The sequence below is a fragment of the Erythrolamprus reginae genome, chromosome 2, assembly GCF_031021105.1.
Source record: "Erythrolamprus reginae isolate rEryReg1 chromosome 2, rEryReg1.hap1, whole genome shotgun sequence".
In the NCBI taxonomy this organism is placed as follows: Eukaryota; Metazoa; Chordata; class Lepidosauria; order Squamata; family Dipsadidae; genus Erythrolamprus; species Erythrolamprus reginae.
In genome coordinates this window covers 47,262,573-47,525,122 of record NC_091951.1, presented here as the reverse complement: position 1 = coordinate 47,525,122, position 262,550 = coordinate 47,262,573, and the positions used below count along the sequence as shown (strand labels likewise).

At 43.3% G+C, this 262,550-nt stretch overlaps 6 protein-coding genes and 2 pseudogenes across 8 annotated transcripts; 6 read left to right on the top strand and 2 right to left on the bottom strand.

Moving 5' to 3' along the window:
• Window positions 1-1,657: 1,657 nt before the first annotated feature.
• On the top strand, window positions 1,658-29,163 carry LOC139159398 (zinc finger protein 436-like). The gene is made up of 6 exons (XM_070736715.1): window positions 1,658-1,858; window positions 3,009-3,138; window positions 3,684-4,442; window positions 14,498-15,142; window positions 17,537-17,625; window positions 29,077-29,163. The coding sequence occupies exons 1-6, from the start codon at window positions 1,658-1,660 to the stop codon at window positions 29,161-29,163; spliced, it is 1,911 nt and encodes a 636-aa protein (XP_070592816.1).
• A 3,266-nt stretch (window positions 29,164-32,429) lies between these two features.
• LOC139160334 (zinc finger protein 208-like) lies at window positions 32,430-179,530 on the top strand (annotated as a pseudogene).
• LOC139160342 (zinc finger protein 737-like) lies at window positions 43,216-140,272 on the bottom strand. 2 transcript variants are annotated; one of them, XM_070738113.1, is made up of 7 exons: window positions 140,251-140,272; window positions 52,832-52,986; window positions 51,039-51,631; window positions 50,623-50,737; window positions 50,443-50,510; window positions 45,981-46,110; window positions 43,216-45,314 (listed from the first exon to the last, which is right to left on the bottom strand). In XM_070738113.1, exons 3-7 carry the CDS (start codon window positions 51,453-51,455, stop codon window positions 43,699-43,701), a joined length of 2,346 nt encoding a protein of 781 aa, XP_070594214.1. In that variant the 5' UTR covers window positions 51,456-51,631; window positions 52,832-52,986; window positions 140,251-140,272; the 3' UTR covers window positions 43,216-43,698. The 2 variants fall into 2 exon arrangements, with proteins under 2 accessions (XP_070594214.1, XP_070594213.1); XM_070738112.1 differs by lacking the exon at window positions 140,251-140,272 and having other exon boundaries at window positions 52,832-53,035.
• On the top strand, window positions 69,151-71,910 carry LOC139160356 (zinc finger and SCAN domain-containing protein 9-like). Its single transcript, XM_070738126.1, has 4 exons — window positions 69,151-69,263; window positions 70,730-71,323; window positions 71,617-71,716; window positions 71,844-71,910. The coding sequence occupies exons 2-4, from the start codon at window positions 71,156-71,158 to the stop codon at window positions 71,885-71,887; spliced, it is 312 nt and encodes a 103-aa protein (XP_070594227.1). The 5' UTR covers window positions 69,151-69,263; window positions 70,730-71,155; the 3' UTR covers window positions 71,888-71,910.
• Window positions 150,033-158,592, bottom strand: LOC139160368 (zinc finger protein 436-like; annotated as a pseudogene).
• Window positions 179,531-184,850: 5,320 nt separating the features above from the next.
• LOC139160338 (zinc finger protein 665-like) lies at window positions 184,851-215,278 on the top strand. 2 transcript variants are annotated; one of them, XM_070738105.1, is made up of 7 exons: window positions 184,851-184,985; window positions 187,760-188,359; window positions 193,408-193,522; window positions 193,650-193,717; window positions 195,236-195,365; window positions 196,958-198,021; window positions 211,945-215,278. In XM_070738105.1, the coding sequence occupies exons 2-7, from the start codon at window positions 187,943-187,945 to the stop codon at window positions 213,523-213,525; spliced, it is 3,375 nt and encodes a 1,124-aa protein (XP_070594206.1). In that variant the 5' UTR covers window positions 184,851-184,985; window positions 187,760-187,942; the 3' UTR covers window positions 213,526-215,278. The 2 variants fall into 2 exon arrangements, with proteins under 2 accessions (XP_070594206.1, XP_070594205.1); XM_070738104.1 differs by lacking the exons at window positions 184,851-184,985; window positions 187,760-188,359; window positions 193,408-193,522; ... (1 more) ...; window positions 195,236-195,365; window positions 196,958-198,021 and adding exons at window positions 206,475-206,595; window positions 207,796-208,377; window positions 208,677-208,791; window positions 208,904-208,971; window positions 210,706-210,832 and having other exon boundaries at window positions 211,511-215,278.
• Window positions 215,279-218,775: 3,497 nt separating this feature from the next.
• On the top strand, window positions 218,776-253,447 carry LOC139160367 (zinc finger protein 420-like). The gene is made up of 8 exons (XM_070738130.1): window positions 218,776-218,798; window positions 221,773-222,371; window positions 222,674-222,785; window positions 222,913-222,980; window positions 230,674-230,803; window positions 232,220-233,648; window positions 233,733-233,930; window positions 251,879-253,447. The coding sequence occupies exons 2-8, from the start codon at window positions 221,955-221,957 to the stop codon at window positions 252,738-252,740; spliced, it is 3,216 nt and encodes a 1,071-aa protein (XP_070594231.1). The 5' UTR covers window positions 218,776-218,798; window positions 221,773-221,954; the 3' UTR covers window positions 252,741-253,447.
• On the top strand, window positions 246,347-251,382 carry LOC139163232 (zinc finger protein 620-like). Its single transcript, XM_070744186.1, has 4 exons — window positions 246,347-246,469; window positions 246,589-246,656; window positions 251,011-251,140; window positions 251,360-251,382. The coding sequence occupies exons 1-4, from the start codon at window positions 246,436-246,438 to the stop codon at window positions 251,380-251,382; spliced, it is 255 nt and encodes an 84-aa protein (XP_070600287.1). The 5' UTR covers window positions 246,347-246,435.
• Window positions 253,448-262,550: the final 9,103 nt, after the last annotated feature.

The following is a 262,550-nucleotide window of genomic DNA, read 5'->3' as shown; positions in this document are numbered from 1 at the left end:
TTGCAGTTACTCTTTGGGCTTAAGGCAATCTTTTTGTGAACCTGCCTGCTTATAATAATATAATTTGACTCTTAACAAGGAAATCCTGAATAAAGGGAAATGGAACATCCTAAGCAAGACTCACTCCGTTGCCTTTCATTTTATGTGAACTTTCATGGTTTGTTAAAGTGTTTTGGGACTGGCATGTTGTCTGAACCCTGATAGCAAGTATAGGTGCAGTAGCATAATTGCTCTGGACTTGCACCGTGACTCAGAGCCACGGGAGCATATACACATCACCGTTCCACCTTAGCAGCCCACCTCTGCCTAAGAGCCAGGAGGAAGCAAGGGAGAAAGTAGAATCTCTAGTCTGCTTTGGGGGGAAACAGGAGTGAAGGAGAAAAGCCGCCTCGAGTCTGAGAGGCTAAGCGCGGCCCATAAATCTAATAAATAAATAAATAATAATTATTTAATCATTAATTAATCTAATTAATAAAAGGACTGCTCCCATTGGCCCCTCATTTGACAGCTTCCCTACAAATAGGGAGCTGTCATCCTCCGTTGTTCCGACTTCTGCCTCACCTGTTTTGTTGCTGAATATACATTTCCTTGTTCCTGAAATGCCTCTCTGTGCTTTTCTTCAAGCTAGCCGACTCCAGGCTATCTAACCGTTACCCAATCTCTTCTTAAAAACTTCCAGTGTTGGAGCATTCACAACATCTGGAGGCAAGGGGTTCCACTGGTTAATTGTTCTATCAGAAACTTTCTACCTAGTTCTAAGTTGCTTCTCTTCTTGATTAGTTTCCACCCATTGCTTCTTGTCCTGCCCTCAGGTGCTTTGGGGAATAGCTAGATTTCCTCTCCTTTGTGGCAACCCTGGAGATATTGGAACACTGCTATCCTGTCTCCCCTAGTCCTTCTTTTCAACAAAATAGACATACCCAGTTTAAAACAGTTCTTCACCTGTTTTATCCTCCAGTTTAGTCCCCTTTGTTGCTCTTTAATGCACTCCTTTTTAGGGTGTATATATTTTTCTTGGTTTTTAAAAATCACGCCCTTCTTTGAGGCAGAGAGAAATAGAAAAAGAACTGTTCTCAAATGCATTTATTCAGTGTATTTCATCATAAATTTTGATGAGGGTCAAGTCCATAGTTTGCAACACATACATAGAAACTAACTGCTCAGTTCCACTGTAATCCTCCAATAGCTCAGAAATATTCTTCCTTCCAGGAGTAGGATTACTACTCAACTGTTAAATGCACCATTTTCTAATTCTTTATTTGGTTTTCGTTCTCAGATACGTAAACTGGAAGCGATTTCTACAGCATTTCATAGAGACAAAGTTCTCTTCAACAAAGAGTTTGTTCTCAGGCTAGATGAATGCTCCAGTGAATGAAAAAGCATTTGGAGAGTCTCAAGATTCCTTCAACCTATTTGCAATTGTGTAATAGGACAGAGAAAGAATGGCAAGCCATTTGGCATATGAGAGAACAGGAAAAAACCCTTCTGGTTCTAAGTCTGGGAGCCGTGGGGAGATCTGGGGAAGATCTGGGCAGAAGATCTTGGAGGAGGAAACCATCGTTTCACAAGTTCATGCCTGGAAATTCAGGAGCCTCCAATATCAAGAGGATGAGGGTCCCCGAGGACTTTGCAGCCGACTCCATTCCTTTTGTAATCGATGGTTGAGACCAGAAAAGCACACAAAACGCAGATACTGGACCTGGTTGTTCTGGAGCAGTTCCTGGCGCTTCTGCCCCTGCAGATGGAGAGCTGGGTGCGGGAGTGTGGAGGAGAGACCACCTCCCAGGCGGTGGCCCTGGTGGAAGGCTTCCTCCTGAGCCAGGCGGAGGAGGAGAAGGAGGAGCAGGTAGAGTTGCAGGTGAGATAATTTCATCTCGGAAGCATAGAAGGAGTTTAGATGTAATAAACAATATTTTTGAAGTTTATGCTCCCCTGTCCAATTGTCTTTCCTTTATCTCATATATCATATATATTTTCTTCCTTTCATATATTTTTTTCCTTTCATATATTTTCTCTATTTTTACATATTATCTTTATATATATATTACTTTGTGTCTATTCTCTTCCATATGTATTGTGTATTGGACAAATGAATAAATAAATTTAAAAAATTACCAGTTCTCTGACATTCATAACATTTCACTAATTCTTGAAGGACGTTGTTCCATTATCCAATCCTAGAAGAAAGATTTGAGAAAATTTTCTTTCTTCTTTTCCAACCTAACTGATGGAGATTGGGTGCTTTCAGTTGGTGTTGAAAGAACAGAACAAGAATCCATGTCATGGTTTATGTGGTCCTTTCATTCTTCTTCTTTTCTCTGGCTTATATTCCAAGAACTTCACTGTGGAGAACAGAGGTCCTGAGGGAAGGAGGCATCAATCCGATACCCCTAGGGAACTGTTTTTCTTGAGGCCTACTGAACATGACAAAAATCAAGGTACATGCACAGGTAATACAAGATTCTCTCATTCCCCATGGAGATCTAAGCTGGCTCATCTTCTCTATGACTTTGCTATTATAGCACCTCTCCTCCTATTTTGTTAATTTTGCATTTTATAATTCTGTGTCCCTCACAGGGGAGAATAGAGGGAAGCTGATTCTTCCTTATGGTGAAGATGAAATTATGGTTCAATCTCCAACTCAAGTAAGAGAAGGGAAATTATTTATTAGATTTGTTTTCTCCCTGGTTCTGTTTCTTTGTTTCCCGTTCATCCAATGGCTGAGACTATTTGAAGCTTCCTTGCTATATGACGAGTTTTGTGTCTCTGGGTATTGATGGCACTTTACCAAATCCATCCAGAAGAAAATGGATCTTTTACTGAATGGCAACAAAAGATCTCATAAAAGCTGCCTAAAATATTTTTTCAGTCAAATCCTTTTTCTTCTGTCCATTTTCTCATCTCAATCCTGGAATTCTACTAAGCATAGACCTTAGTGCACAATTTTCCTAAAGAAAAGGGTAGATCTTACCGTCCCTCCCAGACCTATTCTGTACTCTTTTTTCCAGGGGGGTCTTGTGCCCTTTGAGGATGTGGCTGTTAATTTCTCTGAGGACGAGTGGTCTCAGCTGGATCCTCACCAAAAAGATCTGCATTGGGAAGTCATGCTGGAAAATTACAGAAACTCGGCTTCTTTAGGTAAGATTTTCTATTCTCCAGGCAGAGTTCAGGAAGACATGATGTGGTTTGATGCCATTGGCTGTTTCTTATTTGAATTTCTCCAAATAAAGGTCATCTCTTGAGAGGGAGAAGGAAAAGATATGCTGTTTTGTTGCTCCTAGTATGGAAGGAGATCAATGGATTTCTGCTTAGAGGAATCCTGTGCCATTTGTCAACTGTTGAGTTTTTCTATTTGGATTTAAACCTGTCAGTGATAAAGTAATTCCTTGGTGTCAGGTAATGCTAAACTCTGTTACCGAGATTTTATATTATTTGGCCCAGGTGTTCCAAATATGAAGGATTGCAATTCAATTAATTATTTTGGCTTAATAGACTTTGCTTCCATTTCATTTCTATCCTGAGTCTTGGAATTAGGGCATTTTTATTTCAAAGTTAATTCTCAGAGGGCTCTTCCGGAATTGGCCCACCTCCAATAAATCTTAGGTTTTCTACAAATGCTTTATGGGATGTTTCTCCTTTTTTCTTAAGCTTGCTAACATTTTTATTCCTCTTTTCCTTTAAAGGTTATAGTGGGCAAGGGTATAAAGAGTCGAATGAAACATTCCAAAAGTACAGACTGGGGAACGGAACAGAGAAGCTTGAAAATCAAATGGAACAACAAAGGCAGAAGAAAAACCCAACAAATAATTGGAATAAGGAAACCTCATCTTCAGTTGATGCTCAGTTGCAAAGCTTTCTTGACCAACCAGGAAGAATAGAGAAAAAATATATTAGGAAAGGCGCAGGACTATTCAAAGACATATTAGATGTAAAAGAATATTATTCAACACAAGGAAAACCAGAAGGCTGCATATGTAAAGACAGTGGGAAAAATTACACTGGGACATTCGCTCATTCTAGAGAAAGAGTGATATCTGAAAAAGGGATCCACACAGGGGAGAATCCATATAAATGCATGGAGTGTGGAAAGGGCTTCAGGCAAAATACTCATGTTATTTCACATCAAAGTATCCACACAGGGGAGAAGCCATATAAATGCATGGAGTGTGGAAAGGAGTTCATTGAAAACAATAAGTTTACACGCCATCAAAGGATCCACACAGGGGAGAAGCCATATAAATGCATGGAGTGTGGAATGGAGTTCATTGAAAACAATAAGCTTACACGCCATCAAAGGATCCATACAGGGGAGAAGCCATATAAATGTATGGAGTGCGGAAAGGACTTCAGAAGAAGCAGTGATCTTACATGTCATCAAAGGATCCACACAGGGGAAAAGCCATATAAATGCATGGAGTGTGGAAAGGGCTTCAGAAGAAGCAGTGATCTTACATGCCATCAAAGGATCCACACAGGGGAGAAGCCATATACGGTAAATATAGGGAGTGTTGAAAGGGCTTTAGCCAACAGACTAGTCGTAATTCCCATCAAAGGTCCCACACAGGGGAGAAGCCATATAAAAGGGTTTTAGTTCCAACAGTTATCTTACTTCTCATAGAAGGATCCACACAGGGGAGTGTTGTGGTTGGCTCATGGCCAGCTCCTCTGATAACAGATTTTGACCCCGATGAGCTGTGTCCGTCGGAGCATCGGAGACCTGTGTGGCTCTCGGAGGGTTCAGATGGTGAGGGGAAGGAGAGATAGAAGCTGAAAGTGCTGGAGAGGTAGAGGTGGAGGCCCCTGCAGTGCCTGTGGAACTCCCAGTTAGAGCCTCATCTGGGTCAGATGAGGGGGGGGGTTAATGGCCCCATTCTCAATGTCTGAGTGCACAGGATTATGGGACAACATGAGCAGCTGCGCAGATGCAGAAGATCTTAATCACAGCTGGGAGTAATTGGGGAATCCTGGAGCAGGCGTAAAAGGGGAGTCTTTGTGGGAGAACCTTTTGAAGGGATTTTCATTTGTGGTTTAAAAGACAATGAAGCAGATCTGGGTTTCCCTCTCTAAACCAACATGTTGCATCCATGGAAAACAGCCCAGTTTTTGTTCTGAAAGACTGTAGCTATTGTACAATAGAGTGAATTCCTTTGCTGCAGCTCAGTCTGGAGGCATTCTTTACAAACCTTCTGCTGTTTGGGACATTCGTTATTGGCTTGGCAGATAATCCTGAACTTTTGGTCATAAAGCTGCTCCGAGTCTTCGAAGAGGGGCGGCATACATAATTAATTAATTAATAATAAAAAGACATTCTTCAGCCTATATATAAAGCAATATATTTTGTGTTTTGGAAACCTCCAGTCTCTGTGTGTGTTTTTGTCTTTATCTGCTGCTCAACCAGTGTCAGGCAGAACAGGGAGTAGCCATATGACAGCAGAGAGTATGGCAAGACTTTTACTTACAGGAATCAACTGGCTGGTAATAAAAGGATCTACACAGAGAGAAACCCATACACATCCTTGGCGTGCAGAAAGGATTTCAGACAAACTAGTAGTCTTTCTTCCCATAGGAACATCCATGAAAGGATGAAGTCATGTATGTGCATGGACTGTGGAGAGAGAGCGACAGGAGTAGGAATGATGTAATTCCCCATACAGAGATACATTTGGTCAAGAATCTATGTTAATTCTAGATTTAATTTGTTAAATCCTGGGATTTTCTTTTCAAGAGTTTCCTTCCACTCAGTTGTTTCTTCCCACTTCATTACACACAAAGTGTTTAAAATGTCCTTCTTCTGACATTTTTTAAGAAGCAGTGTAAGCCTTCCAAATAACATCTGAGACATAAATCAGAGTGTAGACCTTGGCCTTCTTCCAAGCTCCAATTTATTGTCAGAGTCATGTTGGTTACGTACTGTAGTTAAACCAGTACTAACTTTTCCTACAGTTCCCCACCCGGGTTAAGGTTCATATAATCAGGATTAGGCTACTACCCGGACGGGGGGGGGGGAACGCAGTGGGGTGGCCAAAATGGAACTCCACCCTAGAGCACCCAATTTGCACCAAAAGATGTTGAAAGAAAATGCAGGGCGTCCTCTTTGGTTACCCTCTGTGTTCTTCCCAAAAGAGTTTAAAAACTCCAAAGCCAGCGATTCTACTACAAACAAAATTGTCTAGGAAAAGTATAAGGAGATAAAACCTGGTATTAAATCTATGTGAACTGGATTTCTGCCTCTCCCTCCTTTCTGAATGCCTATAGTATTCCCTAGAAAAGAGGTCGGGTCGTCTGCAGGAAGGAGGGTTAAGACTCTTATGTGGAATGGGGCATTTTGGGATGTTCACTTAGGTTGTGGAAATAGCAAGGAACAGTTTAGATTGTTGCCTTTGAGTAACTGATTATTTTGTGAGTCTCCATTTTAATCATGAAGGTACCTTTATGACAACAACAACAACAATAATGATAATAATAATAATTTATTGGATTTGTATGCCGCCCCTCTCCGTAGACTCGAGGCGGCTAACAACAATGATAAAACAACATGTAACAATCCAATAATTAAAAAACAACTAAAAATCCTTATTATAAAAACAAACATACACAGAAACATACCATGCATAACTTGTAATGGCCTAGGAGGATGGAATATCTCAACTCCCCCATGCCTGGCGGTATAAGTGAGTCTTGTGTAGTTTACGACAATGCTCAAAGTGTGCTTTCAAAATTCTAAGTGAGATGTTTCTGTTATTTCACTGTTCTATAGCTGCTCACTTCTAGGATGTGGGTAAATTTGATGACCTGCTTGTTTTGAATCCAGACATGAGGATTGTTTTGAGGTTCTTGAAAAATCCCGTGTCAGGTCACATGATTGTCAAGCCACTCCCAAGTGGCCACATGGCTAGCAAGCCACACCCACAAAATAAGCCACACCCACAGTGGTAGTAAAATTTTTGGTAGCCCTTCAATGGGTTCATCCCTCATCCTCACACCCACAAGTTCATCATGTGGACCAGTCTGGTTGCCTGCAAATCCAGAGACCTCCTCCATACCTCGGTTGGGGCTAAGAAAGGATGACATTGAATCTTCTAGAGGGAATTTGTTATGGCTAGTATATTTCCCCCTCATACAACCGCCCCTCCGAATTCCCACTGTATTACTCTAACTGTGGCAGGCCAAAGTCTCTACTCAAATTATAGATTGATAGTGTTGGCAGACCACCAGAAATTATAGAATAATTGTTAGATCATTACAAAAATGTTTATTAGATGATATTTTGATTATATCCTGCCTTATGCCTTATATTCCCCCCTTCTGCTTTGGTGAAAACATATAAAGCTTTCTTAATTCTATTGGGATGGTTCTTTCGTATTTTGGCCAGTATCCCTTTCCTTGCAGCACTTCAATACAATGAAACAAAACTTGCAACTCGTGTCTGGTGTTCTCCATTGGCCTCGGCACCAGGCTCAAACCCCAATTGTGGACAACACAATTGTCCTCTTTTTTGGGATGCCGTGTCAAGATTAGTTTGAGCGTCTTGAGTGAAAAGACAGAATTCCATTCCTTGTCTGCTCCTTGCCCCCCTCTATGCAGGGGTACAACTTTCTCCAGACCCTCTTAAATATGGAGGATTGTGGATAGGTCTAACATAGTTAAAAGCACTTGGATTGAGAAGGCTTCCTGATCAGGGTGGACACGACAAACACCTGGTCCCCATCAATAATGTACCTTTCTTCCTTCTTTGCATTAGTACCTGCAATCTACATACAACCCATTTGGAGGTCCCTCTGCAAAGAGAAAGCAACATCACTACTTCACTAACTAACTTCACTACTAATGTGGGTAGCCTCCTTGCACATACCCTCTTGCACATATCTTTCTTGGTGACCTCAATCTACCTCTTATTAATTAATTGACTGATTGTTTGATTGATTTTGTCCATTACAGAATGGGGTTTTTAGTGGGTATACACATAGTACAATACATAATGAAGGTTATAGAGGATATACTCATAGTAAAATATATCTAAGAATAGAAGAGAAGATATAGGAATAAAATATATCAATGACAGACTAGAAGAAGAGATATAGGAATAGAAGAAAGGTATAGGAGATATAGGAGAGCAATAGGACAGGGGATGGAAGGCACTCTAGGGCACTTATGCACGCCCCTAATTGCACCCTAAACAAATGTACCTATCCATACAACCCTATACAATACCTTTACTCATTTGGGGCTAGATCAATTAGTATCTAACACTAGACTCAACAGCTGCCTCGATGTCATCTTCTGTAATAGTTTAAAATTACTGACTACAAACAATAGAAGCCTTTTCCAACAGTGACTACAGCATGATTGATTTTTGTCTCAGTATACGACCTTACAAAAGTCACCATAATGATGGGATCACCCCATTGCAAAGAGGTCTGTAAGGGGCGTGCATAAGGGCACCAGAGAGCCGAGAGTCCCTGTCCTGATGTTCCCTTTTTATTTATATTCATTACATGCATTCAAATCATGTGTACAGTATTCTCATTTTTCTTATCCAATAAATAAAATCAAATCCATGCACTTCAACATTAAACCACTGGAGGGCCACAGGTGTATTCCAGAGGAGGGTGAGAAGGGAGTGACATTCTTAATCTTGCCTATCTAGGACTCTGCACTCTCTTTGGTTAACCCTTTGAGTTTTGCAGGAGGTACAACTGGAGGAAAGTCTTGAAGGGAAGGGAAGAGACCCAGCTGTGGTCCTGGGTGACTGGTGGCTGTTTTCCCATTCAGAGGGACGCAGGAGGTTCTCATGCTGAAGAAGTAAGAGATATTGATGTATGTATGCATGTATGTATTAATTAATTAATTAATTAATTATTAAGTGCACTAGAGTGCCTTCCGTCCCCTGTCCTATTGCTCTCCTATATCTCCTATACCTTTCTTCTATTCCTATATCTCTTCTGCTATTCTTTCATTGATATGTTCTATTACTATATCTTCTTTTCTATTCTTTCATAGATATATTTTACTATGAGTATCTCCTCTATAACCATCATCATGTATTTTACTATGAGTTTATATATATATATACCTACTAAAACCCTCATTGTGTATTGGACAAAATAAATAAATAAAATAAAATAAAAATATTTGGATTTATATGCCGCCCCTCCTCGAAGACTCGCGGTGGATTACAACATAATATATATGCCCTCATCAAGGTTCACTCTTCTGTGTCCCGAGAGTGGGAGAGCCCAGATCCCATGTGCCCCTGCCCCCCTTTCTATGCTCCTAACAAGCGGGAGGGGGGGCGAGAAGCAGACTGCCAGAAAAGCTGTTTTGCCTGCAGTTGTGTTGTCCGCAGAAAGAAATCCAGATCCCCAGGAAAAAGGAGGGTATTATGGGGGAGGCAGTCCCACCCCATTTCCTGGGAAAAGCTCGGTAGGGGCAGAGGGCGAATTTACATGGCAAATTACAAGCAGGGAAGAAGAAAAGTTTTACAAAGAAGGAGATGCAGAGGATTGTGCCTGCATTCTTACTATGTGCTGGATGAAACTAAAATAGGGCCTGGGTCCTCTGCAGTTCAATTTGTCTTAGGAGGTGTAGGAAGTTAATCCCCACCCGTCTCCTAGAAAAAATGAAATATCCTAGGAAATATTAAAAAGGCAGATTATATTGAATATCACCGGAAACATGATTTTAGGCACACACAAAAAGATCCACTCTTAGTAGCCCCCACCTTTGTCAATGTGCCCATCAAGGAATGGCCCAGCTCACCTTTGTTAAAAGATGGACTAATCTATTCTACATAACAATCCAACTCCTGACAGAGCCATAGTAGGAATTCATTCTACCATCACCCAGCAAAGGGCCAGCCAAACCCAAACTCAAAAACACAGCCTCCATTGTTGCCCTTGCATGGCACCATGGGAATCCGACAGCCAATGAGTGCATTTCTGGCACAGAAGCAGGAGGCCCTCAGGACAGGGCCTCATAGAACATAAAACAAAGAACTTCCCAGAATTTCTCCCCCCACGCATCTAACATCTGGAAACATGTGATCCACCTTCTCTGGACAGAAGCTCATGCCATGTGCTCCTGTCCGCCATTAAACCTCCTTTCCAAGCAACCTCTATGAATCCAGTTTGTTTTTCCCCACTTGGAACTTAATCCATAAGAATATTAAGGAGAGAAACAATTTAGAACTAAGGAGAAAATTCCTGGCAATTAGAACAATTGATCAGTGGAACAACTTTTCTGCACAGGTTGTGAAAGCTCCAACACTGGAAGTTTTGAAGAAGAGATTGGATAACCATTTGTCTGAAGTGGTGGAGTGTCTCCTGCCCAAGCAGGAGGTTGGACAGAAGACCTCCAAGGTTTCTTCCACCTCTTTTGCTGTTATTATTATTATTATTTATTATTATTTCCAAGAAAGGGTAAAGGAACCAGGAAATAATCCCAATCTACATTCCTTTACCCTTGCGTTTCACACAAACTCACCACTTGCAGTTACTCTTTGGGCTTAAGGCAATCTTTTTGTGAACTTGCCTGCTTATAATAATGTAATTTGACTCTTAACAAGGAAGTCCTGAATAAAGGGAAATGGAACATCCTAAGCAAGACTCACTTCGTTGGCTTTCATTTTATGTGAACTTTCATGGTTTCTTAATGTGTTCTGGGATTGGCATGTTGTGTGAACCCTGATAGCAGGTATAGGTGCAGTAGCATAATTGCTCTGGACTTGCACCATGACTCAGAACCACGGGAGCATATACACATCACCGTTCCACCTTAGCAACCCACCTCTGCCTAAGAGCCAGGAGGAAGCAAGGGAGAAAGTAGAATCTCTAGTCTGCTTTGGGGGGAAACAGGAGTGAAGGAGAAAAACCGCCCCGAGTCTGAGAGGGGAAGCGCGGCCCATAAATCTAATAAATAAATAAATAATTATTATTTAATCATTAATTAATAATCTAATTAATAAAAGAACTGCTCCCATTGCCCCCCCCCCTATTTGACAGCTTCCCTACAAATAGGGAGCTGTCATCCTCTGTTGTTCCGACTTCTGCCCCACTTGTGCTGTTGCTGAATAAACATTTCCTTGTTCCTGACATGCTTCTCTGTTTTTCTTCAAGCTAGCCGACTACAGGCTATCTAACCGTTATCCAATCTCTTCTTTCAAAATTCCAGTGTTAGAGCATGCACAACCTCTGGAGGCAAGGGGTTCCACTGATTAATTGTTCTATGAGAAACTTTCTACCTAGTTCTAAGTTGCTTCTCTCCTTGATTAGTTTCCACCCATTGCTTCTTGTCCTGCCCTCAGGTGCTTTGGGGAATAGCTAGATTTCCTCTTCTTTGTGGCAACCCTGGAGATATTGGAACACTTCTATCCTGTCTCCCCTAGTCCTTCTTTTCATCAACATAGGCATACCCAGTTTAAAACATTTCTTCACCTGTTTTATCCTCCAGTTTAATCCCCTTTGTTGCTCTTTAATGCACTCCTTTTTAGGGTGTATATATTTTTCTTGGTTTTTAAAAATCACGCCCTTCTTTGAGGGAGAAAGAAATAGAAAAACAACTGTTCTCAAATGCATTTATTCAGTGTATTTCATCATAAATTTTGATGAGGGTCAAGTCCATAGTTTGCAACACATACATAGAAACTAACTGCTCAGTGCCACTGTAATCTTCCAATAGCTCAGAAATATGCTTCCTTCCAGGAGTAGGATTACTACTCAACTGTTAAATGCAACATTTTTCTAATTCTTTATTTGGTTTTCGTTCTCAGATACGTAAACTGGAAGCGATTTCTACAGCATTTCATAGAGACAAAGTTCTCTTCAACAAAGAGTTTGTTCTCAGGCCAGATGAATGCTCCAGTGAATGAAAAAGCACTTGGAGAGCCTCAAGATTCCTTCAACCTATTTGCAATTGTGTAATAGGACAGAGGAAGAATGGCAAGCCATTTGGCATATGAGAGAACAGGAAAAGGCCCTTCTGATGCTCAGTCTGGGAGCCGTGGGGAGATCTGGGGAAGATCTGGGCAGAAGATCTTGGAGGAGGAAACCATCGTTTCACAAGTTCATGCCTGGAATTTCAGGAGCCTCCAATATCAAGAGGATGAGGGTCCCCGAGGACTTTGCAGCCGACTCCATTCCTTTTGTAGTCGATGGTTGAGACCAGAAAAGCACACAAAAGCGCAGATGCTGGACCTGGTTGTTCTGGAGCAGTTCCTGGCACTTCTGCCCATGCAGATGGAGAGCTGGGTGCGGGAGTGTGGAGCAGAGACCACCTCCCAGGCGGTGGCCCTGGTGGAAGGCTTCCTCCTGAGCCAGGCGGAGGAGGAGAAGGAGGAGCAGGTTGAGTTGCAGGTGAGATAATTTCATCTCGGGAGCCTAGAAGGAGTTTAGATGAAATAAACAATATTTTTGAAGGCTATGCTCCCCAGTCCAATTGTCTTTCCTTTATCTCATATGTCATATATATTTTCTTCCTTTCATATATCTTCTCCTCTATTTTTACATATTATCTTTATATATATATTACTTTGTGTCTATTCTCTTCCATACGTATTGTGTATTGGACAAATGAATAAATAAATTAAAAAATTTACCAGTTCTCTGACATTCATAATATTTCACTAATTCTTGAAGGACGTTGTTCCATTATCCAATCCTAGAAGAAAATTTTGGGAAACTTTTCTTTCTTCTTTTCCAACCTAACTGATGGACATTGGGTGCTTTCAGTTGGTGTTGAAAGAACAGAACAAGAATCCATGTCATGGTTTATGTGGTCCTTTCATTCTTCTTCTTTTCTCTGGCTTATATTCCAAGCCCTTCACTGTGGAGAACAGAGGTCCTGAGGGAAGGAGGCATCAATCCGATACCCCTAGGGAACTGTTTTTCTTGAGGCCTACTGAACATGACAAAAATCAAGGTACATGCACAGGTAATACAAGATTCTCTCATTCCCCATGGAGATCTCAGCTGGCTCATCTTCTCTATGTCTTTGCTATTATAGAACCTCTCCTCCTATTTTGTTAATTTTAATTTTATAATTCTGTGTCCCTCACAGGGGAGAATAGAGGGAAGCTGATTCTTCCTTATGGTGGAGATGAAATTATGGTTCAACCTCCAACTCAAGTAAGAGAAGGGAAATTATTTATTAGATTTGTTTTCTCCCTGGTTCTGTTTCTTTGTTTCCCGTTCAGCCAATGGCTGAGACTATTTGAAGCTTCCTTGCTATATGACGAGTTTTGTGTCTCTGGGTATTGATGGCACTTTACCAAATCCATCCAGAAGAAAATGGATCTTTTACTGAATGGCAACAAAAGATCTCATAAAAGCTGCCTAAAATATTTTTTGACTCAAATCCTTTTTCTTCTGTCCATTTTCTCATCTCAATCCTGGAATCCTACTAAGCATAGACCTTAGTGCACAATTTTCCTAAAGAAAAGGGTAGATCTTGCCATCCCTCCCAGACCTATTCTGTACTCTTTTTTCCAGGGGGGTCTTGTGCCCTTTGAGGATGTGGCTCTTTATTTCTCTGAGGACGAGTGGTCTCAGCTGGATCCTCACCAAAAAGATCTGCATTGGGAAGTCATGCTGGAGAATTACAGAAACTCGGCTTCTTTAGGTAAGATTTTCTATTCTCCAGGCAGAGTTCAGGAAGACATGATGTGGTTAGATGCCATTGGCTGTCTCTTACTTAAATATCTCCAAATAAAGGTCATCTCTTGAGAGGGAGAAGGAAAAGATATGCTGTTTTGCTGCTCCTAGTATGGAAGAAGATAAATGGCTTTCTGCTTAGAGGAATCCTGTGCCATTTGTCAACTGTTGAGTTTTTCTATTTTGATTTAAACCTGTCAGTGATAAAGTAATTCCTTGGTTTCAGGTAATACTAAACTCTGTTACCGAGATTTCATATTATTTGGCCCAGGTGTTCCAAATATGAAGGATTGCAATTCAATTAATTACTTTGGCTTAATAGACTTTGCTTCCATTTCATTTCTATCCCGAGTCTTGGAATTAGGGCATTTTTATTTCAAAGTTAATTCTCAGAGGGCTCTTCCGGAATTCGCCCACCTCCAATAAATCTTAGGTTTTCTAAAATGATTTATTGGATGTTTCTCCTTTTTTCTTAACCATGCTAACATTTTTATTCCTCTTTTCCTTTAAAGGTTATAGTGGACAAGGGTATAAAGAGTCGAATGAATCATTCCAAAAGTACAGACTTGGGAACGGAACAGAGAAGCCTGAAAATCAAATGGAACAACAAAGGCAGAAGAAAAACCCAACAAATAATTGGAATAAGGAAATGTCATCTTCAGTTGATGCTCAGTTGCAAAGCTTTCTTGACCAACCAGGAAAAATAGAGAAAAAATATATTAGGAAAGGCGCAGGACTATTCAAAGACATATTAGAGGTAAATGAATATTATCCAACTGAACCCAAACCAGAAGACTATATATGCAAAGACAGTGGAAAAAATTACAGTGGGACATTCACTCATTCTAGAGAAAGAGTGATATCTGAGAAAGGGATGCACGTAGGAGAGAAGCCATACAAATGCATGGAGTGTGGAAAGGGGTTCAGAACAAGCAGTAAACTTACATCCCATCTAAGGATCCACACAGGGGAGAAGCCATACAAATTCATGGAGTGTGGAAAGAGGTTCAGAATAAGCAACGATCTTACATGCCATCAAAGGATCCACACAGGGGAGAAGCCATACAAATGCATGGAGTGTGGAAAGGACTTCAGACAAAGCAGTAAACTTACATCCCATCTAAGGATCCACACAGGGGAGAAGCCATACAAATGCATGGAGTGTGGAAAGGGCTTCAGAATAAGCAATGATCTTACACGCCATCAAAGGATCCACACAGGGGAGAAACCATATAAATGCATGGAGTGTGGAAAGGGCTTCAGCCAATATACTAATCTTATTTCACATCAAAGGAACCACACAGGGGAGAAGCCATATACACGGAGTATGGAAAGGGTTTTAGTTCCAACAGTTATCTTACTTCTCATAGAAGGATCCACACCGGGGAGTGTTGTGGTTGGCTCATGTCTAGCTCCTCTGATAACAGATTTTGACCCCGATGAGCTGTGTCCGTCGGAGCATCGGAGACCTGTGTGGCTCTCGGAGGGTTCAGATGGTGAGGGGAAGGAGAGATGGAAGGTAAAAGTGCTGGAGAGGTAGAGGTGGAGGCCCCTGCAGTGCCTGTGGAACCCCAGTTAGAGCCTCATCTGGGTCAGATGAGGAGGGGGTGGTTAATGGCCCCATTCTCAATGTCTGAGTGCGCAGGATTATGGGACAACATGAGCAGCTGCGCAGATGCAGAAGATCTTAATCACAGCTGGGAGTAATTGGGGAATCCTGCAGCAGGCGTAAAAGGGGAGTCTTTGTGGGAGAAACTTTTGCAGGAGTTTTCATTTGTGGTTTAAAAGACAATGAAACGGATCTGGGTTTCCCTCTCTAAACCAACATGTTGCATCCATGGAAAACAGCCCAGTTTTTGGACACCTTTGTTCTGAAAGACTGTAGCTATTGAACAATAGAGTGAATTCCTTTGCTGCAGCTCAGTTTGGAGGCATTCTTTACAAACCTTCTGCTGTTTGGGACATTCATTATCGGCTTGGCAGATAATGCTGAACCTTTGGTCATAAAGCTGCTCCGAGTCTTTGGAGACGGGCGGCATACATAATTAATTAATTAATTAATTAATTAATAAAAAGACATTCTTCACCCTATTTATAAAGCAATATATTTTGTGTTTCAGAAACTTCCACTCTCTGTGTGTGTTTTTGTCTTTATCTGCTGCTCAACCAGTGTCAGGCAGAACAGGGAGTAGCCATATGACAGCAGAGAGTATGGCAAGACTTTTACTTACAGGAATCAACTGGTTGGTAATAAAAGGATCTACACAGAGAGAAACCCACACAAATCCTTGGCGTGCAGAAAGGATTTCAGAGAAACTAGTAGTCTTTCTTCCCATAGGAACATCCATGAAAGGATGAAGTCATGTAAGTGCATGGACTGTGGAGAGAGAGCGACAGGAGCAGGAATGATGTAATTCCCCATACAGAGATACATTTGGTCCAGAATCTATGTTAATTCTAAAGTTGATTTGTTAAATCCTGGGATTTTCAAGAGTTTCCTGCCACTCACTGAGTGGCAGGAAACTCCTGAAAAGAAAATCCATGGATTTAATAAATTAAATCTAGAATTAACATAGATTTTTAACTAAATGTATCTCTGTATGGGGAATTACCTTATTCCTGCTCCTGTCACTCTCTCCCCACAGTCCATGCAAATAGAGAATATTTAGAATTTCCCCTTTTTTCCTTTTCTCAAATTTCTGTTTTTCTCTCGCTTTAATCTCCCTTTTTCTTTCTCTCGGGCTGCACGATTGGGGTGGGGACTGATGGAGCGCTCGGGCCGATCAAGGCTGCCCCACGGGCTTTCTCGAGCATCTGGATACACAGAGCACTGACACACGCCTCCTTTTCCTCAGCTGCCGCCACGCGCCCTATATCACTTGCCCAGCGGTAGGCATTTCTCGCGGGGTCCCTCCCCGCAGCGCCCTCATTTCGGAGAATATTCTCTATTTTCAATCAATTAAAAATCATTAATATCGTTAATCTCCCCAACAATTCTAAATTCAGTTCCATTTATGCATTAATCCAAATCAGTATCACCTATTACATACAGTATCGATAATAAAACACAAAACTCGGGGCGGCTCACAACAATAATAAACAATGTACAAATCCAATATTTAAAAAACAATTAAAAAACCCTGATAATAAAATAATCACACAACCCAATCAAACCATACATAACCCAAATAGTTGGGGGAGGTGTCAATTTCCCCATGCCTGGCGGTAAAGGTGAGTTTTCAACAACTTACCAAAGGGGGCAGTTCTGATCTCTGGGGGAAGTTGGTTCCAGAGGGCCGGGGCTGCCAGAGAGAAGGCTCTTCCCCTGGGCCCAGCCGGACGACATTGCTTAGTCGACAGGACCCAGAGAAGGCCAATTCTGTGGGACCTAATCGGCCGCTGGGATTCGTGCGGCAGAAGACTGTCCCGGAGGTATTCTGGTCCGATGCCATGTAGGGCTTTATAGGTCATAACCAACACTTTGAATTGTGACCGGAAACTGATCGGCAGCCAGTGCAGACCACGGAGTGTTGATGAGACATGGGCGTATCTGGGAAGGCCCGTGATTGCTCTCGCGGCCGCATTGTGCACGATCTGAAGTTTCCGAACACTTTTCAAAGGTAGCCCCATTTGAGCAATAATAACCGTGTTACTCAGGAGATAGAAACGTTGGCCTCCATTGTGGTCAGAGCAGAGATCAAGGATTATCTGTCTGACCAGTGCACTCTTTTAGAAGCAGATCAGCAGATCAGGAGTCCATTTTGAAGCTCCACAGAAAATATCTCAGGGGGGAAGGCAGGTTGTTCTCGACTTACAATGGTCCATTTACTGACTGTTCAAAGTTGCAACAGTCCTTAAAAAAGTGACTCATGCACCCTTTTCACACTCAGGACCTTTGCGGCAGCCCGATGATCACAGGATCAAAACTTTACTGCTGTTTCATATGGCAAAACTCTATTTTCTGGCTGTAACACGTCAGGTAAGGATGACCATTATAACATTTTCTTGCTATAATTACTAAACTATACAAACCATTAATAATCACTAACACCAGGAAAAACAAATTACCCATATCAATAAGGAATATACAAGCCCCCAAAAAATCTGTCTAGGGAAAAAACAAAACTGGCTATGTAGCTAACTATAAAAACCTTACACTGTCTACTGTTGACCTCACCCCATTGCAAAGAGGTCTGTAAGGGGCGTGCATAAGGGCACCAGAGTCCCTAGCGTCCCTGTCCTGATGTTCCCTTTTATATATATTCATTACATGCATTCAAATCATGTGTACTGTATTCTCATTTTTCTTATCCAATAAATAAAATAAAATCCATGTTTTTCACCATTAAACCACTGGAGGGCGAAAGGTGGATTCCAGAGGAGGGTGAGAAGGGAGTGACATTCTTAATCTTGCCTCTCTAGGACTCTACACTCCCTCTGGTTAACCCTTTGAGTTTTGCAGGAGGTACAACTGGAGGAAAGTCTTGAAGCGAAGGGAAGAAACCCAGCTGTGGTCCTGGGTGACTGGTGGATGTTTTCCCATTCAGAGGGAGGCAGGAGGTTCTCACGCTGAAGAAGTAAGAGATATTGATGTATGTATGTATGTATGTATGTATGTATGTATGTATGTATGTATGTATGTATGTATTTATTATTAAGTACACTAGAGTGCCTTCCGTCCCCTGTCCTATTGCTCTCCTATATCTCCTATACCTTTCTTCTATTCCTATATCTCTTCTGCTATTCTTTCATTGATATGTTCTATTACTATATCTTCTTTTCTATTCTTTCATAGATATATTTTACTATGAGTATCTCCTCTATAACCATCATCATGTATTTTACTATGAGTTTATATATATATATACCTACTAAAACCCTCATTGTGTATTGGACAAAATAAATTAATAAAATAAAATAAAAATATTTGGATTTATATGCAACCCCTCCCCAAAGACTCGCGGTGGATTACAACATAATATATATGCCCTCATCCAGGTTCATTCTAATGTGCCCCGAGAGTGGGAGAGCCCAGATCCCATGTGCCCCTGCCCCCCTTTCTATGCTCGTAACAGGCGGGGTGTGATGGGGTAAGTAGACTGCCAGAAAAGCTATTTTGCCTTCAATTGTGTTGTCCGCAGAAAGAAATCCAGATCCCCAGGAAAAAGGAGGGTATTATGGGGGAGGCAGTCACACCCTACTTCCTGGGAAAAGCTCGGTAGGGGCAGAGGACGAACTTACATGGCAAATTACAAGCAGGAAAGAATAAAAGTTTTTACAAAGAAGGAGATGCAGAAGATTGTGCCTGTATTCTTACTATGTGCTGCATGAAACTAAAATAGGGCCTGGGTCCTCTGCAGTTCAATTTGTCTTAGGAGGTGTAGGAAGTTAATCTCCACCCGTCTCCTAGAAAAAATGAAATATCCTAGGAAATATTAAAAAGGCAGATTATATTGAATATCACCAGAAACATGATTTTAGGAAACAAAAAAAAAGACCCACTCTTAGTAGCCCTCACCTTTGTCAATGTGCCCATCAAGGAATGGCCCATCTCACCTTTGTTAAAAGATGGACTAATCTATTCTACATAACAAACCAACTCCTGACAGAGCCATATTAGGAATTGCCCAAGAGCTTTCATTCTACCATCACCCAGCAAAGGGCCAGCCAAACCCAAACTCAAAAACACAGCCTACAATGTTTCCTTTGCATGGCACCATGGGAATCCAACAGCCAATCAGTGCATTTCTGGCATAGAAGCAGGAGGGCCTCAGGGCGGGGCCCCATAGAACATAAAACAAGGAACTTCCCAGCATTTCTCCACACACACACACACACCTAACATCTGGAAACATGTGATTCACCTTCTCTGGACAGAAGCTCATGCCATGTGCTCCTGTCCACCATTAAACCTCCTTTCCAAGCAACCTCTATGAATCCAGTTTGTTTTTCCCCACTTGGAACTTAATCCATAAGAATATTAAGGAGAGAAGCAATTTAGAACTAAGGAGAAAATTCCTGGCAATTAGAACAATTGATCAGTGGAACAGCTTGCCTCCAGAGGTTGTGAATGCTCCAACACTGGAAGTTTTGAAGAAGAGATTGGAGAACCATTTGTCTGAAGTGGTGGAGTGTCTCCTGCCCAAACAGGAGGTTGGACCAGAAGACCTCTGTGCGCTGAAATTTTATGAAAAAGTTCACACGAGACGTTTGGACAAAGAGAACAGAAATGTTTATTCTCTCTGGGTATACCAAAAACGGTTTGCAAAGCGGGTACTCTTCCCAAGGGAAGAGACACTTGTACAGAAGCTAAAGAGCAGGTTATATAGGTTTTTACAAATCACAAAGGTACATAGAATTCCTCAACTTATCATAGGGGTATACAGAATTCCTTGCCCAAATACGGTCCACATCCTGCCTCCCTCTCCCGAAGATGAATAGTTTATTGGGTAAACAGCAAACATTTATTTTGTTAAACAGCAAACATTTATCTTATTAAAAACAGATCCCAAAGTGACAGTCACAAGATAAGGAAAAACAGGAAATCCTAATCTTGTTAAAGACAAACTACAGACAGCAAATACTGATATTCTTAAAATAAAATTTAAATTATTTTATACACAATGGATTTTTCCTTCAATTCCTTCATTTCTCTTCTTTGTTTTATACAAAACTGTTTAAGATTTTGTTTGATTTCTAACAACTTGCTTTTTTCTTCGTTATTCATTTTCTCTTCCTGAATAATTTGCTGTTCATTCTCCAATAATTTCAACTCATCCCCAAATTCTTTTATTACCATTATAATTTTAATTGATTGTTGACTGGATACAATGCTTTCAATGGAACTCTGGACAAAACTTCTAATTAAGGAAATAAGACAGGGTAACATCATTAGTCCATAGATTATTCTCAAGCACAGTCTTATTGGTTCCAGCAGTAATATTTAAAACTATCATTGTTTCACAAGGGACATATCCAATATTAGGGGCATGGAGATTTATTCTATTTACACACCTTCTAATCAGAATCGGATTTTGTAGCATCCATTAACTTTCTGCTCATATGCTATGCTTATATTCCGTTCTACTGCTTCTAAGGGCCATTGGTCCCCTAAATTTGTTCCCCCACACACATAACAATTGGACACATTTAATGTCTGAGCAATAGTTTAAGAACAAATTTCTGGCTACCTCTGGTACTTAAAAGGTTTCTCAATCTCTTCCCAAAAGTCTGAGAAGAAGGTCTTACTTAATGGGTTTCCTTCTTCTACTAACTTACTAATTTTTAAATAAAATAAACCTCCAGGGTCAATCCCAGATCCATATATTCTTATTCCATGTTGGCTTCCCCATTTACTTATAAACTCTTGTGGATTATTTATGGTAAAATTAACATAATTACACTTATTGTTCTCACAATTACTTTGCACATTTACTTTGGTAAGATATCCACTGGCTCCAAGGTTAGTATTCCATGTGGCCCAACCTACACAATTCCAATAAGGACAGTATTTTTCATCAGTATTAAAACACTGTTCTTTAGTCTCCTCCCATTTTTGAGGACAGATATATTTGTCATTATATATGTATGTTCTTTGTCAATCCATATTCCGACATCCACTGGGTACCTTGGCCAACTGGCAAGCTTCTAAAAGTTTTATTAGTAGGATTTCTTATTTGCACTTTAGAATAAAGCTTTCCCTGATCATTTCCCTCCTTTACTTCTAACCAATATTGAACTGGGTTTTCCTTTGGATCATAACATGTCATTTTGCCTTGTTGCTTGCATACATGATATGCTATAACCCTAAACTGACACTGCAAAGCTTTTTCTGTACACTCATATTTGCTTTGGTAAACCAAAGTTTGCCCTATCTTGCTCCCTGCTTGTACTGTTTTATGCACTTCTAGCAATCATTTCCCTTCTCCCTTATGTCTATTTTCATTATTATTATTATTATTATTATTATTATTATTATTATTATTATTTTAATGAGTGGGTGAATCATTTGCACCTTCTTTTCATCAGTCATTCAAAAACTCCATTTTTAATATTCTGGTTGATTTTGTTATTTTAGTGTCCAAGGCACAACGGCCTGTCCATCCCATAGGTAAATCTGAATACAACTGATTTCCACATTTTATATTGACTGGAATCTTGTGAATAAAGGTGGATGGGATAGTCTTATTCCACCGTCCACACATTGCCCATTTTTGTAATTCTGCATTCACCTTACATAATGGATCCTCACCTCCAATTATAACATAACACTGAAATTCCTGAAATTCCTCCCAGAGACCACCCCAATGGCAAGGATGTGTCTCATCTTTGGGCCATTCAGTTACCATTTCATTAAACACATAAGTACATCTCTCTTGGGGCTCCCATCCCATTTCTCTCCCCTGTCCACCTTTTGCACTTATACAAATCCGATAACCCTCTGCTTTTCTCATTATCAACCCTAGCCATAATAGCATTACCCATCCTTCATTTCTCTTCTTGTGGGTGTACAGGCATCCAGGCTGAAAGGGAAAAATAAGCATTTTATTTTCTGGTTATCCGCAGCTTCAAGGATCCGACAGGTTGACTTGTCCATGTATTGGGAGCACTGCTTTTCTTCACATGAGTATAATGAGTCCAGCCTCGTTCTGCAGTTCTAACAGCGGTATCTGTAGTCAGCAGCACCTGGAACGGGCCTTCCCACATAGGTTGGAGTTTCTCGAGCTTCCACCGTTTTATCAGAATCCAATCACCAATTTCTTTACTTTAAAACTCAGGACAGATGTTTGCAACAACAGGCTACTTAATCTGGAATATTCAAAAGACTAGGACAATGATTGCAAATATTGTATCAGATCTTTATACGGAAATCTCCTGTTTTTAATCCACTCCCCCCTTAAAGACATTCCAAACAACATTTCATAAAACGTTAACCCAGTGTCTCTTTGAGGCTGAATTCTAATTCTCAACAGAGCTATAGATAATCCTTTGATCCAAATTAGCCCAGTCTCCATGTATAACTTAGTTAAACAATGTTTTATTTTACCATTCATATTTTCAGCCTTCCCAGAAAGGTGCAAGGGCTATGTAAGTCCCAATAAATTCCCAAACCGTTTCATAATTCCCTGCACAATTCTCCCAATAAAGTGTCTACCTTAATCTGAAACAATTTGTTGTGCTAACCCATACCTAGGTATAACTTGTTCTAGCAGTAATCTTGTTCTGTTTCATCTACACACGGAAAAGCCTCCACCCAACCTATCAACTGATCCACTATTACCAGTAAACATTTAAATCTTCCCACTTGTGACATTTCTATAAAATCTATTTGTACATTCTGAAAGGGATATAATACAAGTGATCTTCCTTCTTGTTGTCATTGTCTTACATAGTTCTGGTTTACCTTTTGGTTTACACATTTATTCACCACCTATTGTGCTGTAGTATATATTTTTATCCCAGTAAATGTTTTCAATACTGTGTCTATCAATCCTTGAGTTCCCCAATGACTCCCTTCATGTAATCTTTCCATTATTCTCCTAAAATAAGGTTGGTTCAATACTTGTCTTCCATCTGGGAGGAATCATTTCTCATCCTTCCCCTGCTGTCCTCCTATCTACTTTAGTTTTTCCTGTTTACCTTCACTAAATAGAATTTCTTCAGGATCTAATACTTGAGGAATCAGAACAAACACTCCTTCCTCCTCCTTCTGGCCCGCTGCTTGAGCTTCTCTATCCGCTAATCTGTTTCCTTTCTTATCTTCTTCTTCCCCCTTTTGATGTGCTCGAATATGAATTACAGTACAGCAATTTCTTGTGGCCCTTTTAAGACTTTTAAAACCTGATATATCAACTCAAAATGTATTAAATTCTTTCCTTGACTTGCCACATATCCCCTTTCCCTCTAAATTTCCTCAAAAGTGTGTACAACTCCCAAAAACATATTTTGAATCAATGTATATATATTTACTATCCTTTCTCTACTTAATTCTAGAGCTCTCAATAAAGCATATAATTCGGTCACTTGTGCAGATCAGTGGTTGGGTAACTACTACTACTACTACTACTACTACTACTTCTTCTTCTTCTTCTTCTTCTTCTTCTTCTTCTTCTTCTTCTTCTTCTTCTTCTTCTTCTTCTTCTTCTTCTTCTTCTTTTAATCACTGACCAAGTTTTCCTCTAATAAATGACCTTGATCATTTAGCTGAATGGTGTAACAACTGGCAACTTCAAATCTCAACCAACAAATGCTCTGTCTTACAGAATCAAAATACTAAATACATACTTGGAAATAATGAACTCATAGCTAACCCTCACCCTGTCAAAGACCTTGGAGTACTCATATCCAATGACCTATGTGCCAGAGCTCACTGTAACAACATTGCTTAAGAAAAAGGCATTAAGAGTTACAAACCTAACCTTACATAGCTTCTTCTCCAGAAACACTGAACTATTAACCAGAGCTTACAAAACATTCATCAGACCAATACACGAATATAGCTCACCTGTATGGAACCCACATTGCATAACTGATATTGACACAATTGAGACAGTCCAGAAATACAGTACTTCACAAGAAGAGTCCTTCACTCCTCTCGAAACAAACTACCTTACTCCTCCAAACTTCAAATACTACGCTTAGACAATCTACAACTACGTCTCCTCCGAACAACTGATTTAACTGTTGTTCATAAGATCATACACCATAACGTCCTTCCTATTAGTGACTTCACCTCCAAAAACAACAACACAATAATAGATACAAACTAAATGTAAATCGCTCCAAACTTGATTGCAGAAAATATGACTTCAGCAACAGAGTGATCAATGCCTGGAGCTCACTACCTGACTCTGTTGTTTCTTCCCCTAACCCCAAAATCTTCAACCTTAAATTATCTACTGTTGATATCTCCCGTTTTCTAAGAGGTCTGTAAGGGTCATGCAAAAGCACATTATTGTGCCTACCATCCCTGTTCTTCTCTCATATTATCCTATTATCCTAATAATGGCATATCCATTGGAACAATGTCCTTCCACTAATCTTGAAGATCCATCTATCACATTCCTGGCATCCTTTCTCCTTGTCCACTTCCAAATCCTCATCTTCTATCTTGGCCCCTGCCTCTGCCTCTGTCCCTGCCTCGGGAAACAAAACCTCTCCTTTCTCTTCCACTAAACTTCAGAATCCTTCTTTACTGTCTCAATCATCCTCTGCCCAGTCTCTTACATTCCAAAATCTTTCTAATTGGCTTAAACCAAACTCCTTCTCTTCCTTTTCTCAAGGACACATCCATCAAGTCAGATCCAACTCTGGTCTGTAATTTAATTACTTCATCTCATTAATTTTATTTGATTCTTCTTCTAAATCTCCTCTTAAAAACTAAGCTGGATTCAAGTTAACATCAGTAGTTAAAACTAATCATTTGCTCCATAAGTATTCTCTCATATTTGAAACTCTTTCAATCCATCAAGACCAAAAAGAGAGGTGCTAACTACCACAGCTCCTCCAACAATTAATTTTATGCTTTCTTTCACTAACACTGAAAATATTTAAACCAGTTCTGTAACAATTTCTGAAGGGCAACAACTTGTGTTGTTAACAAATAAGCCCTAAAGTGGAGCACCCATCTTCTAATTTATTTATTTATTTTAATCAATGTGTCCCACACAGAGACATAAAAAAGGGGGGGGGGGGGAAATGAACAGCCCTTGCTTTTCTTTTCTTTTCAGAAAACAATCTTAATAGGTATTCTAAGTTAATGCTCTGAAATATATTTGGGGCAAACTTTAGAATCAATGCTTTGCTTTTAGTAAAATGAATCAGATTCAACTTCTATTCAAATGGAAGCAAATTCTCATCAAAATCTTTTCAAAATCTTTTCCATATATATGTGTGTGTGTTTGTTTAATTAAAATTATTTTAAAAACCTCAAATTATCTTTAAAAAAAAGAATCAAATCCAAACAGTGAAAGGCTTTATGAATAAGCTGCCCATTGACTCCTCCTTTCTCAAGCAAGGAGAAGGGGGAGTGAAGGGGGGGGGACTGTTAAAAGCGAGCAGCTACACTGAAAGGGGGAGGGGGGGCTATCCTTTCTCTCTCTTACTCCTTCAAGGCAAAAGAATCCTTGACAAGGAAAATGTTACATATATATATATATTTACACAGAAATGTAATACTTTTCTCCACTCATCATTCTCTCAACAATTTTTTTTTCCTCCTTCTAGCTTTAGAAAATAACATACCGGTACATTTCGTTACAGCTTACTGTTTTAAAGAATCAAAAATGCATTCACACCAACTGTTTCTTACTGCTTGTATACATCATTTTCATATCAAAATTCCATTTCATACAAATAAATCTACAATTATTCCAGGGAGCTTTTTCATAAGCTAATGAGTTCCATTCTACACACAAACACACAGATCATTCATTTGCCGGCCAGCCAAAACATATCACAATCAACCCAATTCTACACATCGTTATTATGTTAAATCCCCTATTAATCACTCAGCCTCTTTTCTTACTTGGAGTAAACTTCATGTTTTGGGGAATTTCCATTCTCCTGAAATCTGCATAGTAGTTGGGGGGTCTAAATCAAATGACCAATTCAAAAATTGCATTTTCAGACTTTGTTGATTCCAGGCATTTTAAAAATCTAACTTTCCTCCTTTTGTTACTACAGAGCTCTTTAACTCTTTAACTCTGGGCTATCTGCCCCTTTAACTCTTTTACTTCCTTAAATAAAAGTTTTAGCAACTCTTTCTCTTCAGGTTCAGAGTCTGAACCAGACTCTTTTCTCTCTCTCTCTCTTTTTCTGTTTATGTCTGCAGACTCTTTATTTCCCATTATTTTCTTTACTTCTTGATCTTGAATTTTTAAGGCAAATTTCCCACTAGGAGATTGGAGTATCTTTTAGTCTCCAAACTACCTAGCCCACCCGAGGCAGTTTTCTCACTAGGAGATTGGAGTATCTTTTAGTCTCTAAGCTACCTAGCCCACCTTTCCAAGAATTATCTTGCCCTTGGACGTTAATGGTAGTTTTCCCACTAGGATTTCCCTGTTGGAGTTTCCCACTATTGAGACTTTCAATTCACACTTCACCAACTTTCATGCCTCCTTTTCTGGCCAATTCCCTTGCGGGAGGATGGAACCGCAAATCAGGAGTCAACTCTCACATCGTCCTGCAGATCCTCTAATAGGACCCCTCAAAAGGACGTCTCACCACACACACTCAATAGTCTCCAAACAACCTAGCCTACCCGCCCAATAACCGTCTGAGTAAGTAGTCCCTTAGTTGTAAAATGCCATAGCAAATTACAGGTACTTACCAGACCTGTGTACAGGGTTGCCCGGTCCTCGAGGGGCCTTCTATTATTTCTCTTTGTCTCTTTGTCTCTTCCTCTTTCTGTCTCCTTGTCCTAGTGATCTCGTTTAGCCAATTTTACGGGTCTACCAGAGCCAATTACCTATCCATGGAGGTCCGTCCTCTGTCCAAATGAGACAGGGTGCACCTAAAGACGTTCCTCCCTGGACAGTCAACAGGATGGAATCCCGGACGAGCCACCAAGTTGTGCGCTGAAATTTTATGAAAAAGTTCACACGAGACGTTTGGACAAAGAGAACAGAAATGTTTATTCTCTCTGGGTATACCAAAAACGGTTTGCAAAGTGGGTACTCTTCCCAAGGGAAGAGACACTTGTACAGAAGCTAAAGAGCAGGTTATATAGGTTTTTACAAATCACAAAGGTACATAGAATTCCTCAACTTATCATAGGGGTACACAGAATTCCTTGCCCAAATATGGTCCACATCCATTATTGGGTAAACAGCAAACATTTATCTTGTTAAACAGCAAACATTTATCTTGTTAAAAACAGATCCCAAAGTGACAGTCACAAGATAAGGAAAAACAGGAAATCCTAATCTTGTTAAAGACAAACTACAGACAGCAAATACTGAAATTCTTAAAATAAAATTTAAATTATTTTATACACAATGGATTTTTCCTTCAACCTCCAAGGTTCCTTCCAGCTCTTTTGTTGTTATTATTATTATTTATTATTATTTCCAACAAAGGGTAAAGGAACCAGGAAATAATCCCAATCTACATTCCTTTAACCCTTGTGTTTCACACAAATCACCACTTGCAGTTACTCTTTGGGCTTAAGGCAATCTTTTTGTGAACCTGCCTGCTTATAATAATGTAATTTGACTCTTAAAAAGCAAGCCCTGAATAAAGGGAAATGGAACATCCTAAGCAAGACTCACTTCGTTGGCTTTCATTTTATGTGAACTTTCAGGGTTTCTTAATGTGTTCCGGGATTGGCATGTTGTGTGAACCCTGATAGCAGGTATAGGTGCAGTAGCATAATTGCTCTGGACTTGCACCGTGACTCAGAGCCACGGGAGCAAACACACATCACCGTTCCACCTTAGCAGGCCACCTCTGCCTAAGAGCCAGGAGGAAGCAAGGGAGAAAGTAGAATCTCTAGTCTGCTTTGGGGGGAAACAGGAGTGAAGGAGAAAAGCTGCCCCGAGTCTGAGAGGGGAAGCGCGGCCCATACATCTAATAAATAAATAAATTATTATTATTTAATCATTAATTAATAATCTAATAATCTAATTAATAAAAGGACTGCTCCCATTGGCCCCTCATTTGACAGCTTCCCTACAAATAGGGAGCTCTCATCCTCCGTTGTTCCGACTTCTGCCTCACCTGTTTTGTTGCTGAATAAAAAGTTCCTTGTTCCTGACCTGCCTCTCTGTGTTTTCCTTCAAGCTAGCCGACTCCAGGCTATCTAACCGTTATCCAATCTCTTCATAAAAACTTCCATTGTTGGAGCATTCACAACCTCTGGAGGTAAGGGGTTCCACTGGTTAATTGTTCTATCACAAACTTTCTACCTATTTCTAAGTTGCTTCTCTTCTTGATTAGTTTCCACCCATTGCTTCTTGTCCTACCCTCAGGTGCTTTGGGGAATAGCTAGATTTCCTCTTCTTTGTGGCAACACTGGAGATATTGGAACACTGCTATCCTGTCTCCCCTAGTCCTTCTTTTCATCAACATAGACATACCCAGTTCAAAACAATTCTTCACATGTTTTATCCTCCAGTTTAATCCCCTTTGTTGCTCTTTCATGCACTCCTTTTTAGGGTGTATATATATTTTCTTGGTTTTTAAAAATCACGCCCTTCTTTGAGGGAGAGAGAAATAGAAAAAGAACTGTTCTCAAATGCATTTATTCAGTGTATTTCATCATAAATTTTGATGAGGGTCAAGTCCATAGTTTGCAACACATACATAGAAACTAACTGCTCAGTGCCACTGTAATCCTCCAATAGCTTAGAAATATACTTCCAGGAGTAGGATTATTACTCAACTGTTAAATGCACCATTTTCTAATTCTTTATTTGGTTTTTGGTCTCAGATACGTAAACTGGAAGCGATTTCTACAGCATTTCATAGAGACAAAGTTCTCTTCAACAAAGAGTTTGTTCTCAGGCTAGATGAATGATCCAGTGAATGAAAAAGCATTTGGAGACCCTCAAGATTCATTCAACCTATTTGCAATTGTGTAATAGGACAGAGGAAGAATGGCAAGCCATTTGGCATATGAGAGAACAGGAAAAAGCCCTTCTGCCACTCAGTCTGGGAGCCAGGGGGAGATCTGGGAAAGATCTGGGCAGAAGATCTTGGAGGAGGAAACCATCGTTTCACAAGTCCATGCCTGGAAATTCAGGAGCCTCCAATATCAGGAGGATGAGGGTCCCCGAGGACTTTGCAGCCGACTCCATTCCTTCTGTAGTCGATGGTTGAGACCAGAAAAGCACACAAAAGCACAGATGCTGGACCTGATTGTTCTGGAGCAGTTCCTGGCGCTTCTGCCCCTGCAGATGGAGAGCTGGGTGCGGGAGTGTGGAGCAGAGACCACCTCCCAGGCGGTGGCCCTGGTGGAAGGCTTCCTCCTGAGCCAGGCAGCGGTGGAGAAGGAGGAGCAGGTTGAGTTGCAGGTGAGATAATTTCATCTCGGGAGCCTAGAAGGAGTTTAGATGTAATCAACAATGTTTTTTAATTCTATGCTCCCCTGTCCAATTGTCTTTCCTTTATCTCATATATCATATATATTTTCTTCCTTTCATATATCTTCTCCTCTAATTTTACATATTATCTTTATATATTATCTTTATATACTGTGTTCAGTTCTGGAGACCTCACCTACAAAAAGATATTGACAAAATTGAACGGGTCCAAAGACGGGCTACAAGAATGGTGGAAGGTCTTAAGTATAAAATGTATCAGGAAAGACTTAATGAACTCAATCTGTGTAGTCTGGAGGACAGAAGGAAAAGGGGGGACATGATCGAAACATTTAAATATGTTAAAGGGTTAAATAAGGTTCAGGAGGGAAGTGTTTTTAATAGGAAAGTGAACACAAGAACAAGGGGACACAATCTGAAGTTAGTTGGGGGAAAGATCAAAAGCAACGTGAGAAAATATTATTTCACTGAAAGAGTAGTAGATCCTTGGAACAAACTTCCAGCAGACCTGGTAGATAAATCCAAAGTAACTGAATTTAAACATGCCTGGGATAAACATATATTCATCCTAAGATAAAACACAGGAAATAGTATAAGGGCAGACTAGATGGACCATGAGGTCTTTTTCTGCCGTCAGTTTTCTATGTTTCTATGTTTCTATATATATTACTTCGTGTCTATTCTCTTCCATATGTATTGTGTATTGGACAAATGAGTAAATTAAAAAAATTTACCAGTTCTCTGACATTCATAACATTTCACTAATTCTTGAAGGACGTTGTTCCATTATCCAATTCTAGAAGAAAGATTTGGGAAACTTTTCTTTCTTCTTTTCCAACCTAACTGATGGACATTGGGTGCTTTCAGTTGTTGTTGAAAGAAGAGAACAAGAATCCATGTCATGGTTTATGTGGTCCTTTCATTCTTCTTCTTTTCTCTGGCTTATATTCCAAGCCCTTCACTGTGGAGAACAGAGATCCTGAGGGAAGGAGGCATCAATCCGATACCCCTAGGGAACTGTTTTTCTTCAGGCCTACTGAACATGACAAAAATCAAGGTACATGCACAGGTAATACAAGATTCTCTCATTCCCCATGGAGATCTCAGCTGGCTCATCTTCTCTATGTCTTTGCTATTACAGCACCTCTCCTCCTATTTTGTTAATTTTGCATTTTATAATTCTGTGTCCCTCACAGGGGAGAATAGAGGGAAGCTGATTCTTCCTTATGGTGAAGATGAAATTATTGTTCAATCTCCAACTCAAGTAAGAGAAGGGAAATTATTTATTAGATTTGTTTTCTCCCTGGTTCTGTTTCTTTGTTTCCCGTTCAGCCAATGGCTGAGACTATTTGAAGCTTCCTTGCTATATGACGAGTTTTGTGTCTCTGGGTATTGATGGCACTTTACCAAATCCATCCAGAAGAAAATGCATCTTTTACTGAATGGCAACAAAAGATCTCATAAAAGCTGCCTAAAATATTTTTTCAGTCAAAACCTTTTTTTTCTGTCCATTTTCTCATCTCAATCCTGGAATCCTATTAAGCATAGACCTTAGTGCACAATTTTCCTAAAGAAAAGGGTAGATCTTGCCGTCCCTCCCAGACCTATTCTGTACTCTTTTTTCCAGGGGGGTCTTGTGCCCTTTGAGGATGTGGCTCTTTATTTCTCTGAGGAAGAGTGGTCTCAGCTGGATCCTCACCAAAAAGATCTGCATTGGGAAGTCATGCTGGAAAATTACAGAAACACGGCTTCTTTAGGTAAGATTTTCTATTTTCCAGGCAGGATTCAGGAAGATATGATGTCGTTTGATGCCATTGGCTGTTTCCTATTTGAATTTCTCCAAATAAAGGTCATCTCTTGAGAGGGAGAAGGAAAAGATATGCTGTTTTGTTGCTCCTAGTATGGAAGGAGATCAATGGCTTTCTGCTTAGAGGAATCCTGTGCCATTTGTCAACTGTTGAGTTTTTCTATTTCGATTTAAACCTATCAGTGATAAAGTAATTCCTTGGTGTCAGGTAATGCTAAACTCTGATACAGATATTTCATATCTGTATGGCCCAGGTGTTCCAAATATGAAGGATTGCAATTCAATTAATTATTTTGGCTTAATAGACTTTGCTTCCATTTCATTTCTATCCTGAGTCTTGGAATTACGGCATTTTGTTTCAAAGTTAATTCTCAGAGGGCTCTTCCGGAATTGGCCCACCTCCAATAAATCTTAGGTTTTCTACAAATGCTTTATGGGATGTTTCTCCTTTTTTCTTAACGTTGCTAACATTTTTATTCATTTTTTCCTTTAAAGGTTATAGTGGGCAAGGGTATAAAGAGTCGAATGAATCATTCCAAAAGTACAGACTTGGGAACGGAACAGAGAAGCTTGAAAATCAAATGGAACAACAAAGGCAGAAGAAAAACCCAACAAATAAATGGAATAAGGAAATGTCATCTTCAGTTGATGCTCAGTTGCAAAGCTTTCTTGACCAACCAGGAAAAATAGAGAAAAAATATATTAGAAAAGGCGCAGGACTATTCAAAGACATATTAGATGTAAATGAATATTATCCAACTGAACCCAAACCAGAAGACTATATATGCAAAGACAGTGAAAAAAATTACAGTGGGACATTCACTCATTCTAGAGAAAGAGTGATATCTGAGAAAGGGAGGCACGTAGGGGAGAAGCCATATAAATGCATGGAGTGTGGAAAGGAGTTCATTGAAAACAATAAACTTACACGCCATCTAAGGATCCACACAGGGGAGAAGCCATACAAATGCATGGAGTGTGGAAAGGACTTCAGACAAAGCAGTCAACTTACATCCCATCTAAGGATCCACACAAGGGAGAAGCCATACAAATGCATGGAGTGTGGAAAGGACTTCAGAGAAAGCAGTAAACTTACATCCCATCACAGGATCCACACAGGGGAGAAGCCATATAAATCCATGGAGTGTGGAAAGGGCTTCAGTCTCCTCAGTAATCTTAAACCCCATCAAAGGATCCACACAGGGGAAAAGCCATATAAATGTATGGAGTGTGGAAAGGTCTTCAGAAAAAGCAATGATCTTACACGCCATCAAATGATCCACACAGGGGAGAAACCGTATAAATGCATGGAGTGTGGAAAGGGCTTTAGCCAAGATGGTAATCTTATTTCACATCAAAGGATCCACACAGGGGAGAAGCCATATAAATGCACGGAGTGTGGAAAGGACTTTAGTAATAATGGTCATCTTACCCGCCATCACAAGATCCACACAGGGGAGAAGCCATAAAAATGGAAGGAGTGTGGAAGGAGCTTCAGGCAAAATACTCATCTTATTTCACATCACAGGATCCACAGGGGAGAAGCCATATAAATGCTTGGAATGTGGAAAGGACTTCAGAAAAAGCAGCAATCTTATATCCCATCAAAGGATTCACACAGGGGAGAAGCCATATAAATATAGGGAGTGTTGAAAGGGCTTTAGCCAACAGACTAGTCGTAATTCCCATCAAAGGTCCCACACAGGGGAGAAGCCATATACACGGAGTATGGAAAGGGCTTTAGTTCCAACAGTTATCTTACTTCTCATAGAAGGATCCACACAGGGGAGTGTTGTGGTTGGCTCATGGCCAGCTCCTCTGATAACAGATTTTGACCCCGATGAGCCGTGTCTGTCGGAGCATCGGAGACCTGTGTGGCTCTCGGAGGGTTCAGATGGTGAGGGGAAGGAGAGATGGAAGCTGAAAGTGCTGGAGAGGTAGAGGTGGAGGCCCCTGCAGTGCCTGTGGAACCCCCAGTTAGATCCTCATCTGGGTCAGATGAGGAGGGGGTGGTTAATGGCCCCATTCTCCATGTCTGAGTGCGCAGGATTATGGGACAACATGAGCAGCTGCGCAGATGCAGAAGATCTAAATCACAGCTGGTAGTAATTGGGGAATCCTGGAGCAGGCGTAAAAGGGGAGTCTTTGTGGGAGAACCTTTTGCAGTAGTTTTCATTTGTGGTTTAAAAGACAATGAAACGGATCTGGGTTTCCCTCTCTAAACCAACATGTTGCATCCATGGAAAACAGCCCAGTTTTTGGACACCTTTGTTCTGAAAGACTGTAGCTATTGAACAATAAAGTGAATTCCTTTGCTGCAGCTCAGTTTGGAGGCATTCTTTACAAACCTTCTGCTGTTTGGGTCATTCGTTATTGGCTTGGCAGATAATCCTGAACTTTTGGTCATAAAGCTGCTCCGAGTCTTCGGAGAGGGGCGGCATACAGAATTAATTAATTAATAATAAAAAGACATTCTTCAGCCAATTTGTAAAGCAATATATTTTGTGTTTCGGAAACCTCCAGTCTCTGTGTGTGTTTTTGTCTTTATCTGCTGCTCAGCCAGTGTCAGGCAGAAGAGGGAGTAGCCATATGACAGCAGAGAGTATGGCAAGACTTTTACTTACAGGAATCAACTGGCTGGTAATAAAAGGATCTACACAGAGAGAAACCCATACAAATCCTCGGCGTGCAGAAAGGATTTCAGACAAACCAGTAGTCTTACTTCCCATAGGATGAGGTCATGCAAGTGCATGGACTGTGGAGAGAGAGCAAGTGGAGCAGGAATGATGTAATTCCCCATACAGAGATACATTTGGTTATGAATCTATGTTAATTCTAGATTTAATTTGTTAAATCCCGGGAGTTTCCTGCCACTCAGTTTTTTCTTCCCACTTCATTATACACAAAGTGTTTAAAATGTCCTTCTTCTGACATTCTTTAATAAGCAGTGTAAGCCTTCCAAATAACATCTGAGACATAAATCAGAGTCCAGACCTTGGCCTTCTTCCAAGTTCCAATTTATTGTCAGTAGTTAAACCAGTACTAACTTTTCCTACAGTTTCCCACCCAGCTAAAGGTTCATATAATCAGGATTAGGCTACTACCCGGACCGGGGGGGGGGGGGGGCGGACGCAGTGGGGTGGCCAAAATGGAACTCCACCCCAGAGCACCCAATTTGCACCAAAAGATGTTGAAAGAAAATGCAGGGCGTCCTCTTTGGTTGCCCTCTGTGTTCTTCCCAAAAGAGTTTAAAAACCCCAAAGTCAGCGATTCTACTACAAACAAAATTGTCTAGGAAAAGTATAAGGAGATAAAATCTGGAATTAATTCTCTGTGAACTGGATTTCTGCCTCTCCCTCCTTTCTGAATGCCTATAATATTCTCTAGAAAAGAGGTCTGGTCGTCTGCAGGAAGGAGGGTTAAGACTCTTATGTGGAATGGGGCATTTTGGGATGTTCATTTAGGTTGTGGAAGTAGCAAGGAACACTTTAGATTGTTTCCTTTGAGTAACTGATTATTTTGTGAGTCTCCATTTTAATCATGAACGCACCTTTATGACAACAATAATAATAATAATAATAATAATTTATTGGATTTGTATGTTGCCCCTCTCCGTAGACTCGGGGCGGCTAACAACAATGATAAAACAACATGTAACAATCCAATAATTAAAAAAACAACTAAAAAACTTTATTATAAAAACAAACATACCATGCATAACTTGTAATGGCCTAAGGGGAAGGAATATCTCAACTCCCCCATGCCTGGCGGTATAAGTGAGTCTTGAGTAGTTTACGACAATGCTCAAAATGTGCTTTCAAAATTCTAAGTGACATGTTTCTGTTATTTCATTGTTCTACAGCTGCTCACTTCTAGGATGTGGATAAATTTGATGACCTGCTTGTTTTGAGTCCATTGACATGAGGATTGTTTTGAGGTTCTTGGAAAATCCTGGGTCAGGTCACATGATTGTCAAGCCACTCCCAACTGGCCACATGGCTGGCAAGCCACACCCACAAAATAAGCCACACCCACAGTGGTAGTAAACATTTTGGTACCCCTTCACTAGGCTCATCCCCCATCCTCACAGCCACAAGTTCATCACGTGGACCAGTCTGGTTGTCTGCAAATCCACGGACCTCCTCCATACATCGGTTGGTGCTAAGAAAGGATGACCTTGAATCTTCTAGAGGGAATTTGTTATCGCTATTATATTTTCCCCTCATACAACCGCCACTCCGAATTCCCACTGTATTACTCTAATTGTGGCAGGCCAAAGTCTCTACTCAAATTATAGCTACAGCCTGACAAACAGTGTTGGAAGAGACCTTGCCGGTCATCTAGTCCAAACGCCCTGCTCCTCTGCTCAAGCAGGAGACCCATCTAGACTCATCTAGACTAGCCATGGCCAGTTCCTGTAACCATTCTTGATATGTCTTAGTCTCTAATCTCCTAATCATTCTGGTTGCTCTCCTCTGCACTTTTCCTAGAGTCTCAACATCTTTTCTATAGCGTGGTGACCCAAACTGGATGCTGTACTCCAGATGTGGTCTAACCAAGGCTCTATAGAGGGGTATTAGTACCTCACTTGATCTTGATTGTATCCCTCTGTTGATGCAGCTCAAGATTGCATTAGCTTTATTGGCTGTCGCTGCACACTGCTGGCTCATGTTTAGCTGATTGTCCACTTGGTTCTCCAAATTCCCTCTCACAGTCACTTCCAGTAAGCCTGGTTTCACCCGGTTTATATATATACCTTTGGGGGACTTTGACCTAAGTGTAGAACTTTACTTTTCTCTACATTTCATTTCATTTTCTTAGATAGAACACAGTGCTCAAGCCTGTCAAGATCCATCTGTATCTTCAGCCTATCTTCTAGGGAGTTAGCTTTCCTCCATGATCCTCACATTTCAGGCACCCCTTTTGCAGGCGGGGAGGGGGATCTGCCACCTGAAAACGCTTTCATTTAAAAGTGTTTCAAAGCAGTTCTCTGGGCTCCTTCGGGAATCAGGCTCTGACCAAGACAGCAAAGGCGCAGGGGCTTGGTGGGAAGCCATGTAGCATGTTTACGAAATGGCAGGTCCAGGAGGATTTATGTGCTGCCTCTCTATTGGGACTTGCTGTGAGAAAGCTTGGCTTTCAATGCCTATGGCTATAGGTAGGAAGACGGGCATTTTGGGAGTGGAGCCAAACCCATCTTCTGACCCCATGAAAATCATACCACACCACACCCACTCGAGTTAAATTCCATCCCAATTTCTGCAGAATAAATGTCAACAGATGCATGATAACACCGTCTTGTTAAAGATTTGAAGAATATGTGCTATAAAGAAATCTCTTCCTAGTATTATCTGAATAAACTTTTCTTGGGAAATTTGCTTAGTCACCTTATACAAGTAAACTGAACAGTTCCATAGCAGAAGTCCTGAGATTTACCTTATGGAACAAAAGTGGATTCTTAAAAATCAAGGAATATCTGCTACTAATAAGTTTACTAATAATACAAAACATAGAAGATTACATAATCATATATGACTACATGCAATTTCTTATTCACTTCACATTTCTATAATCTTAGAAAGCAAAATTCATTTTTCTTGTTAGAACATATAAAAAGATCTCTGCTGCTCATTATCAAATTCCGGGTTGAAGTGAGGATGCTGCTAACCCTGATGCTGGTAGGCAGAGGCAGAATTATTGTTTTCCTCTCCAAAAATTAAGTTGTGTCTTAATTCTTTTGCCAGAAAGTGATTGTCAGGGAGCCAAATAATATGCTTCTTCCAAGTCTATCCACAGTTACTGAGCACTAACCCTTTCAGGCAATCCAGATCAGGAATCAGACAAGACCAAGTCTATTGGACATCTTTAATATTGTTGTGGTATAATAAGAGAGTCTTGAATGCCCATCAAAAGTTTTCCATTCATGCGCTGTGTGGTAAAACAAAACAAGGTTATGGCATACACTTGAAAGAAATCCGGGAAGGCTGTAATTTCGGAATCTGTCTGGCAAGAATAAAGAATGTTTACTCACAGGGAATATGTTCGTGTAAAGCTTGTATCTATCCTGGATGGTTAGAAAGCTGGTAAAAGTAACAAAGAGTTAGGCATCTTGCAGGCCTTAGCTAAAGGTTAGGAACAGAGATGACCTGGAACAAATAGAATGTGTATTAGATAACTCCTGTTTTAGTCTTATATAATACATGCTTGACTAAATAAATAAAATAAAATCTATGTGTTTCAGCATTAAACCACTGGAGGGCCACAGGTGGATTCCAGAGGAGGGTGAGAAGGAAGTGACATGTTTGTTTTGCCTCTCTAGGACACTGCAACTTCTCTCTTTCACCCTTTGAGTTTTGCAGGAGATAAAACTGGAGGAAAGTCTTGAAGAGAAGAGACCCAGCTGTGGTCCTGGGTGACTGGTGGATGTTTTCCCTTTAAGAGAGAGGCAGGAGGTTCTCACGCTGAAGAAGTAAGAGATATAAGCCCTCATCCAGGTTCAGTCTTCTGTGTCCCGATAGTGGGAGAGCCCAGATCCCATGTGCCCCCTTTTCTATGCACATAACAGGCGGAGTGTGATGGGGGAAGTAGACTGGCAGACAAACTGTTTTGGCTTCTGTTGTGTTGTCTCCAGCCAGAAATCCAAATCCGCAGGAAGGAGGAGGATATTCCAGGGGAGGCAATTAGGTCCCATTTCCTGGGAAAAGCTGGGTAGGGGCAGAGGGTGAACTTGCATGGCAAATGACAAGCAGGAAAGAAGGAAAGTTTTACAAGGAAGGAGATGCAGATGATCTCTGCATTCTTACTATGTGCTGGATGTCCTGGTGCTTCTTGACCTCTCAGTGGCTTTCGATACCATCAACCATGGTATCCCTCTGCGATGGCTAGAGGGGTTGGGAGTGGGGGGAACTGTTCTGCAGTGGTTCTCCTCTTACCTCTCTGGCCGGTCGCAGTCGGTGTTAGTGGGGGGGGGCAGAGGTCGACCTCGAGGTTCTCCCTTGTGGGGTGTCCCAGGGGTCGGTACATTCCCCCCTGCTATTTAATATCTACATGAAACCGCTGGTTGAGATCATCCAAGGGCATGGGGTGAGGTGCCATCAGTACACTGATGACACACAGCTGTACATCTCTACCCCATGTCCAGTTGCTGAAGTGGTGGAAGTGATGTGCCAGTGCATGGAGGCTGTTAGGGTCTGGATGGGTGTCAACAGGCTCAAACTCAACCCTGACAAGATGGAGTGGGAGTGTGTTTTGCCTGCCAAGGATAATCCCATCTCTCCATCCATTTCCCTCTGAATGGGAAAACATCCACCAGTCACCCAGGACAACAACTGGGTCTGTTCTCTTCAAGACTTTCCTCCAGTTTTACCTCCTGCAAAACTCAAATGGTGAAAGAGAGAAGTTGCAGTGTCCTAGAGAGGCAAGCCTAAACATGTCACTTCCTTCTCACCCTCCTCTGGAATCCACCTCTGCCCCCCCAGTGGTTTAATGTTGAACTGCATGGATTTTATTTGATATAATAGAATACAATAGAATTTTTATTAGCCAAGTATGATTGGACACACAAGGAATTTGTCTTGGTGCATATGCTCTCAGTGCACATAAAAGAAAAAGATCCATTTGTCAAGAATTATGTGGAACAACACTTAATGATTGTCATAGGGGTCAAATAAGCAATGAAGAAAAAATATTAATAAAAATCTTATGATACAAGCAACAAGTTACAGTCATACAGTCCCAAGTGGGAGGAAAAGGATGATAGGAATGATGAGAAAAACTAGTAGAAATACTTAGTTTAACACTTTGAGTGATTTAGAAGGGTGACCCGCTCCCTTCTAAATCAGGGGGGAGTTGGGGAACCCTTGCAGGGCAGTGCTGAGGAATTTAACTCGTTTTTCGCTGATAAAGTCGTTCGGATCCGAGCGGAACTCGACTCCAATTGCATAGCAGTATCGGCTGACAATGAGTCAGTCAAGGCGACTGGGGCTAAACGTCTTTGTCCATCTGTCTGGGAGGAGTTTGACTTGGTGACACCTGATGAAGTGGACAAGGCCATTGGAGCTGTGAGTTCTGCCACCTGTTTACTGGATCCCTGTCCCTCTTGGTTGGTTTCGGCCAGTCGAGAGGTGACACGAAGCTAGGTCCAGGAGATTGTCACCACCTCCTTGGGGAGGGGGTCCTTCCCGGCTCCTTATTGTTCTGTCTGGGTTTTCCCAGACCTCCACACCCACTGAAAAAACAGCCAGACACTCTGGTAAAATCCAAAAGTAATTTATAGCAGGAAAAAATAAGCACAAAGGAAAACCTGTCTTCACAGCAGACAGGTTACAATACTTTACAACAGGGTCCTGATGTCCAGTCAATTCCAAAAGCTTCTTGCTGGCACCCCCCCCCAAGGTTTCAAGAGTCCAAAGCACAAACCAGGATTGTAGCCACCAAAGTTCACAGACAGGTCTCACGAATCTCCAAGATAAAACTCCACAAGCCAGGAAGGGTGGGGCCGCCTTTTATCCTTTCCCAAGAGCACCACACCCAAACCCAGCTGTGACCTCTAATGCTGGAAATATCTAGCCAATTGCGTTCTTCTCTCGTTAGCTCTCCTCTGTCGCATATCTATGAAGTCACTAGCATCTTCCCCCAGGGAATCCAGGCTGCTTGCTGGGGAGAGCTCCCCCTGGTGGAACTCTGGCTGTCCTTCATCTTCAGCCTGGGATTCAGCTTCTTCATCAGTCTGCCCCTCCTGGTCCTCAGCCTCTGAGCTGGACACCGACAGCAAATCAGCCATTCCCGGAGGGGTCCCAGGCTGAACCACAACACTTATAAGGAGGCATTTGTGCGCCCCCTCCTCAAGAAGCCTTCCCTGGACCCAGCCATGCGTAATAACTACCGTCCAGTCTCCAACCTTCCCTTTATGGGGAAGGTTGTTGAGAAGGTGGTGGCACTCCAACTCCAGCAGTCCTTGGAAGAAGCCGATTATCTAGGGCCTCAACAGTCGGGTTTCAGGCTCGGTTACAGCATGGAAACTGCTTTGGTCGCGTTGATGGATGATCTCTGGCGGGCCCGGGATAGGGGCTTGTCCTCTGTTCTGGTGCTTCTTGACCTCTCAGCGGCTTTCGATACCATCGATCATGGTATCCTTCTGCGCCGACTGGAGGGGCTGGGAGTGGGAGGCACTGTTCTCCAGTGGTTCTCCTCCTACCTCTCCGGTCGGTCGCAGTCGGTGTTAGTGGGGGGTCAGAGGTCGACCTCTAGGTTTCTCCCTTGTGGGGTGCCTCAGGGGTTGGTCCTCTCCCCCCTGCTATTTAATATCTACATGAAACCCCTGGGTGAGATCATCCAAGGGCATGGGGTGAGGTATCATCAATATGCGGATGATACCCAGTTGTACATCTCCACCCCATGTCCAGTCAACGAAGCAGTGGAAGTGATGTGCCGGTGCCTGGAGGCTGTTGGGGACTGGATGGGTGTCAAGAAACTCAAACTCAATCCAGACAAGACAGAGTGGGGTGTTGCCTCCCAAGGACAATTCCATCTGTCCGTCCATTACCCTGGGGGGGGAATTGTTGACCCCCTCAGAGAGGGTGTGCAACTTGGCCTCCTGCTCGATCCACACCTGACATTAGAATATCATCTTTCGGCTGTGGCGAGGAGGGTGTTTGCCCAGGTTCGCCTGGTGCACCAGTTGCGGCCCTATTTGGACAGGGAGTCATTGCTCACAGTCACTCATGCCCTTATCACCTCGAGGTTCGATTACTGCAACGCTCTCTACATGGGGCTACCTTTGAAAAGTGTTCGGAAACTCCAGATCCTGCAGAACACGGCCGCGAGAGCCATCGTGGGGCTTTCCAGATTCGCCCACGTATCTACAACACTCCGTGGCCTGCATTGGCTGCCGATCAGTTTCCGGTCACAATTCAAAGTGTTGGTCATGACCTTTAAAGCCCTACATGGCACTCTACCAGAGTACCTCCAGAACCGCCTGCTACCGCACGAATCCCAGCGGCCGATAAGGTCCCACAGAGTTGGCCTTCTCCGGGTCCCGTCGACTAAACAATGTCGTCTGGCAGGCCCCAGGGGAAGAGCCTTCTCTGTGGCAGCCCCGGCCCTCTGGAATCAAGTCTCCCTCCGGAGATTAGAACTGCTCCCACCCTCCTTGTCTTCCGTAAACTACTTAAGACCCACCTATACCACCAGGCATGGGGGATTTGAGAGACGTTTCCCCCAGGCTTATTATAATTTATGTTTGGTATGTATGTGCTGTTTGGCTTTTAATTATGATAGGGTTTTTAGTTTTTTTAATATTACATTTGTGCCAGCATAATATTGTTTTTATCGTTGTTGTGAGCCGCCCCGAGTCTTCAGAGAGGGGCGGCATACAAATCTAATAAATTATTATTATTATTATTAATTAAGTGCAGATTTAATAAAAAGTCTGACAGTGTTGAGGGAATTATTTCTTTAGTAGAGTGATGGCGTTCGGGAAAAAACTGTATAGGAATAATTGGGGTTCTTTGCCCCAATGTGCATAACTTTGCACTTGTTTAGGTTAAATGCATTTGCCACTTTGTTGCCCACTCACTCAATTTTGAGAGATCCTTCTGGAGCTCCCGACAATCAGTTTCACTTTTCACTACCTGGAACAATTTAATGTCGTCAGCAAACTTGCTACCTCACTATTTACTTCTACATCCAGATCATTAATGAATAAATTAAAAAGTAAAGGTCCCAAAACTGAACCTTGGGGCACACCCCTTCTTACTTCTTTCCATCCAGAGAATTATCCATTTATTGCCACCCTTTGCTTCATACAATTTAGCCAGTTACCAATCCAGGACAAGACCTGTCCTCTAATTCCGTGGCTGAGAGCTTTTTTAGGAGCCTTTGGTGAGGGACTTTGTCAAAAGCCTTTTGAAAGTCAAGATATACAATATCAATTGTGTCCTCTTTATCTATGTGTTTATTTACACCCTCAAAGAATTCTAACAAGTTAGTAAGACATGATTTGCCTTGATGTTGATTTTCTTTCAGCAATGCCTGTTTTTCTATGTGACCAGTAATTTTATCTTTAATAATGGTTTCCATCACTTTACCTGGAACTGAGGTTAAACTGACTGGTCTATAGTTTCCTGGATCACCTCTGGATCCTTTTTTGAAGATCGGGATTACATTTGCCTCCCTCCAATCCTCAGGTACAGTGCCTGATCTTAGAGAAAGTCTCTTTGTGCTTCTTGGGTTATATTTCACTGTGAATTAATGGTTCAGTAGAGATCTATGGTTGCGTTTAGAAGAACGACATTTAAAACACTTTATGTGTAATGAAGTGGAAAGAAACAACTGAGTGGCAGGAACTCTTGAAAAGAAAATCCCAGGATTTAACAAATGAAATCTAGAATTAACATAGATTCTTAACCAAATGTATCTCTGTATGGGGAATTACATCATTTTTGCTCCTCTCGTTCTCTCTCCACAGTCCATGGACTTACATGACTTCATCCTTTTATGGATGTTCCTATGGGAAGTAAGACTACTAGTTTCTCGGAAATCCTTTCTGTACTCCAAGGGTTTTTATGGGTTTTTCTCTGTGTAGATCCTTTTATTACCAGCCAGTTGATTCCTGTAAGTAAAAGCCTTGCCATACTCTCTGCTGTTTGATCACTACTCCCTGTTCTACCTGACACCGGTTGAGCATCAAAGAAAGACAAAAAAACACACACCCAGACTGGAGTTTTCTGAAACACAAAATATATTGCTTTACAAGTTGACTGAGAGCCACAATGACGGCAAAATAAAGCCTGTTTATGACCAATAGGACAGGGGTATATACCAAGCAGATAACAAATGTCCCAAACCGCACAAGGTCTGTAAAGAATGCCTCCAAACTGGGCTGCAGCAAAGATACACACTCTATTGTTCAACGGCTACAGTCTTTCAAAACACAAGTGTCCAAAAACTGGGTTGTTTTCCAAAGATTCAAGATGTTGGTTTAGAGTGGGAATTCCGGATCTTTGTTGTCTCTGTTAAACCACAAAAGATAACTCCTGCAAAGAGCTAAGCCACAAAACCTCCCCTTTTAAGCCTAATTACTCCCAGCTGTGTTTAAGATCTTCTGCATCAGCGCAGCTACTTCTGTTGTCCCATAATGCTGCACATTCAGACTTTGAGAAAGGGGTCATTAATCACCCCCTCCTCATCTGACCCAAACGAGGCTCTAACTGGGGAGTTCCACAGGCTCTGCAAGGGCCTCCACCTCTACCCCTCTAGCACCTTCAGCTTCCATCTCTCCTTCCCCCTTCCTGTATGAACCCTCCAAGAGCCACACAGGTCTCCAATGCTCTGACGGACCCGGCTCATCCGGTTCAAAAATTGTTATCTTGCCGTGAGTCAACAGTCCCGTGTGGATCTTTCTATGAGTAGTTAGATAACTGTTGGAACTAAAGCCCTTTCCACACTCCATGCATTTATATGGCTTCTCCCCTGTGTGGATCCTTTGATGTGAAATAAGATGACTGCTTTTAATGAAGCCCTTTCCACACTCCATGCATTTATATGGCTTCTCCCCTGTGTGGATCCTTTCATGGGTTGTAAGGTCTTTGTTTGTTCTAAAGTCCTTTCCACACTCCATGCATTTATATGGCTTCTCCCCTGTGTGGATCATTTGATGTGTAATAAGATTAGTATGTCGGCTGAAGCCCTTTCCACACTCCATGCATTTATATGGCTTCTCCCCTGTGTGGATCATTTGATGTGTAATAAGATTAGTATGTCGGCTGAAGCCCTTTCCACACTCCATGCATTTATATGGCTTCTCCCCTGTGTGGGTCCTTTGATGTGAAATAAGATGACTGCTTTTAATGAAGCCCTTTCCACACTCCATGCATTTATATGGCTTCTCCCCTGTGTGGATCCTTTCATGGATTGTAAGGTCTTTGTTTGTTCTAAAGTCCTTTCCACACTCCATGCATTTATATGGCTTCTCCCCTGTGTGGATCATTTGATGTGTAATAAGATTAGTATGTTGGCTGAAGCCCTTTCCACACTCCATGCATTTATATGGCTTCTCCCCTGTGTGGGTCCTTTGATGGCGTGTAAGATGACTGCTTACTCTAAAGTCCTTTCCACACTCCATGCATTTATATGGCTTCTCCCCTGTGTGGATCCTTTGATGTGAAATAAGATGACTGCTTTTAATGAAGCCCTTTCCACACTCCATGCATTTATATGGCTTCTCCCCTGTGTGGATCCTTTCGTGAGTTGTAAGGTCTTTGTTTGTTCTAAAGTCCTTCCCACACTCCATGCATTTATATGGTTTTTCCCCTGTGTGGATCATTTGATGTGTAATAAGATTAGTATGTCGGCTGAAGCCCTTTCCACACTCCATGCATTTGTATGGCTTCTCCCCTATCTGTCTTCTGTCATGGGAAGTAAGATGACCACATTGGTCCTTTCCACACTCAATGTTTTTAAATGGCTTCTCTCCTATGTGCATCCCTTTCTCAGACATCACTCTTTCTCTAGAAAGAGTTAATGTCCCACTGTAATTTTTTCCATTGTCTTTACATATGTTGTCTTCTGGTCTTGGTTGTGTTGGATAATATTCATTTACATCTAATGTGTCTTTGAATAGTCCTTCACCTAGTCCAATATATTTTTTCTCTATTTTTCCTAGTTTGTCAAGAAAGCCTTGCAACTGAGCATCAACTGAAAATGAGTTTTCCTGCTTCTGTCTTTGTTGCTCCATTTGATTTTCAGGCTTCTCTGTTCTATTCCCATGTTCGTACTTTTGGAATGGTTCAATCGACTCTTTATACTCTTGCCCATTATAACCTTTAAAGGAAAAGAGGAATAAGAATATTAGCAAGGTTTAGAAAAAAGGAGAAAGATGTAAGAAAACCTAATATTTATTGTTGGTGGGCCAATTTCGGAAGAGCCCTCTGAGAATTAACTTTGAGGAATTTGTTTTGTTCTTCCATTTGTGTTTTAATTTTTTCCTGCCAAAGATCACATGATGGAAGAGAAAGAAAACTTAAGAGTTCTTGTATTAACCCTATGCAGCATGTTTGCAATTGAAAAATGGGACCAGACTGTCCTAATTCCAAGACTCAGGATAGAAATGAAATGGAAGCAAAGTCCATTAAGCCAAAATAATTAATTGATCTGCAATCCTTCATAGTACTGGCACAGAAGCATCTAGGACAAATAATATGAAATCTCTGTAATAGAGTTTAGCATTACCTGAAACCAAGGAATTATTTTATCACTGACAGGTTTAAATCAAAATAGAAAAACTCAGCAGGTGACAAGTGACACAGGATGTATCTAAAAAGAAAGCAATTCATCTATTTCCATACTAGGAGCAGCAGATCAGCAGATCTTCTCCTTTTCCCTCTCAAGAGATGAACTCTATTTGGAGATATTTAAATAAGAAACAGACAATGGCATCTACCTACATCATGTCTTCCTGAACTCAGACTGGAGAATAGCAAACCTTACCTAAAGAAGCTGAGTTTCTGTAATTCTCCAGCATGACTTCCCAATGCAGAGCTTTTTGGTGAAGATCCAGCCGAGACCACTCCTCCTCCAAGAAATAAACAGCCACATCCTCAAAGGGCACAAGATCCTCCTGGGGAAAAAAAGTGCAGAATAGGCCTGGGAGGGTCTGCAAGATCTGCCCTTTTCTTTAGAAATTCCCAAAGCAAAATTATGCACTAAGGTCTATGCTTAGTAGGATTCCAGGACTGAGATGAGAAAATGGACAGAACAAGAAGCATTTGACTGCAAAAATATTTTAGGCAGCTTTTATCCGGACTTTTGGTGCCATTCAATAAAGATTTATTTCCTTCTGGATCGATTCATCTACTATTCGCTCTCAAAACACTCTTCTCAATCCATTAATGCATCCACCATCAAAAAACCATCAGAATCTGGAGAGAATCAACTGGCAGGTGGACCTTGGAAACATCATCTATCAGTGACTATAATCTTCCTATGTATACAGAAGGAGGTTTTTGTGTCTCTGTGTTTTCTCTCTCTCTCTCTCTCTCTCTCTCTCTCTCTCTCTCTCTGGGTGTGTGTTTGTGTGTGCCATCAATACCCAGAAATTCAAAACTCTTCATGACAGGCATGGACCTGACTCAAGTAGTTCAGGGTCCGACTCACGAGGGGGGACACACACCTGACATGGTAGTCCTCTCGGAGCAATTGAGAAATGGACTGAGACTAAAGGGCTTAGAAGCATGGCCTTTGTCATGGTCAGACCATTTTCTACTGCGGCTTGATTTCCTGGCTCCAATCCTACCCCGAAGGGAGGTGGAACCGACTAGGTGGTTCCGTCCCTGATGGACCCAGAGGGCTTTCAGAGGCTGCTTGGGATTTTACCAGATTCACTCATCCACAGCTCGGCAGAGTCTCTTGCTGTGGCCTGGAATAGGGCTGCAGCGGAGGCTCTTTACCAAATTGCGCCGTTGCGACCTCTCTGTGGCACTAGACCCGTAGAGCTCCATGGTTCAACGAGGAGCTCCAGGAGTTGAAATGCCAATAGAGACATCTAGAGAAGCGATGGAGGAACAGTAAATCCGAATCCAACCAAACACTTGTAAGAGCTCATATTAAGACTTACAAAGTGGCGCTCAAGGCAGCAAGATGTGTGTATCATGCCGCCTTGATTGCATCAGCGGAATCCCGCCCAGACCCTCTGTTTAGGGTGACCCGCTCCCTTCTTAACCAGGGGGGAGTTGGGGAGCCCTTGCAGGGCAGTGCTGAGGAGTTTAACTCATTTTTCGCTGATAAAGTCTCTTGGATCCGGGTGGACCTCGACTCCAATTGAATACCAATGTCGGCTGACAACGAGTCAGTCAAGGTGACAGGGGCCCGTCCTTGTCCATCTGTCTGCGTGGAGTTTGACTTGGAGCTGTGAGTTCCGCCACTTGTCTACTGGATCTGTGTCCCTCTTGGTTGGTTTTGGCCAGCCGAGAGGTGACACGGAGCTAGGTCCAGGAGATTGTCAATGCTTCTTTGGGGAGGGGGTCCTTCCCGGCTCCTTATAAGGAGGCACTTGTGTGCCCCCTCCTCAAGAAGCCCTCCCTGGACCCAGCCCTGTTTAATAACTATCATCCAGTCTCCAACCTCCCCTTTATGGGGAAGATTGTTGAGAAGGTGGTGGCACTCCAACTCCAGCGGTCCTTGGAAGAAGCAGATTATCTAGGACTTCAGCAGTCAGGATTCAGGCCCGGCTACAGCATGGAAACTGCTTTGGTCACGCTGATGGATGATCTCTGGCGGGCCCGGGACAGGGGTTTATCCTCTGTCCTGGTGCTCCTTGACCTCTCAGCGGCTTTCGATACCATCGACCATGGTATCCTTCTGCACCGCCTGGAGGGGTTAGGGGTGGGAGGCACTGTTCTCCAGTGGTTCTCCTCCTACCTCTCTGGTCGGTCGCAGTTGGGTTAGTGGGATGTCAGAGGTCGACCCCGAGGTCTCTCCCTTGTGGGGTGCCTCAGGGGTCGGTCCTCTCCCCCCTGCTATTTAATATCTACATGAAACTGCTGGGTGAGATCATCCAAGGACATGGGGTGAGGTATCATCAGTATCCTGATGATACCCAGTTATACATCTCCACCCCATGTCCAGTCAGCGAAGCAGTGGAAGTGATATGTCGATGTCTGGAGACTGTTCGGGTCTGGATGGATGTCAACAAGCTCAAACTCAACCCTGACAAGATGGAGTGGCTGTGGGTTTTGCCTCCCAAGGACAATTACATCTGTCCGTCCATCAACCTGGGGGGGGGGGGAATTATTGACCCCTTCAGAGAGAGTTCGCAGATTGGGCGTCCTCCTCGTTCCACAGCTAACATTGGAACATAATTTTACGGCTGTGGCAAGGAGGGCATTTGCCCAGGTTCGCCTGGTGCCCCAGTTGCAGCCCTATTTGGACAGGGAGTCATTGCTCACAGTCGCTCATGCCCTCATCACCTTGAGGTTCGACTACTGCAACGCTCTGTACATGGGCTACCTTTGAAAAGGGTTCGGAAACTTCAGATCGTGTAGAATGCGACCGCGAGAGCTATCGTGGGGCTTCCCAGATTTGCCCAAGTTTCTCCAACACCCCATGGCCTGCACTGGCTGCCGATCAGTTTCCGGTCTCAATTCAAAGTGTTGGTAATGACCTTTAAAGCCCTACATGGCATCGGACCAGAATACCTCCGGAATCACCTTCTACCGCACGAATCCCAGCGACTGATAAGGTCCCAGAGTTGGCCTTCTCCGGGTCCCGTCGACTAAACAATGACGTTTGGCGGGCCCCAGGGGAAGAGCCTTCTCTGTGGCGGTCCCAGCCCTCTGGAATGAACTCCCCCCAGAGATTAGAACTGCCCCCACCCTCCTTGTCTTTCGCAAATTATTTAAGACCGACCTGTATCGCCAGGCATGGGGGAACTGAGACACCTCCCCCAGGCTTTTACATTTTATGTATGGTATGCGTGTGTTGCATGGTTTTTGAATGATGGGTTTTTAACTGTTTTTTAATATTAGATTTGTTTTACATTGTAACATTGTTTTATTGTTGTTGTGAGCTGCCCTGAGTCTTCGGAGAGGAGCGGCATACAAATCTAATAAATTATTATTATTATTATTATTATTATTATTATTATTATTATTATTATTATAGCAAGGAAGCTGTTAATTGTCTGAGCCATTGGCTGAATAGGAGTCAAAAAAAAAAAAATTCATAAGGATAACATTTCGGTGGATGTGATGTGCCGTTGCCTGGAAGCTGTTGGGTCTGAATGGGGGCCATCAGGGTCAAGCTGAACCCAAACAAGACTGAGTGGCTTTGGGCACTTCCTCCAAAGGACTGTTCCATCTGTTTGTCCACTGTTTGAGTGGGGGAGACTTTGACCCCCTCAGATAGTGTCTGTAACTTGGGTGTCCTCTTGGATCCACAGCTGAATCTTGAACACCATCTCTCGGCTTTGGCCAGGGGACTTTTGCCCCGGTTCGCCTGGTGTACTAGTTACAGCCCTACATGGACCAGGAGGCCTTTCGCACAGTCACTCAGGCCCTCATCATCTCCCGACTTGTTTATTGCAATGTGCTCTACATAGGGAGACCCTCAAAGATTGTTCAGAGATTGCAGATAGTCCAGAATGCAGCCGCTTCAGCTTTTATGGATGTACCTAGGTACACCCATATAACACCTACACTCCACGTGCTGCAATGGCTACCAATTAGTTTCCATTCACAATTCAAAGTGTTGGTTATTACCTATCTTTGCCTCTGTGGGGGATTTTTTTTGCGTGTACATATGTGTGTGTGTTTGTGTGTGTATTGGCAGATTTAGTAAAGTGCCATCAATACCGGGAGACACAAAACTCTTCATATAGCAAGGAAGCTGCTAATAATCTGAGCCACTGACTGAATGGAAAAATAAGGAAAGAGAACATTTCCTAAGGAGAACATTTCATAACCTTTGTATCCACAGGGGACTTTCACAATAAATCTTCTACCAAGCTTTTTCTGTACGGCCACTTTCAATCAATTTTACCTTAAGTTTTAAACTGATGAATTTATTTTTCTTACATCTTTTTAATGTAAACATTATATTAGCAAAATACAATATGAACTTTGCAACAAAGCATTTTAAAATGATAATGTCCCAGAATAAATGTTACGTCTTTTTTTTTAGCATCTTTGTACAAATCGAGTCAAAGAATGACAAAAAATGGGCATTGTGAAGTATTTTATAAAAAAAATAAAAAGTGTGGAATGTAATTAGCATAAAGAATATGTTTCAAAAGTATTTGTTTTATTAAAAAAAACAATCCTAATAAACAACCTATTTAGAAGTTTTGTTGCTTGGGATCATGAAAAAATGGAAGAAGACAGTACAATGAGCACTAGCTTCACTTTTTGAAGAAAAGGGAGAATACAAATCTAATAAATAATTTTCCTTCTCTTACTTGAGTTAGAGGTTCAACCATTCTTTCATCTTCACCATAAGGAGTCGTCAGCCTCACTCTATTCTCCCCTGTGAGGGACAGAGAATTAACACAATATGGGGAGGGGTGTTATAATAGCAAAGACATAGAGAAGATGAGCCAGCTGAGATATCTTCGTGGAATGGAAGAGTCTTGTATTACCTGTGCATGTTTCTTGATTTTTGCCATGCTGAGTAGGCCTCAAGAAAAACAGTTCCGGAAGAGTATCAGACAGATGCCTCTTTCCCTCAGGATCCATGGTCTCCACAGTGAAGGGCTTGAAATATAAGCCAGAGAAAAGAAAAAGAATGAAAGGACCACACAAACCATGAAATGGATTCTTGTTGTGTTCTTTCAACACCATTTAAAAGCATGCAATGTCCATCAGTTAGCTTGGAAAAGAAGAAAGAAAAAGCTGTTCCAAATCTTTCTTCTAGGAATGGATACTAGAACAACGTCCTTCAAGAATTAGTGAAATCTTATGAATGCCAGAGAACTGGTAATAAAGAGAAGATAATTCAAACATATTTTTATTATAATTAAACTCTTTCTACGCTCCAGAAATGGAATTATCTCACCTGCAACTCTCCCTGCTCCTTCTTCTCCTCCTCCGCCTGGCTCAGGAGGAAGCCTTCCACCAGGGCCACCGCCTGGGAACTGGTCTCTGCTCCACACTCCTGCACCCAGCTCTTCATCTGCAGGGGCAGAAGTGTCAGGAACTGCTCCAGAACTACCAGGTCCAGCATCTGTGCTTTTGTGTGTTTTTCTGGTCTCAACCATTGACTACAAAAGGAATGGAGTTGGCTGCAAAGTCGTCGGGGACCCTCATTCTCCTGATATTGGAGGCTCCTGAAGTTCCAGGCATGAACTTGTGAAACGATGGTTTCCTCCTCTGAGATCTTCTGCCCAGATCTTCCGCAGATCTCCCCTCGGCTCTCAGACTTAGAACCAGAAGGGCTTTTTCCAGTTCTCTCATATGCCAAATGGCTTGCCATTCTTTCTCTGTCCTATTACACAATTGCAAATAGGTTGAAGGAATCTTGAGGATCTCCAAATGCTTTCTCCATTCATTGGAGCATTCATCTAGCCTGAGAACAAACCATTCAGCCCTCTTTGTTGAACAGAACTTTATCTCTATGAATGCTGTAGAAATCACTTCTAGTTTACATATCTGAAACCGAAAACCAAATAAAGAATTAGGAAGTGATGCATTTAACCATTCAGCAATAATCCTACTTCTGGAAGGAAGTATATTTCTCAGATAGTGGAGGATTACAGTGGCAATGAGCACTTAGTTTCTATGTGTAGTTGTGTGTGTGTTGCAGACTATGGGATTGACCCTCATCAAAATTTGGGAACTGGGTATGTCTAGTTTAATGAAGGAAGGACTAAGGGGATACAGGATACCAGTGTTCCAATATTTCAGGGGTTGCAACAAAAAAGGGGGAGTCAAGCTATTCCCCATAGCACCTGAGTGTGGGACAAGAAGCAATGGGTATAAACTAATCAAGCAGAGAAGCAACTTAGAAGTAAGGAGACCTTTCCTGACAGTTAGAACAATTAATCAGTGGAACAGGTTGCCTCCACAGAATACTCTGTTTCTAAGAAGAGACTGGTCAACTATTTGTCTGAAGTGGTATAGGCTTTCCTGCCTAAGCAGGGGCTTGGACTCTAAGGTCCCTTATAACTGTGTTATTCTATAGCTTTATACCTGCAAGCAGGGTTTACCTGACATGCCAGTCCCTGAACACATTAACAAACCATGAAAATTTACATAAAATGAAATCCAATGAAGTGAATCTTGCTTAGGAGGTTCCATTTCCCTTTTTTCTGGGCTTGCTTTTAAAAAATCAAATCATAATATTATAGACTGGCAGGTTCACAAAAAGGTTGCCTTAAGCCCAAACTGCAGGTGGTGAGATCACATGAAACACAAAGGTTTGAGATTATTTGCCGGTTCCTCTACCCTCCAAAGACAAATTGAACTGCAGGGGACCCAGGCCCTATTTTATTATCATCCAGCACATAGCAAGAATGCAGGGACAATCTTCTGCATGTTATTCCTTGTAAAACTTTCCTCCTTTCCTGCTTGTGATTTGCCCTGCAGATTCACCCTCTGCCCCTACCAAGGTTTTCCCAGGAAATGGGGCCTAATTGCCTCCCCTGGAATATCCTCCTCCTTCCTGGGGATTTGGATTTCTTTCTGGGAACAACACAACTGGAAGCAAAACAGTTTGTCTGCAAGTCTGCTTCCCCCACCACACTCCGCCTGTTATGAGCATAGAAAGGGGGTCAGGGGCACAAGGGATCGGGGCTCTCCCACTCTCGGGACACAGAAGATTGAACCTGGATGAGGGCTTATATCTCTTACCTCTTCAGCGTGAGAATCTTCTGCCTCCCTCTGAATGGGAAAACATCCACCAGTCACCCAGGACCACAGCTGGGTCTCTTCTGTTCTCTTCAAGACTTTCCTCCAGTTTTATCTCATGCAAAACTCAAAGGATTAAAGAGAGAGATTGCAGTGTCCTAGAGAGGCAAGACTAAAGATGTCACTTCCTTCTCACCCTCCTCTGGAATCCACCTGTTGCCCTCCAGTGGTTTAATGGTGAAAAACATGGATTTGATTTGATTTATTTGGTCAAGCATGTACTGTATTACATAAGACTAATACAGGAGTTATCTAATACACATTCTACTGTAGATAATCATAACTGTTGTACCTCATGAGTCAGACCACCAGAAATTATAGAATAATTGATAGATCATTACAAAAATGTTTATTAGATGATATTTTGATTATATCCTGCCTTATGCCTTATATCCCCCCTTCTGCTTTGGTGAAAACGTATAAAGCTTTCTTAATTCTTAATTCTATTGGGATGGTTCTTTGGTATTTTGGCCACTATCCCTTTCCTTGCAGCACTTCAATAAAATGAAACAAAACTTGCAACTCGTGTCTGGTGTTCTCCATTGGCCTCGGCACCAGGCTCAAACCCCAATTGGGGGCAACACCATTGTCCTCTTTTTTGGGATGCAGTGTCAAGATTAGTTTCAGCGTCTTCAGTGAAAAGACAGAATTCCATTTCTTGTCTGCTCCTTGCCCCCCTCTATGCAGGGGTACAACTTTCTCCAGACCCTCTTAAATATGGAGGATTGTGGATAGGTCTAACATAGTTAAAAGCACTTGGATTGAGAAGGCTTCCTGATCAGGGTGGACACGACAAACACCTGGTCCCCATCAATAATGTACCTTTCTTCCTTCTTTGCATTAGTACCTGCAATCTACATACAATCCATTTGGAGGTCCCTCTGCAAAGAGAAAGCAACATCACTACTTCACTAACTAACTTCACTACTAATGTGGGTAGCCTCCTTGCACATACCCTCTTATCATTCTTGGTGACCTCAGTCTACCTCTTATTAATTAATTAATTTATTTATTTATTTATTTATTGATTGATTGATTGATTTTGTCCATTACACAATGGGGTTTTAGTGGGTATACACATAGTAAAATACATAATGAAGGTTATAGAGGATATACTCATAGTAAACTATATCTAAGAAAGAATAGAAGATATAGGATATAGGAATATAGGAATAAAATATATCAATGAAAGACTAGAAGAAGAGATAAAGGAATAGAAAAAAGATATAGGAGATAAAGGAGAGCAATAGGACAGGAGACGGAAGGCACTCTAGGGCACTTATGCACGCCCCTAATTGCACCCTAAACAAATGTACCTATCCATACAACCCTATACAATACCCTTACTAATTTGGGGCTAGATCAATTAGTATCTAACACTAGACTCAACAATTGTCTCGATCTCATCTTCTGTAATAGTTTAAAATTACTGACTACAAACAATAGAAGCCTTTTCCAACAGTGACTACAGCATGATTGATTTTTGTCTCAGTATACGACCTTACAAAAGTCACCATAATGATGGGATCACCCCATGGCAAAGAGGTCTGTACGGGGCATGCATAAGGGCACTAGAGTGCCTAGCGTCCCTGTCCTGATGTTCCCTTTTATTTATATTCATTACATGCATTCAAGTTTAGTTTAGTTTAGTTTAGTTTATTTAGATTTGTATGCCGCCCCTCTCCGCAGACTCGTGGCGGCTCACAACAAAGTGAAAAAATTATAACAAATCTAAATTTCTACTAAAAACATTGAAAAGACCCCATTTTCTAAACACACATACATACACACATACCATTTATAAATTGTATATGCCCGGGGGAGATGTCTCAGTTCCCCCATGACAGACGACACAGGTGGGTCTTAAGGAGCTTACGAAAGGCAAGGAAAGTAGGGGCAGTTCTAATCTCTAGGGGGAGTTGGTTCCAGAGGGTCGGGGCCACCACAGAGAAGGCTCTTCCTCTGGGGCCCGCCAACCGACATTGTTTAGTTGACGGGACCCGGAGAAGGCCCACTCTGTGGGACCTAATCGGTCGCTGGGATTCGTGCAGCAGCAGGCGGTCTCGGAGATATTCTGGTCCAGTGCCATGAAGGGCTTTAAAGGTCATAACCAACACTTTGAATTGTGACCAGAAGTTGATCGGCAACCAATGCAGACTGCGGAGTGTTGGTGAAACATGGGCATACCTAGGTAGGCCCATGACTGCTCTCGCAGCTGCATTCTGCACGATCTGAAGTTTCCGAACACTTTTCAAAGGTAGCCCCATGTAGAGAGCATTACAGTAGTCGAACCTCGAGGTGATGAGGGCATGAGTGACTGTGAGCAGTGAGTCCCGGTCCAGATAGGGCCGCAACTGGTGCACCAGGCGAACCTGGGCAAACGCCCCCCTCGCCACAGCTGAAAGATGGTTCTCTAATGTGAGCTGTGGATCGAGGAGGACGCCCAAGTTGCGGACCCTCTCCGAGGGGGTCAATAGTTCCCCCCCCAGGGTAATGGAAGGACAGATGGGATTGTCCTTGGGAGGCAAAACCCACAGCCACTCCGTCTTATCCGGGTTGAGTTTGAGTCTGTTGACACCCATCCAGGCCCCAACAGCCTCCCGACACCGGCACATCACTTCCACTGCTTCGTTGACTGGACATGGGGTGGAGATGTAAAGCTGGGTATCATCAGCGTACTGATGATACCTCACCCCATGCCCTTGGATGATCTCACCCAGCGGTTTCATGTAGATATTAAATAGCAGGGGGGAGAGGACCGACCCCTGAGGCACCCCACAAGGGAGAGAACTCGGAGTCGACCTCTGACCCCCCACTAACACCGACTGCGACCGACCGGAGAGGTAGGAGGAGAACCACCGAAGAACGGTGCCTCCCACCCCCATCCCCTCCAGCCGGTGCAGAAGGATACCATGGTCGATGGTATCTAAAGCCGCTGAGAGGTCAAGAAGCACCAGGACAGAGGATAAACCCCTGTCCCAGGCCCACCAGAGATCATCCATCAACGCGACCAAAGCAGTTTCCGTGCTGTAACCGGGCCTGAAACCTGACTGCTGGGGACCTAGATAATCGGCTTCTTCCAAGGATCGCTGGAGCTGGAGTGCCACCACCTTCTCGACAACCTTCCCCATAAAGGGAAGGTTGGAGACTGGCTGGTAGTTATTAAGTACGGCTGGGTCCAGGGAAGGCTTCTTGAGGAGGGGGCGCACGAGCGCCTCTTTATAGGATGATGGGAAGGATCCCCTCCCCAAGGAAGCGTTAATAATCTCCTGGACCCAGCTCCGTGTCACCTCCCTGCTGGCCGAGACCAGCCAGGAGGGACACGGAGCCAGTAAACAGGTGGCGGAACTCACAGCTCAAATGGCCTTGTCCAGTTCATCAGGTGTCACCAGATCAAACTCTTCCCAGACAGATGGACAAGTACGAACCCCAGTCACCTCAACTGACTCATTGTCAGCTGACTCTGTTTTCCAATTGGAGTCGAGGTCCGCCCGGATCTGAGCGATTTTATCAGCGAAAAACATGTTAAAGTCCTCGGCACTACTCTGTAAGGGCTCCCCAACTCCCCTCTGGCTAAGAAGGGAGCGGGTCACCCTAAACAGAGCGGCCTGGCGGGATTCCGCTGATGCAATCAAGGCGGCATGATACGCGTATCTTGCCGCCTTGAGCGCCACTTTGTAAGTCTTAATAAAAGCTCTTACAAGTGTTCGATCAGATTCAGACTTACTCTTCCTCCATCGCTTCTCTAGACGTCTCTTCTGGCGTTTCAACTCCCGGAGCTCCTCGTTGAACCATGGAGCTCTACGGGGTCTAGCGCCGCGGAGAGATTGCAAAGGCGCAATGCGATCAAGAGCCTCCGCTGCAGCCTTGTTCCAGGCTTCCGCAAGAGACTCCGCCGAACTGTGGACGAGTGCATCTGGAATAACCCCAAGCGCCGTCTGAAAGCCCTCTGGGTCCATCAGGCGTCTGGGTCCATCAGGCGTTCAAATCATGTGTATTCTCATTTTTCTTATCCAATAAATAAAATAGAATCCATGTTTTTCTCCATTAAACCACTGGAGGGTGACAGGTGGATTCCAGAGGAGGGTGAGAAGGGAGTGACATTCTTAATCTTGCCTATCTAGGACTCTGCACTCTCTCTGGTTAACCCTTTGAGTTTTGCAGGAGGTACAATTGGAGGAAAGTCTTAAAGGGAAGGGAAGAGATCCAGCAGTGGTCCTGGGAGACTGGTGGATATTTTCCCATTCAGAGGGAGGCAGGAGGTTCTCACGCTGAAGAAGTAAGAGATATTGATGTATGTATGTATGTATGTATGTATGTATGTATGTATGTATGTATGTATGTATTTATTATTAAGTGCACTAGAGTGCCTTCCGTCCCGTCCTATTGCTCTCCTATATCTCCTATACCTTTCTTCTATTCCTATATCTCTTCTGCTATTTTTTCATTGATATGTTCTATTACTATATCTTCTTTTCTATTCTTTCATAGATATATTTTACTATGAGTATCTCCTCTATAACCTTCATCATGTATTTTACTATGTGTTTATATATATATATACCTACTAAAACGCTCATTGTGTATTGGACAAAATAAATAAATAAAATAAAATAAAAATATTTGGATTTATATGCCGCCCCTCCCTGAAGACTCGCGGTGGATTACAACATAATATATTTGCCCTCATCCAGGTTCACTCTTCTGTGTCCCGAGAGTGGGAGAGCCCAGATCCCATGTGCCCCTGCCCCCCTTTCTATGCTCCTAACAAGCGAGGGGGGGGAGAAGCAGACTGCCAGAAAAGCTGTTTTGCCTCCAGTTGTGTTGTCCACAGAAAGAAATCCAGATCCCCAGGAAGAAGGAGGGTATTATGGGGGAGGCAGTCACACCCCATTTCCTGGGAAAACCTCTGTAGGGGCAGAGGGCGAATTTACATGGCAAATCACAAGCAGGGAAGAAGAAACGTTTTACAAAGAAGGAGATGCAGAGGATTGTGCCTGCATTCTTACCATGTGCTGGATGAGACTAAAATAGGGCCTGGGTCCTCTGCAGTTCAATTTGTCTTAGCAGGTGTAGGAAGTTAATCCCCACCCGTCTCCTAGAAAAAATGAAATATCCTAGGAAATATTAAAAAAGCAGATTATATTGAATATCACCAGAAACATGATTTTAGGCACACACAAAAAGACTCACTCTTAGTAGCCCCCACCTTTGTCAATGTGCCCATCAAGGAATGGCCCAGCTCACCTTTGTTAAAAGATGGACTAATCTATTCTACATAACAAACCAACTCCTGACAGAGCCATATGAGGAATTGCCCAAAGAGCTTTCATTCTACCATCACCCAGCAAAGGGCCAGCCAAACCCACACTCAAAAACACAGCCTACTTTGTTGCCCTTGCATGGCACCATGGGAATCTGATAGCCAATCAGTGCATTTCTGGCACAGGAAGCAGGAGGCCCTCAGGGCGGGGCCTCATAGAACATAAAACAAAGAACTTTCCAGAATTTCTTCCCCCCCCCCCTCTGGATCTAACATCTGGAAACATGTGATCCACCTTTTGTAGACAGGAATTCATGCCATGTGCTCCTGACCACCATTAAACTTCCTTTCCAAGCAACCTCTATGAATCCAGTTTCTTTTTCCCCACTTGGAACTTAATCCACAAGAATATTAAGGAGAGAAGCAATTTAGAACTAAGGAGAAAATTCCTGGCAATTAGAACAATTGATCAGTGGAACAGCTTTCCTCCAGAGGTTGTGAACGCTCCAACACTGGAAGTTTTGAAGAAGAGATTGGAGAACCATTTGTCTGAAGTGGTGGAGTGTCTCCTGCCCAAGCAGCAGGTTGGACCAGAAGACCTCCAAGGTTCCTTCCACCTCTTTTGTTGTTATTATTATTATTATTTATTATTATTTCCAACAAAGGGTAAAGGAACCAGGAAATAATCCCAATCTACGTTCCTTTAACCCTTGTGTTTCACACAAACTCACCACTTGCAGTTACTCTTTGGGCTTAAGGAAATCTTTTTGTGAACCTGCCTGTTTATAATACAGTAGTCCCTCACCTATCGTGGGTGTTACATTCCAGACCCGGCCGTGATAGGTGAAATCCGCGATGGGGAATTTATCGACTGATAGTACTTTAGGGGGGACGCTCCCTGCTCCCTTTCTCCTCCTTCCCACCAGCTCCGGATGCCTGGAGGCGAGCAACGGCCAGCTAACCTTTCCCCCACACTACTACTTACTCTGCGCCTGAGGAAAAGAAGGGGAGGGGGGCAAAAGAATCGCTGCCCCCGAACATTCCCGACCCGCTGCTGTTCTTTGCAGCAGTTCGGCCAAACGTTGTCTTTTTTGCCTTGCCCCGGCTCGAAAGTCCCTGGTGAGCTGCCCCGTCTGGTTATTTTTCTCTCTCTTTTCTTTTCTTTTATTTTCCCCTCCACCTGCCCAGCACTTCCTATCCCGCTCTCGAGCCCAGTCTGGAAATCCCCGCCGCATCACGTTCCTATCTTTGCTCGCGCTCGCTCGTTAGCGTGCTGCCGGGAGCTCTTTCTACAACCCAAGAATACCGCCGCCGCCGCCAACCACTAAGGGCGCCTCCAAAGACTGCCTTCTTGTCACTGGCGAGGCGGCTTAAACGAGGGGACGGGCCTCCGACAGAGCTCAGTCCCCGCCCTACTCATCATTCGCCCAGCTGCGGGCTGGTTGGCTTGTCCTGCCCTTCCAAACTTCTAAGCGCCGTATCTGTGCCAACGCTGACTTCAAAACCGCGATGAAGTGAAGCCGTGGTAGGAGAAGTGCAATATAGTGAGGGACTACTGTAATGTAATTTGACTCTTAACAAGGAAGTCCTGAATAAAGGGAGATATTGGAACACTGCTATACTGTCTCCCCTAGTCCTTCTTTTCATCAACATAGACATACCCAGTTTAAAACAGTTCTTCACCTGTTTTATCCTCCAGTTTAATCCCCTTTGTTGCTCTTTAATGCACTCCTTTTTAGGGTGTATATATTTTTCTTGGTTTTTAAAAATCACGCCCTTCTTTGAGGGAGAAAGAAATAGAAAAACAACTGTTCTCAAATGCATTTATTCAGTGTATTTCATCATAAATTTTGATGGGTGTCAAGTCCATAGTTTGCAACACATACATAAAAACTAACTGCTCTGTGCCAATGGCTCAGAAATATACTTCCTTCCAGGAGTAGGATGATTACTCAACTGTTAAATGCAACATTTTCTAATTCTTTATTTGGTTTTTGGTCTCAGATACGTAAACTGGAAGCGATTTCTACAGCATTTCATAGAGACAAAGTTCTCTTCAACAAAGAGTTTGTTCTCAGGCTAGATGAATGCTCCAGTGAATGAAAAAGCATTTGGAGAGTCTCAAGATTCATTCAACCTATTTGCAATTGTGTAATAGGACAGAGAAAGGATGGAAAGCCATTTGGCATATGAGAGAACAGGAAAAAGCCCTTCTGGTTCTAAGTCTGGGAGCCAGGGGAGATCTGGGGAAGATCTGGGCAGAAGATCTTGGAGGAGGAAACCATTGTTTCACAAGTTCATGCCTGGAAATTCAGGAGCCTCCAATATCAAGAGGATGAGGGTCCCCGAGGACTTTGCAGCCGACTCCATTCCTTTTGTAATCAATGGTTGAAACCAGAAAAGCACACAAAAGCGCAGATGCTGGACCTGGTTGTTCTGGAGCAGTTCCTGGTGCTTCTGCCCCTGCAGATGGAGAGCTGGGTGCGGGAGTGTGGAGCAGAGACCACCTCCCAGGCGGTGGCCCTGGTGGAAGGCTTCCTCCTGAGCCAGGCAGAGGAGAAGGAGGAGCAGGTAGAGTTGCAGGTGAGATAATTTCATCTCGGGAGCCTAGAAGGAGTTTAGATGTAATAAACAATATTTTTAAAGTTTATGCTCCCCTGTCCAATTGTCTTTCCTTTATCTCATATGTCATATATATTTTCTTCCTTTCATACATCTTCTCTATTTTTATATATTATCTTTATATACATATTACTTCGTGTCTATTCTCTTCCATATGTATTGTGTATTGGACAAATGAATAAATAAATAAAAATTACCAGTTCTGTGACATTCATAACATTTCACTAATTCTTGAAGGACGTTGTTCCATTATCCAATCCTAGAAGAAAGATTTGGGAAACTTTTCTTTCTTCTTTTCCAACCTAACTGACGGACATTGGGTGCTTTCAGTTGGTGTTGAAAGAACAGAACAAGAATCCATGTCATGGTTTATGTGGTCCTTTCATTCTTCTTCTTTTCTCTGACTTATTTTCCAAGCCCTTCACTGTGGAGAACAGAGATCCTGAGGGAAGGAGGCATCAATCCGATGCCCCTAGGGAACTGTTTTTCTTGAGTCCTACTGAACATGACAAAAATCAAGGTACATGCACAGGTAATACAAGATTCTCTCATTCCCCATGGAGATCTCAACTGGCTCATCTTCTCTATGTCTTTGCTATTATAGCACCTCTCCTCCTATTTTGTTAATTTTAATTTTATAATTCTGTGTCCCTCACAGGGGAGAATGGAGGGAAGCTGATTCTTCCTTATGGTGAAGATGAAATTATGGTTCAACCTCCAACTCAAGTAAGACAAGGGAAACTATTTATTAGATTTGTTTTCTCCCTGGTTCTGTTTCTTTGTTTCCCGTTCATCCAATGGCTGAGACTATTTGAAGCTTCCTTGCTATATGACGAGTTTTGTGTCTCTGGGTATTGATGGCACTTTACCAAATCAATCCAGAAGAAAATGGATCTTTTACTGAATGGCAACAAAAGATCTCATAAAAGCTGCCTAAAATATTTTTTCAGTCAAATCCTTTTTCTTCTGTCCATTTTCCCATCTCAATCCTGGAATCCTATTAAGCATAGACCTTAGTGCACAATTTTCCTAAAGAAAAGGGTAGATCTTGCCATCCCTACCAGACCTATTCTGTACTCTTTTTTCCAGGGGGGTCTTGTGCCCTTTGAGGAGGTGGCTCTTTATTTCTCTGAGGACGAGTGGTCTCAGCTGGATCCTCACCAAAAAGATCTGCATTGGGAAGTCATGCTGGAAAATTACAGAAACACGGCTTCTTTAGGTAAGATTTTCTATTCTCCAGGCAGGGTTCAGGAAGACATGATGTGGTTAGATGCCATTGGCTGTCTCTTACTTAAATATCTCCAAATAAAGGTCATCTCTTGAGAGGGAGAAGGAAAAGATATGCTGTTTTGTTACTCCTAGTATGGAAGTAGATCAATGGCTTTCTGCTTAGAGGAATCCTGTGCCATTTGTCAACTGTTGAGTTTTTCTATTTTGATTTAAACCTATCAGTGATAAAGTAATTCCTTGGTGTCAGGTAATACTAAACTCTGTTACCGAGATTTCATATTATTTGGCCCAGGTGTTCCAAATATCAAGGATTGCAATTCAATTAATTATTTTGGCTTAATAAACTTTGCTTCCATTTCATTTCTATCTTGAGTCTTGGAATTAGGGCATTTTTGTTTCAAAGTTAATTCTCAGAGGGTTCTTCTGGAATTGGCCCACCTCCAATAGATCTTAGGTTTTCTACAAATGCTTTATGGGATGTTTCTCCTTTTTTCTTAACCTTTGTAACATTTTTATTCCTCTTTTCCTTTAAAGGTTATAGTGGGCAAGGGTATAAAGAGTCGAATGAACCATTCCAAAAGTACAGACTTTGGAACGGAACAGAGAAGCTTGAAAATCAAATGGAACAACAAAGTCAGAAGAAAAACCCAACCAATAATTGGAATAAGGAAATGTCATCTTCAGTTGATACTCAGTTGCAAAGCTTTCTTGACCAACCAGGAAAAATAGAGAAAAAATATATTAGGAAAGGTGCAGGACTATTCAAAGACATATTAGATGTAAATGAATATTATTCAACTGAACCCAAACCAGAAGACTATATATGCAAAGACAGTGGAAAAAATTACAGTGGGACATTCACTCATTCTAGAGAAAGAGTGATATCTGAGAAAGGGAGGCACGTAGGGGAGAAGCCATATAAATGCATGGAGTGTGGAAAGGAGTTCATTGAAAACAATAAACTTACATCCCATCTAAGGATCCACACAGGGGAGAAGCCATACAAATGCATGGAGTGTGGAAAGGGCTTCAGACAAAGAAATGATCTTACACGCCATCAAAGGATCCACACAGGGGAGAAGCCATACAAATGCACGGAGTGTGGAAAGGACTTCAGACAAAGCAGTAAACTTACATCCCATCTAAGGATCCACACAGGGGAGAAGCCATACAAATGCATGGAGTGTGGAAAGGAGTTCATTAAAAACAATAAACTTACATCCCATCTAAGGATCCACACAGGGGAGAAGCCATACAAATGCATGGAGTGTGGAAAGGACTTCAGAGAAAGAAATGATCTTACACGCCATCTAAGGATCCACACAGGGGAGAAGCCATACAAATGCATGGAGTGTGGAAAGGACTTCAGACAAAGCAGTCAACTTACATCCCATCTAAGGATCCACACAGGGGAGAAGCCATACAAATGCATGGAGTGTGGAAAGGACTTCAGACAAAGCAGTCAACTTACATCCCATCTAAGGATCCACACAGGGGAGAAGCCATACAAATGCATGGAGTGTGGAAAAGAGTTCATTGAAAACAATAAACTTACATCCCATCTAAGGATCCACACAGGGGAGAAGCGATATAAATGCACGGAGTGTGGAAAGGGCTTCAGAATAAGCAATGATCTTACACGCCATCAAAGGATCCACACAGGGGAGAAACCGTATAAATGCATGGAGTTTGGAAAGGGCTTTAGCCAAGATACTAATCTTATTTCACATCAAAGGATCCACACAGGGGAGAAGCCATATAAATGCACAGAGTGTGGAAAGAACTTTAGTAATAATGCTCATCTTACCCGCCATCACAAGATCCACACAGGGGAGAAGCCATAAAAATGGATGGAGTGTGGAAGGAGCTTCAGGCGAAATACTCATCTTATTTCACATCAAAGGATCCACAGGGGAGAAGCCATATAAATGCTTGGAATGTGGAAAGGACTTCAGAAAAAGCAGCAATCTTATATCCCATCAAAGGATCCACACAGGGGAGAAGCCATATGAATATAGGGAGTGTTGAAAGGGCTTTAGCCAACAGACTAGTCATAATTCCATCAAAGGATTCACACAGGGGAGAAGCCATATACATGGAGTATGGAAAGGGTTTTAGTTCCAACAGTTATCTTACTTCTCATAGAAGGATCCACACAGGGGAGTGTTGTGGTTGGCTCATGGCCAGCTCCTCTGATAACAGATTTTGTGGGAGAACCTTTTGCAGGAGTTTTCATTTGTGGTTTAAAAGACAATGAAACGGATCTGGGTTTCCCTCTCTAAACCAACATGTTGCATCCATGGAAAACCGCCCAGTTTTTGGACACCTTTGTTCTGAAAGACTGTAGCTATTGAACAATAGAGTGAATTCCTTTGCTGCAGCTCAGTTTGGAGGCATTCTTTACAAACCTTCTGCTGTTTGGGACATTCGTTATCGGCTTGGCAGATAATCCTGAACTTTTGGTCATAAAGCTGCTCCGAGTCTTCGGAGAGGGGCGGCATACATAATTAATTAATTAATAATAAAAAGACATTCTTCAGCTTATTTGTAAAGCAATATATTTTGTGTTTTGGAAACCTCCAGTCTCTGTGTGTGTTTTTGTCTTTATCTGCTGCTCAACCAGTGTCAGGCAGAACAGGGAGTAGCCATATGACAGCAGAGAGGATGGCAAGACTTTTACTTACAGGAATCAACTGGCTGGTAATAAAAGGATCTACACAGAGAGAAACCCATACAAATCCTTGGCGTGTGGAAAGGATTTCAGACAAACCAGTAGTCTTACTTCCCATAGGAACATCCATAAAAGGATGAAGTCATGTAAGTGCATGGACTGTGGAGAGAGAGCTACAGGAGCAGGAATGATGTAATTCCCTGTACAGAGATACATTTGGTTATGAATCTATGTTAATTCTAGATTTCATTTGTTAAATCCTGGGATTTTCTTTTCAAGAGTTTCCTGCCACTCAGTTGTTTCTTCCCACTTCATTACACACAAAGTGTTTAAAATGTCCTTCTTTTGACATTTTTTAATAAGCAGTGTAAGCCTTCCAAATAACATCTGAGACATAAATCAGAGTCTAGACCTTGGCCTTCTTCCAAGCTCCAATTTATTGTCAGAGTCATGTTGGTTACGTACTGTAGTTAAACCAGTACTAACTTTTCCTACAGTTCCCCACCCAGGTTAAGGTTCATATAATCAGGATTAGGCTACTACCCGGACGGGGGGGGGGGGGGGAACGCAGTGGGGTAGCCAAAATGGAACTCCACCCTAGAGCACCCAATTTGCACCAAAAGATGTTGAAAGAAAATGCAGGGCGTCCTCTTTGGTTACCCTCTGTGTTCTTCCCAAAAGAGTTTAAAAACCCCAAAGTCAGCGATTCTACTACAAACAAAATTGTCTAGGAAAAGTATAAGGAGATAAAATCTGGAATTAATTCTGTGTGAACTGGATTTCTGCCTCTCCCTCCTTTCTGAATGCCTATAGTATTCCCTAGAAAAGAGGTCTGGTCGTCTGCAGGAAGGAGGGTTAAGACTCTTATGTGGAATGGGGCATTTTGGGATGTTCACTTAGGTTGTGGAAGTAGCAAGGAACACTTTAGATTGTTGCCTTTGAGTAAATGATTATTTTGTGAGTCTCCATTTTAATCATGAAGGTACCTTTATGACTAATAATAATAATAATAATAATAATAATAATAATAATTTATTGGATTTATATGCCGCCCCTCTCCGTAGACTCGGGGCAGAATACAACAATGATAAAACAACATGTAACAATCCAATAATAAAAAAAGCAACTAAAAACCCTTATTATAAAACCAAACATACACACAAACATACCATGCATAACTTGTAATGGCCTAGGGGGAAGGAATATCTCAACTTCCCCATGCCTGGCGGTATAAGTGAGTCTTGAGTAGTTTACGACAATGCTCAAAATGTGCTTTCAAAATTCTAAGTGAGATGTTTCTGTTATTTCACTGTTCTATAGCTGTTCACTTCTAGGATGTGGGGAAATTTGATGACCTGCTTGTTTTGAATCCATTGACATGAGGATTGTTTTGAGGTTCTTGGAAAATCCTGGGTCAGATCACATGATTGTCAAGCCACTCCCAACTGGCCACATGGCTGGCAAGCCACACCCACAAAATAAGCCACACCCACGGTGGTACTAAAAATTTTGGTAGCCCTTCACTGGGTTCATCTCTCATCTTCACACCCACAAGTTCATCACGTGGATGAGTCTGGTTGTCTGCAAATCCACAGACCTCCTCCATCCTTCGGTTGGTGCTAAGAAAGGATGACCTTGAATCTTCTAGAGGGAATTTGTTATGGCTAGTATATTTCCCCCTCATATAACCGCCCCTCCGAATTCCCACTGTATTACTCTGATTGTGGCAGGCCAAAGTCTCTACTCAAATTATAGCTTCGGCCTGACAAACAGATTGATAGTGTTGGAAGGGACCTTGCAGGTTATCTAGTCCAAACGCCCTGCTCCTCTGCTCAAGCAGGAGACTAGACCCATCTAGACTAGCCGTGGCCAGTTTCTGTAACCATTCTTGATATGTCTTAGTCTCTAATCTCCTCATCATTCTGGTTGCTCTCCGCTGCAGTTTTCCTATAGTCTCAACATCTTCTCTATAGCGTGGTGACCCAAACTGGATGCTGTACTCGAGGTGTGGTCTAACCAAGGCTCTATAGAGGGGTATTAATATCTCACTTGATCTTGATTGTATCCCTCTTTTGATGCAGCTCAAGATTGCATAAGCTTTATTGGCTGTCGCTGCACACTGCTGGCTCATGTTTAGCTGGTTGTCCACTTGGTTCTCCAAATTCCCTCTCACAGTCACTTCCAGAAAGCCTGGTTTCACCCGGTTTATATGTATACTTTTGGGGGGCTTTAACCTAAGTGTAGGACTTTACTTTTCTCTACATTGCATTTCATTTTCTTAGATAGAACACAGTGCTCAAGCCTGTCAAGATCCATCTGTATCTTCAGCCTATCTTCTAGGGAGTTAGCTCTCTTCCATGATCCTCACATTTCAGGCACTCCTTTTACAATCGGGCAGGGGGATCTGCCACCAGAAAATGATTTCATTTAAAAGTGTTTCAAAGCAGTTCTCTGGGCTCCTTCGGGAATCAGGCTTCAACCAAGGGAGCAAAGAGTCTGCGGAGAGGGGCAGCATATAAATCCAATAAATCTAATCTAATCTAATCAAAGGCGCAGGGGCTTACAGGGAAGCCCGGTAGCATGTTTACGAAATGGCAGGTCCAGGAGGATTCATGTGCTGCCTCTCTATTGGGACTTGCTGTGAGAAAGCTTGGCTTTCAATGCCTACGGCTATAGGTAGGAAGACGGGCATTTTGGGAGTGGAGCCAAACCCATCTTCTGACCCCATGAAAATCATACCACACCACACCCACTCGAGTTAAATTCCATCCCAATTTCTGCAGAATAAATGTCAACAGATGCATGATAATACCGTCTGATTAAAGATTTGAAGAATATGTGCTATAAAGAAATCTCTTCCTAGTATTATCTGAATAAACCTTTCTTGGGAAATTTGCTTAGTCACCTTATACAAGTAAACTGAACACTTCCATAGCAGAAGTCCTGAGATTTACCTTACGGAACAAAAGTGGATTCTTAAAAATCAAGGAATATCTGCTACTAATAAATTTAGTAATAATACAAAACATAGAAGATTACACAATCATATATGACTACATGCAATTTCTTATTCACTTCACATTTCTGTAATCTTAGAAAGCAAAATTCATTTTTCTTGTTAGAACATATAAAAAGATCTCTGCTGCTGATTATCAAATTCCAGGTTGAAGTGAGGATGCCGCTAATCCTGATGCTGGTAGGCAGAGGCAGAATTATTGTTTTCCTCTCTCAAAATTAAGTTGTGTCTTAATTCTTTTGCCAGAAACTGATTGTCAGGGAGCCAAATAATATGCTTCTTCCAAGTCTGTCCACAGTTACTGACCACTAACCCTTTCAAGCAATCCAGATCAGGAATCAGACAAGACCAAGTCTATTGGACATCTTTAATATCGTTGGGATATAATAAGAGAGTCTTGAACGCTCATCAAGAGTTTCCCACTCATGGGCTGTCTGCTAAAACAAAACAAGGTTATGGCATACACTTGAAAGAAATCCGTGAAGCCTGTAATTTCGGAATATGTCTGGCAAGAACAAAGAACCCATATCGGATCTTAGACATTAACACCCTTGAAAATGTTCAAAGATACTTCATAAGAAGAGCCCTTCATTCCTCCACTCGAAACAGAACACCCTACGAAACTAGACTTACAATCCTGGGTCTTGAAAGCTTAGAACTATGACATCTTAAACATGATCTAAGTATTGCCCACAAGATCACATGTTGCAATGTCCTGCCTGTCAAAGACTAATTCAGCTTCAACCACAACAACACAAGAGCACACAACAGATTCAAGCTTAATATTAACTGCTCCAAACTTGACTGTAAAAAATATGACTTTAGTAATCGGGTTGTTGAAGCGTGGAACTCATTACCGGACTACGTAGTATCATCCCCTAACCCCCAACATTTTACCCTTAGACTATCCACGGTTGACCTCTCCAGATTCCTAAGAAGTGAGTAAGGGGCGTACATAAGCGCACTAGAGTGCCTTCCGTCCCCTGTCCTATAGTCTCTCCTATATCTCGTATTTCTTCTCTACTATACCCTCTATAACCTTCATTCTGTATTATTGTGTATTGGACAAAATAAATAAATAAAATAAATAAAAAAAATAAATAAAAAATAAAGAATGTTTACTCACAGCAGGGAATATGTTGGTGTAAAGCTTGTATCTATCCTGGATGGTTAGAAAGCTGGTAAAAGTAACAAAGTGTTAGGCATCTTGCAGGCCTTAGCTAGAAGTTAGGAACAGAGATGACCTGGAACAAATAGAATGTGTATTAGATAACTCCTGTTTTAGTCTTATGTAATACTGTACATGCTTGACTAAATAAATAAAATAAAATCTATGTGTTTCACCATTAAACCACTAGAGGGCCACAGGTGGATTACAGAGGAGGGTGAGAAGGAAGTGACATGTTAAGCCTTGCCTCTCTAGGACACTGCAATCTCTCTCTTTCACCCTTTGAATTTTGCAGGAGGTAAAACGGGAGGAAAGTCTTGAAGAGAAGAGACCCAGTTGTGGTCCTGGGTGACCGGTGTATGTTTTCCCATTCAGAGGGAAGCAGGAGGTTCTCACGCTGAAGAAGTAAGAGATATATGCCCTCATCCAGGTTCAGTCTTCTGTGTCCCGATAGTGGGAGAGCCTAGGAGGGAAGGGGAACTATGGGCAGCTCTGTATAATATATTTTAGAATTTAAGTACAACAAGTAGACAAATAACAATTATACTGTGGAATGATATAATATGTACAACACCATATGCCTGCTCTTTTTAATCTTTGTATTATAATTAAAAAATTTTTTTTAAAAAAAGATAATAAAATAGGGCCTGCATGGAGTGTGGGTCCCCTGCAGTTCAATTTGTCTTTGGAGGGTAGAGGAACCAGGAAATAATCTCAATCTCAATCTCCCTTGTGTTTCACATGAACTCACCACCTGCAGTTTGGGCTTAAGGCAACGTTTTTGTGAACCTGCCAGTGTCAGGCCAAAGTCTTCATGTGGAGTTAGAGAGTTCAGCCTGACACAACACAAGGGGGGATGGGAGGGGTAGTGAGTAGAAACCAAAGATTCCTTTCTCCAAGCCAAGGCCACCGTTTGTTCTGCCTCAACTGAAGAGAAGAGGAAGTTGATAAGCCCCTGCACACAGACTGGCTCTCGTGATGAACTTGTGGGTGTGGGGGATGGATGTAAGATGAACCTTAACCTAGGTGGGATTCTGGGAAGGATTCAGAATCGGAATGACAATGGCGTAGCTAACATGGTTCTGTTAATAAATCAAGCTCTGATTGAGAGAATTGGACTGGGACCTTGGTTTATTTCTCAGATGCTATTTAGAACGCTGACAGCCACCCTATAATATTATAATTTGATTCTTAAGAAGCAAGCCCAGAAAAAAGGGAAATGGAACATCTTAAGCAAGATTCACTTCATTGGATTTCATTTTATGTAAATGTTCATGGTTTGTTAATGTGTTCAGGGATTGGCATGTCGGGTAAATTCTGTTTGCAGGTATAGAATAATAAAGTTATAGAGTAACACTGTTAGAAGGGACCTTAGAGTCCAAGCCCCTGCTTAGGCAGGAAAGGCTATACCGCTTCAGACAAATAGTTGTCCAATCTCTTCTTAGAAACTGAGTATTCTGTGGAGGCAACCTGTTCCACTGATTAATTGTTCTAACTGTCAGGAAAGGTCTGCTTTAAGTTGCTTCTCTACTTGATTAGTTTATACCCATCGCTTCTTGTCCCGCCCTCAGGTGCTTTGGGGAATAGCTTGACTCCCTCTTTTTTGTAGCAACCCCTGAAATATTGGAACACTGGTATCCTGTATCCCCTTAGTCCTTCCTTTCATTAAACTAGACATACCCAGTTCCCAAATTTTGATGAGGGTCAATCCCATAGTCTGCAACACACACACAACTACACATAGAAACTAACTGCTCAGTGCCACTGTAATCCTCCACTAGCTGAGAAATATACTTCCTTCCAGGAGTAGGATTATTATTAAATGGTTAAGTGCATCACTTTCTAATTCTTTATTTGGTTTTCGGTTTCAGATATGTAAATTGGAAGTGATTTCTACAGCGTTTCATAGAGACAAACTTCTGTTCAACAAAGAGGGCTGAATGGTTTGTTCTCAAGCTAGATGAATGCTCCAATTAATGGAGAAAGCATTTGGAGAGCCTCACGATTCCTTCAATCTATTTGCAATTGTGTAATAGGACAGAAAAAGAATGGCAAGCCATTTGGCATATGAGAGAATTGGAAAAAGCCCTTCTGGCTCTAAGTCTGAGAGCCATGGGGAGATCTGGGGGAGATCTGGGCAGAAGATCTCAGAGGAGGAAACCATCGTTTCACAAGTTCATGCCTGGAACTTTAGGAGCCTCCAATATCAGGAGAATGAGGGTCCCTGAGGACTTTGCAGCCAACTCCATTCCTTTTGTAGTCGATGGTTGAGACCAGAAAAGCACACAAAAGCACAGATGCTGGATCTGGTAGTTCTGGAGCAGTTCCTGGCGCTTCTGCCCCTGCAGATGAAGAGCTGGGTGCAGGAGTGTGGAGCAGAGAGCAGTTCCCAGGCAGTGGCCCTGGTGGAAGGCTTCCTCCTGAGCCAGGCAGAGGAGGAGAAGGAGGAGCAGGTAGAATTGCAGGTGAGATAATTCCATCACTGAAAGGTAGAAAGTCTTTAGTTATACTAAAAAATGTGTTTTAATTCTATTCTCCTTATTACCAGTTCTCCGGCGTTCATAAGATTTCACTAATTCTTGAAGGACATTGTTCCATTATCCATTCCTAGAAGAAAGATTTGGAACAGCTTTTTCTTTCTTCTTTTCCAACCTAACTGATGGAGATTGGGTGCTTTCAAATGGTGTTGAAAGAACAGAACAAGAATCCATTTTATGGTTTGTGTGGTCCTTTCATTCTTCTTCTTTTCTCTATGAAGAACAGAGATCCTGAGGGAAGGAGGCATCTATCTGACACCTCTCGGGAACTTTTTTTCTTGAGGACTACTCAGCGTGACCCAAATCAGGAAATATCCACAGGTAATACAAGACTCTCCCATTCCCCATAGAGATCTCACCTGGCTCATCCTCTCTGTGTTTTTGTTACTATAGCACACTTCCTCCTATTTTGTTAATTTTGCATTTTAAAATTCTGTGTCCTTCACAGGGGAGAATAGAGGGAGAATAGAGGGAGGCTCTTCCTTATGGTGAAGATGAAACAATGCTTGAACCTCCAACTCAAGTAAGGGAAGGAAAATTATGTACTGTATTAGATTAGCATTCGCCTTTTTCTTCAAAAAGTCAAGCTAGTGTACATTTATACTGGTACATTATCATTTTAAAATGATTTGTTACAATGTTCATTTTGTATTTTGCAAATATACTGTTTACATTAAAAAGACGTAAGAAAAATAAGTTCAGCAGGTTAAGAGATGAGGTAATTGTTTGAAAGTGGTCATACAGAAAAAGTTTGGTACAAGAATTATTGTGAAAGTCCCCTGTGGCTACAAAGGGTAAGAACTGTTTTCCTTAGGAAATGTTCTGTTTCTTTGTTTCCCATTCAGCCAATGGCTGAGACTATTAGTAGCTTCCTTGCTTTACAAAGAGTTTTGTGTCTCTGGATATTGATGGTACTTTACCAAATTTGCCAGCACACACACACACACACACCACAGAGACACACAAACTTCCTTCTGCAAACATAGGAAGATTAGAGACACTCATAGATGGTGTTTCCAAGGGCCACCTGCCACTTGATTCTCTCCAGGTGCTGAGGGTCTTTTGATAGTGGATGCATTAATGGATTGAGAAGAGTGTTTTGAGAGTGGATGGTAGAGGAACCGATCCATAAGGAAACAGATTTTTTACTGAATGGCACCAAAGGTCCTGTAGAATCTAGTATGGAAGGAAATCAATGGCTTTCTGCTTAGAGGAATCCTGTTGAGTTTTTCTATTTGGATTTAAACCTGTCAGTGATAAAGTAATTCCTTGGTGTCAGGTAATGCTAAACTCTGATACCGATATTTCATATTATTTGGCCCAGGTGTTCCAAATATGAAGGATTGCAATTCAATTAATTACTTTGGCTTAATAGACTTCCATTTCATTTCTATCTTGAGTCTTGGAATTACGGCATTTTGTTTCAAAGTTAATTCTCAGAGGGCTCTTCCGGAATTGGCCCACCTCCAATAAATCTTAGGTTTGCTACAAATGCTTTATTGGATGTTTCTCCTTTTTTCTTAACCTTGCTAACATTTTTATTCCTCTTTTCCTTTAAAGGTTATAGTGGGCAAGGGTATAAAGAGTCGATTGAAACATTCCAAAAGTACAGACTTGGGAACGGAACAGAGAAGCCTGAAAATCAAATGGAACAACAAAGGCAGAAGAAAACCCCAACAAATAATTGGAATAAGGAAATGTCATCTTCAGTTGATGCTCAGGTGCAAAACTTTCTTGACCAACCAGGAAAAATAGAGAAAAAATATATTAGGAAAGGTGCAGGACTATTCAAAGATATATTAGATGTAAATGAATATTATTCAACACAACCAAAACCAGAAGACTGCATATGTAAAGACAATGAAAAAAATTACAGAGAAAGAGAAAGAGTGATATCTGAGAACGGGATGCACACAGGGGAGAAGCCATATAAATGCATGGAGTGTGGAAAGGACTTTAGAACAAACAAAGACCTTACAACCCATGAAAGGATCCACACAGGGGAGAAGCCATATAAATGCATGGAGTGTGGAAAGGACTTTAGAACAAACAAAGACCTTACAACCCATGAAAGGATCCACACAGGGGAGAAGCCATATAAATGCATGGAGTGTGGAAAGGAGTTCATTGAAAACAAGAAGCTTACACGCCATCAAAGGATCCACACAGGGGAGAAGCCATTTAAATGCATGGAGTGTGGAAATGACTTCAGAAGAAGCAGTAGTCTTAAATCCCACCAAGGGATCCACACGGGGGGAAGCCATATAAATGCATGGAGTCTGGAAAGGACTTCAGAAAAAGCAGTGATCTTACATGCCATCAAAGGATCCACACAGGGGAGAAGCCATTTAAATGCATGGAGTGTGGAAAGGACTTCAGAAGAAGCAGTAGTCTTAAATCCCACCAAGGGATCCACACGGGGGGAAGCCATATAAATGCATGGAGTCTGGAAAGGACTTCAGAAAAAGCAGTGATCTTACATGCCATCAAAGGATCCACACAGGGGAGAAGCCATTTAAATGCATGGAGTGTGGAAAGGACTTCAGAAGAAGCAGTAGTCTTAAATCCCACCAAGGGATCCACACGGGGGGAAGCCATATAAATGCATGGAGTGTGGAAAGGACTTCAGAAAAAGCAATGGTCTTACATGCCATCAAAGGATCCACACAGGGGAGAAGCCATTTAAATGCATGGAGTGTGGAAAGGACTTCAGAAGAAGCAGTAGTCTTAAATCCCACCAAAGAATCCACACGGGGGGAAGCCATATAAATGTATGGAGTGTGGAAAGGACTTCAGAAGAAGCAGTGGTCTTACATGCCATCAAAGGATCCACACAGGGGAGAAGCCATATAAATATAGGGAGTGTTGAAAGGGCTTTACCCAACAGACTAGTCGTAATTCCCATCAAAGGTCCCACACAGGGGAGAAGCCATATACACGGAGTATGGAAAGGGCTTTAGTTCCAACAGTTATCTTACTTCTCATAGAAGGATCCACACAGGGGAGTGTTGTGGTTGGCTCATGGCCAGCTCCTCTGATAACAGATTTTGACCCCGATGAGCTGTGTCTGTCGGAACATCGGAGACCTGTGTGGCTCTCGGAGGGTTCAGATGGTGAGGGGAAGGAGAGATGGAAACTGAAGGTGCTGGAGAGGTAGACGTGGAGGCCCCTGCAGTGTCTGTGGAACCCCCAGTTAGAGCCTCATCTGGGTCAGATGAGGAGAGGGTGGTTAATGGCCCCATTCTCCATGTCTGAGTGTGCAGGATTATGGGACAACATGAGCAGCTGCGCAGATGCAGAAGATCTTAATCACAGCTGGGAGTAATTGGGGAATCCTGCAGCAGGCGTAAAAGGGGAGTCTTTGTGGGAGAACCTTTTGCAGGAGTTTTCATTTGTGGTTTAAAAGACAATGAAACGGATCTGGGTTTCCCTCTCTAAACCAACATGTTGCATCCATGGAAAACAGCCCAGTTTTTGGACACCTTTGTTCTGAAAGACTGTACCTATTGAAAAAAAGAGTGAATTCCTTTGCTGCAGCTCAGTTTGGAGGCATTCTTTACAAACCTTCTGCTGTTTGGGACATTTGTTATTGGCTTGGCAGATAATCCTGAACCTTTGGTCATAAAGCTGCTCCGTGTCTTCGGAGAGGGGCGGCATACGTAATTAATTAATTAATTAATAATAAAAAGACATTCTTCAGCCAATTTATAAAGCAATATATTTTGTGTTTTGGAAACCTCCAGTCTCTGTGTGTGTTTTTGTCTTTATCTGCTGCTCAGCCAGTGTCAGGCAGAACAGGGAGTAGCCATATGACAGCAGAGAGGATGGCAAGACTTTTACTTACAGGAATCAACTGGCTGGTAATAAAAGGATCTACACAGAGAGAAACCCACACAAATCCTTGATGTGCAGAAAGGATTTCAGACAAACTAGTAGTCTTTCTTCCCATAGGGTGAAGTCATGTAAGTGCATGGACTATGGAGAGAGAGCGACAGGAGCAGGAATGATGTAATTCCCTGTACAGAGATACATTTGGTCAAGAATCTATGTTAATTCTAGATTTAATTTGTTAAATCCTGGGATTTTCTTTTCAAGAGTTTCCTGCCACTCAGTTGTTACTTCCCACTTCATTACACACAAAGTGTTTAAAATGTCCTTCTTCTTATATTTTTTAATAAGCAGTGTAAGCCTTCCAAATAACATCTGAGACATAAAACAGAGTCCAGACCTTGGCCTTCTTCAAAGCTGCAATTTATTGTCAGAGTCATGTTGGTTACGTACTGTAGTTAAACCAGTACTAACTTTTCCTACAGTTTCCCACCAGGTTAAGGTTCATATAATCAGGATTAGGCTACTACCCAGTAGTCGAACCTCGAGGTGATGAGGGCATGAGTGACTGTGAGCAGTGACTCCCTGTCCCAATAGGGCCGCAACTGGTGCACCAGGTGAACCTGGGCAAATGCCCTCCTCACCACAACCGAAACATGGTGCTTTAATGTTAGCTATGGATCGAGCAGGACGCCCAACTTGCAGACCCTCTCCAAGGGAGTCAATAATACCCCCCCCGCAGGGTTTGGGACATTTGTTATCTGCTTGGTAGATAACCCTGACCCTTTTCTCATAAAAAGACATTCTTCTGCCATCATTGCGGCTCTCATTCAATTTGTAAAGCAATATATTTTGTCTTTCAGAAACCTTCAGTCTGTGTGTGTGTTTTTGTCTTCCTTGATGCTTAACCGCTGTCAAGCAGAACAGGGAGTAGCCATATAACAGCAAAGAGTATGGCAAGACTTTTACTTACAGGAATCAACTGGCTGGTAATAAAAAGATCTACCCAGATTTCAGACAGACTAGTAGTCTTACTTCCCATAGGAACATCCATTAAAGGAGGAAGTCATGTAAGCGCATGGACTGTTGGGTGATGACTCTGATGCTGCTTATTTAAAAAAATTTCAGAAAAGGACATTTTAAACATTTTGTAATGAAGTGGAAAGAAACAACTGAGTGGCAGGAAACTCCTGAAAAGAAAATCCATGGATTTAATCAATTAAATCTAGAATTAACATAGATTTTTAACCAAATGTATCTCTGTATGGGGAATTACCTTATTCCTGCTCCTGTCACTCTCTCCCACAGTTCATGCAAATAGAGAATATTTAGAATTTCCCTTTTTTTCCTTTTCTCAAATTTCTGTTTTTCTCTCGCTTTAATCTCCCTTTTTCTTTCTCTCGGGCTGCACGATTGGGGTGGGGACTGATGGAACGCTCGGGCCGATCAAGGCTGCCCCACGGGCTTTCTCGAGCATCTGGATACACAGAGCACTGACACACGCCTCCTTTTCCTCAGCTGCCGCCACGCGCCCTATATCACTTGCCCAGCGGTAGGCGTTTCTCGCGGGGGTCCCTCCCGGCAGCGCCCTCATTTCGGAGAATATTCTCTATTTCAATCAATTAAAAATCATTAATATCGTTAATCTCCCCAACAATTCTAAATTCAATTCCATTTATGCATTAATCCAAATCAGTATCAACTATTACATACAGTATGGATAATAAAACAGAAAACTCGGGGCGGCTCACAACAATAATAAACAATGTACAAATCCAATATTTAAAAAACAATTTAAAAGCCCTGATAATAAAATAATCACACAACCCAATCAAACCATACATAACCCAAGTAGTTGGGGGAGGTGTCAATTTCCCTATGCCTGGCGGCAAATGTGAGTTTTCAACAACTTACCAAAGGCGAGGAGGGTGGGGGCAGTTCTGATCTCTGGGGGAAGTTGGTTCCAGAGGCCCGGGGCTGCCACAGAGAAGGCTCTTCCCCTGGGCCCTGCCAGACGACATTGCTTAGTCGATGGGACCCAGAGAAGGAAAACTCTGTGGGACCTAATCGGCTGCTGAGATTTGTGCGGCAGAAGACGGTCCCGGAGGTATTCTGGTCCGATGCCATGTAGGGCTTTATAGGTCATAACCAACACTTTGAATTGTGACCAGAAACTGATCGGCAGCCACTGCAGACCACAGAGTGTTGATGAGACATGGGCGTATCTGGGAAGGCCCGTGATTGCTCTCGCGGCCGCATTCTGCACGATCTGAAGTTTCCGAACACTTTTCAAAGGTAGCCTCATTTGAGCAATAATAACCGTGTTACTCAGGAGATAGAAACGCTGGCCTCCATTGGGGTCAGAACAGAAATCGAGGATTATCTGTCTGACCAGTGCACTCTTTTAGAAGCAGATCAGCAGATCAGGAGTCCATTTTGAAGCTCCACAGAAAATATCTAGGGGGGAAGGCAGGTTGTTCTCGACTTACAATGGTGCATTTACTGACTGTTCAAAGTTGCAACAGTCCTGAAAAAAGTGACTTATGCACCCTTTTCACACTCAGGACCTTTGCGGCAGTCCAATGATCGCAGGATCAAAACGTTGCTGCTGTTTCATATTTATGACCGTTGCTGTGTGTCCTGAGGTCACGTGACTCCCTTTTATTTCTAACTAATCCACGCCCAGGCATGAAAATGTGCCGCTCAGATATTATACTTTTCCACCCACACCGAAAAAAAATTAGAGGGAACATTGCTACAGACCCCCAGAAATTATAGAATAATTGTTAGATCATTACAAAAATGTTTATTAGATGATACAATATTTTGATTATATCCTGCCTTATGCCTTATATTCCCCCCTTCTGCTTTGGTGAAAATGTATAAGGCTTTCTTAATTCTTAATTCTATTGGGATGGTTCTTTGGTATTTTGGCCACTATCCCTTTCCTTGCAGCACTTCAATAAAATGAAAGAAAACTTGCAACTCGTGTCTGGTGTTCTCCATTGGCCTCGGCACCAGGCTCAAACCCCAACTGGGGACAACACCATTGTCCTCTTTTTTGGGATGCAGTGTCAAGATTAGTTTGAGCGTCTTGAGTGAAAAGACAGAATTCCATTTCTTGTCTGCTCCTTGGCCCCCCTCTATGCAGGGATACAATTTTCTCCAGACCCTCTTAAATATGGAGGATTGTGGATAGGTCTAACATAGTTAAAAACACTTGGATTGAGAAGGCTTCCTGATCAGGGTGGACACGACAAACACCTGGTCCCCATCAATAATGTACCTTTCTTCCTTCTTTGCATTAGTACCTGCAATCTACGTACAATCCATTTGGAGGTCCCTCTGCAAAGAGAAAGCAACATCGCTACTTCACTAACTTCACTAACTAACTTGCACATACCCTCTTATCATTCTTGGTGACCTCAATCTACCTCTGATTAATTAATTAATTTATTGATTGATTGATTTTGTCCATTACACAATGGGGGTTTTAGTGGGTATACACATAGTAAAATACATAATGAAGGTTATAGAGGATATGCTCATAGTAAAATATATCTAAGAAAGAATAGAAGATATAGGAATAAAATATATCAATGAAAGACTAGAAGAAGAGATATAGGAATAGAAGAAAGGTATAGGAGATTTGGAGAGCAATAGGACAGGGGACGGAAGGCACTCTGGTGCACTTATGCGCGCCCCTAATTGCACCCTAAACAAATGTACCTATCCGTACAACCCTATACAATACCCTTACTAATTTGGGGCTAGATCAATTAGTATCTAACACTAGACTCAACAACTGCCTCAATCTCATCTTCTGTAATAGTTTAAAATTACTGACTACAAACAATAGAAACAATAGAAACAGTGACTACAGCATGATTGACTTTTGTCTCAGTATACGACCTTACAAAAGTCACCATAAAAAGTCACCATAATGATGAGATCACCCCATTGCCAAGAGATCTGTAATGGGCATGCATAAGGGCACCAGAGTGCCTAGCATCCCTGTCCTGATGTTCCCTTTTATTTAGATTTATTACATGCATTCAAATCATGTGTACTGTATTCTCATTTTTCTTATCCAATAAATAAAATAAAATCCATGTTTTTCACCATTAAACCACTGGAGGGCGAAAGGTGGATTTCAGAGGAGGGCGAGAAGGGAGTGACATTCTTAATCTTGCCTATCTAGGACTCTGCACACTCTCTGGTTAACCCTTTGAGTTTTGCAGGAGGTACAACTGGAGGAAAGTCTGGAAGGGAAGGGAAGAGATCCAGCAGTGGTCCTGGGTGACTGGTGGATGTTTTCCCATTCAGAGGGAGGCAGGAGGTTCTCACGCTAAAGAAGTAAGAGATATTGGTGTATGTATGTATGTATGTATGTATGTATGTATGTATGTATGTATGTATGTATTTATTTATTTATTATTAAATGCACTAGAGTGCCTTCCGTCCCCTGTCCTATTGCTCTCCTATATCTCCTATACCTTTGTTCTATTCCTATATCTCTTCTGCTATTCTTTCATTGATATGTTCTATTACTATATCTTCTTTTCTATTCTTTCATAGATATATTTTACTATGAGTATCTCCTCTATAACCTTCATCATGTATTTTACTATGTGTTTATATATACAGTATACATCTACTAAAACCCTCATTGTGTATTGGACAAAATAAATAAGTACCCGTCTCCTAGAAAAAATGAAATATCCTAGGAAATACAGTATTTAAAAAGGCAGATTATATTGAACATCATAGGAAACATGCTTTTAGGAAACAAAAAAAAGACCCACTCTTAGTAGCCCCCACCTTTGTCAATGTGCCCATCAAGGAATGGCCCAGCTCACCTTTGTTAAAAGATGGACTAATCTATTCTACATAACAATCCAACTCCTGACAGAGCCATATTAGGAATTGCCCAAAGAGCTTTCATTCTGCCATCACCCAGCAAAGGGCCAGCCAAACCCAAACTCGCAAACACAGCCTACATTGTTACCCTTGCATGGCACCATGGGAATCCGACAGCCAATCAGTGCATTTCTGGCACAGAAGCAGGAGGGCCTCAGTGCGGGGCTTCATAGAACATAAAACAAAGAACTTCTCAGAATTTCTCCCCCCACACACCTAACATCTGGAAACATGTGATCCACCTTCTCTGGACAGAAGCTCATGCCATGTGCTCCTGTCCACCATTTAACCTCCTTTCCAAGCAACCTCTATGAATCCAGTTTCTTTTTCCCCACTTGGAACTTAATCCACAAGAATATTAAGGAGAGAAGCAATTTAGAATTAAGGAGAAAATTCCTGGCAATTAGAACAATTGATCAGTGGAACAGCTTTCCTCCAGAGGTTGTGAATGCTCCAACACTGGAAGTTTTGAAGAAGAGATTGGATAACCATTTGTCTGAAGTGGTGGAGTGTCTCCTGCCCAAGCAGGAGGTTGGACCAGAAGACCTCCAAGGTTCCTTCCACCTCTTTTGTTGTTATTACTATTATTTATTATTATTTCCAACAAAGGGTAAGGGAACCAGGAAATAATCCCAATCTACATTCCTTCAACCCTTGTGTTTCACACAAACTCACCGCTTGCAGTTACTCTTTGGGCTTAAGGCAATCTTTTTGTGAACCTGCCTGCTTATAATAATATAATTTGACTCTTAACAAGGAAATCCTGAATAAAGGGAAATGGAACATCCTAAGCAAGACTCACTCCGTTGCCTTTCATTTTATGTGAACTTTCATGGTTTCTTAATGTGTTCTGGGATTGGCATGTTGTGTGAACCTTGCTTGCAGCTCTAGGTGCAGTAGCATAATTGCTCTGGACTTGCACCGTGACTCAGAGCCACGGGAGCATATACACATCACCGTTCCACCTTAGCAGCCCACCTCTGCCTAAGAGCCAGGAAGAAGCAAGGGAGAAAGTAGAATCTCTAGTCTGCTTTGGGGGGAAACAGGAGTGAAGGAGAAAAGCCGCCTCGAGTCTGAGAGGGGAATATTATTTACTCATTAATTAATAATCTAATTAATAAAATGACTGCTCCCATTGGCCCCTCATTTGACAGCTTCCCTACAAATAGGGAGCTCTCATCCTCCGTTGTTCTGACTTCTGCCTCACCTGTTTTGTTGCTGAATATACATTTCCTTGTTCCTGAAATGCCTCTCTGTGGTTTTCTTCAAGCTAGCCGACTCCAGGCTATCTAACCATTACCCAATCTCTTCTTAAAAACTTCCAGTGTTGGAGCATTCACAACCTCTGGAGGCAAGGTGTTCCACTGATTAATTGTTCTATGAGAAAATTTCTACCTAGTTCTAAGTTGCTTCTCTTCTTGATTAGTTTCCACCCATTGCTTCTTGTCCTGCCCTCAGGTGCTTTGGGGAATAGCTAGATTTCCTCTCCTTTGTGGCAACCCTGGAGATATTGGAACACTGTTATCCTGTCTCCCCTAGTCCTTCTTTTCATCAACATAGACATACCCAGTTTAAAAAAAGTTCTACACCTGTTTTATCCTCCAGTTTAATCCCCTTTGTTGCTCTTTAATGCACTCCTTTTTAGGGTGTATATATTTTTCTTGGTTTTTAAAAATCACGCCCTTCTTTGAGGGAGAAAGAAATAGAAAAACAACTGTTCTCAAATGCATTTATTCAGTGTATTTCATCATAAATTTTGATGAGGGTCAAGTCCATGGTTTGCAACACATACATAGAAACTAACTGCTCAGTGCCACTGTAATCCTCCAATAGCTCAGAAATATGCTTCCTTCCAGGAGTAGGATTACTACTCAATGAACCATGGTTAATGAACCATTTTCTAATTCTTTATTTGGTTTTCAGTCTCAGATATGTAAACTGGAAGCGAAGTTCTCTTCAACAAAGAGTTTGTTCTCAGGCTAGATGAATGCTCCAGTGAATGAAAAGGCATTTGGAGACCCTCAAGATTCATTCAACCTATTTGGAATTGTGTAATAGGACAGAGAAAGAATGGAAAGCCATTTGGCATATGAGAGAACAGGAAAAAGCCCTTCTGGTTCTAAGTCTGGGAGCTGTGGGGAGATCTGGGGGAGATCTGGGCAGAAGATCTTGGAGGAGGAAACCATTGTTTCACAAGTTCATGCCTGGAAATTCAGGAGCCTCCAATATCAGGAGGATGAGGGTCCCCGAGGACTTTGCAGCCGACTCCATTCCTTTTGTAGTCGATGGTTGAGACCAGAAAAGCACACAAAAACGCAGATGCTGGACCTGGTTGTTCTGGAGCAGTTCCTGGCGCTTCTGCCCCTGCAGATGGAGAGCTGGGTGCGGGAGTGTGGAGCAGAGACCACCCCCCAGGCGGTGGCCCTGGTGGAAGGCTTCCTCCTGAGCCAGGCAGAGGAGGAGAAGGAGGAGCAGGTAGAGTTGCAGGTGAGATAATTTCATCTCGGGAGCCTAGAAGGAGTTTAGATGTAATAAACAATATTTTTGAAGTTTATGCTCCCCTGTCCAATTGTCTTTCCTTTATCTCATATATCATATATATTTTCTTCCTTTCATATATCTCCTCTATTTTTACATATTATCTTTATATATATATTACTTGGTGTCTATTCTCTTCCATATGTATTGTGTATTGGACAAACGAATAAATTTAAAAATTTTACCAATTCTCTAACATTCATAACATTTCACTAATTCTTGAAGGACGTTGTTCCATTATCCAATCCTAGAAGAAAGATTTGGGAAACTTGTCTTTCTTCTTTTCCAACCTAACTGATGGACATTGGGTGCTTTCAGTTGGTGTTGAAAGAACAGAACAAGAATCCATGTCATGGTTTATGTGGTCCTTTCATTCTTCTTCTTTTCTCTGGCTTATATTCCAAGAACTTCACTGTGGAGAACAGAGATCCTGAGGGAAGGAGGCATCAATCCGATACCCCTAGGGAACTGTTTTTCTTGAGGCCTACTGAGCATGACAAAAATCAAGGTACATGCACAGGTAATACAAGATTCCCTCATTCCCCATGGAGATCTCAGCTGGCTCATCTTCTCTATGTCTTTGCTATTACAGCACCTCTCCTCCTATTTTGTTAATTTTAATTTTATAATTCTGTGTCCCTCACAGGGGAGAATAGAGGGAAGCTGATTCTTCCTTATGGTGAAGATGAAATTATGGTTCAACCTCCAACTCAAGTAAGAGAAGGGAAATTATTTATTAGATTTGTTTTCTCCCTGGTTCTGTTTCTTTGTTTCCCGTTCAGCCAATGGCTGAGACTATTTGAAGCTTCCTTGCTATATGACGAGTTTTGTGTCTCTGGGTACTGATGGCACTTTACCAAATCCATCCAGAAGAAAATGGATCTTTTACTGAATGGCAACAAAAGATCTCATAAAAGCTGCCTAAAATATTTTTTCAGTCAAATCCTTTTTCTTCTGTCCATTTTCTCATCTCAATCCTGGAATCCGACTAAGCATAGACCTTAGTGCACAATTTTCCTAAAGAAAAGGGTAGATCTTGCCGTCCCTCCCAGACCTATTCTGTACTCTTTTTTCCAGGGGGGTCTTCTGCCCTTTGAGGATGTGGCTCTTTATTTCTCTGAGGACGAGTGGTCTCAGCTGGATCCTCACCAAAAAGATCTGCATTGGGAAGTCATGCTGGAAAATTACAGGAACACGGCTTCTTTAGGTAAGATTTTCTATTCTCCAGGCAGAGTTCAGGAAGACATGATGTGGTTAGATGCCATTGGCTGTTTCTTATTTGAATTTCTCCAAATAAAGGTCATCTCTTGAGAGGGAGAAGGAAAAGATATGCTGTTTTCTTGCTCCTAGTATGGAAGGAGATCAATGGCTTTCTGCTTAGAGGAATCCTGTGCCATTTGTCAACTGTTGAGTTTTCTATTTTGATTTAAACCTGTCAGTGATAAAGTAATTCCTTGGTTCCAGGTAATGCTAAACTCTGTTACCAAGATTTCATATTATTTGGCCCAGGTGTTCCAAATATCAAGGATTGCAATTCAATTAATTAGTTTGGCTTAATAGACTTTGCTTCCATTTCACTTCTATCCCGAGTCTTGGAATTAGGGCATTTTTGTTTCAAAGTTAATTCTCAGAGGGCTCTTCTGGAATTGGCCCACCTCCAATAGATCTTAGGTTTTCTACAAATGCTTTATGGGATGTTTCTCCTTTTTTCTTAACCTTGCTAACATTTTTATTCCTCTTTTCCTTTAAAGGTTATAGTGGGCAAGGGTATAAAGAGTCGAATGAAACATTCCAAAAGTACAGACTTGGGAACGGAACAGAGAAGCCTGAAAATCAAATGGAACAAAAAAGGCAGAAGAAAAACCGAACAAATAATTGGAATAAGGAAACCTCATCTTCAGTTGATGCTCAGTTGCAAAGCTTTCTTGAACAACCAGGAAAAATAGAGAAAAAATATATTAGGAAAGGTGCAGGACTATTCAAAGATATATTAGATGTAAATGAATATCATACAACTGAACCCAAACCAGAAGACTATACATGCAAAGACAGTGGAACAAATTACAGTGGGACATTCACTCATTCTAGAGAAAGAGTGATATCTGAGAAAGGGATGCACGTAGGAGAGAAGCCATATAAATGCATGGAGTGTGGAAAGGGCTTCAGAATAAGCAGTAAACTTACATCCCATCAAATGATCCACACAGGGGTGAAGCCATATAAATGCACGGAGTGTGGAAATGGCTTCAGAACAAGCAATGATCTTACACGCCATCAAAGGATCCACACAGGGGAGAAGCCATACAAATGCACGGAGTGTGGAAAGGGCTTCAGCCAACATAGTAATCTTATTTCACATCTAAGGATCCACACAGGGGAGAAGCCATACAAATGCACGGAGTGTGGAAATGGCTTCAGAACAAGCAATGATCTTACACGCCATCAAAGGATCCACACAGGGGAGAAACCATATAAATGCCTAGAGTGTGGAAAGGACTTCCGTCTCCTCAGTCATCTTAAATCCCATCAAAGGATCCACACAGGGGAGAAGCCATATAAATGCACAGTGTGTGGAAAGGACTTTAGTAAAAATAGTCATCTTACCCGCCATCACAAGATCCACACAGGGGAGAAGCCATAAAAATGGATGGAGTGTGGAAGGAGCTTCAGGCAAAATACTCATCTTATTTCACATCAAAGGATCCACACAGGGGAGAAACATAGAAACATAGAAGTCTGACGGCAGAAAAAGACCTCATGGTCCATCTAGTCTGCCCTTATACTATTTTCTGTATTTTATCTTAGGATGGATATATGATTATCCCAGGCATGTTTAAATTCAGTTACTGTGGATTTATCTACCACATCTGCTGGAAGTTTGTTCCAAGGATCTACTACTCTTTCAGTAAAATAATATTTTCTCATGTTGCTTTTGATCTTTCCCCCAACTAACTTCAGATTGTGTCCCCTTGTTCTTGTGTTCACTTTCCTATTAAAAACACTTCCCTCCTGGACCTTATTTAACCCTTTAATATATTTAAATGTTTCGATCATGTCCCCCCTTTTCCTTCTGTCCTCCAGACTATACAGATTGAGTTCATGAAGTCTTTCCTGATACGTTTTATGCTTAAGACCTTCCACCATTCTTGTAGCCTGTCTTTGGACCCGTTCAATTTTGTCAATATCTTTTTGTAGGTGAGGTCCCCAGAACTGAACACAGTATTCCAAATGTGGTCTCACCAGCATTCTATATAGCGGGATCATAATCTCCCTCTTCCTGCTTGTTATACCTCTAGCTATGCAGCCAAGCATCCTACTTGCTTTCCCTACCGCCTGACTGCACTGTTCACCCATTTTGAGACTGTCAGAAATCACTACCCCTAAATCCTTTTCTTTTGAAGTACAGTGGAACCCCGACTTACGAGTTTAATTGGTTCCGGAAGGAGGCTCGCACGTCGAACAGCTCGTATGTCAAAACATTGTTTCCCATAGGAAACAATGTAAAAGCGATTAATGCGTGCAAGCCCGAGGGCTGAGGGGAAAAGACGTCGGCTGAAGCGGGGAAGTTCGCCAGGAGTCAGCAAAGAAGCCGCGCGTGTGTTTTAAAACATCGGAGCCGGCATGGGGAGGCTTTTAATCAGCCTCCGAGCCCCGAACCCGGACTCGGGGGTTGATTGAGAGCCTCCCCATGCCGGCTCCGATGTTTTAAAAGACACGCGCGGCTTTTCTGCTGCCTCCTGGCGAACTTCCCCGCTTTAGGAGGCGGAAAAGCCGCGCGTGTGTTTTAAAACATCGGAGCCGGCATGGGGAGGCTCTCAATCAGCCCCCGAGCCCCGAACCCGGACTCGGGGGTTGATTGAGAGCCTCCCCATGCCGGCTCCGATGTTTTAAAAGACACGCACGGCTTTTCTGCTGCCTCCTGGCGAACTTTCCCGCTTTAGGAGGCAGCGGAAAAGCCGCGCGTGTGTTTTAAAACATCGGAGCCGGCATGGGGAGGCTTTTAATCAGCCCCCGAGCCCCGAACCCGACCTCGGGGGTTGATTGAGAGCCTCACCATGCCGGCTCCGATGTTTTAAAAGACACGCGCGGCTTTTCTGCTGCCTCCTGGCGAACTTCCCCGCTTTAGGAGGCAGCGGAAAAGCCGCGCGTGTGTTTTAAAACATCGGAGCCGGCATGGGGAGGCTTTTAATCAGCCCCCGAGCCCCGAACCCGGACTCGGGGGTTGATTGAGAGCCTCCCCATGCCGGCTCCGATGTTTTAAAAGACACGCGCGGCTTTTCTGCTGCCTCCTGGCGAACTTCCCCGCTTTAGGAGGCAGCGGAAAAGCCGCGCGTGTGTTTTAAAACATCGGAGCCGGCTTGGGGAGGCTTTTAATCAGCCCCCGAGCCCCGAACCCGGACTCGGGGGTTGATTGAGAGCCTCCCCATGCCGGCTCCGATGTTTTAAAAGACACGCGCGGCTTTTCTGCTGCCTCCTGGCGAACTTCCCCGCTTTAGGAGGCAGCGGAAAAGCCGCTTATTTTTTCTTGCTTATTTTTTCCCGCCACTCGCAGAGAAAGTGCCCCGGTTTTTTTGCCGCTCCCCCCCCCCGCCCGCCTCTCGCAGCAAGTGCTTGTCCGGGTGTTTTTTTTTGCCCCCTCCCCCCCGCCCGCCTCGCAGCAAGTGCTTGTCCGGGCGTTTTTTTTTGCCGCCCCCCCCCCGCCCGCCTCTCGCAGCAAGTGCTTGTCCGGGCGTTTTTTTTTGCCCCCCCCCCCCGCCCGCCTCGCAGCAAGTGCTTGTCCGGGCGTTTTTTTTTGCCGCCCCCCCTCCCCGCCCGCCTCTCGCAGCAAGTGCTTGTCCGGGCGTTTTTTTTTGCCCTCTCCCCCCCGCCCGCTTCTGCACCCCCAGCAGAAGCCAAGGACTCACCAAGAGCTGGATACTGAGAAGAGCCAGCCTGGCTTGCTTTGCTTCCGAGCTGATGCAGAGCCGAATAAAGCGTCACGCCCCCCTGACGCTTTTGGCGGCAAAAGAGCCCAGCATCGCTTCGGAAGCCGCCGAAAGCGTCAGAGGGGCGTGACGCTTTATTCGGCTCTGCATCAGCTCGGAAGCAAAGCAAGCCAGGCCGGCTCTTCTCGGCTCGTATCCCGAATGGAAGCTCGTGAGTCGAACAAAAATTTCTCTACTCTCCCAGCTCGTATCTCGAGTAGCTCGTAAGTAGAGCTGCTCGTATGTCGGGGTTCCACTGTATTTGCCAACACTGAACTGCCAATACAATACTCAGATTGAGGATTCCTTTTCCCCAAGTGCATTATTTTACATTTGGAAACATTAAACTGCAGTTTCCATTGCTTAGACCATTTATCTAGTAAAGCTAAATCATTTTAGCCATATAAATATAGGGAGTGTTGAAAGGGCTTTAGCCAACAGACTAGTCGTAATTCCCATCAAAGGTCCCACACAGGGGAGAAGCCATATACATGGAGTATGGAAAGGGTTTTAGTTCCAACAGTTATCTTACTTCTCATAGAAGGATCCACACAGGGGAGTGTTGCGGTTGGCTCATGGCCAGCTCCTCTGATAACAGATTTTGACCCCGATGAGCTGTGTCCGTCGGAGCATCGGAGACCTGTGTGGCTCTTGGAGGGTTCAGATGGTGAGGGGGAAGGAGAGATAGAAGCTGAAGGTGCTGGAGAGGTAGAGGTGGAGGCCCCTGCAGTGTCTGTGGAACCCCCAGTTAGAGCCTCATCTGGGTCAGATGAGGAGGGGGTGGTTAATGGCCCCATTCTCCATGTCTGAGTGTGCAGGATTATGGGACAACATGAGCAGCTGCGCAGATGCAGAAGATCTTAATCACAGCTGGGAGTAATTGGGGAATCCTGGAGCAGGCGTAAAAGGGGAGTCTTTGTGGGAGAACCTTTTTCAGGAGTTTTCATTTGTGTTTTAAAAGACAATGGAACGGATCTGGGTTTCCCTCTCTAAATCAACATGTTGCATCCATGGAAAACCGCCCAGTTTTTGGACACCTTTGTTCTGAAAGACTGTAGCTATTGAACAATAGAGTGAATTCCTTTGCTGCAGCTCAGTTTGGAGGCATTCTTTACAAACCTTGCGCTGTTTGGGACATTCGTTATCGGCTTGGCAGATAATGCTGAACCTTTGGTCATAAAGCTGCTCCGTGTCTTCGGAGAGGGGCGGCATACGTAATTAATTAATTAATAATAAAAAGACATTCTTCAGCCAATTTATAAAGCAATATATTTTGTGTTTTGGAAACCTCCAGTCTCTGTGTGTGTTTTTGTCTTTATCTGCTGCTCAGCCAGTGTCAGGCAGAACAGGGAGTAGCCATATGACAGCAGAGAGGATGGCAAGACTTTTACTTACAGGAATCAACTGGCTGGTAATAAAAGGATCTACACAGAGAGAAACCCATACAAATCCTTGATGTGCAGAAAGGATTTCAGACAAACTAGTAGTCTTTCTTCCCATAGGATGAAGTCATGTAAGTGCATGGACTATGGAGAGAGAGAGCGACAGGAGCAGGAATGATGTAATTCCCCGTACAGAGATACATTTGGTCAAGAATCTATGTTAATTCTAGATTTAATTTGTTAAATCCTGGAATTTTCTTTTCAAGAGTTTCCTGCCACTCAGTTGTTTCTTCCCACTTCATTACACACAAAGTGTTTAAAATGTCCTTCTTCTGATATTTTTTAATAAGCAGTGTAAGCCTTCCAAATAACATCTGAGACATAAATCAGAGTCCAGACCTTGGCCTTCTTCAAAGCTGCAATTTATTGTCAGAGTCATGTTGGTTACGTACTGTAGTTAAACCAGTACTAACTTTTCCTACAGTTTCCCACCAGGTTAAGGTTCATATAATCAGGATTAGGCTACTACCCAGTAGTCGAACCTCGAGGTGATGAGGGCATGAGTGACTGTGAGCAGTGACTCCCTGTCCCAATAGGGCCGCAACTGGTGCACCAGGTGAACCTGGGCAAATGCCCTCCTCACCACAACCGAAACATAGTGCTTTAATGTTAGCTATGGATCGAGCAGGACGCCCAACTTGCAGACCCTCTCCAAGGGAGTCAATAATCCCCCCCCCCGCAGGGTTTGGGACATTTGTTATCTGCTTGGTAGATAACCCTGACCCTTTTGTCATAAAAAGAGATTCTTCTGCCATCATTGCGGCTCTCATTCAATTTGTAAAGCAATATATTTTGTCTTTCAGAAACCTTCAGTCTGTGTGTGTGTTTTTGTCTTCCTTGATGCTTAACCACTGTCAAGCAGAACAGGGAGTAGCCATATAACAGCAAACAGTATGGCAAGACTTTTACTTACAGGAATCAACTGGCTGGTAATAAAAAGATCTACACAGATTTCAGACAGACCAGTAGTCTTACTTCCCATAGGAACATCCATGAAAGGAGGAAGTCATGTAAGCGCATGGACTGTGGGGTGATGACTCTGATGCTGCTTATTTAAAAAAATTTCAGAAAAGGACATTTTAAACATTTTGTAATGAAGTGGAAAGAAACAACTGAGTGGCAGGAAACTCCTGAAAAGAAAATCCATGGATTTAATCAATTAAATCTAGAATTAACATAGATTTTTAACCAAATGTATCTCTGTATGAGGAATTACCTTATTCCTGCTCCTGTCACTCTGTCCCCACAGTCCATGCAAATAGAGAATATTTAGAATTTCCCCTTTTTTCCTTTTCTCAAATTTCTGTTTTTCTCTCGCTTTACTCTCCCTTTTTCTTTCTCTCGGGCTGCACGATTGGGGTGGGGACTGATGGAGCACTCGGGCCGATCAAGGCTGCCCCACGGGCTTTCTCGAGCATCTGGATACACAGAGCACTGACACACGCCTCCTTTTCCTCAGCTGCCGCCACGCGCCCTATATCACTTGCCCAGCGGTAGGCGTTTCTCGCGGGGGTCCCTCCCGGCAGCGCCCTCATTTCGGAGAATATTCTCTATTTTCAATCAATTAAAAATCATTAATATCATTAATCTCCCCAACAATTCTAAATTCAATTCCATTTATGCATTAATCCAAATCAGTATCACCTATTACATACAGTATGGATAATAAAACAGAAAAATCGGGGCGGCTCACAACTATAATAAACAATGTACAAATCCAATATTTAAAAAACAATTTAAAAGCCCTGATAATAAAATAATCACACAACCCAATCAAACCATACATAACCCAAGTAGTTGGGGGAGGTGTCAATTTCCCCATGCCTGGCGGCAAAGGTGAGTTTTCAACAACTTACCAAAGGCGAGGAGGGTGGGGGCAGTTCTGATCTCTGGGGGAAGTTGGTTCCAGAGGCCCGGGGCTGCCACAGAGAAGGCTCTTCCCCTGGGCCCTGCCAGACGACATTGCTTAGTCGACGGGACCCAGAGAAGGAAAACTCTGTGGGACCTAATCGGCTGCTGGGATTTGTGCGGCAGAAGACGGTCCCGGAGGTATTCTGGTCCGATGCCATGTAGGGCTTTATAGGTCATAACCAACACTTTGAATTGTGACCAGAAACTGATCGGCAGCCACTGCAGACCACAGAGTGTTGATGAGACATGGGCGTATCTGGGAAGGCCCATGATTGCTCTCGTGGCCGCATTCTGCACGATCTGAAGTTTCCGAACACTTTTCAAAGGTAGCCCCATTTGAGCAATAATAACCGTGTTACTCAGGAGATAGAAACGCTGGCCTCCATTGGGGTCAGAACAGAAATCGAGGATTATCTGTCTGACCAGTGCACTCTTTTAGAAGCAGATCAGCAGATCAGGAGTCCATTTTGAAGCTCCACGGAAAATATCTAGGGGGGAAGGCAGGTTGTTCTCGACTTACAATGGTGCATTTACTGACTGTTCAAAGTTGCAACAGTCCTGAAAAAAGTGACTTATGCACCCTTTTCACACTCAGGACCTTTGCGGCAGTCCAATGATCGCAGGATCAAAACGTTGCTGCTGTTTCATATTTATGACCGTTGCTGTGTGTCCTGAGGTCACGTGACTCCCTTTTATTTCTAACTAATCCACGCCCAGGCATGAAAATGTGCCGCTCAGATATTATACTTTTCCACCCATACCGAAAAAAAATTAGAGGGAACATTGCTACAGACCCCCAGAAATTATAGAATAATTGTTAGATCATTACAAAAATGTTTATTAGATGATACAATATTTTGATTATATCCTGCCTTATGCCTTATATTCCCCCCTTCTGCTTTGGTGAAAATGTATAAGGCTTTCTTAATTCTTAATTCTATTGGGATGGTTCTTTGGTATTTTGGCCACTATCCCTTTCCTTGCAGCACTTCAATAAAATGAAAGAAAACTTGCAACTCGTGTCTGGTGTTCTCCATTGGCCTCGGCACCAGGCTCAAACCCCAACTGGGGACAACACCATTGTCCTCTTTTTTGGGATGCAGTGTCAAGATTAGTTTGAGCGTCTTGAGTGAAAAGACAGAATTCCATTTCTTGTCTGCTCCTTGGCCCCTCTCTATGCAGGGGTACAACTTTCTCCAGACCCTCTTAAATATGGAGGATTGTGGATAGGTCTAACATAGTTAAAAGCACTTGGATTGAGAAGGCTTTCTGATCAGGGTGGACACGACAAACACATGGTCCCCATCAATAATGTACCTTTCTTCCTTCTTTGCATTAGTACCTGCAATCTACGTACAATCCATTTGGAGGTCGCTCTGCAAAGAGAAAGCAACATCGCAACTTCACTAACTTCACTAACTTCACTAACTAACTTGCACATACCCTCTTATCATTCTTGGTGACCTCAATCTACCTCTGATTAATTAATTTATTTATTGATTGATTTTGTCCATTACACAATGGGGGTTTTAGTGGGTATACACATAGTAAAATACATAATGAAGGTTATAGAGGATATGCTCATAGTAAAATATATATAAGAAAGAATAGAAGATATAGGAATAAAATATATCAATGAAAGACTAGAAGAAGAGATATAGGAATAGAAGAAAGGTATAGGAGATTTGGAGAGCAATATGACAGGGGACGGAAGGCACTCTGGTGCACTTATGCGCGCCCCTAATTGCACCCTAAACAAATGTACCTATCCGTACAACCCTATACAATACCCTTACTAATTTGGGGCTAGATCAATTAGTATCTAACACTAGACTCAACAACTGCCTCAATCTCATCTTCTGTAATAGTTTAAAATTACTGACTACAAACAATAGAAACAATAGAAACAGTGACTACAGCATGATTGACTTTTGTCTCAGTATACGACCTTACAAAAGTCAGCATAAAAAGTCACCATAATGATGAGATCACCCCATTGCCAAGAGATCTGTAATGGGCATGCATAAGGGCACCAGAGTGCCTAGCATCCCTGTCCTGATGTTCCCTTTTATTTAGATTTATTACATGCATTCAAATCATGTGTATTCTCATTTTTCTTATCCAATAAATAAAATAAAATCCATGTTTTTCACCATTAAACCACTGGGGGGCGAAATGTGGATTTCAGAGGAGGGCGAGAAGGGAGTGACATTCTTAATCTTGCCTATCTAGGACTCTGCACACTCTCTGGTTAACCCTTTGAGTTTTGCAGGAGGTACAACTGTAGGAAAGTCTTGAAGGGAAGGGAAGAGATCCAGCAGTGGTCCTGGGTGACTGGTGGATGTTTTCCCATTCAGAGGGAGGCAGGAGGTTCTCACACTGAAGAAGTAAGAGATATTGGTGTATGTATGTATGTATGTATGTATGTATGTATGTATGTATGTATGTATGTATGTATGTATTTATTTATTATTAAATGCACTAGAGTGCCTTCCGTCCCCTGTCCTATTGCTCTCCTATATCTCCTATACCTTTCTTCTATTCCTATATCTCTTCTGCTATTCTTTCATTGATATGTTCTATTACTATATCTTCTTTTCTATTCTTTCACAGATATATTTTACTATGAGTATCTCCTCTATAACCTTCATCATGTATTTTACTATGTGTTTATATATACAGTATACATCTACTAAAACCCTCATTGTGTATTGGACAAAATAAATAAGTACCCGTCTCCTAGAAAAAATGAAATATCCTAGGAAATACAGTATTTAAAAAGGCAGATTATATTGAACATCACAGGAAACATGCTTTTAGGAAACAAAAAAAAGACCCACTCTTAGTAGCCCCCACCTTTGTCAATGTGGCCATCAAGGAATGGCCCTGCTCACCTTTGTTAAAAGATGGACTAATCTATTCTACATAACAAACCAACTCCTGACAGAGCCATATGAGGAATTGCCCAAAGAGCTTTCATTCTACCATCACCCAGGAAAGGGTCAGCCAAACCCAAACTCACAAACACAGCCTACATTGTTACCCTTGCATGGCACCATGGGAATCCGACAGCCAATCAGTGCATTTCTGGCACAGAAGCAGGAGGGCCTCAGTGCGGGGCTTCATAGAACATAAAACAAAGAACTTTCCAGAATTTCTCCACACAAACACACACCTAACATCTGGAAACATGTGATCCACCTTCTCTGGACAGAAGCTCATGCCATGTGCTCCTGTCCACCATTAAACTTCCTTTCCAAGCAACCTCCATGAATCCAATTTCTTTTTCCCCACTTGGAACTTAATCCATAAGAATATTAAGGAGAGAAGCAATTTAGAACTAAGGAGAAAATTCCTGGCAATTAGAACAATTGATCAGTGGAACAGCATTCCTCCAGAGGTTGTGAACGCTCCAACACTGGAAGTTTTGAAGAAGAGATTGGATAACCATTTGTCCGAAGTGGTGGAGTGTCTCCTGCCCAAGCAGGAGGTTGGACCAGAAGACCTCCAAGGTTCCTTCCACCTCTTTTGTTGTTATTATTATTATTTATTATTATTTCCAACAAAGGGTAAGGGAACCAGGAAATAATCCCAATCTACATTCCTTCAACCCTTGTGTTTCACACAAACTCACCACTTGCAGTTACTCTTTGGGCTTAAGGCAATCTTTTTGTGAACCTGCCTGCTTATAATAATATAATTTGACTCTTAACAAGGAAATCCTGAATAAAGGGAAATGGAACATCCTAAGCAAGACTCACTCCGTTGCCTTTCATTTTATGTGAACTTTCATGGTTTGTTAATGTGTTCTGGGACTGGCATGTTGTCTGAACCCTGATAGCAAGTATAGGTGCAGTAGCATAATTGCTCTGGACTTGCACCGTGACTCAGAGCCACGGGAGCATATACACATCACCGTTCCACCTTAGCAGCCCACCTCTGCCTAAGAGCCAGGAGGAAGCAAGGGAGAAAGTAGAATCTCTAGTCTGCTTTGGGGGGAAACAGAAGTGAAGGAGAAAAGCCGCCTCGAGTCTGAGAGGGGAAGCACGGCCCATAAATCTAATAAATAAATAAATAAATATTATTTAATCATTAATTAATCTAATTAATAAAAGGACTGCTCCCATTGGCCCCTCATTTGACAGCTTCCCTACAAATAGGGAGCTCTCATCCTCCGTTGTTCCGACTTCTGCCTCACCTGTTTTGTTGCTGAATAAACATTTCCTTGTTCCTGAAATGCCTCTCTGTGCTTTTCTTCAAGGTAGCCGACTCCAGGCTATCTAACCGTTATCCAATCTCTTCTTAAAAACTTCCAGTGTTGGAGCATTCACAACCTCTGGAGGCAAGGGGTTCCACTGGTTAATTGTTCTATCACAAACTTTCTACCTAGTTCTAAGTTGCTTCTCTTCTTGATTAGTTTCCACCCATTGCTTCTTGTCCTGCCCTCAGGTGCTTTGGGGAATAGCTAGATTTCCTCTTCTTTGTGGCAACCCTGGAGATATTGGAACACTGCTATCCTGTCTCCCCTCGTCCTTCTTTTCATCAACATAGACATACCCTGTTTAAAACAGTTCTTCACATGTTTTATCCTCCAGTTTAATCCCCTTTGTTGCTCTTTAATGCACTCCTTTTTAGGGTGTACAGTGATCCCTCGGTTAGCGCGGGGGTTACGTTCCAAGACCTCCCGCGCTAACCGATTTCCGCGTTATACTGGATGCGGAAGTAAAAACACCATCTGCGCATGCGCGCCCTTTGTTCCATGGCCGCACATGCGCAGAAGGTGGAGCGACGCAAGTTCGGAGGCTGGCAATGCAATGGTGATTTTTCCGGGCTCCTCGCCGCTACTCACAGGGCAGCGCTGGCGGCAATGGCAATGGCAACCCTCCCTCCTTCCCTCCTTCCCTTCTCTCCCTCCCTCCTTCCCTCCTTCCTTCCTCTCACTGGCTTTCTTGGGGCAGCGCTGGCGGCAATGGCAATGGCAACCCTCCCTCCTTTTGCTGATTTTGGCCAATCAGCAATCAGTATGACGTCATCGGGCGGGAAAAACCGTGGTGTAGGAAAAAAAACGCGGACTTATTTTTTAATTAATATTTTTTGAAAAACCGCGTTGCAGCGTTTCGCGCTAATCGAGAACGCGCAAATCGAGGGATCACTGTATATATTTTTCTTGGTTTTTAAAAATCACACCCTTCTTTGAGGGAGAAAGAAATAGAAAAAGAACTGTTCTCAAATGCATTTATTCAGTGTATTTCATCATAAATTTTGATGAGGGTCAAATCCATAGTTTGCAACACATACATAGAAACTAACTGCTCAGTGCCACTATAATCCTCCAATAGCTCAGAAATATTCTTCCTTCCAGGAGTAGGATTATTACTCAACTGTTGAATGCACCATTTTCTAATTCTTTATTTGGTTTTCGCTCTCAGATACGTAAACTGGAAGCGATTTCTACAGCATTTCATAGAGATAAAGTTCTCTTCAACAAAGTGTTTCTTCTCAGGCTAGATGAATGCTCCAGTGAATGAAAAAGCATTTGGAGAGTCTCAAGATTCATTCAACCTATTTGGAATTGTGTAATAGGACAGAGAAAGAATGGAAAGCCATTTGGCATATGAGAGAACAGGAAAAAGCCCTTCTGGTGCTCAGTCTGGGAGCCAGGGGGAGATCTGGGAAAGATCTGGGCAGAAGATCTTGGAGGAAGAAACCATCGTTTCACAAGTTCATGCCTGGAACTTCAGGAGCCTCCAATATCAGGAGGATGAGGGTCCCCGAGGACTTTGCAGCCGACTCCATTCCTTCTGTAGTCGATGGTTGAGACCAGACAAGCACACAAAAGCACAGATGCTGGACCTGATTGTTCTGGAGCAGTTCCTGGCGCTTCTGCCCCTGCAGATGGAGAGCTGGGTGCGGGAGTGTGGAGCAGAGACCAGCTCCCAGGCGGTGGCCCTGGTGGAAGGCTTCCTCCTGAGCCAGGCGGAGGAGGAGAAGGAGGAGCAGGTGAGATAATTTCATCTCGGGAGCCTAGAAGGATTTTAGATGTAATAAATAATATTTTTGAAGTTTTTGCTCCCCTGTCCAATTCTCTTTCCTTTATCTCATATATCATATATATTTTCTTCCTTTCATATATCTTCTCCTCTATTTTTACATATTATCTTTATATATATATTACTTCGTGTCTATTCTCTGCCATATGTATCGTGTATTGGACAAATGAATAAATAAATTTTAAAAATTTACCAGTTCTCTGACATTCATAACATTTCACTAATTCTTGAAGGACGTTGTTCCATTATCCAATCCTAGAAGAAAGATTTGGGAAACTTTTCTTTCTTCTTTTCCAACCTAACTGATGGACATTGGGTGCTTTCAGTTGGTGTTGAAAGAACAGAACAAGAATCCATGTCATGGTTTATGTGGTCCTTTCATTCTTCTTCTTTTCTCTGGCTTATATTCCAAGAACTTCACTGTGGAGAACAGAGATGCTGAGGGAAGGAGGCATCAATCCGATACCCCTAGGGAACTGTTTTTCTTGAGGCCTACTGAACATGACAAAAATCAAGGTACATGCACAGGTAATACAAGATTCTCTCATTCCCCATGGAGATCTCAGCTGGCTCATCTTCTCTATGTCTTTGCTCTTATAGCACCTCTCCTCCTATTTTGTTAATTTTGCATTTTATAATTCTGTGTCCCTCACAGGGGAGAATGGAGGGAAGCTGATTCTTCCTTATGGTGAAGATGAAATTATGGTTCAACCTCCAACTCAAGTAAGAGAAGGGAAATTATTTATTAGATTTGTTTTCTCCCTGGTTCTGTTTCTTTGTTTCCCGTTCAGCCAATGGCTGAGACTATTTGAAGCTTCCTTGCTATATGACGAGTTTTGTGTCTCTGGGTATTGATGGCACTTTACCAAATCCATCCAGAAGAAAATGGATCTTTTACTGAATGGCAACAAAAGATCTCATAAAAGCTGCCTAAAATATTTTTTTCAGTCAAATCCTTTTTCTTCTGTCCATTTTCTCATCTCAATCCTGGAATCCTATTAAGCATAGACCTTAGTGCACAATTTTCCTAAAGAAAAGGGTAGATTTTGCCGTCCCTCCCAGACCTATTCTGTACTCTTTTTTCCAGGGGGGTCTTGTGCCCTTTGAGGATGTGGCTCTTTATTTCTCTGAGGACGAATGGTCTCAGCTGGATCCTCACCAAAAAGATCTGCATTGGGAAGTCATGCTGGAAAATTACAGAAACACGGCTTCTTTAGGTAAGATTTTCTCTTCTCCAGGCAGGGTTTGGGAAGACATGATGTGGTTAGATGCCATTGGCTGTCTCTTACTTAAATATCTCCAAATAAAGGTAATCTCTTGAGAGGGAGAAGGAAAAGATATGCTGTTTTGCTGCTCCTAGTATGGAAGGAGATCAATGGATTTCTGCTTAGAGGAATCCTGTGCCATTTGTCAACTGTTGAGTTTTTCTATTTCGATTTAAACCTGTCAGTGATAAAGTAATTCCTTGGTTTCAGGTAATGCTAAACTCTGTTACCGAGATTTCATATTATTTGGCCCAGGTGTTCCAAATATGAAGGATTGCAATTCAATTAATTATTTTGGCTTAATAGACTTTGCTTCCATTTCATTTCTATCCCGAGTCTTGGAATTAGGGCATTTTTATTTCAAAGTTAATTCTCAGAGGGCTCTTCCGGAATTGGCCCACCTCCAATAAATGTTAGGTTTTCTACAAATGCTTTATGGGATGTTTCTCCTTTTTTCTTAACATTGCTAACATTTTTATTCCTCTTTTCCTTTAAAGGTTATAGTGGACAAGGGTATAAAGAGTCGAATGAATCATTCCAAAAGTACAGACTTGGGAACGGAACAGAGAAGCCTGAAAATCAAATGGAACAACATAGGCAGAAGAAAAACCCAACAAATAATTGGAATAAGGAAATGTCATCTTCAGTTGATGCTCAGTTGCAAAGCTTTCTTGACCAACCAGGAAAAATAGAGAAAAAATATATTAGGAAAGGCGCAGGACTATTCAAAGACATATTAGAGGTAAATGAATATTATCCAACTGAACCCAAACCAGAAGACTATATATGCAAAGACAGTGGAAAAAATTACAGTGGGACATTCACTCATTCTAGAGAAAGAGTGATATCTGAGAAAGGGATGCACGTAGGAGAGAAGCCATACAAATGCATGGAGTGTGGAAAGGGCTTCAGAACAAGCAGTAAACTTACATCCCATCTAAGGATCCACACAGGGGAGAAGCCATACAAATGCATGGAGTGTGGAAAGAGCTTCAGAAGAAGCAATGATCTTACATGCCATCAAAGGATCCACACAGGGGAGAAGCCATACAAATGCATGGAGTGTGGAAAGAGCTTCAGAATAAGCAGCGATCTTACATACCATCAAAAGATCCACACAGGGGAGAAGCCATACAAATGCACGGAGTGTGGAAAGGACTTCAGACAAAGCAGTAAACTTACATCCCATCTAAGGATCCACACAGGGGAGAAGCCATACAAATGCATGGAGTGTGGAAAGGGCTTCAGAATAAGCAATGATCTTACACGCCATCAAAGGATCCACACAGGGGAGAAGCCATACAAATGCATGGAGTGTGGAAAGAGCTTCAGAATAAGCAATGATCTTACACACCATCAAAGGATCCACACAGGGGAGAAACCATATAAATGCACGGAGTGTGGAAAGGACTTCAGACAAAGCAGCAATCTTACCTCCCATCTAAGGATCCACACAGGGGAGAAGCCATACAAATGCATGGAGTGTGGAAAGGGCTTCAGAATAAGCAATGATCTTACACGCCATCAAAGGATCCACACAGGGGAGAAACCATATAAATGCATGGAGTGTGGAAAGGGCTTCAGCCAATATACTAATCTTATTTCACATCAAAGGATCCACACAGGGGAGAAGCCATATAAATGCATGGAGTGTGGAAAGGACTTTAGTAAGAATGGTCATCTTACCCGCCATCACAAAATCCACACAGGGGAGAAGCCATAAATTGTATGGAGTGTGGAAGGAGCTTTAGGCAAAATACTCATCTTATTTCACATCAAAGGATCCACACAGGGGAGAAGCCATATAAATATAGGGAGTGTTGAAAGGGGTTTAGCCAACAGACTAGTCGTAATTCCCATCGAAGGAACCACACAGGGGAGAAGCCATATACACGGAGTATGGAAAGGGTTTTAGTTCCAACAGTTATCTTACTTCTCATAGAAGGATCCACACAGGGGAGTGTTGTGGTTGGCTCATGGCCAGCTCCTCTGATAACAGATTTTGACCCCGATGAGCCGTGTCTGTCGGAGCATCGGAGACCTGTGTGGCTCTCGGAGGGTTCAGATGGTGAGGGGAAGGAGAGATGGAAGGTAAAAGTGCTGGAGAGGTAGAGGTGGAGGCCCCTGCAGTGTCTGTGGAACCCCCAGTTAGAGCCTCATGTGGGTCAGATGAGGAGGGGGTGGTTAATGGCCCCATTCTCCATGTCTGAGTGCACAGGATTATGGGACAACATGAGCAGCTGCGCAGATGCAGAAGATCTTAATCACAGCTGGGAGTAATTGGGGAATCCTGGAGCAGGCGTAAAAGAGGAGTCTTTGTGGGAGAACCTTTTGCAGGAGTTTTCATTTGTGGTTTAAAAGACAATGAAACGGATCTGGGTTTCCCTCTCTAAACCAACATGTTGCATCCATGGAAAACAGCCCAGTTTTTGGACACCTTTGTTCTGAAAGACTGTAGCTATTGAACAATAGAGTGAATTCCTTTGCTGCAGCTCAGTTTGGAGGCATTCTTCACAAACCTTCTGCTGTTTGGGACATTCATTATCGGCTTGGCAGATAATGCTGAACCTTTGGTCATAAAGCTGCTCCGAGTCTTCGAAGACGGGCGGCATACATAATTAATTAATTAATTAATTAATAAAAAGACATTCTTCACCCTATTTATAAAGCAATATATTTTGTGTTTCAGAAACTTCCACTCTCTGTGTGTGTTTTTGTCTTTATCTGCTGCTCAACCAGTGTCAGGCAGAACAGGGAGTAGCCATATGACAGCAGAGAGTATGGCAAGACTTTTACTTACAGGAATCAACTGGTTGGTAATAAAAGGATCTACACAGAGAGAAACCCATACAAATCCTTGGCGTGCAGAAAGGATTTCAGAGAAACTAGTAGTCTTTCTTCCCATAGGATGAGGTCATGTAAGTGCATGGACTGTGGAGAGAGAGCGACAGGAGCAGGAATGATGTAATTCCCCGTACAGAGATACATTTGGTTAAGAATCTATGTTAATTCTAGATTTAATTTGTTAAATCCCAGGATTTTCTTTTCAAGAGTTTCCTGCCACTCAGTTGTTTCTTCCCACTTCATTACACACAAAGTGTTTAAAATGTCCTTCTTCTGATATTTTTTAATAAGCAGTGTAAGCCTTCCAAATAACATCTGAGACATAAAACAGAGTCCAGACCTTGGCCTTCTTCAAAGCTCCAATTTATTGTCAGAGTCATGTTGGTTACGTACTGTAGTTAAACCAGTACTAACTTTTCCTACAGTTTCCCACCAGGTTAAGGTTCATATAATCAGGATTAGGCTACTACCCAGTAGTCGAACCTCGAGGTGATGAGGGCATGAGTGACTGTGAGCAGTGACTCCCTGTCCCAATAGGGCCGCAACTGATGCACCAGGTGAACCTGGGCAAATGCCCTCCTCACCACAACCGAAACATGGTGCTTTAATGTTAGCTATGGATCGAGCAGGACGCCCAACTTGCAGACCCTCTCCAAGGGAGTCAATAATACCCCCCCCCCCGCAGGGTTTGGGACATTTGTTATCTGCTTGGTAGATAACCCTGACCCTTTTCTCATAAAAAGACATTCTTCTGCCATCATTGCGGCTCTCATTCAATTTGTAAAGCAATATATTTTTTCTTTCAGAAACCTTCAGTCTGTGTGTGTGTTTTTGTCTTCCTTGATGCTTAACCGCTGTCAAGCAGAACAGGGAGTAGCCATATGACAGCAGAGAGTATGGCAAGACTTTTACTTACAGGAATCAACTGGCTGGTAATGAAAAGATCTACACAGATTTCAGACAGACTAGTAGTCTTTCTTCCCATAGGAACATCCATGAAAGGAGGAAGTCATGTAAGCGCATGGACTGTGGGGTGATGACTCTGATGCTGCTTATTTAAAAAAATGTCAGAAAAGGACATTTTAAACATTTTGTAATGAAGTGGAAAGAAACAACTGAGTGGCAGGAAACTCCTGAAAAGAAAATCCATGGATTTAATAAATCTAGAATTAAAATAGACTTTTAACCAAATGTATCTCTGTATGGGGAATTACCTTATTCCTGCTCCTGTCACTCTCTCCCCACAGTCCATGCAAATAGAGAATATTTAGAATTTCCCCTTTTTTTCTTTTCTCAAATTTCTGTTTTTCTCTCGCTTTAATCTCCCTTTTTCTTTCTCTCGGGCTGCACGATTGGGGTGGGGACTGATGGAGCACTCGGGCCGATCAAGGCTGCCCCACGGGCTTTCTCCAGCATCTGGATACACAGAGCACTGACACACGCCTCCTTTTCCTCAGCTGCCTCCACGCGCCCTATATCACTTGCCCAGCGGTAGGCGTTTCTCGCGGGGGTCCCTCCCGGCAGCGCCCTCATTTCGGAGAATATTCTCTATTTTCAATCAATTAAAAATCATTAATATCATTAATCTCCCCAACAATTCTAAATTCAATTCCATTTATGCATTAATCCAAATCAGTATCACCTACTACATACAGTATGGATAATAAAACAGAAAACTCGGGGCGGCTCACAACAATAATAAACAATGTACAAATCCAATATTTAAAAAACAATTTAAAAACACTGATAATAAAATAATCACACAACCCAATCAAACCAATCAAACCATACATAAGCCAAGTAGTTGGGGGAGGTGTCAATTTCCCCATGCCTGGCGGCAAAGGTGAGTTTTCAACAACTTACCAAAGGCGAGGAGGGTGGGGGCAGTTCTGATCTCTGGGGGAAGTTGGTTCCAGAGGGCCGGGGCTGCCACAGAGAAGGCTCTTCCCCTGGGCCCTGCCAGACGACATTGCTTAGTCCAGTGTTTCCCAACCTTTTTGGAGCCGCGGCACATTTTTCATATTTTCAAAATCCTGGGGAACATTGAGGGGGGGGGGCGCTAAAAAAGTTTGGACAAAAAAAATCTCTTTTCCTCCCTTTCGCTCTATTTCTCTCTCCCTCTTTCTCTCTCTTCCTTCCTTTCTCCATCCCTCTTTCTTTCTCTCTTCCTTCCTCTCTTTCTGTCTCCTCCTTCCTCTCTCATCTCTCTTTCCTTCCTCTCCCTCCCTTTCTCTCTTTCCTTTCTCTCCCTTTCTGTCTATCCTTTCTATCTCTCACCCCTTCTCCCTCTTTCATTCCCTTTCTCTCCCTCCCTTTCTCTCTCATTCCTTTCTCTCCCTCTTTCCTTTCTATCTCTCTTTTTCTCCCTCCTTCATATCTTCTTTCTCTCCCCCCTTCCTCCCTCTTTCCTTTCTCCCCCTCCCTTTCTCTTCCTTTTTCTCTATCCTTTCTACTTCTTACTCTTTCTTTCTCTCCCTCCTTCATTCAATTTTCTCTCCCTCCCTTTCTCTCTCTTTCCTTTCTCTCCCTCCCTTGTTCTCCCCTGGGGCTGCCTGTGCCTGCCCTGCACCACCCAACACGGACGGACAACCCCCGGTCGTCGGTTCGTGGCCCCCCCCCCCCCACACGGAGGGAGATCAGCCACTGGGGGGAAATCGGGCTGGTGGGGGCGGCGAATCCACCTCCTCACCCGGGTGGAGGGAGATCGGGCTGGCGAGGGTGGTGGATCCGCGTCCCCAGCCGCGCGGAGGGAAATCGGGCAGGCGGGCGGGTGGCCGCGGCTCCCTGCGCGCCCCTGGAAAAGGGCGCGCGGGGGGGCATTTTGGGGTGCGTTGGCGTGCGCATCCTACAGGGAACGGTGCCCGGGGCCGCTGCAGCCGGCAGCCTGTTTCCACTGCCATTGCCCTCCCGCCGGGCCCCAAAGGACAATTGTTGCCACCCCCGCCAGGAAAGCTCCAACTGGGCGGGGTGCTGCCGGTGGCTCTGCCCTGGAGCTCTTGCTCGCCGCTGCCATCCCCCAGCAACTGCCCGGGGCCGCTGCAGCCGCCACCCCGCCACCCCCCCCGCTCCCACTGCCAGTGCCCTCCCGCCGGGCCCCAAAGGACACTTGCCGCCGACGCCAAGGAAGGCGGGAAAAAGGTGCGAAGAATGAAGCTCTCCTTCTTCCTGCCTTCCTTCTTTGGGGCCCAGCAGGAGAGCGCCAGAAACCGCGGCATCGGGCAGGAGCCGGGAGGTCGGAGGCACCGGCAGCGCCCCGCCCATCTGGAGCTTCCCTAGCTTGGCGGCACACCTGGCGGTGTCTCGCGGCACACTAGTGTGCCGCGGCACACCGGTTGGGAAACGCTGGCTTAGTCGACGGGACCCAGAGAAGGCCAATTCTGTGGGACCTAATCGGCCGCTGGGATTCGTGCGGCAGAAGGCGGTCCCGGAGGTATTCTGGTCCAATGCCATGTAGGGCTTTATAGGTCATAACCAACACTTTGAATTGTGACTGGAAACTGATCGGCAGCCAGTGCAGACCACGGAGTGTTGATGAGACATGGGAGTATCTGGGAAGGCCCATGATTGCTCTCGCGGCCGCATTGTGAGCGATCTGAAGTTTCCGAACACTTTTCAAAGGTAGCCCCATTTGAGCAATAATAACTGTCTTACTCAGGGGATAGAAACGTTGGCCTCCATTGTGGTTAGAGCAGAGGTTGAGGATTATCTGTCTGACCAGTGCACTCTTTTAGAAGCAGATCAGCAGATCAGGAGTCCATTTTGAAGCTCCACAGAAAATATCTAGGGCGGAAGGCAGGTTGTTCTCGACTTACAATAGTCTATTTACTGACCATTCAAAGTTAAAACGGTCTTGAAAAAGGTGACCAATGGACCCTTTTCACACTCAGGACCTTTGCGGCAGCCCGATGATCACAGGATCAAAACTTTACTGCTGTTTCATATGGCAAAACTCTATTTTCTGGCTGCAACACGTCAGGTAAGGATGACCATTATAACATTTTCTTGCTTGAAGTCAAAAATAATTATTAAACTATACAAACCATTAATAATCACCAACACCAGGAAAAACAAATTACCCATATCAATAAGGAAGATACAATCCCCAAAAAAATCTGTCTAGGGAAAAAACAAGACTGGCTACGTAGCTAACTATAAAAACCTTAGACTGTCTACTGTTGACCTCACCCCATTGCAAAGAGGTCTGTAAGGGGCGTGCATAAGGGCACCAGAGTGCCTAGCCTCCCTGTCCTGATGTTCCCTTTTATTTATATTCATTACATGCATTCAAATCATGTGTATTCTCATTTTTCTTATCCAATAAATAAAATAAAATCCATGTTTTTCACCAGTTGTTTCAACTCCTACCCTCAAAACGTCGCTACAGAGCACTGCACACCAAGACAACTAGACACAAGAACAGTTTTTTTCCAAACGCCATCACTCTACTAAACAAATAATTCCCTCAACACTGTCAGACTTTCTACTAAATCTGCACTTCTATTCTACTAGTTTTTCTCATCATTCCTTTCACCCATTTCCTCCCATGTTGACTGTATGACTGTAACTTGTTGCTTATATCCTAAGATTTTTATTAATATTGCTTCTTCATTGCTTATTTGACTCCTATGACAATCATTAAGTGTTGTACCACATGATTCTTGACAAATGTATATTTTATTTTATGTACGCTGAGAGCATGTGCACCAAGACAAATGCCTTGTGTGTCCAATCACACTTGGCCAATAAAAATTCTATTCTATTCTATTCTATTCTATTCTATTAAACCACTGGAGGGCGATAGGTGGATTCCAGAGGAGGGTGAGAAGGGAGTGACATTCTTAATCTTGCCTCTCTAGGACTCTGCACTCTCTCTGGTTAACCCTTTGAGTTTTGCAGGAGGTACAACTGGAAGAAAGTCTTGAAGGGAAAGGAAGAGATCCAGCAGTGGTCCTGGGTGACTAGTGGATGTTTTCCCATTCAGAGGGAGGCAGGAGGTTCTCACACTGAAGAAGTAAGAGATATTGATGTATGTATTTATGTATGTATTTATTTATTTATTATTAAGTGCCCTAGAGTGCCTTCCGTCCCCTGTCCTATTGCTCTCCTATATCTCCTATACCTTTCTCCTATTCCTATATCTCTTCTGCTATTCTTTCATTGATATGTTCTATTACTGTATCTTCTTTTCTATTCTTTCATAGATATATTTTACTATGAGTATCTCCTCTATAACCTTCATCGTGTATTTTACTATGTGTTTTTATATATATATAAAATATTTTTATATATATATAGCCTATAGAACTGACTATTGGCCTGAGAAGTATTCCTTCTTTGTGTATTTTTGGAAGGCCATAGAGTTTTGGACATATGGAAGATTTTTCTCTGGGGATGATTTTTTGCTGGATTTCTTCGCTGATGGGAGAGGCCTTGATTTTAGATTTGGTGGTTTTTTCTAGGTAGGTGGTAGGATCTGTGCTTAGGAGTTTGTAGGCCGGGTTTTGTAGTAGATTTGTCATTTTTTCTTTGTAGTCTGCTGTGTTCATTACTATAGTGGAGTTTCCTTTATCTGCTGGGAGGATTATTATTTCCTGGTTTTTCTTCAGATTGATAAGTGCATCTCTTTCTTCCTGTTGTATGTTGCTTTTAGTCAGTTCTATAGGCTCCCCTCTACAAAACCTTGCCAAATTTTTAGCCAAATACCTTCAACCATATACAGAAACTATTACCTCATATGTTCAAAATTCATTCCACTTTATACAAATAATTAAAAAACAAAACCTACAACCCGATGACCTACTTGTAAGTTTCGATGTCGTGTCCCTGTTCACACAAATACCTATTAAAGAAGCCTTGACAGCTATCCAGGACAAACACAAACCCCCCAAATATATCCTAGACCTTACCAACCACTGCCTGACCAATACATACTTCATCTATAATGAACAAAGATATAAACAGATAGAGGGAGCCCCCATGGGATCACCTCTATCACCTGTCATAGCCAACCTCTATATGGAATATTTCGAAAATAATGCTTTAGAGCAAGCCAAATACAAACCCAAACTTTGGCTGAGATATGTTGATGATACCTTTGTAATTTGGCCACATGGTAAAGAAAAACTAGACAATTTCCTCACACATCTCAACAGCCTACACCCCAAAATACAGTTTACTATGGAAACAGAAATCAATGATCAACTTCCCTTTCTAGATGTACTGGTCTATAAAAAACCCAATGGCAGCCTAGGACATACTATCTACCAAAAGAAAACCCATACCAACCGTTATCTAAATGCACACTCACACCACCACCCCGCACAAATCACCTCAGTGGCCAAAACTCTCATCACCAGAACCAAACGCTTAGCTGACCATGAGCACTTAAAAACTGAATTGAACAAACTCAAAGATGTACTAATTTCTAATGGATTCAAAGAGAAAACAATAACAAACCTAATCAATAAAGAGACACCCCCCAAAAAACAAGATCAAGAACAGGACAATGGCACCACCATCCTTCCTTACATCAAAGGCACCACGGATAAAATTAGTAAAATTCTGCACAAACATAACATCAAAACCTCATTTTGCACTAACCAAAAAATATCTAATATCCTAAGGAGCCCCAAAGATAAAATCCAATTGGAATACCAAGGAATCTATGAAATCCCTTGCAAAACATGTGCAGCCACATACATTGGACAAACTAACCGAAGAGTGAGCCAACGCATAGCAGAACATGTGAATGCAGTCAAAAAACAAGAAAAGACCTCCTCCCTTGTCCAGCACATTAAAAAAACAGGGCACGAAATTGACTTTGAAAAAACTAAATTACTCCACAAAACAGAGAATTTATATAGAAGAATTTCTCTAGAAGCTATCGAAATTGAGAGAAGACCCCTTTGTCTAAATAAAAGAGATGATACCTCCCGCCTGCCAGAGATTTGGAAACCAGCCTTAAACAAAATAAACACTTCATAATAATCAGCATGTCAATCCTTCTAATAATTATGATTTTAGAATTTTATATTTGGAAATCAGCCTTAAACAAAACACCTCAAAAAAATCTCCATATCATTCCTTCTAATAACTATGATTACACCAACCAATCAGATCACTGAAACGTGGTCACCCAATCTATTTGCTACATTCAAAGCAAATCTCCACCCCCACACTACATACTAGGAAGAAATGTCAGTTGCAAACATTCCATTTAAAACAACACAAAGATTGGAACTACAGCCTGAAGATGGTGAATGTGATTTCGCCGAAACGTCGCATAGACATGCAAAACATTACACAGGGCAAAACCCGAACTCAGAACAATCTACATATATATATATATATATATATATATATTTTTTCTTATGTGGCCAGCTGATGAGGCCTAATAAGGCCGAAATAGATCTATCCTGGTCTCCCTTAATTTTAAAATTCCAGCTATAAACATTTATCATATATATATATATATGTGTGTGTGTGTGTGTGTGTGTGTGTGTGTGTGTGTGTGTATATATATATAGTAGGTGTGTGTGTATGTGTATGTGTGTGTGTGTGTGTGTGTGTATATATATATATATATACACACACACACACACACACACACACACACACACCTACTAAAACCCTCATTGTGTATTGGACAAAATAAATAAATAAAATAAAATAAAAATATTTGGATTTATATGCTGCCCCTCATCCAGGTTCATTCTTCTGGGTCCCGAGAGTGGGAGAGCCCAGATCCCATGTGCCCCTGCCCCCCTTTCTATGCTCGTAACAAGCGGGGGGGGGGGGAGAAGCAGACTGCCAGAAAAGCTGTTTTGCCTCCAGTTGTGTTGTCCACAGAAAGAAATCCAGATCCCCAGGAAAAAGGAGGGTATTATGGGGGAGGCAGTCACACCCCACTTCCTGGGAAAAGCTGGGTAGGGGCAGAGGGCGAACTTACATGGCAAATCACAAGCAGGAAAGAAGAAAGGTTTTATAAAGAAGGAGATGCAGAAGATTGTGCCTGCATTCTTACTATGTGATGGATGAAACTAAAATCGGGCCTGGGTCCTCTGCAGTTCAATTTGTTTTAGGAGGTGTAGGAAGTTAACCCCAACCCGTCTCCTAGAAAAAATGAAATATCCTAGGAAATATTAAAAAGGCAGATTATATTGAATATCACAGGAAACATGATTTTAGGCAACAACAAAAAAGGACCCACTCTTAGTAGCCCCCACCTTTGTCAATGTGCCCATCAAGGAATGGCCCAGCTCACCTTTGTTAATAGATGGACTAATCTATTCTACATAACAATACAACTCCTGACAGAGCCATATGAGGAATTGCCCAAAGAGCTTTCATTCTACCATCACCCAGCAAAGGGCCAGCCAAACCCACACTCACAAACACAGCTTACATTGTTGCCCTTGCATGGCACCATGGGAATCCGACAGCCAATCAGTGCATTTCTGGCACAGAAGCAGGAGGCCCTCAGGACAGAGCCTCATAGAACATAAAACAAAGAACTTCCCAGAATTTCTCCCCCCACACATCTAACATCTGGAAACATGTGATCCACCTTCTCTGGACAGAAGCTCATGCCATGTGCTCCTGTCCACCATTAAACCTCCTTTCCAAGCAACATCCATGAATCCAGTTTCTTTTTCCCCACTTGGAACTTAATCCACAAGAATATTAAGGAGAGAAGCAATTTAGAACTAAGGAGAAAATTCCTGGCAATTAGAACAATGGATCAGTGGAACAACTTTTCTGCAGAGGTTGTGAACGCTCCAACACTGGAAGTTTTGAAGAAGATTGGATAACCATTTGTCTTAAGTGGCGGAGTGTCTCCTGCACAAGCAGGAGGTTGGACCAGAAGACCTCCAAGGTTCCTTCCACCTCTTTTGTTGTTATTATTATTATTATTTATTATTATTTCCAACAAAGGGTAAAGGAACCAGGAAATAATCCCAATCTACATTCCTTTAACCCTTGTGTTTCACACAAACTCACCACTTGCAGTTACTCTTTGGGCTTAAGGCAATCTTTTTGTGAACCTGCCTGCTTATAATAATGCAATTTGACTCTTAACAAGGAAGTCCTGAATAAAGGGAAATGGAACATCCTAAGCAAGACTCACTTCGTTGGCTTTCATTTTATGTGAACTTTCATGGTTTCTTAATGTGTTCTGGGATTGGCATGTTGTGTGAACCCTGATAGCAGGTGTAGGTGCAGTAGCATAATTGCTCTGGACTTGCACCGTGACTCAGAGCCACAGGAGCAAGCACACATCACCGTTCCACCTTAGCAGCCCACCTCTGCCTAAGAGCCAGGAGGAAGCAAGGGAGAAAGTAGAATCTCTAGTCTGCTTTGGGGGGAAACAGGAGTGAAGGAGAAAAACCGCCCTGAGTCTGAGAGGAGAAGCGCAGCCTATAAATCTAATAAATAAATAAATAATTATTATTTAATCATTATTTAATAATCTAATTAATAAAAGGACTGCTCCCATTGGCCCCTCATTTTACAGCTTCCCTACAAATAGGGAGCTGTCATCCTCCGTTGTTCCGACTTCTGCCTCACCTGTTTTGTTGCTGAATATACATTTCCTTGTTCCTGAAATGCCTCTCTGTGCTTTTCTTCAAGCTAGCCGACTCCAGGCTATCTAACTGTTATCCAATCTCTTCTTAAAAACTTCCAGTGTTGGAGCATTCACGACCTCTGGAGGCAAGGTGTTCCACTGATTAATTGTTCTATCAGAAACTTACTACCTAGTTCTAAGTTGCTTCTCTTCTTGATTAGTTTCCACCCATTGCTTCTTGTCCTGCCCTCAGGTGCTTTGGGGAATAGCTAGATTTCCTCTTCTTTGTGGCAACCCTGGAGATATTGGAACACTATTATCCTGTCTCCCCTAGTCCTTCTTTTCATCAACATAGACATACCCAGTTTAAAACAGTTCTTCACCTGTTTTATCCTCCAGTTTAATCCCCTTTATTGCTCTTTCATGCACTCCTTTTTAGGGTGTATATATATTTTCTTGGTTTTTAAAAATCACACCCTTCTTTGAGGGAGAGAGAAATAGAAAAACAACTGTTCTCAAATGCATTTATTCAGTGTTTTTCATCATAAATTTTAATGAGGGTCAAGTCCATAGTTTGCAACCCATACATAGAAACTAACTGCTCAGTGCCACTGTAATCCTCCAATAGCTCAGAAATATACTTCCTTCCAGGAGTAGGATTATTACTCAACTGTTAAATGCACCATTTTCTAATTCTTTATTTGGTTTTCGGTCTCAGATACCTAAACTGGAAGCGATTTCTACAGCATTTCATAGAGATAAAGTTCTCTTCAACAAAGAGTTTCTTCTCAGGCTAGATGAATGCTCCAGTGAATGAAAAAGCATTTGGAGAGTCTCAAGATTCCTTCAACCTATTTGCAATTGTGTAATTGGACAGAGAAAGAATGGAAAGCCATTTGGCATATGAGAGAACAGGAAAAAGCCCTTCTGGTTCTAAGTCTGGGAGGGAGGGGGAGATCTGGGGAAGATCTGGGCAGAAGATCTTGGAGGAGGAAACCATCGTTTCACAAGTTCATGCCTGGAAATTCAGGAGCCTCCAATATCAAGAGGATGAGGGTCCCCGAGGACTTTGCAGCCGACTCCATTCCTTTTGTAATCGATGGTTGAGACCAGAAAAGCACACAAAAGCGCAGATGCTGGACCTGGTTGTTCTGGAGCAGTTCCTGGCGCTTCTGCCCCTGCAGATGGAGAGCTGGGTGCGGGAGTGTGGAGCAGAGACCACCTCCCAGGCGGTGGCCCTGGTGGAAGGCTTCCTCCTGAGCCAGGCAGAGGAGGAGAAGGAGGAGCAGGTTGAGTGGCAGGTGAGATAATTTCATCTCAGGAGCCTCGAAGGAGTTTAGATGTAATCAACAATATTTTTGAAGTTTATGCTCCCCTGTCCAATTGTCTTTCCTTTATCTCATATATCATGTATATTTTCTTCCTTTCATATATCTTCTCCTCTATTTTTACATATTATCTTTATATATATATTACTTCGTGTCTATTCTCTTCCATATGTATCGTGTATTGGACAAATGAATAAATAAATAAAAAATTACCAGTTCTCTGACATTCATAACATTTCACTAATTCTTGAAGGACGTTGTTCCATTATCCAATCCTAGAAGAAAGATTTGGGAAACTTTTCTTTCTTCTTTTCCAACCTAACTGATGGACATTGGGTGCTTTCAGTTGGTGTTGAAAGAAGAGAACAAGAATCCATGTCATGGTTTATGTGGTCCTTTCATTCTTCTTCTTTTCTCTGGCTTATATTCCAAGCCCTTCACTGTGGAGAACAGAGGTCCTGAGGGAAGGAGGCATCAATCCGATGCCCCTAGGGAACTGTTTTTCTTGAGGCCTACTGAACATGACAAAAATCAAGGTACATGCACAGGTAATACAAGATTCTCTCATTCCCCATGGAGATCTCAGCTGGCTCATCTTCTCTATGTCTTTGCTATTATAGCACCTCTCCTGCTATTTTGTTAATTTTAATTTTATAATTCTGTGTCCCTCACAGGGGAGAATAGAGGGAAGCTGATTCTTCCTTATGGTGAAGATGAAATTATGGTTCAACCGCCAACTCAAGTAAGAGAAGGGAAATAATTTATTAGATTTGTTTTCTCCCTGGTTCTGTTTCTTTGTTTCCCGTTCAGCCAATGGCTGAGACTATTTGAAGCTTCCTTGCTATATGACGAGTTTTGTGTCTCTGGGTATTGATGGCACTTTACCAAATCCATCCAGAAGAAAATGCATCTTTTACTGAATGGCAACAAAAGATCTCATAAAAGCTGCCTAAAATATTTTTTCAGTCAAATCCTTTTTCTTCTGTCAATTTTCTCATCTCAATCCTGGAATCCTACTAAGCATAGACCTTAGTGCACAATTTTCCTAAAGAAAAGGGTAGATCTTGCCATCCCTCCCAGACCTATTCTGTACTCTTTTTTCCAGGGGGGTCTTGTGCCCTTTGAGGATGTGGCTGTTTATTTCTCTGAGGACGAGTGGTCTCAGCTGGATCCTCACCAAAAAGATCTGCATTGGGAAGTCATGCTGGAGAATTACAGAAACACGGCTTCCTTAGGTAAGATTTTCTATTCTCCAGGCAGAGTTCAGGAAGACATGATGTGGTTAGATGCCATTGGCTGTTTCTTATTTGAATTTCTCCAAATAAAGGTCATCCCTTGAGAGGGAGAAGGAAAAGATATGCTGTTTTGTTGCTCCTAGTATGGAAGGAGATCAATGGATTTCTGCTTAGAGGAATCCTGTGCCATTTGTCAACTGTTGAGTTTTTCTATTTTGATTTAAACCTGTCAGTGATAAAGTAATTCCTTGGTTTCAGGTAATGCTAAACTCTGTTACCGAGATTTCATATTATTTGGCCCAGGTGTTCCAAATATGAAGGATTGCAATTCAATTAATTATTTTGGCTTAATAGACTTTGCTTCCATTTCATTTCTATCCTGAGTCTTGGAATTACAGCATTTTGTTTCAAAGTTAATTCTCAGAGGGCTCTTCCGGAATTGGCCCACCCTCCAATAAATCTTAGGTTTTCTACAAATGCTTTATGGGATGTTTCTCCTTTTTTCTTAACCTTGCTAACATTTTTATTCCTCTTTTCCTTTAAAGGTTATAATGGGCAAGGGTATAAAGAGTCGAATGAACCATTCCAAAAGTACAGACTTGGGAACGGAACAGAGAAGCCTGAAAATCAAATGGAACAAAAAAGGCAGAAGAAAAACCCAACAAATAATTGGAATAAGGAAATGTCATCTTCAGTTGATGCTCAGTTGCAAAGCTTTCTTGACCAACCAGGAAAAATAGAGAAAAAATATATTAGGAAAGGCGCAGGACTATTCAAAGACACATTAGATGTAAATGAATATTATCCAACTGAACCCAAACCAGAAGACTATATATGCAAAGACAGTGGAAAAAATTACAGTGGGACATTCACTCATTCTAGAGAAAGAGTGATATCTGAGAAAGGGATGCACGTAGGAGAGAAGCCATACAAATGCATGGAGTGTGGAAAGGGCTTCAGAACAAGCAGTAAACTTACATCCCATCAATGGATCCACACAGGGGAGAAAGCATATAAATGCATGGAATGTGGAAAGGACTTCAGAACACGCAGTAAACTTACATCCCATCAATGGATCCACACAGGGGAGAAACCATATAAATGCATGGAGTGTGGGAAGGACTTCAGCAGATATAATAATCTTATTTCACATCAAAGGATCCACACAGGGGAGAAACCATATAAATGCATGGAGTGTGGAAAGGACTTTAATAAGAATGGTAATCTTTCCCTCCATCACAAGATCCATACAGGGGAGAAGCCATACAAATGCATGGAGTGTGGAAAGGGCTTCAGAACAAACAATGATCTTACACGCCATCAAAGGATCCACACAGGGGAAAAGCCATATAAATGCACGGAGTGTGGAAAGGGCTTCAGACAAAGCAATGATCTTAAACCCCATCAAAGGATCCACACAGGGGAAAAGCCATATAAATGCATGGAGTGTGGAAAGGTCTTCAGAAGAAGCAGTAATCTTACACGCCATCAAAGGATCCACACAGGGGAGAAGCCATACAAATGCATGGAGTGTGGAAAGGGCTTCAGAAGAAGCAGTGATCTTAAATCCCATCAAAGGATCCACACAGGGGAGAAGCCATATAAATGTAGGTAGTGTTGAAAGGGCTTTAGCCAACAGACTAGTCATAATTCCCATCAAAGGTCCCACACAGGGGAGAAGCCATATACACGGAGTATGGAAAGGGTTTTAGTTCCAACAGTTATCTTACTTCTCATAGAAGGATCCACACAGGGGAGAAACCGTATAAATGCATGGAGTGTGGAAAGGGCTTCAGCCGTCATACTAATCTTATTTCACATCAAAGGATCCACACGGGGGGAAGCCATTTAAATGCACGGAGTGTGGAAAGGGCTTTAGCCAACAGACTAGTCGTAATTCCCATCAAAGGTCCCACACAGGGGAGAAGCAGTATACACGGAGTATGGAAAGGGCTTTAGTTCCAACAGTTATCTTACTTCTCATAGAAGGATCCACACAGGGGAGTGTTGTGGTTGGCTCATGTCTAGCTCCTCTGATAACAGATTTTGACCCCGATGAGCTGTGTCCGTCGGAGCATCGGAGACCTGTGTGGCTCTCGGAGGGTTCAGATGGTGAGGGGGAAGGAGAGATGGAAGCTGAAGGTGCTGGAGAGGTAGAGGTGGAGGCCCCTGCAGTGTCTGTGGAACCCCCAGTTAGAGCCTCATCTGGGTCAGATGAGGAGGGGGTGGTTAATGGCCCCATTCTCAATGTCTGAGTGCGCAGGATTATGGGACAACATGAGCTGCTGCGCAGATGCAGAAGATCTTAATCACAGCTGGCAGTAATTGGGGAATCCTGGAGCAGGCGTAAAAGGGGAGTCTTTGTGGGAGAACCTTTTGCAGGAGTTTTCATTTGTGGTTTAAAAGACAATGAAACGGATTTGGGTTTCCCTCTCTAAACCAACATGTTGCATCCATGGAAAACAGCCCAGTTTTTGGACACTTTTGTTCTGAAAGACTGTAACTATTGAACAATAGAGTGAATTCCTTTGCTGCAGCTCAGTTTGGAGGCATTCTTCACAAACCTTGTGCTGTTTGGGACATTCGTTATTGGCTTGGCAGATAATCCTGAACCTTTGGTTATAAAGCTGCTCCGAGTCTTCGGAGAGGGGCGGCATACGTAATTAATTAATTAATAATAAAAAGACATTCTTCAGCCTATTTGTAAAGCAATATATTTTGTGTTTTGGAAACCTCCAGTCTCTGTGTGTGTTTTTGTCTTTATCTGCTGCTCAGCCAGTGTCAGGCAGAACAGTGAGTAGCCATATGACAGCAGAGAGTATGGCAAGACTTTTACTTACAGGAATCAACTGGCTGGTAATAAAAGGATCTACACAGAGAGAAACCCATACAAATCCTTGGCTTGCGGAAAGGATTTCAGACAAACTAGTAGTCTTACATAGGAGCATCCATAAAAGGATGAAGTCATGTAAGTGCATGGACTGTGGAGAGAGAGCGACAGGAGCAGGAATGATGTAATTCCCCGTACAGAGATACATTTGGTTATGAATCTATGTTAATTCTAGATTTAATTTGTTAAATCCTGGGATTTTCTTTTCAAGAGTTTCCTGCCACTCAGTTGTTTCTTCCCACTTCATTACACACAAAGTGTTTAAAATGTCCTTCTTCTGACATTTTCTAATAAGCAGTGTAAGCCTTCCAAATAACATCTGAGACATAAATCAGAGTCTAGACCTTGGCCTTCTTCAAAGCTCCAATTTATTGTCAGAGTCATGTTGGTTACGTACTGTAGTTAAACCAGTACTGTACTAACTTTTCCTACAGTTCCCCACCCAGGTTAAGGTTCATATAATCAGGATTAGGCTACTACCCAGTAGTGGAAACTCGACGTGATGAGGGCCTGAGTGACTGTGAGCAGTGACTCCCTGTCCCAATAGGGCCGCAACTGGTGCACCAGGTGAACCTGGGCAAATGCCCTCCTCACCACAACCGAAACATGGTGCTTTAATGTTAGCTATGGATCGAGCAGGACGCCCAACTTGCAGACCTTCTCCCCGCGGGCTTTTTCGAGCATCTGGATACACAGAGCACTGACACACGCCTCCTTTTCCTCAGCTGCCTCCACGCACCCTATATCACTTGCCCAGCGGTAGGCGTTTCTCGCGGGGTCCCTCCCGGCAGCGCCCTTATTTCGGAGAATATTCTCTATTTTCAATCAATTAAAAATCATTAATATCATTAATCTCCCCAACAATTCTAAATTCAATTCCATTTATGCATTAATCCAAATCAGTATCACCTACTACATACAGTATCGATAATAAAACAGAAAACTCGGGGCGGCTCACAACAATAATGTACAAATCCAATATTTAAAAAACAATTTTGAAACCTTGATAATAAAATAATCACACAACCCAATCAAACCATACATAAGCCAAGTAGTTGGGGGAGGTGTCAATTTCCCCATGCCTGGTGGCATAGGTGAGTTTTCAACAACTTACCAAAAGCGAGGAGGGTGGGGGCAGTTCTGATCTCTGGGGGAAGCTGGTTCCAGAGGGCCGGGGCTGCTAGAGAGAAGGCTCTTCCCCTGGGCCCTGCCAGACGACATTGCTTAGTCGACGGGACCCAGAGAAGGCCAACTCTGTGGGACCTAATCGGCTGCTGGGATTCGTGCGGCAGAAGACGGTCCCGGAGGTATTCTGCTCCGATGCCATGTAGGGCTTTATAGGTCATAACCAACACTTTGAATTGTGACCGGAAACTGATCGGCAGCCAGTGCAGACCATGGAGTGTTGATGACACATGGGTGTATCTGGGAAGGCCCGTGATTGCTCTCGCGGCCGCATTGTACACGATCTGAAGTTTCTGAACACTTTTCAAAGGTAGCCCCATTTGAGCAATAATAACCGTCTTACTCAGGAGATAGAAACATTGGCCTCCATTGTGGTCAGAACAGAAGTCAAGGATTATCTGTCTTACCAGTGCACTCTTTTAGAAGCAGATCAGCAGATCAGGAGTCCATTTTGAAGCTCCACATAAAATATCTAGGGTGGAAGGCAGGTTGTTCTCGATCATTTACTGACTTCAAAGTTGCAACGGTCGTGAAAAAAGTGACTGATCAAAACTTTACTGCTGTTTCATATTTATGACCGTTGCTGTGTGTCCTGAGGTCACATGACTCCCTTTTGTTTCTAACCGATCCACGCCCAGGCATGAAAATGTGCCGCTCAGACATTATACTTTTCGGCCCACACCGAAAAAAAATTAGAGGGGACATTGCTACATAGCACCAGAAATTATAGAATAATTGTTAGATCATTACAAAAATGTTTATTAGATGATATTTTGATTATATCCTGCCTTATGCCTTATATCCCCCCTTCTGCTTTGGTGAAACCATATAAAGCTTTCTGAATTCTTAATTCTATTGGGATGGTTCTTTCGAATTTTGGCCAGTATCCCTTTCCTTGCAGCACTTCAATAAAATGAAAAAAAACTTGCAACTCGTGTCTGGTGTTCTCCATTGGCCTCGGCACCAGGCTCAAACCCCAATTGGAGACAACACCATTGTCCTCTTTTTTGGGATGCAGTGTCAAGATTAGTTTGAGCGTCTTGAGTGAAAAGACAGAATTCCATTCCTTGTCTGCTCCTTGGCCCCCCTCTATGCAGGGATACAACTTTCTCCAGACCCTCTTAAATATGGAGGATTGTGGATAGGTCTAACATAGTTAAAAACACTTGGATTGAGAAGGCTTCCTGATCAGGGTGGACATGACAAACACCTGTCCCCATCAAAAATGTACCTTTCTTCCTTCTTTGCATTAGTACCTGCAATCTACGTACAATCCATTTGGAGGTCCCTCTGCAAAGAGAAGGCAACATCACTACTTCACTAACTAACTTCACTACTAATGTGGGTAGCCTCCTTGCACATACCCTCTTATCTTTCTTGGTGACCTCAATCTACCTCTTATTAATTAATTTATATATTTATTTATTGATTGATTGATTGATTTTGTCCATTACACAATGGGGGTTTTAGTGGGTATCCACATAGTAAAATACATAATGAAGGTTATAGAGGATATACTCATAGTAAAATATATCTAAGGAAGAATAGAAGAGAAGATATAGGAATAAAATATATCAATGAAAGACTAGAAGGAGAGATATAGGAATAGAAGAAAGGTATAGGAGATATAGGAGAGCAATAGGACAGGGGACGGAAGGCACTCTAGGGCACTTATGCATGCCCCTAGTTGTACCCTAAACAAATGTACCTATCCATACAACCCTATACAATACCCTTACTAATTTGGGGCTAGATCAATTTGTATCTAACAATAGACTCAACAACTGCCTCGATCTCATCTTCTGTAATAGTTTAAAATTACTGACTACAAACAATAGAAGCCTTTTCCAACAGTGACTACAGCATGATTGAATTTTGTCTCAGTATTCGACCTTACAAAAGTCACCATAATGATGGGATCACCCCATTGCCAAGAGGTCTGTAAGGGGCGTGCATAAGGGCACCAGAGTGCCTAGCGTCCCTGTCCTGATGTTCCCTTTTATTTATATTCATTACATGCATTCAAATCATGTGTATTCTCATTTTTCTTATCCAATAAATAAAATAAAATCCATGTTTTTCACCATTAAACTACTGGAGGGCGAAAGGTGGATTCCAGAGGAGGGCGAGAAGGGAGTGACATTCTTAATCTTGCCTATCTAGGACTCTGCACTCTATCTCATTAACCCTTTGAATTTTGCAGGAGGTACAACTGGAGGAAAGTCTTGAAGGGAAGGGAAGAGATCCAGCAGTGGTCCTGGGTGACTGGTGGATGTTTTCCCATTCAGAGGGAGGCAGGAGGTTCTCACACTGAAGAAGTAAGAGATATTGATGTATGTATGTATGTATGTATGTATGTATGTATGTATGTATTTATTTATTTATTTATTATTAAGTGCACTAGAGTGCCTTCCGTCCCCTGTCCTATTGCTCTCCTATATCTCCTATACCTTTCTTCTATTCCTATATCTCTTCTGCTATTCTTTCATTGATATGTTCTATTACTATATCTTCTTTTCTATTCTTTCATAGATATATTTTACTATGAGTATCTCCTCTATAACCTTCATCATGTATTTTACTATGTGTTATATATATATACCTACTAAAACCCTCATTGTGTATTGGACAAAATAAATAAGTACCCGTCTCCTAGAAAAAATGAAATATCCTAGGAAATATTTAAAAAGGCAGATTATATTGAATATCACCGGAAACATGATTTTAGGCACACACAAAAAGGCCCACTCTTAGTAGCCCCCACTTTTGTCAATGTGCCCATCAAGGAATGGCCCAGCTCACCTTTGTTAAAAGATGGACTAATCTATTCTACATAACAAACCAACTCCTGACAGGGCCATATTAGGAATTGCCCAAAGAGCTTTCATTCTACCATCACCCAGCAAAGGGTCAGCCAAACCCAAACTCAAAAACACAGCCTACATTGTTGCCCTTGCATGGCATCATGGGAATCCGACAGCCAATCAGTGCATTTCTGGCACAGAAGCAGGAGGGCCTCAGGGCGGGGCCTCATAGCAGATAAAACAAAGAACTTTCCAGAATTTCTCCCCCCCCACCACCACCTAACATCTGGAAACATGTGATCCACCTTCTCTGGACAGAAGCTCATGCCATGTGCTCCTATCCACCATTAAACCTCTATAACAGAGAAGCCTTAATTAATCATCATGTTTAATACAGAACTCGTGCCAGGCTGGCAGGTACAGGCTTAAAGCAATAACAACATACACAGTCTTATATACCAGGAACAGGATGAGGCAGGAACCAATCCATACACAGTAACTTTCCCGCTTACAATGTAACTGGGGATACACGACCTATCAGCACCTTGGATAGGGACGCCAATCGCACGGCTCTAACCGGCCGGCTGTTACTAAGCAAACACAGCACTCCTATCCCCTTGAATAATACATATATAATCCTCCAAATATGCTGGTTTGTGACGAATTCTCTCCGAGCGCCGAGGCTCGTTTGGAGGATCTGCCCTAGGCTCGGGGTGAGGTTCCCTTAATTCCATTTCAGGAGCCGGAACGTTCTCTGCTCGTGGAAATTCCGCTTGGGCTGGCTCCTCGGAATTCCTTACTGGAAGACAATGCTCCTGATCGGGGTCATTATTTCCGTACCGGTCACCCCCTCTGTCCAGACGGATCTGGTCCAGGTGTCTTTTCCAAATCCTGCCATCGGTTAAATCTATTTCGAAAGAGCGAGGCCCCAGCTCTCAGCTTACCCTTCCTCTTTCCCAAATCCGCCCCCCGGAGTACGAGCGCACAAACACGGCATCTCCTACCTTCACCGCTCTTGCTGGGGGTTCTGGCCACGGAACAGTCTGGGAATACCACGGGTGTAACCTGTCTAATATAATCCGGAGCTTGCAACCCATTAGTAACTCCGCTGGGGTCTTACCCGTAGCCACACAGGGGGTTGTATGTTGTGCCAATAGTAAATCAGCCAGCCTTGCCTGCCAGGAACCTTGTGGCATCTTTTTTAGGGCATCCTTTACTGACCGAACTGCCCGTTCTGCCTGACCATTGCTAGCCGGATGCCACGGCGATGTTAATGCATGTCTAATGCCAGCTGACGCCAAGAATGATTCAAACAGTAGTGCAGTAAACATGGGTCGGGGAACCCATGTGTGGCAAAAAGCGTCATTAAAGCATCTATAATAGCCTGGGACTGAGTTGACTTCAGGTGCACGACCTCCACCCATTTGGAATGGGCATCCACGATAATTAGGAATGTCTGTCCCATGAACGGACCGGCTAAATCTATATGTATGCAAGTCCATGGCCCAGCAGGGGGTTCCCACGCTAGCGGCTCGGCTCGGGGGGGGGTAATGGACGACTCTCCTGGCATGCGGCACACCCCGCCACCTGTTGTTCCACTTCCTTGTCCATACCTGGTTAAGGTTCATATAATCAGGATTAGGCTACTACCCAGTAGTCGAACCTCGAGGTGATGAGGGCATGAGTGACTGTGAGCAGTGACTCCATGTCCCAATAGGGCCGCAACTGGTGCACCAGGTGAACCTGGGCAAATGCCCTCCTCACCACAACCGAAACATAGTGCTTTAATGTTAGCTGTGGATCGAGCAGGACGCCCAACTTGCAGACCCTCTCCAAGGGAGTCAATAATCCCCCCCAGGGTTTGGGACATTTGTTATCTGCTTGGTAGATAACCCTGACCCTTTTGTCATAAAAAGACATTCTTCTGCCTTCATTGCGGCTCTCAGTCAATTTGTTAATCAATATATTTTGTCTTTCAGAAACCTCCAGTCTGTGTGTGTGTTTTTGTCTTCCTTGATGCTTAACCGCTGTCAAGCAGAACAGGGAGTAGCCATAGAACGGCAAAGAGTATGGAAAGACTTTTACTTACAGGAGTCAACTGGCTGGTAGTAAAAAGATCTACACAGATTTCAGACAGACCAATAGTCTTACTTCCCATAGCAACATCCATGAAAGCAGGAAGTCATGTAAGCGCATGGACTGTGGGGTGATGACTCTGATGCTGCTTATTTAAAAAAATGTCAGAAAAGGACATTTTAAACATTGTGTAATGAAGTGGAAAGAAACAACTGAGTGGCAGGAAACTCCTGAAAAGAAAGTCCATGGATTTAATCAACTAAATCTAGAATTAACATAGATTTTTATCCAAATGTATCTCTGTATGGGGATTTCCGGTTCCGGTTCAAGCGGTGGGGAGATGGTGGGTCCGCCGCTCCTCTGAACAACGGTATGATATCATCGGAAATGTGTTAGTCCAGGATGGAAGGTTGTCTGCTGCTGCTGCTGCTGCTGTGTCCCCAACTACAGTGCTCCGAGATTGAGGCTGGAGGCGTGCGGGTGACTGCGGTGTGACCAGCTGGGACGCAGAACCAGCTGGGACGCGGAAGATCACGGCGGTGCCTGGCGCTGAGTTTGAACATCGGAGGGAAGAGAGCGGCCGAGAAGGTGTAGTTACGGTCAGGCCGAGCCTCCCGACCCGGCCCGACAGATGGGAGTGGTCGGTGCTGAGACTGTGGAGGCCGGGGGGTGTTGTAGGCACCGAGAAAGACCGCGGCGTTGAGAGGTGGCTAACTGGGATGCGGAAGATGGCGGCGGTGCCTTGTGCAAAAAACAAAAACACCGGAGAGAAGAAAGGAGGAAAGGAGGAAAGGAGTCGAAAGAACATGGAGCGTGGGGCCACTGGTGAACTGAGCCCCCCCCCGACCCTGGTGAGTGAGAGTGACCGGCGCCGAAGTGGTGGAGGCCAGGGGGTAACGGAGGCAACGGAGAGAAGTGGAGATCAATACTGAGATGGGAGCGACCTGTTGCCAGTGGCGGAGGATAACTGCAAGTGGGGAACATCCAGGGACAACAAACCACCCCCCTCCCCGGTCCCCCCCCTCCCCACATGGCACCAGTGGGTGAGAGTTGCTGGTGCCAAGGGGAGGTTAAGTGGGATGGAAAGACTGCGGAGACTGATGGACTTGCTGGACAACGACAAAATTATTAGAGGGGGTGAGAAAGATGGAATTGGTTGCTCGGGAACAATATGGCCAATTGGCCTAGGGACATTGCTAATACTAACTTTGCAAATGCCTATCATCGTTTGTCGTCTCCCCCCCCCATCCTCCTGACTTCTATGCACTTTACAGAAGATCTATGCCCCCTAGTGGACCGACTGCAGAAAACAGCAGTTTTTTAAGACCTTTTAAGACCTAAGATTTATTGAAGATCTACAAAAGACACTACACCTGGATTGATTGATTGATTAACCGATGATTAACTAATAACTAATATTAAGATCTGATTTTATACCATTAATTATTAATTTTGTGAATTTTTCTACTTCTATTTTTATATGTATTTATTGTGACATTTTATTAGTATTTTTAACTATTATTAATTTAATTCTTTTTTAATATTGGGGGATCTTCTAATTAATGGATGATTGGAGTAGACATAATTTTGTGCATGGAGTGAATGATTAGTATGAGTGTGATGGTTGGGGTGGGTGGGAGTACGGTATGAATGGGAAAATTGGAAATAGTATGAATGATGGACTTGGCCAACCTGACGCCGGAGAGGCGGGAGGAGCGGGGGCGCTAATCTCTGGAGTGACAGAGGGTCAGAATATCCCGGTGTTGCTGGGGAGAGGCAGATATGGTGGGGGCCACAGAGTTAGCCGTTCCAGGGGAACGAGGGATCGTTGCTTAATAACGATCCCTTGTTCTGGCTCTGTGAGCTCAACCTCGGGTACTGGTGATGAGTGTAATTCTGGCCCTGGGCTCAGGTTGCTGCTGCTTAATGCCAGGTCGGTGGTAAATAAAGCTCTCCTCATCCGGGATCTAATCCTGGATGAGGAGGCCGACCTGGCATGTATTACTGAAACCTGGCTGGGCCCAGAGGGAGGAGTTCCTCTCTCTGAAATTTGCCCAGCTGGGTTTCAGATATGGCATCAACCTTGACCCCAGGGAAGGGGGGGAGGAGTGGCTATTATAGCCAGGGAGAACATTTGCCTACGTGGACTCATTGCTCCAGAGATTGCGGGTTGCGAGTGTCTCTTGATGAAGTTGGACTTAGGGGTTCAGGTGGGCTTGTTTCTCACGTACCTGCCTCCCAGCTGCGTGTCAAAAGCCCTGCCTGTGCTGTTTGAGGAGATAGCCAGGTTGGCGGTGGAGTTCCCCAGACTTATTGTCTTGGGGGACTTCAACCTGCCGTCACTCAGCGAAGCCTCTGGACTGGCACAGGAGTTCATGGCCACCATGACAGCCTTGGACCTGACTCAAGTAATACAGGGTCCGACTCACGAGGGAGGGCACGACCCGACATGGTATTCCTCTCTGAGCAATTGAGCAATGGTCTGAGACTAAGGGGCTTAGAAGCATTGCCTTTGTCATGGTCAGACCATTTTCTACTACGGCTTGACTTCCTGGCTCCAATCCATCCCCGCAGGGAGGCGGAACCAATTAAGATGTTCCGCCCCAGATGCCTAATGGACCCAGAGGGCTTTCAGACGGCGCTTGGGGTTATTCCAGATGCACTCTTCCACAGTTCGGCGGAGTCTCTTGCAGAGGCCTGGAACAAGGCTGCAGCGGAGGCTCTTGATCGGATTGCGCCTTTGCGGCCTCTCCGCGGCGCTAGACCCCGTAGAGCTCCATGGTTCAACGAGGAGCTCCGGGAGTTGAAACGCCAGAAGAGACGCCTAGAGAAGCGATGGAGGAAGAGTAAATCTGAATCTGATCGAACACTTGTAAGAACTTTTATTAAGACTTACAAAGTGGCGCTCAAGGCGGCAAGATGCGCGTATCATGCCGCCTTGATTGCATCAGCGGAATCCCGCCCGGCCGCTCTATTTAGGGTGACCCGCTCCCTTCTTAATCAGAGGGGAGTTGGGGAGCCCTTACAGAGTAGTACCGAGGATTTTAACACGTTTTTCGCTGATAAAATCGCTCAGATCTGGGCGGACCTCGACTCCAATTGGAAAACAGAGTTGGCTGACAATGAGTCAGTTGAGGTGACTGGGGCCCGTACTTGTCCATCTGTCTGGGAAGAGTTTGATCTGGTGACACCTGATGAAGTGGACAAGGCCATTGGAGCTGTGAGTTCCGCCACCTGTTTACTGGATCCGTGTCCCTCCTGGCTGGTTTCGGCCAGCAGGGAGGTGACACGGAGCTCGGTCCAGGAGATTATCAACGCTTCCTTGGGGAGGGGATCCTTCCCATCATCCTATAAAGAGGCGCTCGTGCACCCCCTCCTCAAGAAGCCTTCCCTGGACCCAGCCGTACTTAATAACTACCACCCAGTCTCCAACCTTCCCTTTATGGGGAAGGTTGTCGAGAAGGTGGTGGCACTCCAGCTCCAGCGATCCTTGGAAGAAGCCGATTATCTAGGTCCCCAGCAGTCGGGTTTCAGGCCCGGTTACAGCACGGAAACTGCTTTGGTCGCGTTGATGGATGATCTCTGGCGGGCCCGGGACAGGGGTTTATCCCCTGTCCTGGTGCTTCTTGACCTCTCAGCGGCTTTCGATACCATCGATCATGGTATCCTTCTGCACCGGCTGGAGGGGTTGGGGGTGGGAGGCACTGTTCTCCAGTGGTTCTCCTCCTACCTCTCCGGTCGGTCGCAGTCGGTGTTAGTGGGGGGTCAGAGGTCGACTCCGAGGTCTCTCCCTTGTGGGGTGCCTCAGGGGTCAGTCCTCTCCCCCCTGCTATTTAATATCTACATGAAACCGCTGGGTGAGATCATCCAAGGGCATGGGATGAGGTATCATCAGTACGCTGATGATACCCAGCTTTACATCTCCACCCCATGTCCAGTCAACGAAGCAGTGAAAGTGATGTGCCGGTGTCTGGAGGCTGTTGGGGCCTGGATGGGTGTCAACAGACTCAACCTCAACCCGGATAAGACGGAGTGGCTATGGGTTTTGCCTCCCAAGGACAATTCCATCTGTCCTTCCATTACCCTGGGGGGGGGAATTACTGACCCCCCTCGGAGAGGGTCCGCAACTTGGGTGTCCTCCTCGATCCACAGCTCACATTAGAGAACCATCTTTCAGCTGTGGCGAGGGGGGCGTTTGCCCAGGTTCGCCTGGTGCACCAGTTGCGACCCTATTTGGACCGGGACTCACTGCTCACAGTCACTCATGCCCTCATCACCTCGAGGTTCGACTATTGTAATGCTCTCTACATGGGGCTACTTTTGAAAAGTGTTCGGAAACTTCAGATCGTGCAGAATGCAGCTGCGAGAGCAGTCATAGGTCTACCTAGGTATGCCCATGTTTCACCAACACTCCGCAGTCTGCATTGGTTGCCGATCAACTTCCGGTCACAATTCAAAGTGTTGGTTATGACCTGTAAAGCACTTCATGGCACTGGACCAGAATATCTCCGAGACTGCCTGCTGCCAGACGAATCCCAGCGACCGATTAGGTCCCACAGAGTGGGCCTTCTCCGGGTCCCGTCAACTAAACAATGTCGGTTGGCGGGCCCCAGGGGAAGAGTCTTCTCTGTGGCGGCCCCGGCCCTCTGGAACCAACTCCCCCCAGAGATTAGAACTGCCCCTACCCTCCTTGCCTTCCGTAAGCTCCTTAAGACCCACCCGTGTCGTCAGGCATGGGGGAACTAAGTCATCTCCCCCGGGCATGTATAATTTATGAATGGTATGTGTGTATGTATGTGAGTTTAGAAAATGGGGTTTTTAAAAACGTTTTTAGTATAAATTTAGATTTGTTATAAATTGTTTTTTTGCACTTTGTTGTGAGCCGCCCCGAGTCTGCGGAGAGGGGCGGCATACAAATCTAAATAAATAAATAAATAAAATAAATAAATAAATTACCTTATTCCTGCTCCTGTCACTCTCTCCCCACAGTCCATGCAAATAGAGAATATTTAGTATTTCCCCTTTTTTTCTTTTCTCAAATTTCTGTTTTTCTCTCGCTTTAATCTCCCTTTTTCTTTCTCTCGGGCTGCACGATTGGGATGGGGACTGATGGAGCCCTCGGGCCGGTCAAGGCTGCCCCACGGGCTTTCTTGAGCATCTGGATACACAGAGCACTGACACACGCCTCCTTTTCCTCAGCTGCTGCCCCGCGCCCTATATCTCTTGCCCAGCGGTAGGCGTTTCTCGCGGGGTCCCTCCCGGCAGCGCCCTCATTTCGGAGAATATTCTCTATTTTCAATCAATTAAAAATCATTAATATCGTTAATCTCCCCAACAATTCTAAATTCAATTCCATTTATGCATTAATCCAAATCAGTATCACCTACTACATACAGTATCGATAATAAAACAGAAAACTCGGGGCGGCTCACAACAATAATAAACAATGTACAAATCCAATATTTAAAAAACTATTTAAAAACCATGATAATAAAATAATCACACAACCCAATCAAACCATACATAACCCAAGTAGTTGGGGAGGGTGTCAATTTCCCCATGCCTGGTGGCAAAGGTGAGTTTATAACAACTTACCAAAGGCGAGGAGGGTCGGGGCAGTTCTGATCTCTGGGGGAAGTTGGTTCCAGAGGGCCGGGGTTTCCACAGAGAAGGCTCTTCCCCTGGGCCCTGCCAGACAACATTGCTTAGTCGACGGGACCCAGAGAAGGCCAACTCTGTGGGACCTAATTGGCCGCTGGGATTCGTGCGGCAGAAGACGGTCCCGGAGGTATTCTGGTCTGGTGCCATGAAGGGCTTTATAGGTCATAACCAACACTTTGAATTGTGACCGGAAACTGATCGGCAGCCAGTGCAGACCGCGGAGTGTTGATAAGACATGGGTGTATCTGGGAAGGCCCTTGATTGCTCTCGCGGCCGCATTCTGCACAATCTGAAGTTTCCGAACACTTTTCAAAGGTATCCCCATTTGAGCAATAATAACCGTCTTACTCAGGAGATATAAACGTTGACCTCCATTGGGGTTAGAACAGAAGTCAAGGATTATCTGTCTGACCAGTGCACTCTTTTAGAAGCAGATCAGCAGATCAGGAGTCCATTTTGAAGCTCCACAGAAAATATCTAGGGGGGAAGGCAGGTTGTTCTCGACTTACAATGGTCCATTTACTGACTGTTCAAAGTTGCAACAGTCCTGAAAAAAGTGACTTATGCACCCTTTTCACACTCAGGACCTTTGCGGCAGCCCAATGATCGCAGGATCAAAACGTTGCTGCTGTTTCATATTTATGACCGTTGCTGTGTGTCCTGAGGTCACGTGACTCCCTTTTATTTCTAACCAATCCACGCCCAGGCATGAAAATGTGCCGCTCAGACATTATACTTTTCGGCCCACACCGAAAAAAAATTAGAGGGAACATTGCTACAGACCCCCAAAAATTATATAATAATTGTTAGATCATTACAAAAATGTTTATTACATGATATTTTGATTATATCCTGCCTTATGCCTTATATCCCCCCCTTCTGTTTTGGTGAAAACGTATAAAGCTTTCTTAATTCTTAATTCTATTGAGATGGTTCTTTGGTATTTTGGCCAGTTTCCCTTTCCTTGCAGCACTTCAATAAAATGAAACAAAACTTGCAACTCGTGTCTGGTGTTCTCCATTGGCCTCGGCACCAGGCTCAAACCCCAATTGTGGACAACACCATTGTCCTCTTTTTTGGGATGCAGTGTCAAGATTAGTTTGAGCGTCTTGAGTGAAAAGACAGAATTCCATTTCTTGTCTGCTCCTTGCCCCCCTCTATGCAGGGATACAACTTTCTCCAGACCCTCTTAAATATGGAGGATTGTGGATAGTTCTAACATAGTTAAAAACACTTGGATTGAGAAGGCTTCCTGATCAGGGTGGACACGACAAACACCTGTCCCCATCAAAAATGTAACTTTCTTCCTTCTTTGCATTAGTACCTGCAATCTACGTACAATCCATTTGGAGGTCCCTCTGCAAAGAGAAAGCAACATCACTACTTCACTAACTAACTTCACTACTAATGTGGGTAGCCTCCTTGCACATACCCTCTTATCTTTCTTGGTGACCTCAATCTACCTCTTATTAATTGATTGATTGATAGATTGATTTTGTCCATTACACAATGGGGGTTTTAGTGGGTATACACATATTGAAATACATAATGAAGGTAATATAGGATATGCTCATAGTAAAATATATCTAAGAAAGAATAGAAGATATAGGAATAAAATATATCAATGAAAGACTAGAAGAAGAGATATAGGAATAGAAGAAAGGTATAGGAGATTTGGAGAGCAATAGGACAGGGGACGGAAGGCACTCTAGGGCACTTATGCGCGCCCCTAATTGCACCCTAAACAAATGTAGCTATCCGTACAACCCTATACAATACCCTTACTAATTTGGGGCTATATCAATTAGTATCTAACACTAGACTCAACAACTGCCTCAATCTCATCTTTTCTAATAGTTTAAAATTACTGACTACAAACAATAGAAACAATAGAAACAGTGACTATAGCATGATTGACTTTTGTCTCAGTATACGACCTTACAAAAGTCACCATAATGATGAGATCACCCCATTGCCAAGAGATCTGTAATGGGCATGCATAAGGGCACCAGAGTGCCTAGCATCCCTGTCCTGATGTTCCCTTTTATTTAGATTTATTACATGCATTCAAATCATGTGTATTCTCATTTTTCTTATCCAATAAATAAAATAAAATCCATGTTTTTCACCATTAAACCACTGGAGGGCGAAAGGTGGATTTCAGAGGAGGGCGAAAAGGGAGTGACATTCTTAATCTTGCCTATCTAGGACTCTGCACACTCTCTGGTTAACCCTTTGAGTTTTGCAGAAGCTACAACTGGAGGAAAGTCTTGAAGGGAAGGGAAGAGATCCAGCAGTGGTCCTGGGTGACTGGTGGATGTTTTCCCATTCAGAGGGAGGCAGGAGGTTCTCACACTGGAGAAGTAAGAGATATTGGTGTATCTATCTATGTATTTATGTATGTATGTATGTATGTATGTATGTATGTATGTATGTATGTATGTATGTATGTATTTATTATTAAATGCACTAGAGTGCCTTCCGTCCCCTGTCCTATTGCTCTCCTATATCTCCTATATCTTTCTTCTATTCCTATATCTCTTCTGCTATTCTTTCATTGATATGTTCTATTACTATATCTTCTTTTCTATTCTTTCTTAGATATATTTTACTATGAGTATCTCCTCTATAACCTTCATCATGTATTTTACTATGTGTTTATATATATATACCTACTAAAACCCTCATTGTGTATTGGACAAAATAAATAAGTACCCGTCTCCTAGAAAAAATGAAATATCCTAGGAAATACAGTATTTAAAAAGGCAGATTATATTGAACATCACAGGAAACATGCTTTTAGGAAACAAAAAAAAGGACCCACTCTTAGTAGCCCCCACCTTTGTCAATGTGCCCATCAAGGAATGGCCCAGCTCACCTTTGTTAAAAGATGGACTAATCTATTCTACATAACAATACAACTCCTGACAGAGCCATATGAGGAATTGCCCAAAGAGCTTTCATTCTACCATCACCCAGCAAAGGGCCAGCCAAACCCAAACTCAAAAACACAGCCTACTTTGTTGCCCTTGCATGGCACCATGGGAATCCGACAGCCAATCAGTGCATTTCTGGCACAGGAAGCAGGAGGCCCTCAGGACACGGCCTCATAGAACATAAAACAAAGAACTTTCCAGAATTTCTACCGCCCCCCACACACACACCTAACATCTGGAAACATGTGATCCACCTTCTCTGGACAGAAGCTCATGCCATGTGGCATCCTTTCCAAGCAACCTCCATGAATCCAGTTTCTTTTTCCCCACATGGAAGTTAATCCATAAGAATATTAAGGAGAGAAGCAATTTAGAACTAAGGAGAAAATTCCTGGCAATTAGAACAATTGATCAGTGGAACAGCTTTCCTCCAGAGGTTGTGAACGCTCCAACACTGGAAGTTTTGAAGAAGAGATTGGAGAACCATTTGTCTGAAGTGGTGGAGTGTCTCCTGCCCAAGCAGGAGGTTGGACCAGAAGACCTCCAAGGTTCCTTCCACCTCTTTTGTTGTTATTATTATTATTTATTGTTATTTCCAACAAACGGTAAAGGAACCAGGAAATAATCCCAATCTATGTTCCTTTAACCCTTGTGTTTCACACAAACTCACCACTTGCAGTTACTCTTTGGGCTTAAGGCAATCTTTTTGTGAACCTGCCTGCTTATAATAATATAATTTGACTCTTAACAAGGAAATCCTGAATAAAGGGAAATGGAACATCCTAAGCAAGACTCACTTCGTTGGCTTTCATTTTATATGAACTTTCATGGTTTCTTAATGTATTCTGGGATTGGCATGTTGTGTGAACCTTGCTTGCAGCTCTAGGTGCAGTAGCATAATTGCTCTGGACTTGCGTCGTGACTCAGAGCCACAGGAGCATATACACATCACCATTCCACCTTAGCAACCCACCTCTGCCTAAGAGCCAGGAGGAAGCAAGGGAGAAAGTAGAATCTCTAGTCTGCTTTGGGGGGAAACAGGAGTGAAGGAGAAAAGCCGCCCCGAGTCTGAGAGGGGAAGCGCGGCCCATACATCTAATCAATAAATAAATAATAATTATTTAATCATTATTTAATAATCTAATTAATAAAATGACTGCTCCCATTGGCCCCTCATTTTACAGCTTCCCTACAAATAGGGAGCTGTCATCCTCCGTTGTTCCGACTTCTGCCTCACCTGTTTTGTTGCTGAATAAACAGTTCCTTGTTCCTGACATGCCTCTCTGTGCTTTTCTTCAAGCTAGCCGACTCCAGGCTATCTAACCGTTACCCAATCTCTTCTTAAAAACTTCCAGTGTTGGAGCATTCACAACCTCTGGAGGCAAGGTGTTCCACTGATTAATTGTTCTATCAGAAACTTTCTACCTAGTTCTAAGTTGCTTCTCTTCTTGATTAGTTTCCACCCATTGCTTCTTGTCCTGCCCTCAGGTGCTTTGGGGAATAGCTAGATTTCCTCTTCTTTGTGGCAACCCTGGAGATATTGGAACACGGCTATCCTGTCTCCGCTAGTCCTTCTTTTCATCAACATAGACATACCCAGTTTAAAAAAAGTTCTACACCTGTTTTATCCTCCAGTTTAATCCCCTTTGTTGCTCTTTAATGCACTCATTTTTAGGGTGTATATATTTTTCTTGGTTTTTAAAAATCACGCCCTTCTTTGAGGGAGAAAGAAATAGAAAAACAACTTTTCTCAAATGCATTTATTCAGTGTATTTCATCATAAATTTTGATGAGGGTCAAGTCCATACTTTGCAACATATACATAGAAACTAACTGCTCAGTGCCACTGTAATCCTCCAATAGCTCAGAAATATACTTCCTTCCAGGAGTAGGATTACTACTCAACTGTTAAATGCACCATTTTCTAATTCTTTATTTGGTTTTCAGTCTCAGATATGTAAACTGGAAGCGATTTCTACAGCATTTCATAGAGATAAAGTTCTCTTCAACAAAGAGTTTGTTCTCAGGCTAGATGAATGCTCCAGTGAATGAAAAAGCATTTGGAGAGCCTCAAGATTCATTCAACCTATTTGCAATTGTGTAATAGGACAGAGAAAGAATGGAAAGCCATTTGGCATATGAGAGTACAGGAAAAAGCCCTTCTGATGCTCAGTCTGGGAGCCAGGGGGAGATCTGGGGAAGATCTGGGCAGAAGATCTTGGAGAAGGAAATCATCCTTTCACAAGTTCATGCCTGGAATTTCAGGAGCCTCCAATATCAAGAGGATGAGGGTCCCCGAGGACTTTGCAGCCGACTCCATTCCTTTTGTAATCGATGGTTGAGACCAGAAAAGCACACAAAAGCGCAGATGGTGGACCTGATTGTTCTGGAGCAGTTCCTGGCGCTTCTGTCCCTGCAGATGGAGAGCTGGGTGCGGGAGTGTGGAGCAGAGACCACCTCCCAGGCGGTGGCCCTGGTGGAAGGCTTCCTCCTGAGCCAGGCAGAGGAGAAGGAGGAGCAGGTTGAGTTGCAGGTGAGATAATTTCATCTCGGGAGCCTAGAAGGAGTTTAGATGTAATAAACAATATTTTTGAAGTTTATGCTCCTCTGTCCAATTGTCTTTCCTTTATCTCATATGTCATATATATTTTCTTCCTTTCATATATCTTCTCTATTTTTACATATTATCTTTATATATATATTACTTCGTGTCTATTCTCTTCCATATGTATTGTGTATTGGACAAATGAATAAATAAATTAAAAAATTTACCAGTTCTCTGACATTCATAATATTTCACTAATTCTTGAAGGACGTTGTTCCATTATCCAATCCTAGAAGAAAGATTTGGGAAACTTTTCTTTCTTCCATTCCAACCTTACTGATGGACATTGGGTGCTTTCAGTTGGTGTTGGAAGAACAGAACAAGAATCCATGTCATGGTTTATGTTGTCCTTTCATTCTTCTTCTTTTCTCTGGCTTATATTCCAAGCCCTTCACTGTGGAGAACAGAGATCCTGAGGGAAGGAGGCATCAATCCGATGCCCCTAGGTAACTGTTTTTCTTGAGGCCTACTGAACATGACAAAAATCAAGGTACATGCACAGGTAATACAAGATTCTCTCATTCCCCATGGAGATCTCAGCTGGCTCATCTTCTCTATGTCTTTGCTATTATAGCACCTCTCCTCCTATTTTGTTAATTTTGCATTTTATAATTCTGTGTCCCTCACAGGGGAGAATAGAGGGAAGCTGATTCTTCCTTATGGTGAAGATGAAATTATGGTTCAATCTCCAACTCAAGTAAGAGAAGGGAAATTATTTATTAGATTTGTTTTCTCCCTGGTTCTGTTTCTTTGTTTCCCGTTCAGCCAATGGCTGAGACTATTTGAAGCTTCCTTGCTATATGACGAGTTTTGTGTCTCTGGGTATTGATGGCACTTTACCAAATCCATCCAGAAGAAAATGGATCTTTTACTGAATGGCAACAAAAGATCTCATAAAAGCTGCCTAAAATATTTTTTCAGTCAAATCCTTTTTCTTCTGTCCATTTTCCCATCTCAATCCTGGAATCCTACTAAGCATAGACCTTAGTGCACAATTTTCCTAAAGAAAAGGGTAGATCTTGCCGTCCCTCCCAGACCTATTCTGTACTCTTTTTTCCAGGGGGGTCTTGTGCCCTTTGAGGATGTGGCTCTTTATTTCTCTGAGGAGGAGTGGTCTCAGCTGGATCCTCACCAAAAAGATCTGCATTGGGAAGTCATGCTGGAAAATTACAGAAACACGGCTTCTTTAGGTAAGATTTTCTATTCTCCAGGCAGAGTTCAGGAAGACATGATGTGGTTTGATGCCATTGGCTGTTTCTTATTTGAATTTCTCCAAATAAAGGTCATCCCTTGAGAGGGAGAAGGAAAAGATATGCTGTTTTGTTGCTCCTAGTATGGAAGGAGATCAATGGATTTCTGCTTAGAGGAATCCTGTGTCATTTGTCAACTGTTGAGTTTTTCTATTTTGATTTAAACCTGTCAGTGATAAAGTAATTCCTTGGTTTCAGGTAATGCTAAACTCTGTTACCGAGATTTCATATTATTTCGCCTAGGTGTTCCAAATATGAAGGATTGCAATTCAATTAATTATTTTGGCTTAAAAGACTTTGCTTCCATTTCATTTGTATGTTGAGTCTTGGAATTAAGGCATTTTTATTTCAAAGTTAATTCTCAGAGGGCTCTTCCGGAATTGGCCCACCTCCAATAGATCTTAGGTTTTCTACAAATGCTTTATTGGATGTTTCTCCTTTTTTCTTAACCTTGCTAACATTTTTATTCCTCTTTTCCTTTAAAGGTTATAGTGGGCAAGGGTATAAAGAGTCGAATGAACCATTCCAAAAGTACAGACTGGGGAACGGAACAGAGAAGTCAGAAAATCAAATGGAACAACAAAGGCAGAAGAAAAACCCAACAAATAATTGGAATAAGGAAACGTCATCTTCAGTTGATGCTCAGTTGCAAAGCTTTCTTGACCAACCAGGAAGAATAGAGAAAAAATATATTAGGAAAGGCACAGGACTATTCAAAGACATATTAGATGTAAAAGAATATTATTCAACACAAGGAAAACCAGAAGGCTGCATATGTAAAGACAGTGAGAAAAATTACACTGGGACATTCGCTCATTCTAGAGAAAGAGTGATATCTGAGAAAGGGATCCACACAGGGGAGAAGCCATATAAATGTATGGAGTGCGGAAAGGGCTTCAGAACAAGCAGTAAACTTACATGCCATCAAAGGATTCACACAGGGGAGAAGCCATATAAATGCATGGAGTGTGGAAAGGACTTCAGAAGAAGCAGGGATCTTACATGCCATCAAAGGATCCACACAGGGGAGAAACCATATAAATGCATGGAGTGTGGAAAGGGCTTCAGCCAACATAATAATCTTATTTTACATCAAAGGATCCACACAGGGGAGAAGCCATATACGGTAAATATAGGGAGTGTTGAAAGGGCTTTAGCCAACAGACTAGTCATAATTCCCATCAAAGGTCCCACACAGGGGAGAAGCCATATTAAAGGGTTTTAGTTCCAACAGTTATCTTACTTCTCATAGAAGGATCCACACAGGGAAGTGTTGTGGTTGGCTCATGTCTAGCTCCTCTGATAACAGATTTTGACCCCGATGAGCTGTGTCCGTTGGAGCATCGGAGACCTGTGTTGCTCTCGGAGGGTTCAGATGGTGAGGGGAAGGAGAGATGGAAGGTGAAAGTGCTGGAGAGATAGAGGTGGAGGCCCCTGCAGTGTCTGTGGAACCCCCAGTTAGAGCCTCATCTGGGTCAGATGACGAGGGGGTGGTTATTGGCCCCATTCTCAATGTCTGAGTGTGCAGGATTATGGGACAACATGAGCAGCTGTGCAGTTGCAGAAGATCTTAATCACAGCTGGGAGTAATTGGGGAATCCTGCAGCAGGCGTAAAAGGGGAGTCTTTGTGGGAGAACCTTTTGCAGGAGTTTTCATTTGTGGTTTAAAAGACAGTGAAACAGATCTGGGTTTCCCTCTCTAAACCAACATGTTGCATCCATGGAAAACAGCCCAGATTTTGGACACCTTTGTTCTGAAAGACTGTAGCTATTGAACAATAGAGTAAATTCCTTTGCTGCAGCTCAGTTTGGAGGCATTCTTTACAAACCTTCTGCTGTTTGGGACATTCGTTATTGGCTTGGCAGATAATCCTGAACTTTTGGTCATAAAGCTGCTCCGAGTCTTCGGAGAGGGGCGGCATACATAATTAGTTAATTAATAATAAAAAGACATTCTTCAGCCAATTTGTAAAGCAATATATTTTGTGTTTCGGAAACCTCCAGTCTCTGTGTGTGTTTTTGTCTTTATCTGCTGCTCAACCAGTGTCGGGCAGAACAGGGAGTAGCCATATGACAGCAGAGAGTATGGCAAGACTTCTACTTACAGGAATCAACTGGCTGGTAATAAAAGGATCTACACAGAGAGAAACCCATACAAATCCTTGGCGTGCAGAAAGGATTTCAGACAAACTAGTAGTCTTACTTCCCATAGGATGAAGTCATGTATGTGCATGGACTGTGGAGAGAGAGCGACAGGAGCACGAATGATGTAATTCCCCATTCAGAGATACATTTGGTTATGAATCTATGTTAATTCTAGATTTAATTTGTTAAATCCTGGGATTTTCTTTTCAAGAGTTTCCTGCCACTCAGTTGTTTCTTCCCACTTCATTACACACAAAGTGTTTAAAATGTCCTTCTGACATTTTTTAATAAGCAGTGCAAGCCTTCCAAATAACATCTGAGACATAAATCAGAGTCCAGACCTTGGCTTTCTTCAAAGCTCCAATTTATTGTCAGAGTCATGTTGGTTACGTACTGTAGTTAAACCAGTACTAACTTTTCCTACAGTTCCCCACCCGGGTTAAGGTTCATATAATCAGGATTAGCTACTACCCGGACCGGGGGGGGGGGGGGGACGACGCAGTGGCGTAGCAAAAATGGAACTCCACCCCAGAGCACCCAATTTGCACCCAAAGATGTTGAAAGGAAATGCAGGGCGTCCTCTTTGGTTACCCTCTGTGTTCTTCCCAAAAGAGTTTAAAAACCCCAAACCCAGCGATTCTACTACAAACAAAACTGTCTAGGAAAAGTATAAGGAGATAAAACCCGTTATTAATTCTATGTGAACTGGATTTCTGCCTCTCCCTCCTTTCTGAATGCCTATAGTATTCCCTAGAAAAGAGGTCGGGTCGTCTGCAGGAAGGAGGGTTAAGACTCTTATGTGGAATGGAGCATTTTGGGATGTTCACTTAGGTTGTGGAAGTAGCAAGATTGTTGCCTTTGAGTAACTGATTATTTTGTGAGTCTCCATTTTAATCATGAAGGCACCTTTATGACAATAATAATAATAATAATAATAATAATAATAATTTATTGGATTTGTATGCCGCCCCTCTCCGTAGACTCGGGGCGGCTAACAACAATGATAAAACAACATGTAACAATCCAATAATTTTAAAAAAACCCTAAAAAACCTTATTATAAAAACAAACATACACAGAAACATACCATGCATAACTTGTAATGGCCTAGGGGGAAGGAATATCTCAACTCCCCCATGCCTGGCAGTATAAGTGAGTCTTGAGTAGTTTACGACAATGCTCAAAATGTGCTTTCAAAATTCTAAGTGAGATGTTTCTGTTATTTCACTGTTCTACAGCTGCTCACTTCTAGGATGTGGGTAAATTTGATGACCTGCTTGTTTTGAATCCATTGACATGAGGATTGTTTTGAGGTTCTTGGAAAATCCTGGGTCAGATCACATGATTGTCAAGCCACTCCCAACTGGCCACATGGCTGGCAAGCCACACCCACACAATAAGCCACACCCACAGTGGTGGTAAAAATTTTGGTAGCCCTTCATTGGGTTCATCCCTCATCCTCACACCCACAAGTTCATCACGGGGACCAGTCTGGTTGCCTGCAAATCCACAGACCTCCTCCATACCTCGGTTGGTGCTAAGAAAGGATGACCTTGAATCTTCTAGAGGGAATTTGTTATGGCTAGTATATTTCCTTCTCATATAACCGCCCCTCCGAATTCCCACTGTATTACTCTAAATGTGGCAGGCCAAAGTCTCTACTCAAATTATAGCTTCGGCCTGACAAACAGATTGATAGTGTTGGAAGAGACCTTGCCGGTCATCTAGTCCAAACGCCCTGCTCCTCTGCTCAAGCAGGAGACTAGACCCATCTAGACTAGCCGTGGCCAGTTTCTGTAACCATTCTTGATATGTCTTAGTCTCTAATCTCCTAATCATTCTGGTTGCTCTCCTCTGCACTTTTCCTAGAGTCTCAACATCTTTTCTATAGCGTGGTGACCCAAACTGGATGCAGTACTCCAGGTGTGGTCTAACCAAGGCTCTATAGAGGGGTATTAGTACCTCACTTGATCTTGATTGTATCCCTCTGTTGATGCAGCTCAGGATTTCATTAGCTTTATTGGCTGTCGCTGCACACTGCTGGCTCATGTTTAGCTGGTTGTCCACTTGGTTCTCCAAATTCCCTCTCACAGTCACTTCCAGTAAGCCTGGTTTCACCCGGTTTATATGTATACTTTTGGGGGGCTTTAACTTAAGTGTAGGGCTTTACTTTTCTCTACATTGCATTTCATTTTCTTAGATAGAACACAGTGCTCAAGCCTGTCAAGATCCATCTGTATCTTCAGCCTATCTACTAGGGTGTTAGTTAGCTTTCCTCCATGACCATCACATTTCAGGCACCCCTTTTGCAATTGGGGAGGGGGATCTGCCACCTGAAAACGCTTTCATTTAAAAGTGTTTCAAAGCAGTTCTCTGGGCTCCTTCGGGAATCAGGCTTCGACCAAGGGAGCAAAGGTGCAGGGGCTTGGTGGGAAGCCCAGTAGCATGTTTACGAAATGGCAGGTCCAGGAGGATTTATGTGCTGCCTCTCTATTGGGACTTGCTGTGAGAAAGCTTGGCTTTCAATGCCTACGGCTATAGGTAGGAAGACGGGCATTTTGGGAGTGGAGCCAAACCCATCTTCTGACCCCATGAAAATCATACCACACCACACCCACTCGAGTTAAATTCCATCCCAATTTCTGCAGAATAAATGTGAACAGATGCATGATAATACTGTCTGATTAAAGATTTGAAGAATATGTGGTATAAAGAAATCTCTTCCTAGTATTATCTAAATAAACTTTTCTTGGGAAATTTACTTAGTCAACTTATACAAGTAAACTGAACACTTCCATAGCAGAAGTCCCGAGATTTACCTTATGCAACAAAAGTGGATTCTTAAAAATCAAGGAATATCTGATACTAAGTTTAGCAATAATACAAAACATAGAAGATTACACAATCATACATGACTACATGCAATTTCTTATTCACTTCACATTTCTGTAATCTTAGAAAGCAAAATTCATTTTTCTTGTTAGAACATATTAAAAGATCTCTTCTGCTGCTGATTATCAAATTCCGGGTTGAAGTGAGGATGCCGCTAATCCTGATGCTGGTAGGCAGAGGCAGAATTATTGTTTTCCTCTCTCAAAATTAAGTTGTGTCTTAATTCTTTTGCCAGAAACTGATTGTCAGGGAGCCAAATAATATGTTTCTTCCAAGTCTATCCACAGTTACTGAGCACTAACCCTTTCAGGGAATCCATATCAGGAATCAGACAAGACCAAGTCTATTGGACATCTTTAATATTGTTGTGGTATAATAAGAGAGTCTTGAATGTCCATCAAAAGTTTTTCATTCATGCGCTGTCTGCTAAAACAAAACAAGGTTATGGCATACACTTGAAAGAAATCCGGGAAGGCTGTAATTTCGGAATCTGTCTGGCAAGAATAAAGAATGTTTACTCACAGGGAATATGTTCGTGTAAAGCTTGTATCTATCCTGGATGGTTAGAAAGCTGGTAAGCTGGTAGGAACAGAGATGACCTGGAACAAATAGAATGTGTATTAGATAACTCCTGTTTTAGTCTTATATAATACATGCTTGACTAAATAAATAAAATAAAATCTATGTTTTTCACCATTAAACCACTGGAGGGCCACAGGTGGATTCCAGAGGAGGGTGAGAAGGAAGTGACATGTTTGTTTTTCCTCTCTAGGACACTGCAACTTCTCTCTTTCACCCTTTGAGTTTTGCAGGAGGTAAAACTGGAGGAAAGTCTTGAAGAGAAGAGACCCAGTTGTGGTCCTGGGTGACTGGTGGATGTTTTCCCTTTAAGAGGGAGGCAGGAGGTTCTCACACTGAAGAACTAAGAGATATAAGCCCTCATCCAGGTTCAGTCTTCTGTGTCCCAATAGTGGGAGAGCCCAGATCCCATGTGCCTCTGCCCCCCTTTCTATGCACATAACAGGCGGAGTGTGATGGGGGAAGTAGACTGGCAGACAAACTGTTTTGGCTTCTGTTGTGTTGTCTCCAGCCAGAAATCCAAATCCCCAGGAAGGAGGAGGATATTCCAGGGGAGGCAATTAGGTCCCATTTCCTGGGAAAAGCTGGGTAGGGGCAGAGGGTGAACTTGCATGGCAAATGACAAGCAAGAAAGAAGGAAAGTTTTACAAGGAAGGAGATGCAGATTATCTCTGCATTCTTACTATGTGCTGGATGTCCTGGTGCTTCTTGACCTCTCAGCGGCTTTCGATACCATCAACTATGGTATCCTTCTGCGGTGGCTGGAGGGGTTGGGAGTGGGGGGAACTGTTCTGCAGTGGTTCTCCTCTTACCTCTCTGGCCGATCGCAGTCGGTGTTAGTGGGGGGTCAGAGGTCGACCTCGAGGTTCTCCCTTGTGGGGTGTCCCAGGGGTCGGTACATTCCCCCCTGCTATTTAATATCTACATGAAACCGCTGGGTGAGATCATCCAAGGGCATGGGGTGAGGTGCCATCAGTACACTGATGACACATAGCTGTACATCTCTACCCCATGTCCAGTTGCTGAAGTGGTGGAAGTGATGTGCCAGTGCATGGAGGCTGTTAGGGTCTGGATGGGTGTCAACAGGCTCAAACTCAACCCTGACAAGATGGAGTGGGAGTGTGTTTTGCCTGCCAAGGATAATCCCATCTCTCCATCCATTTCCCTCTGAATGGGAAAACATCCACCAGTCACCCAGGACCACAACTGGGTCTGTTCTCTTCAAGACTTTCCTCCAGTTTTACCTCCTGCAAAACTCAAATGGTGAAAGAGAGAAGTTGCAGTGTCCTAGAGAGGCAAGCCTAAACATGTCACTTCCTTCTCACCCTCCTCTGGAATCCACCTCTGGCCCCCCAGTGGTTTAATGTTGAACTGCATGGATTTTATTTGATAGAATAGAATAGAATTTTTATTAGCCAAGTATGATTGGACACACAAGGAATTTGTCTTGGTGCATATGCTCTCAGTGCACATAAAAGAAAAAGATACATTTGTCAAGAATTATGTGGAACAACACTTAATGATTGTCATAGGGGTCAAATAAGCAATGAAGAAACAATATTAATAAAAATCTTATGATACAAGCAACAAGGTACAGTCATACAGTCCCAAGTGGGAGGAAAAGGATGATAGGAATGATGAGAAAAACTAGTAGAAATACTTAGTTTAACACTTTGAGTGATTTAGAAGGGTGACCCGCTCCCTTCTAAATCAGGGGGGAGTTGGGGAACCCTTGCAGGGCAGTGCTGAGGAATTTAACTCGTTTTTCGCTGATAAAGTCGTTCGGATCCGAGTGGAACTCGACTCCAGTTGCATAGCAGTATCGGCTGACAATGAGTCAGTCAAGGCGACTGGGGCTAAACGTCTTTGTCCATCTGTCTGGGAGGAGTTTGACTTGGTGACACCTGATGAAGTGGACAAGGCCATTGGAGCTGTGAGTTCTGCCACCTGTTTACTGGATCCCTGTCCCTCTTGGTTGGTTTCGGCCAGTCGAGAGGTGACACGAAGCTAGGTCCAGGAGATTGTCACCACCTCCTTGGGGAGGGGGTCCTTCCCGGCTCCTTATAAGGAGGCATTTGTGCGCCCCCTCCTCAAGAAGCCTTCCCTGGACCCAGCCATGCGTAATAACTACCGTCCAGTCTCCAACCTTCCCTTTATGGGGAAGGTTGTTGAGAAGGTGGTGGCACTCCAACTCCAGCGGTCCTTGGAAGAAGCCGATTATCTAGGGCCTCAACAGTCGGGTTTCAGGCTCGGTTACAGCATGGAAACTGCTTTGGTCGCGTTGATGGATGATCTCTGGCGGGCCCGGGATAGGGGCTTGTCCTCTGTTCTGGTGCTTCTTGACCTCTCAGTGGCTTTCGATACCATTGATCATGGTATCCTTCTGCGCCGACTGGAGGGGCTGGGAGTGGGAGGCACTGTTCTCCAGTGGTTCTCCTCCTACCTCTCCGGTCGGTCGCAGTCGGTGTTAGTGGGGGGTCAGAGGTCGACCTCTAGGTTTCTCCCTTGTGGGGTGCCTCATGGGTTGGTCCTCTCCCCCCTGCTATTTAATATCTACATGAAACCCCTGGGTGAGATCATCCAAGGGCATGGGGTGAGGTATCATCAATATGCGGATGATACCCAGTTGTACATCTCCACCCCATGTCCAGTCAACGAAGCAGTGGAAGTGATGTGCTGGTGCCTGGAGGCTGTTGGGGACTGGATGGGTGTCAAGAAACTCAAACTCAATCCAGACAAGACAGAGTGGGGTGTTGCCTCCCAAGGACAAATCCATCTGTCCGTCCATTACCCTGGGGGGGGGGAATTGTTGACCCCCTCAGAGAGGGTGTGCAACTTGGCCTCCTGCTCGATCCACACCTGACATTAGAACATCATCTTTCGGCTGTGGCGAGGAGGGTGTTTGCCCAGGTTCGCCTAGTGCACCAGTTGCGGCCCTATTTGGACAGGGAGTCATTGCTCACAGTCACTCATGCCCTTATCACCTCGAGGTTCGATTACTGCAACGCTCTCTACATGGGGCTACCTTTGAAAAGTGTTCGGAAACTCCAGATCCTGCAGAACACGGGCGCGAGAGCCATCGTGGGGCTTTCCAGATTCGCCCACGTATCTACAACACTCCGTGGCCTGCATTGGCTGCCGATCAGTTTCCGGTCACAATTCAAAGCGTTGGTCATGACCTTTAAAGCCCTACATGGCACTCTACCAGAGTACCTCCAGAACCGCCTGCTACCGCACGAATCCCAGCGGCCGATAAGGTCCCACAGAGTTGGCCTTCTCCGGGTCCCGTCGACTAAACAATGTCGTCTGGCAGGCCCCAGGGGAAGAGCCTTCTCTGTGGCAGCCCCGGCCCTCTGGAATCAAGTCTCCCTCCGGAGATTAGAACTGCTCCCACCCTCCTTGTCTTCCGTAAACTACTTAAGACCCACCTATACCACCAGGCATGGGGGATTTGAGAGACGTTTCCCCCAGGCTTATTATAATTTATGTTTGGTATGTATGTGCTGTTTGGCTTTTAATTATGATAGGTGAAGTAGACCCAGAGGCAGGGTTCAAACAAATCGGTACTTTTTATTCAGCTCAGAGAACGAGTGACAGCTCAGCAAGGCAAGTGACAATTCAGCTAGTACCGACTGACTCTGCTTGGAGAAACCGCTTCTTTTATACATTTGCGGCTCCCGCCAAAGCAAGAGCCAGCCGCGTCTGAGCCAATAAGGAACGACTTCCTGCTTTAGCTCAGACAGCGCTGGAAGACGGAACAAACTATCTACAGGAAATACAAGGTAGCCATTTCAAGATACAACACCCCTCCCCTCATAGTTGGACACATCCATCACGATAGCCATGTGACAAAGTCGTCCAATCGGTGGGGTCTCCGTGGAGCTCGCTCTGACCTGCGCAGTTCAATTTCTCCTTCGACACCGACTGTGGAGGATGGCTCGCCGTTGTTCTCCCGGTGCCGTGGACTTGGCCTGGCGGGCCCAACGAGGACCTCGGAGGAGGAGGATGGCTCGGCATCGCTGGATGGCTCTCCCTGGCCCGATAAGTTCCTTTGCGTGTCTCTTAATTCGGGCAATGTGTTAAAGTCTGTTGAAGGGGGAGAGTCCATGTCAGCGGTTTGTGGCAAAGGATTTTCTGTTCGTTTCCGAATGTGGTCGATGTGTCGTTTCCACAGTCGACCATCCTCTAGTTTTACCATATAAGTCTTTGGTGCATTTTGTTTAACAACAATTCCCTTCATCCAGTTTACACCTCCATCAAAATTTTTTACATATACATTTTGTCCCAAGTACATTTCTCTTTCAGGTTTTACAAACATTTGATTATTAACACAGAATCTTGGGTTCAACCTATCTAGTGGTGACTTTAATTTTCTTCCCATTAATAACTCTGCAGGGCTTACATGTGTATGAGAGTTAGGGGTGATGTGTTGGGTGAGCAAGAATTGGTCCAAGTTTTGTTGTACATCCCCAGGGCCTGACCTGAGCAATGCCTCTTTGCCACATGAACGTAATGTTCTGCCAAGCCATTAGCCCATGGCGAGTAAGGCGAGATGAGGGCATGCCTGACCCCTAGGCCGTCTAGGAACAATTCAAATTGCCTGGCTGTTAGCTGTGGCCCATTGTCAGATACTAAGATATCCGGGCAACCATGGGTGGCAAACAGTCTACTTAATACCTTGATGGTGGCACTTGTGGTTATGTTGTTCATTGTTATTATTTCCACCCATTTGGAGAACGCATCAACCACTATTAGGAAATACTGGGATCCCACTGGACCAGCAAAGTCAATGTGGATTCTTGACCAAGGCCCAGCAGGCTGCTCCCACTCTGCTGGAGTTGTTTTGGGGGGATTGGGCCGTGATTCTTGGCATGGGTCACACTTTGATACCCAGTTTTCAATATCAGCATCTAAACCTGGCCACCATAAATGCCCTCTTGCTAGGCTCTTCATCCTGACAATCCCAGGATGGCCCACATGTAACATTTTGAGTACCTTTACCCTTAGGCTTTTGGGGATGATCACTCTATCTCCCCACAGCAGGCAACCCTTTACATATGATAACTCAAGTCTTTTGGTTTTGAAATCACACAATTCAGGTTTCACAGAGTCATTTTGCCATCCCTTAAGTACACAGTTGACCACTTGTTTAAGGATTTGATCTTGCTGCGTGTGTGCAGCTACCTCTTTGGCCGTGGTTAGTGGGTTATCCTCGAGCTCTATCATTAATACATCTGTGGAAGGAGCAGGGTCCTCCACTAAGTCTGTTATGGGGCACCTACTGAGGCCATCTGCATGATTGATTTCCTTCCCCCCCTTGTGGGTGAGTTCATACTGGTACCCTGAGAGGAAAAGAGCCCACCTGATCAGTCTTGGAGACATAAATGGCGGAGTGGGCTTGTTGGGGGCTAGCAAGCCTAGTAAGGGCTTGTGGTCTGTAACCAATTCAAAACTTCTTCCAAAAATGTAATTGTGAAATTTCTTCATCCCTGCCACTAAAGCTAGAGCCTCCTTATCTAACTGGCTATAATTCCTCTCTGTGCTGGTCATGGTTCTGGAAAAAAATGCGATTGGGGCCTCTGTATTATTAGGCAGAACGTGAGCTAGGACTCCTCCTACGCCGTACGGTGAAGCGTCGCACGTGAGCCTAATGGGTAGTGAAGTACTGTATTGGACTACCACACTTTTAGAAGTTAATAATTGCTTTATTTGAAAAAAGGCTTCACGTTCAGTTTTCCCCCAGGTCCAGGGGGTTTCCTTCTGGAGTAAACGATGTAGAGGCTCTGCTACTGTTGCCTTCTGCTTCAAAAAAACGGAATAAAAATTAAGGAGGCCTAAAAATGCCTGCAGTTCATTCTTATCTTGTGGCTCTGGGGCTTCCCTAATGGCCCTCAGTTTCTCTGTTGTGGGGTGGATACCTTCTTTGTCCACTTTATATCCCAGGAATTCTATACTGTTGGTTCCCCAGACACATTTGTCAGGCTTGATCCTTAAGCCTTTATCCTGTAACCTCTTAAGTACTTCCCTTATTCTTTTGTTTACTTGTTCTTGGTTTTCCCCTGCAATTAAGATGTCATCAAAATATGGGATGGCCCCATTTACCCCTGACAATAGGCGTTCCATAATACTCTGGAATATCCCTGGGGCTATGCTTACCCCAAACTGTAACCTTGTGCATTTGAAAGCTCCCCTGTGTGTTACAATCGTTTGTGCGTTTGCTGTTTGTTCATCGACCGGAAGCTGCTGGTAAGCCTGCGCGAGGTCGATTTTTGCAAACCTTTTCCCTTCCCCCAGGGAGTGTAGGAGTTGTTGTACCACCGGGATGGGGTAGGGGTGATGTTGGAGAGCCTTATTAAGGGTGGATTTATAGTCAGCGCAAACCCTTAAAGAACCATCTGGCTTTAGAGGCGTAACTATGGGCGTTTCCCATGGCCCTTGTTCCACAGGGACCAAAATACCTTGGCTTATAAGTTTATCTAGCTGCAGGTCTAGCTTGGGGAGAAGCGGGAGGGGTACCCTGCGAGGTTTGAGCCGGACTGGTGGGACCTTGGGGTCAATAGAAAATGATATAGGGGGCCCCTTATACGATCCCAAGGTGGGGCTGAACACTTCAGGGAACTCTTGCACGAAGTTAGGCATATTATCACAGTTTACAGTACAAACACCAGAAATTTCAATCCCCAAAGGTTCCATCCAAGCCAAACCCAGGAGAGAGTGCTTAGCCCCAGTGACAATGAACATGGGTAGGGTACATTTGACATTCTTGAATACAATAGGTACATTTGCTGTTCCCAGGACCGAGATTACCCCCCCTTGAAAATCTCTGATTACTAAAGAGGTTTGCCTTAGATCAGATTTAGACAGGTTAGGCATGTACAGTTTAAACTTCTCCCATGGCATAATGGTATACTTAGACCCTGTATCAAGCTCCATCGAGCATGGTTGGTTGTTAAGTAACAGCGAGATAACAATTTTGCCCCCTTTTTTGGTTGCCGTGTTATTCACGGAAAATTGAGTGTTACCTTTTGAGTAGTCGCGGTTAGCGGCTGAGTAGTTTCTTTGACCCGAATAGCGGAACGGTCGGTTTTCTCGCGGCTGGGGTGTTTGGTTTTGTGGCCGTTGGTGGCGCGGTGTGGAGAATGTTTCCTCTGGTGCCGATGCTCTGCATGCGATGGCGATGTGGCCTCGACGGTTGCAGCGGTGGCATGTGGCGTCCCGGAAGGGGCATTGATGGCGCTGGTGGTTCCCTCGGCAGCCGGCGCAGGGGGGTGGGGGGTGAGTAGCTCTGTGGTGTCTTGGCTGGTCTTGTACCAGGAAGCAGTTGTCCACGTTGTGAGCTGGTTGGCTGAGGTCGTCTGATCCCTCGGCGCGGGGAGACGTGGAGTCAATCTTGGCGATGAGTTCTCGCCTCCCGTGTTCTTTTAATTCCTTAGCCGCTGCGTCGGTGGCTTCTGCGGTTTGCGCTAGTTTAACCACGGTTTGTAGAGTCGGTTCGTCTTCGGTGAGGAGTTTGTTTCTCACCGTGGCGCTTCTCATGCCGAAAACCAAGGCATCGGTGAGGCGAGCTTCCGGGTCTTTAAACTTGCATTGTGCAAGTACCGTCCGAAGTCGCGTTGTAAACTGGTTGATTGATTCTGTTTCCTTCTGAGCCATCATGGAGAACTGATGCCGAAAAACCATGGCTGGTTTGGTCGGCTTGAAGTGGCTCGCTAGCTTGGCTTGTAGGACGTCCCAAGCGACGGTTCTTGCTGGCTGCGGGTCGGTGAGAGTCTGGGCAAGGCCACGGATTTCTGGGCCGCAGTAATTTAAGAAAATAGCCCGTCTGCGATCGGCGTCGGCGTCCTGTATTCCTGCTGCCTCGAGGAAGATCTCGAAGGTAGCCAGGTATTCGTCCCAGGACGTTTTTTCGGGGTCGAAGAATTCTGGAGCCCGGCCGATCTGGACGTTGCTCATGTTGCACACGAGGTTTCTTCCGTCCGTCGTCGCCAGTGAAGTAGACCCAGAGGCAGGGTTCAAACAAATCGGTACTTTTTATTCAGCTCAGAGAACGAGTGACAGCTCAGCAAGGCAAGTGACAATTCAGCTAGTACCGACTGACTCTGCTTGGAGAAACCGATTCTTTTATACATTTGCGGCTCCCGCCAAAGCAAGAGCCAGCCGCGTCTGAGCCAATAAGGAACGACTTCCTGCTTTAGCTCAGACAGCGCTGGAAGACGGAACAAACTATCTACAGGAAATACAAGGTAGCCATTTCAAGATACAACAATAGGGTTTTTAGTTTTTTTAATATTAGATTTGTGCCAGCATAATATTGTTTTTATCGTTGTTGTGAGCCGCCCCGAGTCTTCAGAGAGGGGCGGCATACAAATCTAATAAATTATTATTATTATTATTATTAATTAAGTGCAGATTTAATAAAAAGTCTGACAGTGTTGAGGGAATTATTTGTTTAGTAGAGTGATGGCGTTCGGGAAAAAACTGTATAGGAATAATTGGGGTTCTTTGCCCCAATGTGCATAACTTTGCACTTGTTTAGGTTAAATGCATTTGCCACTTTGTTGCCCACTCACTCAATTTTGAGAGATCCTTCTGGAGCTCCCGACAATCAGTTTCACTTTTCACTACCTGGAACAATTTAGTGTCGTCAGCAAACTTGCTACCTCACTATTTACTTCTACATCCAGATCATTAATGAATAAATTAAAAAGTAAAGGTCCCAAAACTGAACCTTGGGGCACACCCCTTCTTACTTCTTTCCATCCAGAGAATTATCCATTTATTGCCACCCTTTGCTTCATACAATTTAGCCGGTTACCAATCCAGGACAAGACCTGTCCTCTAATTCCGTGGCTGAGAGCTTTTTTAGGAGCCTTTGGTGAGGGACTTTGTCAAAAGCCTTTTGAAAGTCAAGATATACAATATCAATTGTGTCCTCTTTATCTATGTGTTTATTTACACCCTCAAAGAATTCTAACAAGTTAGTAAGACATGATTTGCCTTTGCAGAAACCATGTTGATTTTCTTTCAGCAATGCCTGTTTTTCTATGTGACCAGTAATTTTATCTTTAATAATGGTTTCCATCACTTTACCTGGAACTGAGGTTAAACTGACTGGTCTATAGTTTCCTGGATCACCTCTGGATCCTTTTTTGAAGATCGGGGTTACATTTGCCTCCCTCCAATCCTCAGGTACAGTGCCTGATCTTAGAGAAAGTCTCTTTGTGCTTCTTGGGTTATATTTCACTGTGAATTAATGGTTCAGTAGAGATCTATGGTTGCGTTTAGAAGAACGACATTTAAAACACTTTATGTGTAATGAAGTGGAAAGAAACAACTGAGTGGCAGGAACTCTTGAAAAGAAAATCCCAGGATTTAACAAATGAAATCTAGAATTAACATAGATTCTTAACCAAATGTATCTCTGTATGGGGAATTACATCATTTTTGCTCCTCTCGTTCTCTCTCCACAGTCCATGGACTTACATGACTTCATCCTTTTATGGATGTTCCTATGGGAAGTAAGACTACTAGTTTCTCTGAAATCCTTTCTGTACTCCAAGGGTTTTTATGGGTTTTTCTCTGTGTAGATCCTTTTATTACCAGCCAGTTGATTCCTGTAAGTAAAAGCCTTGCCATACTCTCTGCTGTTTGATCACTACTCCCTGTTCTACCTGACACCGGTTGAGCATCAAAGAAAGACAAAAAAACACACACCCAGACTGGAGTTTTCTGAAACACAAAATATATTGCTTTACAAGTTGGCTGAGAGCCACAATGACGGCAAAATAAAGCCTGTTTATGACCAATAGGACAGGGGTATATACCAAGCAGATAACAAATGTCCCAAACCGCACAAGGTCTGTAAAGAATGCCTCCAAACTGGGCTGCAGCAAAGATACACACTCTATTGTTCAACGGCTACAGTCTTTCAAAACACAAGTGTCCAAAAACTGGGTTGTTTTCCAAAGATTCAAGATGTTGGTTTAGAGTGGGAATTCCGGATCTTTGTTGTCTCTGTTAAACCACAAAAGATAACTCCTGCTAACTCCCCTTTTAAGCCTAATTACTCCCAGCTGTGTTTAAGATCTTCTGCATCAGCGCAGCTACTTCTGTTGTCCCATAATGCTGCACATTCAGACTTTGAGAAAGGGGTCATTAATCACCCCCTCCTCATCTGACCCAAACGAGGCTCTAACTGGGGAGTTCCACAGGCTCTGCAAGGGCCTCCACCTCTACCCCTCTAGCACCTTCAGCTTCCATCTCTCCTTCCCCCTCCCTGTATGAACCCTCCAAGAGCCACACAGGTCTCCAATGCTCTGACGGACCCGGCTCATCCGGTTCAAAATTTGTTATCTGGCCGTGAGCCAACTACAACAGTCCCGTGTGGATCTTTCTATGAGTAGTTAGATAACTGTTGGAACTAAAGCCCTTTCCACACTCCATGCATTTATATGGCTTCTCCCCTGTGTGGATCCTTTCATGGGTTGTAAGGTCTTTGCTTGTTCTAAAGTCCTTTCCACACTCCATGCATTTGTATGGCTTCTCCCCTGTGTGGGTCCTTTGATGGCGTGTAAGATGACTGTTTACTCTAAAGTCCTTTCCACACTCCATGCATTTATATGGCTTCTCCCCTGTGTGGATCCTTTCATGGGTTGTAAGGTCTTTGCTTGTTCTAAAGTCCTTTCCACACTCCATGCATTTATGTGGCTTCTCCCCTGTGTGGGTCCTTTGATGGCGTGTAAGATGACTGTTTACTCTAAAGTTCTTTCCACACTCCATGCATTTATATGGCTTCTCCCCTGTGTGGATCCTTTGATGTGAAATAAGATGACTGCTTTTAATGAAGCCCTTTCCACACTCCATGCATTTATATGGCTTCTCCCCTGTGTGGATCCTTTCATGGGTTGTAAGGTCTTTGCTTACTCTAAAGTCCTTTCCACACTCCATGCATTTGTATGGCTTCTCTTCTGTGTGGATCCTTTGACGTGAAATAAGATTAGTATGTCGGCTGAAGCCCTTTCCACACTCCATGCATTTATATGGCTTCTCCCCTGTGTGGATCCTTTGATGTTTAATAAGATTACTACGTTGGCTGAAGCCCTTTCCACACTCCATGCATTTGTATGGCTTCTCCCCTGTGTGGGTCCTTTGATGGCGTGTAAGATGACTGCTTACTCTAAAGTCCTTTCCACACTCCATGCATTTATATGGCTTCTCCCCTGTGTGGATCCTTTCGTGAGTTGTAAGGTCTTTGTTTGTTCTAAAGTCCTTTCCGCACATCATGCATTTGTATGGCTTCTCCCCTATCTGTCTTCTGTCATGGGAAGTAAGATGACCACATTGGTCCTTTCCACACTCAATGTTTTTAAATGGCTTCCCTTTCTCAGACATCACTCTTTCTCTAGAAAGAGTTAATGTCCCACTGTAATTTTTTCCATTGTCTTTACATATGTTGTCTTCTGGTCTTGGTTGTATTGGATAATATTCATTTACATCTAATTTGTCTTTGAATAGTCCTTCACCTAGTCCAATCTATTTTTCCTCTATTTTTCCTAGTTTGTCAAGAAAGCCTTGCAACTGAGCATCAACTGAAAATGAGTTTTCCTGCTTCTGTCTTTGTTGCTCTATTTGATTTTCAGGCTTCTCTGTTCTATTCCCATGTTCGTACTTTTGGAATGGTTCAATCGACTCTTTATACTCTTGCCCATTATAACCTTTAAAGGAAAAGAGGAATAAGAATATTAGCAAGGTTTAGAAAAAAGGAGAAAGATGTAAGAAAACCTAATATTTATTGTTGGTGGGCCAATTTTGGAAGAGCCCTCTGAGAATTAACTTTGAGGAATTTGTTTTGTTCTTCCATTTGTGTTTTAATTTTTTCCTGCCAAAGATCACATGATGGAAGAGAAAGAAAACTTAAGAGTTCTTGTATTAACCCTATGCAGCATGTTTGCAATTGAAAAATGGGACCAGACTGTCCTAATTCCAAGACTCAGGATAGAAATGAAATGGAAGCAAAGTCCATTAAGCCAAAATAATTAATTGATCTGCAATCCTTCATAGTACTGGCACAGAAGCATCTAGGACAAATAATATGAAATCTCTGTAATAGAGTTTAGCATTACCTGAAACCAAGGAATTATTTTATCACTGACAGGTTTAAATCGAAATAGAAAAACTCAGCAGGTGACAAGTGACACAGGATGTATCTAAAAAGAAAGCAATTCATCTATTTCCATACTAGGAGCAGCAGATCAGCAGATCTTCCCCTATTCCCTCTCAAGAGATGAACTCTATTTGGAGATATTTAAATAAGAAACAGCCAATGGCATCTACCTACATCATGTCTTCCTGAACTCAGACTGGAGAATAGCAGACCTTACCTAAAGAAGCTGAGTTTCTGTAATTCTCCAGCATGACTTCCCAATGCAGAGCTTTTTGGTGAAGATCCAGCTGAGACCACTCCTCCTCCGAGAAATAAACAGCCACATCCTCAAAGGGCACAAGATCCTCCTGGGGGAAAAAAGTACAGAATAGGCCTTGGAGGGACTGCAAGATCTGCCCTTTTCTTTAGAAATTCCCAAAGCAAAATTATGCACTAAGGTCTATGCTTAGTAGGATTCCGGGACTGAGATGAGAAAATGGACAGAACAAGAAGCATTTGACTGCAAAAATATTTTAGGCAGCTTTTATCCGGACTTTTGGTGCCATTCAATAAAGATTTATTTCCTTCTGGATCGATTCATCTACTATTCGCTCTCAAATCACTCTTCTCAATCCATTAATGCATCCACCATCAAAAAACCATCAGAATCTGGAGAGAATCAACTGGCAGGTGGACCTTGGAAACATCATCTATCAGTGACTATAATCTTCCTATGTATACAGAAGGAGGTTTTTGTGTCTCTGTGTTTTCTCTCTCTCTCTCTCGCTCTGTGTGTGTGTGCCATCAATACCCAGAAATTCAAAACTCTTCATGACAGCCCTGGACCTGACTCAAGTAGTTCAGGGTCCGACTCACGAGGGGGGACACACACCTGACATGGTAGTCCTCTCGGAGCAATTGAGAAATGGACTGAGACTAAAGGGCTTAGAAGCATGGCCTTTGTCATGGTCAGACCATTTTCTACTGCGGCTTGATTTCCTGGCTCCAATCCTACCCCGAAGGGAGGCGGAACCGACTAGGTGGTTCCGTCCCTGATGGACCCAGAGGGCTTTCAGAGGCTGCTTGGGATTTTACCAGATTCACTCATCCACAGCTCGGCAGAGTCTCTTGCTGTGGCCTGGAATAGGGCTGCAGCGGAGGCTCTTTACCAAATTGCGCCGTTGCGACCTCTCTGTGGCACTAGACCCGTAGAGCTCCATGGTTCAACGAGGAGCTCCAGGAGTTGAAATGCCAATAGAGACATCTAGAGAAGCGATGGAGGAAGAGTAAATCCGAATCCAACCAAACACTTGTAAGAGCTCATATTAAGACTTACAAAGTGGCGCTCAAGGCAGCAAGATGTGTGTATCATGCCGCCTTGATTGCATCAGCGGAATCCCGCCCAGACCCTCTGTTTAGGGTGACCCGCTCCCTTCTTAACCAGGGGGGAGTTGGGGAGCCCTTGCAGGGCAGTGCTGAGGAGTTTAACTCATTTTTCGCTGATAAAGTCTCTTGGATCCGGGTGGACCTCGACTCCAATTGAATACCAATGTCGGCTGACGAGTCAGTCAAGGTGACAGGGGCCCGTCCTTGTCCATCTGTCTGCGTGGAGTTTGACTTGGAGCTGTGAGTTCCGCCACCTGTCTACTGGATCTGTGTCCCTCTTGGTTGGTTTTGGCCAGCAGAGAGGTGACACGGAGCTAGGTTCAGGAGATTGTCAATGCTTCTTTGGGGAGGGGGTCCTTCCAGGCTCCTTATAAGGAGGCACTTGTGTGCCCCCTCCTCAAGAAGCCCTCCCTGGACCCAGCCCTGTTTAATAACTATTGTCCAGTCTCCAACCTCCCCTTTATGGGGAAGATTGTTGAGAAGGTGGTGGCACTCCAACTCCAGCGGTCCTTGGAAGAAGCAGATTATCTAGGACTTCAGCAGTCAGGATTCAGGCCCGGCTACAGCATGGAAACTGCTTTGGTCACGCTGATGGATGATCTCTGGCGGGCCCGGGACAGGGGTTTATCCTCTGTCCTGGTGCTCCTTGACCTCTCAGCGGCTTTCGATACCATCGACCATGGTATCCTTCTGCACCGCCTGGAGGGGTTAGGGGTGGGAGGCACTGTTCTCCAGTGGTTCTCCTCCTACCTCTCCGGTCGGTCGCAGTTGGGTTAGTGGGGTGTCAGAGGTCGACCCCGAGGTCTCTCCCTTGTGGGGTGCCTCAGGGGTCGCTCCTCTCCCCCCTGCTATTTAATATCTACATGAAACTGCTGGGTGAGATCATCCAAGGACATGGGGTGAGGTATCATCAGTATCCTGATGATACCCAGTTATACATCTCCACCCCATGTCCAGTCAGCGAAGCAGTGGAAGTGATATGTTGATGTCTGGAGACTGTTCGGGTCTGGATGGGTGTCAACAAGCTCAAACTCAACCCTGACAAGACGGAGTGGATGTGGGTTTTGCCTCCCAAGGACAATTATATCTGTCCGTCCATCAACCTGGGGGGGGGGGAATTATTGACCCCTTCAGAGAGAGTTCGCAGATTGGGCGTCCTCCTCGTTCCACAGCTAACATTGGAACATAATCTTACGGCTGTGGCGAGGAGGGCATTTGCCCAGGTTCGCCTGGTGCCCCAGTTGCGGCCCTATTTGGACAGGGAGTCATTGCTCACAGTCGCTCATGCTCTACATAGGGAGACCCTCAAAGATTGTTTGGAGATTGAAGATAGTCCAGAATGCAGCCGCTTGAGCTTTTATGGATGTACCTAGGTACACCCATATAACACCTACACTCCACGTGCTGCACTGGCTACCAATTAGTTTCCATTCACAATTCAAAGTGTTGGTTATTACCTATCTTTGCCTCTGTGGGGGATTTTTTTTGCGTGTACATATGTGTGTGTTTGTGTATTGGCAGATTTAGTAAAGTGCCATTAATACCGGGAGACACAAAACTCTTCATATAGCAAGGAAGCTGCTAATAGTGTGAGCCACTGGCTGAATGGAAAAATAAAGAAAGAGAACATTTCCTAAGGAGAACATTTCATAACCTTTGTATCCACAGGGGACTTTCACAATAAATCTTGTACCAAGCTTTTTCTGTACGGCCACTTTCAATCAATTTTACCTTAAGTTTTAACCTGATGAACTTATTTTTCTTACATCTTTTTAATGTAAACATTATATTAGCAAAATACAATATGAACAAAGCATTTTAAAATGATAATGTCCCAGAATAAATGTTACGTCTTTTTTTTAAGCATCTTTGTACAAGTCGAGTCAAAGAATGACAAAAAATGGGCATTGTGAAGTATTTTATTAAAAAAATAAAATGTGTGGAATGTAATTAGCATAAAGAATATGTTTCAAAAGTATTGTTTAAAAAAAAACACCAATCGTAATAAACAACCGATTTAGAAGTTTTGTTGCTTGGGGTCATGAAAGTTACGTATCCCAAACAGGAAGAAAAAATGGAAGGAGACAGTACACTGAACACTAGCTTGACTTTTTGAAGAAAGGGGAGAATACAAATCTAATAAATAATTTTCCTTCTCTTACTTGAGTTAGAGGTTCAACAATTGTTTCATCTTCACCATAAGGAGGAGTCAGCCTCACTCTATTCTCCCCTGTGAGGGACAGAGAATTAACACAATATGGGGAGGGGTGTTATAATAGCAAAGACATAGAGAAGATGAGCCGGCTGAGATGTCTATGTGGAATGGAAGAGTCTTGTATTACCTGTGCATGTTTCTTGATTTTTGCCATGCTGAGTAGGCCTCAAGAAAAACAGTTCCGGAAGAATATCAGACAGATGCCTCTTTCCCTCAGGATCCCTGGTCTCCACAGTGAAGGGCTTGAAATATAAGCCAGAGAACAGAAGAAGAATGAAAGGACCACACAAACCATGAAATGGATTATTGTTGTGTTCTTTCAACACCATTTAAAAGCATCCAATGTCCATCAGTTAGGTTGGAAAAGACGAAAGAAAAAGCTGTTCCAAATCTTTCTTCTAGGAATGGATACTAGAACAATGTCCTTCAAGAATTAGTGAAATCTTATGAATGCCAGAGAACTGGTAATAAAGAGAATATAATTCAAACACATTTTTTAATTATAACTAAACTCTTTCTACGCTCCAGAAATGGAATTATCTCACCTGCAACTCTCCCTGCTCCTTCTTTTCCTCCTCTGCCTGGCTCAGGAGGAAGCCTTCCACCAGAGCCACCGCCTGGGAACTGGTCACTGCTCCACACTCCTGCACCCAGCTCTTCATCTGCAGGGGCAGAAGCGCCAGGAATTGCTCCAGAACAACCAGGTCCAGCATCTGTGCTTTTGTGTGTTTTTCTGGTCTCAACCATTGACTACAAAAGGAATGGAGTTGGCTGCAAAGTCCTCGGGGACCCTCATTCTCCTGATATTGGAGGCTCCTGAAGTTCCAGGCATGAACATGTGAAACAATGGTTTCCTCCTCTGAGATCTTCTGCCCAGATCTTCCCCAGATCTCCCCACGGCTCTCAGACTTAGAACCAGAAGTGCTTTTTCCAGTTCTCTCATATACCAAATGGCTTGCCATTCTTTCTCTGTCCTATTACACAATTGCAAATAGGTTGAAGGAATCTTGAGGATCTCCAAATGCTTTCTCCATTCATTGGAGCATTCATCTAGCCTGAGAACAAACCATTCAGACCTCTTTGTTGAAGAGAACTTTGTCTCTATGAAACGCTGTAGAAATCACTTCCAGTTTACATATCTGAAACCGAAAACCAAATAAAAGAATTAGGAAGTGATGCATTTAACCATTCAACAATATTCCTACTCCTGGAAGGAAGTATATTTCTCAGATAGTGGAGGATTACAGTGGCAATGAGCACTTAGTTTCTATGTGTAGTTGTGTGTGTGTTGCAGACTATGGGATTGACCCTCATCAAAATTTGGGAACTGGGTATGTCTAGTTTAATGAAGGAAGGACTAAGAGGATACAGGATACCAGTGTTCCAATATTTCAGGGGTTGCAACAAAAAAGGGGGTGTCAAGCTATTCCCCATAGCACCTGAGTGTGGGACAAGAAGCAATGGGTATAAACTAATCAAGCAGAGAAGCAACTTAGAAGTAAGGAGACCTTTCCTGACAGTTAGAACAATTAATCAGTGGAACAGGTTGCCTCCACAGAATACTCTGTTTCTAAGAAGAGACTGGTCAACTATTTGTCTGAAGTGGTATAGGCTTTCCTGCCTAAGCAGGGGCTTGGACTCTAAGGTCCCTTATAACTGTGTTATTCTATAGCTTTATACCTGCAAGCAGGGATTACCCGACATGCCAATCCCTGAACACATTAACAAACCATGAAAATTTACATAAAATGAAATCCAATGAAGTGAATCTTGCTTAGGAGGTTCCATTTCCCTTTTTTCTGGGCTTGCTTTTAAAAAATCAAATTATAATATTATAGACTGGCAGGTTCACAAAAAGGTTGCCTTAAGCCCAAACTGCAGGTGGTGAGTTCATGTCAAACACAAAGGTTTGAGATTATTTGCCGGTTCCTCTACCCTCCAAAGACAAATTGAACTGCAGGGGACCCAGGCCCTATTTTATTATCATCCAGCACATAGCAAGAATGCAGGGACAATCTTCTGCATCTCCTTCCTTGTAAAACTTTCCTCCTTTCCTGCTTGTGATTTGCCCTGCAGATTCACCCTCTGCCCCTACCAAGGTTTTCCCAGGAAATGGGGCCTAATTGCCTCCCCTGGAATATCCTCCTCCTTCCTGGGGATTTGGATTTCTTTCTGGGAACAACACAACTGGAAGCAAAACAGTTTGTCTGCAAGTCTGCTTCCCCCACAACACTCCGCCTGTTATGAGCATAGAAAGGGGGTCAGGGGCACATGGGATCAGGGCTCTCCCACTCTCGGGACACAGAAGATTGAACCTGGATGAGGGCTTATATCTCTTACCTCTTCAGCGTGAGAATCTTCTGCCTCCCTCTGAATGGGAAAACATCCACCAGTCACCCAGGACCACAACTGGGTCTCTTCTGTTCTCTTCAAGACTTTCCTCCAGTTTTATCTCATGCAAAACTCAAAGGATTAAAGAGAGAGATTGCAGTGTCCTAGAGAGGCAAGACTAAAGATGTCACTTCCTTCTCACCCTCCTCTGGAATCCACCTGTTGCCCTCCAGTGGTTTAATGGTGAAAAACATGGATTTGATTTGATTTATTTGGTCAAGCATGTACTGTATTACATAAGACTAATACAGGAGTTATCTAATACACATTCTACTGTAGATAATCATAACTGTTGTACCTCATGAGTCAGACCACCAGAAATTATAGAATAATTGATAGATCATTACAAAAATGTTTATCATATGATATTTTGATTATATCCTGCCTTATGCCTTATATCCCCCCTTCTGCTTTGGTGAAAACGTATAAAGCTTTCTTAATTCTATTGGGATGGTTCTTTGGTATTTTGGCCACTATCCCTTTCCTTGCAGCACTTCAATAAAATGAAACAAAACTTGCAACTCGTGTCTGGTGTTCTCCATTGGACTCGGCCCCAGGCTCAAACCCCAATTGGGGGCAACACCATTGTCCTCTTTTTTGGGATGCAGTGTCAAGATTAGTTTGAGCGTCTTGAGTGAAAAGACAGAATTCCATTTCTTGTCTGCTCCTTGGCCCCTCTCTATGCAGGGGTACAACTTTCTCCAGACCCTCTTAAATATGGAGGATTGTGGATAGGTCTAACATAGTTAAAAGCACTTGGATTGAGAAGGCTTCCTGATCAGGGTGGACACGACAAACACCTGGTCCCCATCAATAATGTACCTTTCTTCCTTCTTTGCATTAGTACCTGCAATCTACGTACAATCCATTTGGAGGTCCCTCTGCAAAGAGAAGGCAACATCACTACTTCACTAACTAACTTCACTACTAATGTGGGTAGCCTCCTTGCACATACCCTCTTATCATTCTTGGTGACCTCAATCTACCTCTTATTAATTAATTAATTAATTAATTAATTAATTGATTGATTGATTGATTGATTGATTGATTTTGTCCATTACACAATGGGGTTTTAGTGGGTATACACATAGTAAAATACATAATGATGGTTATAGAGGATATACTCATAGTAAACTATATCTAAGAAAGAATAGAAGATATAGGATATAGGAATATAGGAATAAAATATATCAATGAAAGACTAGAAGAAGAGATATAGGAATAGAAGAAAGGTATAGGAGATATAGGAGAGCAATAGGACAGGAGACGGAAGGCACTCTAGGGCACTTATGCACGCCCCTAATTGCACCCTAAACAAATGTACCTATCCATACAACCCTATACAATACCCTTACTAATTTGGGGCTAGATCAATTAGTATCTAACACTAGACTCAACAATTGTCTCGATCTCATCTTCTGTAATAGTTTAAAATTACTGACTACAAACAATAGAAGCCTTTTCCAACAGTGACTACAGCATGATTGATTTTTGTCTCAGTATACGACCTTACAAAAGTCACCATAATGATGGGATCACCCCATGGCAAAGAGGTCTGTACGGGGCGTGCATAAGGGCACTAGAGTGCCTAGCGTCCCTGTCCTGATGTTCCCTTTTATTTATATTCATTACATGCATTCAAGTTTAGTTTAGTTTAGTTTAGTTTATTTAGATTTGTCTGCCGCCCCTCTCCGCAGACTCGTGGCGGCTCACAACAAAGTGAAAAAATTATAACAAATCTAAATTTCTACTAAAAACATTTAAAAGAGCCCATTTTCTAAACACACATACATACACACATACCATTTATAAATTGTATATGCCCGGGGGAGATGTCTCAGTTCCCCCATGTCTGACGACACGGGTGGGTCTTAAGGAGCTTACGAAAGGCAAGGAAAGTAGGGGCAGTTCTAATCTCTGGGGGGAGTTGGTTCCAGAGGGCCGGGGCCGCCACAGAGAAGGCTCTTCCTCTGGGGCCCGCCAACCGACATTGTTTAGTTGACGGGACCCGGAGAAGGCCCACTCTGTGGGATCTAATCGGTCGCTGGGATTCGTGCAGCAGCAGGCGGTCTCGGAGATATTCTGGTCCAGTGCCATGAAGGGCTTTAAAGGTCATAACCAACACTTTGAATTGTGACCAGAAGTTGATCGGCAACCAATGCAGACTGCGGAGTGTTGGTGAAACATGGGCATACCTAGGTAGGCCCATGACTGCTCTCGCAGCTGCATTCTGCACGATCTGAGTTTCCGAACACTTTTCAAAGGTAGCCCCATGTAGAGAGCATTACAGTAGTCGAACCTCGAGGTGATGAGGGCATGAGTGACTGTGAGCAGTGAGTCCCGGTCCAGATAGGGCCGCAACTGGTGCACCAGGCGAACCTGGGCAAACGCCCCCCTCGCCACAGCTGAAGGTGGTTCTCTAATGTGAGCTGTGGATCGAGGAGGACGCCCAAGTTGCGGACCCTCTCCGAGGGGGTCAATAGTTCCCCCCCAGGGTAATGGAAGGACAGATGGGATTGTCCTTGGGAGGCAAAACCCACAGCCACTCCGTCTTATCCGGGTTGAGTTTGAGTCTGTTGACACCCATCCAGGCCCCAACAGCCTCCCGACACCGGCACATCACTTCCACTGCTTCGTTGACTGGACATGGGGTGGAGATGTAAAGCTGGGTATCATCAGCGTACTGATGATACCTCACCCCATGCCCTTGGATGATCTCACCCAGCGGTTTCATGTAGATATTAAATAGCAGGGGGGAGAGGACCGACCCCTTAGGCACCCCACAAGGGACAGAACTCGGAGTTGACCTCTGACCCCCACTAACACCGACTGCGACCGACCGGAGAGGTAGGAGGAGAACCACCGAATAACGGTGCCTCCCACCCCCATCCCCTCCAGCCGGTGCAGAAGGATACCATGGTCGATGGTATCTAAAGCCGCTGAGAGGTCAAGAAGCACCAGGACAGAGGATAAACCCCTGTCCCGGGCCCACCAGAGATCATCCATCAATGCGACCAAAGCAGTTTCCGTGCTATAACCGGGCCTGAAACCCGACTGCTGGGGACCTAGATAATCGGCTTCTTCCAAGGATCGCTGGAGCTGGATTGCCACCACCTTCTCCACAACCTTCCCCATAAAGGGAAGGTTGGAGACTGGCCGGTAGTTATTAAGTACGGCTGGGTCCAGGGAAGGCTTCTTGAGGAGGGAGCGCACGAGCACCTCTTTATAGGATGATGGGAAGGATCCCCTCCCCAAGGAAGCGTTAATAATCTCCTGGACCCAGCTCCGTGTCACCTCCCTGCTGGCCGAGACCAGCCAGGAGGGACACGGATCCAGTAAACAGGTGGCGGAACTCACAGCTCCAATGGCCTTGTCCAGTTCATCAGGTGTCACCAGATCAAAGTCTTCCCAGACAGATGGACAAGTACGAGCCCCAGTCACCTCAACTGACTCATTGTCAACCGACTCTGTTTTCCAATTGGAGTCGAGGTCCGCCTGGATCTGAGCGATTTTATCAGCGAAAAACGTGTTAAAGTCCTCGGCACTACTCTGTATGGGCTCCCCAACTCCCCTCTGGCTAAGAAGGGAGTGGGTCACCCTAAACAGAGCGGCCGGGCGGGATTCCGCTGATGCAATCAAGGCGGCATGATACCCTTATCTTGCCGCCTTGAGCGCCACTTTGTAAGTCTTAATAAAAGCTCTTACAAGTGTTCGATCAGATTCAGACTTACTCTTCCTCCATCGCTTCTCTAGACGTCTCTTCTGGCGTTTCAACTCCCGGAGCTCCTCGTTGAACCATGGAGCTCTACGGGGTCTAGCGCCGCGGAGAGATTGCAAAGGCGCAATGCGATCAAGAGCCTCCGCTGCAGCCTTGTTCCAGGCTTCCGCAAGAGACTCCGCCGAACTGTGGACGAGTGCATCTGGAATAACCCCAAGCGCCGTCTGAAAGCCCTCTGGGTCCATCAGGCGTCTGGGTCCATCAGGCGTTCAAATCATGTGTATTCTCATTTTTCTTATCCAATAAATAACATAGAATCCATGTTTTTCTCCATTAAACCACTGGAGGGTGACAGGTGGATTCCAGAGGAGGGTGAGAAGGGAGTGACATTCTTAATCTTGCCTATCTAGGACTCTGCACTCTCTCTGGTTAACCCTTTGAGTTTTGCAGGAGGTACAACTGGAGGAAAGTCTTGAAGGGAAGGGAAGAGATCCAGCAGTGGTCCTGGGAGACTGGTGGATATTTTCCCATTCAGAGGGAGGCAGGAGGTTCTCACGCTGAAGAAGTAAGAGATATTGATGTATGTATGTATGTATGTATGTATGTATGTATGTATGTATGTATGTATGTATGTATTATTAAGTGCACTAGAGTGCCTTCCGTCCCCTGTCCTATTGCTCTCCTATATCTCCTATACCTTTCTTCTATTCCTATATCTCTTCTGCTATTCTTTCATTGATATGTTCTGTTACTATATCTTCTTTTCTATTCTTTCATAGATATATTTTACTATGAGTATCTCCTCTATAACCTTCATCATGTATTTTACTATGTGTTTATATATACAGTATACATCTACTAAAACCCTCATTGTGTATTGGACAAAATAAATAAGTACCCGTCTCCTAGAAAAAATGAAATATCCTAGGAAATATTAAAAACGCAGATTATATTGAACATCACAGGAAACATGCTTTTAGGAAACAAAAAAAAGACCCACTCTTAGTAGCCCCCACCTTTGTCAATGTGGCCATCAAGGAATGGCCCTGCTCACCTTTGTTAAAAGATGGACTAATCTATTTACAAAGCAAACCAACTCCTGACAGAGCCATATGAGGAATTGCCCAAAGAGCTTTCATTCTACCATCACCCAGCAAAGGGCCAGCCAAACCCAAACTCAAAAACACAGCCTACATTGTTGCCCTTGCATGGCACCATGGGAATCTGATAGCCAATCAGTGCATTTCTGGCACAGGAAGCAGGAGGCCCTCAGGGCGGGGCCTCATAGAACATAAAACAAAGAACTTTCCAGAATTTCTTCCCCCCCCCCTCTGGATCTAACATCTGGAAACATGTGATCCACCTTCTCTGGACAGAAGCTCATGCCATGTGCTCCTGTCCACCATTAAACCTCCTTTCCAAGCAACCTCCATGAATCCAATTTCTTTTTCCCCACTTGGAACTTAATCCATAAGAATATTAAGGAGAGAAGCAATTTAGAACTAAGGAGAAAATTCCTGGCAATTAGAACAATTGATCAGTGGAACAGCTTTCCTCCAGAGGTTGTGAACGCTCCAACACTGGAAGTTTTGAAGAAGAGATTGGATAACCATTTGTCTGAGGTGGTGGAGTGTCTCCTGCCCAAGCAGCAGGTTGGACCAGAAGACCTCCAAGGTTCCTTCCACCTCTTTTGTTGTTATTATTATTATTATTTAATATTATTTCCAACAAAGGGTAAAGGAACCAGGAAATAATCCCAATCTACGTTCCTTTAACCCTTGTGTTTCACACAAACTCACCACTTGCAGTTACTCTTTGGGCTTAAGGAAATCTTTTTGTGAACCTGCCTGTTTATAATACAGTAGTCCCTCACCTATCGTGGGTGTTACATTCCAGACCCGGCCGTGATAGGTGAAATCCGCGATGGGGAATTTATCGACTGATAGTACTTTAGGGGGGACGCTCCCTGCTCCCTTTCTCCTCCTCCCCACCAGCTCCGGATGCCTGGAGGCGAGCAACGGCCAGCTAACCTTTCCCCCACACTACTACTTACTCTGCGCCTGAGGAAAAGAAGGGGAGGGGGGCAAAAGAATCGCTGCCCCCGAACATTCCCGACCCACTGCTGTTCTTTGCAGCAGTTCGGCCAAACGTTGTCTTTTTTGCCTTGCCCCGGCTGGAAAGTCCCTGGTGAGCTGCCCCGGCTGGTTATTTTTTTTTCTCTCTCTCTTTTCTTTTCTTTTATTTTCCCCTCCACCTGCCCAGCACTTCCTATCCCGCTCTCGAGCCTAGTCTGGAAATCCCCGCCGCATCGCGTTCCTATCTTTGCTCGCGCTCGCTCGTTAGCGCGCTGCCGGGAGCTCTTTCTACAACCCCAAGAACACCGCCGCCACCGCCAACCACTAAGGGCACCTCCAAAGACTGCCTTCTTGTCACTGGCGAGGCGGCTTAAACGAGGGGACGGGCCTCCGACAGAGCTCAGTCCCCGCCCTACTCATCATTCGCCCAGCTGCGGGCTGGTTGGCTTGTCCTGCCCTTCCAAACTTCTAAGCGCCGTATCTGTGCCAACGCTGACTTCAAAACCCGCGATGAAGTGAAGCCGTGGTAAGAGAAGCGCGATATAGTGAGGGACTACTGTAATGTAATTTGACTCTTAACAAGGAAGTCCTGAATAAAGGGAGATGTTGGAACACTGCTATCCTGTCTCCCCTAGTCCTTCTTTTCATCAAAATAGACATACCCAGTTTAAAACAGTTCTTCACCTGTTTTATCCTCCAGTTTAATCCCCTTTGTTGCTCTTTAATGCACTCCTTTTTAGGGTGTATATATTTTTCTGGGTTTTTAAAAATCACGCCCTTCTTTGAGGAGAAAGAAATAGAAAAACAACTGTTCTCAAATGCATTTATTCAGTGTATTTCATCATAAATTTTGATGAGGGTCAAGTCCATAGTTTGCAACACATACATAGAAACTAACTGCTCTGTGCCAATGGCTCAGAAATATACTTCCCTCCAGGAGTAGGATTACTACTCAACTGTTAAATGCACCATTTTCTAATTCTTTATTTGGTTTTCGGTCTCAGATACGTAAACTGGAAGCGATTTCTACAGCATTTCATAGAGACAAAGTTCTCTTCAACAAAGAGTTTGTTCTCAGGCGAGATGAATGCTCCAGTGAATGAAAAGGCATTTGGAGACCCTCAAGATTCATTCAACCTATTTGCAATTGTGTAATAGGACAGAGGAAGAATGGCAAGACATTTGGCATATGAGAGAACAGGAAAAAGCCCTTCTGGTGCTCAGTCTGGGAGCCAGGGGGAGATCTGGGGAAGATCTGGGCAGAAGATCTTGGAGGAGGAAACCATCGTTTCACAAGTTCATGCCTGGAATTTCAGGAGCCTCCAATATCAGGAGGATGAGGGTCCCCGAGGACTTTGCAGCCGACTCCATTCCTTTTGTAGTCGATGGTTGAGACCAGAAAAGCACACAAAAACGCAGATGCTGGACCTGGTAGTTCTGGAGCAGTTCCTGGCGCTTCTGCCCCTGCAGATGGAGAGCTGGGTGCGGGAGTGTGGAGCAGAGACCACCTCCCAGGCGGTGGCCCTGGTGGAAGGCTTCCTCCTGAGCCAGGCAGAGGTGGAGAAGGAGGAGCAGGTTGAGTTGCAGGTGAGATAATTTCATCTCGGGAGCCTAGAAGGAGTTTAGATATAATAAACAATATTTTTGAAGTTTATGCTCCCCTGTCCAATTGTCTTTCCTTTATCTCATATGTCATATATATTTTCTTCCTTTCATACATCTTCTCCTCTATTTTTACATATTATCTTTATATATATTACTTCGTGCCTATTCTCTTCCATATGTATTGTGTATTGGACAAATGAATAAATAAATAAAAAAAATTACCAATTCTCTGACATTCATAACATTTCACTAATTCTTGAAGGACGTTGTTCCATTATCCAATCCTAGAAGAAAGATTTGGGAAACTTTTCTTTCTTCCATTCCAACCTAACTGATGGACATTGGGTGCTTTCAGTTGGTGTTGAAAGAACAGAACAAGAATCCATGTCATGGTTTATGTGGTCCTTTCATTCTTCTTCTTTTCTCTGGCTTATATTCCAAGCCCTTCACTGTGGAGATCAGAGGTCCTGAGGGAAGGAGGCATCAATCCGATGCCCCTGGGGAACTGTTTTCCTTGAGGCCTATTGAGCATGACAAAAATCAAGAAACATGCACAGGTAATACAAGATTCTCTCATTCCCCATGAAGATCTCAGCTGGCTCATCTTCTCTATGTCTTTGCTATTATAGAACCTCTCCTCCTATTTTGTTAATTTTGCATTTTATAATTCTGTGTCCCTCACAGGGGAGAATAGAGGGAAGCTGATTCTTCCTTATGGTGAAGATGAAATTATGGTTCAACCTCCAACTCAAGTAAGAGAAGGGAAATTATTTATTAGATTTGTTTTCTCCCTCGTTCTGTTTCTTTGTTTCCCGTTCAGCCAATGGCTGAGACTATTTGAAGCTTCCTTGCTATATGACGAGTTTTGTGTCTCTGGGTATTGATGGCACTTTACCAAATCCATCCAGAAGAAAATGGATCTTTTACTGAATGGCAACAAAAGATCTCATAAAAGCTGCCTAAAATATTTTTTCAGTCAAATCCTTTTTCTTCTGTCCATTTTCCCATCTCAATCCTGGAATTCTACTAAGCATAGACCTTAGTGCACAATTTTCCTAAAGAAAAGGGTAGATCTTGCCGTCCCTCCCAGACCTATTCTGTACTCTTTTTTCCAGGGGGGTCTTGTGCCCTTTGAGGAGGTGGCTCTTTATTTCTCTGAGGACGAGTGGTCTCAGCTGGATCCTCACCAAAAAGATCTGCATTGGGAAGTCATGCTGGAGAATTACAGAAACACGGCTTCTTTAGGTAAGATTTTCTCTTCTCCAGGCAGGGTTCAGGAAGACATGATGTGGGTTGATGCCATTGGCTGTTTCTTATTTGAATTTCTCCAAATAAAGGTCATCTCTTGAGAGGGAGAAGGAAAAGATATGCTGTTTTGTTGCTCCTAGTATGGAAGGAGATCAATGGCTTTCTGCTTAGAGGAATCCTGTTGAGTTTTTCTATTTTGATTTAAACCTGTCAGTGATAAAGTAATTCCTTGGTTTCAGGTAATGCTAAACTCTGTTACCAAGATTTCATATTATTTGGCCCAGGTGTTCCAAATCAGTGCTATGAAGGATTGCAATTCAATTAATTACTTTGGCTTAATAGACTTTGCTTCCATTTCATTTGTATGTTGAGTCTTGGAATTAGGGCATTTTGTTTCAAAGTTAATTCTCAGAGGGCTCTTCTGGAATTGGCCCACCTCCAATAGATCTTAGGTTTTCTACAAATGCTTTATGAGATGTTTCTCCTTTTTTCTTAACCTTGCTAACATTTTTATTCCTCTTTTCCTTTAAAGGTTATAGTGGGCAAGGGTATAAAGAGTCGAATGGACCATTCCAAAAGTACAGACTTGGGAACGGAACAGAGCAGCTTGAAAATCAAATGGAACAACAAAGGCAGAAGAAAAACCCAACAAATAATTGGAATAAGGAAATGTCATCTTCAGTTGATGCTCAGTTGCAAAGCTTCCTTGATCAACCAGGAAAAATAGAGAAAAAATATATTAGGAAAGGCGCAGGACTATTCAAAGACATATTAGATGTAAATGAATATTATCCAACTGAACCCAAACCAGAAGACTATATATGCAAAGACAGTGGAAAAAATTACAGTGGGACATTCATTCATTCTAGAGAAAGAGTGATATCTGAGAAAGGGATCCACACAGGGGAGAAGCCATACAAATGCATGGAGTGTGGAAAGGGCTTCAGACAAAGCAATGATCTTACGCGCCATGAAAGGATCCACACAGGGGAGAAACCATATAAATGCATAGAGCGTGGGAAGGGCTTCAGCCAACATACTAATCTTATTTCACATCAAAGGATCCACACAGGGGAGAAGCCATATAAATGCATGGAGTGTGGAAAGGACTTCAGAACAAGCAGTAAACTTACATCCCATCTAAGGATCCACACAGGGGAGAAACCATATAAATGCATGGAGTGTGGGAAGGACTTCAGACAAAGCAATGATCTTACACGCCATCTAAGGATCCACACAGGGGAGAAACCATATAAATGCATAGAGCGTGGGAAGGGCTTCAGCCAACATACTAATCTTATTTCACATCAAAGGATCCACACAGGGGAGAAGCCATATAAATGCATGGAGTGTGGAAAGGACTTCAGAACAAGCAGTAAACTTACATCCCATCTAAGGATCCACACAGGGGAGAAACCATATAAATGCATGGAGTGTGGGAAGGACTTCAGCAGATATAATAATCTTATTTCACATCAAAGGATCCACACAGGGGAGAAGCCATATAAATGCATGGAGTGTGGAAAGGGCTTCAGAACAAGCAGTAAACTTACATCCCATCTAAGGATCCACACAGGGGAGAAACCATATAAATGCATGGAGTGTGGAAAGGGCTTCAGCCAACATACTAATCTTATTTCACATCACAGGATCCACACAGGGGAGAAGCCATATAAATGCACGGAATGTGGAAAGGACTTTAGTAATAATGGTCATCTTATCCGCCATGACAAGATCCACACAGGGGAGAAGCCATAAAAATGGATCAAGTGTGGAAGGAGCTTCAGGCAAAATACTCATCTTATTTCACATCAAAGGTCCCACACAGGGAGAAGCCATATAAATATAGGGAGTGTTGAAAGGGCTTTAGCCAACAGACTAGTCGTAAAAAGACATTCTTCAGCCTATTTGTAAAGCAATATATTTTGTGTTTCGGAAACCTCCAGTCTCTGTGTGTGTTTTTGTCTTTATCTGCTGCTCGACCAGTGTCAGGCAGAACAGGGAGTAGCCATATGACAGCAGAGAGTATGGCAAGACTTTTACTTACAGGAATCAACTGGCTGGTAATAAAAGGATCTACACAGAGAGAAACCCATACAAATCCTTGGTGTGCAGAAAGGATTTCAGACAAACTAGTTGTCTTTCTTCCCATAGGATGAAGTCATGTAAGGGCATGGACTGTGGAGAGAGAGCGACAGGAGCAGGAATGATGTAATTCCCCGTACAGAGATACATTTGGTTATGAATCTGTTAATTCTAGATTTAATTTGTTAAATCCTGGGATTTTCTTTTCAAGAGTTCCCCGCCACTCAGTTGTTTCTTCCCACTTCATTACACACAAAGTGTTTAAAATGTCCTTCTTTTGACAATGTAAGCCTTCCAAATAACATCTGAGACATAAATCAGAGTCTAGCCCTTGGTCTTCTTCCAAGTTCCAATTTATTGTCAGAGTCATGTTGGTTACGTACTGTCTTTAAACCAGTACTAACTTTTCCTACAGTTCCCCACCCAGGTTAAGGTTCATATAATCAGGGTTAGGCTACTACCCAGTAGTCGAACCTTGAGGTGATGAGGGCCTGAGTGACTGTGAGCAGTGACTCCCTGTCCCAATAGGGCCGCAACTGGTGGACCAGGTGAACCTGGGCAAATGCCCTCCTCACCACAACCGAAACATGGTGCTTTAATGTTAGCTATGGATCGAGCAGGACGCCCAACTTGCAGACCCTCTCCAAGGGAGTCAATAATCCCCCCCTCCCAGGGTTTGGGACATTTGTTATCTGCTTGGTAGATAACCCTGACCTTTTTCTCATAAAAAGACATTCTTCTGCCATCATTGCGGCTCTCAGGCAATTTGTTAATCAATATATTTTGTCTTTCAGAAACCTCCAGTCTGTGTGTGTTTTTGTCTTCCTTGAGGCTTAACTGCTGTCAAGCAGAACAGGGAGTAGCCATATAACGGCAAAGAATATGGCAAGACTTTTACTTACAGGAATCAACTGGCTGGTAATAAAAAGATCTACACAGATTTCAGACAGACCAGTAGTCTTACTTCCCATAGGAACATCCATGAAAGGATGAAGTCATGTAACCGCATGGACTGTGGGGTAGTGACTCCGATGCTGCTTATTTAAAAAAATGTCAGAAAAGGACATTTTAAACATTTTGTAATGAAGTGGAAAGAAACAACTGAGTGGCAGGAAACTCCTGAAAAGAAAATCCATGGATTTGATCAATTAAATCTAGAATTAACATAGATTTTTAACCAAATGTATCTCTGTATAGGGAATTACCTTATTCCTGCTCCTGTCACTCTCTCCCCACAGTCCATGCAAATAGAGAATATTTAGAATTTCCCCTTTTTTTCTTTTCTCAAAAATCTGTTTTTCTCTCGCTTTAATCTCCCTTTTTCTTTCTCTCGGGCTGCACGATTGGGGTGGGGACTGATGGAGTGCTCGGGCCGATGAAGGCTGCCCCGCGGGCTTTCTCGAGCATCTGGATACACAGAGCACTGACACACGCCTCCTTTTCCTCAGCTGCCTCCACGCGCCCTATATCACTTGCCCAGCGGTAGGTGTTTCTCGCGGGGTCCCTCCCGGCAGCGCCCTCATTTTGGAGAATATTCTCTATTTTCAATCAATTAAAAATCATTGATATCGTTAATCTCCCCAACAATTCTAAGTTCAATTCCATTTATGCATTAATCCAAATCAGTATCACCTACTATATACAGTATCGATAATAAAACAGAAAACTCGGGGCGGCTCCAAACAATAATAAACAATGTACAAACCAATATTTAAAAAACAATTAAAAAACCCTGATAATAAAATAATCACACAACCCAATCAAACCATACATAACCCAAGTAGTTGGGGGAGGTGTCAATTTCCCCATGCCTGGCGGCAAAGGTGAGTTTTCAACAACTTACCAAAGGCGAGGAGGTTGGGGGCAGTTCTAATGTCTGGGGGAAGTTGGTTCCAGAGGGCCGGGGCTGCCACAGAGAAGGCTCTTCCCCTGGGCCCTCCCAGACGACATTGCTTACTTTACGGGACCCAGAGAAGGACAACTCTGTGGGACCTAATCGGCTGCTGGGATTCGTGCGGCAGAAGACGGTCCCGGAGGTATTCTGGTCCGATGCCATGTAGGGCTTTATAGGTCATATCCAACACTATGAATTGTGACCGGAAACTGATCGGCAGCCAGTGCAGACCATGGAGTGTTGATGAGACATGGGCGTATCTCGGAAGGCCCATGATTGCTCTCGCGGCCGCATTCTGCACGATCTGAAGTTTCCGAACACTTTTCAAAGGTAGCCCCATTTGAGCAACGATAACAGTCTTACTCAGGAGATAGAAACATTGGACTCCATTGGGGTCAGAGCAGAGGTTGAGGATTATCTGTCTGACCAGTGCACTCTTTTAGAAGCAGAGCAGCAGATCAGGAGTACATTTTGAAGCTCCACAGAAAATATCTAGGGGGGAAGGCAGGTTGTTCTGAACTTACAATGGTCCATTTACTGACTGTTCAAAGTTGCAACAGTCCTGAAAAAAGTGACTCATGCACCCTTTTCACACTCAGGACCTTTGTGGCAGCCCGATGATCACAGGATCAAAACTTTACTGCTGTTTCATATGGCAAAACTCTATTTTCTGGCTGTAACACGTCAGGTAAGGATGACCATTATAAAGTTTCCTTGCTTGAAGTCAAAAATAATTATTAAACTATACAAACCATTAATAATCACCAACACCAGGAAAAACAAATTACCCATATAAATAAGGAAGCTACAATCCCCCCAACAATCTTTCTAGGGAAAAAACAAAACTGGCTATGTAGCTAACTATAAAAACCTTAGACTGTCTACTGTTGACCTCACCCCATTGCAAAGAGGTCTGTAAGGGGCGTGCATAAGGGCACCAGAGTACCTAGCATCCCTGTCCTGATGTTCCCTTTTATTTATATTCATTACATGCATTCAAATCATGTGTATTCTCATTTTTCTTATCCAATAAATAATATAAAATCCATGTTTTTCACCAGTTGTTTCAACTCCTACCCTCAAAACGTCGCTACAGAGCACTGCACACCAAGACAACTAGACACAAGAACAGTTTTTTTTCCAAACGCCATCACTCTACTAAACAAATAATTCCCTCAACACTGTCAGACTTTCTACTAAATCTGCACTTCTATTCTACTAGTTTTTCTCATCATTCCTTTCACCCATTTCCTCCCATGTTGACTGTATGACTGTAACTTGTCGCTTATATCCTAAGATTTTTATTAATATTGCTTCTTCATTGCTTATTTGACCCCTATGACAATCATTAAGTGTTGTACCACATGATTCTTGACAAATGTATATTTTATTTTATGTACGCTGAGAGCATGTGCACCAAGACAAATTCCTTGTGTGTCCAATCACACTTGGCCAATAAAAATTCTATTTTATTCTATTCTATTCTATTAAACCACTGGAGGGCGATAGGTGGATTCCAGAGGAGGGTGAGAAGGGAGTGACATTCTTAATCTTGCCTATCTAGGACTCTGCACTCTCTCTGGTTAACCCTTTGAGTTTTGCAGGAGGTACAACTGGAGGAAAGTCTTGAAGGGAAAGGAAGAGATCCAGCAGTGGTCCTGGGTGACTAGTGGATGTTCTCCCATTCAGAGGGAGGCAGGAGGTTCTCACGCTGAAGAAGTAAGAGATATTGATGTATGTATTTATGTATGTATGTATTTATTTATTATTAAGTGCACTAGAGTGCCTTCCGTCGCCTGTCCTATTGCTCTCCTATATCTCCTATACCTTTCTCCTATTCCTATATCTCTTCTGCTATTCTTTCATTGATATGTTCTATTACTATATCTTCTTTTCTATTCTTTCATAGATATATTTTACTATGAGTATCTCCTCTATAACCATCATCGTGTATTTTACTATGTGTTTATATATATATATATATATATACCTACTAAAACCCTCATTGTGTATTGGACAAAATAAATAAATAAAATAAAATAAAAATATTTGGATTTATATGCTGCCCCTCATCCAGGTTCATTCTTCTGTGTCCCGAGAGTGGGAGAGCCCAGATCCCATGTGCCCCTACCCCCCTTTCTATGCTCCTAACAAGCGGGGGGGGGGGGGAAGCAGACTGCCAGAAAAGCTGTTTTGCCTTCAATTGTGTTGTCCGCAGAAAGAAATCCAGATCCCCAGGAAGAAGGAGGGTATTATGGGGGAGGCAGTCACACCCCACTTCCTGGAAAAAGGTCGGTAGGGGCAGAGGGCGAACTTACGTGGCAAATTACAAGCAGGAAAGAAGAAAAGTTTTACAAGGAAGGAGATGCAGAGGATTGTGCCTGCATTCTTAGTATGTGCTGGATGGTATTAAAATAGGGCCTGGGTCCTCTGCAGTTCAATGTGTCTTAGGAGGTGTAGGAAGTTAACTCCCACCCGTCTCCTAGAAAAAATGAAATATCCTAGGAAATATTAAAAAGGCAGATTATATTGAATATCACCAGAAACATGATTTTAGGAAACAAAACAAAAAAAGACCCACTCTTAGTAGCCCCCACCTTTGTCAATGTGCCCATCAAGGAATGGCCCAGCTCACCTTTGTTAAAAGATGGACTAATCTATTCTACATAACAATCCAACTCCTGACAGAGCCATATTAGCAATTGCCCAAAGAGCTTTCATTCTGCCATCACCCAGCAAAGGGCCAGCCAAACCCACACTCAAAAACACAGCCTACATTGTTGCCCTTGCATGGCACCATGGGAATCCGACAGCCAATCAGTGCATTTCTGGCACAGAAGCAGGAGGGCCTCAGGGCGGGGCCTCATAGAACATAAAACAAAGAACTTTCCAGAATTTCTCCACACAAACACACACCTAACATCTGGAAACATGTGATCCACCTTCTCTGGACAGAAGCTCAGGCCATGTGCTCCTGTCCACCATTAAACCTCCTTTCCAAGCAACCTCCATGAATCCAGTTTCTTTTTCCCCACTTGGAACTTAATCCATAAGAATATTAAGGAGAGAAGCAATTTAGAACTAAGGAGAAAATTCCTGGCAATTAGAACAATTGATCAGTGGAACAACTTTTCTGCAGAGGTTGTGAATGCTCCAACACTGGAAGTTTTGAAGAAGAGATTGGATAACCATTGGTCTGAAGTGGTGGAGTGTCTCCTGCCCAAGCAGGAGGTTGGACCAGAAGACCTCCAAGGTTCCTTCCAGCTCTTTTGTTGTTATTGTTATTATTATTATTTATTATTATTTCCAACAAAGGGTAAAGGAACCAGGAAATAATCCCAATCTACATTCCTTCAACCCTTGTGTTTCACACAAACTCACCACTTCCAGTTACTCTTTGGGCTTAAGGCAATCTTTTTGTGAACCTGCCTGCTTATAATAATGTAATTTGACTCTTAACAAGGAAGTCCTGAATAAAGGGAAATGGAACATCCTAAGCAAGACTCACTTCGTTGGCTTTCATTTTATGTGAACTTTCATGGTTTCTTAATGTGTTCTGGGATTGGCATGTTGTTTGAACCCTGATCGCAGGTATAGGTGCAGTAGTATAATTGCTCTGGACTTGCACCGTGACTCAGAGCCACGGGAGCAAACATACACCACCGTTCCACCTTAGCAGCCCACCTCTGCCTAAGAGCCAGGAGGAAGCAAGGGAGAAAGTAGAATCTCTAGTCTGCTTTGGGGGGAAACAGGAGTGAAGGAGAAAAGCCGCCCCGAGTCTGAGAGGGGAAGCGCGGCCCATAAATCTAATAAATAAATAAATAATTATTATTTAATCATTAATAATCTAATTAATAAAAGGACTGCTCCCATTGGCCCCTCATTTTACAGCTTCCCTACAAATAGGGAGCTGTCATCCTCCGAGGTTCCGACTTCTGCCTCACCTGTTTTGTTGCTGAATGTACAGTTCCTTGTTCCTGACATGCCTCTCTGTGCTTTTCTTCAAGCTAGCCGACTCCAGGCTATCTAACCGTTATCCAATCTCTTCTTAAAAACTTCCAGTGTTGGAGCATTCACGACCTCTGGAGGCAACGTGTTCCACTTGTTAATTGTTCTATCAGAAACTTTCTACCTAGTTCTAAGTTGCTTCTCTTCTTGATTAGTTTCCACCCATTGCTTCTTGTCCTGCCCTCAGGTGCTTTGGGGAATAGCTAGATTTCCTCTCCTTTGTGGCAACCCTGGAGATATTGGAACACTGCTATCTTGTCTCCCCTAGTCCTTCTTTTCATCAAAATAGACATACCCAGTTTAAAACAGTTCTTCACCTGTTTTATCCTCCAGTTTAATCCAGTTTTGTTGCTCTTTAATGCACTCCTTTTTAGGGTGTATATATTTTTCTTGGTTTTTAAAAATCACACCCTTCTTTGAGGGAGAAAGAAATAGAAAAACAACTGTTCTCAAATGCATTTATTGTGTATTTCATCATAAATTTTGATGAGGGTCAAGTCCATACTTTGCAACACATACATAGAAACTAACTGCTCAGTGCCACTGTAATCCTCCAATAGCTCAGAAATATGCTTCCTTCCAGGAGTAGGATTACTACTCAACTGTTAAATGCAACATTTTCTAATTCTTTATTTGGTTTTTGGTCTCAGATACGTAAACTGGAAGCGATTTCTACAGCATTTCATAGAGACAAAGTTCTCTTCAACAAAGAGTTTGTTCTCAGGCCAGATGAATGCTCCAGTGAATGAAAAAGCATTTGGAGAGTCTCAAGATTCATTCAACCTATTTGCAATTGTGTAAGAGGACAGAGGAAGAATGGAAAGCCATTTGGCATATGAGAGAACAGGAAAAAGCCCTTCTGATGCTCAGTCTGGGAGCCAGGGGGAGATCTGGGGAAGATCTGGGCAGAAGATCTTGGAGGAGGAAACCATCCTTTCACAAGTTCATGCCTGGAAATTCAGGAGCCTCCAATATCAAGAGGATGAGGGTCCCCGAGGACTTTGCAGCCGACTCCATTCCTTTTGTAATCGATGGTTGAGACCAGAAAAGCATACAAAAGCGCAGATGCTGGACCTGGTTGTTCTGGAGCAGTTCCTGGCGCTTCTGCCCCTGCAGATGGAGAGCTGGGTGCGGGAGTGTGGAGCAGAGACTACCTCCCAGGCGGTGGCCCTGATGGAAGGCTTCCTCCTGAGCCAGGCAGAGGAGAAGGAGGAGCAGGTAGAGTTGCAGGTGAGATAATTTCATCTCGGGAGCCTAGAAGGAGTTTAGATGTAATAAACAATATTTTTGAAGTTTATGCTCCCCTGTCCAATTGTCTTTCCTTTATCTCATATATCATATATATTTTCCTCCTTTCATACATCTTCTCTATTTTTATATATTATCTTTATATATATATTACTTCGTGTCTATTCTCTTCCATATGTATTGTGTATTGGACAAATGAATAAATAAATAAAAATTACCAGTTCTCTGACATTCATAACATTTCACTAATTCTTGAAGGACGTTGTTCCATTATCCAATTCTAGAAGAAAGATTTGGGTAACTTTTCTTTCTTCTTTTCCAACCTAACTGACGGACATTGGGTGCTTTCAGTTGGTGTTGAAAGAACAGAACAAGAATCCATGTCATGGTTTATGTGGTCCTTTCATTCTTCTTCTTTTCTCTGGCTTATATTCCAAGCCCTTCACTGTGGAGAACAGAGATCCTGAGGGAAGGAGGCATCAATCCGATACCCCTAGGGAACTGTTTTTCTTGAGGCCTACTGAACATGACAAAAATCAAGGTACATGCACAGGTAATACAAGAATCTCTCATTCCCCATGGAGATCTCAACTGGCTCATCTTCTCTATGTCTTTGCTATTATAGCACCTCTCCTCCTATTTTGTTAATTTTATAATTCTGTGTCCCTCACAGGGGAGAATGGAGGGAAGCTGATTCTTCCTTATGGTGAAGATGAAATTATGGTTCAATCTCCAACTCAAGTAAGAGAAGGGAAATTATTTATTAGATTTGTTTTCTCCCTGGTTCTGTTTCTTTGTTTCCCGTTCATCCAATGGCTGAGACTATTTGAAGCTTCCTTGCTATATGACGAGTTTTGTGTCTCTGGGTATTGATGGCACTTTACCAAATCCATCCAGAAGAAAATGGATCTTTTACTGAATGGCAACAAAAGATCTCATAAAAGCTGCCTAAAATATTTTTTCAGTCAAATCCTTTTTCTTCTGTCCATTTTCCCATCTCAATCCTGGAATTCTACTAAGCATAGACCTTAGTGCACAATTTTCCTAAAGAAAAGGGTAGATCTTGCCGTCCCTCCCAGACCTATTCTGTACTCTTTTTTCCAGGGGGGTCTTGTGCCCTTTGAGGAGGTGGCTCTTTATTTCTCTGAGGAGGAGTGGTCTCAGCTGGATCCTCACCAAAAAGCTCTGCATTGGGAAGTCATGCTGGAGAATTACAGAAACACGGCTTCTTTAGGTAAGATTTTCTATTCTCCAGGCAGGGTTCAGGAAGACATGATGTGGTTTGATGCCATTGGCTGTCTCTTACTTAAATATCTCCAAATAAAGGTCATCTCTTGAGAGGGAGAAGGAAAAGATATGCTGTTTTGTTGCTCCTAGTATGGAAGGAGTTCAATGGATTTCTGCTTAGAGGAATCCTGTGCCATTTGTCAACTGTTGAGTTTTTCTATTTTGATTTAAACCTGTCAGTGATAAAGTAATTCCTTGGTGTCAGGTAATGCTAAACTCTGTTACCGAGATTTCATATTATTTGGCCCAGGTGTTCCAAATGTGAAGGATTGCAATTCAATTAATTATTTTGCCTTAATAGACTTTGCTTCCATTTCATTTCTATCCTGAGTCTTGGAATTAGGGCATTTTTATTTCAAAGTTAATTCTCAGAGGGCTCTTCCGGAATTGGCCCACCTCCAATAAATCTTAGGTTTTCTACAAATGATTTATTGGATGTTTCTCCTTTTTACTTAACCTTGCTAATATTTTTATTCCTCTTTTCCTTTAAAGGTTATAGTGGACAAGGGTATAAAGAGTCGAATGAATCATTCCAAAAGTACAGACTTGGGAACGGAACAGAGAAGCCTGAAAATCAAATGGAACAACAAAGGCAGAAGAAAAACCCAACAAATAATTGGAATAAGGAAACCTCATCTTCAGTTGATGCTCAGTTGCAAAGCTTTCTTGACCAACCAGGAAAAATAGAGAAAAAATATATTAGGAAAGGCGCAGGACTATTCAAAGACATATTAGAGGTAAATGAATATTATCCAACTGAACCCAAACCAGAAGACTATATATGCAAAGACAGTGGAAAAAATTACAGTGGGACATTCACTCATTCTAGAGAAAGAGTGATATCTGAGAAAGGGATCCACACAGGGGAGAAGCCATATAAATGCATGGAGTGTGGGAAGGGCTTCAGAACAAGCAATGATCTTACATGTCATCAAAGGATCCACACAGGGGAGAAGCCATATAAATGCATGGAGTGTGGAAAGGACTTTAATAAGAATTGGCATCTTACCCGCCATCACAAGATCCACACAGGGGAGAAGCCATACAAATGCACTGAGTGTGGAAGGAGCTTCAGGCAAAATATTCATCTTATTTCACATCAAAGGATCCACACAGGGGAGAAGCCATATAAATGCATGGAGTGTGGAAAGGGCTTCAGTCACCTCAGTAATCTTAAACCCCATCAAAGGATCCACACAGGGGAAAAGCCATATAAATGCATGGAGTGTGGAAAGGACTTCAGAAGAAGCAGTGATCTTACATCCCATCAAAGGATCCACACAGGGGAAAAGCCATATAAATGCATGGAGTGTGGAAATGACTTCAGAAAAAGCAATGATCTTACACACCATCAAAGGATCCACACAGGGGAGAAACTGTATAAATGCATGGAGTGTGGAAAGGACTTTAGTAATAATGGTCATCTTACCCGCCATCACAAGATCCACATAGGGGAGAAGCCATAAAAATGGATGGAGTGTGGAAGGAGCTTCAAGCAAAATACACATGTTATTTCATATCAAAGGATCCACACAGGGGAGAAGCCATATAAATATAGGGAGTGTTGAAAGGGCTTTAGCCAACAGACTAGTCGTAATTCCCATCAAAGATCCCACACAGGGGAGAAGCCAGATACATGGAGTATGGAAAGGGTTTTAGTTCCAACAGTTATCTTACTTCTCATAGAAGGATCCACACAGGAGAGTGTTGTGGTTGGCTCATGGCCAGCTCCTCTGATAACAGATTTTGACCCCGATGAGCCGTGTCCGTCGGAGCATCGGAGACCTGTGTGGCTCTCGGAGGGTTCAGATGGTGAGGGGAAGGAGAGATGGAAGCTGAAGGTGCTGGAGAGGTATAGGTGGAGGCCCCTGCAGTGTCTGTGGAACCCCCAGTTAGAGCCTTATCTGGGTCAGATGAGGAGGGGGTGGTTAATGGCCCCATTCTCCATGTCTGAGTGCACAGGATTATGGGACAACATGAGCAGCTGCGCAGATGCAGAAGATCTTAATCACAGCTGGGAGTAATTGGGGAATCCTGCAGCAAGCGTAAAAGGGGAGTCTTTGTGGGAGAACCTTTTGCAGGAGTTTTCATTTGTGGTTTAAAAGATAATAAAACGGATCTGGGTTTCCCTCTCTAAACCAACATGTTGCATCCATGGAAAACAGCCCAGTTTTTGGACACTTGTGTTTTGAAAGACTGTAGCTATTGAATAATAGAGTGAATTCCTTTGCTGCAGCTCAGTTTGGAGGCATTCTTTACAAACCTTTTGCTGTTTGGGACATTCGTTATTGGCTTGGCAGATAATCCTGAACTTTTGGTCATAAAGCTGCTCCGAGTCTTAGGAGAGGGGCGGCATACATAATTAATTAATAATAAAAAGACATTCTTCAGCCAATTTGTAAAGCAATATATTTTGTGAAACCTCCAGTCTCTCTGTGTGTTTTTGTCTTTATCTGCTGCTCAGCCAGTGTCAGGCAGAACAGGGAGTAGCCATATGACAGCAGAGAGTATGGCAAGACTTTTACTTACAGGAATCAACTGGCTGGTAATAAAAGGATCTACACAGAGAGAAACCCATACAAATCCTTGGCATGCAGAAAGGATTTCAGACAAACTAGTAGTCTTACTTCCCATAGGAACATCCATAAAAGGATGAAGTCATGTAAGTGCACGGACTGTGGAGAGAGAGTGACAGGAGCAGGAATGATGTAATTCCCCGTACAGAGATACATTTGGTCAAGAATCTATGTTAATTCTAGATTTAATTTGTTAAATCCTGGGATTTTCTTTTCAAGAGTTTCCTGCCACTCAGTTGTTTCTTCCCACTTCATTACACACAAAGTGTTTAAAATGTCCTTCTGACATTTTTTAATAAGCAGTGTAAGCCTTCCAAATAACATCTGATACATAAAACAGAGTCTAGACCATAGTTCCCTCTAAGCTGAGCAGTGAGCAATCGCTCACTTAAAAATCATCATCAACTCAGAGTTTTCCAAACTTGCCCAGAAGCCGAGAGGGAAGGAGAGAGAGAGGAAGAGAGAGAAACAGATAGAAAAAAGAGAGGAAGGAAAAGAGAAAGAAAAAGAATGGGAGTAAGGAAGAGAGAAACAAAATCAAAATCTAGTTTGAAACTAGCTCAACTGTATTTAAGTGGCGTTTTGATATTGATAAAGTTGCCCTATTATGAACTCACTGTTATAGACACACAGTACAGTATTTTATTTTGAAATTCTCTGAGGCAAAACAGGGTGGGTTTTTTATTTATTTGTTTGTTTGTTTGTGTTCTGTCTGGGGTCCCCCAGACGCCAACACCAACTAAAAAGAGTAGCCAGGCACGCTGGTAAAAAGCAAAGTCATTTTATATCTTTGAAAACAAACACAGAGAACAAAAACTGTTCTTACAAACTGTAATGCTATGTAGCTTCACAGAAGAGTCACAACGGCCAGACAATACAACAGGCTTCTTGCTGGCACACACACCACTGTAGATAAGACAACCCACGCCTCCCCCAAGTTTTCAGCCTTCGAGGCCACAAGCCAGAATCAGAGACGCCAAGGAATTGCAGCAAGGTCCCAGGACTCCCAAAAGATAACTCTTCACAATACAGAAAGGGCGGGCCTGCCTTTTCAACCTTTCTCAGGAGAACCACACCCAAACCCAGCTGTTGCCTATTAAGGATGGAAATACCTGGATAATTGTCCCCTTCGTTGTGCTGCCCTTCTCTGCCTCATATTGATGATTGCTTGTGCGTTCTCATCTATGGATTCCAGGCTACTCGCTGGGGAGAGCTCCCCCCCCCGGGGTCTCAGGCTGTTCTCCCTCCTCCTCCTCCTCGTCTGCCTGGTCCTCCTCCTCCTCCTGTTCCTCGTCCTCCCCCTCTGAGCATGGAGCCGGCAGAGTTCCAGCCGTTCCCTGAGGAGCCTCAGGCTGAATCACAACAGTTTGTTTGTTTGTTTGTTTATTTATTATTTCTGTGCCGCCCAGTCCCGAAGGGACTGCTGCTCAGACACTATACTTTTCCGCCCCCTCCCCCCCAAAAAATTAGAGGGAATACTGGTCTAGACCTTGGCCTTCTTCCAAGTTCCAGTTTATTGTCAGAGTCATCTTGGTTATGTACTGTAGTTAAACCAGTACTAACTTTTCCTACACTTCCCCACCCAGGTTAAGGTTCATATAATCAGGATTAGGTTACTACCCGGACGGGGGGGAACGCAGTGGGGTAGCAAAAATGGAACTCCACCCTAGAGCACCCAATTTGCACCAAAAGATGTTGAAAGAAAATGCAGGGCGTCCTCTTTGGTTCCCTCTGTGTTCTTCCCAAAAGAGTTTAAAAACTCCAAAGCCAGCGATTCTACTACAAACAAAATTGTCTAGGAAAAGTATAAGGAGATAAAGCCTTTGAGTAACTGATTATTTTGTGAGTCTCCATTTTAATCATGAAGGCACCTTTATGACAATAATAATAATAATAATAATAATAATAATAATAATGTATTGGATTTGTATGCCGCCCCTCTCCGTAGACTCGGGGTGGCTAACAACAATGATAAAACAACATGTAAAAATCCAATAATAAAAAAAACAACTAAAAAACCTTATTATAAAACCAAACATACACACAAACATACCATGCATAACTTGTAATGGCCCAAGGGGAAGGAATATCTCAACTCCCCCATGCCTGGCGGTATAAGTGAGTCTTGAGTAGTTTACGACAATGCTCAAAATGTGCTTTCAAAATTCTAAGTGAGATGTTTCTGAAATTTCACTGTTCTATAGCTGCTCACTTCTAGGATGTGGGTAAATTTGATGACCTGCTTGTTTTGAATCCATTGACATGAGGATTGTTTTTTGAGGTTCTTGGAAAATCCTGGGTCAGATCACATGATTGTCAAGCCACTCCCAACTGGCCACATGGCTGGCAAGCCACACCCACACAATAAGCCACACCCACAGTGGTGGTAAAAATTTTGGTAGCCCTTCACTGGGTTCATCCCTCATCCTCACAGCCACAAGTTCATCACGGGGACCAGTCTGGTTGCCTGCAAATCCACAGACCTCCTCCATCCTTCGGTTGGTGCTAAAAAAGGAAGACCTTGAATCTTCTACAGGGAATTTGTTATGCCTAGTATATTTCCGTCTCATACAACCTCCCCTCCGAATTCCCACTGTATTACTCTAATTGTGGCAGGCCAAAGTCTCTACTCAAATTATAGCTTTGGCCTGACAAACAGATTGATAGTGTTGGAAGAGACCTTGCCGGTCATCTAGTCCAAACACCCCATTCCTCTGCTCAAGCAGGAGACCCTACTAGACCCATCTAGACTAGCCGTGGCCAGTTCCTGTAACCATTCTTGATATGTCTTAGTCTCTAATCTCCTAATCATTCTGGTTGCTCTCCTCTGCCCTTTTCCTAGAGTCTCAACATCTTCTCTATAGCGTGGTGACCCAAACTGGATGCAGTACTCCAGGTGTGGTCTAACCAAGGCTCTATAGAGGGGTATTAGTACCTCCCTTGATCTTGATTGTATCCCTCTGTTGATGCAGCTCAGGATTGCATTAGCTTTATTGGCTGTCGCTGCACACTGCTGGCTCATGTTTAGCTGGTTGTCCACTTGGTTCTCCAAATTCCCTCTCACAGTCACTTCCAGTAAGCCTGGCTTCACCCGGTTTATATGTATACTTTTGGGGGACTTTGACCTAAGTGTAGGACTTTACTTTTCTCTACATTGCATTTCATTTTCTTAGATAGAACACAGTGCTCAAGCCTGTCAAGATCCATCTGTATCTTCAGCCTATCTTCTAGGGTGTTAGTTAGCTTTCCTCCATGATCCTCACATTTCAGGCACCCCTTTTGCAATCGGGGAGGGGGATCTGCCACCTGAAAACGCTTTCATTTAAAAGTGTTTCAAAGCAGTTCTCTGGGCTCCTTCGGGAATCAGGCTTCAACCAAGGGAGCAAAGGTGCAAGGGCTTGGTGGGAAGCCGTGTTGCATGTTTACGAAATGGCAGGTCCTGGAAGATTCATGTGCTGCCTCTCTATTGGGACCTGTTGTGAGAAAGCTTGACTTTCAATGCCTACGGCTATAGGTAGGAAGACGGGCATTTTGGGAGTGGAGCCAAACCCATCTTCTTACCCCATGAAAATCATACCACACCACACCCACTCGAGTTAAATTCCATCCCAATTTCTGCAGAATAAATGTCTACAGATGCATGATAATACCGTCTGATTAAAGATTTGAAGAATATGTGCTATAAAGAAATCTCTTCCTAGTATTATCTGAATAAACTTTTCTTGGGAAATTTGCTTAGTCAACTTATACAAGTAAACTGAACACTTCCATAGCAGAAGTCCTGAGATTTATCTTATGGAACAAAAGTGGATTCTTAAAAATCAAGGAATATCTGCTACTAATAAGTTTAGTAATAATACAAAACATAGAAGATTACACAATCATATATGACTACATGCAATTTCTTATTCACTTCATTTTTCTTGTTAGAACATATAAAAAGGTCTCTGCTGCTGATTATCAAATTCCGGGTTGAAGTGAGGATGCCGCTAATCCTGATGCTGGTAGGCAGAGGCAGAATTATTGTTTTCCTCTCTAAAAATTAAGTTGTGTCTTAATTCTTCTGCCAGAAACTGATTGTCAGGGAGCCAAATAATATGCTTCTTCCAAGTCTATCCACAGTTACTGAGCACTAACCCTTTCAGGGAATCCATATCAGGAATCAGACAAGACCAAGTCTATTGGATATCTTTAATATTGTTGTGGTATAATAAGAGAGTCTTGAATACCCATCAAAAGTTTTCCATTCATGCACTGTGTGCTAAAACAAAACAAGGTTATGGCATACACGTGAAAGAAATCCGGGAAGCCTGTAATTTCGGAATCTGTCTGGCAAGAATAAAGAATGTTTACTCACAGGGAATATGTTCGTGTAAAGCTTGTATCTATCCTGGATGGTTAGAAAGCTGGTAAAAGTAACAAAGAGTTAGGCATCTTGCAGGCCTTAGCTGGAGGTTAGGAACAGAGATGACCTGGAACAAATAGAATGTGTATTAGATAACTCCTGTTTTAGTCTTATGTAATACAGTACATGCTTGACTAAATAAATAAAATAAAATCCATGTTTTTCACCATTAAACCACTGGAGGGCCACAGGTGGATTCCAGAGGAGGGTGAGAAGGAAGTGACATGTTTGTTTTTCCTCTCTAGGACACTGCAACTTCTCTCTTTCACCCTTTGAGTTTTGCAGGAGGTAAAACTGGAGGAAAGTCTTGAAGAGAAGAGACCCAGCTGTGGTCCTGGGTGACTGGTGGATGTTTTCCCTTTAAGAGAGAGGCAGGAGGTTCTCACGCTGAAGAGGTAAGAGATATAAACCCTCATTCAGGTTCAGTCTTCTGGGTCCCGATAGTGGGAGAGCCCAGATCCCATGTGCCCCTGGCCCCCTTTCTATGCTCGTAACAGGTGGAGTGTGGTGGGGGAAGCAGACTTGCAGACAAACAGTTTTGCCTCCTGTTGTGCTGTCTCTAGCCAGAAATCCAGGAAGGAGGAGGGTATTCCAGGGGAGGCAATTACGCCCCATTTCCTGGGAAAACCTTGGTAGGGGCAGAGGATGAACTTGCATGGCAAATGACAAGAAGGAAAGTTTTACAAGGAAGAACATGCAGAAGATTGTCCCCGCATTCTTACTATGTGGTAGATGATAATAAAATAGGGCCTGGGTGCCCTGCAGTTGAATTTGTCTTTGGTGTGTAGAGGAACCAGGAAATAATCTCAATCTCCCTTGTGTTTCACATGAACTCACCACCTGCAGTTTGGGCTTAATGCAACCTTTTGTGAACCTGCCAGTGTCAGGCCGAAGTCTTCATGTGGAGTTAGAGAGTTCAGCCTGACACAACAGAAGGGGGGATGGGAGGGGTAGTGAGTAGTCAGAGGGGAAAGTTACTAGACACAACCAAAGATTCCTTTCTCCAAGCCAAGGTCACCGTTTGTTCTGCCTCAACTGAAGAGAAGAGGAAGTTGATAAGCCCCTGCACACAGACTGGCTCTTGTGATGAACTTGTGGGTGTGGGGGATGTAAGATGAACTTTAACCTAAGTGGGATTCTGGGAAGGATTCAGAATCAGAATGACAATGGCGTAGCTAACATGGTTCTGTTAATAAATCAAGCTCTGATTGAGAGAATTGGACTGAGACCTTGGTTTATTTCTCAGATGCTACTTAGAACGCTGACAGCCAGCCTATAATATTATAATTTGATTCTTAAAAAACAAGCCCAGAAAAAAGGGAAATGGAATGTCCTAAGCAAGATTCACTTCATTGGATTTCATTTTATTTAAATGTTCATGGTTTGTTAATGTGTTCGCGGATTGGCATGTCGGGTAAACCCTGCTTGCAGGTATAAAGCTATAGAATAACACAGTTATAAGGGACCTTAGAGTCCAAGCCCTGCTTAGGCAGAAAAGCCTATACCACTTCAGACAAATAGTTGTCCAATCTCTTCTTAGAAACAGAGTATTCTGTGGAGGCAACCTGTTCCACTGATTAATTGTTCTAACTGTCTGAAAAGGTCTCCTTAGTTCTAAGTTGCTTCTCTACTTCAGTGTTTTTCTTTTTCTTTTTTTTTTTTTTTGCAAATCTTTTTATTGTTTTATAGATACATATATCACAATTTGTTTATACAGTTTACAGGTCTTATCCAACTTTTTTACCTGTTACAGTTGTTATATGGATAATATTAACTTAATACTATGCAATGCAAAGCAGGGTAAAAACATTCAAATAGTATTTTCATTTTTTTTTTTAAGGTTTGTACTGCTATTTTGTATAAGGTTATACAAATCTTTTCCTTTGAATCCACTCGTGCCAATTGTTCCCCATGCTTTTAGTTTCGTTGATTCTGTTTCCCTTAAGTAGGTTTGTCAATTTATCCATTTCTGCACATGTATATATTTTTTCTATTATTAAATTTACATTGAGGGTCTGTTTGTTCTTCCAAGTTTGCGCAATTGCAATTCTTGTAGCTGTATTTATGTGAGTCACTAAAAAAAGGGTTTGTTTCGAGTAAGATTTTTTCCAAATTCCGAGGAGCATCCCCTCCGGTGAGTACTCTATTTCCTCCTTCGTGATTTCCTTTAACCATTTGTAAATTGTTTCCCAAATTTTTTGGATTTTGGGGCAGGACCACCACATACTTCAGTGTTTTTCAACCAGTGTGCCGCGGCACACTAGTGTGCCATGAGACATGGTCAGGTGTGCCGCGAAGTTCAGAGAGAAAGAAAACAAGAGAGAGAGAAAGAAAAAGAGAGAGAGAGGGAGAAAGAAAGCAAGAAAGAAAACAAGAGAGAGCGAGAGAAAGAGAGAGAGAAAGAGAGAGAGAAAGAGAGAGAGAGAGAGAAAGAAGGCAAGAGAGAAAAAGAAAACAAAAGAAAGAAAAAGAAAGAGAGAGAGAGAGCAAGAGAGAGAAAGAGAACAAGAGAGAAAAAGAAAGCAAGAGAGAGAGAAAGAGAGAGAAAGAAAGAGAGAGAGAGATGGTGGGAGAGAGAAAGACATAGAGGGAGGGAGAAAGAGAGCAAAAAAGAGGAAGGAAGGAAGGAAGAGAGAAAGAAAGAGGGATGGAGAGAGAGAAAAAAGAAGGGAAAGAGGAAGAGAGAAATAAAGCGAAAGGGAGGAAGAGAGAGAATTTTTTTTTGTCCAAACTTTTTTCAGCCCCCCCCTTCCCCCCCCCCCCAATGTGCCCCAGGGTTTTGTAAATGTAAAAAATCTGCCATGATTCAAAAAAGGTTGAAAATCACTGCTCTACTTGATTAGTTTATACCCATCACTTCTTGTCCCACCCTCAGGTGCTTTGGGGAATAGCTTGACTCCCTCTTTTTTGTAGCAACCCCTGAAATATTGGAACACTGGTATCCTGTATCCCCTTAGTCCTTCCTTTCATTAAACTAGACATACCCAGTTCCCAAATTTTGATGAGGGTCAATCCCATAGTCTGCAACACACACACAACTACACATAGAAACTAACTGCTCAGTGCCATTGTAATCCTCCACTAGCTGAGAAATATACTTCCTTCCAGGAGTAGGAATATTGTTGAATGGTTAAATGCACCACTTTCTAATTCATTATTTGGTTTTCAGTGTCAGATATGTAAACTGGAAGTGATCTCTACAGCGTTTCATAGAGATAAAGTTGTGTTCAACAAAGAGGGCTGAATGGTTTGTTCTCAGGCTAAATGAATGCTCCAATGAATGGAGAAAGCATTTGGAGAGCCTCAAGATTCCTTCAACCTATCTGCAATTGTGTAATAGGACAGAGAAAGAATGGCAAGCCATTTGGCGTATGAGAGAACTGGAAAAAGCCCTTCTGGTTCTAAGTCGGAGAGCCGTGGGGAGATCTGGGGAAGATCTGGGCAGAAGTTCTCAGAGGAAGAAACCATCATTTCACAAGTTCATGCCTGGAACTTCAGGAGCCTCCAATATCAAGAGGATGAGGGTCCCCGAGGACTTTGCAGCCAACTCCATTCCTTTTGTAGTCAATGGTTAAGTCCAGAAAAACACACAAAAGCACAGATGCTGGATCTGGTAGTTCTGGAGCAGTTCCTGGCGCTTCTGCCCCTGCAGATGAAGAGCTGGGTGCAGGAGTGTGGAGCAGAGACCAGTTCACAGGCGGTGGCCCTGGTGGAAGGCTTCCTCCTGAGCCAGGCAGAGGAGGATACGGAGGAGCAGGTAGAGTTGCAGGTGAGATAATTCCATCACTGGAGTGTAGAAAGAGTTTACCGTATATACTCGAGTATAAGCCGAGTTTTTCAGCCCCAAAAATGGGCTGAAAAACCCGACCTCGGCTTATACTCGGGTCACCACAAGAGGGCGCCGGGTCACCACAAGAGGGCGCACCGCGGGAGCCCGGCAGACATTGCTGGCTTGGGCGAGTGTGGGAAAGGGCAAAGTGCGGCGGCAAAGGGTGCTCCAACCAAAGCGGCTGTGGCAAGAGTGGGGCAGTTGCCTCCTCTCCCCGGCTCTAGCAAAGTTGCCAGCCAACTGCTCCGACGGCGTGCGAGAGAGGAACAGACGATGCGAAGCTGGTGAGGTCAGGGGGGGGACTCATGAAGCAGGAATCCCCCCCCCCCGACTTCCCATCGTCTGTTCCTCTCTCGCACGCCATCGGAGCAGTTGGCTGGCAACTTTGCTGGACCCGGAGAAGGGAAGGCAGCTGCAAGATGCCGACAGGAGCTCCAAGAGGGAAGTAAAAGGGGGCTCCGAGTGACACGGCTGTGGGAAGGGTAGGGCAGCTGCCTTCCCCGGGTCCAGCAAAGTTGCCAGCCAACTGCTCCGACGGCGTGCGAGAGGGGAAAAGACAATGGGAAGTCGAGGGGGGGGAATTCCTGCTTCATGAGTCCCCCCCCCCTGACCTCACCAGCTTCGCATCGTCTGCTCCTCTCTCGCACGCCGTCGGAGCAGTTGGCTGGCAACTTTGCCCTACCCTTCCCACAGCCGCGTCACTCGGAGCCCCCTTTTACTTCCCTCTTGGAGCTCCTGTCGGCATCTTGCAGCTGCCTTCCCTTCCCCGGGTCCAGCAAAGTTGCCAGCTTGTACAATTACTGCACTAATTCCCTGATTAGATTTTGAGGTAAGTTCTCTCTCTGCTTTTTTTCAAAGTCTCCTTTCTATAGAACTTTGATAAAGTTCCCCCCTCCCTCCCCCTCTCTCTCAAGAGACACAGAGAGCGAGAGAGAGAGAGAGACAGAAGGAAGAAGGGTAGAAGAAAAAGAAAAAGGAATTGAGTACTTTTTAAGGGCTTTGTTGGATTCATTCTGTAGATTTGTTATGGTACAAGCAATATACAATCGTACTAATTTTATTTTTTTTAAAAATAATGTTTATTGATTATATACAAATATATACAAAGAAACAATACGAAACAGTGTTGACGAGACAAGGTGTTCATATCCTATGCATCTGATCATTGTTTCCAATAGGGTCGAACGAACCACATTTAACAATAACATTGAACATAAGACAACCCCTTCCCCCCCCACCCCGCTGCCAGTCTGCAGCTATATTTATTTTTTATTTTCCCGGCTATTCAGTCAGCGGAATCATATTTCTTAAAGTTTGCTTAATCGTTGTTCTAAAGCTTCCTTTTCTAAATAATGTGTTTAGTATTATGATTGTTATAGTTTTAATTTATTTCTATCCTAAAAAGAAAAAAAAAAAGAAAAAAAAAGGGTGTCAGCGAGCAAGCAAATAACTCGTCATATTTTGTTCTTCTCCTTCTCTCCCCCGTTCCTGATCTTTTTATAATTTGTTTTATTGTCTTTTGTTTCCCTTCCCTTCTTTAGCTCTCTCCCTTTCATTGATCCAGTTATAGAACTTGTCCCATGTGGTTATATTTTTTGTTTCCTTGTTGTCTTTCAGTTTTTGTGATAAGGAGTCATACTCGGCGCAATCGAATATTTTTTTAATCATTTCTCTGTCTGATGGTACCTCTTCCCTTTTCCAGTTTTGAGCTATTGATATTCTGCTTGCTGTTATAATGTGTTGGATTATATACTAATCTGTTTTCTTTATTTTTGTGTCTATTATTCCTAATAAAAAGGTCTCTGGTTTGAATGAGAGATTAATGTCCGTAATTTCGAATATCCAGGACCTTATTTTGCTCCATAATTTTTTTATTTTTGGACAGCTCCACCAGATATGGAAGAAGGTTCCAGAGGGATTTGAACATCTCCAACAGTTTGGTCTGGTTTTGGGAAAAATCTGTGCTAGTCTTGATGGCGACATGTGCCACCTATAGAACATTTTTATGATGTTTTCTTTGTAAGATACTGATTTAGTGATTTTGTAGTTCTTATTCCAGATTGTCTCCCATTGGTCTATATGAATATTGTAGCCAAAGTTCTTTGCCCAGCTGGTCATTGGGTCTTTTGATATTTCAGTTTCCATTTCATAGTTTATTAAGTAGCTGTATATTCTTGTAATAAAATTTTTTCCCCTTCCTAATATTAGTTTATCAAGGGGTGTGTCCTGTGCCAGTATTCCTTTGTTTTTAGTGTCTTTTTGGCATTTTGAGAATATTAGCCTGTATGGCCACCAATCCAAAATTATGTTCTCTTCTGCTAACTCTTCCTTTGTTTTTATATTTCCTTCTGTATTTAGTAAGTGGTTGTAGGTTATCATGTTTTTTAATTCTGTAATGTTCGGGTGGGTAAGGGCTTCCAGACTGGAATACCATCTAGGTATTTTTATATAGTGGTCTTTTTTAAATTTGAGCCATGTTGTTATTAAGACATCTCTGATCATGTGATTTTTTAAATAAGTCGGAATCTTTTGGTGCTGGTTCCATAACATATTGTGCCAACCAGAGAGCATGTCATGGCCTTCTAGTGCCAGTAATCTCTCTGCTTTAAGCTCTATCCAATCTTTGATCCATAGTAAATTAGATGCTAAATGATATATCTTAAAGTCTGGTAATCCCAAACATCCTTGTTTGGTTCTATCTTGTAACCATTTTAATCTTATCCTGGGCCTTTTGTTGTTCCATATGAATTTAGAAGTAATTTTATTCAATCTATTGAAGAAGTGATTATTTAGTTTTGTTGGGATTGTTTGGAAGAGGTACAAGAATTTCGGCAGTATTGACATTTTGATTGTCGCTATTCTGCCTAGTAGTGAAATTTGCAGCTTGTCCCAATCTTTTAATTGTTTCTCCGTTGTCTTTAATAATCTTTCATAGTTATTTTCTTTAATGGTGCTACATTTTTTTTGTGAGTAAAATCCCCAAGTATTTGACTATTTTAACTATTTTAATTTCCAAAATTTCTTCCAAATTATTTTCTTGCTCCTTTGTCATATTTTTGGTTATAATTTTAGTTTTTTGAGTGTTTATTTTTAAACCTGCCACCTTGCCGAAATCCTCCACCTCTTTCATAATGTATTTCCCCGATTCCAGTGGGTTTTCTAATATTAAGACTAAGTCATCAGCATAAGCCTGTAATTTGAACTCTTGCCCTTTGGTTTTCAGTCCTCTTATTTTAGAGTTGGCTCTAATCTGTCTTAACATGGTTTCTGTAACAAGAATATATAATAGCGGGGATAGTGGGCAGTCTTGACGAACCCCTTTTTCAATCTGAAGTCTGTCGGTTAAATCCCCATTAATTGCGATTCTTGTGTATTGTTTATAGTAAATTGTCTCGATCATTTTAATAAATTTGGGGCCAAATTTCATATGCTTTATTAATTCTATCATAAATCCCCAATTTAGATTGTCAAAGGCTTTTTGGGCGTCTAGGAAGATGAGAGCCAATTGTTTATCTGAATGTTTTTCATAGAATTCTAGAACGTCTAATATTATCCTCGTGTTATTTCTAATGTGTCTACCGTGTAGAAAGCCATTTTGATCCGATTGCATCTTGTTATTTAAAACTATTTTTAGTCTGTTTGCCATTATGCTCATGAAAATTTTGTAGTCCACATTTAGCAGGGAGATGGGTCTATAATTTTGAATTCTGTGCTTCTCTTCTTCGTTCTTAGGGATTAAACTCGTAATTGCCTCCGTCCAAGAGTTGGGCATTAATCCTTTTTCTAGGACTTCATTATAAAGTGTTAGTAAGAGTGTTACTAATTTTAGCCTGCCAGTAGATTGTAAAAATAAGATACATTATGCTGCTTTCTTCTACCCCATAGAGATTCATGAATACTTAAGATGTTTAGCATTTCTGTACTCACTTAGCATTAAGTTTTAGTGTTAAAATAATATTAATATTTACCTGTTGGATTTAAATCTATTGTTATTTCTGTGTGGATTTACCTCAGAATAAGTCTCAGTTTTTTGGGAACTTGCTGATAGATATGCTTAAAACTGCAGTCCATCTGTGCAGTTGCCTGTAAGTAAGTCCTATTGAAATCTGTAAGGCTTAACTCAGAATAAAGAGTTGATTTAATATGCAATCCTGTACATAAATTTACTCAGTAATTAACTTGGCTGCATGGCTTGGGGTAGTTTGGTAGAATGTTATGCAATTTTTATGTCTCCGAAAATCTTTTATTCTTAGATGGGAAAAAGAATTTTGTGAAATTATTGTGCAATTTGAATTTGAAAAAATATTGTTTTGTTCTTCTCTCTACTTTATCATTGGATTATAGAGAGAAAAATTAAGTCTCTAAAATCCTGTTTTGAGGGATTTTGACTCATAGGTTTTAGCTTGGTTGCTGATTGAACTACTTTTTTTACTTTTTAATTTATTTAATTTTATTTAATTTATTGTAAATATCAGATTGCTTTTATTTACCCACTTTGAAATAAATATTGTTTACCCTCTTTAAAATAAATATTCTAAAACATTTAATCTACTGATGTCTCATTTAATGTAATTTTATTGGTTTCCATTTTTATAAGTTACCAGTAACCACTGCATTTTCTAACCTCGGCTTATACTCGGGTCAATAAGTTTTCCCAGTTTTTGTGCCAAAAATTGGTGCCTCGGCTTATACTCGGGTCGGCTTATACTCGAGTATATATGGTAGTTATACTAAAAAATGTGTTTTAATTCTATTCTCCTTATTACCAGTTCTCCAGCATTCATAAGATTTTACTAATTCTTGAAGGATGTTGTTCTAGTATCCATTCCTAGAAGAAAGATTTGGAACAGCTTTTTCTTTCTTCTTTTCCAACCTAACTGATGGAGATTGGGTGCTTTCAAATGGTGTTGAAAGAACAGAACAAGAATCCATTTCATGGTTTGTGTGGTCCTTTCATTCTTCTTCTTTTCTCTGGCTTATATTCCAAGCCCTTCACTGTGGAGAACAGAGATCCTGAGGGAAGGAGGCATCTATCTGACACCTCTCGGGAACTTTTTTTCTTCAGGACTACTCAGCGTGACACAAATCAGGAAATATCCACTGGTAATACAATACTCTCCCATTCCCCATAGAGATCTCACCTGGCTCATCCTCTCTGTGTTTTTGTTACTGTAGCACACCTCCTCCTATTTTGTTAATTTTGCATTTTGAAATTCTGTGTCCTTCACAGGGGAGAATAGAGGGAGGCTGACTCTTCCTTATGGTGAAGATGAAACAATGCTTGAACCTCCAATTCAAGTAAGAGAAGGAAAATTATGTATTAGATTAGCATTCGCCCTTTTCTTCAAAAGGTCAAGCTAGTGTACATTTATACTGGTACATTATCATTTTAAAATGATTTGTTACAATGTTCATTTTGTATTTTGCAAATACAGTAATACCTCATGATACGAACTTAATTGGTGCAAGGAGGAGGTTCGTAAGACGAAAGGTTCGTAAGGAAACAATGTAAAGTCAATTAATCCGTGCAACCAAAAACCCCCCCGCAAAAAAACAGCTTTCGCGGCTGTTTTAAAAGGTGACAACCGGCCTGGGGGGCTTCCCAGCACCCCCCCCCGAACCCAGATTCGGGGTTCGGGGGGTGCTGGGAAGCCCCCCAGGCCGGCTGCGACCTTTTAAAAGAGCCGCGCCGCTTCCCATCTGTCTCCTGAAGCCGAACGGCAAAGCCGAACTTCCGCGTTAGGCTTCAGGAGACAGCTGGGAAGCGGCGCGGGTGTTTTAAAAGGTCGCAGCCAGCCTGGGGGGCTTCCCAGCAACCTCCGGAACCGAACCCGGGGTTCAGCAAAATTTTGCCTCTTCTTACGAACTTTGTTCGAGTTACGAACCGGCGTTCGGGAGGCTTCTGGGAAGCCCCGCCCCCGGCTGTCACCTTTTAAAACAGCCGTGCGGCTTCCCAGCAGTCTCCGAACGCCGGTTCGTAACTCGAAAAAAGTTCGTAAGAAGAGGCAAAATTTTTCTGAACCCCGGGTTCGTATCACGAGTTGTTCGTAAGACGAGGGGTTCGTATCTTGAGGTACCACTGTATACTGTTTACATTAAAAAGACGTAAGAAAAATAAGTTCAGCAGGTTAAGAGATGAGGTAATTGTTTGAAAGTGGCCATAAAGAAAAAGTTTGGTACAACAATTATTGTGAAAGTCCCCTGTGGCTACAAAGGGTAAGAACTGTTCTCCTTAGGAAATGTTCTGTCTCTTTGTTTCCCATTCAGCCAATGGCTGAGACTATTAGTAGCTTCCTTGCTTTACAAAGAGTTTTGTGTCTCTGGGTATTGATGGTACTTTACCAAATTTCCCAGCACACACACACACACACACACATACACAAACAAACACACACACCACAGAGACACACAAACTTCCTTCTGCAAACATAGGAAGATTAGAGACACTCATAGATGGTGTTTCCAAGGGCCACCTGCCACTTGATTCTCTCCAGATGCTGAGGGTCTTTTGATGGTGGATGCATTAATGGATTGAGAAGAGTGTTTTGAGAGTGGATGGTAGAGGAACTGATCCATAAGGAAACAGATCTTTTACTGAATGGCACCAAATGTCCTGTAGAATCAATCAAGATGATAAAAGCTACCTAAAATATTTTTTCAGTTAAATGCTTTTTGTTCTGTACATTTTCTCATCTCAGTCCTGGAATCCTACTAAACATAGACCTTAATGCATAATTTTGCTTTAGGGATTTCTAAAGACAAGGGCAGATCTTGCAGTCCCTCCAAGGCCTATTCTGTACTATTTTTTTCCCCCAGGAGGATCTTGTGCCCTTTGAGGATGTGGCTGTTTATTTCTCTGAGGACGAGTGGTCTCAGCTGGATCCTGACCAAAAAGCTCTGCATTGGGAAGTGATGCTGGAGAATTACACAAACACGGCTTCTTTAGGTAACATTTTCTATTCTCCAGGCAGGGTTCAGGAATACATGATGTGGTTAGATGCCATTGGCTGTCTCTTACTTAAATATCTCCAAATAAAGGTCATCTCTTGAGAGGGGAAATAAAAATATATGCTGTTCTGGTGCTTTTAGTATGGAAATAGATCAATGGGTTTCCGCTTAGTGGATAAACTTCAGAGGATAATCAGAACTGCAGAAAAAACAATTTCTGCCAACCTGCCTTCCATTGAGAACCTGTATACTGCACGAGTCAAAAAGAGGGCGGGGAAAATATTTACTGACCCCTCAGATCCTGGATATAAATTGTTTCAACTCCTACCCTCAAAATGTAGCTACACAGCACTTCCCACCAAGACAACTAGATACAAGAACAGTTTTTCCCAATTGCCATCACTCTACTAAACAAATAATTCCCTCAGGACTGTGAAACTATTTACTAAGTGTGCATTACTATTACTACTAGTTTTTTCACATAATTCCTATCACCCATCTCCTCCCTTTTATGACTGGTTGACTGTAACTTGTTGCTTGTATCCTTAAGATTTTTATTAATATTGTTTCCTGATTGCTTATTTCACCCCTGTGATAATCATTAAGTGTTGTACCTCATGATTCTTGACAATTGTATATTTTCTTTTATGTAAACTGAGAGCATATTCCCTAAAGACAAATTCCTTGTGTGTCCAATCATACTTGACCAATAAAGAATTATGTTCTGTTCTATTCTGTTCTGTTCTATTCTTAGAGGCATCCTGTGCCATTTGTCAACTGTTGCATTTTTCTATTTCAATTTAAACTTGCCAGTGATAAAGTAAATCCTTGGTTTCAGGTAATGCTAAACTCTGTTACAGAGGTTTCATATTTTTTGGCCCAGGTGTTTCCGTATCAGTACTTTGAAGGATTGCAATTCAATTATTTTTTTGTTTTTTACATAATGGACTTTGCTTCCATTTCATTTTGGGGTTTCATTCAAATTGGGGGTTTTAAAATTAACTTAAATATTAGATTTGTTTACATTGTGTTATTATTTCTGTTAGCCGCCCCAAGTCTGCGGAGAGGGGCGGCATACAAATCTGATAAATAAATAAATCTGATAAATAAATTTCTATCCTGAGTCTTGGAATTCGGGCAATCTGGTGCCATTTTTCAATTGCAAACATGCTGCTTAGGGTTAATACAAGAACTCCTAAGTTTTCTGTCTCTTCCACCATGTGACCTTTAGCAGGAAAAAATTAAAACACAAATGGAAGGTAGGTTTGTATAGCAAGAAAGAAATGAGTTCCAAAGTTATTCTATTCCAAAATTGGCCCATTTCCAATAAATCTTAGGTTTTCTACAAACGCTTTCTTGGATGCTTCTCCTGGTTCTTAAGTTAAAGTTTTGTTTTAGATGTTTGAAACCTTTGACATCTCATGAATAGAGATACAGTATTATAATTTATATATCATGCCATTATAAGTATACAAGCATGCAATATATTGGAGTTTGGCACAATATACAAAGGGAAATTCATACGACTTCTGGAAGATTGACCTTTTTTCTTAACCTTGCTAAGATTTTTATTTCTTTTTTCCTTTGTAGGTAATAATGGGCAGAAGAATAAAGAGACGATTGAACTATTCCAAAAATTCAGACTTGGGAACAAAACAGAGAAGCCTGCAAATCAAACGGAACAACAAAGGCAGGAGAGAAACCCATCAAATACTTGGAATAAGGAAAGGACATCTTCAATTGATGCTCAGTTGCAAGGCATTTCTGGCCAATTAAGAAAAATAGAGAAAAAACATATTGGGAAAGGGGCAGAACAATTCAAAGACATATTAGATGTAAATGAATATTATCCAACTGAACCCAAATCCAAAGACTATATATGCAAAGACAGTGGGAAAAATTACAATGGGACTTTCACTCTTTTTAGAGAAAGAGTTGCATCTGATAAAAGAATGCACGTAGAAGAGAAGACAGGTAAAAACATTGAATGTGAGAAGGACCAATGTGGTAATCTTACTTCCCATAACAGAAGACATATAGGGGAGAAGCCATTTGAATGCATGGAGTGTGGAAAGAACTTCAGAACAAGCAGTAAATTTAAAATCCATCAAAGGATCCACACAGGGGAGAAGCCATATAAATGCATGGAGTGTGGAAAGCTGTTCAACCAACATAGTAATCTTACTTCCCATCAAAGGATCCACACAGGGGAGAAGCCATATAAATGCATGCAGTGTGGAAAGGGCTTCAGGAAATACGATGGTCTTGCATGCCATGAAAGGATCCACACAGGGGAGAAGCCATATAAATGCATGGAGTGTGGAAAGAGCTTCAGAAAAAGTTATTGTCTTACACGCCATCTAAGGATCCACACAGGGGAGAAGCCATATAAATGCATGGAGTGTGAAAAAAGTTTCAGAACAAACTCTGAACTTACATGCCATGAAAGGATTCACACAGGGGTGAAGCCATATAAGTGCATGGTGTGTGGAAAAAGCTTCAGAACAAACTCTGAAATTATACGCCATAAAATGATCCACACAGGGGAGAAGCCATATAAATGCATGGAGTGTGGAAAGGACTTCATTACAAACAGTAAACTTACTTCACACCAAAGGACCCACATTGGGGAGAACCCATATAAGTTCATGGGAGTATGGAAAGGGCTTTAGTTCCAACAGTGATCTTACTTCTCATAGAAGGATCCACACACGGGAGTGTTGTGGTTGGCTCACAGCCAGCTCCTCTGGTAACAGATTTTGACCCCAATGAGCCAGGTCCTTCGGAATATCGGAGACCTGTGTGGCTCTTGGATGGTTCGGACAGGGAGGTGGAAGGAGAGATGGAAGCTGAAGGTGTTCGAGAGGTAGAGATGTAGGCCCTTGCAGTGTCTGTGGAACCCCCAGTTAGAGTCTCATTTGGGTCAGATGAGGAGAGGATGATTAATGACCCCGTTCTCAATGTCCGGGTGCGCAGGATTTTGGGACCATAGGGATAGCTGCGCAGACGCATTAGAAAACCTTAAACGCAGCTGGGAGTAATTAGGAAATCCTGCAGCTGGCTTAAATGGGGAGGTTTTGTGGGGGAGCTTTTTGCAGCAGATATTGTTTGTGGTTTAATAGAGACAATGAAACAGATCCAGAGTTCCATCTCTAAACCAACATCATGCATCCTTGGAAAACAATCCAGTTTTTGGTCACTTGTGTTTTGAAAGACTGTAACTATTGAACAATAGAGTGTGTATCTTTGCTGCAGCCCAGTTTAGAGGCATTCTTTACAAACCTTGTGCGTTTTGGGACATTGTTTATCTGCTTGGTAGATAACCCCAACTTTTTGGTCATAAAAAGACATTCTTCTGTTGTCATTGCAGCTCTCGGGCAATTTACAAAGCAATATATTTTGTGTTTCGGAAACCTCCAGTCTGTTTGTGTGTTTTTATGTTTCCCTGCTGCTCAACCAGTATCAGGCAGAACAGGGAGTAGCCATATAACGGCAGAAAGTATGGCAAGACTTTTACTTACAGGAATCAACTGGCTGGTAATAAAAGGATCTACACAGAGAGAAATCCGTACAAATCCTTGGAGTGCAGAAAGGATTTCAGACAAACTAGTAGTCTTTCTTCCCATAGGAACATCCATAAAAGGATGAATTCATGTAAGTGCATGGACTATGGAGAGAGAGCGACAGGAGCAGGAATGATGTAATTCCCCGTACAGAGATACATTTGGTTAAGAATCTATGTTAATTCTAGATTTAATTTGTTAAATCCATGGATTTTCTTTTCAATAGTTTCCTGCCACTCAGTTGTTTCTTCCCACTTCATTACACACAAAGTGTTTAAAATGTCCTTCTTCTGACATTTTTTTTAATAAGCAGTGTAAGCCTTCCAAATAACATCTGAGACATAAATCAGAGTCCAGACCTTGGCCTTCTTCCAAGTTCCAATTTATTGTCAGAGTCATTTCGGTTACATATTATAGTTAAACCAATACTAACTTTTCCTATAGTTCCCCACCCAGCTTAAGGTTCATTCCTCATCCCCATACCCACAAGTTCATCACATGGATGAGTCTGATTGTCTGCACATCCACAGACCTCCTCCATACTTCAGTTGTTGCTGAACAAAGGATGACCTTGAATCTTCAAGAGATAATTTGTTATGGCTAGTATATTTCCCCCTCATGCAACCACACCTCCTCATTCCCATTGTACTATAATTGTGGCATAGATTTACACAGTTGGAATGGATATTGCAGGTCATCTAGTCCAATCACCCCTTCCCCCGCTCACAGGAGACCCTATATCAGTGATGGCGAACCTATGGCACAAGTGTTACAAGTGGCACGCAGAGCCATATCTGCTGGAACGCGAGCCGTTGCCCTAGCTCAGCTCCAACGTCCCTGTGAGAGTCTGCCAGCTGAGTTTTGGCTCGCAGAGGCTCTGGGAGGGTGATTTTGGTTTCCAGAGAGCCCCCAGGGGAATGGGAGGCCTTTGGAGCCTGGGGAGAGGAAACACGAGCCTACTGGGCCCACCAGAATTTGGGAAACTGGCTGTTGCCGGCCTCCAGAGGGCCTCCAGGGGGGGTAGGGGAAGCCGTTTTTGCCCAGGTATTGAATTATGGGTGTGGGAACTCTTTTAGCACCTGAGGAAAAGTTCACCATCACTGCCCTATGACATCTTTGACAAATGACAGGCCAATTTCTTCTTGAAGTATCAAGTGGTGAAGCTCCCACAACTTCCGAAGGCAACCTCTTCCACTGGTTGATTATTGTCACTGTCAGAAAGTTCCTCTTTAGTTTCTAGGTTGAATCTCTCCTTGATCAGTTTCCATCCATTATCCCTTCTCTGGCCTTCAGTTGTTTGGGAAAATAGCTTGACCCCCTCCTGTCTGTGGCTGCCCCACAGATATTGGAACACTGCTACCATGTCTCCCGTCATCCTTCTCTTCATGTTCAGTTCCTGTAATCATTCTTGATATGTTTTAGTCTCCAGTCTCCTAATCATTCTGGTTCTTCTCCGCTGCACTTTTTCTAGAGTCTCAACATCTTTCCCTATAGTGAGGTGCCCAAAACTAGATGCAGTATTCCAGGGATGGCGAACCTTTTTTTCCTTGGGTGCTAAAAGCATGCACATGCGCTATTGCACATGCATGATTGTCCACACCCATATTTCAATGCCTGGGTAGGGGGAAAACAGCTTCCTCCGGTGCCCAGAGGTCCTCTGGCACCAGAAATGGTGGTGGACCTAGTAGGCTCATGTTTCACCCTCCCCAGGCTCCAGAAGCTTGTGAGTTCTGCCACCTGCTTACTGGATCTGTGTCCCTCCTGGCTGGTTTCGGGCAGCAGGAAGGTGACACAGAGCTGGGTCCAGGAGATTGTCAACACCTCCTTGGGGAGGGGGTCCTTTCCGGCTCCTTATAAGGAGGCACTTGTGCGCCCCCTCCTCAAGAAGCCTTCGCTGGACCCAGCCATGCTTAATAACTACCATCCAGTCTCCAACCTTCCCTTTATGGGGAAGGTTGTCGAGAAGGTGGTGGCGCTCCAACTCCAGTGGTCCTTGGAAGAAGCCGATTATCTAGGTCCCCAGCAGTCTGGATTCAGGCCCGGCTACAACACGGAAACTGCTTTGGTAACAAAGATGGATGATCTCTGGCGGGCCCGGGACAGGGGCTTGTCCTCTGTCCTGGTGCTTCTTGACCTCTCAGCGGCTTTCGATACCATCGACCATGGTATCCTTCTGCGCCGGCTGGAGGGGTTGGGAGTGGGAGGCACTGTTCTCCAGTGGTTCTCCTCCTACCTATCCGGTCGGTCACAGTCGGTGTTAGTGGGGGGTCAGAGGTCGACCTCGTGGTTACTCCCTTGTGGGGTGCCTCAGGGGTCGGTCCTCTCCCCCCTGCTGTTCAATATCTACATGAAACCGCTGGGTGAGATCATCCAGGGGCATGGGGTGAAGTATCATCAGTATGCGGATGATACCGAGTTATACATCTCCATCCCATGTCCAGTCAACGAAGCAGTGGAAGTGATGTGCCGGTGCATGGAGGCTGCTGGGGTCTGGATGGGTGTCAACAGACTCAAACTCAACCCGGATAAGACAGAGTAGCTGTGGGTTCTGCTCCCAAGGACAATTCCATCTGTCTGTCCATAACTCTGTGGGGGGCATTATTGACCCCCTCAGAGAGGGTCCACAACTTGGGCATCCTCCTTGATCCACAGCTCACATTAGAGAAACATATTTCAGCTGTGGCGAGGGGGGCGTTTGCCCAGGTTCGCCTGGTGCACCAGTTGTGGCCCTATCTGGAATGGGACTCATTGCTCAAAGTCACTCATGCACTCATCACCTCGAGGTTCAACTACTGTAATGCTCTCTACATGGGGCTACCTTTGAAAAGTGTTCGGAAACTTCAGATCGTGCAGAATGCAGCTGCGAGAGCAATCATAAGCTTCCCAAAGTATGCCCATGTTACACCAACACTCCGCAGTCTGCATTGGTTGCCGATCAATTTCCGGTCACAATTCAAAGTGTTGGTTATGACCTATAAAGCCCTTCATGGCATCGGACCAGAATATCTCCGGGATCGCCTTCTGCCACACGAATCCCAGCGACCGGTTAGGTCCCACAGAGGTGGCCTTCTCCGGGTCCCATCGACTAAGCAATGTCGTTTGGCGGGACCCAGGAGAAGAGCCTTCTCTGTGGCAGCCCTGGCCCTCTGGAACCAGCTCCCCCCAGATATCAGAGTTGCCCCCACCCTCCTCGCCTTTCGCAAGCTCCTTAAAACCCACCTCTGTCATCAGGCATGGGGGAATTGAAATTTCCCTTCCCCCTAGGCCTATAGAATTTATACATGGTATGCTTGTATGTATGAGTGGTTCTTTAAATTGGGTTTTTTAAGATTATTTTTAATATTAGATTTTTTACATTGTCTTTTTATACTGTTGTTAGCCGCCCCGAGTCTTCGGAGAGGGGCGGCATGCAAATCAAATAAATGAATGAATGAATGAATGAGCTGTCTGACTGCCAGGGATTCCCCTGCCTTGTGACCGTCACCACTGGGATTTCCCATTTGCTTGCATGGGAATTCCCCGCCGGAATTCCCCGCCTCCTTTTGCTTGCACCTGAGGCGGGGAACGCCGGAGCTGCCCCATTTCCCTGCCACTTTCCCCTATAGCCCTCCACTTTCTCTGCTCCCCACAGCCACCCCATCCTACTGCCAAAATCCCCCCTAGTCTGCTGCTTCCTTCACCCCATCTTGCTGCTAAAATCGCCATTCCAAAAGCTTGGTATCTTGCCCCAAATCTCTCCAAAAATCGCTCTCCCAAAAGCTTCATTTCTTGCCCCAAATCTCTCCAAATATCGCTCCTCCAAAAGCATCGTATCTTGCCCCAAACCTCCCCAAATATTGCTCCTCCAAAAGCTTCATATTTTGCCCCAAACCTCTCCAAGTATCGCTCCCCCAAAAGCTTTGTTTCTTGCCCCAAACCTCTCCAAATATCGCTCCCCCAAAAGCTTTGTATCTTGCCCCAAACCTCTCCAAAAATCGCTCTCCCAAAAGCTTTGTTTCTTGCCCCAAATCTCTCCAAAATTCGCTCTCCCAAAAGCTTTGTTTCTTGCCCCAAACCTCTCCAAAAATCGCTCTCCCAAAAGCTTTGTACCTTGACTCAAATCTCTCCAAAAATCGCTACGAAGCTTTTGGGGGAGCGATTTGGGAGAGATTTGGGGCAGCGTTAGCCTTCGTTAGGACCTCCATTCCTCACTTCTCCTCGCTGTCTGTCTCCACTCCGTTAGCCTTCACTTTGTCTGCTTGCCGCTTTTTTTTAAACCTTAAAGTGGGTTTGCACATCTTACAAACTTTTCACCTTACGAACCTCGTTTCAGAACCAGTTAAGTTCGTAAGACAAGGTATTACTGTACTGTATAATGCTCTTACTAATCTGGGGCTAGATCAATTAGTACCTAACACTAGACTCAACAACTGCCTCGATTTCATCTTCTGTAATAGTTTAAAATTAATTTACTGACTAAAAACAATAGAACCCTTTCCAACAGTGACTACAGCATGATTGACTTTTGTCTCAATATATGACCTTACAAAAGTCACCATAATGATGGGATACTCAATTGCAACTTTAAAAAATCCACCTATGATCTGATAGACAATGACCTCTGATCTCTTGATTGGCAAAACTCTATTTTCTGGCTGTAACACTGACGATGGCCATTACAACATTTTCTTGCTTGAAGTCAAAAAGAATTATTAAACTATACAAACTATTAATAATCACCAACACCAGGAAAAACAAATTACCCATATCAATAAGGAAGCTACAATCCTCAAAAAAATCTCTCTAGGGAAAAAACAAAACTGGCTACGTAGCTAACTTTAAAAATCTTAGACTGTCTACTGTTGACCTCACCCCATTCCATAGAGGTCTGTAAGAGGGGTGCATAAGGGCAGCAGAGTGCCTACCGCCCCCGTCCTAATGTTTTCTTTTATTCCAATTCATTACATGTATTGAAATCATATTTATACTCATTTATCTAATCAAATACAGTGGTACCTCTACTTAAGAACTTAGTTTTTCCGTGACCAGGTTCTTAAGTAGAAAAGCTTGTAAGTAGAAGCAATTTTTCCCATAGGAGTCAATGTAAAAGCCAATAATTAGCGCAAACCCATGAGGAAAGAAATAAAACTTTGGAATTTTGGTGGGAGGAGGAAGAAGAGGAGGAGGAGGACAGTCGCTGTCGAAGAAAGAAGGTGAGGTGAGGGGTATAAAAAAAATCCAAAATTTTAAGGCTTTAAAAAAAAAGAGGGACTGTGAGTCAGCGAGGAGGAGCACACGCCTCCCATACACCCGGCGTAAGGCTGCCTCCCATAATTGCGCCAGAGAGAGAAACCCAGGAGGAATGTTAGGAAACTGGCCAGGCCTTCATGCCGCTCTCAAATTTCCTGGGAAATTTTTCCGGGCTTGGGTTCTTAAGTAGAAAATGATTCTTAAGAAAAGGCAAAAAAATGTTGAATACCTGGTTCTTATCTAGAAAAGTTCTTAGAGGCGTTCTTAAGTAGAAATACTACTGTACATGCTTGACTGAAGATATAAAAGATATAGATTGACTGATTGATTATTTGGATTTATATGCTGCCCCGCCCTGAAGACTCGGGGCGGCTTACAACATAATATATATGCCCTCATCCAGATTCAGTCTTTTGTGTCCTGAGAGTGGGAGAGCCCAGATCCCATGTGCCCCTGCCCGCCTTTCTATGCTCGTAACAGGACTAGCCATTGCCTTAGTTGGGATCTAGCGTAGTTGGTGTTTGTTCCTGTTTCAGTTCTCTGGTACTAATAAAGCAATAAAGAACTTAAACAGTCTCATGTGTCCTGACTTAATAGGAGCCATATTAGGAATTATCCAAAGAGCTTTCATTCTACTTTCACCCAGCAAAGAGCCAGACAAACCTGAACTCAAAAACACAGCATGGCACCATGGGACTCTGATAGCCAATCAGTGCTTTTCTTGCACAGAAGCTGTAGGGCGTCAAGGAGGGGCCCAAGAGAACATAAAACAAGGAACGTCTCAGCATTTCTTCCCCCCCACACACCTAACATCTGGAAACACGTGATCCACCTTCCCTGGACAGGAGCTCATGCCATGTGCTCCTGTTAACCATTAAACCTCCTTTCCAAGCAACCTCCATGAATCTAGTTTCTTTTTCCCCACTGGAACTGAACCCAGAAGAAAAACATTAAGGAGAGAAGCAACTTAAAACTAAGGAGAAAATTCCTGGCAGTTAGAACAATTAATCAGTGGAACAGCTTGCCTCCAGAAGTTGTGAATGCTCCAACACTGGAAGTTTTTAAGAAGATATTGGATAACAATTTGTCTGAAGTATTGTAACAGAAAGTTGCCAAATGTTTGGCGTTTCAAGAGGTAATGTCTCAAAAGTAATGACTGCTTTTGAAAGAGAAGGGAAAACGTCCTCAGCCAAGTACAGGTCTGGTCGAAAGTCGAAGTTGTCTGAGAGAGACTGTCGGACTGTAAAGCAAATTGTTACAGCGGATCGCAAGACCACAGCTCCTAAAATCACTGCAGAGCTCAATAGACATGTACAGAACCCAGTTTCCACAAAAACTGTTTGAAGGGAGCTTCACAAATCTGGATTCCATGGAAGAGCTGCAATCAGAAAACCTCTGCTCTCAAAGACAAAAGTTTCAAAGCATTTAGAGTGATGTAGAAACCACCAGAAATGGTCCCTCGAGCAGTGACAAAATGTGATTTTCTCTGACGAACCATCGTTTATCCTTTATCTGACCTCCGGCCATGTTTACGTTTGGAGACAGCCAAAAGAATCATTTTATCCAGACTGCCTTCTCCCAACCATCAAACATGGCGGGTGTTCAGCATCTTGGGTGCTATTTCTTGGAAATCCGGCAGGCTAATGATTTCCCTTCATGGAAGAATTAACAGCCATCACTAGTTAGGAATTTTGGTTAACCAAATTAATCCTATGGTTCAAGAACTGTTTCCAGAGGAGGATGCCATCTTTCAAGATGACAATGCACCAATCCATAGAGCAAGAAGTGTTAAAGAATGGCACGAGGAACATTCTAATGAGGTTCAGCATCTCATCTGGCCACCACAATCACCAGACCTCAACATTATTGAGTATTTATGGTCGATTTTAGAGATTCAAGTAAGAAAAAGGTTTCCACCACCATCATCTTAAAAAGAACTGGAGGGTGCTTTAACTGAAGAATGGGCTAAATTCCTTTGGAAACAATTCACAATTTGTATGAACCAATACCTTGGAGAATTGAGACTGTATTTGCCACAAAAGGAGGACAAACACCATATTAAAAGATATTTTGATGATTTTTCAAGGTGTTTCCATTTATTTGTCCATCCCCTGTAGAATGTGTATTAGAAGATAACTCCTGTTTTAGTCTTATGTAATACAGTACATGCTTGACTAAATAAATAAAATAAAATCCATGTTTTTCACCATTAAACCACTGGAGGGCGAGAGGTGGATTCCAGAGGAGGGTGAGAAGGAAGTGACATGTTTAGTCTTGCCTCTCTAGGACACTGCAATCTCTCTCTTTAACCCTTTGAGTTTTACAGGAAGTAAAACTGGAGGAAGGTCTTTAAGAGAAGAGACCCAGTTGTGGTCCTGGGTGACTGGTGGATGTTTTCCCATTCAGAGGGAGGCAGAAGATTCTCACGCTGAAGAGGTAAGAGATATAAGCCCTCATCCAGGTTCAGTCTTCTGTGTCCCGAGAGTGGGAAAGCCCCGATACCATGTGCTCCTGCCCCCACTTCCTATGCTCGTAACAGGCAGGGTGTGGTGGGGGAAGCAGACTGTCAGACAAACTGTTTTGCCTCCAGTTGTGTTGTTCCCAGAAAGTAATCCAGATCCCCAGGAAGGAGGAGGATATTCCAGGAGAGGCAATTACGCCCCATTTCCTGGGGAAACCTCGCTAGGGGCAGAAGGTGAACCTGCATAGCAAATGACAAGCAGGAAAGGAGGAAAGTTTTACAAGGAAGGAGATGCAGAAGATTGTCCCTGCATTCTTACTATGTGCTGGATGATAATAAAATAGGGCCTGGGTCCCCTACATTCAATTTGTCTTTGGAGGGTAGAGGAACCAGGAAATAATCTCAAACCTTTGTGTTTCACATGAACTCACCACCTGCAGTTTGGGCTTAAGGCAACCTTTTTGTGAACTTGCCAGCCTATAATATTATAATTTGATTCTTTAAAAGCAAGCCCAGAAAAAAGGGAAATGGAACGTCCTAAGCAAGATTCACTTCATTGGATTTCATTTTATGTACATTTTCATGGTTTGTTAATGTGTTCAGGGATTGGCATGTCGGGTAAACCCTGCTTGCAGGTATAAAGCTATAGAATAACAGAGTTGGAAGGGACCTTAAAGTCCAAGCCCCTGCTTAGGCAGGAAAGCCTATACCACTTCAGACAAATAGTTGACCAATCTCTTCTTAGAAACAGAGTATTCTGTGGAGGCAACCTGTTCCACTGATTAATTGTTCTAACTGTCAGGAAAGGTCTCCTTAGTTCTAAGTTGCTTCTCTGCTTGATTACTTTATACCCATTGCTTCTTGTCCCGCCCTCAGGTGCTTTGGGGAATAGCTTGACTCCCTCTTTTTTGTAGCAACCCCTGAAATATTGGAACACTGGTATCCTGTATCCCCTTAGTCCTTCCTTCATCAAGCTTGACATACCCAGTTCCCAAATTTTGATGAGGGTCAATCCCATAGTCTGCAACACACACCCAACTACACATAGAAACTAACTGCTCAGTGCCACTGTAATCCTCCACTATCTGAGAAATATACTTCCTTCCAGGAGTAGGAATATTGTTGAATGGTTAAATGCATCACTTCCTAATTCTTTATTTGGTTTTCGGTCTCAGATACGTAAACTGGAAGCATTTCATAGAGACAAAGTTCTGTTCAATAAAGTGGGCTGAATGGTTTATTCTGATGCTAGATGAAAGCTCCAGTGAGTGAAGAAAGCATTTGAAGATCTTCAAGATTCATTCAACCTATTTGGAATTGTGTAATAGGAAAGAGAAAGAATGGCAAGCCATTTGGCATATGAGAAAACTGGAAAAAACCCTCCTGGTTCTAAGTCTGGGAGCCATGGGGAGATCTGGGGAAGATCTGAGCAGAAGATCTCGGAGGAGGAAACCATCGTTTCCCAAGTTCATGCCTGGAACTTCAGGAGCCTCCAATATCAAGAGGATGAGGGTCCCTGAGGACTTTGCAACCAACTCCATTTCTTTTGTAATCGATGGTTGAGACCAGAAAAGCACACAAAAGCGCAGATGCTGGACCTGGTAGTTCTGGAGCAGTTCCTGGGACTTCTGCCCCTGCAGATGAAGAGCTGGGTGCGGGAGTGTGGAGCACAGAACACCTCCCAAGCGGTGGCCCTGGTGGAAGGCTTCCTCCTGAGCCAGGCGGAGGAGGATAAGGAGGAGCAGGTTGAGTTGCAGGTGAGATAATTCCATCTCTGGAGCGTAGAAAGAGTTTAGTTATAATAAAAAATGTGTTTCAATTCTATTCTCTTTATTACTAGTTCTCTGGCATTCATAAGATTTCACTAATTCTTGAAGGACGTTGTTCTAGTATCCATTCCTAGAAGAAAGATTTGGAATAGCTTTTTCTTTCGTCTTTTCCAACCTAACTGATGTACATTGGATGCTTTCAAGTGGTGTTGAAAGAACACAACAAGAATCCATTTCATGGTTTGTGTGGTCCTTTCATTCTTCTTTTCCCTGGCTTATATTTCAAGTCCTTCACTGTGGAGACCAGGGATCCTGAGGGAAAGAAGCATCTGTCTGATACTCTTCCGGAACTGTTTTTCTTGAGGCCTACTCAGCATGGCAAAAATCAAGAAACATGCACAGGTAATACAAGACTTTTCCATTTCACATAGAGATCTCAGCCGGCTCATCTTCTCTATGTCTTTGATATTATAACACCCCTCCCCATGTTGTGTTAATTCTCTGTCCCTCACAGGGGAGAATAGAGTGAGGCTGACTCCTCCTTATGGTGAAGATGAAACAATGGTTGAACTTCTAACTCAAGTAAGAGAAGGAAAATTATTTATTAGATTTGTATTCTCCCTTTTCTTCAAAAAGTCAAGCTAGTGTTCATTGTACTGTCTCCTTCCATTTTTCCCTCCTGTTTGGGATACGTAACTTTCATGACCCCAAGCAACAAAACTTCTAAATAGGTTGTTTATTAGGATTGTTTTTTTTAAAAACCAATACTTTTGAAACATATTCTTTATGCTAATTACATTCCACACATTTATTTTTCTTATAAAATACTTCACAATGCCCATTTTTTGTCATTCTTTGACTCGATTTGTACAAAGATGCTAAAAAAAAAAAGACATAACATTTATTCTGGGACATTACCATTTTAAAATGATTTGTTGCAAAGTTCATATTGTATTTTGCTAATATAATGTTTACATTAAAAAGATGTAAGAAAAATAAGTTCATCAGGTTAAAACATAAGGTAAAATTGATTGAAAGTGGCCATACAGAAAAAGCTTGGTACAAGATTTATTGTGAAAGTCCCCTGTGGATACAAAGGTTAAGAAATGTTCTCCTTAGGAAATGTTCTCTTTCCTTATTTTTCCATTCAGCCAGTGGCTCAGATTATTAGCAGCTTCCTTGCTATATGAAGAGTTTTGTGTCTCCCGGTATTGATGGCACTTTACTAAATCTGCCAATACACACACACACAAACACACACACATATGTACACGCAAAGAAAATCCCCCACAGAGGCAAAGATAGGTAATAACCAACACTTTGAATTGTGAATGGAAACTAATTGGTAGCCAGTGCAGCACGTGGAGTGTAGGTGTTATATGGGTGAACCTAGGTACATCCATAAAAGCTCAAGCGGCTGCATTCTGGACTATCTGCAATCTCTGAACAATCATTGAGGGTATCCCTATGTAGAGCACATTGCAATAAACAAGTCGGGAGATGATGAGGGCCTGAGTGACTGTGCGAAAGGCCTCCTGGTCCATGTAGGGCTGTAACTAGTACACCAGGCGAACCGGGGCAAAAGTCCCCTGGCCACAGCCGAGAGATGGTGTTCAAGATTCAGCTGTGGATCCAAGAGGACACCCAAGTTACAGACACTATCTGAGGGGGTCAAACTCTACCCCACTCAAACAATGGACAAACAGACCTTGACCCTGATGGCTCCCATTCAGACCCTAACAGCTTCCAGGCACCGGGGACATCACATCACCCGAAATGTTATCCTTATGAAATGTTTTGTTTCTTTGACTCCTGTTCAGCCAATGGCTCAGACAATTAACAGCTTCCTTGCTATATGAAGAGTTTTGAATTTCTGGGTATTGATGGCACACACACACACACACAAACAGAAAACACAGAGACACAAAAACTTCCTTCTGTATACATAGGAAGATTATAGTCACTGATAGATGATGTTTCCAAGGTCCACCTGCCAGTTGATTCTCTCCAGATTCTGATGGTTTTTTGATGGTGGATGCATTAATGGATTGAGAAGAGTGTTTTGAGAGCGAATAGTAGATGAATCGATCCAGAAGAAAATGGATCTTTTATTGAATGGCACCAAAAGTCCTGATAAAAACTGCCAAAAATATTTTTGCAGTCAAATGCTTTTTGTTCTTTCCATTTTCTCATCTCAGTCCTGGAATCCTACTAAGCATAGACCTTAGTGCATAATTTTGCTTTGGGAATTTCTAAAGAAAAAGGCAGATTTTGCCGTCCCTCCCAGGCCTATTCTGTACTTTTTTTCCCCGGCAGGGTCTTGTGCCCTTTGAGGATGTGGCTGTTTATTTCTCAGAGGAGGAGTGGTCTCAGCTGAATCCTCACCAAAAAGCTCTGCATTGGGAAGTGATGCTGGAAAATTACAGAAATGCAGCTTCTTTAGGTAAGGTTTTCTATTGTCCAGGAAGTGTTCAGGAAGACATGATGTCGTTAGATGCCATTGGCTGTTTCTTATTTAAATATCTCCAAATAGAGTTCATCTCTTGAGAGGGAAAAGGAGAAGATCTGCTGTTCTGCTGCTCCTAGTATGGAAGTAGATGAATTGCTTTCTTTTTAGATACATCCTGTGTCACTTGTCACCTGCTGAGTTTTTCTATTTCGATTTAAACTTGCCAGTGATAAAACAATTCCTTGGTTTCAGGTAATGCTAAACTCTATTACAGAGATTTCATATTATTTGGCCCAGGTGCTTCCATACTATGAAGGATTGCAATTCAATTAATTTTTTTGGCTTAATGGACTTTGCTTCCATTACATTTCTATCCTGAGTCTTGGAATTAGGGCAATCTGGTCCCAGTTTTCAATTGCAAACATGCTGCATAGGGTTAATACAAGAACTCTTAAGTTTTCTTTCTCTTCCATCATGTGATCTTTGGCAGGAAAAAATTAAAACACAAATGGAAATTAGGTTTGTATAAGAAGAACAAAACAAATTCCTCAAAGTTAATTCTCAGAGGGCTCTTGCGAAATTGCCCCACCAACAATAAATATTAGGTTTTCTTACATGTTTCTCCTTTTTTCTAAACCTTGCTAATATTTTTATTCCTTTTTTCCTTTAAAGGTTATAATGGGCAAGAGTATAAAGAGTCGATTGAACCATTCCAAAAGTACGAACATGGGAATAGAACAGAGAAGCCTGAAAATCAAATGGAACAACAAAGACAGAAGCAGGAAAACTCATTTTCAGTTGATGCTCAGTTGCAAGGCTTTCTTGACAAACTAGGAAAAATAGAGAAAGAATATATTGGACTAGGTGAAGGACTATTCAAAGACACATTAGATGTAAATGAATATTATCCAACACAACCAAAACCAGAAGACAACATATGTAAAGACAATGGAAAAAATTACAGTGGGACATTAACTCTTTCTAGAGAAAGAGTGATGTCTGAGAAAGGGATGCACATAGGAGAGAATCCATTTAAAAACATTGAGTGTGGAAAGGACCAATGTGGTCATCTTACTTCCCATGACAGAAGACAGATAGGGGAGAAGCCATACAAATGCATGGAGTGTGGGAAGGACTTCAGCAGATATAATAATCTTATTTCACATCAAAGGATCCACACAGGGGAGAAGCCATATAAATGCATGGAGTGTGGAAAGGGCTTCAGCCGACATACTAATCTTATTACACATCAAATGATCCACACAGGGGAAAAACCATATAAATGCATGGAGTGTGGAAAGGACTTTAGAACAAACAAAGACCTTACAACTCACGAAAGGATCCACACAGGGGAGAAGCCATATATATGCATGGAGTGTGGAAAGGGCTTCAGCCAACATAGTAATCTTATTTCACATCAAAGGATCCACACAGGGGAGAAGCCATACAAATGCATGAAGTGTGGAAAGGGCTTCAGAAAAAGCTGTAAACTTACATCCCACGAATGGATTCACATAGGGGAGAAGCCATATAAATGCATGGAGTGTGGAAAGGGCTTTAGCCAACATAGTAATCTTACAGCCCATCAAAGGATCCACACGGGGGAGAAGCCATACATATGCATAGAGTGTGGCAAGGGCTTCATTACAAGCAATGATCTTACGTGCCATCAAAGAATCCACACAGGAGAGAAACCATACAACTGCATGGAGTGTGGAAAGGACTTCATTTCAAACAGTAAACTTACATCCCATCAAAGGATCCACACAGGGGAAAAGCCATATAAATGCATGGAGTGTGGAAAGGGCTTCAGCAAAAATACTCACCTTATTTCACATCAAAGGATCCACACAGGGGAGAAACCATATCAATGCATGGAGTGTGGAAAGGGCTTCAGCCAAAATACTCACCTTATTTCACATCAAAGGATCCACACAGGGGAGAAGCCATATAAATGCATGGAGTGTGGAAAGGGCTTCAGCCGACATACTAATCTTATTACACATCAAATGATCCACACAGGGGAGAAGCCATACAAATGCATGGAGTGTGGAAATGACTTTAGAACAAGCAAAGACCTTGCAACCCACGAAAGGATCCACACAGGGGAGAAGCCATACAAATGCATGGAGTGTGGAAAGGACTTCAGCCAACATAGTAATCTTACATCCCATCAAAGGATCCACACAGGGGAGAAGCCATACAAATGCATGGAGTGTGGAAAGAGCTTCAGAAAAAGCTGTAAACTTACATACCACAAAAGGATCCACACTGGAGAGAAGCCCTATAAATGCTTGGATTGTGAAAAAAGCTTCAGAACAAACTCTGAACTTACACGCCATCAAAGGATTCACACAGGGGAGAAACCCTATAAATGCATGGAATGTGGAAAGGGTTTTAGTTCCAACAGTTATCTTACTTCTCATAGAAAGATCCACACGGGAGTGTTGTGGTTGGCTCACAACCCAGTAACAGATTTTGCACTGGATGAGCCAGGTCTGTCGGAGCACTGGAGACCTCTGTGGCTCTTGGAGGGTTCATACAGGGAGGGGGAAGGAGAGATGGAACCTGAAGGTGCTGGAGAGGTAGAGATGGAGGCCCTTGCAGTGCCTGTGGAACCCCCAGTTAGAGCCTCGTTTGGATCAGATGAGGAGGGGGTGATTAATGACCCCTTTCTCAATGTCTGAATGTGCAGGGTTATGGGACAGCAGGAGCAGCTTTGCAGATGCAGAAGAATATCTTAAACACAGCTGGGAGTAATTGGGGAATCCTGCAGCAGATTTTAAAGGGGAGGTTTTGTGGGGAAGCTATTTGCAGGACTTACTGTTTGTGAATTAACAGAGAAAACAAAACAGATCTGGAGTTACGTCTCTAAACTAACATCTTCCATTCTTGGAAAACAACCCAGTTTTGGGACACTTGTGTTTCAAAAGACTGTAACTCTTGAAGAACATAGTCAGTACCTTTGCTGTCGCCCAGTTTAGAGGCATTTACAAACCTTGTGTGGTTTGGGACATTCCTTATCTGCTTGGTAGATAACCCCGACCTTTTGGTCATAAAAGGACATTGTTCTGCTGTCATTATGGCTCTCAGCCAAATTGTAAAGCAATATATTTTGTGTTTTGGAAACCTCCAGTCTGTGTATGTCTTTTTGTCTTTCCTTGCTGCTCAACCAGTGTCAGGCAGAACAGGGAGTAGCCATATAACAGCATAGAGTATGGCAACACTTTGACTTACAGGAATCAACTGGCTGGTAATAAAAAGATCTACCCAGATTTCAGACAGACTAATAGTCTTTCTTCCCATAGGAACATCCATAAAAGGATGAAGTAATGTAAGTCCATGGACTGTGGAGAGAGAGCGACAGAAGCAGGAATGATGTAATTCCCCATACAGAGATACAATTGGTTTAGAATCTATGTTAATTCTAGATTTCATTTGTTACATCCATGGATTTTCTTTTCAATAGTTTCCTGCCATTCAGTTGTTTCTTTCCACTTCATTACACACAAAGTGTTTAAAATGTCCTTCTTCTGACATTTTTTTAATAAGCAGCATCAGCGTTCCAAATAACATCTGAGAAATAAATCCAGAGTCCAGACCTTGGCCTTCTTCCAAGTTCCAAATTACTGTCAGAGTCATATTGGTTATGTACCGTAGTTAAACCAGTATTACCTTTTCCTACAGTTCCCCAACCAGGTTAAGGTTCATCCATCATACCCACGCCCACAAGTTCATCACATGGATAGGTCTGATTGACTGCACATCCACAGACCTCCTCCATACTTCGGTTGGTGCTGAACAAAGGATGACCTTGAATCTTCCCAATTCCCACTGTACTACTCTAATTGTGGCACAGATTTACAGAGTTGGAACGGACCTTGCAGGTCATCTAGTCCACCTAGCTTGGAAACCTGTGGAGGTCAATACATGAACCTGCTGGGCCCACCAGGTGTTGCCGGCCTCCAGGGGGGCAGCTGTTTTTGCCTTCCCCAGGTATTGAATTATGGGTGTGCTATCACTGCCCTACACCATCTTTGACAAATGACAGTCCAATTTTTTCTTGAAAGTCTCAAGTGGTGTGTGGATATTATTTCAGACATCTCTCTGTATTAAGACTGTATGCGCAGGATCTTTTGAGATCTGTAACACATCATGAGGCTTTTACGAAGGGGCAGGCTGACCTCAGTAAGTCATACCATAGGAATGTTCGCTAGGAGATGTCTCCATGTAAGACAAAGGAAATTCCTAAGCACACACGTACGGGAGGTGATTAAGGAATGGTGTTAGGAGGAGCAACAAAAGTGTGGCGCAGTTAGAAATTCATGTATAGGCTGCTTTGCATCACATGTAACCATTTGCTACGCCTTTTGATTATAATATGTAACCCAATAAAAAGAGCCGCTCTGCTGCGCCAGAGTGTCGTCTCACCCCGAGGAATTTCCGTGTCCTGTTTTGTTTCTCTATCTGGCCTTCCGTGAGCGTCCCGCCAGCTGATGCGGCCCCACCGAGCCTGCCCATGCTAAGCACCCCGCAATCGCCACTATGGTGAAGCTCCCACAACATCTGAAGGCAACCTCTTCCACTGGTTGATGGTTGTCACTGTCTGAAAGTTCCTCTTTAATTTCTTGGTTGAATCTCTCCTTGATCAGTTTCTATCCATTATCCCTTCTCTGGCCTTCAGTTGTTTGGGAAAATAGCTTGACCCCCTCCTGTCTGTGGCTGCCCCACAGATATTGGAACACTGCTACCATGTCTCCCGTCATCCTCCTCTTCCCTAGACTAGCCACACGTCCAGTTCCTGTAATCATTCTTGATATGTTTTAGTCTCCAGTCCCCTAATCATTCTGGTTGCTCTCTGTTGCACTTTTTCTAGCGTCTCAACATCTTTTCTATAGGGTGATGACCTAAACTGGATGCAGTACTCCAGGTGTGGTCTAACCAAGGCTCTGTAGAGTGGTATTAGTACTTCACTTGATTTTGATTGTATCCCTCTGTAGATGCAACTCAGGATTGCATTAGCTTTATTGGCTGACGCTGCACACTGCTGGCTCATGTTTAGCTGGTTGTCGCCTGCAGGCTCCCTCTTACAGTCATTTCCAATAAGCCTGGTTTCGCCCAGTTTATATGTATACATTTCTCTGCATTGCATTTCATTTTGTTAGATAGAACCCAGCGCTCAAGTCCGTCAAGATCCATCTATAGTTTCAGCCTATCTTCTAGGGCAGTGATGGCAAACCTATAGCACGGGTGCCACAGGTGTCACACGGACCCATATCTCCCGGCATGTGAGCCGTTGCCCTAGATCAGCTCCAAGGTGCATGTGTGTGCTGGCCACCTGATTTTCGGCTTGCACAGAGGCTCTGGGAGGACGTTTTTGGCTTCCAGAGAGTCTCTGGGGGGGATGGTGGGGGGTGTTTTTACCCTCCCCCAGCTTCAGGGAAGCCTTTGGAGCCTGGGGAGGGTGAAACAGGAGCCTATTGGGCCCATCAGATGTTGGGAAACAGGCCATTTCCACACTCCAGAGAGCCTCCGGGGGGGGGGGGCGCAAGGGAAGCTCTTTTCACTCTCCCCAGGCATTGAATTATGGGTGTGGGCACTGACATATGCAGGATAGTGCACAGCCAAGGAAAAAAAGGTTCGCCATCACTGTTCTAGGGTGTTAACTTTACTCCATGATCCTCACATTTCAGGCACCCCTTTTGCAATCGGGCAGGGGATCTGCCACCTGAAAATGCTTTCATTTAAAAGTGTTTCAAAGCAGTTCTCTGGGTTCCTTCGGGAATCAGGCTTCGACCAAGGCAGCAAAGGCGCAGGGGCTTGGTGGGAAGCCCTGTAGCATGTTTACGAAATGGCAGGTCCTGGAGGATTCATGTGCTGCCTCTCTATCTGGACCTGTTGTGAGAAAGCTTGGCTTTCAATGCCTATGGCTATAGGTAGGAAGACGGGCATTTTGGGAGTGGAGCCAAACCCATCTTCTGCCCCCATGAAAATCATACCACACCACACCCAGTCGAGTTAAATTCCATCCCATTTTCTGCAGTAAAAATGTCAACAGAGGCATGATTAAACAGTTTAATTAAAGATTTGAGGAATATGTACTATAAAGAAATCTCATTATTCATTTACGTTTTCCTAGTATTACCTGAGTGAGCTTTTCTTGGGAAATTTAGATAGTCACATTATACAAATAAACTGATCATTTCCATAGCAGAACTCTGAGATTTACATTATGCAACAAAAGTGGATTCTTAAAAATAAATGAATATCTGCTACTAATATGTTTTATTAATAATAGAAAACAAATAAGAGTATAAAATCACATATGACTACTTGTAATGTCTTATTCACTTCACATTTCTGTAATCTTAGAAAGCAAAATTCATTTTTCTTTTTAGAACATATTAAAAGATCTCTGCTGCTCATTATCAAAATCCGGGTAGAAGTGAGGACGCCGGTAATCCTGATGCTGGTAGTCAGAGGCAGGATTATTTTTTTCTTGTTTTCCTATCCCAAAATTAAGATGTGTGTTAATTGTTCTGCCAGAAACTGCTTCCTCTAATTCTGTCCGCAGTTACTGAGCACCAACCCTTTCAGGCAATCCACATCAGGAATCAGACACAACCAAGTCTGTTGGAGCTCTTTAATATCGTTGAGGTATAATAACAGAGTCTTGAAAGCCCACCAAGAGTTTCCCATTCATGGGCTGTTAAAACAAAACAAGGTTATGGCATACACTTGAAAGAAATCCGGGAAGCCTGTAATTTTGGAATCTGTCTGGCAAGAACAAAGAATGTTTACTCACAGGGAATATGATCGTGTAAAGCTTGTATCTATCCTGGATGGTTAGAAAGCTGGTAAAAGTAACAAAGAGTTTGGCATCCTGCAGGCCTTACCTATAAGTTATGAACAGAGATGGCCTGGAACAAATAGAATGTGTATTAGATAACTCCTGTATTAGTCTTATGTAATACAGTGGTACCTCTACTTAAGAACACCTCTATTTAAGAACCTTTGTAGATAAGAACTGTGTGTTCAATATTTTTTTTTGCCTCTATTTAAGAACCATTTTCTACTTAAGAACCCCAGCCTGGAAAAATTTCCCAGGAAATTGTCAGTTTCCTGCCATTCCCCCTTTAGTCCCGGCCATCTGTAGCAGTCCAGAGCGAACACAGCATTTTCCTTTTTCTGGACACTTGGACAGGGAATAAACCTCTGCTAGCACCCAGAGAAAAGAAACACTCAGGGCAGCCGATGAGTCACCACAGTGAAGGAAAGGTGCCGGCTATGAGTGAGAGGAGAGGGGACCCCTTCAGCATGGGAAGGAAAAGGCAGCAGGTAGCAGCAGCCAGTGTATGGGAGGCAGTGTACGTGAGGCAGCCTCGTGCCGGATGTATGGGAGGCGCGTGCTCCTCCTCGCTGCCTCAGAGTCCCTCTTTTTTTTTAAGCCTTAAAGTTTTGGATTTTTTTTATTTCTCTCACCTCGCCTTCCTCCTTCGGCAGCGACTCTCCTCCTCCTCTTCTTCCTCCTCCTCCTCCCACCCAAATTCCGAGTTTTTATTTATATCCTAACAGGTTTGCATGCATTATTTGCTTTTACATTGATTCTGTGGGATAAATTGCTTCTACTACTTAAGAACCTGGTCACGGAATGAATTAAGTTCTTAAGTAGAGGTACCACTGTACATGCTTGACTAAATAAATAAAATGAAATCCATGTTTTTCACCATTAAACCACTGGAGGGCCACAGGTGGATTCCAGAGGAGGGTGAGAAGGAAGTGACATGTTTGTTTTGCCTCTCTAGGACACTGCAATCTCTCACTTTAACCCTTTGAGTTTTGCAGGAGGTAAAACTGGAGGAAAGTCTTGAAGAAAAGAGAAGAGACCCAGTTGTGGTCCTGGGTGACTGGTGGATGTTTTCCCATTCAGAGGGAGGCAGGAGGTTCTCATGCTGAAGAGGTAAGAGATATATGCCCTCATCCAGGTTCAGTCTTCTGTGTCCCGAGAGTGGGAGAGCCCAGATCCCATGTGCCCTTGCCCCCCTTTCTATGGTCATAACAGGCGGGGGTGGGGGGGTGGGGGAAAGCAGACTGGCAGGCAAACTGTTTTGCCTGCAGTCGTGTTGTCCCCAGAAAGTAATCAAGATCCCCAGGAAAGAGGAGGGTATTCCAGGGGAGGCAATTACATCTTATTTCCTGGGAAAAGGTCGGTAGGGGCAGAGGGTGAATCTGCATGGCAAATGACAAGCAGGAAAGAAGAAAAATTTTACAAGGAAGGAGATGCAGAAGATTGCGCCTGCATTCTTACAATGTGCAGGATGACACTAAAATAGAGCCCTGCAGTTCAATTTGTCTTTCGAGGATAGAGGAACCAGGAAATTATCTCAATCTAGGTCCCTTCAACCCTTGTGTTTCATACAAACTCACCACCTGCAGTTTGGGCTTAATGGCAACCTTTTAGTGAACCTGCTAGCCTATAATGATGCAATTTTATTCTTAAAAAAACAAGCCCCCCCAAAAAAGGGAAATGGAACGTCCTAAGCAAGATTCACTTCATTGGATTTCATTTTATGCAAATTTTCATAGTTTGTTAATGTGTTCAGAGACTGGCATGTCAGGTAAACCCTGCTTGCAGGTATAAAGCTATAGAATAACAGAGTTGGAAGGGACCTTGGAGGTCTTCTAGTTCAGTGTTTCCCAACCTTTTTTGAGCCGCGGCACATTATTCATATTTTCAAAATCCTGGGGAACATTGAAAGGGTGGGTGGGGGGTGGGGGGTGGGCTAAAGAAAAGTTTGGACAAAAAACCCCTCTCTCGTCCTCCCTTTCGCTCTATTTCTCCCTCTTTCTCTCTTTTCCTTCCTTCCCTTCTTTCTCTCTCTCCATCCCTCTTTCTTTCTTCCTCTCTTTTTTGCTCTTTCTCTCTCCCTCCTTCCCTTCCTCTGTCTTTCTCTCTCTCTTGCTATCTCTTTCTTGCTTTTTTCTCTCTTTCTTGCTCTCTCTCTCTTTCACTGTCTCTTGCTATATGTCTCTTTCTTTGCCTCTCTTGCTATCTCTCTGTCTCTCTTGCTATGTCTCTCTTTCTCTCTTGCTATGTCTCTCTTTCTTTCTCTTTCTCTCTCTGCCTCTCTTGCTATGTCTCTCTTTCTCTCTTGCTATGTCTCTCTTTCTTTCTCTTTCTCTCTCTGCCTCTCTTGCTATGTCTCTTTCTTTCTCTTTCTCTCTCTGCCTCTCTTGCTATGTCTCTCTTTCTCTCTTGCTATGTCTCTCTTTCTTTCTTTCTCTCTCTCTGCCTCTCTTGCTATGTCTCTCTTTCTTTCTCTCTCTCTCTGCCTCTCTTGCTATGTCTCTCTTTCTCTCTTGCTATGTCTCTCTTTCTTTCTCTCTCTCTGCCTCTCTTGCTATGTCTCTCTTTCTTTCTCTCTCTCTCTGCCTCTCTTGCTATGTCTCTCTTTCTCTGCCTCTCTTGCTGCCTCTCTTTCTCTCTCTGTCTCTTTCGCTGCCTCTCTTGCTGTCTCTCTCTCTGCCTCTCTTATATGTCTCTCTTTCTTTCTCTCTCTCTCTCTCTCAGCTGACTGCAAGCGGGAGCCCTGACGGCAGCTGGACGTGCTGTTGGACGCCGTATATGCCAAGCCCGCAGCGCCAGCAGTACGGCGTCCAGCAGCACGTCCAGTCGCCACCGTCAGGGCTCCCACTTGCAGTCAGCTGAGAGAGAGAGAGAGAGAGAGGTCCCGCCGCCTGGAGCTCCCTCTCGCCGCCGCCATCTCCCCACGACTGCCTGCGGCCGCTGCAGCCACCCCCCCGCTCCCCCCGCCAGTGCCCTCCCGCCGGGCCCCAAAGGACACTTGCCGCCGACGCCAGGGCCCGGCGGGAGGGCACTGGCGGGGGGACCGGGGGGGGTGCGGCTGCAGCTGGGAAAGGGAAAGGCGCAGGGAGGGAAGGCGCAGGGAGGGAAGTTGCCTGCCCGCCTGCCTCGGGGAGCCGCGCTTGCAGCCGCAAACCAAAAGGGCAACCCCTGCGCGCTCCCCAGCCCCGGCCCGCCTCTGCGCCCCCGCCCGGCCCGCGCTCTCTCCTGTCCTCTCCTGCCCGATGTCGTGGTTTCCGGCGCTCTCCTGCTGGGCCCCAAAGAAGGAAGGCGGGAAAAAGGCACAAAGAACGAAGCTCTCCTTCTTCTTCCTGCCTTCCTTCTTTGGGGCTCAGCAGGAGAGCGCCGGAAACCGCGGCATCGGGCAGGAGCCGGGGGACAGCTGCGAGCGGGCGCTCCAGGTCGGCACCGGCAGCGCCCCGCCCAGCTGGAGCTTCCGTAGCTCTGCGGCACACCTGATAGTGTCTCGCGGCACACTACTGTGCCGCGGCACACCGGTTGGGAAACGCTATTCTAGTCCAAGCCCCTGCTTAGGCAGGAAAGGCTATACCACTTCAGACAAATAGTTGACCAATCTCTTCTTAGAAACAGAGTATTCTGTGGAGGCAACCTGTTCCACTGATTAATTGTTCTAACTGTCAGGAAAGGTCTCCTTAGTTCTAAGTTTATTTATTTATTTATTATTTAGATTTGTATGCCGCCCCTCTCCGCAGACTCTTCCTCTTGCTTCTCTTCTTGATTAGTTTATACCCATTGCTTCTTGTTCTGCCCTCAGGTGCTTTGGGGAATAGCTTGACTCCCTTTTTTTTGTAGCAACCCCTGAAATATTGGAACACTGGTATCCTGTATCCCCTTAGTCCTTCCTTTCATTAAACTAGACATACCCAGTTCCCAAATTTTGATGAGGGTCAATCCCATAGTCTGCAACACACACACAACTACACATAGAAACTAACTGCTCAGTGCCACTGTAATCCTCCACTAGCTGAGAAATATTCTTCCTTGCAGGAGTAGGAATATTATTGAATGGTTAAATGCACCACTTTCTAATTCTTTATTTGGTTTTCAGTGTCAGATACGTAAACTGGAAGTGATCTCTATAGCGTTTCATAGAGACAAAGTTCTGTTCAACAAAGATGGCTGAATGGTTTGTTCTGAGACTAGATGAATGCCCCAATGAATGAAAAAGCATTTGGAGAGCCTCAAGATTCATTCAACCTATTTGCAATGGTGTAATAGGACAGAGAAAGAATGGCAAGCCATTTGGCATATGAGAGAACTGGAAAAAGCCCTTCTGGTGCGCAGTCTGGGAGCCATGGGGAGATCTGGGGAAGATCTGAGCAGAAGATCTCCGAGGAGGAAACCATCGTTTCACAAGTTCATGCCTCGAACTTCAGGAGCCTCCAATATGAGGAGAATGAGGGTCCCCGAGGACTTTGCAGCCGTCTCCATTTCTTTTGTAATCGATGGTTGAGACCAGAAAAGCACACAAAAGCACAGATGCTGGACTTGGTTGTTCTGGAGCAGTTCCTGGCGCTTCTGCCCCTGCAGATGGAGAGCTGGGTGCAGGAGTATGGAGCAGAGACCAGTTCCCAGGCGGTGGCCCTGGTGGAAGGCTTCCTCCTGAGCCAGGCGGAGGAGGAGAAGAAGGAGCAGGCTGAGTTGCAGGTGAGATAATTCAATCTCTAGAGCCTAGAAGGAGTTTAGATGTAATAAACAATGTGTTTGGATTCTATGCTCCTTATTACCAGTTCTCTGGCATTCATAAGATTTCATTAAATCTTGAATGACGTTGCTCCATTATCCATTCTTAGAAGAAAGATTTTAAACAGCTTTTTCTTTCTTCTTTTCCAACCTAACTGATGGACATTGGGTGCTTTCAGTTGGTGTTGAAAGAACAGAACAAGAATCTATGTCATAGTTTGTATGGTCCTTTCATTCTTCTTCTTTTCCCTGGCTTATATTTCAAGCCTTTCACTGTGGAGACCAGGGATCCTGAGGGAAAGAGGCATCTGTCTGATACTCTTCCGGAACTGTTTTTCTTGAGGTCTACTCATGATGAAAATCAAGAAACATGCACAGGTAATACAACACTTTTCCATTTCGCATAGAGATCTCAGCTGGCTCATCTTCTCTATGTCTTTGCTATTATAACACCCCTCCCCCTATTCTGTTAATTTTGCATTTTAAAATTCTGTCTCCCTCACAGGGGAGAATAGAGGGAGGCTGACTCTTCCTTATGGTGAAGATGAAACAATGGTTGAACCTCCAACTCAAGTAAGAGAAGGAAAATTATTTATTAGATTTGTGTTCTGTCGGGCTATCTGGTACACTCCTCCCAAAAATTCACAGGTACAAATTTCAGACACACACACGTTTGAACATTCGAAACAATGTTCTTTATAATGAAAATTCACTTAAACTAAGCCCTCTTTTGGTATAGCAAAGAGCGCTGGTCTCCAAACAAACTGGTAATTTGTACAAGGCCCTTATCAGTTCTGTGATACTTAGCTTGCAGCTGTGAGGCAATTCATAGTCCTTTTTCTTTCACAAAGTGAAACACAGTTTGCTCTGGTTTAGTTTCAAAGTGGGGAAAAATCAGCACACAAAAGGTCAAAGTCAGTAAAGCAGTCATGAAACACAACAATCAGATAATCCTCCACAATGGCCAAACCCACAGGCTGCTATTTATAGCAGCCCCACTAATTACCACAGCCCCATCCAACCACAGGTGGCCTCATTTTCTTTGATAATAATCTCTCAGTTGTTGTTGCCTATGCATCGCTCTCCGCATGCGTGGCTGTATCATTAACTCTTGTTCTGAATCCAAGGAGGAGCTAGATAATTGATCTCCTTCTGAGCTGTCTGCCACACTCTCCTCCTCCCTGTCACTCATGTCTTCTTGGTCAGAGGAGCTTTCATCAGCAGATTCCACCGGGGGCAAAATAGGCCTGCAGCATGTGGATGTCTCCCCCACATCCACAGTCCTTGGGGCAGGAGCTGGGCCAGAGCTAACCACAACAGATTTGTATTCTCCCTTTTCTTCAAAAATTCAAGCTAGTGTCCTTCCATTTTTTCATCCTATTTGGGATGCCTAACTTTCATGACCCCAAGCAACAAAATTTCAAAAGAGGTTGTTTATTAGGATTTTTTAAAAAAAACAATACTTTTGAAATGTATTCTTTATGCTAATTACACTCCACACATAACTAATTTTTTACAAAAACTTTCACAATGCCAATTTTTTGTCATTTTTTGACTTGATTTCTGCATAGATGCTATAAAAAAGATGTAACATCTATACTAGTACATTATCATTTTAAAATGATTTGTTGCATTTTGCAAAAGATGTAAGAAAAATAAGTTCATCAGGTTAAAAGATAAGGTAATTGATTGAAAGTGGCCATACAGAAAAAGCTTGGTACAAGATTTATTGTGAAAGTCCCCTGTGGCTACAAAGGTTAAGAAACATTTTATTGGAAATTATTTATAAACCAGCTCGAGGAAATGAAATTTGGAGATCACTTTATAAACTTAATAAAATCAATTTATTCTAAACAATCAGCTACCGTGTTTCCCCGATAGTAAGGCAGTGTCTTACTATCTTTTTACCCCCAAAAGCCCCACTGTGTCTTACTTTGGGGGTATGTCTTACATTGTCCCGGGCACCGGGGCCGGCTCGTCTTCGGGCGCGGGGAGCTGCCGGAAAGGAGGCGGGCGCCGACCTCGACGTTCGGCGGGTTGCAGGGAGCATCCCCTCGCCGCTCCCGGCAATGTTTCTCGGCAGGGGAGGCCAACTCCGCGGCGACACGGACGCTCGGCTGGCTGGCTAAAGGCAGGTCAAGGGGTGGATGGGCAGTCAAAAAGGGTGAGCGGCCGCCACTGTGCCCTCCTTCGCCCGCCTCCTTTCCGGCAGCTCCCTGCGCGCCCCTCGCCTTCGCTCGCCGTGGCGCCACCACCTCTTCCCCTGCCGAGGCTCAGCTGCAAGCGGCCAGCGAGGCCGCTCGGCTCCGAGGCGAGCGGAAAGGAGGCGGGCAAAGGAGGGCGCAGCTTCGGTCGCTCGCCTCGGAGCCGAGCGGCCTCGCTGGCCGCTTGCAGCTGAGCCTCGGCAGGGGAAGAGGCGGTGGCGCCGCGGCGAGCGAAGGCGAGGGGCGCGCAGGGAGCTGCCGGAAAGGAGGCTGGTGAAGGAGGGCGCAGCTCCGGCCGCTCGCCTCGGAGCCACTCGGCCTCGCTGGCCGCTTGCAGCTGAGCCTCGGCAGGGGAAGCGGCCAGCGAGGCCGATCGGCTCTGAGGTGAGCGGCCGGAGCTGCGCCCTCCTTCACCAGCCTCCTTTCCGGCAGCTCCCTGCGCGCCCCTCGCCTTTGCTCGCCGCGGCGCCACCGCCTCTTCCCCTGCCGAGGCTCAGCTGCAAGCGGCCAGCGAGGCCGCTCGGCTCCGAGGCGAGCGGAAAGGAGGCGGGCAAAGGAGGGCGCAGCTTCGGCCGCTCGCCTCGGAGCCGATCGGCCTCGCTGGCCGCTTGCAGCTGAGCCTCGGCAGGGGAAGGGGCGGTGGCGCCGCGGTGAGCGAAGGCGAGGGGCGCGCGGGGAGCTTGGAAGCAATGTCATCGCCCCCCCCCCGCAATACCGTTTATGTACCGTGTTTCCCCGAAAGTAAGACATATGTCTTACTTTCGGGGTATGGCTTATATAAGCCGACCCCCCTGAAACCCCCCATATGTCTTACAATCGGGGGGGTCTTACTATCGGGGAAACACGGTAAAATCATCTTAAATAATGAGATCACTTCTCAAATCAATATAAGGAAAGGTGTCCATTAAGGTTGCCCTTTGGCAACTTTAATATTTATCTTAGCCTTGAAAACTCTACTGAAAAAAGTACGAGATAAAAAAGAAATCAAGGGCTTTAAAATAAGAAAGGAAGAGTTCAAGGTCGAAGCCTTTGCAGACGATATGGTTTTCATTGTGTAAAACCCCACTGAAGGAAGTAAAAATTTGATTAAGGAAATTGAAACATTTGGGGAAATAACTGGGTTAAAAAGAAAGAAAGAAAAAAGATTATTACAAAAAACATGTCTCAAGTACAAAATACTAAACTAGAAAATCTATTAAAAATAAAGATAGTTAAAAAAATGGGATGTTTAGGTTGAACAATCACAGCAAACTGCAGTTCAATAAGAAAAGAAAATTACGACACTCTAGTTGAAAATATTCAAAAAGATTTCGATAGATGGTCTAAAATTCCGCTATCTCTAATGGGTAAAATTGCACAATCAAGGGGAACACTCTTCCTAAACTGTTATTCCTGTTTCAAGTTGCCCCAATAAAACTTCCAGAAACCTTTTTCACCAATTTGAAGAAAAAAATTAATAAATTTATCTGGTCAAAAAAGAAAGCAAGGATCAAATTAAAGCTATTACAAGACCATAGACGCAAAGGGGGGTTTTGGTCTACCAAACTTCGAACTGTATTACCAAGCCATGATTCTTAAATGGACACAAGATTGGATACTCCTAAAAAACTCAAGACTTTTAACTTTGGAAGGCTTTGACCTCCAAACTGGTTGGCACACATTTTTAGGAACTGATAAATACAAAAAACATTCATATTTCACATCACATTATATACGAAAAAGTATAATAAACAGCTGGAACCAAATAAAAAAGCAATACTACCCAGCAACTCCTAAGTGGGTTTCCGCTTTGGAGGGCATAACCTACCCAACCTTGTGGACAAAGATAGGCTAATTAGATACCAACAGATTTTAGATGAAAACAATGACTTATTATCCAAACAGATCCTGATGACCAAGGGAATTAAGTTGGATTGGATAAACTATCTCCAAATCAAATCAAAATTTAAGGAAGATAAAAGACACTTCGGTTTCCAAAATTATAATGAGCTTGATAAGATTCTCCTGGGATCAGAGGTTAAAACCATATCTAAAATTTACAATTTACTTCTTAAAGTACTAATGGTAAAGGAGCAAGTTAAACCATCGATGATAGCATGGGCCCAAAATTTTGGTTACCCCATATACTTAAACGAAAGGGAGAAACTCTGGAACTTTTACTGTAAACTTACATTGGCAACTCCGTACAAAGAAATCTTTATAAGATGGTTTACTGTTGACACCTTCCCCCACCACGTATAGCAAAGATGTTCCCCAATGCCTCACCTCTTTGTTGAAAATGTAAAAAAACAATTGGAACGTACTATCATTGCTGGTGGACATGTCCAATAGCAAAAAAATACTGGAGGAAAACTAAACTATATTTAGAACAAATCACAAAACAAACCATTCATTTAAAGCCTGAAATGTTCCTACTAGGAATATGTAAACAAAAACTTAAAAAAGAAGACAGATACAGTACTTAATTTTGCCTATCCTGACTGCAGACAGAATACTATATGCCCAATATTGGAAGGAAAATAATACCCCGTCTACCTTACACTTCATAAATAAAATACATGAATCTGTAGAACTAACCAAAATGACTTATGAACTGCAAGACAGAGTCTTCAGAGAGGGGTGGCATACAAATCTAATAAATAATAATAATAATAATAATAATAATAATAATAATAATAATAATGGATCATCGACATCGCAATCCCAGGAGACAGCAGAATTGAGGAGAAGCAGTTAGAGAAATTAGTGAAATACGAAGATCTAAAAATCGAGCTGCAAAAACTCTAGCATACGCCCGAGAAAGTGGTCCCAGTGGTACTTGGCATGCTGGGCGCAGTACCAAAGGATCTCAGCGGACATTTGAAAACCATCGGAATTGACAAAATCTCTATCTGTCAATTGCAAAAGGCCGCTTTACTGGGATAGGCAAACATAATTTGCCGCTACATCACGCAGTCCTAGGTGATTGGGAAGCGCCCAACTGGTGATGAAATATGAAATCCAGCATAGTGATCTCGTTTGCTGTGTTGTACTGACAAAATAATAATAATAATAATAATAATAATAATAATAATAATAATAACAACAACAGACTTCTACCCAACCTGGGATTGATGGTATAATTGGTTGAATCATTACAAATATTCCAAATAAAAATTAATTAAAACTGAAAAGCTCTCTTTTCACCTTTCTTAAAAATATTCCAAAAGAGACAAATCTGAAATATTATGTATAAGAGAAACCTATCGATAGATGGCTATCCAAAAACCATTAGGAACATTATAAACTAAAACGGCTAGAAATAATCTGAACTAAATCTTTAAAGTCGCAAATTAGCGGTCAACAATATAGTTGACAAATCAATAGTAAAGATCTTTGGATGGTATCATTGCAATTCTATGGAGTTTAAATTTGACTATATAAGATCCAAATATAAGCAAAATAAGAATGAAAATGTAAATTATGTTAACCTCAACTTATATATGTTTTCCCTACCGTGTTTCCCCGATAGTAAGACCCCCCCGATTGTAAGACATATGGGGGGTTTCAGGGGGGTCGGCTAATATAAGCCATACCCCGAAAGTAAGACATATATCTTACTTTCGGGGAAACACGGTACTAAAAGCGAGGGAGGCGTCGGAGCAGTTCGCGGCACTGGCGAGGGAGCTTCGCGCCCAGGAGAGTCTCCCAAACCCGGCGCGGATAAGAAGGACTCCTCGGCCGGCGGAGTAAGTGCCGCGGCGGCGGCAGGCTCCGGAGGGAGCTCGGGCGGTGGCGAGAAGACGGGATTCCGGGTGCCGAGCGCCACCTACCCGCCGTTCACGTCAAGGACAGGCAGCCCCAGTTCCAGCGCCTCGGCCTGCTCGCCCGGCCTCTTGCCCGGCGGGGAGAGCAAAGGCGGCGACGGGAGTAGCGGAGGCGAGGCGGAGAAGAAAGAAGCGGCGGATAGCTGGCGAGGCGCCGGCTAGAGGGCTGGACCCCGCCGCTTTGCCGCCGCTCCCGCCGCCGGCTTTGCTGGGGTCGAGCGCCACGCCCAGCGGCAGGAACTGCGGGGGGTAGCTGGCATACGCTCCAGCTAACGAGCCCTTGCCGCAGCTATCCGCTGCTTCTTTCTTCTCCGCCTCCGCTACTCCCGCCGCCGCCTTTGCTCTCCTCGCCGGGAAGAGGCAAAGGCGGCGGCGGGAGTAGCGGAGGCGAGGCGGAGAAGAAAGAAGCGGCGGATAGCTGCGGCAAGGGCTCATTAGCCGGAGCGTACGCCGGCTACCCCCCGCAGTTCCTGCCGCTGGGCGTGGTGCTCGACCCCAGCAACGCCGGCGGCAGGAGCGGCGGCAAAGCGGCGGGGTCCAGCCCTCTAGCCGGCGCCTCGCCAGCTATCCGCCGCTTCTTTCTTCTCCGCCTCGCCTCCGCTACTCCCGCCGCCGCCTTTGCTCTCCCCGCTTCGGACCAGCGACGTCCTTCGCCTCTCCGCCACCGCCTCTTTCCCGGCTTGGCAAAGCGAAGGACGGCGCTGGTCCCCGCTAAGCCTTCTGCGCCTGACTCGGCGAGGCAAGAGGGAAGAAGGAGAAGCGCAAGTGGATGCGGAGCGCCCAGGAGGCATTTATCCGCCCGGGAGGCATTTATCCGTCCTTCGCTTTGACGGCGCTGGTCCGCCCGCTCGGCTCGCTTCGGACCAGCGCCGTCAAAGCGAAGGACGGATAAATGCCTCCTGGGCGGATAAATGCCTCCCGGGCGCTCCGCATCCACTTGCGCTTCTCCTTCTTCCCTCTCGCCTTGCCGAGTCAGGCGCAGAAGGCTTAGCGGGGCTTCCCGGGCAAAGGCTGGGGCGCGGTGGCGGGCAAGGCGCGTAAGAAAATTCCGCGCAAGAAGAGCCCTCCGGGAACGGCTACCTTCACCCTGTCAATTTGGTGAGTGGAGGCGGGAAACGGCGGGGGGGGGTCTGAAAGGACACGCGCGCCGCGACGCTCGCACCTGGCTCCACGCCTTCCCGGCTCCGCAGTTCCCTTCACTTCCTTTGCCTCGCGCCCCCCCCCCCCGCCCCCCCAATCGTCCGGCCCGTAAAGCTTCCCCCGCGCGCTCCGTTGACTCGGCCGCTTGGGTTTGTCCCGAGCGGGTGACGAAACCTTCCCTGGGTCTTCCCCGCCGCCCACGCAAAGGGGAAACCCCAATCTTCGCCTCCTGCAGCCGCTGAAAGGACCCTTTCTTTTTTTTTTCCAATGTAAAACATACCCCGAAAGTAAGACATAGTGGGGCTTTTGTGGATAAAAATAAGTAAGACACTGCCTTACTATCGGGGAAACACGGTACTTAGTGATAAATTACTGTATATTAACTTGATATATTCATAAAAATCAGTTTTTATAGTCACAGCATTAGGTTTTTACTTTTGTGATGTGTACCACATACAGTTCACATTTTGGAAATGTTCATTTAATGTTTTGTTATGTCCTATATGTTATGTTTGTTTGTTTTTTTCTTTTTTATAATCAATAAAAATTAATTTTTTAAAAAAGAAACGTTTTCCTTAGGAAATGTTCTGTTTCTTTGTTTCCTGTTCAGCCAGTGGCTGAGACCATTAGAAGCTTCCTTGCTATACAAAGAGTTTTGTGTCTCTGGGTATTGATGGCAGTTTACCAAATCTGCCAACACACAAAACACAGAGACATGCACACTTCCTTCTGCAAACATAGGAAGATTAGAATCACTGATGGATGGTGTTTCTAAGGCCCACCTGCCATTTGATTCTCTCCAGATGCTGAGGGTCTTTTGATGGTGGATGCATTAATAGATTGAGAAGAATGTTTTGAGAGTGGATGATAGATGAATTGATCCATAAGGAAACAGATCTTTTACTGAATGGCGCCAAAGGTCCTGTACAATCAATGAAGATGATAAAAGCTACCTAAAATATTTTTTCAGTTAAATGCTTTTTGTTCTTTCCATTTTCTCATCTCAAACCTGGAATCCTACTAAGCATAGACCTAAATGCATCATTTTGCTTTGGGGATTTCTAAAGAAAAGGGCAGGTCTTGCAGGCCTATTCTGTACTATTTTTTTTTGTCCAGGAGGATCTTGTGCCCTTTGAGGATGTGGCTGTTTATTTCTCTGAGGAGGAGTGGTCTCAGCTGGATCCTCACCAAAAAGATCTGCATTGGGAAGTCATGCTGGAGAATTACAGAAACACGGCTTCTTTAGGTAAGGTTTTCTATTCTCCAGTCAGAGTTCAGGAAGACATGATGTGGTTAGATGCCATTGGCTGTTTCTTATTTAAATATCTCCAAACAGAAGTCATCTCTTGAGAGTGGAAAGAAAAATATATGCTGTTCTGCTGCTTTTAGTATAGGCTTTCTGCTTAGTGGATAAACTTCAGAGGATAATCAGAACGGCAGAAAAAACAATTGCTGCCAAACTGCCTTCCATTGAGGTCCTGTATACAGCACAAGTCAAAAAGAGGGCTGTGAAAATATTTACTGACCCCTCATATCCTGGAGATAAACTCCTACCTTCAAAACATAGCTACAGAGCACTGCACGCCAAGACAACTAGATACAAGAACAGTTTTTTTCCCAAATGCCATCACTCTACTAAACAAATAATTCCCTCAACACTGTCAAACTATTTACTAAGTCTGCACTACTATTACTACTAGTTTTTTCCCATCATTCCTATTACCCATCTCCTCCCTTTTATGACTGGATGACTGTAATGTATTGCTTGTATCCTTAAGATTTTTATTAATATTGTTTCCTGATTGCTTATTTGACCCCTATGTTGTACCCCATGATTCTTGACGATTGTATATTTTCTTTTATATGTACTGAGAGCATATGCCCCAAAGACAAATTCCTTGTGTGTCCAATCATACTTGACCAATAAAGTATTCTATTCTATGCTATGCTATGCTACGCTATTCTGTTCTATGCTATTCTATGCCATGCTATTCTTAGAGGCATCCTGTGCCATTTGTCAACTGTTGCATTTTTCTATTTCGATTTAAACCTGCCAGTGATAAAGTAATTCCCTGGTTTTATTTTTATGTTATATTTTTGGCTCAGGTGTTCCAAATCAGTACTATGAAGAATTGCAATTCAATTATTTTGGGGGGGGTTAATTGACTTTGCTTCCATTTCATTTCTATCCTAAGTCTTGGAATTAGGGCAATCTGGTGCCATTTTTCAATTGCAAACATGCTGCTTAGGGTTAATACAAGAACTCTTAAGTTTTCTTTCTCTTCTATCATGTGACCTTTGGCAGGAAAAAAATTAAAACACAAATGGAAGGTAGGTTTATATAGGAAGGGAAAAAAATGACTTTCAAAGTTATTCTCTAAGGGGTCTTGCAAAATTGGCCCACCTCCAATAAATCTTAGGTTTCCTACAAATGCTTTCTTGGATGCTTCTCCTGGTTCGTAAGTGAAAGTTTTGTTTTAGATGTTTGAAAGCTTTGACATCTCATGAATAGAGATATTATAATTTATATATCATGCCATTATAAGTATACAAACATGCAATATATTGGAGTTTGGCACAATATACAAATTCATATGACTTCTGGAAGATTGGCCTTTTTTCTTAACCTTGCTAACATTTTAATTTCTTTTTTCCTTTGGAGGTAATAATGGGCATGAGAATAAAGAGTCGATTGAACCATTCCAAAAGTTCAGACTTGGGAACAGAACAGAGAAGCCTGCAAATCAAACGGAACAACAAGGGCAGGAGAGAAACCCATCAAATACTTGGAATAAGGAAAGTTCATCTTCAGTTGATGCTCAATTCCAAGGCTTTCCTGGCCAATTAGGAAAAATAGAAAAACAATATATTGGGAAAGGTGCAGGACTATTCAAAGACATATTAGATGTAAATGAATATTATCCAACCGAGCCCAAACCAGAAAACTATGTATGCAAAGACAGCGGAAAAAATTACAATGCGACTTTCACTCTTTCTAAAGAAAAAGTGACATCTGATAAAAGGATGCACATAGGAGAGAAGTTAGTTAAAAACATTGAGTGTGGGAAAGACCAATGTGGTACTTCCCATAACAGAAGACATATAGGGGACAAGCGATATAAATGCATGGAGTGTGGAAAGGATTTCAGAACAAGCAGTAAACCTAAATCCCATGAAATAATCCACAAAGTGGAGAAGCAAGGTAGATGCATGGAGTGTGGAAAGAACTTCAGAACAAGCAAAGAACTTACTTCCAACCAAAGGATTCACACAGGGGAGAAGCCATATAAATGCATGGAATGTGGAAAGGACTTCAGAAAAAGCAGTAAACTTACATCCCATCAAAAGATCCACACAGGGGAGAAGCAATATAAATACATGGAATGTGGAAAGGACTTAATTATATGTAGCAAATTTAAATCCCATCAAAAGATCCACACAGGGGAGAAGCAATATAAATGCATGGAATGTGGAAAGGACTTTAGAACAAGCAGTAAACTTACATCCCATCAAAAGATCCACACAGGGGAGAAGCCATATAAATGCATGGTGTGTGGAAAGGACTTCAGAACAAACTCTGAACTTAGACGTCATCAAAGGATCCACACAGGGGAAAAGCCATATAAATGCATAGAGTGTAGAAAGAGCTTCAGAACAAACTCTGAACTTAGACGCCATCAAAGGATCCACACAGGGGAGAAACCATATAAATGCATGGAATGTGGAAAGGACTTCATTACAAGCAGTGAACTTACATTCCATCAAAGGATCCATACTGGAGAGAAGCCATATAAATGCATGGAATGTGGAAAGGACTTCAGAAAAAGCAGTGATTTTAAATGCCATCAAAGGATCCACACAGGGGAGAAACCATATAAATGCATGGTGTGTGGAAAGGACTTCAGACAAAGCAATGGTCTTACACGCCATCAAAGGATCCATACAGAGGAGAAGCCATATAAATGCATGGAGTGTGGAATGAGCTTCAGAACAAACTCTGAACTTCCCCTCCATCAAAGGATCCACATAGGGGAGAAGCTACATAAATGCATGGAGTGTGGAAAGGACTTCAGAAGAAGCAGTGATCTTACATGCCATCAAAGGATCCACATAGGGGAGAAGCTACATAAATGCATGGAGTGTGGAAAGGACTTCAAAAGAAGCACTGAACTTACACGCCATCGAAGGATTCACACAGGGGAGAAGCCATATAAATGCATGGACTGTGGAAAGCACTTCACCCAACATGGTGTTCTTACTTCCCATCAAAGGATTCACACAGGGGAGAAGCCATATAAATGCATGGAGTGTGGAAAGGATTTCCGAAAAAGCAGTAATCTTACACGCCATCAAAGGATCCACACAAGGAAGAAGTCATATAAATATATGGAGTGTTGAAAGGGGTTTAGTCAACTGAGTAGTCTTAATTCCCATCAAAGAATCCACACAGGGGAGAAGACATATGAATGCATGGAGTATGGAAAGGGCTTCAGTTCCAACAGTTATCTTACTTCTCATAGAAAGATCCACAAAGAGGAGTGTTGTGGTTGGCTCACAGTCAGCTCCTCTGGTAACAGATTTTAAACCGGATGAGCCGGGTCCATCGCAACATCGGGGACCTGTGTGGCTGTCGGAGGGTTTAGACGGGGAGGTGGAAGGAGAGATGGAAGCTGAAGGTGCTGGAGAGGTAGAGGTGGAGGCCCTTGCAATTCCTGTTGAACCCCCAGTTAGAGCCTTGTCTATGTCAGATGAGGAGGGGATGGTTAATGACCCCATTCTCAATGTCCGAGTGCACAGGATAATGGGACGACAGCAGCAGCTTCTCAGATGCAGAAGAAGATCTTAATCACAGCTGGGAGTAATTAGGGAATCCTGCAGCAGGCTGAAAAGGGGAGGTTTTGTGGGAGAGCTCTTTGCAGGAATTATCATTTGTGGTTTATCAGAGACAACGAAACAAATCCAGAGTTCCATGTCTAAAGCAACATCTTGCATCCTTGGAAAACAACCCAGTTTTTGGACACTTGTGTTTTGAAAGACTGTAGCTCTTGAACAATAGAGTGTGTATGTTTGCTGCAGCCCAGTTTGGAGGCATTCTTTACAAACCTTGGTGGGGTTGCGACATTTGTTATTGGCTTGGCAGATAACCCCGACCTTTGGGTCATAAACAGACATTCTTCTGCCGTCATTGCTGCTCTCAACCAATTTGTAAAGTAATATATTTTGTGTTTCAATATAATTTTTACCTGTGAAACATGGCTGAATGCTTCCTACCCAGACTCCATGATCACATCAAAAACTACCGTGTTTTCCGCTCAGACCGAGGCGGAGTAACCATATTCTATAAAAAATCACTGAATCTAAAAAACGTCAAAGTTGCACAGGATCTATCACTCCCTGAAACTATTGTCTGTGATTTATCCCTAAATACCACAATTTGCTTCTTACTCTACGACAGAGCTCTGGACTATCTGCACTACTAAAATGGGCTACCCACTGCCCACACCCCATCATATTCCTCGGAGACTTCAACCTACCACACATTAACTGGACCTTAAATGAATGTAGCACGGAACCTATCCATTTTACTATATATAACACCGTCACCTGTCTGGGACTTGACCAACTAGTAACTAACAATACTAGACTAGATAACAGTCTGGATCTCACCTTCCGCAACAGCAAAAGTGCAATATATGCTTACAAATAAAGAACCATTTTCCAACAGCGACCACACCATGATAAACTTCAGTCTCAACCTAAGCCACACTAAGATCCACTCAAATAATGCAACACCGAAATTCAATTTCAAAAAATTATGAACTCATTGAAGCCCATCTCTCTAACTGCAACTCTACTGATGACCTCTATAACACATTCTTGATCGAAATGAAAATAATTATCAGACTTCACATACTACTAACATCTACCCCAAACAAGAAAAATAATCTTCCCATCTCAATAAGAAAATTACAAACAAGTAAAATATCTCTCTCGCGGAAAAACAAAAAAGGACAAGTAGCCAACTTCAAAAGCTGTTATAAAAGCATATGCAACCAAATAAAAGCAGAATGTCTCAACTACCACAGCAAACAAGAGGAAAACCTCCTATGCAACAAATCTACTCAAGGACTCTAGACCTATCCCACCTCTCAAAGGACCCAACAACAAAGAATACCACAATGATTCATCTAAAGCTAACATCCTCAACTCATTCTTTGGCTCTGTCTTTGTTAACAGTAACGGCTCATCCCCCAATTTCATCAATCGCAACTCAAACTCTCTCAATGACCTAACACAAAGAGACTTCACTGAAGATCAAGTTGAAAAAGCATTACGTGACCTTAAACCTTCTCTATCAGTCAGACCAGGCGATCTATGTGCATACTTCCTAAAAAAGCCCTCTTCTGCTATAGCTGAACCACTAAGCATAATTTTTGAAAAATCCTTCAAAACCAGCATACTTCCTAAGCTATGGTCGAAAGCAATGATCATCCCCATCTTCGAAAACAGAGACCCCTCTCTTGTCGATAACTACAGACCAATATCACTATGCTGCGTCCCATGCAAAGTCATGGAATCAATTATAAACCAATCAATTACTCTCCACCTAGAATCTAATAATCTGCTGTCTAACAAACAATTTGGATTCAGGAAACAAAACTATCCTGCAACCTGCAGCTCCTAAAATGCAAAAACATATTGACAACTCATCTTGATCAAGGAAAATCTATAGATGCAATTTATATCGACTTCTGCAAAGCCTTTGATTCAGTGGTCCACAACAAACTACTCCTAAAACTCAAATCTCCAGATTCCTAAGAGGTCAATAAGGGGTGTGCATAAGTGCACTAGCGTGCCTTCTGTCCCCTGTCCTATTGTCTCTCCTATATCTCATATCTCTTCTATCCCTATATCTTTTTTTCTATTCTTTCATTGATATTTTTTTTCCTATATTCTCTCTTCTATTCTTTCTTTGATATATTTTACTTCAAGTATATCCTCTATAGCATTCATTGTGTATTGGACTAAATAAATAAATGAATGAATGAACGAATAAATGAACGAACCAACCAAACAACCAACCTCCAATCTCTGTGTGTGTTTTTCTCTTTCCTTGATACTCTACCGTGTTGGGCAGAACAGGGAGTAGCCATATAATGGAGAGATTATGGCAAGGAATCAACTGGCTGGTAATAAAAGGATCTACACATAGAAAAATCCATACAAATCCTTAGCGTGCAGAAAGGATTTCAGACAAACTAGTAGTCTTTCTTCCCATAGGATGAAGTCATGTAAGTCCCTGGACTGTGGAGAGAGAGCGAGAGGAGCAGGAATGATGTAATTCCCCATACAGAGATACATTTGGTCAACAATCTATGTTAATTCTAGATTTAATTTGTTAAATCCATGGATTTTCTTTTCAATAGTTTCCTGCCACTCAGTTGTTTCTTCCCACTTCATTACACACAAAGTGTTTAAAATGTCCTTCTTCTGACATTTTTTTAATAAGCAGCATCAGCGTTCCAAATAACATCTGAGAAATAAATCCAGAGTCCAGACCTTGGCCTTCTTCCAAGTTCCAATTTATTCTCAAACTCATGATGGTTACGTACTGTAGTTAAACAAATACTGACTTTCCTACAGTTTCCCAGCAAGATTAAGGTTCATTCCTCATCCCCGCACCCACAGGTTCATCGCGTGGATCAGTCTGATTGTCTGCACGTCCAGAGACCTACATACTTCGGTTGGTGCTGAACAAAGGATGACCTTGAATTTTCAAGAGGGAATTTGTTAGAGCAAGTATATTTATCCCTCATGCAACCACCCATCCCAATTCCCACTGTACTACTCTAATTGTGGCATAGATTTACACAGTTGGAATGGATGTTGCAGGTCATCTAGTCCAAATGCCCCCTCCCCCACTCAAGTAGGAGATCCTGCACCAGTGATGGCGAACCTATGGCACAGGTGCCACAAGTGGCACGCAGAGCTATATCTTCTAGAACGCGACCTGTTGCCCTAGCTCAGCTCCAACGTGCATGTGGGAGCCAGCCAGCTGATTTTTGGGTCACACAGAGGCTCTGGGAGGGTGTTTTTGGCTTCCAGAGACCCTCCAGGGGAATGGGGAGGGTGCTTTTACCCTCTCCTGGCTCCAATGAAGCCTTTGGAGCCTGGGTAAACACAAGCTTACTGGGCCCACCAGAAGTTGGGAAACAGGCCGTTGCCGGCCTCCAGCGGCATACAAATCTAATAAATAAATAAATAAATAAATAAATAAATGTAACAGTTTAAACTTAATTTATGGACTAGAAATAATAGAAGCCTTTTCCAACAGTGACAACAGCATGATTGACTTTTGCCTCAATATACAACCTCTGATCTCTTGATTGGCAAAACTCTATTTTCTGGCTGTAACATTGACAATGACCATTACATTTTCTTGCTTACTGTCAAAAAGAATTATTAAACTATACAAACCATTAATAATCATAAAACCAGGAAAACCAAATTACCCATATCAATAAGGAAGCTACAATCCCCAAAAAAATCACTCTATGGAAAAAAACAAAACTGGCTACGTAGCTAACTTTAAAAATCTTAGACTGTCTACTGTTGACGTCACCCCATTCCACAGAGGTCTGTAAGAGGGGTGCATAAGGGCAGCAGAGTGCCTACCGCCCCTGTCCAAATGTTTTATTCGTATTCATTACATGTATTGAAATCATGTTTATACTAATCTAATGCATACTTGACTAAATAAATAACTGCAGAAAAAACAATTGCTGCCAACCTGCCTTCCATTGAGGACCTGTATACTGCACGAGTCAAAAAGAGGACGGGGAAAATATTTACTGACCCCTCACATCCCGAACACAAACTGTTTCAACTTCTACCCTCAAAAAGTCGCTACAGAGCACTTCACACCAAGACAACTAGGCACAAGAACAGTTTTTCCCCGAACACCATCCCTCTATTAAACAAATAATTTCCTCACCACTGTCAGACTTTTTATTAAATCTGCACTTCTATTTCTGCTACTTTTTCTCTATTCTATTACTATATTCTATAATATAAAATGCATGCAGTTCACCATTAAACCACTGGAGGGCCACAGGTGGATTCCAGAGGAAGGTGAGAAGGAAGTGACATGTTTAGGCTTGCCTCTCTAGGACGTTGTAGTCTCTCTCTTTAACCCTTTGAGTTTTGCATGTGGTAAAACTGGAGGAAAGTCTTGAAGAGAAGAGGTCCAGCGGTGGTCCTGGGTGACTGGTGGATGTTTTCCCATTCAGAGGGAGGCAGGAGATTCTCATGCTAAAGAAGTAAGAGATATTGATTGATTGATTGATTGATTGATTGATTGATTGATTATTTGGATTTTTGTGCCGGGCGGCTTACAACATATATGCCCTCATTCAGGTTCAGTCTTCTGTGTCCCGAGATTGGAAGAGCCCAGATCCCATGTGCCTCTATATTCCTGGAGGCGTCTGTAATATGGTAAATGATTTAGCTTTACTAGATAAATGGTCTAAGCAATGGAAACTGCAGTTTCATGTTTCCAAATGTAAAATAATGCACTTGGGGAAAAGGAATCCTCAATCTGAGTATTGTATTGGCAGTTCAGTGTTGGCAAATACTTCAAAAGAAAAGGATTTAGGGGTAGTGATTTCTGACAGTCTCAAAATGGGTGAACAGTGCAGTCAGGCGGTAGGGAAAGCAAGTAGGATGCTTGGCTGCATAGCTAGAGGTATAACAAGCAGGAAGAGGGAGATTATGATCCCACTATATAGAATGCTGGTGAGACCACATTTGGAATACTGTGTTCAGTTCTGGAGACCTCACCTACAAAAAGATATTGACAAAATTGAACGGGTCCAAAGACGGGCTACAAGAATGGTGGAAGGTCTTAAGCATAAAATGTATCAGGAAAGACTTAATGAACTCAATCTGTATAGTCTGGAGGACAGAAGGAAAAGGGGGGACATGATCGAAACATTTAAATATATTAAAGGGTTAAATAAGGTCCAGGAGGGAAGTGTTTTTAATAGGAAAGTGAACAAAGAACAAGGGGACACAATCTGAAGTTAGTTGGGGGAAAGATCAAAAGCAACATGAGAAAATATTATTTTACTGAAAGAATAGTAGATCCTTGGAACAAACTTCCAGCAGATGTGGTAGATAAATCCACAGTAACTGAATTTAAACATGCCTGGGATAAACATATATCCATCCTAAGATAAAATACAGAAAATAGTATAAGGGCAGACTAGATGGACCATGAGGTCTTTTTCTGCCGTCAGACTTCTATGTTTCTATGTTTCTATCCACCATTCTATGCTCGTAACAGGCGAGGTGGGGGGAAAGCAAACTGCCAGACAAGTTGTTTGGTCTCCAGTTGTGTTGTCCCCAGAAAGTAATCCAGATCCCCAGGAAGAAGGATAGTACTGTATTTCGGGGAGGTAATCATGCCCCGTTTCCTGGGAAAAGCTCGGTTGGGGGAGAGGGTGAACTTGCATCACAAGCAGGGAAGAAGAAAGGTTTTTACAAAGAAGGAGATGCAGAAGATTGTGCCTGCATTCTTACTATGTGCTGGATGGTATTAAAAATAGGGCCTGAGTCCTCTGCAGTTCAATTTGTCTTAGGAGGTGTAGGAAGGTAGCATGCCCTCTCCTAGAAAAAATGAAATATCCTAGGACATTGAATATAATCTGCTTTTTTTTTAATAAACATGCTTTTAGGTAAGGAAAAAGACCCACTCTTAGTAGCCCCCACCTTTGTCAATGTGCCCATCAAGGAATGGCCCGGCTCACCTTTGATGGACTAATCTATTCTACATAACAAACCTCCTCCTGACAGAGCCATATTAGCAATTGCCCAAAGAGCTTTCATTCTACCATCACCCAGCAAAGGGCCAGCCAAACCTGAACTCAAAAACACAGGGCCCCATATAACATAAAACAAAGAACTTCCCAGCATCCCCCCTCCATTAAATCTGGAAACATGTGATCCCCCTTTTCTGGGCAGGAGCTCATGCCATGTGCTCCTCTCCACCATTAAACCTCCTTTCCAAGCAACCTCCATGAATCCAGAAGAAGAATATTAAGGAGAGAAGCCACTTAGAACTAAGGAGAAAATTCCTGGCAGTTAGAACAATTGGTCAGTGGAATAGCTTGCCTACAGAGGTTGTGAATTTATTTATTTTGTTTTGTTTTGTTTTATTTATTTATTTATTTGTCAAACAATTATAGGGTGATAATTTGTACATATTAAACATTAGATAAGTAATGATAAAAAGTAACAAAAGAAGACAATAGGACAGGGACAGTAGGCACAATGGTGCACTTATGCATGCCCCTTACAGACCTCTTAGAAAGGAGGAGAGGTCAATTGTAGATAGTCTAAGGTTAAAGGTTTTGGGTTAGGAGTAGAAACCACAGAATGCTCCAACATTGGAAGTTTTAAAGAAGAGATTGGTTAACCATTTGTCTTAAATGGTGGAGGGTCTCTTGCCCAAACAGGGGATTGGACTGGAAGACCTCCAAGATCCCTTCCACCTCTGTTGTTGTTGTTATTATTATTTGTTATTATTTCCAACAGTGGGTAAAGGAACCAGGATCTCCCTGCAAGGGATCTTCCGCTCTCTCCCCATTAAGAAGGGAGCAGGTCACACTAAACATGGCGGCCGAGTATGAATTTGCAGACACAATAAGAGCCAAAAAATACAGACGTTTTGCCGCCCTTATCACGACTAGATAAATCCTAATGTAGGCTCTTAGTAGTGTTCAGTCGGACTCGTATTTACTGGCCCTCAAGCGTCACTCTAGACGTCAAATCAAAGGAAAAGGAGGGACATGATCGAAACATTTAAATATATTAAAGGGTTAAATAAGGTTCAGGAGGGAAGTGTTTTTAATAGGAAAGTGAACACAAGAATAAGGTGGCACAATCAGGCTTGTTGGGGGAAAGATCAGAAGCAACATGAGAAAATATTATTTTACTAAAAGAGTAGTAGATGCTTGGGACAATCTTCCAGCCGATGTGGTCTTTTTCTGCCGTCAGACTTCTATGTTTCTATGTTTCTATCAGGAGGATGAGGGTCCCCGAGGACTTTGCAGCCGACTCTATTCCTTTTGCACTGGATGGTTGAGACAAGACAAGGACACAAAAGCGCAGCTGCTGGACCTGGTTGTTCTGGAGCAGTTCCTGGCGCTTCTGCCCCTGCAGATGCAGAACTGGGTGCGGGAGTGTGGAGCAGAGACCAGCGCCCAGGCAGTGGCCCTGGTGGAAGGCTTCCTCATGAGCCAAGCGGAGGAGGAGAAAGAGAAGCAGGTTGAGTTGCAGGTGAAATAATTTCATCTCTGGAGCCTAGAAGGAGTTTAAATGTAATAAACGTGTTTGAATTCTATACTCTTAATTACTAGTTCTCTAGCATTCATAGGATTTCACTAATTCTTGAAGGATGTTGTTCCATTATCCATTGCTTGAAGAAAGATTTGAGACAGCCTTTTCTTTCTTCTTTTCCAACCTTTTTAAAAAAAATAAAATTTATTTATATACACATATACAGTGATCCCCCGGTTATTGCGTCCCCGACCATTGCGAATGGGCTACATTGCGATTTTTCAACCCGGAAGTAAAAACACCATCTGCGCATGTGCGCCCTTTTTTCCTATGGCCACACATGCGTAGATGGTGTTCCCCGCCGGGCAGATCAGCTGCTGGGCGGCTTCCCTGGGTCTTTCCCCTCTTGCTGGCGGGAGGGCGAGAAGCCCCCCCCCAGCACCCGCTCGCCCTCCGTTCGCCCGCCCTTCGCCCGGCCACCCGCCATTTGCTCGCTGCTCGCCCGGCCACCCGGGTTCGTTTGGTTTCGGGACTCAGTTGGGAAGCGGCACGGGTGTTTTAAAAGGTCTCCACCGGCATGGGGGGCTTCTTAGCACCCCCCAAACCCGGGTTGGGGGTTCGGGGGGGGGGTAGGAAGCCCCCCATGCCGGCGGAGACCTTTTAAAACACCCGTGCCGCTTCCCAGCTGAGTCCTCAAGCCAAGCGCAGAAGTTAGCCTTGAATCCCTTTGAATCTCGCCGCTTCTGCTGGATACGGGCGATGGGGGGGCGAGCTGCCACAGCCCCTGGCTTCCGCGCCGCTCGTCCCACCCACCGCCCGTATCCAGCAGAAGCTGCTGGATTCAAAGTGCTGGGGTGGGGGGCTGTCGGGACAAGCCGCGCACAAAGGCCGAGGCAAGGCTGAGCAGGAGGAGAAGCCAACCAGCGAGGCGGTGGGCTGGGAGCCGCAGGTGAAAGGAGCTCGGGCATCGGAGCGCGGCGCCAAGCATTGTTCTCCGGACCCCGCCCGCTCAGCCCCGCGGCGGCCCTTTCCCTCTCCAGGCTGCGGGCGGGGTCCGGAGAACAATGCCTGGCGCCGCGCTCCGATGCCCGAGCTCCTTTCACCTGCGGCTCCCAGCCCACCGCCTCGCTGGGACTCAGCTCGAAAGCGGCGACAGCCAGCGCGGAGAAGCCGTTCGCCGGCGCTGGCTGTCGGCGCTTTTGAGCTGAGTCCCGGAGCGAATTCGCTCCGGGACTCAGCTCGAAAGCGGCGACAGCCAGCGCGGAGAAGCCGTTCGCCGGCGCTGGCTGTCGGCGCTTTGGGGCTGAGTCCCGGAGCGAATTCGCTCCGGGACTCAGCTCAAAAGCGCCGACAGCCAGCGCGGAGAAGCCGTTCGCCGGCGCTGGCTGTCGGCGCTTTGGGGCTGAGTCCCGGAGCGAATTCGCTCCGGGACTCAGCTCGAAAGCGCCGACAGCCAGCGCGGAGAAGCCGTTCGCCGGCGCTGGCTGTCGGCGCTTTGGGGCTGAGTCCCGGAGCGAATTCGCTCCAGGACTCAGCTCGAAAGCGCCGACAGCCAGCGCGGCGCTGCTGTTTTAAAATGTCGCCCGCCGGCATGGGGGGCTTGCCAGCACCCCCCGGACCCCGAACCCGGGTTTGGGGGGCTGCTAGGAAGCCCCCCATGCCGGCGGCGACATTTTAAAACAGCCCCGCCGCCCCCAATCTTCGGCTCCTCGCTAGCGCTGCGGGAGTAAAAACACCATCTGCACATGCGCAGATGGTGTTTTTACTTCCGCAGCGCTACTTCGCGAAAACCCGCTCGTTGCGGGGGGTCCTGGAACGGAACCCTCGCAACGAGCGGGGGATCACTGTATATACATAATACATAAATCGATACCACTACATTTAAAACAAAAACAAAAACAACAGAGAGAAAAAAAGACATATAACAAAGAAAAACAAACAAACAGTGTTTGGACATATTTACAGCATATCCTATAGAAAAAACAGTTCCAACTATGGTAACATATAGCTCTATTAAATTATTTTCATATGCCAGTTTTGAAAAAGAATACACATCTTAAATTATACAAAACATTCTATATCTTAATATTAAAAATAGATTCTAATACCAGGCAATAGTTTTGTCAAATAAATGTTTTTCTGATCTTATTTTAACCACGTCTTTTCCTTTTTTCTCTAACCACAAACAGAGCCTCCCCCAACACTTATAAAAGTCTGATTCTTCTTTATTTTTGATTTCTAACGTTAATTTATCCATTTCTGCACAGAGTATGACTTTTTCTGTGATCTCTTCCTCCTGAGGGATTTCTTCATTCTTCCAATATTGGGCATAGATTTACCTGGCCGCAGTGGTTATATGGATAATCAAATATATTTGGTGTTTTTCTAATTTTTGCTGGAATATTTCTTCCAGCCAATTTGTAATTATATTCCAGAAACCCTTTACTTTGTCACACTTCCACCAGAGATGGTAATAAGAACCAATTTCACTTTTACATTTCCAACATTTTGATAGGCATTTTTTGTCAATTCTAGCTAATTGTTATATGCTGTCTGTAGTACATTTTGAACCAATTTTCTTTGTAAGATGTGGTTAAAATCATTTTTAAGTTTTCCCATGCTTGTTGCCAGATTTCAAATTCTATATTGTAACCAAAATTTTGTTCCCATTTCCTCATATTTAACTTTATTTTTCCCTTTTCCTCAATCTGAGAAAGTAAATAGCAATATATTTTCTGAATTGTTTTTTCCTGGGGCCCTAACAATAATTTGTCCAATATATTTTCTTTCTGGATTCCTAAATCTCTCGTATCCTTTTCATATTTAGATTTAATTTGTAAGTATTCCCACCATTCTAACTTAATTTCTTCCTTATCTAATTCCGCTCTTGTCTTAATATTCCCTTCCTCTGTAACTATATGTTTATATGTAATTATTTTACATAATTTTTGTAAAGTTCGGGTGGGTATAAGCTTCCAAGGGTAAGAACCATTTCAGGACACCCCTATATTCTTGATTTTTAATTTTTTGCCTTAATAACGAATTAATAACTTAACGAATTTCTAATATAATGGTTTGTGAAATATTTGCTCGTTTTGCATTTTCCTTGCCATAAAAATGCATGCCAGCCAGAGTGGAGATCATGGCCCTCTAAATTTAGTAGTCTAGTGTTATCTAATTTGATCCAATCTTTGATCCACATTGAAATACAGTGATCCCTCGATTAGCACGGTCTCGATTAGCGCGAAACGCTGCAACGCGGTTTTTCAAAAAATATTAATTAAAAAATAAGTTCTCTCTCTCTTTCTCTCCCTGTTGCCGGCGTGGTATATGAGAGAGAAAGAGAGAGGCAGAGAAAGAGAGAGGCAGAGGTCGGGCGCATTACCGGGAGGTGGAGGCGGCGTGGGGACGCTGGGTGCCGGGGACACCGAGGAGGGGGTGGAGCTGCAGAGCCGAACAAGGGCGGAGGCAACGGCGGAGTCCGGCGCTGGGGCCATGCGGGGCCGCTCATCCAGGGGGGCGTGGACTGGCAAGTCGCCCTCCTTTCTCTTTCTTTCTCTCTCTTATACCACACCGGTAACAGGGGGAGAAAGAGAGAGAGCGGAGGGCACCTTGCCGGTCCACGCCCCCCCTAGATGAGTGGCTCCGCATGGCCCCAGCGCCGCCCAGGCAAAGGGGAAACCCCAAGATCGCTTGCCGCTTGCCGTATTGCAGCGAAGGAGGCGAAGCAAGGCTCCAAGCTGCAATACGGCAAGCGGCAAACGGCAAGCGATCTTGGGGTTTCCCCTTTGCCTGGGCGGCGGGAAGACCAAGGGAAGGTTCCTTCAGCCGCCCAACACCTGATCCGCTCCGCAGCGCGGCAGCAGCGAGGAGCCGAAGATGGGGTTTCCCCTTTGCCTTTACCCCATCTTCGGCTCCTCGCTGCTTCCGCGCTGCGGAGCAGATCAGCTGTTGGGCGGCTGAAGGAACCTTCCCTTGGTCTTCCCCGCCGCCCACACGCAAACTCCACCATCTGCGCATGTGCGGCCATGAAAAAAATGGCGCGCATGCGTAGATGGTGTTTTTTACTTCCGCACCACTATAACGCGGAAATCGATTAGCGCGGGAGGTCTTGGAACGTAACCCCCGCGCTAATTGAGAGATCACTGTAGATGCATTATAGTATTGTTTCCAAGCTGGTAAACTAAGGCCTCCCTCCTCTTTTGGCATTTGTAAGTATTTAAGGCAAATTCTTGTTTTTTTATGTTGCCAAATAAATTTGCCGACAAGTTTATTTAAATTGGTAATCTTGTTTAAGCTTTATAGGGATGGTCTTCTTTTCCAACCTAACTGATGGATATTGGGTGCTTTCAGTTGGTGTTGAAAGAACAGAACAAGAATCTATGTCATGGTTTGTGTGGTCCTTTCATTATTTTTCTTTTCTCTGGCTTATATTTCAAGCCCTTCACTGTGGAGAACAGAGATCCTGAGGGAAAGAGGCATCTATCCAATACCCCTCGGGAACTGTTTTTCTTCAGGACTATTCAGCATGTCTTCAGCATGAGAGATGGGACACATCAAGAAATATGCACAGGTAATACAAGATTCTCCCATTCCCCATAGAGATCTCAGCTGGCTCATCTTCTCCATGTCTTTGCTATTAGAGCTCCCCTCCTCCTATTTTGTTAATTTTGCATCTTGTGTCCCTCACAGGCGAGAATAGAGGGACGCTGACTCTTCCTTATGGTGAAGGTGAAACCAGGGTTGAACCTCCAATTCAAGTAAGAGAGGAACATTATTTATTAGATTTGTATTCTCCCTTTTTTTCAAAATTTCAAGCTAGTGTCCTTCCATTTTTTTCTTCCTGTTTGGAATGCCTAACTTTCATGACCCCAAACAACAAAACTTCAAAAGAGGTTGTTTATTAGGATTTTTCTTTTTAAAAACCAATACAGTTATACCTCATCTTACAAACTTAATTGGTTCCGGGACGAGGTTCGTAAGGTGAAAAGTTCGTAAGATGAAACAATGTTTCCCATAGGAATCAATGGAAAAGCCAATAATGCGTGCAAGCAGAAAACTCACCCCTTTTGCCTCATTACTGCTGGCATTTACATCGTTCGTGGGTAGGTAGAGGAGGGGGGAGACGGGGGGAGAGAGAGAGTGCAGGCTGGCCGGAGGGAGCCTCATGGGTGGATTGGGTGGACAGTTACTGTCCGGCTGCAATGACTCGAAGGGAAGGGAGGGAAACGCACGGGCCGTTTGTGCATCTTCTCAAATTTTTTGTGTCTGGGAGGCCCGACTGGGGGTTCTAGGATCCATTCATCTCATACATAACTTCCATCTGATCCCAAACATCCATCTCTAAAATTACCCCACAATAAATTAATTAAAAATATAAAATTAAAAATGGTTAACCGGCTAATTATTAAATTAAACTGAGACAATTAATATAATTAATTAATCAATTAATCTAAAATCAGTTCTATAAAAAATTCATCAATCAATCAATCGCTCCAGGTCAAGTTAATAAACAATGTCCTCCATAGCTCTTTCTTTAAGTCTGCTTTGTTATAAGATCTTCCACTATGGGCACAGTCCTTCAATATGATCTTCAAAGAGAACAAAGAATAAAGAAGATGGAAATGGGGGAGGAGAGATTACTAAGCAAGAACCCTTCACCTCTGCCGCCTCGGCATCCGCCACTCTCACTTCCCGGTGCCGTGCTAAGAGGCTCAATTTGCTCAGTTCACAGATCTTTCCATCTCAGCTCAGTTCTTTTCATCTCGGCGTCCTGGAGCGGCCGCCAGCTGATTTCTCGGTGCTGTTGTCCCGGCGCTCAATGAAACAGCACAGCAGCACTCAGTTTCTGAACCTCTAAACCAGCGTTTCCCAACCGGTGTGCCGCGGCACACTGGTGTGCCGCGACACACCGTCAGGTGTGCCGCGGCGAGAGGCGGAGGAGGAGAGTGGGTGGATCGGGCGGGCAATGGGGCAGGGGGGAGAAGCCAGGGGCGCGTTTGGCCGGGAGTCCGGGACTGTGTGGCTTTCCGCCATGAAGAGAAAACGGCCGACTTTTCCCTGCTGCCGTTTTCTCTTCATGGCGCAAAGCCACACAGTCCCGGACTCTTCGCCCCAAGGCAGGAGGCGGCGGCGGAGGAGAGTGGGCGGGCAATGGGGCAGGGCGGAGAAGCCAGAGGCGCGTTTGGCCGGAGGCACCGTGGGGAGGCAGGGGCAGGGAGGTGCGGCAGTAGGAGTAAAGGGAGCCGCGGCTGCCCCTGCCTCCCCACGGTGGCAATGGCATCGGGAGTGCTAATAGCGGCGGCGGCGGGAATAGGGGGGGGGGGCTGCAAGTGGAAGCCTCAGCCCTGGAGCCCCCTCACACCCATGGCTTCTCATCGATGCCTCTGCCTGCCCGATCCGCGGGAGTGCTAATAGCGGTGGCGGCGGCGGGAATAGCGGGGGGGGGGCTCCTGCCCGCCGCTGCTATTAGCACTCCAGCGGATCGGGCAGGCAGAGACATCGACGAGAAGCCATGGGCGCGAGGGGGCTCCAGGGCTGAGGCTTCCACTTGTGGCTGTCCCCGCCAGCCCGATCCTTCCTTCTCTCAAGCTTTTTTGGGGTGCGGCTTCTTCCACAGCGGTGGCTGCAGCGGCGCTGGCGATCCGGCCGCTAGCCGCTCCAAGCGCTGTGGGAACGCCCACCCCTCTCACAGTCCTGTCCCGGGCTGTCAGTAAAGGAGCTGCTTGCTCGGAACATTCAAACTAAGGGAAACCTTCGCTGGCCTCCACAGAGAAGAAAGGAAGAGAGAGAACGAGAGAGAGCAACAGAGAGAGAGAGAGAGAGTGATAAAGAACAAGAGAGAGAAAGCATGAAAGAGAGAGAAAGAAAATAAGAGAGAACAAGAGAGAGAGAGACTAAGAGAGAGAGAAAGAAAAGAGAGAGAGAGAGAAAATAAGAGAATGAGAGAGAGCAACAGAGAGAGAGAAAGAACAAGAAAAAGCACGAGAGAAGAAAAGCAAGAGAGAAAAAGAGATAGCAAGAGATACTGAAAGAAAGCAAGAGAGAGAGAGAGAAAAAGATAGCAAGAGAGACAGGAAGAGGAAAGGAGAGAGAGAGAAATGAGAACAAAAAGGGGAGGAGAAATGAGAAAATGATTGAGGCAGAGAATGAGAGGAGAGAGAAACAAGAGAGAGAGGTGATTCTTGAAGCATATGGTAAAAAGCACCCAAATAATAAGAAAACCCCCCCAGCCCTCACCTGTTTTTGAAAAGAATAAAAGAGAATTAAACCCCAGCCCTCACCTGGTTTTGGAAATGGTTGGAGTGTGTATACATACACATACATAAGGGGGGGAGAGAGACAGGGATGGAAAAAGAGGAGAAGTGAAAGGGAGAAGGAATGAGGGAAAAAGGGAGGAAGAGAGAGAAATGAGAAACATGAGAGAGAAAAGGGGGAAAGACAGGAGAAGTACCCATAAATGAGACAGCGGTATAAATTTCAGGAGGGATGATTGATGATTGACTGTATTTATAAGGGGATGTTACATGGGATTATATATATGAGAGGGTTATTTATGTATGTATGTATGTATGTATGTATGTATGTATTTATTTATTTATTTATTTATTTATTAGATTTGTGTCATTTTGGTTGGTGGTGTGCCCCAGGATTTTGTAAATGTAAAAAGTGTGCCGCGGCTCAAAAAAGGTTGAAAATCACTGCTCTAAACAGAGGGCTCAGCAACAGAGAGGAATCAAACAATAACTGGCCTAGATTGATTCATTGATTGGTGTTTTTTGCCATAATCTCAGAGGAGCGGCAGCTCCTCGATCCTCTCGGCGTTCACACCGGAAACGGAAATAACAACCGCTTGCATGTGCAGACGTCTGCGCGCATAGGTTTTCCTCGATTCGGGTCTCTGGACGTAGCGCCCAGGACCGGAGGCCGCAGAGACCCAGGAAGGAAGAGGGGGAGGAGCAGAGTGTACGTATTATATGGTTGTACCTAGGTACACCCCTAACAGCTCGAGCGACTTCGTTCCGAACACTCTTCGAGGGTAGCCATATGTATAGAGCATTGCAGTAATGAACACGGTCATGGGATCTTGAGGGGGAGTTTGTTCCATAAAGTCGGGGCTGCAACAGAGAAGGCCCTCCCCTGCGGCCACACCACCCTGCATTGTTTAGCTTACGGGACCTGAAGGAAGCCAACCCTGTGTGCTTTAGTTGGTCTCTGAGAGGTATGTGGCAGGAGACAGTCCTGTAAATAATCTGGCCATGAGCCATATAGGGCTTTATAGGAGATACCCAATGCCTTGAATTGTGCCCGGAGACTAATAGGGAGCCTGTGCAGCTCACAGAGTATATGAGTGTACTAAGGTGCACCCATGAAATGTCGCGCGGCTGCATTCTGAACCATTTGGAGTCTCCAAACACTTTTCAAGGGTAGCCCCATATAGAGCGCATTGCAAGACAGGAGGTAATGAGGGCTAAAGCGACTGTGCATATAGCCTCCGGGTCCAAATAGAGTCACAAAAGGTACGCCAGGTGAACCTGGGCAAAGGTCCCCCTGGCCACAGCCAAGAGATGATGTTCAAGGTTCAGCTGTGAATCCAGGAGGACACCCAAGTTACGGACCCTATCTGAAGGAGTTAAGGTTTCTTCCCCCAGGACGATGATCAGACAGATCGAATGGTCCTTAGGAGGAAATGGCCAGAGCCACTCAGTCGTGTCTGGGTTGAGTTTGAGCCCCTAACACCATCTGCGAACAACTTGAGAGGTAGCAGGAGAACCATCGTAGAACGGGGCCTCCCACTCCCAGTCCCTCCAGTCGCCGCAGAAGGATACCATGGTTGATGGTATCAAAGGCCACTGAGTGGTCGAGCAGCACCAGGCCAGCCAGAGATCATCCATCAGCGATCCAGAAGGAAATGGATCTTTAACTAAATGGCACCAAACATCCTGATAAAGGCTGCCTAAAATATTTTTCAAGTCAAATCCTTTTTGTTTTGTCCATTTTCTCATCTCAATCCAGGAATCCTACTAAGCATAGACCTTAGTGCATAATTTTGCTTTGAGAATTTCTAAACAAAAGGGCAGATCCCAGGCCTATTCTGTACTATTTTTTTCCTAGGAGCGTCTCGTGTCCTTTGAGGATGTGGCTGTTTATTTCTCTGAGGACGAGTGGTCTCAGCTGGATCCTCACCAAAAAGCTCTGCATTGGGAAGTCATGTTGGAAAATTACAGAAACACGGCTTCTTTAGGTAAGGTTTTCTATTCTCCAGGAAGAGCTCAGGAAGACATGATGTGGTTAGATGCCATTGACTGTTTCTTATTTAAGTATCTCCAAATAGAGGTCATCTCTTTAGAGGGAGAAGGCAAAGATATGCTGTTTTACTGCATATAATATAGGAAAAAAACGAGTTTCAAAGTTAATACTGAGAGGGCTCATCTGAAATTGCCCCACCTCCAATAAATCTTAGGTTTTCTAAAATTACTTTCTTAGATGTTTCTCCTTCATTCTTAACCTTGCTAACATTTTAATTCCTCTTTTCACTTATAGGTTATAATTTGCAAGGGTATAAAGAGTCGAATGAACTATTCCAAAAGTTCAGACTTGGGAACAGAACAGAGAAGCCTGCAAATCAAATGGAACAACAAAAGCAGAAGAAAAACCCACCAAATAATTTGAATAAGGAAAGCCCATCTTCAGCTGATGCTCAGTTGCAAGGTTTTCTTGAACAACTAGGAAAAATACAGAAAAAATATATTGGGCTAGGAGAAGGACTATTCAAAGACATAGATGTAAATGAATATAATCCAACACAGCCAAACCCAGAAGACTCCATATGTAAAGACAATGGAAAAAATTACAGCTGGACTTTAACTCTTTCTAAAGAAAGAGTGGTATCTGAGAAAGTAGTGCACATAGGAGAGAAGCCATTTAAATACAATGAGAGTGGAAAGAACCAATGTGGTCATCTTGCTTCCCATAACAGAAGACATATAGGGGAGAAGTCATATAAATGCATGGAGTGTGGAAAGGACTTCAGTAAAAGCAGTAGTCTTACACGCCATCAAAGGATCCACACAGGGGAAAAGCCATATAAATGCATGGAGTGTGGAAGAAGCTTTAGAACAAACTTTGAACTTTCACTCCATCAAAGGATCCACACAGGGGAGAAACCATATAAATGCATGGAGTGTGGAAAGGGCTTCAGAAACCTTGGTAATCTTACTTCACATCAAATGATACACACAGGGAAGAAGCCATATAAATGCATGGAGTGTGGAAAGGACTTCATTAAAAGTAGTGATCTTACACGCCATCAAAGGATCCACACAGGGGAGAAGCCATATAAATGCATGGAGTGTGGGAAGGGCTTCAGAAACCTTGGTAATCTTACTAAACATCAAATGATACACACAGGGAAGAAGCCATATAAATGCATGGAGTGTGGAAAGGACTTCATTAAAAATAGTGATCTTACACGCCATCAAAGGCTCCACACAGGGGAGAAGCCATATAAATGCATGGAGTGTGGGAAGGGCTTCATTACAAGCAGTATACTTAAGTCCCATCAAAAGATCCACACAGGAGAGAATCCATATAAATGCATGGTGTGTGGAAAGGACTTCATTACAAGCAGTTCATTTACATGCCATCAAAGGATCCACACAGGAGAGAAGCCATATAAATGCATGGAGTGCGGAAAAGACTTCATTAGAAGCATTGATCTTAAACGCCATCAAAGGGTCCACACAGTGGAGAAGCCATATAAATGCATGGAGTCTGGGAAGGGCTTCATTACAAGCCATAAACTTACATTCCATCAAAGGATCTACACGGGAGAAGTCAAATAAATATATGGAGTGTTGAAAGGGCTTTAAACAACAGACTAGCCTTAACTTCCATTAAACGATCCTCACAGAGGCCCTCCAGGGGGGGGGGATTGTTTTTGCTCTCCCCAGGTATTGAATTATGGGTGTGGGAACTCATGCATGGGCATGAGGAAAAAATGGTTCACCATCGCTGCCCTACACCATCTTTGACAAATGACAGTCCAATTTCTTCTTGAAATTCTCAAGTGATGAAGCTCCCACAAATTCCTAAGGCAAGCTGTTCGTTCCACTGGTTGATTGTTGTCAATGTCTTTAGTTTCTAGGTTGAATCCTTAATCAGTTTCCATCCATTATCCCTTCTGTGGCCTTCAGTTGCTTTGGAAAATAGCTTGACCCCCTCCTGTCTGTGGCTGCCCCTCAGATATTGGAACACTGCTACCATGTCTCCTGTCATCCTGCTCTTCAGGTCCAGTTCCTGTAATCATTCTTGATATGTTTTAGTCACCAGTCTCCTAATCATTCTGCTTCTTCTCTGCTGCACTTTTTCTAGAGCCTCAACATCTTTTCTATAGTGTAGTGACCACAACTGGATGCAGTACTTCAGTGATGGTGAACCTTTTTTTCCTTGGGTGCCGAAAGACTGTGCCCTATTGCACATGCGTGAGTGCCCACACCCATACAGTATTTCAATGCCTGGGTAGGGTGAAAACAGCTTCCTCCGCCCCCCAGTTGCCCTCTGGTGCCGGAAATGGACTCTTTCCCAACTTCTCATGGATCTAGTAGGCTCTTGTTTCGCCCTCCCCAAGCTACAAAGAGTTTATATGTATACTTTTGGGGTTTTTTTTACCTAAGTGTAGGACTTTACTTTTCTCTGCATTGCATTGCATTTTGTCAGATAGAACCTAGCGCTCACGTCTGTCAAGAGCCATCTGTATCTTCAGTCTATCTTCTAGGGGGTTAGCTTTCCTCCATCATCCTCACATTTCAGGCACCACTTTTGCAATCGGGCAGGGGGATCTGCCTCCTGAAAATGCTTTCGTTTAAATGGCTTTCTAAGCAGTTCCCTGGGTTGCTTCGGGAATCAGGCTCCGACGGAGGCAGCAAAGGCACATGGGCTTGCTGGAAAGCCCGGTAGCATGTTTACGAAATGGCAGGTCCAGGAGGATTGGTGTGCTGCCTCTTTATCAGGCCTTACTCTGAGAAAGCTTGGCTTTCAATGCCTACGGCTATAGGTAGGAAGACGGGACATTTGGGGAATGGAGCCAAACCCGTCTTCTGCCCCCATCAAAATCATATCACACCACACCCACTCCAGTTAAATTCCATCCCAATTTCTGCAGAAAAAATGTCAACAGATGAATGATTAAACAGTTTAAAGAACAGATGAATGATTAAAGATTTGAGGACTATGTGCTATAAAGAAATCTCATTATTCTTTTATGTTTTCCTAGTATTACTTGAGTGAGCTTTTCTGGGGAAATTTATTTAGTCACCCTATAGAAGTAAACTGATCACTTCCATAGCAGAACTCTGAGATTTACATTATGCAACAAAAGTGGATTCTTTAAAAAAAAGGAATATCTGCTACTAATATGTTTTATTAATAATACAAAACAAAGAAGATTATAAAATCATACATGACTACTCGTAATGTCTTATTCACTTAACATTTCTGTAATCTTAGAAAGCAAAATTCATTTTTCTTGTTAAAACATATAAAAAGATCTCTGCTGCTCATTATCAAAATCCAGGTAGAAATGAGGACGCTACTAATCCTGATTAATAATAATAATAATTTATTAGATTTGTATTCAGCCCCTCTCTGAGGATTCAGAGCGGCGCACAACAAGCAATAGCCAATGAAAAAAAGGCTGCCTATAGGAGGTATAAAGAGTCTGGAAGTATAGCTGATAGAGAGGTGTATAAAATCAGATAGAAGGAGGCAAAACAGATAATATATGCTGCTAAAGCCTCAAAAGAGGAAGAAATTGCCAAATCTGTAAAGAAGGGGGATAAAACCTTCTTCAGATATATTAGTGATAGGAAGAAGAAAAACTGCAGCATCACGAAGCTTAGTACTGAGAATAATACATGCATTGATGAGAATAAGGAGATCGCTGACCATTTCAATAGCTACTTCTGTTCAGTTTTCTCAAAAGACACCTTACAATATAATACTATAGAGGGATATAGCATTGCTTCCAGCTGTACGGATTCAGCTCCAGTGATCTTAGAAGCCGATGTCTTAGAAGAACTTGAACAGTTAAAGATAAATAAGGCAATGGGTCCAGATGGCATCCACCCCAGAGTTCTTAAAGAAATCAGATCTGTCATTGTTACTCCCCTGACTGATTTGTTTAACCAATTCCTGTTAACAGGAGATGTTCCTGAGGATTGGAGAATGGCCAGTGTTGTGCCTATCCACAAAAAGGGCAGTAGAGAAGAAGATGGTAACTACAGGCCAGTTAGCTTGACATCAGTTGTAGTTAAAATGATGGAGACTCTACTCAAAAAGAGGATAAATCAGCAGCTAAAAAACAATAACTTATTGGACCCAAATCAGCATGGCTTTACTGAAGGCAAATCATGTCAGACTAATCTCATTGATTTCTTTGACTATGTCCTACCCTCTTCATTCTCTACATCAATGATCTCTGTGACCATATTGAAAGCAACTGTGTTCTTTTTGCCGATGATGTGAAACTTTTCAACACCACTGATAATACACTCACCCTCCAGAAAGACCTGGACTTTGTCTCAAGCTGGTCTAACACCTGGCAACTTCAAATATCAACCAACAAATGCTCTACCCTCCACATTGGCAAAAAGAATCCTAACTGCACATACGAACTGAATAAACAACTTCCCATGGCTAACCCACATTCTGTAAAAGACCTTGGAATACTAATATCGAATGACCTAAGTGCTAAAGCCCACTGCAACAATATCACCAAAAAAGCCTCTAGAGTTGTTAACCTGATCCTACGCAGCTTTTGCTCAGGCAATCTCACTCTACTCACAAGAGCCTACAAAACCTTTGCCAGACCCATCTTAGACTACTGCTCATCTGTCTGAAACCCATACCACATCTCAGACATCAACACCCTTGAAAATGTCCAAAGATATTTCACCAGAAGAGCCCTTCACTCCTCCACTCGAAACAGAATATCCTACGAAAATAGACGTAAAATCCTAGGCCTAGAAAGCCTAGAACTACGGCGTCTAAAACATGATCTGAGTATTGCCCACAAGATCATATGCTGCAATGTCCTACCAGTCGATGACTACTTCAGCTTCAACCGCAACAACACAAAAGCACGCAACAAATTCAAACTCAATACGAACCGCTCCAAACTTGACTGTAAAAAATATGATTTCAACAATCAAGTTATCGAAGCGTGGAACTCATTACCGGACTCAATTGTGTCAACCCCTAACCCCCAACATTTCTCCCTCAGACTCTCCACGATTGACCTCGCCAGATTCCTAAGAGGGCAGTAAGGGGCGTACATAAGTGCACTGGTGTGCCTTTCGTCCCCCGTCCAATTGTCTTTCCTTTCTTTCACCTATGTTATATATTCTCTTCCTGTCATTTTTCCTCTCCTCTAAGCCCACTTTCACCCTTTTTATATTATCACATGTCTATTTTCTTCCTATGTACTTGTGTATTGGACAAATGAATAAATAAAAAAAATAACATAAATATGTCACAAAGGTGTTGGATGAAGGTGGTGCTGTGGATATTGCCTATCTGGACTTCAGCAAAGCCTCTGATATGGTTCCACATAAAGAGCTGATAGATAAATTAGTGAAGATTGGACTTAATCCCTGGATAGTTCAGTGGATTTGCAGCTGATTGAAGCATAGACATCAGAGAGTTATTGTTAATGGCAAGTATTCTGAGCAGAGACAGGTTACAAGTGGTGTGCCACAAGGGTCTGTTATGGGTCCTATTCTGTTTAATATGTTTGTGAGTGAAATAGGGGAAGGTTTGCCTATTTGCCAATGACTCTAAAGTGTGCAATAGGGTTGATATTCCTGGAGGCGACTGTAATATGGTAAATGATTTAGCTTTACTAGATAAATGGTCAAAGCAATGGAAACTGCAGTTTAATGTTTCCAAATGTAAAATAATGCACTTGGGGAAAAGGAATCCTCAATCTGAATATTGTATTGGCAGTTCTGTGTTAGCAAAAACTTCAGAAGAGAAGGATTTAGGGGTAGTGATTTCTCAAAATGGGTGAGCAGTGTGGTCGGGCAGCAGGGAAAGCAAGTAGGATGCTTGGCTGCATAGCTAGAGGTATAACAAGCAGGAAGAGGGAAATTATGATCCCACTATATAGAGCACTGGTGAGAGCACATTTGGAATACTGTGTTCAGTTCTGGAAACCTCACTTACAAAAAGATATTGACAAAATTGAACGGACCCAAAGACGGGCTACAAGAATGGTGGAAGGTCTTAAGCATAAAACGTATCAGGAAAGACTTAATGAACTCAATCTGTATAGTCTGGAGGACAGAAGGAAAAGGGGGGACATGATCGAAACATTTAAATATGTTAAAGGGTTAAATAAGGTTCAGGAGGGAAGCATTTTTAATAGGAAAGTGAACATAAAAACAAGGGGGCAGAATCTGAGGTTAGTTGGGGAAAAGATCAAAAGCAACATGAGAAAATATTATTTTACTGAAAGAGTAGTAGATCCTTGGAACAAACTTCCAGGAGACGTGGTTAACTGAATTTAAACATGCCTGGGATAAACATATATCCATCCTAAGATAAAATACAGAAAATAGTATAAGAGCAGACTAGATGGATCATGAGGTCTTTTTCTGCCGTCAGTCTTCTATGTTTCTACACAAAGTACAAATCCAATATTTTTTTAAAAACAATTTTAAAACCTGCTGTTAGGCAGAGGCAGAATTCTTTTTTTCTTGTTTTCTTCTCCCAAAATTAAGGTGCGTCTTATATTCTGGTGCATTTTATACTCTGAAAAATACGATAAATGCAACAAGAGCAACTTCAATGTAGCATGCTGCCAGAAACTGATTGTCAAGGAGCCAAATAATCTGCTTCCTCTAATTCTGTCCGCAGTTACAGAGCACCAACCCTTTCAGACAATCCAGATCAGGAATCAGACACCACCAAGTCTATTAGAGGTCTTTAATGTTGTGGTATAATAAGAGAGCCTTGAAAGCCCATCAAGAGTTTCCCATTCCTGGGCTGTCTGTTAAAACAAAGCAATGTTATTGCATACTCTTGAAAGGAATCCAGGAAACCTGTAATTTTGGGATCTGTCTTGCAAGAACAAAGAATGCGTATTCACAGGGAATATGCTCGTGTAAAGCTTGTATCAATCCTGGATGTTTAGAAAGCTGGTAAAAGTAAGAGAGAGTTAGGCATCTTGGAAGCCTTAGCTAGATGCTACCGGTAGGAACAGAGATGGAACAAATAGAATGTGTATTAGATAACTCCTGAGCCATTCATTAGTCAAGGTTGGGAATAGAGACAGGCACAGAACAATAGAAATTATAGAATAATTGTTATATCATTACTAATTACTGATAAAATCGCTCGAATCCGAGCGGACCTCGACTCCAATTGTAAAACAGAGTCGACTGACGAGTCAGTCGAGGCGACTGGGGCTAAACGTCTTTGTCCATCTGTCTGGGAGGAGTTTGACTTGGTGACACCTGATGAAGTGGACAAGGCCATTGGAGCTTGTGAGTTCCGCCACCTGCTTACTGGATCCGTGTCCCTCTTGGCTGGTTTTGGCCAGTCGAGGGGTGACACGGAGCTGGGTCCAGGAGATTGTCAATGACTCCTTGGGGAGGGGGTCCTTTCCGGCCCTTTATAAAGAGGTACTTGTGCGCCCACTCCTCAAGAAGCCTTCCCTGGACCCAGCCGTGCTTAATAACTACCGTCCAGTCTCCAACGTTCCCTTTATGGGGAAGGTTGTTGAGAACGTGGTGGCACTTCAACTCCAGCGGTCCTTGGGAGAAGCCGATTATCTAGGTCCTCAACAGTCTGGATTCAGGCCCGGCTACAGCACGGAAACTGCTTTGGTCGCGTTGATGGATGATCTCTGGCGGGCCCGGGACAGGGGCTTGTCCTCTGTCCTGGTACTCCTTGACCTCTCAGCGGCTTTCGATACCATTGACCATGGTATCCTTCTGCACCGGCTGGAGGGGTTGGGAGTGGGAGGCACTGTTCTTCAGTGGTTCTCCTCCTACCTCTCCGGTCGGTCGCAGTCGGTGTTAGTGGGGGTCAGAGGTCGACCTCGAGGTCTCTCCCTTGTGGGGTGCCTCAGGGGTCGGTCCTCGCCCCCCTGCTATTTAATATCTACATGAAACCACTGGGTGAGATCATCCAAGGGCATGGGGTGAGGTATCATCAATACGCCGATGACACCCAGTTGTACATCTCCACCCCATGTCCAGTCAACGAAGCAGTGGAAGTGATGTGCCAGTGCCTGGAGGCTGTTGGGCCTGGATGGGTGTCAACAAACTCAAATTCAACCCAGACAAGACGGAGTGGCTGTGGGTTTTGCCTCCCAAGGACAATTCTATCTGTCCGTCCATTACCCTGGGGGGGGAATTATTGACCCCCTCAGAGATGGTCCGCAACTTGGGCGTCCTCCTCGATCCACAGCTCACATTAGAGAAACACCTTTCAGCTGTGGCGAGGAGGGCGTTTGCCCAGGTTCGCCTGGTGTGCCAGTTGCGGCCCTATCTGGATCGGGACTCGCTACTCACAGTCACTCATGCCCTCATCACCTCGAGGTTCGACTACTGTAATGCTCTCTACATGGGGCTACCTTTGAAAAGTGTTCGGAAACTTCAGATCGTGCAGAATGCAGCTGCGAGAGCAATTATGGGCTTTTCTAAGTATGCCCATATTACTCCAACACTCCGCAGTCTGCATTGCTTGCCGATCAGTTTCCGGTCACAATTCAAAGTGTTGGTTATGACCTATAAAGCCCTTCATGGCACCGGACCAGAATATCTTCGGGACCGCCTCCTGCTGCACAAATCCCAGCGACCGGTTAGGTCCCACAGAGTGGGCCTTCTTCGGGTCCCGTCGACTAAACCAGTGATTTTCAACCTTTTTTGAGCCGCGGCACATTTTTTACATTTACAAAATCCTGGGGCACACCACCAACCAAAATGACACAAATCAAATAAATAAATAAATAAATAAATAAATAAATAAATAAATAAATAAATACATACATACATACATACATACATACATACATACATACATACATATATACATACATAACCCCCTCGTATATACAATCCCATGTAACATCCCCTTATAAATACAGTCAATCATCAATCATCCCTACTCAAATTTATATCTCATTTCTGGGTACTTCTCCTGTCTTTCCCCCTTTTCTCTCTCATGTTTGTCATTTCTCTCTCTTCCTCCCTTTTTCCCTCATTCCTTTTCCCTCTCACTTCTCCTCTTTTTCCATCCCTGTCTCTCTCCCCCACTTATGTGTGTGTGTGTATACACACTGGAACCATTTCCAAAACCAGTTGAGGGCTGGGGTTTTTTCTCTTTTATTCTTTTCAAAAACAGGTGTGGGCTGGGGGCGTTTCTTATTATTTGGGTGCTTTTTACCATATGCTTCAAGAATCACCCCTCTCTCTCTCTTTTGTTTCTCTCTCCTCTCATTCTCTGCCTCAATCATTTCTCCTTTTTTCTCCCCTTTTTGTTCTCATTTCTCTCTCTCCTTTCCTCTCCCTATCTGTCTCTCTTGCTTTCTCTCTCTCGTGTTCTTTCTCTCTCTCTTTCTCTCCCTCCCTCTTTCTCTTTTTCTCACTTTCTCTCTTGTTTTCTCTCTCTCTCTCTTGCTTTCTCTCTCTCTCTTGTTTTCTTTCTCACACTCTTTCTCTCTCTTGTTCTCCCTCTTGCTATCTCTTTCTCTCCCCCCTTTCTCTCTCTCTCTTTCTCACTTTCTCTCTATCTTGCTGTCTGTTACTCTCACTCACTCTCGTTCTCTCTCTGTTCTTCTCAGCGGAGGCTTGCGAAGGTGATATTCAATGTTGGGGGCGCGCAGGCGGTTGCACGCGCTCCCTACCCCCCTGCTAGCCGCTCGGAATATTCAAAATAAGAAAAGCCTTCACCGGCGAAGGTTTTTCTTATTTTGAATATTCCGAGTGGGCTAGCAGGGGGGTAGGGAGCGCGCGCAATCGCCCGCGCGCCCCCGACATTGAATATCACCTTCGCTGGCCTCTGCTGAGAGAACGCCTGCCCCGTCTCTCCTGCAACCCCCTTGCTGAGAGCCCGGGGCGAAAGTGCTCTCGGCAAAGGTGAGACGGGCAGGGCGTGCATTCCGGGTGCGGGAGGAGCCACGCCGAAAGGCAGGAGACAGTGGAAGAGGAGAGGGGGTGGGCGGGGGGGCAGCGCCGAAAGGCCGAGGGGCTGGAGGCACCGTGGGGAGGCAGGGGCAGCCGCGGCTCCCTTCCCTTCTGCTGCAGGCGCCTCCCCGCCCCCCCGCGGGCTGGCAGGGGGATGAGGAGCGCGCAGCCGTGAAAAAGGGTGCACGCGGGGGTATTTTGGGGTGCGCGCGTGCACACACGCGCAGCTTTCGGGGAAGCAACGAGAAGCCATGGGCGGAGGGGGCCGACTTTCAAAGCAACCTTTCCCGGCCTCCCGCGGGAGGGTGCCAATAGCGGCGGCGGCGGGGGGCAATAGCGGGGGGGGCCGAGCCGCCTCGCGGCACATCTGACCATGTCTCGCGGCACACTAGTGTGCCGCGGCACACCGGTTGAAAAACACGGGACTAAACAATGTAGTCTGGCGAGACCCAGGGGAAGAGCCTTCTCTGTGGGGGCTCCGACCCTCTGGAACTAGCTCCCCCCTGAGATTAGGATTGCCCCCACCCTCCCTGCCTTTCATAAACTCCTTAAAACCCAGCTCTGTCGTCAAGCATGAGGGAACTAAAACATCTCCCCCTTGCCCATGTTGTTTTGCTGTTTGATTGATTGACTGTGTGCCTGTTTTTTATATATATTGGGATTGTTTTATGAATTTTTAAATTTAAAATTGTAATTGGATTGGTGGGAATTGGATTTGTTGCTATGTACTGTTTTTATTATTGTTGTGAGCCGCCCCGAGTTTGCGGAGAGGGGCGGCATATAAATCCAATAAATCTAATCTAATCTAATCTAAAATGTTTATTAGATGATATTTCAATTATATCCTGCCTTATGCTGTATATCCCCCCTTCTGCTTTGGTGAAAATGTTTAAAGATTTCTTAATTCTATTGAGATGGTTCCTTGACATTTTGGCCAAGACCCCTTTCCTTGCAACACTTGAAGAAAAGGAAAGAAAACCTTGTGTCTTATGTTCTTCATTGGCCTACACACCAGGCTCAAAACCGAATTGGGGACAACACCATTGTCCTCTTTTACAGGGTGCAGTGTCAAGATAAGATTATTTTGAGCATGGATTGAGAAGGCTTCCTGATCAGTGTGGACACAACAAACACCTTGTCCCCATCAAAAATGTACCTTTATTCCTTCTTTGCATTAGTACCTGCAATGTATGTACAATCCAACTGGAGGTCCCTCTGCAAAGAGAAAACAACATCACTACTTCACTAAATAACTTCACTACTAACGTGGGTAGTTTCCTTTCCCATACCCTCTTATCTTACTTGGTGACCTCAATCTACCTCTTATTAATTGGACCCTAAACGAATGTACAGCTGAAACCATCCATATAACCCTATACAATGCTGTTACTAATCTGGGACTAAATCAATTAGTATCTAACACTAGACTCAACAACTGTCTCGATCTCATATTCTGTAACTGTT

What these genes read in the sequence shown, in the direction of transcription:
- LOC139159398 (XM_070736715.1), top strand. Translation starts at nt 1,658, where the DNA reads ATGGTTGAGACCAGAAAAGCACACAAAACGCAGATACTGGACCTGGTT. An exon ending in AGGAGCAGGTAGAGTTGCAG is followed by an intron (nt 1,859 to 3,008) that starts GTGAGATAATTT and finishes TCTTTTTTCCAG; the next exon opens with GGGGGTCTTGTGCCCTTTGA. An exon ending in TTCTGGCTGTAACACGTCAG is followed by an intron (nt 17,626 to 29,076) that starts GTAAGGATGACC and finishes TTTTGGTCTCAG; the next exon opens with ATACGTAAACTGGAAGCGAT.
- LOC139160342 (XM_070738113.1), bottom strand. Translation starts at nt 51,455, where the DNA reads ATGGCAAGCCATTTGGCATATGAGAGAACTGGAAAAAGCCCTTCTGGT. An exon ending in AAATCAAGAAACATGCACAG is followed by an intron (nt 50,511 to 50,622) that starts GTAATACAAGAC and finishes TGTCCCTCACAG; the next exon opens with GGGAGAATAGAGTGAGGCTG. An exon ending in TGGTTGAACCTCTAACTCAA is followed by an intron (nt 46,111 to 50,442) that starts GTAAGAGAAGGA and finishes TTTTTTCCCCAG; the next exon opens with GAGGATCTTGTGCCCTTTGA.
- LOC139160356 (XM_070738126.1), top strand. Translation starts at nt 71,156, where the DNA reads ATGCTGGATCTGGTAGTTCTGGAGCAGTTCCTGGCGCTTCTGCCCCTG. An exon ending in AGGAGCAGGTAGAATTGCAG is followed by an intron (nt 71,324 to 71,616) that starts GTGAGATAATTC and finishes TTCTCTATGAAG; the next exon opens with AACAGAGATCCTGAGGGAAG. An exon ending in AAATCAGGAAATATCCACAG is followed by an intron (nt 71,717 to 71,843) that starts GTAATACAAGAC and finishes TGTCCTTCACAG; the next exon opens with GGGAGAATAGAGGGAGAATA.
- LOC139160338 (XM_070738105.1), top strand. Translation starts at nt 187,943, where the DNA reads ATGGCAAGCCATTTGGCGTATGAGAGAACTGGAAAAAGCCCTTCTGGT. An exon ending in TGCTTGAACCTCCAATTCAA is followed by an intron (nt 193,718 to 195,235) that starts GTAAGAGAAGGA and finishes TTTTTCCCCCAG; the next exon opens with GAGGATCTTGTGCCCTTTGA. An exon ending in ACCCATATAAGTTCATGGGA is followed by an intron (nt 198,022 to 211,944) that starts GTATGGAAAGGG and finishes ATAGGGGAGAAG; the next exon opens with CCATACAAATGCATGGAGTG.
- LOC139160367 (XM_070738130.1), top strand. Translation starts at nt 221,955, where the DNA reads ATGGCAAGCCATTTGGCATATGAGAGAACTGGAAAAAGCCCTTCTGGT. An exon ending in TGGTTGAACCTCCAACTCAA is followed by an intron (nt 222,981 to 230,673) that starts GTAAGAGAAGGA and finishes TTTTTTGTCCAG; the next exon opens with GAGGATCTTGTGCCCTTTGA. An exon ending in AGGATCCACACAAGGAAGAA is followed by an intron (nt 233,931 to 251,878) that starts GTCATATAAATA and finishes CCATAACAGAAG; the next exon opens with ACATATAGGGGAGAAGTCAT.
- LOC139163232 (XM_070744186.1), top strand. Translation starts at nt 246,436, where the DNA reads ATGAGAGATGGGACACATCAAGAAATATGCACAG. An exon ending in ACATCAAGAAATATGCACAG is followed by an intron (nt 246,470 to 246,588) that starts GTAATACAAGAT and finishes TGTCCCTCACAG; the next exon opens with GCGAGAATAGAGGGACGCTG. An exon ending in CAGAAACACGGCTTCTTTAG is followed by an intron (nt 251,141 to 251,359) that starts GTAAGGTTTTCT and finishes AATAAATCTTAG; the next exon opens with GTTTTCTAAAATTACTTTCT.